Source organism: Oryzias latipes, chromosome 15, assembly GCF_053564925.1.
Source record: "Oryzias latipes strain Hd-rR chromosome 15, Olatipes_Hd-rR_3.1".
In the NCBI taxonomy this organism is placed as follows: domain Eukaryota; kingdom Metazoa; phylum Chordata; class Actinopteri; order Beloniformes; family Adrianichthyidae; genus Oryzias; species Oryzias latipes.
The window spans coordinates 3066557-3351608 of record NC_136251.1 but is presented as its reverse complement, the minus strand read 5'-3'; the positions used below and the strand labels follow the sequence as shown (position 1 = coordinate 3351608).

At 45.4% G+C, this 285052-nt stretch overlaps 11 protein-coding genes and 2 long non-coding RNA genes across 19 annotated transcripts; 5 read left to right on the top strand and 8 right to left on the bottom strand.

Moving 5' to 3' along the window:
• Positions 1-54363: 54363 nt before the first annotated feature.
• On the bottom strand, positions 54364-62539 carry pwwp2b (PWWP domain containing 2B). Its single transcript, XM_011484011.4, has 3 exons — positions 61878-62539; positions 57077-58817; positions 54364-56355 (listed from the first exon to the last, which is right to left on the bottom strand). Exons 1-2 carry the CDS (start codon positions 62015-62017, stop codon positions 57077-57079), a joined length of 1881 nt encoding a protein of 626 aa, XP_011482313.1. The 5' UTR covers positions 62018-62539; the 3' UTR covers positions 54364-56355.
• Positions 59360-62683, top strand: LOC144984209 (uncharacterized). Its single transcript, XR_013647941.1, has 2 exons — positions 59360-59585; positions 60382-62683. It is a non-coding gene; the product is annotated as an uncharacterized LOC144984209 (long non-coding RNA).
• A 6242-nt stretch (positions 62684-68925) lies between these two features.
• On the top strand, positions 68926-159846 carry stk32c (serine/threonine kinase 32C). The gene is made up of 12 exons (XM_023963090.2): positions 68926-69232; positions 105057-105112; positions 127686-127837; positions 141832-142005; positions 146600-146637; positions 147862-147951; positions 148708-148811; positions 148892-149008; positions 150454-150579; positions 150798-150926; positions 152966-153033; positions 155848-159846. The coding sequence occupies exons 1-12, from the start codon at positions 69151-69153 to the stop codon at positions 156053-156055; spliced, it is 1344 nt and encodes a 447-aa protein (XP_023818858.1). The 5' UTR covers positions 68926-69150; the 3' UTR covers positions 156056-159846.
• Positions 135156-140343, bottom strand: LOC144984100 (uncharacterized). Its single transcript, XM_078931666.1, has 2 exons — positions 139636-140343; positions 135156-135396 (listed from the first exon to the last, which is right to left on the bottom strand). The coding sequence occupies exons 1-2, from the start codon at positions 140213-140215 to the stop codon at positions 135305-135307; spliced, it is 672 nt and encodes a 223-aa protein (XP_078787792.1). The 5' UTR covers positions 140216-140343; the 3' UTR covers positions 135156-135304.
• An 89-nt stretch (positions 159847-159935) lies between the features above and the next one.
• On the bottom strand, positions 159936-164632 carry LOC101173883 (placenta-specific protein 9). The gene is made up of 3 exons (XM_004076865.5): positions 164423-164632; positions 161644-161735; positions 159936-160156 (listed from the first exon to the last, which is right to left on the bottom strand). Exons 1-3 carry the CDS (start codon positions 164484-164486, stop codon positions 160007-160009), a joined length of 306 nt encoding a protein of 101 aa, XP_004076913.1. The 5' UTR covers positions 164487-164632; the 3' UTR covers positions 159936-160006.
• Positions 164633-172572: 7940 nt separating this feature from the next.
• Positions 172573-172902, bottom strand: LOC105355712 (uncharacterized). Its single transcript, XR_910055.4, has 2 exons — positions 172810-172902; positions 172573-172731 (listed from the first exon to the last, which is right to left on the bottom strand). It is a non-coding gene; the product is annotated as an uncharacterized LOC105355712 (long non-coding RNA).
• Positions 172903-185147: 12245 nt separating this feature from the next.
• On the top strand, positions 185148-194086 carry LOC101155376 (L-threonine ammonia-lyase). Its single transcript, XM_004076874.5, has 11 exons — positions 185148-185482; positions 188535-188862; positions 188986-189102; positions 189554-189795; positions 189873-190038; positions 192179-192278; positions 192343-192418; positions 192503-192628; positions 192706-192873; positions 192940-192997; positions 193698-194086. The coding sequence occupies exons 1-11, from the start codon at positions 185367-185369 to the stop codon at positions 193794-193796; spliced, it is 1596 nt and encodes a 531-aa protein (XP_004076922.1). The 5' UTR covers positions 185148-185366; the 3' UTR covers positions 193797-194086.
• Positions 194087-195907: 1821 nt separating this feature from the next.
• Positions 195908-200946, bottom strand: tmem254 (transmembrane protein 254). Its single transcript, XM_004076864.5, has 4 exons — positions 200750-200946; positions 198609-198712; positions 196407-196466; positions 195908-196297 (listed from the first exon to the last, which is right to left on the bottom strand). Exons 1-4 carry the CDS (start codon positions 200834-200836, stop codon positions 196177-196179), a joined length of 372 nt encoding a protein of 123 aa, XP_004076912.1. The 5' UTR covers positions 200837-200946; the 3' UTR covers positions 195908-196176.
• A 1273-nt stretch (positions 200947-202219) lies between these two features.
• mxtx1 (mix-type homeobox gene 1) lies at positions 202220-204334 on the bottom strand. Its single transcript, XM_023963469.2, has 3 exons — positions 204231-204334; positions 203619-203803; positions 202220-203086 (listed from the first exon to the last, which is right to left on the bottom strand). The coding sequence occupies exons 1-3, from the start codon at positions 204250-204252 to the stop codon at positions 202394-202396; spliced, it is 900 nt and encodes a 299-aa protein (XP_023819237.2). The 5' UTR covers positions 204253-204334; the 3' UTR covers positions 202220-202393.
• A 3764-nt stretch (positions 204335-208098) lies between these two features.
• cbr1 (carbonyl reductase 1) lies at positions 208099-215207 on the bottom strand. Of its 2 annotated transcripts, none has more exons than XM_023962933.2 (7): positions 215082-215207; positions 213411-213525; positions 213082-213251; positions 212883-212990; positions 210364-210572; positions 208645-208698; positions 208099-208567 (listed from the first exon to the last, which is right to left on the bottom strand). In XM_023962933.2, the coding sequence occupies exons 1-7, from the start codon at positions 215098-215100 to the stop codon at positions 208394-208396; spliced, it is 849 nt and encodes a 282-aa protein (XP_023818701.1). In that variant the 5' UTR covers positions 215101-215207; the 3' UTR covers positions 208099-208393. The 2 variants fall into 2 exon arrangements, with proteins under 2 accessions (XP_023818701.1, NP_001131060.1); NM_001137588.1 differs by lacking the exon at positions 215082-215207 and adding an exon at positions 214621-214665 and having other exon boundaries at positions 208235-208567.
• Positions 214774-226826, top strand: setd4 (SET domain containing 4). Of its 5 annotated transcripts, none has more exons than XM_020709235.3 (14): positions 214858-214913; positions 215087-215171; positions 215245-215340; positions 215426-215463; positions 216226-216314; positions 216386-216622; positions 221264-221323; positions 221409-221538; positions 221625-221799; positions 221865-221943; positions 222016-222096; positions 222164-222287; positions 222355-222520; positions 226703-226826. In XM_020709235.3, exons 2-13 carry the CDS (start codon positions 215099-215101, stop codon positions 222484-222486), a joined length of 1314 nt encoding a protein of 437 aa, XP_020564894.1. In that variant the 5' UTR covers positions 214858-214913; positions 215087-215098; the 3' UTR covers positions 222487-222520; positions 226703-226826. The 5 variants fall into 5 exon arrangements, with proteins under 5 accessions (XP_078787790.1, XP_020564894.1, XP_078787787.1 ...); XM_078931661.1 differs by lacking the exon at positions 226703-226826 and adding an exon at positions 223033-223140; XM_078931665.1 differs by lacking the exon at positions 226703-226826 and adding an exon at positions 223033-223140 and having other exon boundaries at positions 215426-216124.
• Positions 222704-228657, bottom strand: cdt1 (chromatin licensing and DNA replication factor 1). Its single transcript, XM_023963352.2, has 9 exons — positions 228178-228657; positions 226639-226853; positions 226363-226557; positions 224267-224412; positions 224095-224195; positions 223820-224008; positions 223604-223744; positions 223308-223509; positions 222704-223223 (listed from the first exon to the last, which is right to left on the bottom strand). Exons 1-9 carry the CDS (start codon positions 228562-228564, stop codon positions 223060-223062), a joined length of 1740 nt encoding a protein of 579 aa, XP_023819120.1. The 5' UTR covers positions 228565-228657; the 3' UTR covers positions 222704-223059.
• A 4220-nt stretch (positions 228658-232877) lies between these two features.
• On the top strand, positions 232878-282183 carry piezo1 (piezo type mechanosensitive ion channel component 1 (Er blood group)). Of its 2 annotated transcripts, XM_078931660.1 has the most exons (55): positions 232878-232902; positions 233044-233258; positions 240450-240545; positions 242947-243112; positions 243869-244010; positions 247053-247260; positions 248277-248490; positions 250488-250656; positions 251289-251381; positions 252370-252433; positions 252623-252717; positions 252810-252889; positions 253430-253610; positions 253839-253944; positions 254218-254399; positions 254624-254772; positions 254856-255014; positions 255227-255318; positions 255425-255591; positions 255760-255936; positions 256273-256386; positions 256631-256831; positions 256963-257167; positions 257536-257652; positions 258137-258293; positions 263998-264241; positions 264323-264419; positions 264592-264757; positions 265104-265193; positions 265288-265370; positions 266593-266661; positions 266945-267045; positions 267117-267252; positions 267346-267435; positions 267970-268142; positions 268233-268324; positions 268461-268610; positions 269331-269592; positions 270003-270191; positions 270768-270911; positions 270984-271185; positions 271442-271568; positions 276345-276492; positions 276639-276791; positions 276912-276973; positions 277050-277208; positions 277290-277437; positions 277537-277725; positions 278059-278151; positions 278342-278514; positions 279018-279140; positions 279220-279299; positions 279941-280130; positions 280455-280596; positions 280678-282183. In XM_078931660.1, the coding sequence occupies exons 2-55, from the start codon at positions 233195-233197 to the stop codon at positions 280798-280800; spliced, it is 7596 nt and encodes a 2531-aa protein (XP_078787786.1). In that variant the 5' UTR covers positions 232878-232902; positions 233044-233194; the 3' UTR covers positions 280801-282183. The 2 variants fall into 2 exon arrangements, with proteins under 2 accessions (XP_078787786.1, XP_023819119.1); XM_023963351.2 differs by lacking the exon at positions 232878-232902 and having other exon boundaries at positions 232969-233258; positions 267358-267435.
• The last annotated feature ends 2869 nt before the right edge of the window (positions 282184-285052 follow it).

The window sequence follows — 285052 nt, the reverse complement described above, 5'->3', positions numbered from 1 at the left end:
TCTGTTGATTTTATCTCCATAGCAACCATTTTATGTTTTGGTCCCCTCGGGAGGACGAACAGATTGACGTCAGTTTCGGACAAATCGGTAAAAGTAAACTTTTTGTCGTCCTTAGCAACAGTGGTTTTATGCTAACCACGCCCACATTCCTTATATGTCCATATCCAGTGTTTTTCAATGTAATCTGTTTCAGGTATGAATGCATGCATTCAATTTTCACTCTATTGTATTGAAATGCATGGGAGTTATAACACTGCGCCACTTTGCTGGCTTGCCACACGCATGCCGTTCAAAATCTACAACTTCTAATTGCAACATTTTTTCCACAGTAGCTTGCCATTGATGCCCAAAAGGTTTCGAGACAATCGATGAAAATTCCAACGACAAGTTTACGTTTGAATCCAGTGGTAAAGGTGTTTTTTATAGAAAATTCAAGATGGCCGCCTTTTCCCGAGGTCAAAGGTCGACGAAACTCCAGAGGTGATTGTAGACTAACGCTAGGGACATGCGCGTCAAATTTCGTGAAAATGGCTCGAAAAAAAGTTCATTTTTCCATATTGTGTAAAAACGCGAAAAACTCAAAATGGCAGATTTTGGCACAAAATGGCCGCCAAACCGTAGGTCGTGTCGCCATCACGTAATGATTTCAAAACTTTCTTTGGATATACCCGACAAAGTTATCTGGGTTTCGTTAGCCGATTCTTAAAAATAAAATCCGAAAAAAGTTTTTTTTGCCGAGTCAGCACTTTTTTTTGCGATCGTTTTTTGTTTACCACGGCCACATTCCTTTCTCGATTTTGTTGTATGTGACATCGTTTTGTTCAGTGTGGGCCAGGGTATCGCATATTTCAGTTTCAGGCTATTCCGATAAAATATGTGCGAGCTAGCTAAAATGGCGACGGTTGCGAATTCGCCACGCGCACGCCTTTCAAATTCTACAACTTCTAATTCCAACATTTTGTCCACAGTAGCTTGCCATTGATGCCCGAGAAGTTTCAAAAAGATCGCTAAAAATCCCTAGGACGAGTTTTCGTTTATATACGTTACTAAAGGTGCTTTTTTAAGAAAATTCAAGATGGCCGCCCCTTCCCAAGGTCAAAGGTCAACGAAACTTCTTTGGTTATAGTAGAATCAGGGTCTTGGAATATGTGTGCAATTTCGTGAAAATCGCTTAAATAAAAGTGTCGTTTTCCCATATTGTCAAAAAACACGAAAATCGCCATTTCTCTGAGTTCGCCACAAAATGGCCGCCAAGCCGTAGGTCGTGTGGCCATCCCATAATGATTTAAAAACTTCTTTGGGATATTTCCAACACGCGTGTTTTGGTTTCATAGCTCTATTTCGAAATATTTTTTTTTGGCCCCATAAAGAGATTTCGGCCCATTCATTTTTTTTACGGGAACGCTCGCTGTGATGTCATCGATTTCGGGGGGGTGACGTTCTCTTTGCCGAAAATTCATTTTCAATTTATCCCAGGTGTGTGCCAATTTTGGTGAGTTTTCGGGTATGTGGCGGGGGTCAAATTTGAGCTCAACGGATCCGTTAGAAACGGGAATAATAATAATTAAAGCCGCAAGCGGCGTTGTATGGCCCGCAGACGCAACCCGCCTTCCACGCCCAACTCTACGCACCACCGCCCTCACCGCCCTCACCGCACACTTTTGATGAAGGCTAGTCAAAACTGCATATGCTAATTATGCTAACTATGCTAGCTATGCTAGCTATGCTAATGTGGCTAAAAGTGCTAGCATAGCGATCAGCATCATCAACTGACTCAGAAAAACACATTACCTAAAATGCTAATTATGCTAACTATGCTAGCTATGCTAATGTGGCTAAAAGTGCTAGCATAGCGATCAGCATCATTAACTGACTCAAAAAAACACATCACCTAAAATGCTAATTATGCTATCTATGCTAGCTATGCTAATGTGGCTAAAAGTGCTAGCATAGCGATCAGCATCATTAACTGACTCAGAAAAACACATTATCTAAAATGCTAATTATGCTAACTATGCTAGCTATGCTAATGTGGCTGAAAGTGCTAGCATTGTGATCAGCATCATCAATTGACTCAGAAAATACATTACCTAAAATGCTAATTATGCTAACTATGCTAGCTATGCTAATGTGGCTAAAAGTGCTAGTATAGCAATCATTATCATCAATTGACTCAGAAAAACACATTAGCTAAAATGCTAATTATGCTAACTATGCTAGTTATGCTAACATAGCTAAAAGTGCTAGCATAGCGATCTGCATCATCAACTGACTCAGAAAAACACATTCCTCCATTGGTGAGAGCTATATGTCATAAGTTGATAAAAAACCCACTTTTTCCAAAATGGCGGCTTTTCTGTTGATTTTATCTCCATAGCAACCATTTTATGTTTTGGTCCCCTCGGGATGATGAACAGATTGACGTCAGTTTCGGACAAATCGGTAAAAGTAAACTTTTTGCTGTCCTTAGCAACAGTGGTTTTATGCTAACCACGCCCACATTCCTTATATGTCCATATCCAGTGTTTTTCAATGTATTCAGTTTCAGGCATTAATGCATGCATTCAATTTTCACTGTATTGTATTGAAATGCATGGGAGTTATAACAGTGCGCCACTTTGCTAGCTTGCCACGCGCACGCCGTTCAAAATCTACAACTTCTAATTCCAACATTTTTTACACAGTAGCTTGCCATTGATGCCCAAAAAGTTTTGAGACGATCGAAGAAAATTCCAACGACAAGTTTACGTTTGAATCTGGTGGTTAAGGTGTTTTTTATAGAAAATTCAAGATGGCCGCCTTTTCCCGAGGTCAAAGGTCGACGAAACTCCAGAGGTGATTGTAGACTTACGCTAAGGACATGTGCGTCAAATTTCGTGAAAATCGCTCGAAAAAAAGTTCATTTTTCCATATCGTGTAAAAACGCGAAAAACGCAAAATGGCATATTTTGGCACAAAATGGCCGCCAAACCGTAGGTCGTGTCGCCATCACGTAATGATTCCAAAACTTTCTTTGGATATACCCGACAAAGTTATCTGGGTTTCGTTAGCCGATTCTTAAAAATAAAATCCGAAAAAAATTTTTTTTGCCGAGTCAGCACTTTTTTTTGCGACGGTTTTTTGTTTACCACGGCCACATTCCTTTATCGATTTTGTCGTATGTGACATCGTTTTGTTCAGTGTGGGCCAGGGTATCGCATATTTCAGTTTCAGGCTATTCCGATAAAATATGTGCGAGCTAGCTAAAATGGCGACGGTTGCGAATTCGCCACGCGCACGCGTTTCAAATTCTACAACTTCTAATTCCAACATTTTGTCCACAGTAGCTTGCCATTGATGCCCGAGAAGTTTCAAAAAGATCGATAAAAATCCCTAGGACGAGTTTTCGTTTGTATACGTTACTAAAGGTGCTTTTTTAAGAAAATTCAACATGGCCGCCCCTTCCCAAGGTCAAAGGTCAACGAAACTTCTTTGGTTATTGTAGAATCAGGGTCTTGGCATGTGTGTGCAATTTCGTGACAATCGCTTAAACAAAAGTGTCATTTTCCCATATTGTCAAAAAACACGAAAATCGCCATTTCTCTGAGTTCGCCACAAAATGGCCGCCAAGCCGCAGGTCGTGTGGCCATCCCATAATAATTTCATAACTTCTTTGGGATATCTCCAACACGCCTGTTTTGGTTTCGTAACTGTATTTTGAAATATTTTTTTTTGGCCCCATAAGCGATTTTCGGCCCATTCATTTTTTTGACGGGATTGCTCGCCGTGATGTCATCATCGTGGGGGGGGTGACGTTTTCTTTGCCGAAAATTCATTTTCAATTTATCCTAGGTGTGTGCCAATTTTGGTGAGTTTTCGGGTATGTGGTGGGGGTCAAATTTTGGCTCAAAGTGGAAGAAAGAAAGAAGAAGAATAATTAAAGCCGCAAGCGGCGTTGTATGGCCCGCAGACGCAACCCGCCTTCCACGCCCAATTCTACGCAACACCGCGGCCCTCTCCGCCCTCACCGCCCTCACCGCCCACAAATTAAAAGCTAGTCAAGGCTGGATTTGCTAATAATGCTAACTATGCTAACTATGCTAATGTGACTAAAAGTCCTAGCATAGCGATTAGCATAATCAACTCTCTCAGAAAAACACATTACCTACAATGCTAACTATGCTAACTATGCTAGCTATGCTAATGTGGCTAAAAGTGCTACCATTGCGATCAGCATCTTCAACTTACTCAGAAAAAAACATTACCTAAAATGCTAATTATGCTATGCTAGTTATGCTAATATAGCTAAAAGTGCTAGCATAGCGATCAGCATCATCAACTGACTCAGAAAAACACATTACTTAAAATGCTAATTATGCTAACTATGCTAGCTATGCTAACATAGCTAAAATTGCTAGCATAGCGATCAGCATCATCAACTGACTCAGAAAAACACATTACCTAAAATGCTAACTATGCTAGCTATGCTAATGTGGCTAAAAGTGCTAGCATAGCGATCAGCATCATCAACTGACTCAGAAAAACACATTCCTCCATTGGTGAGAGTTATATGTCATAAGTTGCTAAAAAGCCCACTTTTTCCAAAATGGCGGCTTTTCTGTTGATTTTATCTCCATAGCAACCATTTTATGTTTTGGTCCCCTCGGGAGGACGAACAGATTGACGTCAGTTTCGGACAAATCGGTAGAAGTAAACTTTTTGTCGTCCTTAGCAACAGTGGTTTTATGCTAACCACGCCCACATTCCTTATATGTCCATATCCAGTGTTTTTCAATGTATTCAGTTTCAGGCATTAATGCATGCATTCAATTTTCACTGTATTGTATTGAAATGCATGGGAGTTATAACAGTGCGCCACTTTGCTAGCTTGCCACGCGCACGCCGTTCAAAATCTACAACTTCTAATTCCAACATTTTTTACACAGTAGCTTGCCATTGATGCCCAAAAAGTTTTGAGACGATCGAAGAAAATTCCAACGACAAGTTTACGTTTGAATCTGGTGGTTAAGGTGTTTTTTATAGAAAATTCAAGATGGCCGCCTTTTCCCGAGGTCAAAGGTCGACGAAACTCCAAAGATGATTGTAGACTTACGCTAGGGACATGCGAGTCAAATTTCGTGAAAATCGCTCGAAAAAAAGTTCATTTTTCCATATCGTGTAAAAACGCGAAAAACTCAAAATGGCAGATTTTGGCACAAAATGGCCGCCAAACCGTAGGTCGTGTGGCCATCACGTAATGATTTCAAAACTTTCTTTGGATATACCCGACAAAGTTATCTGGGTTTCGTTAGCCGATTCTTAAAAATAAAATCCGAAATTTTTTTTTTTTGCCGAGTCAGCACTTTTTTTTGCGACGGTTTTTTGTTTACCACGGCCACATTCCTTTATCGATTTTGTCGTATGTGACATCGTTTTGTTCAGTGTGGGCCAGGGTATCGCATATTTCAGTTTCAGGCTATTCCGATAAAATATGTGCGAGCTAGCTAAAATGGCGACGGTTGCGAATTCGCCACGCGCACGCGTTTCAAATTCTACAACTTCTAATTCCAACATTTTGTCCACAGTAGCTTGCCATTGATGCCTGAGAAGTTTCAAAAAGATCGATAAAAATCCCTAGGACGAGTTTTCGTTTGTATACGTTACTAAAGGTGCTTTTTTATGAAAATTCAAGATGGCCGCCCCTTCCCAAGGTCAAAGGTCAACAAAACTTCTTTGGTAGTTGTAGAATCGTGTTTGTGGCATGTGTATGAAATTTCGTGAAAATCGCTTGAACAAAAGGGTAGTTTTCCCATATTGTCAAAAAACACGAAAATCGCCATTTCTCTGAGTTCGCCACAAAATGGCCGCCAAGCCGTAGGTCGTGTGGCCATCCCATAATGATTTCATAACTTCTTTGGGATATCTCCAACACGCGTGTTTTGGGTTCGTAACTGTATTCCAAAATATTTTTTTTTGGCCCCATAAGCGATTTTCGGCCCATTCATTTTTTTTACGAGAACGCTCGCCGTGATGTCATCGTCGTGGGGGGGTTGACGTTTTCTTTGCCGAAAATTCATTTTCAATTTATCCCAGATGTGTGCCAATTTTGGTGAGTTTTCGGGTATGTGGCGGGGGTCAAATTTGAGCTCAAAGACGCCGTTAGAAACAATAATAATAATAATAATAATAAAAAAACATTCGAAAAACAATATAGAAGTTTTTGCAGTCAGGTGGCCTATGTATTTCAATGCGGCCTGTCTTTTACTATAGGCTGGGCATGTCTTTTTGGCTTTAAACCCGTCTTTTGAGGGCTTTTGGGGGCTTTTTGGGGTTTTTGTCGTCATTTTTGCGACTACAATTTTTACGTTTTTGCGTTGGTGTTGTGCGTGTGTGTGTGTATTTTTGTTGCGTTACACAATTGTCGTCTCGTTGTGTGCTTTGGGCGACTTTTGACCCCATTTTTTGGCGTTTTGACGCGTTTTTTTGACGTTTTGGACTTTTTGAGTGTTCGACCCTCGTACCAGTTACAATATGGTCCTTGCAGTCTATGACTGCTGCGGGCCATAATAATAATAAACATTCGAAAAACAATATAGAAGTTTTTGCGGTTAGGATTTCCTATGTATTTCAATGCGGCCTGTCTTTTACTATAGGCTGGGCATGTCTTTTTGGCTTTAAACCTGTCTTTTGAGGGCTTTTTGGGGCTTTTTCGTGTTTTTGTCGTCATTTTTGCGACTACAATTTTGTCGTTTTTGCGTTGGCGTTGTGCGTGTGTGTGTGTATTTTTGTTGCGTTACACAATTGTCGTGTCGTTTTGTGCTTTGGGCGACTTTTGACCCCATTTTTTGGCGTTTTGACGCGTTTTTTTGACGTTTTGGACCTTTTTGAGTGTTCGACCCTCGTACCAGTTACAATATGGTCCTTGCACTCTGTGAGTGCTGCGGGCCATAATAATTAAAGCCGCAAGCGGCGTTGTATGGCCCGCAGTCGCAACCCGCCTTCCACGCCCAATTCTACCCAACACCGCGGCCCACTCCGCCCTCACCGCCCAAAAAATAAAAGCTAATCAAGGCTGGATTTGCTCATAATGCTAACTATGCTAATGTGACTAAAAGTCCTAGCATAGCGATCAGCATAATCAACTCTCTCAGAAAAACACATTTCCTAAAATGCTAATTATGCTAACTATGCTAGCATTAATATTAGGCAGGCATTAATGCATGCATTAATGCCTGTTTCAGGCATTAATGCATGCATTCAATTTTCATTGTATTGTATTGAAATGCATGGGAGTTATAACAGTGCGCCACTTTGCTAGCTTGCCACGCGCACGCCGTTCAAAATCTACAACTTCTAATTCTAACATTTTTTCCACAGTAGCTTGCCATTGATGCCCAAAAAGTTTCGAGACAATCGATGAAAATTCCAACGACAAGTTTACGTTTGAATTTGGTGGTAAAGGTGTTTTTAATAGAAAATTCAAGATGGCCGCCTTTTCCCGAGGTCAAAGGTCGATGAAACTCCAGAGGTGATTGTAGACTTACGCTAGGGACATGTGAATCAAATTTCGTGAAAATCGCTCGAAAAAAAGTTCCTTTTTCCATATTGTGTAAAAACGCGAAAAACTCAAAATGGCCGATTTTGGCACAAAATGGCCGCCAAACCGTAGGTTGTGTCGCCATCACGTAATGATTTAAAAACTTTGTTTGGATATACCCGACAAAGTTATCTGGGTTTCGTTAGCCGATTCTTAAAAATAAAATCCGAAAAATTTTTTTTTAGCCGAGTCAGCACTTTTTTTTGCGACGGTTTTTTGTTTACCACGGCCACATTCCTTTATTGATTTTGTCGTATGTGACATCGTTTTGTTCAGTGTGGGCCAGGGTATCGCATATTTCAGTTTCAGGCTATTCCGATAAAATATGTGCGAGCTAGCTAAAATGGCGACGGTTGCGAATTCGGCACGCGCACGCGTTTCAAATTCTACAACTTCTAATTCCAACATTTTGTCCACAGTAGCTTGCCATTGATGCCTGAGAAGTTTCAAAAAGATCGATAAAAATCCCTAGGACGAGTTTTCGTTTGTATACGTTACTAAAGGTGCTTTTTTATCAAAATTCAAGATGGCCGCCCCTTCCCAAGGTCAAAGGTCAACGAAACTTCTTTGGTTATTGTAGAATCAGGGTCTTGGCATGTGTGTGCAATTTCGTGACAATCGCATAAACAAAAGTGTCGTTTTCCCATATTGTCAAAAAACACGAAAATCGCCATTTCTCTGAGTTCGCCACAAAATGGCCGCCAAGCTGTAGGTCGTGTGGCCATCCCATAATGATTTCAAATCTTCTTTGGGATATCTCCAACACGCGTGTTTTGGGTTCGTAACTGTATTCCAAAATATTTTTTTTGGCCCCATAAGCGATTTTCGGCCCATTCATTTTTTTTACGAGAACGCTCGCCGTGATGTCATCGTCGTGGGGGGGTTGACGTTTTCTTTGCCGAAAATTCATTTTCAATTTATCCCAGATGTGTGCCAATTTTGGTGAGTTTTCGGGTATGTGGCGGGGGTCAAATTTGAGCTCAAAGACGCCGTTAGAAACGAGAAGAATAATTAAAGCCGCAAGCGGCGTTGTATGGCCCGCAGACGCAACCCGCCTTCCACGCCCAACTCTACGCACCACCGCCCTCACCGCCCTCACCGCCCACTTTTGATAATGGCTAGTCAAAACTGCATATGCTAATTATGCTAACTATGCTAGCTATGCTAATGTGGCTAAAAGTGCTAGCATTGCGATCAGCATCATCAACTGACTCAGAAAAACACATTACCTAAAATGCTAATTATGCTAACTATGCTAGCTATGCTAATGTGGCTAAAAGTGCTAGCATAGCGATCAGCATCATCAACTGACTCAGAAAAACACATTACCTAAAATGCTAATTATGCTAACTATGCTAGCTATGCTAATGTGGCTAAAAGTGCTAGCATAGCGATCAGCATCATCAACTGACTCGGAAAAGCATATTACCTAAAATGCTAATTATGCTAACCATGCTAGCTATGCTAATGTGGCTAATATTGCTAGCATAGCGAGCAGCATCATCAACTGACTTAGAAAAACACATTCCTCCATTGGTGAGAGCAATACGTTATAAGTTTGTAAAAAAAAAAACACTTTTTTCAAAATGGCGGCTTTTCTGTTGATTTTATCTCTATAGCAACCATCTTATGTTTTGGTCCCCTCGGGAGGACGAACAGATTGACGTCAGTTTCGGACAAATCGGTAAAAGTAAACTTTTTGTCGTCCTTAGCAACAGTGGTTTTATGCTAACCACGCCCATATTCCTTATATGACCATATCCAGTGTTTTTCAATGTATTCAGTCTCAGGCATTAATGCATGCATTAAATTTTCATTGTATTGTATTGAAATGCATGGGAGTTATAACACTGTGCCACTTTGCTAGCTTGCCACGTGCACGCCATTCAAAATCTACAACTTCTAATTCCAACATTTTTTCCACAGTAGCTTGCCATTGATGCCCAAAAGGTTTTGAGACGATCGAAGAAAATTCCAACGACAAGTTTACGTTTGAATCTGGTGGTAAAGGTGTTTTTTATAGAAAATTCAAGATGGCCGCCTTTTCCCGAGGTCAAAGGTCGACGAAACTCCAGAGGTGATTGTAGACTTATGCTATGGACATGCGCGTCAAATTTCGTGAAAATCGCTTGAAAAAAAGTTTATTTTTCCATATTGTGTAAAAACGCGAAAAACTCAAAATGGCTGATTTTGGCACAAAATGGCCGCCAAACCGTAGGTCGTGTCGCCATCACGTAATGATTTCAAAACTTTCTTTGGATATACCCTACAAAGTTATCTGGGTTTCGTTAGCCGATTCTTAAAAATAAAATCCGAATTTTTTTTTTTTTTGCCGAGTCAGCACTTTTTTTTGCGACGTTTTTTTGTTTACCACGGCCACATTCCTTTCTCGATTTTGTCGTATGTGACATAGTTTTGTTCAGTGTGGGCCAGGGTATCGCATATTTCAGTTTCAAGCTATTCCGATAAAATATGTGCGAGCTAGCTAAAATGGCGACGGTTGCGAATTCGCCACGCGCACGCATTTCAAATTCTACAACTTCTAATTCCAACATTTTGTCCACAGTAGCTTGCCATTGATGCCCGAGAAGTTTCAAAAAGATCGATAAAAATCCCTAGGACGAGTTTTCGTTTGTATACGTTACTCAAGGTGCTTTTTTAAGAAAATTCAAGATGGCCGCCCCTTCCCAAGGTCAAAGGTCAACGAAACTTCTTTGGTTATTGTAGAATCAGGGTCTTGGCATATGTGTGCAATTTCGTGATAATCGCTTAAACAAAAGTGTCGTTTTCCCATATTGTCAAAAAACACGAAAATCGCCATTTCTCTGAGTTCGCCACAAAATGGCCGCCAAGCCGTAGGTCGTGTGGCCATCCCATAATGATTTCAAAACTTCTTTGGGATATCTCCAACACGCGTGTTTTGGTTTCATAGCTCTATTTCGAAATATTTTTTTTTGGCCCCATAAAGAGATTTCGGCCCATTCATTTTTTTTACGGGAACGCTCGCTGTGATGTCATCGATTTCGGGGGGGTGACGTTCTCTTTGCCGAAAATTCATTTTCAATTTATCCCAGGTGTGTGCCAATTTTGGTGAGTTTTCGGGTATGTGGCGGGGGTCAAATTTGAGCTCAACGGATCCGTTAGAAACGGGAATAATAATAATAATTAAAGCCGCAAGCGGCGTTGTATGGCCCGCAGACGTAACCCGCCTCCACGCCCAACTCTACGCACCACCGCTGACCTCACCGCCCTCACAGCCCGCAAATTAAAAGCTAGTCAAGGCTGGATTTGCTAATTATGCTAACAATGCTAACTATGCTAATGTGGCTAAAAGTGCTAGCATAGCGATCAGCATCATCAACTGACTCAGAAAAACACATTATCTAAAATGCTAATTATGCTAACTATGCTAGCTACGCTAATTTGGCTAAAAGTGCTAGCATAGCGATCAGCATCATCAACTGACTCAGAAAAACACATTACCTAAAATGCTAATTATGCTAACTATGCTAGTTATGCTAACATAGCTAAAAGTGCTAGTATAGCGATCAGCGTCATCAACTGACTCAGAAAAACACATTCCTCCATTGGTGAGAGTTATATGCCATAAATTGATAAAAAAGACACTTTTTCCAAAATGGCGGCTTTTCTGTTGATTTTATCTCCATAGCAACCATTTTATGTTTTGGTCCCCTCGGGAGGACGAACAGATTGACGTCAGTTTCGGACAAATCGGTAAAAGTAAACTTTTTGTCGTCCTTAGCAACAGTGGTTTTATGCTAACCACGCCCACATTCCTTATATGTCCATATCCAGTGTTTTTAATTGTGTTCAGTTCCTGCTATGGATGCATGCATTCAATTTTCACTGTATTGTATTGAAAAGCATGGAAGTTATAACAGTGCGCCACTTTGCTAGCTTGCCACGCGCACGCCGTTCAAAATCTACAACTTCTAATTCCAACATTTTTTCCACAGTAGCTTGCCATTGATGCCCAAAAAGTTTCGCAACGATCGATAAAAATTCCAACGACAAGTTTACGTTTGAATCCAGTGGCAAAGGTGTTTTTTATAGAAAATTCAAGATGGCCGCCTTTTCCCGAGGTCAAAGGTCAACGAAACTCCAAAGGTGATTGTACACTTACGCTAGGGACATGTGCGTCAAATTTCGTCAAAATCGCTCGAAAAAAAGTTCATTTTTCCATATTGTGTAAAATCGCGAAAAACACAAAATGGCAGATTTTGGCACAAAATGGCCGCCAAACCGTAGGTCGTGTCGCCATCACGTAATGATTTCAAAACTTTGTTTGGATATACCCGACAAAGATATCTGGGTTTCGTTAGCCGATTCTTAAAAATAAAATCCGAAAAAAAATTTTTTTGCCGAGTCAGCACTTTTTTTTGCGATCGTTTTTTGTTTACCACGGCCACATTCCTTTATCGATTTTGTCGTATGTGACATTGTTTTGTTCAGTGTGGGCCAGGGTATCGCATATTTCAGTTTCAGGCTATTCCGATAAAATATGTGCGAGCTAGCTAAAATGGCGACGGTTGCGAATTCGCCACGCGCACGCGTTTCAAATTCTACAACTTCTAATTCCAACATTTTATCCACAGTAGCTTGCCATTGATGCCCGAGAAGTTTCAAAAAGATCGATAAAAATCCCTAGGACGAGTTTTCGTTTGTATCCGTCAATAAAGGTGCTTTTTTTTTATATTCAAGGTGGCCGCCCCTTCCCAAGGTCAAAGGTCAACAAAACTTCTTAGGTAGTTGTAGAATCGTGTTTGTGGCATGTGTATGAAATTTCGTGAAAATCGCTTGAACAAAAGTGTAGTTTTCCCATATTGTCAAAAAACACGAAAATCGCCATTTCTCTGAGTTCGCCACAAAATGGCCGCCAAGCCGTAGGTCGTGTGGCCATCCCATAATGATTTCATAACTTCTTTGGGATATATCCAACACGCGTGTCTTGGTTTCGAAACTGTATTTCAAAATATTTTTTTTTGGCCCCATAAGCGATTTTCGGCCCATTCATTTTTTTGACGGGAACGCTCGCCGTGATGTCATCATCATGGGGGGAGTGATGTTCTCTTTGCCGAAAATTCATTTTTAATTTATCCCAGGTGTGTGCCAATTTTGGTGAGTTTTCGGGTATGTGGCGGGGGTCAAATTTGAGCTCAAAGTATCCGTTAGAAAGAATAATAATAATAATGAAACGAAGCAAAAACAATATAGAAGTTTTTGCAGTCAGGTGGCCTATGTATTTCTATGCGGCCTGTCTTTTACTATAGGCTGGGCATGTCTTTTTGGCTTTAAACCCGTCTTTTGAGGGCTTTTTTGGGCTTTTTTGTGCTTTTGTCGTCATTTTTGCGACTACAATTTTTACGTTTTTGCGTTGGTGTTGTGCGTGTGTGTGTGTATTTTTGTTGCGTTACACAATTGTCGTGTTGTTTTGTGCTTTGGGCGACTTTTGACCCCATTTTTTGGCGTTTCGACGCATTTTTTTGACGTTTTGGACTTTTTGAGTGTTCGACCCTCGTACCAGTTACAATATGGTCCTTGCAGTCTATGACTGCTGCGGGCCATAATAATGAAACGAAGCAGAAACAATATAGAAGTTTTTGCAGTCAGGTGGCCTATGTATTTCAATGCGGCCTGTCTTTTACTATAGGCTGGGCATGTCTTTTGGGCTTTATACCTGTCTTTTGAGGGCTTTTTGGGGCTTTTTTGTGCTTTTGTCGTCATTTTTGCGACTACAATTTTTACGTTTTTGCGTTGGTGTTGTGCGTGTGTGTGTGTATTTTTGTTGCGTTACACAATTGTCGTGTCGTTGTGTGCTTTGGCCGACTTTTGACCCCATTTTTTGGCGTTTTGACGCGTTTTTTTGACGTTTTGGACCTTTTTGAGTGTTCGACCCTCGTACCAGTTACAATATGGTCCTTGCAGTCTATGACTGCTGCGGGCCATAATTAAAGCCGCAAGCGGCGTTGTATGGCCCGCAGACGCAACCCGCCTCCACGCCCAACTCTACGCACCACCGCTGACCTCACCGCCCTCACAGCCCGCAAATTAAAAGCTAGTCAAGGCTGGATTTGCTAATTATGCTAACTATGCTAACTATGCTAATGTGGCTAAAAGTGCTAGCATAGCGATCAGCATCATCAACCGACACAGAAAAACACATCACCTAAAATGCTAATTATGCTAACTATGCTAGCAATGCTAATGTGGCTAAAAGTGCTAGCATAGCGATCAGCATCATCAACTGACTCAGAAAAACACATTACCTAAAATGCTAATTATGCTAACTATGCTAGCTATGCTAATGTGGCTAAAAGTGCTAGCATAGCGATCAGCATCATTAACTGAATCAGAAAAACACATTACCTAAAATGCTAATTATGCTAACTATGCTAGCTATGCTAATGTGGCTAAAAGTGCTAGCATAGCGATCAGCATCATCAACTGACTCAGAAAAACACATTACCTAAAATGCTAATTATGCTAACTATGCTAGTAATGCTAATATAGCTAAAATTGCTAGCATAGCGATCTGCATCATCAACTGACTCAGAAAAACACATTCCTCCATTGGTGAGAGCTACATGTCATAAGTTGATAAAAAACCTACTTTTTCCAAAATGGCGGCTTTTCTGTTCATTTTTTCTCCATAGCAACCATTTTATGTTTTTGTCCCCTTGGGAGGACGAACAGATTGACGTCAGTTTCGGACAAATCGGTAAAAGTAAACTTTTTGTTGTCCTTAGCAACAGTGGTTTTATGCTAACCACGCCCACATTCCTTATATGTCCATATCCAGTGTTTTTCAATGTATTCTGTTTCAGGCATTAATGCATGCATTCAATTTTCACTGTATTGTATTGAAATACATGGGAGTTATAACAGTGCGCCACTTTGCTAGCATGCCACGCGCACGCCGTTCAAAATCTACAACTTCTAATTCCAACATTTTTTCCACAGTAGCTTGCCATTGATGTCAAAAAAGTTTCGAGACAATCGATGAAAATTCCAACGACAAGTTTACGTTTGAATCTGGTGGTAAAGGTGTTTTTTATATAAAATTCAAGATGGCCGCCTTTTCCCGAGGTCAAAGGTCGACGAAACTCCAAAGGTGATTGTAGACTTACGCTAAGGACATGCGAGTCAAATTTCGTCAAAATCGCTCGAAAAAAAGTTCATTTTTCCATATTGTGTAAAATCGCGAAAAACTCTAAATGGCAGATTTTGGCACAAAATGGCCGCCAAACCGTAGGTCGTGTCGCCATCACGTAATGATTTCAAAACTTTCTTTGGATATACCCGACAAAGTTATCTGGGTTTCGTTAGCCGATTCTTAAAAATAAAATCCGATTTTTTTTTTTTTTGCCGAGTCAGCACTTTTTTTTGCGATCGTTTTTTGTTTACCACGGCCACATTCCTTTATCGATTTTGTCGTATGTGATATCGTTTTGTTCAGTGTGGGCCAGGGAATCGCATATTTCAGTTTCAGGCTATTCCGATAAAATATGTGCGAGCTAGCTAAAACGGCGACGGTTGCGAATTCGCCACGCGGACGCGTTTCAAATTCTACAACTTCTAATTCCAACATTTTGTCCACAATTGATTGCCATTGATGCCCGAGAAGTTTGAAAAAGATCGAAAAAAATCCCTAGGACGAGTTTTCGTTTGTATCCGTTACTAAAGGTGCTTTTTTATGAAAATTCAAGATGGCCGCCCCTTGCCAAGGTCAAATGTCAACAAAACTTCTTTGGCAGTTGTAGAATCGTGTTTTTGGCATGTGTGTGCAATTTCGTGAAAATCGCTCAAACAAAAGTATCGTTTTCCCATATTGTCAAAAAACACGAAAATCGCAATTTCTCTGTGTTTGCCACAAAATGGCCGCCAAGCCGTAGGTCGTGTGGCCATCCCATAATGATTTCATAACTTCTTTGGGATATCTCCAACACACGTGTTTTGGTTTCGTAACTGTATTTCGAAATATTTTTTTTTGGCCCCATAAGCGATTTTAGGCCCATTCATTTTTTTGACGGGAACGCTCGCCGTGATGTCATCATCGTGGGGGGGGGGTGATGTTCTCTTTGCCGAAAATTCATTTTCAATTTATCCTAGGTGTGTGCCAATTTTGGTGAGTTTTCGGGTATGTGGCGGGGGTCAAATTTGCGATCTACGGATCCGTTAGAAACGGGAAGAATAATAATAATTAAAGCCGCAAGCGGCGTTGTATGGCCCGCAGACGCAACCCGCCTTCCACGCCCAACTCTACGCACCACCGCCCTCACCGCCCTCACTGCCCACTTTTAATAATGGCTAGTCAAAACTGCATATGCTAATTATGCTAACTATGCTAGCTATGCTAATGTGGCTAAAAGTGCTAGCATAGCGATCAGCATCATCAACTGACTCATAAAAACACATTACCTAAAATGCTAATTATGCTAACTATGCTAGCTATGCTAATGAGGCTAAGAGTGCTAGCATTGCAATCAACATCATCAACTGACTCAGAAAAACACATTACCTAAAATGCTAATTATGCTAACTATGCTAGCTATGCTAATGTGGCTAAAAGTGCTAGCTTAGCGATCAACATCATTAACTGACTCAGAAAAACACATTACTTAAAATGCTAATTATGCTAACTATGCTAGCTATGCTAATGTGGCTAAAAGTACTAGCATTGCGATCAGCATCATCAATTGACTCAGAAAAACACATTACATAAAATGCTAATTATGCTAACTATGCTAGCTATGCTAATGTGGCTAAAAGTGCTAGCTTAGCGATCAACATCATTAACTGACTCAGAAAAACACATTACTTAAAATGCTAATTATGCTAACTATGCTAGCTATGCTAATGTGGCTAAAAGTACTAGCATTGCGATCAGCATCATCAACTGACTCAGAAAAACACATTACCTAAAATGCTAATTATGCTAACTATGCTAACTATGCTAATGTGGCTAAAAGTGCTAGCATTGCTATCAGCATCATCAACTCACTCGGAAAAACACATTACCTAAAATGCTAATTATGCTAACTATGCTAGCTATGCTAATGTGGCTAAAAGTGCTAGCATAGCGATCAGCATCATCAACTGATTCAGAAAAACACATTCCTCCATTGGTGAGAGCTATATGCCATAAGTAGATAAAAACCCCACTTTTTCCAAAATGGCGGCTATTCTGTTGATTTTATCTCCATAGCAACCATTTTATGTTTTGGTCCCCTTGAGAAGACGAACAGATTGACTTCAGTTTCGGACAAATCGGTAAAAGTAAACTTTTTGTTGTCCTTAGCAACAGTGGTTTTATGCTAACCACGCCCACATTCCTTATATGTCCATATCCAGTGTTTTTCAATGTATTCAGTTTCAGGCATGAATGCATGCATTCAATTTTCACTGTATTGTATTGAAAGGCATGGGAGTTATAACAGTGCGCCACTTTGCTAGCTTGCCACGCGCACGCCGTTCAAAATCTACAACTTCTAATTCCAACATTTTTTCCACAGTAGCTTGCCATTAATGCCCAAAAAGTTTCCAGACGATCAATAAAAATTCCAACGACAAGTTTACGTTTGAATCCAGTGGCAAAGGTGTTTTTTATAGAAAATTCAAGATGGCCGCCTTTTCCCGAGGTCAAAGGTCGACGAAACTCCAGAGGTAATTGTAGACTTATGCTACGGACATGCGAGTCAAATTTCGTGAAAATCGCTCAAAAAAAAGTTCCTTTTTCCATATTGTGTAAAAACGCGAAAAACTCAAAATGGCCGATTTTGGCACAAAATGGCCGCCAAACCGTAGGTCGTGTCGCCATCACGTAATGATTTCAAAACTTTGTTTGGATATACCCGACAAAGTTATCTGGGTTTCGCTAGCCGATTCATAAAAAAAAAATCCGAATTTTTTTTTTTTAGCCGAGTCAGCACTTTTTTTTGTGATCGTTTTTTGTTTACCACGGCCACATTCCTTTATCAATTTTGTCGTATCTGACATCGTTTTGTTCAGTGTGGGCCAGGGAATCGTATATTTCATTTTCACGACATTCCGATAAAATATGTGCAAGCTAGCTAAAATGGCGACGGTTGCGAATTCGCCACGCGCACGTGTTTCAAAATCTACAACTTCTAATTCCAACATTTTGTCCACAATTGATTGCCATTGATGCCCAAGAAGTTTCAAAAAGATCGATGAAAATTCCTAGGACGAGTTTTCGTTTGAATACCTTACTAAAGGTGCTTTTTTATGAAAATTCAAGATGGCCGCCCCTTCCCAAGGTCAAAGGTCAACAAAACTTCTTTGGTAGTTGTAGAATCGTGTTTGTGGCATGTGTGTGCAATTTCGTGAAAATCGCTTGAACAAAAGTGTCGTTTTCCCATATTGTGAAAAAACACGAAAATCGCCATTTCTCTGAGTTCGCCACAAAATGGCCGCCAAGCCGTAGGTCGTGTGGCCATCCCATAATGATTTCATAACTTCTTTGGGATATCTCCAACACGCGTGTTTTGGTTTTTTAACTGTATTACAAAATATTTTTTTTTGGCCCCATAAGCGATTTTCGGCCCATTCATTTTTTTTACGGGAACGCTCGCCGTGATGTCATCGTCGTGGGGGGGGTGACGTTCTCTTTGCCGAAAATTCATTTTCAATTTATCCCAGGTGTGTGCCAATTTTGGTGAGTTTTCGGGTATGTGGCGGGGGTCAAATTTGAGCTCAAAGACGCCGTTAGAAACGAGAAGAATAATAATTAAAGCCGCAAGCGGCGTTGTATGGCCCGCAAACGCAACCCGCCTTCCACGCCCAACTCTACGCACCACCGCTGACCTCACCGCCCTCACAGCCCGCAAATTAAAAGCTAGTCAAGGCTGGATTTGCTAATTATGCTAGCAATGCTAACTATGCTAATGTGGCTAAAAGTGCTAGCATTGCGATCAGCATCATCAACTGACTCAGAAAAACACATTATCTAAAATGCTAATTATGCTAACTATGCTAGCTACGCTAATGTGGCTAAAAGTGCTAGCATTGCGATCAGCATCATCAACTGACTCAGAAAAACACATGACCTAAAAAGCTAATTATGCTAACTATGCTAGCTATGCTAATGTGGCTAAAAGTGGTAGCATAGCGATCAGCATCATCAATTGACTCAGAAAAGCACATTACCTAAAATGCTAATTATGCTAACTATGCTAGCTATGCTAACGTCGCTAAAATTGCTAGCATAGCGATCAGCATCATCAACTGACTCAAACACATTACCTGATATGCTAATTATGCTAACTATGCTAGTAATGCTAACATAGCTAAAATTGCTAGCAAAGCGATCTGCATCATCAACTGACTCAGAAAAACACATTCCTCCATTGGTGAGAGCTACATGTCATAAGTTGATAAAAAAAACCACTTTTTCCAAAATGGCCGCTTTTCTGTTGATTTTATCTCCATAGCAACCATTTTATGTTTTGGTCCCCTCGGGAGGACGAACAGATTGACGTCAGTTTCGGACAAATCGGTAAAAGTAAACTTTTTGTTGTCCTTAGCAACAGGGGTTTTATGCTAACCACGCCCACATTCCTTATATGTCCATATCCAGTGTTTTTCAATGTATTCTGTTTCAGGCATTAATGCATGCATTCAATTTTCACTGTATTGTATTGAAATGCATGGGAGTTATAACACTGCGCCACTTTGCTAGCTTGCCACGCGCACGCCGTTCAAAATCTACAACTTCTAATTCCAACATTTTTTCCACAGTAGCTTGCCATTGATGCCCAAAAAATTTTGAGACGATTGATGAAAATTCCAACGACAAGTTTACGTTTGAATCCGGTGGTAAAGGTGTTTTTTATAGAAAATTCAAGATGGCCGCCTTTTCCCGAGGTCAAAGGTCGACGAAACTCCAGAGGTGAATGTAAACTTACGCTAGGGACATGCGAGTCAAATTTCGTGAAAATCGCTCGAAAAAAAGTTCATTTTTCCATATTGTGTAAAAACGCGAAAAACTCAAAATGGCAGATTTTGGCACAAAATGGCCGCCAAACCGTAGGTCGTGTCGCCATCACGTAATGATTTCAAAACTTTCTTTGGATATACCCGACAAAGTTATCTGGGTTTCGTTAGCCGATTCTTAAAAATAAAATCCGAAAAAATTTTTTTTTGCCGAGTCAGCACTTTTTTTTGCGATCGTTTTTTGTTTACCACGGCCACATTCCTTTATCGATTTTGTCGTATGTGACATCGTTTTGTTCAGTGTGGGCCAGGGTATCGCATATTTCAGTTTCAGGCTATTCCGATAAAATATGTGCGAGCTAGCTAAAATGGCGACAGTTGCGAATTCGCCACGCGCACGTGTTTCAAATTCTACAACTTCTAATTCCAACATTTTGTCCACAGTAGCTTGCCATTGATGCCCGAGAAGTTTCAAAAAGATCGATAAAAATCCCTAGGACGAGTTTTCGTTTGTATCCGTTACTAAAGGTGCTTTTTTGCGAAAATTCAAGATGGCCGCCCCTTGCCAAGGTCAAAGGTCAACGAAACTTCTTTAGTTATTGTAGAATCAGGGTCTTGGCATATGTGTGCAATTTCGTGAAAATCGCTTAAACAAAAGGGTCGTTTTCCCATTTTGTCAAAAAACATGAAAATCGCCATTTCTCTGTGTTCGCCACAAAATGGCCGCCAAGCCGTAGGTCTTGTGGCCATCCCATAATGATTTCATAACTTCTCTGGGATATATCCAACACGCGTGTTTTGGTTTCGTAACTGTATTTCAAAATATTTTTTTTTGGCCCCATAAGCGATTTTCGGCCCATTCATTTTTTTTACGGGAACGCTCGCTGTGATGTCATCGACTTCGGGGGGGTGACGTTCTCTTTGTCGAAAATTCATTTTCAATTTATCCCAGATGTGTGCCAATTTTGGTGAGTTTTCGGGTATGTGGCGGGGGTCAAAATTAAGCTCAAAGACGCCGTTAGTGTGCAAGAAGAATAATAATAATGAAACGAAGCAGAAACAATATAGAAGTTTTTGCGGTTAGGATTTCCCATGTATTTCAATGCGGCCTGTCTTTTACTATAGGCTGGGCATGTCTTTTTGGCTTTAAACCCGTCTTTTGAGGGCTTTTTTGGGCATTTTTGTGTTTTTGTCGTCATTTTTGCGACTACAATTTTGTCGTTTTTGCGTTGGTGTTGTGCGTGTGTGTGTGTATTTTTGTTGCGTTACACAATTGTCGTGTCGTTGTGTGCTTTGGGCGACTTTTGACCCCATTTTTTGGCGTTTTGACGCGTTTTTTTGACGTTTTGGACCTTTTTGAGTGTTCGACCCTCGTACCAGTTACAATATGGTCCTTGCAGTCTATGACTGCTGCGGGCCATAATAATAATAATTAAAGCCGCAAGCGGCGTTGTATGGCCCGCAGACGCAACCCGCCTCCACGCCCAACTCTACGCACCACCGCTGACCTCACCGCCCTCACAGCCCGCAAATTAAAAGCTAGTCAAGGCTGGATTTGCTAATTATGCTAACAATGCTAACTATGCTAATGTGGCTAAAAGTGCTAGCATTGCGATCAGCATCATCAACTGACTCAGAAAAACACATTATCTAAAATGCTAATTATGCTAACTATGCTAGCTACGCTAATGTGGCTAAAAGTGCTAGCATAGCGATCAGCATCATCAACTGACTCAGAAAAACACATTACCTAAAATGCTAATTATGCTAACTATGCTAGCTATGCTAATGTGGCTAAAAGTGCTAGCATAGCGATCAGCATCATCAACTGACTCAGAAAAACACATTACCTAAAATGCTAATTATGCTAACTATGCTAGCTATGCTAATGTGGCTAAAAGTGCTAGCATAGCGATCAGCATCATCAACTGACTCAGAAAAACACATTACCTAAAATGCTAATTATGCTAACTATGCTAGCTATGCTAATGTGGCTAAAATTGCTAGCATAGCGATAAGCATCATTTACTGACTCAGAAAAACATATTCCTCCATTGGTGAAAGCTATATGTCATAAGTTGATAAAAAAACGACTTTTTCCAAAATGGTGGCTTTTCTGTTTATTTTATCTCCATAGCAACCATTTTATGTTTTGGTCCACTTCAGAAGACGAACAGATTGACGTCAATTTCGGATAAATCGGTAAAAGTAAACTTTTTGTCGTCCTTAGCAACAGTGGTTTTATGCTAACCACGCCCACATTCCTTATATGTCCATGTCCAGTCTTTTTCAATGTATTCTGTTTCAGGCATGAATGCATGCATTCAATTTTCACTGTATTGTATTGAAATGCATGGGAGTTATAACAGTGCGCCACTTTGCTAGCTTGCCACGCACACGCCGCTCAAAATCTACAACTTCTACTTCCAACATTTTTTCCACAGTAGCTTGCCATTGATGCCCAAAAAGTTTCGAGACAATCGATGAAAATTCCAACGACAAGTTTACGTTTGAATCTGGTGGTAAAGGTGTTTTTTATAGAAAATTCAAGATGGCCGCCTTTTCCCGAGGTCAAAGGTCGACGAAACTCCAAAGGTGATTGTAGACTTACGCTAGGGACATGCGAGTCAAATTTCGTGAAAATCGCTCGAAAAAAAGTTCATTTTTCCATATTGTGTAAAAACGCGAAAAACGCAAAATGGCAGATTTTGGCAAAAAATGGCCGCCAAACCGTAGGTCAAGTCGCCATCACGTAATGATTTCAAAACTTTCTTTGGATATACCCGACAAAGTTATCTGAGTTTCGTTAGCCGATTCTTAAAAATAAAATCCAAAAAAATTTTTTTTTGCCGAGTCAGCACTTTTTTTTGCGACGGTTTTTTGTTTACCACGGCCACATTCCTTTATGGATTTTGTCGTATGTGACATCGTTTTGTTCAGTGTGGGACAGGGTATCGCATATTTCAGTTTCAGGCTATTCCGACAAAATATGTGCGAGCTAGCTAAAATGGCGATGGTTGCGAATTCTTCACGGGCACGCGTTTCAAATTCTACAACTTCTAATTCCAACATTTTGTCCACAGTAGCTTGCCATTGATGCCCGAGAAGTTTCAAAAAGATCGATAAAAATCCCTAGGATGAGTTTTCGTTTGTATCCGTCAATAAAGGTGCTTTTTTATGAAAATTCAAGATGGCCGCCCCTTGCCAAGGTCAAAGGTCAACAAAACTTCTTTGGTAGTTGTAGAATCGTGTTTGTGGCATGTGTATGAAATTTCGTGAAAATCGCTTGAACAAAAGTGTAGTTTTCCCATATTGTCAAAAAACACGAAAATCGCCATTTCTCTGAGTTCGCCACAAAATGGCCGCCAAGCCGTAGGTTGTGTGGCCATCCCATAATGATTTTATAACTTCTTTGGGATATCTCCAACACGTGTTTTTTGGTTTCGTTGTTCTAATTTGAAATATTTTTTTTTGGCCCCATAAGCGATTTTCGGCCCATTCATTTTTTTTACGGGAACGCTCGCCGTGATGTCATCAACTTCGGGGGGGTGACGTTTTCTTTGCCGAAAATTCATTTCACATTTATCCTAGGTGTGTGCCAATTTTGGTGAGTTTTCGGGTATGTGGCGGGGGTCAAATTTTCGCTCAAACTGTCCGTTAGAAACCAGAAGAATAATAATAATAATTAAAGCCGCAAGCGGCGTTGTATGGCCCGCAGACGCAACCCGCCTTCCACGCCCAACTCTACGCACCACCGCCCTCACCGCCCTCACCGCCCTCACCGCCCTAACCGCCCACTTTTAATGAAGGCTAGTCAAAACTGCATATGCTAATTATGCTAACTATGCTAGCTATGCTAATATGGCTAAAAGTGCTAGCATTGCGATCAGCATCATCAACTGACTCAGAAAAACACATTACCTAAAATGCTAATGATGCTAACTATGCTAGCTATGCTAATGTGGCTAAAAGTGCTAGCATAGCGATCAGCATCATCAACTGACTCAGAAAAACACATTTCCTAAAATGCTAATTATGCTAACTATGCTACCTATGCTAATGTGGCTAAAAGTGCTAGCATAGCGATGAGCATCATCAACTGACTCAGAAAAACACATTACCTAAAATGCTAATTATGCTAACTATGCTAGCTATGCTAATGTGGCTAAAAGTGCTAGCATAGCGATCAGCATCATCAACTGACTCAGAAAAACACATTCCTCCATTGGTGAGAGCTATATGCCATAAGTTGATAAAAAAAAACACTTTTTCCAAAATGGCGGCTTTTTTGTTTATTTTATCTCCGTAGCAACCATTTTATGTTTTGGTCCCCTTGAGAAAACGAACAGATTGACGTCAGTTTCGGACAAATCGGTAAAAGTAAAGTTTTTGTCGTCCTTAGCAACAGTGGTTTTATGTTAACCACGCCCACTCTCCTTATATGTCCATATCCAGTGTTTTTCAATGTATTCAGTTTCAGGCATGAATGCATGCATTCAATTTTCACTGTATTGTATTGGAAGACATGGGAGTTATAACACGGCGCCAATTTGCTAGCTTGCCACGCGCACGCCGTTCAAAATCTACAACTTCTAATTCCAACATTTTTTCCACAGTAGCTTGCCATTGATGCCCAAAAACTTTCGAGACGATCGATAAAAATTCCAACGACAAGTTTACGTTTGAATCCGATGGCAAAGGTGTTTTTTATAGAAAATTCAAGATGGCCGCCTTTTCCAGAGGTCAAAGGTCGACGAAACTCCAGAGGTAATTGTAGACTTATGCTATGGACATGCGCGTCAAATTTCGTGAAAATCGCTCAAAAAAAAGTTCCTTTTTCCATATTGTGTAAAAACGCGAAAATCTCAAAATAGCCGATTTTGGCACAAAATGGCCGCCAAACCGTAGGTCGTGTCGCCATCACGTAATGATTTCAAAACTTTGTTTGGATATACCCGACAAAGTTATCTGGGTTTCGCTAGCCGATTCTTAAAAAAAAAATCCGAAATTTTTTTTTTTAGCCGAGTCAGCACTTTTTTTTGCGATCGTTTTTTGATTACCACGGCCACATTCCTTTATCAATTTTGTCGTATGTGACATCGTTTTGTTCAGTGTGGGCCAGGGTATCGCATATTTCAGTTTCAGGCTATTCCGATAAAATATGTGCGAGCTAGCTAAAATGGCGACGGTTGCGAATTCGCCACGCGCACGCGTTTCAAATTCTACAACTTCTAATTCCAACATTTTGTCCACAGTAGCTTGCCATTGATGCCCGAGAAGTTTCAAAAAGATCGATAAAAATCCCTAGGACGAGTTTTCGTTTGTATCTGTTACTAAAGGTGCTTTTTTTTGAAAATTCAAGATGGCCGCCCCTTCCCAAGGTCAAAGGTCAACAAAACTTCTTTGGCAGTTGTAGAATCCTGTTTTTGGCATGTGTATGCAATTTCGTGAAAATCGCTTAAACAAAAGTCTCGTTTTCCCATATTGTCAAAAAACAAGAAAATCGCCATTTCTCTGTGTTCGCCACAAAATGGCCGCCAAGCCGTAGGTCGTGTGGCCATCCCATAATGATTTCATAACTTCTTTGGGATATCTCCAACACGCGTGTTTTGCTTTCGTAACTGTATTTCAAAATATGTTTTTTTGGCCCCATAAGCGATTTTCGGCCCATTCATTTTTTTTACGGGATCGCTCGCCGTGATGTCATCGACTTCGGGGGGGTGGCGTTCTCTCTGCCGAAAATTCATTTTTAATTTATCCCAGGTGTGTGCCAATTTTGGTGAGTTTTCGGGTATGTGGCGGGGGTCAAATCTTCGCTCAAAGTGGAAGAAAGAAAGAAGAAGAATAAAAATAAAAATAATAATGAAACGAAGCAGAAACAATATAGAAGTTTTTGCAGTCAGGTGGCCTATGTATTTCAATGCGGCCTGTCTTTTACTATAGGCTGGGCCAGTCTTTTTGACTTTAAACCCGTCTTTTGAGGGCTTTTTGGGGCTTTTTTGTGTTTTTGTCGTCATTTTTGCGACTACAATTTTGACGTTTGTGCGTTGGTGTTGTGCGTGTGTGTGTGTATTTTTGTTGCGTTACACAATTGTCGTGTCGTTTTGTGCTTTGGGCGACTTTTGACCCCATTTTTTGGCGTTTTGACGCGTTTTTTTGACGTTTTGGACTTTTTGAGTGTTCGACCCTCGTACCAGTTACAATATGGTCCTTGCAGTCTATGACTGCTGCGGGCCATAATAATAAAAAAACTTTCGAAAAACAATATAGAAGTTTTTGCAGTCAGGTGGCCTATGTATTTCAATGCAACCTGTCTTTTACTATAGGCTGGGCATGTCTTTTTAGCTTTAAACCCGTCTTTTGAGGGCTTTTTGGGGCTTTTTTGGGTTTTTGTCGTCATTTTTGCGACTACAATTTTGTCGTTTTTGCGTTGGCGTTGTGCGTGTGTGTGTGTATTTTTGTTGCGTTACACAATTGTCGTGTCGTTTTGTGCTTTGGGCGACTTTTGACCCCATTTTTTGGCGTTTTGACGCGTTTTTTTGACGTTTTGGACCTTTTTGAGTGTTCGACCCTCGTACCAGTTACAATATGGTCCTTGCACTCTGTGAGTGCTGCGGGCCATAATAAACATTCGAAAAACAATATAGAAGTTTTTGCGGTTAGGATTTCCTATGTATTTCAATGCGGCCTGTCTTTTACTATAGGCTGGGCATGTCTTTTTGGCTTTAAACCTGTCTTTTGAGGGCTTTTTGGGGCTTTTTCGTGTTTTTGTCGTCATTTTTGCGACTACAATTTTGTCGTTTTTGCGTTGGCGTTGTGCGTGTGTGTGTGTATTTTTGTTGCGTTACACAATTGTCGTGTCGTTTTGTGCTTTGGGCGACTTTTGACCCCATTTTTTGGCGTTTTGACGCGTTTTTTTGACGTTTTGGACCTTTTTGAGTGTTCGACCCTCGTACCAGTTACAATATGGTCCTTGCACTCTGTGAGTGCTGCGGGCCATAATAATAATAATGAAACGAAGCAGAAACAATATAGAAGTTTTTGCGGTTAGGATTTCCCATGTATTTCAATGCGGCCTGTCTTTTACTATAGGCTGGGCATGTCTTTTTGGCTTTAAACCCGTCTTTTGAGGGCTTTTTTGGGCATTTTTGTGTTTTTGTCGTCATTTTTGCGACTACAATTTTTACGTTTTTGCGTTGGTGTTGTGCGTGTGTGTGTGTATTTTTGTTGCGTTACACAATTGTCGTGTCGTTGTGTGCTTTGGGCGACTTTTGACCCCATTTTTTGGCGTTTTGACGCGTTTTTTTGACGTTTTGGACTTTTTGAGTGTTCGACCCTCGTAGCAGTTACAATATGGTCCTTGCAGTCTATGACTGCTGCGGGCCATAATAATAATGAAACGAAGCAGAAACAATATAGAAGTTTTTGCAGTCAGGTGGCCTATGTATTTCAATGCGGCCTGTCTTTTACTATAGGCTGGGCATGTCTGTTTGGCTTTAAACCCGTCTTTTGAGGGCTTTTTGGGGCTTTTTTGTGTTTTTGTCGTCGTTTTTGCGACTACAATTTTAACGTTTGTGCGATGGTGTTGTGCGTGTGTGTGTCTATTTTTTTTGCGTTACACAATTGTTGTGTCGTTTTGTGCTTTGGGCGACTTTTGACCCCATTTTTTTGCGTTTTGACGCGTTTTTTTGACGTTTTGGACTTTTTGAGTGTTCGACCCTCGTACCAGTTACAATATGGTCCTTGCAGTCTATGACTGCTGCGGGCCATGATAATAATAATGAAACGAAGCAGAAACAATATAGAAGTTTTTGCGGTTAGGATTTCCCATGTATTTCAATGCGGCCTGTCTTTTACTATAGGCTGGGCATGTCTTTTTGGCTTTAAACCCGTCTTTTGAGGGCTTTTTTGGGCATTTTTGTGTTTTTGTCGTCATTTTTGCGACTACAATTTTTACGTTTTTGCGTTGGTGTTGTGCGTGTGTGTGTGTATTTTTGTTGCGTTACACAATTGTCGTGTCGTTGTGTGCTTTGGGCGACTTTTGACCCCATTTTTAGGCGTTTTGACGCGTTTTTTTGACGTTTTGGACTTTTTGAGTGTTCGACCCTTGTACCAGTTACAATATGGTCCTTGCACTCTGTGAGTGCTGCGGGCCATAATAATAATAATGAAACGAAGCAGAAACAATATAAAAGTTTTTGCGGTTAGGATTTCCTATGTATTTCAATGCGGCCTGTCTTTTACTATAGGCTGGGCATGTCTTTTTGGCTTTAAACCCGTCTTTTGAGGGCTTTTTTGGGCATTTTTGTGTTTTTGTCGTCATTTTTGCGACTACAATTTTTACGTTTTTGCGTTGGTGTTGTGCGTGTGTGTGTGTATTTTTGTTGCGTTACACAATTGTCGTGTCGTTGTGTGCTTTGGGCGACTTTTGACCCCATTTTTTGGCGTTTTGACGCGTTTTTTTGACGTTTTGGACCTTTTTGAGTGTTCGACCCTCGTACCAGTTACAATATGGTCCTTGCACTCTGTGAGTGCTGCGGGCCATAATTAAAGCCGCAAGCGGCGTTGTATGGCCCGCAGACGCAACCCGCCTTCTACGCCCAACTCTACGCACCACAAACGCCCACACCGCCCACAAATTAAAAGCTAGTCAAGGCTGATTTTGCTAATTATGCTAGCTATGCTAATGTGGCTAAAAGTGCTAGCATAGCGATCAGCATCATCAACTGACTCAGAAAAACACATTCCTCCATTGGTGAGAGCTATATGTCATAAGTTGATAAAAAACCCACTTTTTTCAAAATGGCGGCTTTTCTGTTGATTTTATCTCCATAGCAACCATTTTATGTTTTAGTCCCCTCGGGAGGACGAACAGATTGACGTCAGTTTCAGACAAATCGGTAAAGGTAAACTTTTTGTTGTCCTTAGCAACAGGGGTTTTATGCTAACCACGCCCACATTCCTTATATGTCCATATCCAGTGTTTTTCAATGTATTCAGTTTCAGTCATTAATGCATGCATTAAATTTTCATTGTATTGTATTGAAATGCATGGGAGTTATAACAGTGCGCCATTTTGCTAGCTTGCCACGCGCACGCCGTTCAAAATCTACAACTTCTAATTCCAACATTTTTTCCACAGTAGCTTGCCATTGATGCCCAAAAAGTTTCGAGACGATCGATGAAAATTCCAACGACAAGTTTACGTTTGAATCTGGTGGTAAAGGTGTTTTTTATAGAAAATTCAAGATGGCCGCCTTTTCCCAAAGTCAAAGGTCAACGAAACTCCAGAGGTGATTGTAGACTTACGCTAGGGACATGCACATCAAATTTCGTGAAAATCGCTCGAAAAAAAGTTCATTTTTCCATATTGTGTAAAAACGCGAAAAACTCAAAATGGCAGATTTTGGCACAAAATGGCCGCCAAACCGTAGGTCGTGTCGCCATCACGTAATTATTTCAAAACTTTGTTTGGATATACCCGACAAAGTTATCTGGGTTTCGTTAGCCGATTCTTAAAAATAAAATCCGGAAAACATTTTTTTTGCCGAGTCAGCACTTTTTTTTGCGATCGTTTTTTGTTTACCACGGCCACATTCCTTTCTCGATTTTGTCGTATGTGACATCGTTTTGTTCAGTGTGGGCTAGGGTATCGCATATTTCAGTTTCAGGCTATTCCGATAAAATATGTGCGAGCTAGCTAAAATGGCGACGGTTGCGAATTCGCCACGGGCACGCGTTTCAAATTCTACAACTTCTAATTCCAACATTTTGTCCACAGTAGCTTGCCATTGATGCCCGAGAAGTTTCAAGAAGATTGATAAAAATCCCTAGGACGAGTTTTCGTTTGTATCCGTTACTAAAGGTGCTTTTTTTTTAAAATTCAAGATGGCCGCCCCTTCTCAAGGTCAAAGGTCAATGAAACTTCTCTGGTAGTTGTAGAATCAAACTGGTGGCATGTGTATGCAATTTCGTGAAAATCGCTCTAACAAAAGTGTTGTTTTCCCATATTGTCAAAAAACACGAAAATCGCCATTTCTCTGAGTTTGCCACAAAATGGCCGCCAAGCCGTAAGTCGTGTGGCCATCCCATAATGATTTCATAACTTCTTTGGGATATCTCCAACACGCGTATTTTGGTTTCGTAACTGTATTTCAAAATATTTTTTTTTGGCCCCATAAGCGATTTTCGGCCCATTCATTTTTTTTACGGGAACGCTCGCCGTGATGTCATCGTCGTGGGGGGGATGAAGTTCTCTTTGCCGAAAATTCATTTCACATTTATCCCAGCTGTGTGCCAATTTTGGTGAGTTTTCGGGTATGTGGCGGGGGTCAAATCTGAGCTCAAAGTATCCGTTAGAAACCAGAAGAATAACAAGGCTGGCAAAGCGTAGGGGAAAAAAAGCACAAGGTTCCAACAAATAAAAATGTTTTTTGGTTCTTTCACAATATAAAACGTGTAAATTGCATTTTTTTAAAATCTAAAACAAGAATCATTAAAGCCGCAAGCGGCGTTGTATGGCCCGCAGACGCAACCCGCCTTCCACGCCCAACTCTACGCAACACCGCGGCCCTCTCCGCCCTCACCGCCCACAAATTAAAAGCTAGTCAAGGCTGGATTTGCTAATAATGCTAACTATGCTAACTATGCTAATGTGACTAAAAGTCCTAGCATAGCGATTAGCATAATCAACTCTCTCAGAAAAACACATTACCTAAAATGCTAATTATGCTAACTATGCTAGCTATGCTAATGTGGCTAAAAGTGCTAGCATAGCGATCAGCATCATCAACTGACTCAGAAAAACACATTACCTAAATGCTAATTATGCTAACTTTGCTAGTAATGCTAACATAGCTAAAATTGCTAGCATAGCGATCTGCATCATCAACTGACTCAGAAAAACACATTACCTAAAATGCTAATTATGCTAACTATGCTAGTAATGCTAACATAGCTAAAATTGCTAGCATAGCGATCTGCATCATCAACTGACTCAGAAAAACACATTCCTCCATTGGTGAGAGCTACATGTCATAAGTTGATAAAAAAAACCACTTTTTCCAAAATGGCCGCTTTTCTGTTGATTTTATCTCCATAGCAACCATTTTATGTTTTGGTCCCCTCGGGAGGACGAACAGATTGACGTCAGTTTCGGACAAATCGGTAAAAGTAAACTTTTTGTTGTCCTTAGCAACAGGGGTTTTATGCTAACCACGCCCACATTCCTTATATGTCCATATCCAGTGTTTTTCAATGTATTCTGTTTCAGGCATTAATGCATGCATTCAATTTTCACTGTATTGTATTGAAATGCATGGGAGTTATAACAGTGCGCCACTTTGCTAGCTTGCCACGCGCACGCCGTTCAAAATCTACAACTTCTAATTCCAACATTTTTTCCACAGTAGCTTGCCATTGATGCCCAAAAAATTTTGAGACAATTGATGAAAATTCCAACGACAAGTTTACGTTTGAATCCGGTGGTAAAGGTGTTTTTTATAGAAAATTCAAGATGGCCGCCTTTTCCCGAGGTCAAAGGTCGACGAAACTCCAGAGGTGAATGTAAACTTACGCTAGGGACATGCGAGTCAAATTTCGTGAAAATCGCTCGAAAAAAAGTTCATTTTTCCATATTGTGTAAAAACGCGAAAAACTCAAAATGGCAGATTTTGGCACAAAATGGCCGCCAAACCGTAGGTCGTGTCGCCATCACGTAATGATTTCAAAACTTTCTTTGGATATACCCGACAAAGTTATCTGGGTTTCGTTAGCCGATTCTTAAAAATAAAATCCGAAAAAAAAATTTTTTGCCGAGTCAGCACTTTTTTTTGCGATCGTTTTTTGTTTACCACGGCCACATTCCTTTATCGATTTTGTCGTATGTGACATCGTTTTGTTCAGTGTGCGCCAGGGTATCGCATATTTCAGTTTCAGGCTATTCCAATAAAATATGTGCGAGCTAGCTAAAATGGCGACGGTTGCGAATTCGCCACGCGCACGCGTTTCAAATTCTACAACTTCTAATTCCAACATTTTGTCCACAGTAGCTTGCCATTGATGCCCGAGAAGTTTCAAAAAGATCGATAAAAATCCCTAGGACGAGTTTTCGTTTGTATCCGTTACTAAAGGTGCTTTTTTATGAAAATTTAAGATGGCCGCCCCTTCCCAAGGTCAAAGGTCAACGAAACTTCATTGGTAGTTGTAAAATCATGGTCTTGGCATGTGTGTGCAATTTCGTGAAAATCGCTTAAACAAAAGGGTCGTTTTCCCATTTTGTCAAAAAACAAGAAAATCGCCATTTCTCTGTGTTCGCCACAAAATGGCCGCCAAGCCGTAGGTCGTGTGGCCATCCCATAATGATTTCATAACTTCTCTGGGATATATCCAACACGCGTGTTTTGGTTTCGTAACTGTATTTCAAAATATTTTTTTTTGGCCCCATAAGCGATTTTCGGCCCATTCATTTTTTTTACGGGAACGCTCGCTGTGATGTCATCGACTTCGGGGGGGTGACGTTCTCTTTGTCGAAAATTCATTTTCAATTTATCCCAGATGTGTGCCAATTTTGGTGAGTTTTCGGGTATGTGGCGGGGGTCAAATTTGAGCTCAAAGACGCCGTTAGTGTGCAAGAAGAATAATAATGAAACGAAGCAGAAACAATATAGAAGTTTTTGCGGTTAGGATTTCCCATGTATTTCAATGCGGCCTGTCTTTTACTATAGGCTGGGCATGTCTTTTTGGCTTTAAACCCGTTCTTTGAGGGCTTTTTGGGGCTTTTTTGTGTTTTTGTCGTCATTTTTGCGACTACAAATTTTACGTTTTTGCGTTGGTGTTGTGCGTGTGTGTGTGTATTTTTGTTGCGTTACACAATTGTCGTGTCGTTGTGTGCTTTGGGCGACTTTTGACCCCATTTTTTGGCGTTTTGACGCGTTTTTTTGACGTTTTGGACCTTTTTGAGTGTTCGACCCTCGTAGCAGTTACAATATGGTCCTTGCAGTCTATGACTGCTGCGGGCCATAATTATTGTTAATTACAACTATATAATCACTGAAGATGACAAACGGAACGCCAAGGGAATGCAAATGATAGTCCAGTGTAAACTGTGATGACTGAACGTCTTCATTAGGATGTGAACTCTTCGTCATCGTTGGGTTTGGATGTCGGTTCCTGACGCTGCTCATGAATCTGTGCTTTGTCAGAGGATTTATGGACACAGAAGACAAAAGCTGCTCCGTCCGACCAAAACGAGGCCATTTTCCACTGAACACCAGAGAATTTAATAGCGACTGTCATAAAAGGAAAGTCGTCAGCAGGTACGGTGAGTCGAGGCGGTGGATTTTTCTGTTGTGAGGCGCGGACATAAAAAGGTGCTGAGTCAGCCTGAGAGGCCCTGAGGGCTGAGGCGGCTTCTCAAAAAGGCAGATGTGGCATTTTCTTCCAGGATGAGTCCAGATCTCAGACACGTCAGCTCTTCTGGCAGACAGCAAGGCTGAGCTGACACCAGGCTGGTTGGCCTCTATTAAAGGTGAATATCTTCCTGTTGTTGTCATCCATGCTGAACATGTGGAACATCTGGTCCTCACTCCTCCAGTCAGTTGAAAACTAAAACATCTTAATACAGACTTAGAAATAAGGCCTCTTCTTCACAGTTTCTGCAGGGAAAGCTGCAGCCTAACAGTGGAGGATCCTTCCTGTCAGGAGCAAGATCAGGCTGTACGGCAGAAAGTGCAACAACTGAAACAAACAAACCGACAGAAACATGAGCTAACAGAGAAACAAGGGAGAAACAGGAAGAGTGACCTGACGAGGATGACCTAAAACCAGACACACTGAGGATGACTCACTTATAAAATCATGTGTAGATGAGGAAGAACACGAACCTGCAGGAACTGTGTCGGTGACTACAGCTGGAAACAACCACACAGACAACAGAAAACCTAAAGGCCACATCCTCACACTTTCAGAGTGGGGCAAGCACCTCCACCAGTGTAAACAGGCTCTATTGAAGCAGGGCACACTAAGGAAATGAATGGAGTGGCTCTGAATCCCAGCAGGGGCACGGTAACACACCCCCCCCCCCCCCCTGCAGAAAGGATTCACCTGTTTTCATGGTGGCTTCACCTTTTCCAGGCGGTGCTGCTGAGTCACTGTTTGACCTGCTTATGGAAGGAGGTTGATCCAGTGAAGACAGCCTGATGCCTCAGCCCCACCCCCACCCCCCATAATAAGGGGTTGATTTTACAAATGTCATTCTGAATGACGACACAAACCATCCAACCAGGAGTCTAAGGCAGCATTCACACCTGGGCAGTTTGCTCCACCTCCAAATAAAAGTCTCTGTTACATTGCAAGTGAACTCTGCTGCGTTTCACTGAGAGCTGCCCAGTGCTGGCAGAAAGTCCACCCCGTCCTGTTTGTTTCACATTACCTGGATCAGGTGTTCAGTCACTTTAGTGGCTTTTCTTTGTCACAGTTATCCAAACACCATAATCAGTTTACATGATTCTCTGATTGTTGGAATAAAACACACTCATATTCATTCATCTTTTAAACTTGTTTTGTCCCTTTTGAGGTCACGGGGCTGCCGGAGTCTGTCCCGTCACAGTCAGAGTCACCAGTTATATGAAGCATGTTTTTAGAGGGTGAGGAAGCTGGAGTCCCCGGAGAAAACCCACGCATGCACGGAGAGAACATGCTAACTCCACGCAGAAAGGTCCCCCATTGGTGTTCTGGTTCAGGACCCCCAGCCGGGACTTGAACCTTCTTGCTGTTAGGCCACTGCACCACATTACAGCCACACATACTCACATTTTAGTGAAAATGCAATCAGTCCTCAAAGATCAGACACTTGCAGCCAGTCTCACACTGCTGTGATCAATAATAACACATTTTTTTACTGGACACAATAAAAAAAACGAATTTCAGGAAATGTATTTTCTGTAAGTGATCATTTAGAGGAAAAAGGTGACAAACCAACAACAAGCTTCATGATTAGTTTGAGATGTAGAGAGAATGTACACACATAGGCCAATGACTGACTAAGCACTCCCCAACACTGATGCTGCAAATACTTACAGTATTTCTTACTATAATCAGTTACAGTAATCAACCAAAAAAGGAAATCAATGAAACAAAATCTGTAGACAAATATAAGTGTTGCACAGATGTGTAGGGTTACATCGGGTTTTTGTCTCTTTCTTTAGGTTCTATCAGCTCTTTCTTTTCCTCTACCTCCTCTTCCTCTCATTCTCACTCTTCTTCTTCCATTTGTGTTGAGGACAGGTCAGCTCACCTGCCGTCTTTTCCTGAGTGTTGTGTTTTCAGATGAGCACGTGTGCTTCCACAGCTGGTGGATGTGGTTCACCAGTTCTTTCCTTAGTGTGGTTCTTGGTAATCCAGGGCTTTGTGATGACAAGGAAGTGACCTCACAATCCTGATCTGCGTCTAAGCTGTGAAAATGTGTGTAGAGTTTTACAAATCACTGTGTGTAACGTTTAGCAAAAAGCAGACGTGTGTATTGCTGCACAAATCTGCTGAGGTGTTTTGCTGTTTGGAGTAGAATTCTGCAAATTGTGTGGATTTTTAAAAATATATAAACAATTATAAAACAAATGGAATTGTTTTGCATAAAATTCTTTGGGTGGTGAGTGGCTGCAATGGATCAAAACACCAACACTCTTAAAATACTCTGTAAAGTTGTCATGAGTAGCCTCTTATTGAGTAGAAAATGGAGTTTATCAGGAAGGCACTTCCTGCTCACAAAAACAGGGCTGAAACTGGGAATTTAGAAAACAGCAGCAGGACAACTTCATGTCCTGTTAGCCTCTGCTTGACCCTCCTCATTTGTCGTCCTCCCTTTATTCATCCTCATCATGGTCTGAGCCTCACCTGGTTTGAGCTACATCCAGGTTTCTATCCTCCAGCATTCATCACTAAGCCCCTCCCCCTCCAAACCAATGTCCAGGAATATTCCTTACACTCTGTTAAACTCCGTCTTGAGTTTGTCCATCACCACACCTCTGCAGTTCACCTGAATTCACAGCCTGAGTTCCTGCAGGAAGCGGCAGGCCTGACAAACACCTAAAGCTCCCTTACAGGTTTCTGACTTTGACTCATGGCAGCATTTCCTCTTTGCAGATCTTCCTCATGTTGAGCAGTGATGGAAACACACGACGGTCAGTTCCCACTGAGCCGTGGAGTGGAGCCGCGTCACCTTCCCCTTGCTTCAGCTCGGTCATGCTGACGCTTCACTGGAGTGAAACAGCCTTGATGAGGCTGTGGGAGTGAAGCCCCTGAAACGCCTGCGTTTCACACGGACACACAGAGATAATGACTGCAGCCGCGGGGATGAATGCACAGATTGGCATTTCCTCCCTGTGGGAATGCCGTCTGCAATCAAACCCTGACTCATCCCTGACGGAGGACGGAACAACATGGAAAAGGGCCAAAGCCTTGATGACTGAAGATTAATCTCATTGTCAAGCGGTTTTTTGGAGTAAAACCCCAGAAGTGGAACTAAATATGAAGTGAAAATCAGGCTGTGGTTCTTCTCTTAGGAGCAGCATCTGATGCTGAGCTGCTGCTCTGCCTTACATGGCTGAAGAATGTCAAATATGGGGAGGGCTTGCTGTGCCTAAAGGAGGCTCTCTGCTCCCTCCTTCTCCCACTACATGCACACAGTTTGCACAGTTGTGAGCCTCCATAAAGGTGAAGGAGGTCATCCACACATACGTGGACACATAGATCCTGGAGAATCAACAGTTCCTCTGGAGGTGGAAAACATGCAAACTCAGCTGCTCCGCCTCACAGAAGGAAAGTCCTTGGCTTCACCTCAAGCACCACATGTCTCATGTTTCTTTTCTTCCAGAGAGCTGTATATGTTTGCACAGATGCTGATGCATTAAATAGCACGTCTTTCATAGGATCTTCTGCAGCATGATCTGTGCACGTTCACAGCTTTTTGGAAGAAGAGCCTGAAGCAAACCTCCAGTGGGGGAGGGTGAAACCTCAGCCTCATCATTCATCAACCAACACCATGAAAGGATGTTCATCTGTGCACAGACTTGATTTGATTACCAGTGGGGGGGTTTTAACAGTCATCTTCTATTATCCGTTCAGATATCATTTACAATCACTGTTTCTTCAGATGGACTGCAGCACAAAGGTCTTTACAAAAAGGAAGATTCCAGAACATTAAAACCAACACATGAGCATACAATAACTCTTCTGAGGAACCCCAACAAAGACAGACATTTGTAAATCAATTCTTATCAAATACCCCCACAACTCCCAGAACAAAACAAGAACAAACCATTAAACTTCCACCACCATGCCCTACTGTTGGTACGGAAGTGTTTGCGTCGTTTGGTGTTTTTGAGCCCCTCTTGCCATCGTTTTTTGTTTTGTTTTGTTTTATCTTAACTTGTCCTATCCAACAGCTGGGCAGGCAGATGAGAGCGACATATTTTACTTTAACAACAGAGGTTATGAATCTTCTGACAAACCAGAGGTATGTTACCCCTTTTGTAATTGAGGCCAAACTTTATTAATTTTAATTATTTTTGAAATTATTTTGTGTTGGATCGGACGGAAAAGGAAAGAAGGGAAGAAGAAAGAGGGATATTAGAAAGAGGGGGGGGGGATAGGAGGGTTATCATAAGAGGGGCGAGGGGGGTAAAACCATGAAGCAGCATAAAGCAACAAGCTACTGGATGTTTATCATTACGGTAAGGTTCAGATGTACTACAAATCTCAAAGGGTGGGGCCCGTCCACACACACACAAATGTTATAAACACACCTGCTAGCTGCAAAAAAGTCCACATGTCAACATGTACACAACACATATAGTGTTCACACACGCATACTTATGCCTTCAAGCATACTAGTGTGAAATATTTCATTCATTCAATCATGCAAACTATTAGTGCAAAGGTGTTTATGTTCTTCTAAAATGGATGGTGGAATGTGAAAAGAAGGAGGGAGAGTGCCCAGCCATCCCCACACCAAGACCCCCGCTGCAGCAGCAGTGGCAACCAGAAGCCCCCAACGCCACACGGCAGCAGGCAGAGAACAACCGCCCCCCGGGAGATCACATCCGCCACCCAGGCCAGGGCCAGCAGGACCACCGCGAGGCCCCCAGAGCCAGAGAGCCGGGAGGCATGGGGGGAAAGAGAGTGCCGCCCCAGCCCAACCAGGAGAGCAGCCCCCCCGCCGCGCCGGGAGGGCCCAACGCAGGGCCCCACCCGAGAAGGGTGCCCACAGCCCCAGACGAGAACCCCATCACCATCCAGGAGGTCTGGGCATCCCCCCGCCCCAACCCCAGGTACGAGCCAGGATCCCCCAAGGGAGACCCGCTCCGCGCTCCAGGCAGCCACCCACCCGGCCCATGGTTGGTCCAGAAAGGAGCAAGGCAGGGGCCAGCCATCCCCACCCAGGAGGGGGGCACCTCGGGGAAAAGGGGGGCCCCTCCAGGGGTGTTGTAAACATGGCCCGACCAAGCTCGGCCACAGTTGGAAATTTGGCGAGGCCGAGCACCCGGGGGCAAGGACAAGAACCGACACCACAGGGACAAGGACACCCCCGGCTCAGGTGTGATGTGATCCCCGGCTTCTGGCCTTGCCAGAAAGCTCAGGAATCCCCCTCCCTGCGTGGAGAGAGAACTGCCGGGCCCAGGAAACCAGCACCCAGGGGACACGGCCACCATTCCCAAGGGTCCAGTACCCCCTACCGGGGATGGGGTAGGGGACAGATAGTCCCCCGGTAGTCAAACACCTGACCTGCCAGGGTTTTTTTTTTGTTTGGTCTCTATGCCGAAGTGGGATCTTGTTTGTGCCTGAAGTGCAAATCCTACCAACATATCACCAGACGCAAAAACATTGAAAGATCACAACGACAATTAAAAACAAAACAAAATTTAAACAATATTGGATTGTAGGAATCCAAGCAAAATTCTAGAAACCAAAACACAACTACGAAAAAAAAAAAGAAATGAAATAAAAAGGATTTTTGGAAAACAAATTATAAATAAAATGTTAAAAAACAAACCACAATAAAAACAGAAAAGGTATGCTATGGGGCATTGCTGATTGGATGAGGATGTTTGTTTCTGAAAGTTAAGTTTTTTCAAATGCCTCGTCAACGTCCAGATACTCATAAAAGTGTGTGGTCAGAGATGCCCAGTTTAGTTTAGTGATCAGCTGTTGTATTTTATAACTGATTTTATGTTTTGTACAATTACCAGTGTAAAAACAAGCTGAGACAATAGTGTTGTAATATTGAGCTATTCAAATAAAACTGAACTGAATTATGGGAAAAACTCTCAATCCCCATTCCCCCCCCCCCCCCCCCCCCACACACACACACACACACTGGAGCATTCCTATCTGGGTGTAAATGCCAGCAGGGGGGTATTCCAGGAAGCATGTTTAAACTAGCCTGACTTTAAGCCTGAACTCTGGCTGAAATCCGCCTGAACTTGCTTACTCTGGGTATGTCGGTTCCAAAAGACCAGATATGAGTTGGCGTAATTACGCTCGACTTGGTAACCCTGGGTTAACGCACGGTACATAAAGACATTCTCAATAGATCGCCGATTTCTGGAGTCACCATGGAAACGCGTGGAGAAAAAAAAAGAAAGCGCGACACTTGAGACAGAAGTGAGACTGAAGGCCCGTACACACCGGGACGAATATTCGCCAGGCGTTATTCGCCAGCGTTTTTCGCCAAGTCTTTTGTGTTCACACCCAGGCGATTTTCGCTGACGATGAGCCGAGCGAACATGCAATTTCATTCCCTGACATTAGATGGCGCTTAATGTAAAACAGAAATACTCCTGTACACAAGGTGGCGCTGCGCAACTTTACGATTCTTAAAGTCGCTTTTCACTCAGAAGAAGATAGCAAGTATTTACGCGCTTGTCAGAATCATACAAAGAAAACATGAATATTTCAAGCATCAGTAGCTCCAACTGGTACTTGGTAAGGGGATATTTAAGAATGTCCGTCATTATTTCTTCGCGGCAGTGTAGACGCTACTTGGCGTCTAACTTCTTCGCTGGTATGTGTGCTCAGCCAGGCAGTTTTGTGTTTGAGCGCCCCCAAGTTGTGTTTTACTGTAACTTCAGAAGCTCCAGGCACGTGTGCAAAAGCGCCATTCTCATCGGTCGAATAGATTTCGACGCGAGGCGTCGAAAAAAAAAAACGAACCCGAGGCGTTTTTTTTTTTTGGACGCTTTGACGCGTGGCGTTTTTTCACGTCGGTGTGCACACTCTCATTGGTGCCCTTTGTTTAGTCACGAGGCGTTAAACGTCGGCGAAAATCGCCGGCGAAATTCGTCCCGGTGTGAACAGGCCTTGAGTCTGAGATTTTAATGACGGCGGATAGAAATTATGAGTCCATCAAAAAAGTAACACGGCTGAAAGATAATTTAGTTACATTTATTCAAACTCAATAATTGTTTATACAACTCAAATTTACGTATTTATCCAACTAAATGTCACATTACTTCATCAATCTTTTTTCCATCTTAATTACTTATATTTATTGAACTTTCATATGTCTAAGTTTGAGCCGGCAGATATGCTCATTTTTATAACAATAAAAAGAACGGAAAGTTTGAGCCGGCAGATATGCTCATTTTTTAACAATAAAAAGAACGGAAAAAAAGCACGGAGTGCAAAAATTCATCACAGAATATTCCATCACTGTCATAACAAGTTTGGATGGTAGAGGCGCTATATAAACTCATCATCCTCTACTTCACTCTCACTCATGGTGCAGAGACGTAAGCATAGTAGGACAAAATAGCTCGGCAAAACACTGTGAAACACAGTAAAACAGCTATACAACTAAACACATTTTGTAAAAAACCCACACTTAAACCCAAATCCGTCCAGACAGGCAAAGGGAATGATATCCCAGAATCCCTTGCGGTGCCGATTTAACAGCAGCATCAAAGTTACACCTACTTAATTGAATTAATTTGAATAAAAGGAAAATAATTGTCTGAAAACTATGTGTTATTTTTAAGGTGACCTAACAAAAAAATGATTTATCTTAACTGAAGCAAATAATTAAGTTGGATCAAAGTAAAAAAGTTTCTCTTTCCAACATCCATATGTGGTCTTATCAGCCTCTCATGGTGGAAAAAGTATTATCTGAGCTTTTTCATACACTAATTCAGTGTTTTTCAACCTTTTTTGAGCCACGGCACACTTTAACCTTGACAAAAATCCCGCGGCACACCAGCATCCCAAAAAAAAAAAAAAAAAAAAAGCAGAAACTCATAGTCTGTTTTTGATCTACAGCCGCCCCCCCCCCCCCCCCGGCAATCTGACGTGCATTTTTGTGATTATTGTGGCAGAAAAAGCAGGAAGTTGCAGATGTTTTTCTAAAAGATGTAAGTTAAGTTACATACAAACTGTATGTTCGTTGTGTTTTCAAAACGCTGTCCCTTTAAGCCAATGCTTCATGGGAGATGTAGTGTGAAAACTGCGACAAAACGGCAGAAAGACTCGCGTCTCTGAGCTTCATGGTTTTGTTCACTTGTTCCACGGTCTGATACCGGATTCTGTGGAAAGCTACACCGCTAAAGACGAGCTTTAGCTGGTGTTTTTGTTGGAACTGACTGAGTTATGAGCTAAATTGGAACAAGGAAGTGGAGACTTTAACCACTTCTGATTGGTCAGACTGATGACATGTGATTAAGCCTTCAAGAATGATTGGTGGAGTCGTAAAAGCTGCGGGACTTTTCCTTACACAGTTATAGCTGCAGCTATTTCGCGTTACCGTCATTCTTATCAAAATGTCTTTAATAGAATCAAATAAACACAAAGAAAAAAGTATTTTATGATCGTTTATAGTCCTAACTACTCAGTGTTTTATCAGGACCTGTTTGGATGAACAAAGAGCTGATTTCCTGGAGATGGGAAATGCTTTTAGATCAGTTAATGAGGGCAATTTTCCACGGCACACTTGACCATCTCCCACGGCACACTAGTGTGCCGCGGCACACTGGTTGAAAAACACTGCACTAAATCATCTTCAAATGGACACGCCATGCTGTTTCACCTCTCTGTAAACAAACTAATCTTCAACTAAACCTGCTCCGGACCAGGTTATGTTCAGAGCATGAGTTGCCATGGCAACTTGACCTACCCTGAAACATACCTCCATTTCTGGAACCGAAAGCTGAGGTTATCAACTTCCTTAGCCTCAAACTTACCGTGGGAGCTAGCATAACCTGCTTTCTGGAATACCCCCCAGGTGAAATGTTGTTCTTGCAGCTGCAGGTGAGCAGGTACAGGGGACTCCAGAAATCGGCGATCTATTGAGAATGTCTTTATGTACCTGCTATGTACGTGCATTAAGCCAGGGTTACCAAGTCGAGCGTAATTACGCCAACTCATATCCGGTCTTTTGGAACCGACATACCCCGAGTAAGCAAGTTCAGGCGGAATTCAGCCAGAGTTCAGGCTTAAAGTCAGGCTAGTTTAAACATGCTTCCTGGAATACCCCCCAGGTGTTCCAGCTTCATGGGAGCAGTTTGCTTTCTGAGAAACTATTCCAATCCTGGACAAAAGGAGGCATATCTCTGACACCCCCCTCCCTTCGGCCTGTCACCCTCCCTCTGCTTTTGTTCTGTAGCATCAGTGTTGCTGGCACCTGGTGTGTAGAAACACACATTCACCTTTCAGAACAATCACACACAGTCCAACCTGTTCATGCCGCACTCCAGGGGTGGAACGATTAATCGAGGAACCAGTGAATCTATCCAACCAGATTTGTCCGTCATAAATCGTATCAACCTAAACCAAAATAGTTTCAAATTGAAATTAATCACTTATAATCAATGTTGGAAAATACCATTTGGATTGAGACATGGTAGTATTTATTTTACTACAACATGGCTCTTGGCTCTCCCATCAAGGTCTTCCCAAAGAACTGCATCGGCTCTGAAACTGCTCATAGCAGATATGGGGGTGGGGGTGCACAACAACAGGAAAGTACAGGCTTGGTTCTGTTCACTCTAAGGAGCATTTGAGAATATTTCAGCAGAATTTCTCCAGTTCTCTCTAAAGCATGCTCTCCTCTGCCGGCTTGTGTTGGCTGGATCTCTGCCTCTGTTCAAAGTTATCTGGTGCTCCACTTGAGCCCTCTGGCTGCTCAGTCCTTCTTATCTCTGTTATTGTGAGCAACAGCAGGTTGTCCACATCAAAGCATGTGGTTCCCTGGAAAAGAACATCCCAAGATCATGGACTCACACATGTGCACACACAGTAACACACGCACACAAACCATCATGCTCCCCGCGGTAAACTGCAGATTACAGATTGTAAACTCGGCACTCTCATTCCTGAACTGTTGCTGCTGCAACTCACTGTTGTTGGACGAGAACATGAGGCAGCGCCTGTGTGTGTGCGTGTTTGGTTTCAGTGTGTGTCAAATTACTGTTTGTAAATTTAACTTCATTGGCATCTTTTCAACAAATCCTCTGAACTCAGAAAAATCTAGTCTATTATTGTAGGTGAATCGATCTGAATCAATCCCACCAAAACAGATCAATAATCAATCCAAAAAAGCGGAGATTGATCTTTCATGCCTTTCCTTTTCCAGTGACCTAAAGCCAAAGTTTGCTAGCTTGATGCTAACGTATAATGGAATTTCCCAAAGGACGGCTAATGCTAATGCTGTCGACCTGAACATACACGGCTGAATAAATGAACAGCTGTATAAACTCACAGGCACGAATTTTCCAAACTCTTTTAAGGAAACGTTTTTTTAAGGATCCATTTGTGATTTAAAGCACCGTTTTTGCTTAAATCTTCTGGAATAAAGTGTAATGCTTTAGCACTAGCTCCACCTAGTGGCCACACTGGCAGGCAGAACATTTTGATCTGCACATTTTTGTTGAAACTTCGCCATTTTACAATTTTACAGTATGTAAACTGTATCAAATTAATATGAATAACTATTCATGTTATTAAATTATTATTGTGTTCCAACACAAATATGTTTAAATGTGTGAACCACGTAAATACAAATTGAATCGAGTGAATCGAAAGAATTGGAAAACATCGTGAATCGAAAGGATGAGTGAAAATATTGGTGATACCCAGCCCCACATTACTGACATTGATTCAATAAGAGAGAACCTCTTTAAATCGAGCTTTTGTTTTCAGAATAATCTCAGTCTGTTGGTTTTCTTCTGGTCTCCACACAGACGGAAAGTCTTCTTCTTCTTGACAGTTCATCAGTCGTGGAGGTTTCTTTTGGGCTCAGATCCATAAACAACTTTGTTTTTCAAACATTTGATTTATTTTCAGTAAAAAATGTATCTGAAGTCTCTGGAGCCTCAGATGAAGGTATTTTGTTTTTTTCCTTTTGTAGATGTTATATATTCTATCAAACCAGTTCTCTTATGTTGGTGAGACTTGGTTTTTCCCATTTTTTTTATTCTTTTTTTTTCATTTGAAACTCTCCAGACTCTCCTGATCCAGACGCATCTGCAGCATCAAACACTGCGGCAGGTTTTCCTGAAATCCGGTAAAGAGCACCGGTGAATAGACGAGGGGGGAGAGTGGAAATCCACAAAGCCCCAGCTGAGGAGCACAAGGCCATGTGTTGTACACAAATCCGCATACTGCTTTCTAGTTATTTCTTTAAGCCCCCATCTTTAAAATAAATGTGAGAAGGTGCAGCTTCGCCGTGTTCCGCGGCCGTGCGAGGGCCCATCCCCCTCCAGCGCCTGCAGTGCCGTGGTTGGGGGCAGGGCGGCTCCATCCCTGGAGCGTGCAGCCAGCTGCTCGGGGAGGCCGGGGGCTGAGCCACAACCACATCCTGGAAGATTCAGAGAAAAAGCTGTGCGTGGCCTCGGACTACACCAACCTCCCATAAAAATGGCCTTGACAAAGAAGGTGTTTACTCAGTCTGTCCACTTGTGTCAATATTTGAGAAAGCCCTACACGTCTGAAGGGCTGGGAGGGAGAACGGCGCTCTGACACAGCTCTGTTTAAAGCTTTCCAGTCCATCATAAGAGCCCGGGTCACACAGGCCGTCCCACAGGCTGCTGTGCAACCAGAACCACACCCTGATCCTTGAAGAACATGTCTCCTCTCTTCTTGGGAAAGCTGCTTATTTGGCAACCAGTAAGAGAAATATCTGACATCCCTGATCTGAAATCACTCTAGAAGAAGGTAAGAATCCCCCCCACACACACTGGCAGGGGGGCTGCTACTAAAGGCGGATCAGACCTCAAATGATTCACCAGGATGAATGCAAATGACTTAAGATGTCACGCCAGCAAACATCGGCTGACAGCAGGGAGAGAGGGAGGTGACGGGTCTGCTGGGCTCTGGAGATGTGCAAAGCCAGCTTTGAAAGCCAGCGTGTCATTTGTCCTGCACCCCCACGGACAGGAGGAATGTGCCAAATAAACACAGACCTGTTAGGCCGGGTGCTTCTCATTTTTTCATGGCTGCTAAGTGTAAAGCTTCATATTTTCACAGGGCAGAAGAGAAACAGCCGAAGAGAATGTGTCTCATTGTTGGTGTGTTGAAATTGTTGCTCCACTGTTGGACAAGAACCACAATGATGACCAGAGAGAAATATGAAATATGCTGATATCCTTGCAGATATCAGCTGAGGCACCTGAAGAGGCGTAGATCAGATGCCAACAATCAGGAGCTGATCCTTGTGTTGTGAATTCAGATCAACAGCAGCTGCAGCAAGAGCAGCAACCAGGTGACGCATCCAGCGCTGGAAGAAGGAAGAACCACTCGACTGTTGCTACTGCAAACAGTTTGGACTGAAATGTGCAGGAAGAAACGCTCACCAAACAAATCTGCAGTTCGTTGGAACCTCTGTTTCTACCTGGAGCACAGGCAGAACTCTTTTGGTGTCAAGAACCATGAAGAGTGAAAATAAAGTCAGAAACGATGGCGACTTGAGAGCAAAGGGTTAAAGAGGAGCAGATCAGACAATCATGAAACCAGGAACATACTGTATAAAGAAGAGCAGCATGATCAGCTGGTGGTGTACACATTTTATCGTGACCTGTGCCATAAATAATTGGAAATCTACAGAACCTCATAAGTGAAATCTTACATGGATCCAGATATTTAAAAGAAACTTGTTCTGAACAGTAACTGCAGCCAGGAAACATCCATCACATTGCCTGTTTGGACCTTCAAGCCTCCAGCTGGTCCTGAACCCACCAAAAAGGCACTCTGTGGTCCACGAGAACCTGGTTGGACATGCCGGTAACACCTCACTAGGATGCTAACTGGTGTTCAAACCACTTTATCTGACTCTTCTCCATGTGGAGGGGCTCAACTTAAGGTTTCTACAGGAAGAGCTCAACCTTTCATCTTTGCAGGAGGCCCCATCCACCATGTGGGGGATGATCCTCTTTTGACCATTTATTTACCTCCACTGTCCCCATGACTTTTTTTTCTAGAAAACACTCAAAACTCACAACTTCAGAAGAACTCTGTGATGATCCAAGCAAAGCCATAGGAGCGCGTTACATCACAGTGTATTGTTGAGTCAGCGCTGACGATGAAATTCAGGAAAGCGTCTGCTGTACTGCTTTGTAGGAAAAGAGGTAGGTTTTTGTTTGAAAAGGATGGCAGAGTCCTCTCTCAATCCCAAATGAGGTTTGTACCAGCTAGCAGTGGATGCAGTCTATTTTCTACAAATAGAACCACAACTATACAGTTTCTATTTGCTTGTTAGAAACACTTTATTAAATAAAGCTTAAAGAACCAAACTGAATCAAACTCTGCATGAAGCTGCATTTGCCATGAAACTGCCCGGAGGCTGCTGAAAAAAAGCTTTTGGTTCTCATGGCTTCAAATGAATGAGAAGGTGTGTCCAAACTTTTGGTCTGTACTGTAACCCTTGTGCTATCCTAGGCACTTTAACGTTGGTAGTTGGGTCATCTAGACCCACTAGACAGTGCTCTGAACCTTTTTTCTTCAATGATTTGTGATCTTCACTGGTGTCCATGGATTACATGAAATCTTTCCACCTTTATCCACCTTTGTCATGGTAGGGAGAACACGTCAATGGAAGGGGGGGGTCATCTAAGATAGCACAAGGGGTATGTGTTCATTCTCCTGATTCCACTGATTGATCCTTTCGTGCAGATGGATTCTGGAGCATTCAGGCTCCTCTCCTTCTCCCCAGCTCTGACAGTTTGTTGTGCTCTCTGCCCTCGTTCAAGCCTGTTCAAGTTCACATTTCCACCTGCTGATTTTTGATTCCTTCTTCTGCTTTTGGATGCTGTGTCAGGTCTGCCCCCTTGGGGTATTACCTAAGCCTGGATCTCTGGATTGGATTTCACGTGCATGACCCTGGTCTGGACTCTATGCGGATTCTCTGGTACCCTCTATCTCCCCTTTGGCGTCCCTGGACATCTTTCCTACACAATAGGCTGTTTCCTGGAGGTGGAGTACTGCCGCCTGTGCGTTGTGCCAAAATCTGACAAACATTAACTCTATTTGTGTTTCCGTTACAGACTCCCCTGTGCATCTGACAGTATCCAATATCACCTGAGTTCCAATAAACTGCATCTATCTAGCCCTCAGGGTGCGCCTCCTTGGGTGGTCCGATACACCCCCGTCCTAACACTGTGTGGCATTGTGTTTGTATCAAACGTTTCAAGCGAAATGTAATGTGTAATGACAGCATGTGAGAGTCAGTGTAGGTTGGGTTACCACTGTTCTAATTTGATATATTCTGGCCTGAATGACTCCTCCCCCTGGTGTTCCAAACAGGAAGTACCTGCTGGCTCCAAGATAAACTTCTGTGGAGAAACAAACAGCTATTACTCAATCATTGGTCAGAATCACCATTTTTGCTCCGATTCCTTTTTTTTTATATATGTTCTTGACAATCCTTATTTTTTCATGATATTTTTCTATAGTTTGTTGATTAAGTTATGAGCTGACCAATCCGATGCCTCAGTAAAGTAGGTGGAGCCTGCTGACCCTCAGGTTCAACATTGGAACGAATTGACAGATTTTGTGTAGCCTGCTTACAGTGGAAGGGATTTCTTTCAACAAGCTCACTTCTGATTGGTGAGAGTGGTTCCCATGGAATTGTGGACGTCTGGCTCCAACAAAGGCAGTGTCCGTATTCTTTGTTTCTCTGTTTGGAGAAGATGGCAGCTCTCAAGACAGCCAAATGTCGGAGAACACGCAGTGAGAGGTTCAGCTAATGTAACGTTGATCTTTTTTAGGACAGGCCTTTCCTAATATGAGTGTGGTACTACCAGAAAATGTGGGTTTTACCTTTGAAGATTCAAGAGGAGCACAACGGTTCCTTTTACAACATGTATGAGCTTTTTGAACCAACACAATGGCAATGTGGGAAGGAAAAACTTCCGTTTTCCCATTTCCCTAAAATCCTCTCTTTTATTTGTACTTCTGTTTCTTCCATTTTCCACTAACGTGTTGGCCTCGCAGAAGCTTCTTCAATGAACTCGGCTTCATCTTTGTTCTGGAGGACAGTTTCATCCCCCCAGCATGCGGTTACTCCTCACACAGGACCACCCACCCCGTCTGATCCGAAGCAGCAGACATGTTGTCTGAAACGTGTCGAGCTAAAAGCTGTGCGTCTGCATCTCGTCACTGTCCAGGCCTGCTCTGAAGTTAATTAAGGCCACAGCTCGCATGAAAGCATATCATTAGCCGTAATTGCACCCAGCAGCCCACTGCCACGCGCCCCCTCCCCTTCTTCTTTTGGCTGCAGATTGATGCTACGATGATCCATGAAACAGCCATGCGTCCCCCCCACAAGCGGCGAACAGGCAGACCAGCAGGGACGCACCTTCTCAGAGTCTGCATTCACATCTGTCAGTGGGAGGAAATGAGAGTTTGAAACACGGAGACGGTGCACGTCCACTCCAGGAAACCCGGGGATTATTCCGACTGGCTGTTTGTTGTGTAAGCATGTGCATGTGTTTGTGTGCTTTGGGATCAACACAAGCCTCCTCTTCCCTGCCGTTGGTTGAACAGGTCGGGACACGCTGAACTGTAAACTGGGGACAATGACACAAATCTGCTGTGAGACCCTGCAAACCGAGACCCTCTGTATGGAGATCCTCTGGTACAGCAGACTCCACAAACTCTGAGGTTAGGTTGCAGTCAAGGCTACCCGGTTTCCTCATGCAGGAAACAGCAAAACACAACACAGAAGCAGCAAAGTCATACCTAACAACCCCGAGGCACATTGCAGAGGATTCGAGACAAAGATTGGAATTAAGAAGACATGTTTGACCTTTTAACTTTAAAAGTAAAAGTATTAAGTTCCATTGTTAGAAACACTCTCAGCCGTGAGGCAAGGGGCTTCCTGCAGCCACGATGGAGCAGAAGCCCCTCAAGAGTCCTGCTTTCATGAAGACCATTCCAGGAAGTGTGTCTTTGACTGAACTTTACATCTGAGCCGACTTTCCCTTTGACGATGACAATAAATGCCACCGTTTCATTTGATCCAGTGTTCCTGCTGTCATCTCTAATGGCCCCAACATCCACTGTTCGGTGCATGATACTTCAAAAAATGTCAAACCACGTCATGGCCTCAAGGCTCTCCTCATGTCCTTGAACTTTACTGCCAGGAATCCAAGAGTTTTGGAAGATCACATGCATGCTGGGAACGACCTTGGAGATGTGATGTTTCTTAAATCGCTGACAGTCCACACAAAATGTGGTTTAGGTTGTTTTGATTTGGTTAATTTGACGTTTGAATCAAGCATGAAAATTTGCTTGAGGGATGAGTCAGGACTACATCATTAACTAAAAAGATGACTAAACTTAGAGAGAGTTTTGAACAGAGATTCATTCATTCCTTTAGTTGAGTGGTTTTGAGTGAACTGAAGATGACAAAGAAACTAAAAAACCAGGATCGTTGTCTGTCCTGATTCTGCAGACAAAATCCAGTTTCCCTGTTTGAGCTACCTGTGGTCACCTGACCAAACCTGCAGCTGACTGACTCAACATGTGTCTACATTCAGGCATGAATCTATAAATAACAAACACTTTTCTGTTAGTAAAAGCCAGTGCTGCTCATGGAATCCAGAAGAGCTCCAGGTGGAGAGGATGTATGCAGAGCACGCTGCAGCACAGGTGACCTTTAGGTGAAGACTCGATGACAAGGAGCCATCAAAGTGGAGGAAATGCAGGCAGGGTGTGTGTGTGTCTTCCATCCATGACCTCAATGTCAACGTCTTCCTTTGGGGTTTCTGTAACATCTGGAGCACGCTCAGCGGCTGACCAAAGGTCATCTGTGTAAAGGTGAACTCAAACCTCCAAACCAATTCTGAGGGATAAAATGTTTGGCGTCAGACTCAGGTTTTCTGCAAACAGTCAAAACTGTTGGGTTTCACCAAAATCAGCAGCGTCAGCAGCGGTCCCAGCCTCTCTGAGAGGAACAGAAGCTTTGCCTGCGTTATGAAACATTAGATCAGAGGTCAGAAACAGATCCAATCAGGACTCAGTGCTCACGTTGGCCTGGTTCCAAAGCTGCAACAGCTTGTCTTCTACCAGACGTGGAGGAAATAAAGCTGGAGTGTGGCTCGAGTGCTTCCAATAAATTCTTGCGGTCCGACTTCTTCACTTTCACTCAAACAAAAACAAGAAAACACCTTTCTTAGTGAATGTGCTCCAAACTAAAACCACTCTTTTTATATGTCATGTGAGAAGAGTTTGCTTCTGTCTGCAGTCATCATTAGACCAGATCAGGCCTCTGGAGGTCTACCCCGAGCTCCCCAAAATAAACTCTCGCACATCTGAGGAGCAGCAGGCTTTAGACGCAGCCCTCTGAATAAAAGCTCATTTCCATATTGCTTTAAGATGGAAGCATTTCCTTAGCATAGTTAAAGATAAAAGTCAATACCAGAAATGCTTTTTTAATTTCTTTTTATTTTTTATTTTTTTCTACTTGTCCTATCCAACAGCTGGGCAGACAGATGAGAGCTGAGGGCCTCTTGTGTTGGACATATTTTACTTTAACAAGAGGGGTTATTAATCTTCAGACAAACCAAAGGTATGTCTGAATAAACCCCTTTTGGAATTGAGGCCAAACTTTATTAAATTCAATCATGTTTGAAAATCTTTGGTGTTGGACCGGACGGAAAAGGAAAGAAGGGAAGAAGAGAGAGGGATGTTAGAGAGAGGGGGGGGGGTTAAGAGGGTAATAATAGGAGGGGAAGGGGGATAAGACCATGAAGCAGCATAAAGCAACAAGTTAACTGGTTGTTTATCATTACGGTAAGGTTCAAATGTAGTGCAAAAAGGGCGGGGCCTGTCCACACACACACTCAAATGTTATCAACACACCTGTTGGCTGAAAAAAATGTCCACATGTCAACATGTACACAAAACCGATAGTGTTCACACACGCATACTTATGCCTTTGAACCAACTAGTGTGAAATATTTCATTCAATCACGCAAACTATTAGTGCAAAGGTGAGCTAACACCTGTGCTCAGGTGAGTGTTTATGTTTTTCTAAAATGGACGGTGGAATGTGAAAAGAAGGAGGGAGAGTGCCCAGCCATCCCCACACCAAGACCCCCGCCGCAGCAGCAGCCGGAACCCCCAACGCCACACGGCAGCAGGCAGGGAACAACCGCCCCCCGGATTACCCCCCCAAGGGAGACCCGCTCTGCACTCCAGGCAGCCACCCACCTGGCCCACGGTTGGTCCAGGGAGGAGCAAGGAAGGGGCCAGCCGTCCCCGCCCAGGAGGGGAGCGCCCCGGGGAGAAAGGGGGCCCACCAGGGGTGTTGTAAACTTGGCCCGACCAGGCTCGGCCACATTTTGAGATTTGGTAGGGCCCAGCACCTAGGGGCAAGGACCAGAACCCACCCCCCAGGGACACGGACACCCCCGGCTCAGGTGTATTGTGAACCCCCCATGTGCGGGGAGAGCACCGCCGCGCCTAGGGGACACGGCCGCCGTTGCCAAGGGCCCCGTACCCCCCACCAAGGAAGGGGTAGGGGACAGCTGGTCCAAGGTCCCACCTTCCTTGCAAAACGTGTGTGCATGTATGTGTGTTTGAGGGGGTTTGTGTGTGCATGTGTGCGTGTTTATGTTGGAATGTATATTTTGAGGGGGGAGGGGTGTGTGTACTAAGGGGGTGCAGTTAAAATTGGCGGGTAGGGCACTGAGGGGACATCTCCTGATTGCTCACAGTGATGTCCCATCACCCTCCCCACCAAGGGGCCCTAAATGTCTACGGTGCGGTTAAAATTGGCGGGTAGGGTGCTGGGAGGACATGTGCTGCTTGCTGGCAGTGATGTCCAAGCACCCCCCCTACCAAGGGCCCTACATGTCTAAGGTGCAAATAAAACCGAAAGAAGGGGGGGCCCACTCCATACAGCAACCATGGGAGGGTGGCACCACCGCCAAGTAGCCCCCCCCCCCAAGGCGCATCGCAGGCTAAGTCCCCCACCCCCTCACCCTAATATGAGGTTATGTGAGGAAGGGGGTAAGTTGGGGACAGCTGGTAGACTGTCCCCCGGTGGTCAAACAGCCGTCCCCCAGCCCCCCCCCCCCCCCCCCCCCAGCATAGGGGCCCGGCCCCCCCAGACCAGGGGCCCCATCCCCGGAGGCGCCGACACCCCCGGCCCAGCACCACCCACCCCACACAAAGAGAGAGGAGCCAGAAAGCGCCGGCCCCCCTGGAGCAAGCCCAGGCCCCCACCCCCAAGCGCCGGCCCTAGAAGAGCTCCGGTCAGGCCTCGACGGGACCGAGGCAGCCAACCGGCCGGGGCAACCGCCCCTCAGCGGATTGCCTCAGCGGACACCCCGACCCGTCAACCCCCCAAGGTCCCGTGCCAATGCTTTTTTATTTTCAAAATGAAGCTGCATTTGTTGGCTCAAAATAAAAAACAAAATTCAATCCTCCAAACCGGTTTTTCTTTTTCTTCTTCAACACCGTTTATTCTTTGACATAATTAAACCCATAAAGCAAAGAAGATCGCATTTTAGTTTTCACATCCACCGTGCCAAAAGTGTCCCATAATTATGGGCGATGACGTCACTGCTTTGTTGGTTCTATCAGCAAACAGCAAAAGTTCAGCATGGCGAAATCTGTGCTAGAGCTGTTGATAAGGTTGCAGATGTCTCAAACAGCAAAATCAGGAGGAGGTGATCTTCTAACCCTTGTGCTATCTTAGATGACCCCCCCCCCCCCCTTACATTGACGTGTTCTTCCTATCATGACAAAGGTGGATAAAGGTGGAAAGATTTCATGTAATCCATGGACACCAGTGAAGATCACAAATCATTGAAGAAAAAAGGTTCAGAGCACTGTCTAGTGGGTCTAGATGACCCAACTCCCAACGTTAAAGTGCCTAGGATAGCACAAGGGTTAAATGTGCTTTATTACTGTTATGATTATTATTAAGGCCCTGTTCGCTCATTGTTTTTTTTTCCGTGCAGTCAGTGCTTTATTCTTGGTTGCAGAAGAAGAAGAAAGTTTAGCATTAGGCTAATATGTGCCTAAAACATTAGCCGTGAAGGAACTTAAATTCCGTGCGGGCAATGAGCATCTTGGATGTAAATATGTGGGAATAACATCAGCCTTTATTTTGGCTGGACACCACTGGAAACACAAATTCACATGATTGTTTACAGTTTCTCAGGCCTGCGTAGCAGCATTTTCGCCTTCTGCGACCTGGAGCTTCGAACCGGGGAGGGTGCTTTGATACGATGTTCGCTCTGTCCAAAGAGGAAGCTAGTCCGGGGGAAGCTTTGAACCGCGGTGCGTCCGGTTGCGGATCGTGGTACTTCCGAAGGAGGTTGCAGTCCAAAACTCCAGACCTCAGAAGGCAGAAATGCTGCTATGCAGTCCTGAGAAACCGTGTAACAACCGAGAGCCCACAGCGTAACAAGGCACCTTCCCCTGACGCCAACACGAAGCTACAAGCCTGGCCGCACTGCTCCTAAGCATGTCGGTGTCTCCTACCAGCTAGCTACACTGACATCATCGCCCCACCTCCCCCCTGGTAATGCTAACTGGAAGTGAATTATGCAACACTTTTTCATCATGTGGATGTGAAAATGAAAATGCAATACCAGAGATGTTTTTGAAAATGAATTGTCAAAATCCATTTTCTTTATCATTTTAATCAAGGGACAAAATAAGCGGTGTTGAAGAAGAAAAAGCGGTTTGGCAGATTGCTTTTCCTTTTTAATTTTGAGTCAACAAATGCAGCTTCATTTTGAAAATGAAAAAGCATTTCTGGTATTGACTTTTATCTTTAATTACGGTATGCTACAGAAACGCTTCCATACTTCAGTTACGAAGTCACTGATAAAATAAAATTCTAAATTAGTGATTAAATCTAAAAAAAAAATGTTTTTGCTCCTTAAAATAGTTCTTTAGGTCTTGATTCCAAATAAAGGGATTGATGGAGTCAGACTCCTGTTGATGCTTCTACAATTTGCTTTTCTAAGGGAAAACAAAGTTCTAGAGTGAAAGTCTGAAGGACAACAGAGGCTCCTTTCACAAGACGCTCCTGAACTACACCCGTGATCCCATCATGCTCTGCATGTTTGCTGGCCGTTGAGACATCAGCTGCTGGGCATGAGTGTTTGAAGGCAGAAATACTTCTGCAGTGAAAAACAGGAGTTATTCAACTCCAAAAGTCATTTGAAAGACTTCCTGTTCGCAACTGGAATCTCGCCGACATCTTTTCCCAAATAAGGCAGCAATGGGTTTTAACTGTTGAAGGCTCCTGAAACAGTCTTCTTCATAGAATGTGATCGACATGCGCTGATGACACAAGCTCATGGAGGCACAGCTGCACAAATATTGCTTGTATATTTTATTTTATGTACAGTACATGTAGAAAAGAAACAAAAAGTAGCCATTAGCATTGACCAATGAGGGAAACAGTAGACAGCCATGTTTGTCTTCCACGTTGACCTGCACTGCTCAGCTCCACCAGTCAGAGGGGAGACGCCCCCCTCCAGGGGTCCTGACTGACTCGCTCCTCTGCAGCTTCACAGTTTTCTTACAGCACGTTCACTTCTTTCCTCCCCAAAATCTCTAACTCCACCGAAGATTTAATGGGGGAGGGGGTCAACTTTTATTCCCTTTCTTCCAGTAGAAACTTTTAGTGATGGGTCTGTAGAGTGTTGGATGAGAGGACAGTCAGAATGCAGGATTACAGCCAACACAATCGTCTCTACAGAATTACAAGTCAAGAAAAGTCATGGGTAGTCATGGAAGGCCTTAGATACTTGTGGACAGTCATGGATAGTCGTGGATGGTCATGTACAGTCCTGGATAATCATCATTAGTCATGAATATTCATGGATAGTCATGACAGTTATGGATAGTCTTTATTATTCATGGATTGTCATGAATAGACGTGGACAGTACTGGAAAGTCATGGACAGTCATGGATAGTCTTGGACAGTTATGGATAGTCTTCGACAGTCATGAATAGTTTTGGACAGTCATGGATAGTCTTGGACAGTCATGGACAGTTATAGATAGTAATGGACAGTCATGGATAGTCTTGGACAGTTATAGTCTTGGACAGTCATGGATAGTCTTGGACAGTCATAGATAGTCATGGACAGTTATAGATAGTCATGGATAGTCATGGACAGTCATGGACAGTCATGGATAATAATGGACATTCATGGGTAGTCTTGGACAGTCATAGATAGTCATGGGCAGTTATAGATAATAATGGACAGTCATGGATAGTAATGGACAGTCATGGGTAGTCATGGACAGTCATGAATAGTCATGGACAGTCATGGATAGTCTTGGACAGTCATGGATAGTCTTGGACAGTTATAGTCATGGACAGTCATAGTCATGGACAGTCATGGACAGTCTTGGACAGTCTTGGACAGTCATGGATAGTTTTGGACAGTCATAAATAGTCATGGACAGTTATAGATAGTCATGGATAGTCATGGATAGTCTTGGACAGTTATAGATAGTCATGGACAGTTATAGTCATGGACAGTCTTGGAGACTTGTAGATAGTCGAAGCACACAGGCTCCTAAATTCCCTGCTGCCCGTCAGCGCTGCCTCCTGCGTTTCAGACAGAGAGCTTACAGCAGGCCACCAAGGTACAGATAAAGTGCTTTTTTTGCCTTAAATGTGTCCCCTTAAAGATTTCAGGGTAAGAATGGATTTTAGGACATGTGGAAAGTGAAATGGAAGGAAACTTGACAACACACGCCAGAGTTCAGCACTAATACATCCACAACCCACGTCACAGACAGATGAAACGCCGCGGTCACGAGGGGAGGGGTCACTACCGTCTCCGATGGAGCCATTCACATTTTCACCAGTGAGACGCTTCAGTAAGACTTTAGGAGTCCAACATAGAGGACAGGAGCGAGTCTGAAAATGCCTCTTCTGGCTGGACGAGCCAAACCGGGCGAGGTCCATAACAGCAGCACACTGGGAGGGGTTTACCTTTTTTTTTTTTGCGAGACTGTAGTGAGAAGGTTCTAGATCCTGATAAATTTTACAGATAATAAATACATTCAGGTCCTTGTAGTGTTTCGGCTCTATCTGAAATATGAAAGGAGGGAAAAAAAGGAGGAAAAGTTAATACACATTTTTTGCTCCCTCTTCCAGTCCGGCCTAAATCCACCTTGGCAGCCATTTCTGCCCCCTTGTGAAAAAAAAAATCAGGGGCAGGAGAGAGGAAGAAAAAAAAACAGCATAAAGTAGTAGACGTGGCAACCGCACATAGTCCCTCGTGGGCCTTCATGACAGAGAATCCAGAAAAAACCTGGAAGACCTCTGGAGTCCTCAGCCTCTGCAAAAAAGAGGAGAAAGCAGCACGTGAGGACAATGAGTAAAAAGAGGGTCCCACATCTGCTGTCATGTGAGGGGGGCTGAGTGATGGCAATGGTTTCATGAAGCAAAGACCAAAGGGTGGAAAGAGAAGCAAACAGCTTCTGCTTTTGCTCAGAGGCCACCAGCCGACTCCAGCTGCTGTAAACGCCAAAGTCTGACCCGTTCCTGTGAGGCGCTATGACAGTTCTGGTCTACACCCTCACACCCTGAAGTGCCGTTCAGACTGAGGGTTCCCTCTGTTGCAGCAGGACATGTGCTGCATGCTGCAGTCCAACTTTACAATAACTTTTTCAAACTGAAATGTTCAGACTGTGAGGAGCATGAGAGCCTGAAAAGTTCATCCAGATGAACAGGAGACGACTTGTTTCTCTGATTCACCGTGGCCTAGAAGGTTCAATAAAAAAGCAGTTTTTCTACTTCTGATTTATCTGTCTAGGCTTTTAACCATGAAAATAAGGTTTTGTATTTCTTTGGAGACCAGCAGAGTGGTATATTGATGGCTCTGCTCTTGTGAAAGCAGAGAAATGTCTGCATAGGCAGTGTGGCAGCAGCAGAGCTTCTTCCTGCAGTTTAACAGACTCGGCCTGGTCTGACATTCTACCTCAAACATGATTACGGGTAACGGCAAAGGTTCATCTTTTCTAGGTTCCTGATCACTTTTGCGGGCGAGCTGAACCAACCTATGTGTCGCAGTGCGAAAGCAGCGACGTGATCTCTGGACTCATGTGACCGACGGCCTTGGCTGCCTCCAGGATGGCTCTCCTGTACATCCCTTTCTTCTTGCGGTTGAAGCGGGACCTGAAGAGTTCTCGGAAGGGGGAAAGTTTGGCAACAGAGAGCTGGGAGGTGGTGGGGGAACCGAACCATGCCACCTTTGCTTGGGGCCACTGTGCCTCACAGCTAGGCATCTCCTGTTTGCGTGTGCCGCTGATGCTAAGAACGCGTGCCGGCCACCAGGGGAAGCCATGAATCTTCCCCCACACAATGTCACCAACCGCCACTGCATGCCCCTCCTCTGTCACACATTTGGTCATGCTGCGGGTGTGAAGGCGCACGGTGAGTGGCGGCACTGTCTTGCAGTCGTCCTGTGGTGTGACAGAAGACGAGGTCACTGAGAGGTCTTCGCCTGGAGCCAGGTCACACAGCTCTGGTGAGGTGCCGTCAGAGCTGAAGGACTTGGACTCGTCCAGGCTGTCACTGCTGCACACAGACAGACTGGAAGAATCTGCTTTCCGCTTGCGGAAATTGATCAGCAGGGTGAGGTCGCTGTGGTTGCGCTCGGCCTCCTCCCCAGAACTTCCCGACCACAACTCCAGAGAGTTCTTCCCTTCTCCAGAGTCTTCGGAGTGTGGAAGACAGGGTCCAGAAACTCTGGGGCTTCGTCTCCTGGTTCCTTCGACAAGTTCTGCCTCATACTCCACCATGGTCTCCTCACTTGCCCTTTGAGGGGGCTTCAAACGAATCTTAGGGGATGGCAGGTCTTGAACCACATTTGCATAGGGTCTGCTTAGTTTGAGTTTAGGGATGGAGACGGTGAGGCCAGACCTCGTGGCATCTAGAATGTGTCGCTGTTCCTTGGTAGCATCGGCGGACATCTTGCTGTTTTCCTCAGCACCATTCTGCACCAGCTGTTTTGGACAGAAAGGCTTGACTGAGCCATGAACTCTGGAGGGGATCTTAATGACCTCCCCTTTTCCCTGTGGAGTGCTGTAGGAAATCTTTATGACAGGACTGTGAGGAATGACATCCCCTGCCGGGAACTTTTCGCCATCAGCCTCGCCTCTTTTGTCTTTCCTGAGGCGCTTACTGTCAAGGCTGCTGCAGTTTTCCCGTCTTTTGGTATCTTTGGCTGCAGCAACATCCTCTTTTCTAGAAAACTTAGACGGAGCATCTTTATAATCTCCATCATCATCGCTGTGTAGGGTGTTTTCTTTTCTTGAGGTCTTGGCATTACTCAGGCCGTCTTTGCTGTCCTCGTCACTGTTCAGTGTGTTTTTGCACTTTTCACAGAGTACCTGCCGAGGCCGCAGGCGTATGGTGCTCACGGTCAGACGGCCAGGTTCTCGTGTCCGTCTCTTTTTTCTCTTTATCAGCCTTGGAGGGGGCTGTGGAACCCACTGGCTGTAGGTGTGACGCACCCATAAAGGCGGAGGAAAAGGTGCTCCTTCAAAATAAGGAGGATAAGGAGTGTGCCCGGGCGGCACAGGCGCTGGGACGGGGCATGGAACGGGGCATGGGACGGGCGCAGCAGGAATGCTGCTTGCAGGGAGCGAATTCTCATCCTTGGGTCTGTATGAAGCCTGGATCGGGGATTTGGGAGCGGGCTCCTCACTCAGAGTTTCTGGGACTTCACAGGCTGGTTTAGTTAAGGGGCCAATCCCGGGATTAGCCGTGAAATCTGGCAGACAAAACAGTCCATTTCTGAAAGAAAAGAGGAGAAAAATCACTAAATTAGTGAGAGTGAACCAGAACAGCACAAACGCAAGACCTTCAGCAGAAAATAGAAGCATGATGCACACTCAAGCACATTCAGTCATTTAGCATAGCAGCAGACTATGACTGGGGAATATGTGCGTTTTAAGTGTCTTGCTCAAGGACACTTTGGCAGACGGTTGCTCAACCCAGTAAATTACACTCATACATTGAATCCAGGCTGTATGCATGTCAGTGTTTTTGAAACTGCATTGTCCCACAAGATTTTAGAAGAACCTTCTTCTGGTATCATGACAAGAGCAAAGGCCCAGCAGGTCTGCATTCATATTACCTGGGATGGGGTCCCATTCTCTCTACATTCAGATTACCAGAACAGCACATTCTCTCTGCATTTAGTGAGTATTCTGACTGGAAAAATCCTTTAGTCCGGATTGAGTCCTGAACCTTGTGTTTGGTCTGTATTCAGACTGCCATCAAACAGACCGTTCTGTGACTGACTAAAGCTTTTAAACACAAACACTTGACTAAGGATCTCTTCAGTCATTGGCCAGGAACTACGAGGATGGATCAAAACAACAAGAGAAAGGCGTACGTGCTGTGCTAAACAAAACTTATCGGGGCCGTTAACGTGTTGTTACTTTGGTACGGCGGAGGAATGCTACAAGGCGGTTGGTTACTTGCAAGGAGACGTGCCGTGTGAGCTTTAACTCAAAGGCTGATGGCAGCAGCAGTGATGAGGAGACATCGGGTATGAAGGTGCGTTGATGAGTGTTTATGACATGAAGATTGTTGGGAAAACAGTGAGAAGCAGTGTGTCACGTTAAAAATAGTTTTAATAAATCTGAATTCAAATGATCACATTTCAATGAGTTGATGTGTGTCATCGTCGTGCTGTTATGGCATTATTTGTTCAAGAGAATTTTATTAATGAACTACAAGGTAGCTTTTAGGATGACGTCACAGACGTGTGCAGCGTAACGAGACACGAAAAAGCACGTAAGAAGGGTTTTCAGCTGTGTTAAGATAAACGTTCTAACAAATAAAATGTTGCACCATTTTTTCTGTTTAACAATCGTTGACAACATGACAATCGTTGCTTTACATCTGTTGCTACATTCTTACTCTGTTCACTTCGGCTTCGGTGGCGGTTTTGGTTCAGTTTTTCCGTTCCGACGATAGATTGTATTCAGAATGAGGACTCTCAAAGCAAAGCAGAGCTCAGTCCGATTGGAAACGAATCGAGACCACCTCCAAAGATGGGTCCAAGAGCGGTTCCTGGTCCTGGACCAGGGTCCGCTTAGATGTATTCAGACTGAAAATTTGTTCTGGATTATTGGGGGAAACGAACTCTGGTTCACTTTAAGGGATCTAACTGTTTCCAGTCTGAATACACCCTTAGATTATCTTGGAGCGGGTCATTATTTTCTCTCACCTTTGTGCAGAAATGCATTAACATTTGGGGGGGGGGGTCCATCTTTTTACCTGAGGCTGCAAACACAGAGATCTTGAACCCCATTAATTATTTCCTCTCATTTTTATCTTTCATCTTAAGAAACATCAAACAAAGCCTGAACTTGGCAGCTGTCCTTTCTGAAGTGGATGATGGGGAAAAGAAAGGTAGCAGAGCAGCTTTATCCAAAAAACAGCAGACAAAGATGTCCAGGATCACCCCCCACCACCACCACCAACATCTGACTGAACAAAAACAATCCCATGATTCACTTGGGATTCAGAGATGCAGCCTTGAGACTTCAGTTTGTTTTTGCATCCGTGTGCGGTGAGATTATTAATTAGTTCACATGTGGGGAACCCGTGTTTGGGCCTCATGGGAAGTAGCTGGCAGGGAGCTGTGCACGGCTGCACGTTGGCGAGGCCTGTTCCTCATACCTTTTCATAGGTGTCTCTAGAGCAGCAGAGAACAGACAGAGCTGCCTGTGACAGGGAACAGACAGTCCCTGTTAGGCAGTACAAGGACGCACAACATGACAGGCCATGCTTGACTGTGCTGTAGCCATTTTATATTGTGTAACTTCGTGGTGGAGATTATCTTGAGCTGAAGATATGACCTAAAAAGCATGATCAACAATGACAGGAAACAAATTTGCCAGAACAGAAAAGGAAGAAGTGTTCACATTTTCAGAGACGAGGCCTGGCAACTATTTTAAGGCCTCCCTGTTCCCATTTAGGAGGGTTATTCTCGGGGCAGCTTGGCTTCCTGCACTAGGAAGAGAGGGGAGCTGCACATCTTTTGATACTGGCTTTGTATTCAACCTTTAAGATCAGTGCCTGTTTTGATACAAAATCCTCACAGCAACACATAGTTCGTGAGGATCAGTTAAACTTCTGGGTTTCTGTCATTTCATTAAGGCTTTGCCTCATTGTGACATTTTTTTGGTCATAAAAACAGCCCACCGTGTTCTTTACCCAGTATCAAATAGTTTTAGATGAGAACATTATAATATTATGTATTAAAAAGGTCTCAATTATTGTACATTTCTATTGTTTCAACAGATTAAGCAGTAACCAATCTCAAATAATAAGCACCATGAAGATATATTTCTTAGTTTCTTAGACAGCTTTAACAGAAGTGCGTGTGTGTATGATATACATGTAAATGTCATCTACCTTAGATAATGATGCTTTCAGCCAAGGCCTTCTTTTACTTTAATCGTTTTAGCTTCTCTGGGTTTGATTAGGCTAACAATAAGCTACAGATGAAGCCTCTAACTGCAGCTATGGAACAATAAAAGTCATTTACAATTTCTACAAACTCGGCTGCTTTTGTGTCAACGCGTGTTTTCATCGACGAAATAAATCCGATTTATCTGGCAAATCGTGGAGTAAAATGATAGGAGTTTTGATTAGCCATGAAGCTAACCCGTAGCCACCTTGTCAGCTTCAATAACCTGTCTTTTTGAAGGCCAGGCTAACTGCTAGCCAGCTAACGAGTTAGCCTGGCGTTAGCTCCGTGGGTATGTTAGCTGTTAGCATCATTTTCCAAATTCATTTCGTGGGGGGAAATGAAGAAAAAACAGGGAAAATGCTCACTTTTTGTTGGAATCCAGTAATATTCCTGTGTAGTTCCTTTCTTGGTAGGTCAGCGTCACAACCAGTGTATCGTTAAGCATGTGATCGATAGTGACTGGTACCCGAGAGCCGGCCCGCAGCTCCTCGGCCACAGCCTCCATGTTTCCCGGGATGAATTGTCCGGCCTGGCGGTACTCGATCCCGGCCAACGGAGCCACGGTCACCTCGGCCTGCGCTCCGTCTCGCTTCACTATCGGAGCAGGAGGCTACAGCAGGGCAGATCGTGACGCCATCACCCCCACCGAGTGAATTACAACAGCGCTGCCGCCGCTGACATCACGCTCTGAGAGGCACAGGAGCGAGAGCCTCAAGACAAGGCCGACCCTTCCTCCGTGTCACTGCGGCGGCTCGTGCCGGCCATTACCGCCGACTGACTCAGACAGCGGAACGCGCTTTCCCCGCACTGTGTTCGCCACGCACCGCAGGAGGAGACGCCATCAACGATTTACTGTAGAAAGAACGACGACGCTTAGTTAGTGGGATGTGTTTACGGTCAAACCTACTGCTCTTCCTTCTGGACGTTTAGTTCACTCATAATTCAAAACATATGCAGTTCTCTATTTATTTAAGTGGATTTATTTTTTAACTTGTCCAACAGCTGAGCAAACAGATGACAGCTGAAGGCTTCTGGTGTTGAACATTTATAATTTGCAATTCTCAGTTGGAAATTCAATTTTCAATTTTATCATGAACATTTCACTGGAGTCTTTTATTTTGTGTTCCTTCAATCTACCAAAGTACAATAAAATAAACCCTGGCTTTCAACATCCCAGGCTCAACGGCCCGTGGACTCATAGGTTCTTCATTACTTCTGGAGACACAATGATCCTTTTAGGATCTAACTGTTCCCCTTATAGTTCATGTTAAAATGAAGCCATCGAGGAGGAAAATGGAGAGAAAAGGTCACAAAATTAGACTTTTTTTTTTTTTTTAGAATTGTTGGTTAAAGTTGTGTATTTGATAACCATTTAGAAGCACAAGTGTCACCAGCCAGACATGCAGGTGTTTGGAAGAAAACTCTTTGCTTCTGCGTGGACATTGATGGTTCCACACTCCCCTCCTGTCCTCTCAGAGCAGAAGGGCCAGTGTGGATGGTGAGTTAGGTACGTTAGGGACTCATGATGGCTCTGATCTCCTCCACATCCCTCAGCTCAGCCTACATCCGGTCCACACAGACCTGCTCCACATTCTGGGTTCATCTAGGAAAGGTCAAGATCTAGAATCTCTGCTCAAGAATCAGAGTTGGGAGGTTTTCTTCAGGCTATTTGCTGTCTCAGGATCGATTGACCGATTGTTCAGCTTGACTGTTCTAAATTAGGTGAGGTCTGCTTTCATGGGTGTGAAAAGAAAGTTTGTGCTGGACCAGGCTGTGCCAGACCAGGCCGTGCCGGACCAGGTCGTGCTGGACCAGGCTGTTTAAAGATGTTTTTGGGAAGAACAAAGGAACCCGCTAATAATCTGATAGTTGTACAGATTCTCTTTGTCCACTAGATGCTGCTGGCTGTACATCTACACCAGCTTGGGTCATTCTTGTAAGAAAACACAGCACGGCTTTGGAAGTAAACTTTTGCTCATGACAATGTCACCTGGAAAGCTCTTTTAATGCACCAAGTCAATGTGCAGTCAGACTCAGGGACTGCTGGGACGATGGTGCAGCTCACCTGTCAAACATCCGTCTGTGCTCTGAACCATTGTAGTTCTGCAAACCGGGGTTTGAATGTCCTTCTCGAGCACAGAAGACAAAGGGATGACAATATTCAGGTCCTGGTTGCACAGCTGCTGCACACACAGAAGGACTCTTGCACGCATCCTCTGAAGCTGCAGTCACAGCTTCACGATTACTCTGGGATGTTTGCTGTGCTTTTTGGATGTGCTTTGACTGCTGCTGCAGAGGCTCATCATTAAGGCTAGTTGATGACGATCCATTGCACTTGACTCACTTTGTGGCATTTTCAGGTCATTTCATCCCCTTTACAGCATGTAGAGAAGTGGTTTGTGCTGCCCCCTGGTGGCTGGTAGTCTCACCGTAGATAAAGCAGATGAATGACTGAGTACCTCTGGCTTCATTCTTCTTTTCTGCTTTTTTTTTTTTTTAGCACAGACATTCTCTCCTCCTGTGTGATTTTAGCCTGTAGAGCCTATCCAGCCCAATGATGGATGTGTGACAGAGAAGCAGTTTCTGGGCTAAATGGTAGTGAGGACAATGATTGTTCCTGCTGTGTTTACACCACAGGCCTGATAACAACCAGCATTGATCTCTTATCTTGGCCAGTTCAGCACCGTGATGTCTGCTTTCTGAATCAACATGCAGACTTTCTGGTGACGGCGTCCTTTGGCACAGGCCAAATCTAATTTATTGGTTCAGAAACAGCAGTACAGAGACTGAAGGATGTCTAATATGAGATGAAATTGAGGCTGGAAACAGCTTACTCTCTCATCTCCAGCAGCAGAAGAGCCTGTTTGTCTCTCAGGCCGGTCGCTGCAGCCTTCCTCCTCTCCCCAGGCCGTTGTGTGCAACGAGCGTCAAACAGACTTTTTTATCATGTGTGCTGTCTTTCTGAGGATCTGGTTAGGCAAGTGTCATGTTTGCAGATATTCTGCCCTCGCTGCTGCAGAGCTCATGTTATCTACCGTCTCTTGGATTCAAGATTCTGCAGACTTCTGGGTAGAAAACATTGCTTCAGAAGGAAAATTGATTTTTGGAAGCAGATATTTACTCCTGGAATAACTTCAGTACAAGAAAACAGATCTCTATATAGTCTTGACAAGAGAATGTGCTCAAATTTTTTTTCCCTTCTTTTTAAATTCAGTAAATTCTTGACTTACATGAAATTTTGATTTGGTGTTTTCATCAAATGACACGGCGTTGATCAGCAGTGGAGTGCTCAGAGGTGTTTTGATGTCCTGAGATGTTTCTGCTATGCTCGTTCCTGTCTGGGTCTCTTGGAGATGGGAACCATGATGTCTATTCAGCTTCAGTTTTATTTGTAGAGCCCAGTTTTGCCACACAGTTTTATTAGCGGGGTTCTCAAAACATAAAATCAGTTATAAAATACGATAGCTGATTGTTAAACTAAACAGATTAACTAAGGTGGACATCCCTGCCTTTAGACACTCCTTCACGGTAAGGAAAAGTTCCTCTTAAAAAAAAAAAAAACAGATTCCGGAAAGAAACGAAGAAACCTCAGGGGTGTCCACATGAAGGGGGGGATCCTCCCCCAGGACGGAAAGGCGATGTACCCCTACTCTTGGAGCAGAATTAACTTATCTAACTCTACAACTACATATTTAAATAGTCCAGCAGATGAGCTTCATCCAGATGAGTTGGGGGACAGCGAGGGGGGGTCCACAACCAAGAGTAGGAGCAGAGAGGAAGTACACGGCCATGTAGAGGGGTACAGACGAGCCAGCTGGAATCTGGAATCATTTTCATGTTTTCTTTATGAAAAAAAGGACTATTACGAGATTTAATGTCATAAATTGAAGTGGAAGTGAGAGCAGTGCAGCAGCAGGTGAACGCCGCGCAGCAGCAGGTGAACGCCTCGCAGCAGCAGGTGAACGCCTCGCAGCAGCAGGTGAACGCCTCGCAGCAGCAGGTGAACGCCTCGCAGCAGCAGGTGAACGCCTCCACGTCCCGTTTTTGTTCCGGCGGTGGTCCCGGATGCACCACATCCCCTTCCAGTGGTGGTCCCGGATGCACCCCAGCCCCGTCCTGTTCCGGAGGTGGTCCTGGATGCACCCCGACCCGTCCATGCTCCCAGGGGGATGCTGGCTACACCCCGACCGGTCCCCGCTTCCATTGGCATGCCTGACCCTCCAGCCGGCTCCACGCCTGACCCACCAGAGCTCGTCTCCGCGACTGACCCGCCAGAGCTCGGCTCCACGCCTGACCCGCCAGAGCTCTACTGCTGGCCCGACCCGCCGGCCGACTGCTGGCCTGGCCCGCCGGCCGATTTCACGCCTGACTCCACGCCTGACTCCACGCCTGATTCCACGCCTGACGCCTCGGAGGACTCCACGCCTGACGCCTCGGAGGACTCCATGCCGGGCCTGCCTCGCAGGACCGCTCGGCCTCCCGGCCGTCCTCCGGACTCTTCTCGGCCTTGCTGGCGTGCCGAGCCCGGCCTCCCTGAACTTCATTGTCTGTCACAGTTAGTGTCACGGGCCCCCCTCCCCCTCCTTGGTGGCCGGTTGGAACCTCGGAGCGGTTCCTTGAGGGGGGGGGGGGGGGGGGGGGGTACTGTCATGGTTTGAATTTGTTTTGTCTTGGTTTTTGCTTTTGTTCTTGTTCTGTCTTGTTTGGTTCTGTTTCCTGTTTTATTTTAAACCTCTAGTACTGAACCCGTTGGCCTCCCGTCTCTGCCTCTGGGTCCTACCGGCTCTCGAGCCCCCCCCTCACCGTGACAGAAACTCCGCTTTACCGACGCGGAACCCTGGACAGCCGGCTCCACTGACAATAATCTGGTTTTGAGTCACCAGAAGGTTCAGAATTTCTGTTTTTGAAAGCTATCCAGAAATAAAGCTGCAGACTTACTTATGACTTTTTAACTTTAAAATTGGAATACAAAAAATTTATTTGTTTGTAAACGAGCCAAAAAACTCCTTCGTGGTACTGTATATCACAAAACAAAAAGTATATAATAAAAATTCCTATTTAAGTTGTTAATAAGCAAATGACAATAAAGAAAAATATACTAAGCTTTCAACATAAAATAGTAAATCCTCCTTAAATTTAGCACAATTCACTTTCAATGTAGACGTAACGTGGATTCATTTTTTCTAGGGTTCGGTTTAATGCTATCAAATAGTGCTTTAAACTGGTTTTAGATAATTGTGGCTTCCCTGGTTTCCACCTGCTGCTTCCATCCGTTTCTATCAGAGACTGTCACTGAACTCCAACCTGGGACTTGAACTGGTGCCTTCATGGCTGTGAGTCGAGAGCGCTACTGCGCCACCATGCAGCCCACCTGTATGTACGATCTATGTATTGTAAACTTAAAATACGTCTTCTTTTTCAGAAGGAGATTCAGGGAATATACGGTTTACATTATACAAACATAGTCTATAGATTTGCAATAAATACTCAAGTATGCTTAATAAAATAAACTTCAAGTGTGAACCTGAAAAACTGTGAAATAAGTAAAGATCCAGTTGTGATTTTTCCAGTTATTTCCATTGAACTTGAAAGCCACGGCCTTTTCCAAACCTTCAAACCATAACGAAGGTTTTCAGGAGGACAGGCCTCTGCTGGATCACCACGACCACACCTCAGGAACACGGCTAAGTAAAAGTAACTTCTGTCCCATTTCTGCAGTGAAAGGCTGATAAATGAGGTTTAATCAAGTGGGACTAAAGAGGAAACATTTCAGCTGAATTGTGGGAAAAGCAGAAATCTCCTTGAGGAGCTGCAGAACTCCTGAAGGAGGAAGCAGAGAGGCGGTGGATGCTGTTCGCAGCAACCGTCAGACTCTCAGACGGACTCCGCTCCTCTCGGTCAGGCTCCGCCCACCCGTCTGCTGGTCACAGCAGCGCGAGGCTTTGTTCTCAGGTTTCAGAGCTGCGCGCGCGGGTACCTGCAGCATTCAGCAGCCGCTGCAACCCGCGAACGTGAAGGGCCAAGCACACACTCTTACTTCCGGTCGTTCCTTTCGCTGTAAAAGCCCCTGTTCCACGAGATATCAGTATCCACAGCTGGATTCGTAAAATAAGCACTCAAAACACACACTTTCAGCTTTTTTTTTAATAAATACATCTTAAAACTGCATATAGTAAATGGAATTATAAGTGTAAAGATCATAAATTGATTGGCTGTAACTTAAAGGTTACAGTACCACACGAGTGGGAAGTTTGTTTTCCTGCTTTTGGCCCTTTCCCTGGGGACAGTGGTGAGCTGTGTCAGGATGGAACCATTTGGGGGTTGAGCCTATTGAATGTATTGGAGAACTGGACTAAGAGACCCCGCCCCCCCCCCCCCCCCCCCGGCATTCCAAACAGGAAGTGCCAGCTGGTTCCAGGAAGCCAAAATCTATTTCAGTCTGTTGGTCAGAATGACCATTTTTGCTCTGATGCCTTTTGAACATGTTCTTTAAAATTCTCATTTTTTTTTTACTGATTTTGTTATTGAAGTTATAAACTAAACGTTTCCAGGTCTGCTTTCAGTGAAGGGGTGTGGTCCTCAACATGCTCACTCCTGATTGGCGAGGGTGGTTGCCATAGTATGTAGACTCAAACCGACGTGGACCAATCACTGCTCACTAGCGAGTTCCGACATGGTGATGACCGTGTTGTGGAAAAATGACAACACAACTGGCTTCATTTCGCTGGATTAAGGTAGAAAGGCGTTTTCTATGGATGATGTCACACCTGGCTGTGTCCATCTCTGTACACGGTCTATGCGTTACACTCGCTCAGTCCAGTTCTCTGTACAGTCAATAGTTTAACCCGACAATTCAATCCCCCCACACTGAGTGTTAAACCTTTGTGTCAAACAGGAGTGTGGATTGGAGCCCATGCATAAGCCTCAGTGTGGACACTCTACCACAGGCCATTGAGCTCTCTGTGTAATTACTTAAATGTTTGAAGAAATTCTAAATCAACTTAAGCATACATGACTCTATGTTAAAGGGCGGGTAGGGCAGGGGGCACTGACCTGTGATTGCTCCACCTGTTTGCTTGTTCTGAAGTGAGTCAGTTGCATGAATGATGATCATTCTGTGCAGTTTTAAAAGTCGATGGCGACAGCAGGTAAAAAAATCTCCTTGTTAGATGCGTCTGCAGCTCAGAGACGAATCTGACTTCCTTTGACTGAAAAGGATTTTTGCTAAATGTCTGGATTTAGCAAACATTTGAAAAGTTTTTTTTTTTTACTTGAACCCAGTTTTGTTCCTAGGTGCTTTGATCTGAAGCAGAGGAAGTTTCCATCTGGACTCATTCTCGCTTCCAGTCATCTCTGCGGCTTTTATTGTGGAGGGAGGCAGCGCGTCTTCCGGTAGTGTCAGCTGTTTTCCTCACAGCTGTGACTCCCACAGAACAGCCTCACAGCGACCGAGCGACGCTCCAACTTCGCTCGCATCCGCGCCGCTCGCGCCTCCCGCCGTCCGCGGCCTCGCTGCTCAGCCGTCCGGCAGCGCACCGATCACCGGAGCGCACGGCTCCCGGTTCCGTGTCCTGAGGAAGCTGTCCACGCGGAGCTGTAGTTTCTCTTCCAGAGGCGAGGAATGCAATCTGAGCATCAATGTTTCATTGGGGCAAGTGGAAGAAGAGGATGGGGGCCAACAGTTCTTCAAAGAGACCCGTTTTCGACGAGAAGGAGGATGGTGAGTGACGGAACCAGCAGCTGCTGCGCGTGGTTCTGAAGCTGGGAGTTTGGGAGAGTTGGGATTTGAACTCAGCTCCAGGTTTGATGGAGAAACTTCGGGGGGCTGCCCCCCCCCCCCCCCCCCCCCCCCCCCGCACGCACATAGTTAACAGATTTCGCGCTGACATCAAATTTGTGATTTGTCAGAAAATTGTTTTTAATTTTTTTTCTGTAAATCCTTAATCATAATCTGAAGCATGTAGGGATTAGGGGTTCGGTGCGTAATCCCTAACAGATTTTTGGATTTTATTTTGTAAGCATTTCTCTGGAACTTCTCTGCTGCAAGATGATGCTTGAAAAGTTGAAGCCAGACTGAACCTCATGGAGATTGACAGGTTGTTTTCATAAAAAACTCTGCCCAAGTTGGCAAAAGTTGAACAAATGAGGCCATTTCACTGCAGGAATGTGGTCATGTGGTGAATGCTGTGTGTTTTTGTGTGTCACGTTCATGAGTGTGTGTTTGTGTGTCACGTTCATGAGTGTGTGTTTGTGTGTCACGTTCATGAGTGTGTGTTTGTGTGTCACGTTCATGAGTGTGTGTTGTGTGTCACGTTCATGAGTGTGTGTTTGTGTGTCACGTTCATGAGTGTGTGTTGTGTGTCACGTTCATGAGTGTGTGTAGTGTGCACGCTTGTGTCGGTTGGGGGGGTATGGGGGGGGGGGGGTCCTCTGAGATCAGAAAAAGTTTTTGGTCAAATGATTGACAGAGGAAGTGTAGGGTCGGGGTCTGGAGCCGCGCTGTGACCTCATGGAGGAGGGTCGGCGTGGCGTCCTCGTCTCTGCTGTTGTCATGAGTGTGGATTTTGAAGGGGGGGGGCTGCTCTGTGCTGCAGATGTGCATTTGCTGTAATTGCGTGATGCAGGGGAGTAATCCACCGTCCGCTCCCTGCAGACAGCAGGACGGACACTCGTGCAGGCAGGCAGGGCGGATCAGGGCGGATCAACCTGCACAGGATCACAGGGCTGCTGATGAGAGCGCCGCCGTGACGGATGCTGGCCGGGCTGGAGACGTCTGCTGATGCCTGTCAGGCCTCTTGGATGCAGCTTCCTGGAAAGCGGCATGTGTCCTACATTGGACTGGAAGGCCGGAGCGGCTTTGGCTGAAAAGCCTGCAGACATAATCAGGTGGTCAGCTTGATGATTAGGTGTAGCTGCCAGAGAGGCTGCTTTGGCAGACAGTTTGATTAAGAGAGAAAAGCTGTGGAATTGATTGAGGTGTGCATCCGGCCTGGTTCTCCCACACTGGAGGGAAAATCATTCCGGCATCTGCGGTTCTCCAGCTTGAACACAGTCAGGCTAAAGATGGCGTTTTTTGAACATCACATCTTTAAAAAGAGACGAGGAACCAAAGAGAAAGAAAACATTTTCTCAGTCTCAAACAGCAACTTCTAATTTGAAGATGAGAAGAAAGTTGATGTTGTGGGAGTCATAGCGAGCGTTACAGTTGAAGTGCAGCCCCCTCCCCATGAAAAGGAGGCAGACGGGGTGGATGGAGGATCTGGGAGAACAGCAGGAGGTGGAAATATGGAGGTCAGACAGAAAGTTGGGGTGTGGGGGGGGTGTGGATGGCCTTAAAAGAGGAATGAAGAACTGACATTTTGTAGGTTGATATCTGCTTAGCAAGTGACATCAGTGACTCGAGACTGAAATCATGAAGACTAGTTCTGGTTTGATGCTGCTTTAATCTAGATCACACAAAATCAGTGTTTTTAAGCGAATTAAAATGTTCATTCCTCATGGAAAGAAACCCATTTTGATAATTTCATGAGTATTCCTCTCAAAAGCTGCTCTCTGAGCACCAGCCCCTCCCAATCCTTGGAAGCGATCGGATCCTTACATTGTGACATCACAAAGTGAGGAACCACCCCTTCCAGGAAGAGTCAACGCTGCTAGCCCCGCCCCCAGACTGACACACACTCTTTCTCCACTGAGTTAGTGGTGATCGACTAAACGGTTTTGCTTTATTAACACAATATGCACATCCATCTTTCCAAAGTTTGGATGTTTGTTTTGGTGGAGAAACTCAGACACGCTGCTGAGGCCGACTCTAGGATGATGTCATGAAATGGGCTTCACCCACCTGGAGGGAAAGGCGGAGCCTCAGAGATCGAGCTGTCTTACTTTCTGGTAAGACAATATGCTGTGATAATAACGCATATTTCATAAAAAATCGTCCTTTAGTGTGCCAAAGGTACTATATAATCCTTTATAGCAGGGGTCAGCAACCTGAACCTCTCAAAGAGCCATATGGATCAGTTTCCCACAGAAATGAAAGCACAGGGAGCTGCAACATTAGGTGTGTTAGAAAACAATCGTTTCGCCGAAATATCGTGATAGTTTATTTGGCAATACTTGTATTGATTCAAAATGCTGTCAGGATATTTATTTAAGTAATTATTTTAATTATTTATGAGCGGGATGTTTCCTTTGATCTTTTGTCCATTTTCCACAACCTTGAATAGACTTTTCCGTCTGTCAAATACAGAGTTAAGATGAATGAGATGATGGAAATAAATTCACTTTGATGTAGACTCCTGTCTATTTATTTATTTAATCCAGTAAACCCAATAAAGTATATTAATTTTATGGATGAGAACTATTTTATTTAGGAAGCAGCTGTTAGTTTGTTGTGGGTCTGGAATCAACAGCGGTGAGTCTAAGCCCCGCCCCCTCCTCTCTACCGGTTCACACCTCTGCAGCTCCAAGTTGTCCCCCCCCCCCCCCCCCCCCCCCAGCGTGTTCTACACAGACAGCCCAACATACGGTCATCATAGCAGACAGTGGACAGGATAGTAGGGGCGTTCTAACTCAAACTTAATCAATTTTACACGGAAATGGGTGGTTTTAGTCTAGGAAAAAAAAAAGCCTGACCGTCTTTTTAGAAGAACTTTCCATCCCAACAAACTCTGGTTGCGTTCACAGCGGCTGACACGCCCCCTCCGCGTGTTCGCGCTGCTCCCTTCCTCCTGCCTGCTCGTTCTACCTGACGGAGTTAAAGGCACCACAACAGTCTGAGATCATGATAGTTATTTTAGTAAACTAGAGAGCCGCAGCAGAAGGAGGAAAGAGCCGCATGCGGCTCTGGAGCCACAGTTTTCCGACCCCTGCTTTATACCAAATGCTTGATTCTGATTGGCTGCTGGGTGAATTAAGTGATAATGCACAGTGATAATGTACACCTAAAAAAGTAGTTCCGGTCACATAGCTTAAATGTTCTGTATCACTGCGCTGGCTTCTTTAAAACAAACTTTAGCTTCATCATCTGGACAAAAACAAGCCGTTAGAGGTGAATTTTCTCTCTGAACTGATCCAACGTGACGACCAGCATATACATTGCTTCCCTTTGCCGCTGCACTTGAGGTCCGCGCCGGCGTTACCGTGACAACGCCCCGCACCTCGTAATAAATAGTCTGTTTACTGTAAAAAAACCAATCCCAACTGAAAAAATAGCAAGAAAAAAGTACCAAAAACTGGTGGAATATTTATTTCTTTTGTAAGTGACCATGGTATAAGCGGGTTGATGGCCTTTGAAGTGTGCATTATCAGAAATTAACGCACTTCACAGAAGCAACCATCCGATGCATGTGTTAATTTCTTAACCCTTCTGTATATTGCTATAGTTCACTCTGGCTACGTTCACACTGCAGGGTTTAATGCTCTATTCCAATTGTTTGAAAAATTTGATTTTTTTGCAGGGCCGTTCACATTTCCAATTAAATTCAAACTTTTGTGATCTCCTGTGTGACCTTGAAATGACCCAGAAGTGACCCGCATGCGCAGAAGAGTACTCAACAGTGAACGACTTCACTCATTGTTTGTGGAAGTAGCTAACGTTAACAATGGATATCAACAACAGTGTTGTCAACAGCAGAGCTCTTTCTGCATTATTACATTCATTTTCACAAAGGAGCCAGTACAATTACAATCTTCTCATTTTAAGAAGGCATTGGAGCCAGGATCGTCTGGACCCACTGTTGTTTAATGGGGATGTGTGTGTGTGTGTAAGAGAGAGGAGAGAGCGCGTGCAGCGAGGTAGAAAATGAGGGGGGCAGTGTGGGCGCATTCATGTTGTGTGTTAAAAAATAAACCTGTAGATATTACACATATTTAAATAGGAATACGCTGCATAACAAAACAAACCAAACCAATCAAATGTGTTCTTTCAGCAATAAATCCAATTCTGTTTTCTTTGCTCTTGTGTCATTTCATCAGAGGTGGACGTTACCAAAGCGCCGTATAACTCAGTGTCTTCAGCTTCTCAGCAAAGTGTGTATTTGATGTTTGTCTGATGGCGCCATCTTAGATGAGATTCTTTCATTTCAGCCACGTTCGCTCCACAAATGAGACAACAGGTTTACCAGTAACATCATTTATTCTGCCTTCCATCGGATTTAAATGCTGTTTTCAGAATCAACTTTTCTTTTCGGCATCCTGAGGGCTGGTGTTCACCGGGCAGCTGAAGCACTGCATTGTGGGATTTGTAGTGAATGGCTATTGACTCTACATTTCACCAGACCAATACTAACAACAATATAAAATCTTGGGGGGTTCGAGTTTGACACGTGTGTTAGAGTAAATGTGTGCTGGTGTGCGTGTGAATGTCTACATCATCGTTGGATGAGGATGAAGACATGTGTCACACAGAGTAATCTGATTACTGCCTCTGTGTACTGAAGCGTTGAATTTTTCTCCTATCAAAGCTGCTCTGTATTCAGAGCAGCTTCCCGAGCCTCTGCAGTCGCTGGTCTACTGTCTGCAGAGCTCCACAGTGATTGGCTGTGGAAGGAATGCTTTGGATGCGTGTCAGCTGATCCCTGTTTTCCTGGAATGTTAAAACCACCTAAAGAGTTGGTGTTACTGTCATTAAGTTACAGAGAAGAAAGACACAGCAGGATGGCCTCTGAAGGTTTCTGATCTAAATATGAGCCAACAGAGGGACTGGTATTGACATGCAGCCCCGCCCCTTTTCCCGGCACTATTGTCATCTTTTTACAGACCAAGGTTAGTGTCATTGTCTCATATTAAATAACACAAAGAGGAAATCTGAAACTAAGCTGTTCAAATAAAAAAAGGAGAAAAAAAGACCCAGATGATGATCCTCTAAAGCAGGGCTGTCAAACTCATTTTCATTTTATGGAATTTTAGTCCATAAAATGAAAATAAGCATTTTTAAAGTAGAATATCTCCATCCAGAGTCTTCATCAAAGTGTTTCTTTCATCTTCTCACTGCAGGTAATCATGTCATGAATTGATTTAGCATCACTGCTGTTTGCATTAAAGGAAAAACCCACAACTTACGCCTCATGGACGGTGCGTTTGCTGCTCTTCTTAAAGCCCAAGTCTCTGTGAATCTGGTGTTTTTGCCTCTGGCTCCTGCTGCTTGGGCTGACAGCTTTGACATTTTCCCAGTGGACATTTGGACTTGTTAGAACAGGAAAATCACAGGCGTTACTGTGACATTAAAGATGCTTCAAATCTATTTAAACCTCCTGATGTGTAAAAGACTCGCGGCTAAACGCAGATGATTATTTATGCCTGGACCTAAACTAGACTGCATGTGCCCCTCCTCTGGGTTGTTTGCTGTTTTTATGGATCAAAGCTCCTGTTCCCGGTAAAAGCCGGCGGCTGGGCGTCCTGCGAACGCTTTGTCCACCTCTGCGGGCTCACGCTTCAGGTGATGAGCAGGTGATGAGCTGGAGCCAAGGAGCTTTCAAAGACACCAGCTCAACCTGATGCTGGCAACTGGGGGAGGAAAGGTCGCTGGTGCTTGTCATGTGTTTGTGCCTGTTTCCATGCTGGAGGAGGGATTAGGAGCGTGACACCTGACGAGGCTCTGCCGGGGGGGGCTGTCCTCTGCATCTCTCTCTGCTTTCAGGTTTGCAGAATGGATATGATGTTACACAGTTTCACCACTGATTTCTGACAATGAAGGAGCAGGACTGATGAGAGAAGGTAGTAAGAAAACACAGGAGAAGTTGGTGATGGAGCTACATGGATTGAATGGGTGGATCTCAGCTAATCTCCACAGGCTGCTGCTGCTGCTGCTGCTGCTGCTGCTGCTGCTGCTGCTGCTGCTGCTGCTGCTGCTGCTGCTGCTGCTGCTGCTGCTGCTGCTGCTGGGAGCCTCTTTGAAGGAAGAGAAGCAGGTTTCCCAGAATGAAAGTGGAAGTACATTTTCTATGAGCACAGTCATCCTCATGGAAAAGAGGGGAGGACATGAATGAGTCAACAGAAGTTACTTGACTGATGTAAATTCTTTGTAGTTTGTAATCCCATTCATTATTCAGGGAGGGGAGTTGACTGAGGGGACGCATCTGCTCTGAAGCAAACCTACCGATCCAGAGCTGGAAACCAAATCTAAGCCTTTTCTGGAGGATTTTCCTGCCTGCTTGCATTGTTTCTGTGTTTGATATTGTTCTCCATTAGTCTGACTGTTGGGGATGTGGTTTGTGGCGACCTGTCCAGGACGTCCCCTGCCTTCGCCCACCAGTGGCCAGGATTGGCTCCGGCAGCCCCGTGACCCCAAAGGGGTCAAAAGAGGTTTAAAGATGAATGGATGAGGGCTGTGGATCATTGCTTAGGTGGCCGATTTGATTTATGGTTCAAGGATTCTCAGATTGAACCAGGATTCCTACTTTTTATTTGAACAGTTGCAGTATGTATGTCTTTATTGGATGTACTGTGTACAAATGAAAATGATAAGTATTTATCACAATCATTTATATCTTTATTTAAAATAGGAGATCAGAATCAACAAAACAAAAACAAAAAACCCCACAGATTTAGATAGAGAAATGCTGTTTGTTACTTTAAACAGTTTTTTTCCTTCAACCTTCTGGTTAATTTCAGCAGTAACATAAATAACATACAGAACAAAAGCTTCACTGATCTGCAGCACTTTCCATTCCAAAACATTTCATATCGGTGCAAAGCCTACATAAAAGCAGCTGTTCTCCACTGCAGAATCAGCTGATTCCCAGCGATGACATCATCGCTTCACTACTATAGCATGTCAGTGCGTGGCTGCTTGTCTCTGCATCACAATCTGCTGGAATTACGGTAAAGACGTCAACTGTTAAAGAGTTCTGTGCTCGGCGCGGAACAACTGGACCAAGTATGGCCACCGCACGGTGCGATGCAAACTGAATAAAGAGGTAGCAACATTAGACACTCATTGAACTGTGGTTGGAGGAATGCAGACTCATCAAAACAACGTCTAACATTCATCGGTGGACCTTCTTAGCCCTGCAGCACGCCTCCACCGGAGCAAGTAAAGAGTGTTATACCTGATGCTGATACAGACTTTTGGATTGGTTTGAATCAGTGAACTATCCCAACATGGATTGCAAAGCGCAGGACTTCCATTATTGCGTCTATTGTTGCTTTACCCCTCACTTGTAATTCCTGCCCAATGATTGAAGAGATCTAAGGTCGCATGATTTTGTTTACAAGTTTTGGTTTAAACAGAAAAGTGCACTTGACGGCAGTCTGAATACAGACCATACAATAATATTATTAATAATAATAATGGATTAGATGTATTATTATTTTGTTATTTATTATTATTATGGTTCTTATTTGGTGCTTGTTCACTCATAATGTTTTCAATCTGTGCGGTCAGTGTTTTTTTCTTGGTGGAACGGATCAGGAAGACGGGTTAGGATTAAGCTAATATGTGCTAACAACACCATTTAGCCGTGGATGAACTTAAAAATCAATGCCTTAATCTGCATCTTTGCTTCATGTAAATATGTGGGAATAACATCAACCGTTATTTTGTCTGGACACGACTAGAAACACAAATTCATGATTGTTTACTCGGTTTCTCAGGACTGTGCGGACCTTTCCATAGATGGATGTGCATGTTGTGTTTATAGAATAAAAGCATTTTTGCCAAAGACCGCTAGGAGAAAGTGGGTGTGTCTGTTAGCCTGGGGGCGGAGCTGGCAGTGCAGACTCTTCCTGGAAGAGGCGGTTCTCACTTTGTGACATCAGAATGTGAGAACCTGCTTGTTTTCATGGATTTTTAGGTTTTTAGAGGATTACTCAGGAATGTGTGACCGGATCAAATACTGCTTTGGGGTTTCTTTCTGTGAGGAATGAACATTATAAAACACTTACAACCTCAAACATTGATTTTGCATGGTATTGCCCTTAAAGTTTAAAGTCCTATTATCTGTCCCACACTTAGGTGTGTGAAATTTGCTCTCTGCATTTGACCCATCCCCTGGGGGAGCGATGAGCTGCTGACACAGCCGCACTCGGGAGCCATTTGGCGGTGTAACCCCCCCAATCAGCCCCTTAATGCTGAGCGTCATGCAGGAAAGTATTTGGTCCCATTTCCAGAGTATTTGGTATGACTCGGTCTGGATTTGAACTCATGACCTTCCAGTCTTCGCGCAGACACTCTACCACAAGGCCACTGATCTGATCAGGTCCTTTAAAAAACACCAACAACACCAGTTTCATCTGAGTGAGTTTTTAAGAATCACACAGAATTAACTATATTCACAGATATCTGCTTTTACCATTTTAGAGGCTCAGTCTGTGAAAAGAGCAGATCTCTTAAGGTTTCGTACAGACAGAAGACGTTTCCATCAGCTGTCCTGCAGATTATAATATGCATGGAGCAGCAGTCTGTCCAAACATGCAGAGAAATGCAGCGCTGCAGAATATGTGCAAAGCTTTGGAACAGCTCACTCACATTCAGAAAGTCAGCGCATGTGCCGTCAATGCAAACAGTCTGTTGATGTCAGCTGTGAAGAGAAGAGACAGGGCCAAACCAGAAAAAGGAATGCGTGAGACCCGGATTAGAGCTTGTGTGACTGGGGGAGCACAGTTGTGCCCTAAAAACCTGTGAAAGCTAACAGAAGTCAGGTGTATGTGGGCCAGAACTTCCTGCCTCTCCCTTCAGCAGCTCTGAAGGAGAAATAAGTAGGCCACATTGTCCTTCTCCACCTTAAAGCAGACCGGCTGCAGCCTCTCCTGTGTTTGCAGAACAAAGCTCCGGCTCGTCCTTCAGACGGTTCTGTTCTGTTCCACGGTGAATGCTCATAAAGCCCCAGAGGAGGCCTTGTTCATTTAGCTGTATGCCTAGAACAGAAGCTGTTTGCTCATTAAACCTCTTGAAGTTGAGAGCAACCGGACTGAAAATCTTCTTCCTTGAACCTTCACAGGTGTATTCCTGTCTGAGGATGTCGTCTTTGTTGGTTCCCAGTAAAGTCTTTCCATTCTCTCTGCCCATAAAGGCTATTTGTGAGCGTTTCCCGCTGCACAACACTCTTCAAATAGATCCCTAATGTCTCCATGCATGAGGAATCTCAGCTTCGTTTGGTGTTGTAACCCTGCAGCATGGTCCATTTCTCCTCTGCGATGTGCCACAGCTCAGTGGTTTGTGAAAGCAGCTCCCCCTGAATTGGCACTGTTACGGTGGCAGCAGTCATTTGCTCTTAACCAGAAGCAACCTTCATGTGAGTAGAACTGTTGACAGCATAGATCTGCTCTTAATGCAGCCCAGTCACGCTCTGCCGAGCATCTCCTGCACTTCCTTTTGTTTCTTAGGGACTTTCACGTCACCAGCGGTGCAGATATGTTAAATTAAAACAATTGTATCGCGCTTGTCAACATGTGGGAAGAGGTTCCTGGCATGTAACCCCTGAAATGGTCTGTTTTCCGGTTCACTTCAGGCGCAGCGACAGAGCTCACAGCCCAAAAAGCAGTGAACTTACTCTTATGCTACGTTCACACCATGCATATGTTCAAGAATTCGCTAAACCCAGGTTCTTGAATATGCCTTTAGCCCATGATGTTCCCACTGGACAAGCAGGGAGGGGCTTCTTTCCAACTGTGTAGATTTGGCATTAGTGTTGCTAAGAGTCACATGTTTTCAGTCTCACAGGAAGTGCTGTTTTAACAGCAACCAGCAGCAAATTCAGCCTTTTTCTGGAGCCTTTTGGTGACTTAGTATGGCTCCCTAAAGCAGATGGCAGAGCCTCATATTGTCCTAAATGTGGCTTTGACGAAAACGGGTCAGGAGAAGACGAAGCCAGAGCTAATGTTGAGCATTTCAATCAGTTTGGGTTTGAAGTATGGAAGCATTTCTGTAGCATAATTAAAAATAAAAGTCAATACCAGAAATGCTTTTTCATTTTCACAATGTAACTGTATCTATTGACTCAAATGCTACCTTTGGAAACGCTAACTGGACATGATGATTCATGCGACACTTTTCGCACGGTGGATGTGAAAACGGAAATGCAATCCCCTCTTTGCATTTTTGCTTTAATTATGTCACAGAATGAGCGAAGAAGAAGATGAAAAAGTGGTTTAGTGGATTGATTTTTCATTTTCATTTTGAGTCAATAAATGCAGCTTCATAGTGAAAATGAAAAATCATTTCTGGTATTGACTTTTATTTTTTAATTATGCTACAGAAAGTCTTCCATACTGAAGCACCTAAAAGAGCATAACTGGAAGATGACTGAAACCTAATGAACCAACAGGAAATAGGAGGATGGATAAAAAAACTCAGACCTGATGTGATGTGGAAGAAAACAGATCATATCTCAACACAAAGTATGACTTCAGAAACCTCAACTCAAACCAGACAAGAAAGGTCTCACAAAAATGCATCTCACAAAAAGTTGGGGTTGTCTTGTTTTCAGGATTGATGGATTAGATTTGGATACAAATATGTTTCCTGTCCAATTTCAGGAATGCTTTAGTGATCCCATTTGATGGCGACATGAATCTTCCCCCCTCAGTTTCCCAGCGGTCCTGTTCTGCTTCTGTCTCATTCGTGTCTGCTGTGGCAGCAACAGCGGCTCAAACGGTTTCATTAACAAATTCAGGAGGATTTGTTGCGTTTTGCAAACACAGCTTCACGCTCGCTCAGTCTGCTGCGAGAGAAACGGTCCTGGAAAACTGAGACGACAGCCTCTAACTGTGAGAAGAAAGCAATGAAGTAGAAAAACCAAACATGAACTGCAACAGCTTCACAGCAGCTACGCAGGAAGACACATTCCATCGCCTACAACACCTTTCATTTCACCAAATCTGCTGGAGAGCTCCGACCAAAAAGGATCATTTGTCTGCCTGATAAATGCTCCACCCAAAACATGTCTCTCCCTGCAGCACATGCCGCCTCCCCCGGCTTTTTACTGACTGCATAAAAACCACAGGTTCAAAATTCTAACGTGACTTTTGTCAGACTGAACCCTAAACCATCAAAATACAGACAAACGTCTTCTCCAGCACACATTCCTCTAATGTGAAGGTGAAGTGACCAAATAGTCAGACATAAATGATACACATCATACTAATAACAATAATAAGAAAGCAATCAATCAAAATGATTACAGATGTGGTGAGGGTCACAAAGAAACTAAGAGTTGCATGAATTAGATGACACATCTGCCACTTTTCTACCTGCAAAGTGAATGAAACTGTTGAAGGAGAGCCAGATGTTTCCGTACGGAAAAATCTGGAGCCGGATCAGTTCACCAGCTGACCACCAGGCGGCTTGTGTCACATAATATGTCTATATGAAGCAGCCTGGATTGCTGCAACAAAACTAGTCAAACCATGGGAACCTTTTGCATGGGGTGTGATGTCAGCATCACCGCTTCCAGGTGTGTTCATCTTCTTCAGAGTTCAGAACCAACAATCACGAGGAAGCTGACTGGATTCACATAATTATGATAATAGTGTCGTCACTGTTTCACATGTTATGTTAACAACATAAAAGCTAATGGTTGATAACTGCCTCACCCCCCCTGGCTGCTGCCATCCTGCAGCTCCTCCATCTATCCATCAAAGCAAACTCAACATGCAAGACGTGTCATTTTTATGCTGAATAAAGGCACAAATCAAAGCACACTGCCTATCACAAGAGCTTTAATCACACTGTGAGATTAAAGTGGAAGCTAAGTGCAATAATGTAAAGAAACTAACTTAACAAAGTGGTAAACTTTGGTTCAGCAGCATCTTTGGTTTGCGGCGTCTGCAGTGAACGCCGTTTTGAATCTTTACATTTTCTGTAGCTTCCCATCATTTACTGATTTAGGGTTTACAGCCCAGAAAAAGAATGACCCTGGACCTTGCTGTGGGTAATATAGCTGTCGGTTGGCTCTTCAAAAGATTTCTTTAAATCTTGAAAAAGAAAATCTGCCCCCAAGCAAAGGCTGATAACAAACCAAAACACAGAAGCTGAAAAACTGACAGACCAAAACTGAATGACACTAAACATGTCAGCCAGTTGTTGGAAAAGGTTGGATCTATTTTGCCTTACTTGATTTTCTTTTTACCTTAAATTGTATTTTTAAAACTCCCCTGAAAAACTGCATTAAAGATGACATGATTACAAATGTATCGCAGAGATTAAAGAAACATCTGCTCTTTATATGATTTTGGACTCCAAAATTAAAGAAATAAATATACTTTTCATTTTCATTTCTTTAGCACATACATTTTGTACATTGGAGGTAGGCGTAGTTCTTTTACCTAAGCCGTTTACATTTCCAGCTTCAAACTTCAAACTTGATTTATTCGAGTAGCGCCTTTTAATTCAGGTTGAAAACCCAAGATGCTTTAGATAAAAGCAAATCCAAAAGTCATAAAAGTTGAAAATTAAATTAAACAGAAAACACAGGAGGCAATGTATTTTCTTCTTAATAGGTAATTCAGTGACCCCAAAAGACGTATAAAGAACAAAAACAGAAATAGACAGGACTACAGTAGAGGCTCTCTCCACCACTGACCCTGTTGGTGGGTCGGGGGGATACCCTCCCCTATTGGGAGGACTCAATAAGGGTAGGTAAGTGGCCTACAAGACACCAACTCCTTTATCCTGTAAGTCCAACCAAATAATCATCATAAAGAAGCCTTTTCTCCCACGTCCGTGATGATGGAAGACAGGCCAAAGGTACTTTGGAGTTGAAATTCCTGTAGCTTGGCTTTCGCTCTTTGTGTCACGGCTGGGCAGCGGTTGACTGTCGACTGCTTAGCAGCTCATGAAGTCGTGTCTGGGCGCCGTGCTCATCTTCAGGTGGACTTGGTGCCTCAGTCGGCTGTAAGTCGCTGTAGACAACTGTGGCAGACTTGTATGTGCCTGCACCAGATTCCCAGTGGATCTTCACGTTATCGAACGGTGTTTGGAAAGGTATGCCTCTGATTTGAGTATTTTCTTGATAGCATTGTATTGCTTGCACCATTTTAACAATCTCTGCTGGGTAGTCATGGTGAAAATAAACAAATCTGGAGCCTACCTGTAGTTTTCCGTCTTCCAAGCTTCTCCAGGACATTTACAAAGGTTGGCCTCGGCGGGGCTTCAGGTCAGGGTTTGCTGGTTAAGGGTCGGAGTGCATACTGGATTTTATTTTATTATTTTTTTGCACATTGGATTTTTAAGTCCAGGTCCTCCGGTAGATGCAGTTGGCATCTCTGAGGTTTTTTCATAACCTGCGGCATTGAGTCGCCCTGTTCTCCTTAGCCTACCCCAAAGACACGTATGTTGTTTCAGTGAGATCAATTCCAGGTGGGTTAGTCTAACCTGGAGCCTTGGCTGCTGATCCTCACATGCTGAGTGCCGCGGTTGCCTCTTCCGCCCAGCTCTCTACCTGTTTGACGTGAGACTCAGCTTCATTCAGCCTTTGTGACAAAGTCTGCATGTCAGTCTGGATATTGGCCAGGTGCCATTTATTTCTTGTCCGAGTTGAGCGATGGAACGTTCTAGTCTCTCATTGTCCCCTTGAAATCAACTTTTAGCTTCTCTATTGCCTCGATCTGATCCGTTCTGTCCGCTGTGTTGTGGTTGGCTTGGTACTGTTTGGTGTTAGCAGTGCCGCACTAAGCAGTTCAAATCACAAAATGCTCAGTTGTTGTCCTGCCTCATTCTGTGGTTTGACTGTGTGATAAACGATATGCTGCTGATTACTCCATGATTATGTGATTACTCTATGAGATCACCGGATGTCCTGTACTCATATTTTTAGTTATGAAAAGATAATTGTTCTGCTGAAATGTAACCACAGGACAAATTTACATCTTCCCTAACTTTGCCAGCTTTTTTTCTGCCTGTGTGTTCTTCAGAAAAGACTAAATAATCCTTTGTTCTTCTTTGTTACCTGGAGTTTTTGCATTTTGGTGTTCAGCTTTTGCAAAACCTCTGACTGTACTTTCTGGACAATTTAAGAATCCCACAAAGACCCAATATGATATAGATAGATAGATGACTTTATTAATCCCACAATGGGGAAATTTCATTTATCTGTGGCAGCAACACGACATTCAGAAATAATCTATATAATATAACATCAATAAAGGACATCACAAATGACATTTATATTAGATAATTAAAAATATTACTAAAATTATTATGAAAAATTATTATCAAAAATGAGATTCTTATTAAATAAAGAAATAAATATTAAATAAATACAGCTGCAAAAGTGTAAAAAACATGCGGTCTACAAAACATGTAAACTGTAAAAAACATTACAAGTTTTTTCAAAATACAGAAATAACTAATGAAGTTCACACCAAGAACAAAAACAAACAACTGTTCAGGAACAAAAAACAATTTAAAATTGAAAAACAACAACTACAACAAAAGTAAATGAATCAATGACTAAACAGAAAAACACCCCTGGGACCGTGGAGTGTCACTTTGACACGGTGTTGTACAGTCTGATGGCTGTGGGGAGGAATGACCTGCGGTAGCGCTCCTTCTTACACTGAGGGTGCAACAGTCTTGTGCTGAAGGAGCTGGTCAGCGCCTCTACAGTTTTGTGTAGGGGGTGGGAGGGGTTATCCATGATGGATGTCAGCTTAGCTAACATCCTCCTGTCCGCCACCTCCTCCATGGACTCAAGTGTGCAGCCCAGGACAGAGCCGGCCCTCCTAACCAGTTTGTTAAGCCTCTTCAAGTCTCTGCCTGCACTGCCCCCCGCCCAGCACACAATTCCATAAAGGACCACTGAGGCCACCACAGTGTCATAAAAGGTCCTCAGCAGCTGTCTGCACATGCTGTCATCTGAGAACTTCTGCAGATGACAGTGGTGGGAGTCGTAGGTGAAGTCTGATGTGTACAGGGTGAACAGGAATGGGGAGAGCACAGTCCCTTGAGGTGCCCCCGTGCTGCAGACCACCACATCAGACACACAGTCATGCAGCCTCACAAACTGTGGCCTGTCTGTGAGGTAGTTGATGGTCCAAGCAACCAGATGTTGGTCCACACCTGCAACCTCCAGCTTCCTCCTCAGCAGTGATGGCTGAATTGTGTTGAAAGCACTGGAGAAATCAAAAAACATGACTCTCACAGGGCTCCCAGGGGCCTCCAGGTGAGACAGGGCCCGATGCTGCAGGTAGATGATGGCGTCATCCACCCCGATGCCTGGTCGATATGCAAACTGCAGCGGGTCCAGTGCTGAGCTCACCTGAGTGCGGAGATGGCTGAGGATGATCCTCTCCATAGCCTTCATCAGGTGGGAAGTCAAGGCGACAGGTCTGAAGTGGTTCGGTTCCGTAGGACGAGGTACCTTTGGAACCGGAACCAGGCAGGAAGTCCTCCAGAGGACTGGTACCTTCTCCAGTCTGAGGCTCATATTAAATATGAACAGCATCACCACACAGAGCTGGTCTGCACACTCCCTGAGGAGCCTGGAGGTGATGCTGTCAGGGCCTGTTGCCTTCCTGGCCTTTGTTCTCCTTAACTCCATCCTAACCTGATTCAGGGTGAGGCAGAGGGGGGTTGGAGGATGGGTGGGCGGTGGCTGGTCTGGTGCTGTGAGTCGTTGGGGGGGTCCCTTTGCTTCTGTTGGAAGAAGGGGAGAGTGATACGACTGAAGCTGAGGAGATTTTAACCCAACATGCATCTCAGTTCTGTTCTATAAATGCTGGCATTTTTATTTAGGTTCAGCAGCCCTGAACCTACAGCCCTCTACCCACTACTCTGTCTCCTCCTGTCTCTGAGCCCAGGATTCTGCTACCAGAGAGGTTTCAGGTGTCAGAGCATTCCTTGTTGAGTGTTTGACTCCCTGTAAAAGTTACGCCATCATGGTTTCTGGGGCACAATGCCAACACAGACTGGCAGACAGAGAAGATTCTCAGTTGGAATGCTTGCTGCTCCCTTGACTCAAAAAAGCCTGAAACTCAAAACGATTTCCCAAAGAATTCCAAGGTTCTTGAAGTCTATCATAGTTTATGGGAGATGTTCAGTAAATCCATGCATTTCAGATCCAGTTTTTACTAAAACTTCTCAACAGTCTGCATTCCTTTTTGTTTTCAAATTTGTTGTAATGGCATGCTTAGCGCTCTCCTAGTTTTCTTTGTTTTGTAAAAACAAATGTTTTGTGTCTTAAAGTATATAACAGTCCTACACTACAGGATGGAACATCTTGTTTCCCATGGTGCAACATTCCCTAAAGCTGATGGTGCAGTGTGCGATGTTTGCTGGTGTCTGATGCCGCTGCTACTTTAGGGTGAACTTGAGGTGACCCCGGTCTGCAGTCAAACATGTTTATTTCTCCTGCATGGCAACAAATAGACAAGGCAGCGCTTCCTGTTCTAACAGTCATCAAACTTCTGCTGTGTCACTCTCGTAGCTTCAGCGTTGATGCTAATCTGATTATCAACAGCTATGTTTAGGATCAAAACTAAGATGACTTAGAATAACAAATCCAGGATGGAGAAGGATTTTTTTGGTGTGAACTTGGAGTTTGGAAAACAAGGACGTGTTTGGGTTCCTGTGACCCGTGCACAGCACCTGCAGATTACATGCTTTCAGTATGTTGCACTACTACATTTCAAGTTTACATTTTAATAATGTAATCATCCAAACTAAGAAGTTTATTCTTTCTCTCACTCAGAAAAAATAGGGCTGCAGTCGTCTATTTTTCACTGGGATAACCCTGCAAAGCCCCAGCCTGCAACATCCTGATGCAGCTGATCGTCCAAAGTCCGGCTCTGTCTCATTGACTGTATAAGAGAACTGGACTGAGTGATGCCTCCCAACTGTATTCCAAACAGGAAGTACCCGCTGGCACCAAGAAGCCAAAACCCCACAGACTTCTATGTATCAATAACCAGCTGTTACTCAGTCATTCTGTTGGTCAGAAGAACCATTCTGGATCTGATAGCTGTTTTTTAAGCATGTTCTTGATAATCCTCTTTTTTTTATGAAACATGACTGTCTGAAAACTCCCAGGATCGCCCCCCAGTGGCAGCAAGAAGTGGTAAAAATGTGATTGCAGATGCTGCTAACTGTAAACAGAAATTCCCCTTTTTATTAGATCTTTCAAATCTTTTTCCTGGTTTGTGCTCCAGATCCCGGAAATGTTTAAAATTCAGTGAAGTACAACAGTTAGAGCTGACGTATTAAATATTTAGGCTAATGTGCCGCAGCTCGGAAAAGATGCACGTTAAAGAGTCTGAATGTGATTCTGTGAAGTCAGACGGCAGTGATTGTTTATTTAAAGTGGAAATTTCTTCTGAGCCAAAAAGAAATATACTTTCATCATGAGCCTGATTGCAGCGAGCCGTCAAAAACTCCCTTATTTGGGGACTCTTGCTTCTGAACACCTTTTAGAAGTGAGATAACGCTACCTTTGGGGTTTCCTCACTGAGTCAAACCCTTTCTATCCAAATCCAGTGTGTTTATCTTTTTCCATTTTATGCTAAAAATAAACCAGCAGAATAACTCAGAGCTTCCTGCGCTGTTTACTGAGGGACTGCGCTCCCCTCAATACACTTGATCTACAGGAATGACTAACTGCTTGGGCAAATGGTTTGGTTGTAAACTCAACCAAAAGACTGGAGGGAGAGACCTCTGCACATGTTGGTGATGAGGCGGATGTGATGAATGCTCATCGTGCAGATTCGGACCCAGGAGTTGTGAATCACAGTGACTTCATGATGCCAGAACAGTGACGGATGATGTGGCAGCGCCTGAACGTAACGCAGTGAAACGGCACGAAGGGAGCCATCACCATGGCAACGTCAGAAGTTTTCACACCGTCCAGATGATGTTTCATTGTGACAGAGCTGCTCATGTGAGATGTCCCTGCTCCTCTGAAACTTCATCACATGTGTGGACTTCTGTCTGGAGCCCAGCTTTGTCACTCTGAACACTGATCATGCTGTGACTGAACCTCAACCTTCCTGTTGGGAGTCAGATGATGACATGAGGTCAATAAGTGGCTGCAAAGCTGCTCAAGTCCTTCTGAAGGCGTGTTCTCTGGATCCTGTTGGTTGTGTTCTGCTGTTGGATCCGCCCACCTGCTTTTGCACTTGAAGGACGTTGTGTTTGTTCGTGTTTTCAGAATCAAACATTTCAGGAAGACATGTTCATGTTCTGAATACATGTCCATTACCACAGCAAAGCTGATCCTTGGTGCAGTTCCTCTCAGCCGCCCCGATCACCTAGTCCAGGGGTGTCAGAATCCAGGCCTTGAGGGCCGGTGTCCTACATGTTTCCAAACCAACCTGAAATTTAAGATCCTTATTGGCTAAACACACCTGTTCCAGGTAATCAGCAGCAGTTTTCATCTTCCACCTCTTGGTCCTCTGCTCTACCCTCGTCCTCTGCATCTTCCTCACCACCAGAGTCCTCCTCACACCACCCTCCTCTGCTGTCTGGCTGCACTAACTCTCCACAACCGCTACGTTCCACTTCCTGGTCTCTGTCAAAGATGAAACCAACTTGTCTCCTCCTCCTCCCTCCCCTCTTATATGTCTCCTTCTTTTTTCTGTCCTTCAGCATTCCTGTCCTTAACATCAAACCTCTCCATCACTTCCTCCTTTTCTCTGTTTCCTTCACCCACATGCCACATGGACGTCACACGCTGACGTTTGTGGTTTAATGCACCAACGTCTCCAGGAAGAGCAGCTGACGGCGTTCACTTGCATTCGAGAGGAGAGCCCAATAACAGTCAGCACACGTTTTAGCTCTGATCTTTAAACGATGCATCCATTTATAGATTTGATCATTGTGTCAAAACCAAAACAACATGTTGCTGTTTGATGCAGACATTTAAATCCAGTGTTGTCTTCCTATCAAATCAAAGTGGATGCAGAGAAAAGTACAAAAGTAATCTATTTTCCAACCCTGCTTTTGGACTAAATTTAGACACTCGGGTTGCTGTCATCACAGCCGTGCCTTTTTTTTTGCAGGAAAACTCCGTTTATGACAGTGAAAAGACAAACAGGCAATGACAGCATGTTTGTTTTGGCAAGAGTCAACGTGTTTCTCTGATTTTTATCCTCCTAAGTTGTTTTGCGTCTTATGTGTGATCCACATGACTTTTTCCCACCATCCACACATGCAGCTGCAGATCAAAGGAGCATGCGCCTGCAGACAGAGGGCTGCAATGAGAGGCCCACTGGAGATGAAAGAGGGCGAGGTCAGAACGGCATGTTAGCAGTGCTCATGATCAGAAGGGTCTGCGGCAGCCTGAGATGAATTTTACATGACATCCTCTGACTGCTTCCCCTAAATGCTGCCCAGAATCCCAGGGTGGGGAGAACGTCCGCTCCTGAACTGCAGCTTACGCTCCATTCAAGGCCTCAGAGCTAGATTAAAAAACCTGCAGCAGGTCCTCCGCTTTTACTGTGTTGAAACAGCACACACCAGAAGCTGGTATGTCCTGCAGACGCTGGAAGGCTGCATACATGCTGCATACTCCTCTTCATGTGATTGCAAGTGAAAAGCCGTCAGCAGAAGCCTGAGAAGGATCTCCTCTGATAACAGCGGAGCAGACGGCGTGGATTAGAATCAGGACTGAACACATGGAGCTGGAAATGATCAACCCAGAACTGTTTTAATGTCCTGTCTGCAGAGCGGACATTCACGGGTTAGTGTGGTTGGATGGTTTGTGCTCCACGGTCAGAGTTGTGTTTTCTGACTGCATGACAACAGGAGTCATCCTCACATTGTTGCAGGGCTGAGACGGCGTCTGCATGGCTGCTTGAAAACGCTTTGAGAGGGTAAACAGCAGCGGCTGTTAAAGAGAAGACGACACACAAGTCTTTGGTTTGAAAGCCGCTCATGTGGACTGAAGCTTGAGCACTAAATAAGTGATAACTTCTGACAGAAATGGTGAACTCGTGTTTTACATGGATAATCAGGATTGCCTGCAGAAAGAAGGACTGACAGCAGCTGATACTTACCAGGCAGCTCCAATATTCTAAATATAGACCCAAGCAAATGTGTCCTGAGGAGCAGTTTGAAGATAATCAACATTTGAAATTCGGTTATTTTGATTTTAACAGCTGGGCAAAAATGTATTCAGTCAGGCACCAGTTTTGAAAGTTGTGCCACTTAAAAAGATAAGACAACTAAGGGACAAAATGAGAAGAAGAAAATCCAGAAAATCACATTGTCTGATTTTTAAAGAATTTATTTTTAAATTATGGCATAAAATAAATATTTGGCCAATAACTAAAGTTCAACTCAATACTTTGTTATACCCCCTTTGTGTTTAACGACAGCAGTCAAACGTTTTCTGTAAGTTTTCACAAACTGTTGCTGGTATTTTGGTCCATTCCTCCATGCAGATCTCCTCTAGAGCACTGATGTTTTGGGGCTGTTGCTGGGCAACACAGACTTTCAACTCCCTCCAAAGATTTTTTATGGTGTGAGATCTGGAGACTGGCTAGGCCACTCTTCAATGTCCTTGCTGATGGAAGGAGGTTTTCACTCACAATCTGACCATACATGGCCCCATTGATTTTTTGATTTGATTTTATTGATTTATTTCAAGCATTGTAGTCAAAGCAATAAAGAATTTTCACATATTTATCAAACTCATTACAGAAATGATGAAATGCATAGATTAAAAAGACAGAAAACAAAACAAAAATGTCACTTAAATCATATATGCTTAATTAAATACAGTGATAATTAACTGAAGTATAAGTAGAGTTTGATTTATTGCTTGAAAAGGAGTGGGAAGAAGCAAGCTTATATAATCCCACTCCTACTGAGTTCATTCATTTGATAGTTTTACAGTGTTTTAAATCCGGTTCTGATCAGATAGATTCTCTTCAAGTAACTAAATCCAGTGCTTAGTAATGATAGATTATCTTCAGAAAACATTCATTCATGATTTCAGTAAACAGTAACGGTAACCGTTATGTAATAATCATTAATAATCATTAGAAAACATGATCACATCAAACTAGTAATTATTGCTACACATTGCAGATCAAGTAAAGAAAATCAATAGCTTATTGATTGTAATTTAAACATTTCAGTAATCATTATTGCACATTACAATGTAAAACTCAGTGGTTGTAATTAAAAGACTTTTGATTATTTCACCACAATCAAGTTCACACATGGATTTGGAATTATTCAAACACCTGTTGATCCTTAACTCCTCTTATCTTCATATCCTGAAATAAGAGTTTCTTTCTACATATTAGTAGTAGTAGTAGTAGTCTTTTTTATTTTGGACTAGTGAAACAAATGTAAAATAACAGAATAAGACAAGAACGAGACAAAACTTACAAAAACAAGAAAAAGAAAAGTAAATTATACAAAACAAAACAAAATGATATAAACACCAGTCCAAAAGGGAGTGAAAAGAAGAAAAATCTTATAAACTCTCACCCCTCTTTACCTTAAGCCCTTACTTTCCCACCATCAGAGTCCAGTGCCCTACCCAAGTGTATATGTACATATATACATGTAATTTTCATTTCCAAACAACATACAAATGAATAACAAAACGTATTGTCAAAGTATGCAGATTTATAAATGCTGACATTCTGTATTTATATATGTATATTCTTGAATATTTGGATATTTCAACATTTCTTGAGCTCATTACTTAAAGTTCCAAAGTTTAGTGCCACACACCGACACACAGAAACTTTTCTTTGTGGTTCTTATCAGTTTGATCTTGAAGTTCCTACATCCCCTCAGTTTGTTCCTCCTTCATTTTCTAAGAACTGTTTCTGGATGTTGAATGTAACGATTTCCAACTGACTCTGTATAAAAGTTGCGCAGTGTAAAAATCCACAAGGTCATGCAGTTTTAAAAGTCTTGATTGATAAAATAGATTGTTTGTATGATCAAGATATCCGGCTTTATGTACAATTCTGACGGCTCGTTTTTGAAGTAGAAAGAGAGGATGTAGTGAGCTCTTGTAATTATTCCCCCAAATTTCTATACAGTAGGTGAAATATGGTAATATTAAAGAACAGTACAACCAATATCTACTGTTGTATCCTAATATATGTTTAGATTTATTCACGATTGAAATACTTTTGGAGACTTTAGTTTTTATGTGTCTGATGTGAGGCTTCCAATTTAGTTTCTCATCGATAAAAACCCCTAAGAATTTGATTTCTGTAACACTTTCAATTAGGACATTATTTATTTCAATTGAGAGCTCTTTATTTGCATTGAAGTTTCCAAAAAACATCACTTTGGTTTTATCTAGGTTCAAAGATAATTTGTCGTAATCCATCCATAATTTTATTTTATTTAACTCTGTGTTCACCACCTTGATAAGTTCCCTATGATTGTCTGTAGAATTTATTGTCTGTAGAATCCATTCATTCTTTCCTTTACACGGATCAGTCACCCTGGTCCTTTTGCTGAAAAACAGCCCCAAATCATGATGGTTCCACCCCCATGCTTTACAGTTAGTGTTCTTTGGATGCAACTCAGCATTCTATCCCCTCCACTCTACAATGAGTAGAGTTCTTACTTCTACTGATGGTAGCCTTTGTTACTTTGGTCCCAGCTCTCTGCAGGTCATCCACTAGGTTCTGGGAATTTTTTTCACCGTTCTTGTGATTATTCTGACCCCACAGGGTGAGATCTTGGGGGGGGAGCCCCAGATGGAGGGAGATAATCAGTGGTCTTGTATGTTTTCCATTTCCTAATAATTTCTTCTCACCAAGCTGCTTACCTGTTGTAGATTCAGTCTTCTAGTCTGCTGCAGGTCAACAATTTAGTTTCTGGTGTCCTTAGACAGCTCTTTGGTCATAGTGAGGTTTAGAGTGTGACTGTTTGAGGTTGTAGACAGATGTTTTTATATATATAACCAGTTCAAACAGGAGCCATTAATGCAGGTAACCAGTGGAGGACAGAAGATCCTCTACAGAAGAAGTTACAGGACTGTGAAGTCAGAAATCTTTGTTTGTAGATGACCAAATAATTATTTTCCACCATAATTTATAAATAAATTCTTTAAAAATCAGACAATGTGATTTTCTGGATTTTTTTAAATCATTTTTTCTCTCATAGTTGAGGTTTATCTATAATAAAAATTACAGGCCTCTCTCACTCATGTTGCCTGCTGGCCATTCTTATCTGAAATAAGGTCATTTCCCAAAAAACTCTGCCGCTGTCATGAACCTTGTCTGAAATGAGGTCAAAGGTTAGCATGAACATAATTGTTGGGAGGACAAAGCTGAGAGTTGATAACATGATTCATAATGTTTCACAATGACACGCAGCGTCAGGATCAGGAGAATTCTGATGGCAAACTGCAGGATGTCATTTCTCTGTAGCAGATCTGAACTCTACCGTTAATAACAACTGTGTTCCTCTCAACTCAGTTGACTTTAAAGATGTGATGTTTAGACGTAAATAAAAAAAAAGCTTTAACAGAAATGAAACACCTGCTGGACGGCGTCTTTAGTCCACTCTTATTCGTCTTCATCAAAGTTGTTCCAACATTCATTTTTATTATTAATTTTTGATTATTTATGTGGTTTTTTTTTAAATCTCTTTTACCATGGTCTCTTCTGTCCACTTCATGTAGAGTCCCGTTGCTTCGTTTTCTGTTGTTTTTAGACCAAATCTTTTACTTTTGCACAGTTTTTCCTGCCTTTTTCTGTGATCCATCAGACGACCTTCCTCCTGCTGCCTGCCAATCACTATCAGCTCCTTCTGGACCCACATTGAAGTTCTGGCTTCCTTCTTGATGCTAATTGTGCTTCATTATTATTAGTGATTCATTTCATCTGTCAGCACATGAGTGTGTGTTTCTCCAGCACAGACCTCCACAGCAGTTGACTGCAGCGGTGAGCCTCGGCTCCATCATGTTAAGTGGTGCTGCGTAGATCAATGAGCTGAGCACCAATAACTTCAAAGGTATTAGGTTGCCAGGCCATTAGGGGAGCACTTTGCCTCCTGCATGGTTCCTGGTAGCTAGCAAGCTTAACTTGAGGCATTCAGTTCAAGTGACGGCAGAGCAGTTTCAAAGGTCCACTGCATTGATCGTGTGGTGATTCTTCTCCAATTATCTTCTTGGGGGAATGTGGGGTGGGACTGAAGGTGGAAAATGAGACGTGGTTGACAGAAGTGCAGAGGGAGGTGCTCACTCATCCTCAGGTTTACAGCAGAAGGATTGGAAGGGAGCTGCACGACCTCTGACAGCGTCAGGCAGACGGATCGCACTAAAGGACCAAACGTAGCATCGGAGCATCTCAATCAGAACTCCTGGAATCAGATGACGGGAGGTCTGTCTGACTGTTCCCACACCTCTGCAGGTTTCTAACTTTCACCATCATTTATAAACGAAACTCCTCCACCCGACAGACTGTGCAGCTCCTTTTTATCAAGTAATAACCTTTTTCTATAGGCTCTTTAAATGGAGGCCATAGAGGAACAGGAACTTTGGCTGTGTCGGAATTCCCGCCCTAACCCCTAATAACGAAAAACTATATAGTGGCACTATGTAGTAGGTAGCCTTGAATTTTGAAAGCAATTCGGACACCATGCTCACTACTTTTTTTTTAAACGGCAAATATGACGTCGCCTATTTCAAGAAAGTTCAAATCTAATTAATATGAGCATTTTACGACAGTTTTTTATGAATCCACTGTCTTCTGAAGATGAAAATGTTGTTTATTAAAATGAAATACATTTAAACACATTTATTTTCAAAAATTGTCCAAACGCAATGCATTGTGGTCTATATTCCTCAATCTAGTGAGTGTCAATCCACACTGGCTTTCGCAGAGACTTCTGGGAAATTTCTAGTGCATTTTGGAATTGTAGATTCGGACAGCACTAGAAAATGGCGAATGCACTATAAAGTGCACTATATAGTGCACTATATATATAAAGCCCTATATAGGGCCCTATATAGGGCCCTATATAGACTTGAATCCAGATGTCACACCAACAGCAGGAAGGTGGAACCACGGTTCCATGGAACCGTGGATCCGTGGAACCGTGGATCCGTGGATCCGTGGAACCGTGGATCCGTGGAACCGTGGATCCGTGGAACCGTGGATCCGTGGAACCGTGGAACCGTGGATCCGTGGATCCGTGGATCCATGGATACGTGGTCAGGCTCTTGATGATAAGATAAGATAAATATACTTTATTGGGAAATTGGGTTGTTACAGCGTCGGTGTTAGGCTCAAGATACAAACATATAAACAATAGATGACAACAGAGGACCAGAACAATTAATCAGAAAGAAACATCAGTGAATTAGAACAGTTATATTGCGTGACACCTCAGGAGAAAAAAACAGACAGACCTCAAATGAGTTTATCTATTGCACATGGATGACAAGTTATAGAGTCCAATGGAGTGAGGTATGAATGATCTCCTGAAGCGGTTGGTGTGACAGCGAAGCTGCTTTAGCCTGTTGGAGAAGGAGCTCCGCTGACCATCCAGTACAGGATGGAGAGGATGCTCAGGATTATCCATGATGGATATGAGCTTATTTAAAGTCCTCATCTCCATCACAGATTCAAACGTGTCCATTTTACAACCGATCACGGAGCCAGCTCTTCGGATCAGTTTGTTCAGTCTATTACTGTCCCTGGCAGATATGCTGCCCCCCCAGCAGACCACCGAGAAGAACAGTGTCGGCCACAACAGACTGGTAAAAGATCTCGAGCATTGTGCTGCACACTGTTGTACGATAATACTCCTTCTACAACTCTTATGAGTTGGAATTGGTTTACTTTTTAAATCACTTTAGTTCAAAAAATGATGGAAAAGCCAACGTTAAACTAAATGAGCTGCTGCTCAGAGACCCTCCGAGGCAGGAACACAACCCCCCCCCTTTTCGGGCTCCAGCAGGGGGCACATGTTAGAACTGGGATCCGTCATCTTACATTGAAAGGTTCCTACGGCTACATCTGAGAGCAGAAAAATGTAATTTCATTCTGTTTTGGAGAAATAAATCCTTCCTCCTTACAGCCTTCATAAAACAAATTCATAGCTTATTGCCCCCACCCCACCCCCACCCATTGTGCCAGAAGCAGTGACTGTGATGGTGTTTCATAAATAATGTGTCATGAAGGTTAAATCTGGGTGGGATTCATAATAGAAGACAGGAGCCTTAAATGAACAGTGATTTGAGTTGTTTTTGCGTGTTCCCGTTGCTCATTAGAGGCGAGGAGACGTCTGTGACGGCCTTTCAGGAGAACACGCTCTGTCTTTGGATCAAGGCCACATGGCTGCTCGGACATGGTTCCATGTTGAAGGTCTCCCCCGCTCGCCGCCATCACTGATTCTATCATTGTCCTGTGATCCTCCTCTAAGGCTTAGGTTATTTAAGTGTTTGCTGTTATCCTGGACAGGTGGGTGTGTGTTTCCTGAAGGGGAGGAGCTTGATCCAACACGGAGTCTGCATGAGTCAAGACGCAGATTTTCACTTGAGAAGGTCGATCTGAGATGATGACAGTTAAACCGAATTAAACAAGTGGTGACCATCTGTCACTGTTTGCCCCCTAAAGACACGCCCTCTAAATGACCGCCACTTTTTAACACGTCTAAACTGAACCTCCTTCCAACCAGCTGATGCCCTTTAAACTTTGAATGTAAACAAACACACGTCTGAAAATCTCAGATATCACCAAACAAAGAAGCTCTACATTTCTGGCTGCTGGACAAAAGCCCACAGACCAGGGGTGGGCAATTCCAGGCCTCGAGGGCCGGTGTGTCTGCATGATTTCCAGATACTCTTGCCCTACTCATGGCTGATTACCTGGTTCAGGTGTGTCCAGCCAATCAGAACATGCCAGAGCAGGGTATGCTGGAAAACATGCAGGACTGCGGCCCTCAGTGCCCACCTCTGCCACAGACAGTCCTCAGGTTCCTCTGCATCCAGCCTCAAGTGAAGTCCAAGCGGCTGGATTGCAGCGACAGGCTGGAGAGACGCCCCCTTTTAAGCCGTCCTCGTCCCGTTTTCTCGTGCAGGACTTGACCGTGACGCCACTGCCGGTGTTTCACTCCTTTCTGCTGCTTTCAATAATGTTAGCAGACTTGTAGAGTGTGACTAATGACTGTAAGCGCTAAGAAGAATGGACACCCTGTCAGTGCCTGTAGAGGGAACAGGAAGACAGTTCACTAACCAGCATTCAGACTGAAATGACAGATTTACTCCAGACTTTCAGACTCTTGTTTGTGAAAATCAGACGACCCCTGAAGAAACGGTCCAGGAAAACATAAAGGATGCTCTCAATGTGGGGGGAGATGGTTCTCTTCTTAATCCAAAGAGCAGCTTCCTTCCCCAGGCAGACAGAGCTATCCAGCCATACAGGTTCCAGCTCAGTCCAGGAAAACAAAGACGTTTTCGTGGATCTATTTGTCTGCAGGTGGATGCATCAGAATGGAGCAGAGCAGGGAGGTTGTGACACGTCCAGTCACAACTTTTTTAATAAATAAATACTCAACATTTTCAATTTAAGGCTTAATTTTCTTTTATAAATGTCCTTTATTGTGAGAAAAATTCCACAAGAACATGTTAGAAACTCCAAAGGCCATTTTCATGGATGTGGGTTTTTAAACTTTGGATCAGTTGTTGAGTTTCTCTCCTCTGTTAGAATCAAAATATTCCTTTTCTGTCTGTTTAGTTGTTTTTGCTTGTCAGGCATAGAAACACTTTCAATTAAACGCAGTTTATAGAGCAAAGTGTTAAGTGCTAAAAAAACTGTTGAAATAAAAAGTCAGACAATTCCAGATGTAAATGAAGAGATCTCAGTGACGTTCCACTCTAAACGTCGTCCTAACAACAGACTAACTGTCATCAAAGTGTCAGACATGAAATGATGATGTCAGACTTATGCTCGCAGTCGATAGGCCGGCCGCTTTAAAAAAACCTGCCAGGAGTTAGACGGGTTCTTCGGCTCTGAAGACATGGAGCTTAATGAATTAATAAGATGAAGAGTTTTTCTAAACCTGGGTTGGCGGGAGGAGGGAACTGAGCTGCTTCCTCACAAATCAGCTGTCATAGGCTACGTTCACACTGCAGGCTGAAATGACCCAATTCCGATTATTTTGCCCCTATCTGTATCTGATCTTTTCATGACAGTCTGAACGACACAGATCCGATCTTTTCAAATGCGACCCAGGCCACTTGGGGATGTGGTCCTGAATCCGAAACATATCCGATCTTTTCAATTGCGACCGCCGTCTGACCGGCCAGGCCACATGAATCCGACCCGTACGTCATTGATACGCTACAAACATCATCATTCTGCGTTGAAATAGGCAGGAACGAGAACACAAACATTAACCATGGTGGACGATGCTGCTGAGACCAGTCAGTGGAAGGGAAGCGAGGTCACCGATTGGATTCATATTTGGGGTGACAGCTCTATTCAGGCCAAACTCCAGGGCTTTTATCGCAACCGGGCGGTTTTTGAAAAAATTTCCAGCTAAATGGCCGAGCGTGGTGTTGAACATTTCCCACCATAACTTTTTTTTCTTTCTCCCCTATCCGACCGTGATCAGAAGCGCGGGGGACCCAAGGTGGATCCTCCTCCTCCTCCCTGTTCTGACCCTTAGATTCTCCAGGACTCTCTAGAACGGGTTAATAAAGAGTCCATAGCATTTATTCTGGGGGAAACCTTCTTTTATTACCGTTGTCCTTCCTCCGTAACACACAACATGAATGCGCGCCCACACTGCCCCCCCCCCATTCTCTCCCGCTGCATGCGCTCTTCTCTCTCTTACACAAACGCGCGCGTGCGTGGCCCCAACACATACACATCCCCATTCCACAACAGTGGGTGGTACAGATGATCCTGGCTCCAATGAAAATGAATGTAATAATGCAAAAAGAGCCCCACTGTTGACAACACTGTTGTTGACATCCATTGTTAATGTTAGCTACTTCTGCAAACAACGAGTGAAGTCGTTCACTGTTGAGTACTCTTCTGCGCATGCGGGTCACTTCTGGGTAATTTTCCGTTCACACAGGAGATCACAAAAGTTTGGATTTAATTGGAAATGTGAACAGCCTTGCAAAAAAAATCAATTTTTTTCAAAAAGTCCGAATTGAGCATTAAGCCCTGCAGTGTGAACGTAGCCATAGACGTGGTCAATGTTGACCCCTGCTTGTTGGTCCATTTGGAGGGAAATGTGCTGGAAGGTTCCATCCATACAATAAACCCCCAAAGCAGAACCAAACCCTGCAGAGAAACCAAAGAACTGAACACAAACATGACCGAACGGAGCCCAACCATTTAAAATCAGCCGGACAGGAGGCAATCTGATGATCAGGAGCTTTATACTCCCAGGGAGGAACTCGCTGAAAAGGCTCTTTGACTGAAAGTTGATTTTTGGAGTTGCAAACCACCTTTAATCTCCTGAAGTTTGAGGCCCCAGGAGTGAACATGTCATGGTTTTCATCTGACGTGGTGACTGAGCAACTCAGACGTGTTGGGTTCTCAGGAGCTGCTTCCACAGCAGCATGTCAGGAGAATGCTGCTTCCACAGCTGGATGAGAGGATCAGCCACACTGGGGAGGGACGGTCCAGCCGGGATTAGTCTGGATAAGACACAAAACCCAACTCCGTCTTTTGTCTGGGAGCAGAGAGTGATGTGGGCTTTACCTGCAAGAAGAGCTCAGGGGGGGGGGCGTCTCTGCCTCCCCTGATGTCTGCACATGTGTGTGTGTGTGTGGGGGGGGCTGAGTCAACAGTGCTGTGGGTTTGAGAAGATGACTGAATATTAAGGTGGAGCTGCTTGATTATTATCATCACCATCCCTGCTGTGCATTCCTGCATGGCCCCCCCCCTCACAGAATTCACACTCTGGTCTAACCTTTACTTGTAAATGAAGATGTAATAAAAATGTCAAGAATGTATAAAAACATTTCAATAAAGCTTTACATCATTAACACACCCTGAGTGGAGTAAAGGAAACCCAGTCTCAGCCATGAGGCAGAGCTGCTTCACCTCACAGCCAAACACACTAAATACAGACAATTTCAGTCTGAAAGGATTTAAAGGATTATGCTTAAACACATAAATATATATAGATTGCATGTTTTTTTTTTATCATTAGTAGCCTATACATGTTATGATAGTGGGTGAGGATGATTCCCTGACTGCAGGCTCCGGCTCCACCGTCACCCTAATGAACTGTCTGGCGGGGAGGAAGGAGACCTCTTGGCCCCCCTGCAAACCCAGAAAAAGCTTTTTGTTCTAAAAATGGAGATACATTTTCATAGTTCAATCACCTTTTCAGACGTCACAACAGCTCAGCAGCTGCATTTCACAGAACTTTTATGGGTGTCATTGTTTTTCAGACTTTCCTTGAAATCACTTGTAAATCTGTAGTACCCCCCCCCCCCACCCGTCCCCACCCCCTGCACAAAGCCAATTCAGACTTTGAAGGATCAGGACAAACCAATGGAAAATGATCCTGATCCTAGGATGTGAGGATGACGGAAAACCCAAAGCTGGACAGTGGTGGACAAAATAGTTGGTACCCCTCAGTTAAAGATAGAAAGTCCACAATGCTCACTGAAATGACTTGAAGCTTTCAAAAGTAACAATAAATTAAAATTTATTTATAATTAAATAATCAAAATCAGCCATTACTTTTTAGTTGTTGAGATTAACAACTGTTGTTACAGAATTATTTAAAAAACATACTAATGAAATAGGGCTGGACAAAAATGATGGTACCTCCATAAACGACTGAGAACTAATTGCTCAGGTATTGGAGATCAATTGGCCACTGTGAATGAATGTGTAATAAGTTATTGGGTACCATGTTGATTGAGGCATTTTTTCCAACTGAGAAAAAAATAAAAACAAAAACAAAGCTTCAGATAATCAGGGTGGTATTCCAGAAAGCAGCTTATGTAAGTTACCACGGTAAGTTTAAGGCTAAGGAAGTGGATAACCTCAGCTTTCAGTTCCAAAAACAGAGGTATGTTTCAGGCTATGTCAAGTCAGTTACAGTCAGAGTCATGAACACTTAATGCATGGTACATATTGTAAATCCACACTGTATCATTTATTTTAATTTTAAAAAAGTGAGAAAATCTGCAGCCTCTAACTTAGACATATGAGAGTTAAAGAAGTACAATAAATCAAAATGGAAAAACATTTCGGAGAAAGGTAGTTTGCCATCTCTCTGTGGGTGGAGTGTCCCTGCCCCAAGTGAAGGAGTTTAAATATCTTGGGGTCTTGTTCATGAGTGAGGGAAGACTGGAGCGTGAGATTGACAGGCAGATCGTCCATGGTTATGCGGTCGCTGTATCGGTCCGTTGTGATTTACCGGTCGATCTTTGTTCCAATGCTCACCTATGGTCATGAGCTCTCGGTCACGATAGAAAGAACGAGGTCCTTAATACAAGCAGCTGAAATGAGCTTCCTCCGTAGGGGGGCTGGGCGCTCCCTTAAGGCCTGTTCAAACCGGGACGAATTTCGCCGGCGATTTTCGCCGACGTTTAACGCCTCGTGACTAAACAAAGGGCACCAATGAGAGTGTGCACACCGAGGCGAAAAAACGCCAGGCGTTAAAGCGTCAAAAAAAAAAAACGCCTCGGGTTCGTTTTTTTTTTTCGACGCGTCGCGTCGAAATCTACTCGACCAATGAGAATGGCGCTTTTGCCCACGTGTCTGGAGCTTCTGAAGTTACAGTAAAACACAACTTGGGGGCGCTCAAACACAAAACTGCCTTGCTGAGCACACATACCAGCGAAGAAGATAGACGCCAAGTAGCGTCTACACACAGCCGCGAGGAAATAATGACGGACATTCTAAAATATCCCCGAACCAAGCACCAGTTGGAGCTACTGGTGCTTGAAATATTCATGTTTCCTTTGTATTATTCTGACAAGCGCGTAAATACTTACTCTCTTCTTCTGAGTGAAAAGCGACTTTAAGAAGCGTAAAGTTGCGCAGCGCCACCTTGTGTACAGGAGTATTTCTGTTTTACATTAAGCGCCATCTAATGTCAGGGAATGAAATTGCATGTTCACTCCACTCATCGTCAGTGAAAATCGCCTGGGTGTGAACACAAAAAACGTGGCGAAAAACGCTGGCGAATAACGCCTGGCGAATATTCGTCCCGGTGTGTACGGGCCTTTAGAGATAGGGGACGAGCAGGTTCACCCACGGAGAGCTCGGAGTAGAACCGCTTCTCCTCCACATCCAGAGGAGCCAATTAAGGTGGCTCGGGCATCTAGTCCGGATGCCTCCTGGACGCCTCCCTGGCCCTGGAGAGGTGTTCCGGGCATGTCCCACTGGGCGGAGGCCCCGGGGAAGACCCAGGACACGCTGGAGAGAATATGTCTGTCGGCTGGAGCTGGAGGAAGTGGCTGGGATGAGGAAAGTCTGGGCATCTCTTCTTAGACTGCTGCCATGCGACCCGGTCCCGGATAAGCGGAGGAAGATGGATGGATGGATGGATGGATGGATGGATGGATGGATGGATGGATGGATGGATGGATGGATGGATGGATGGATGGATGGATGGATGGAAAAAAATGTAATTGAATTGGAGTAAAATTACATTTAGTTAGATAAATATGTAAATTTGAGTTGTATAAACAATTATTGAGTTTGATAGACATAAGAAATTAGGTTGAATACATTTAACTCAATTACTTGTTACCAATTGAAGTAATTATATATAATTATATATATATATATATATATATATATATATATATATATATATATATATATATATATATATATATATATATATATATATATAATATACGCCCCTCTCACCCTCCGCAGGTGGTTTCTCCTCCAAGCTCGGGTCCTCTACCAGAGGCCTGGGAGCTTGAGGGTCCTGCAGTATCTTAGCTGTTCCTAGCACTGCGCTTTTCTGGACTGAGAGGTCTGAGGTCTTTCCAGGTATCTGTTGTAGCCACTCCTCCAGCTTGGGGGTTACTGCCCCGAGTGCTCCAATTACCACAGGCCACCTGTCACCTTCACTTTCCAGGCTTTCTCCAGTTCTTCTCTGAGTCCCTGGTATTTCTCCAGTTTCTCATGTTCCTTCTTCCTGATGTTCCCATCGCTTGGTACTGCCACATCCACCACAACGGCTTTCCTCTGTTCTTTATCCACCACTACTGGTTGGTTCGCCATTACCATTCTATCAGTCTGGATCTGGAAGTTCCACAGGATCTTTGCCCTCTCATTCTCTACCACCTTCAGAGGTGTTTCCCATTTTGACCTTGGGGTTTCCAGTCCATATTCTGCACACATGTTCCTGTATATTATTCCAGCCACTTGATTGTGGCGCTCCATGTATGCTTTCCCTACCAGCATCTTACAGCCTGAAGTCATGTGCTGGATTGTTTCAGGCACCTCTTTGCACAGCCTACACCTTTTGTCTTGTCTGGTGTGGTATATCTGAGCCTCTATGGCTCTGGTGCTCAGGGCTTGTTCCTGAGCTGCCAGGATGAGTGTTTCAGTGCTGTCCTGTAGGCCAGCCCTTTCTAGCCATTGGTAGGACTTCTTGATATCAGCCACTTCAGTTATGGTCCGGTGGTACATCCCATGCAGGGGTTTGTCCTCCCATGAGGATCTGTCCTCCAGCACTGTATCCTCTGCTCTCCATTGCCTGAGACATTCACTGAGCACACTGTCAGTTGGAGCCTTGAGCTTGATTTACTCATGCATCTTGGATGTTTCATCCTGGATAGTGGCTTCTACGCTCACTAGTCCTTGGCCTCCTTCCTTGTGGTTAGCATACAGTCTCAGGGTGCTGGATTTGGGATAGAACCCTCCATGCATGGTGAGGAGCTTTCATGTTTTAACATCCGTGGTCTGTATCTCTTCCTTTGGCCATCTTATTATTCCTGCAGGGTATCTGATAACTGGCAGTGCGTAGCTGTTTATTGCCCAGGTCTTATTTTTGCCATTGAGCTGGCTTCTCAGGACTTGCCTTACTCGTTGGAGGTATTTAGCTGTTGCAGCTTTCCTTGTTGCCTGCTCCAGGTTGCCATTTGCCTGCGGAATTCCAAGGTACTTGTAACTGTCCTCAATGTCTGCTATTGTTCCTTCTGGGAGTGAGACCCCTCCTGTGTGGACTACCTTGCCTCTCTTTGTCACCATCCGGCTGCATTTCTCGAGCCCGAATGACATCCCAATGTCAGTACTGTAGATCCTGGTGGTGTGGATCAGGGATTCAATGTCACGCTCACTCTTAGCATATAGCTTGATGTCATCCATGTAGAGGAGGTGACTGATGTTGGCCCCATTTCTGAGTCGGTATCCATAGCCAGTCTTGTTGATTATTTGGCTGAGGGGGTTCAGACCTGTGCAGAACAGCAGTGGGGACAGAGCATCACCTTGGTATATCCCACATTTGATGGACACTTGTGCAAGTGGCTTCCCATTGGCTTCAAGGGTGGTTTTCCACAGCTTCATTGAGTTTCCTATGAGGGCTCTTAGAGTCCTGTTGATGTTGTACAGCTCCAAGCACTCAGTGATCCATGTGTGTGGCATTGAGTCATAGGCTTTCTTGTAATCAATCCAGGCTGTGCACAGGTTGGTGTGTCGTGACTTGCAGTCTTGAGCGACTGTTCTGTCAACCAGGAGTTGGTGTTTGGCTCCTCTGGAGTCTCTACCAATGCCCTTTTGTGTTTTGCTCATGTGTTGATCCATGTGCCTATTTATCTTGGCTGACATGAGCTTCTATGTTGTGGAGAGACAGGTTATTATATATATACCTACCCATATATATACGCGCCACAATGAAAATAGAAATAAGATCAGAAACTTGTGCGTTTACTTTTTCTGTTCTTTTTCTCCAAGCAGAAACTCTTTCTTTTAATGATGATGCAGCCGTATTACTTTTTTGATTGTCGTATAATCTTCATACGCCGTCATTAAAACCTCAGACTCCGTCTCCCTGACGTGTAGCGCTGTCTTTATTTCTCCACGCGTTTCCATGGTGACTCCGGATATCGGCGATCCATTGAGCATGTCTTTATGTACCTGCTGTGCACGTGCATTAACCCAGGGTTACCAAGTGGAGCGTAATTACGCTAACTCATATCCGGTCTTTTGGAACCGACATACCCAGAGTAAGCAAGTTCAGGCGGATTTCAGCCAGAGTTCAGGGTTAAACTCAGGCTAGTTTAAACATGCTTTCTGGAATACCGCCTGCTGACCAGAGGTTATTTTGCTTTTATCTTGCGGTCTGGCCCACTTGAGATCAAATGGGTTGAATGTGGCCCCTGAACCAAAACCAGTTTAACACCCCTGAGCTAGAGCTTCAACGCTTACTCTGTCCCGCCCATTTTCAGCAGGTTGTTGATGTGGGTGGAGCATGCATCAGTCCCACTTTAGGGCTTAATGATGGAGAGTCACATCATGCTGGAAAATGTCTGGCTGCAAACATTTGGCGGTCAGAGAGCAGCTTTTCCTGGTCAGAGTGATGGTGGCAGCAGTTGAGTTGCTGATGTTTCGTTGCTGTTCACTCAACTGTAAAGTGTGAGAAAGAATAAGATCTGGGAGTCAGTGTGAAAGCCATTTTCTGCTGCATGAAGCTGAACTTTCTTAGTGATTCTCTCTTTTTCTGTTTCTCCTTTTCTTCACAGTAAACTTTGACCACTTCCAGATATTGCGGGCTATTGGAAAAGGGAGCTTTGGAAAGGTAATGGAGTCTTAATTTCTGTCTGTCTTAATGTCTCTCTGTCTGTGTGTGTGTGTGTGTCTGTCTAATTGCCTCCAGCAGTCAGTGTCTGGGGGGAGAGATTAGCCTTGGTTCTCATCGTATTATGGTTCTTAAAGATCAGTGTTTTCTCTGATTTAAACTTCTCATGTTTCATTTTTAAACTGTTTTCAACAGGAGCTCATTCAATAAGGCCTTTTTATAGAGGTAATTAAATTTTTCATCTGGTGCCAGCTAACCTGTTGGGAGTTCTGACCCGTGTCTCCGTTTAATTACCGCGCAGCTTTATCTGCATTTGTCCTGGTGCTCAGTGTGTGGCTGGTAAAGACAGCTGAGCCTTTCTGCTCCTCTCACGTCAGCGTTTGGGTCTGAAGCCTTCACTGGAGAAGCATTCTGGCTCATTAGTGACTTTAGACTTTGTTTTTCAGAAAACTACCTTGGTGAGAACTGTGGCACTCCATCTGCAGGTCCAGTAATGAGTCGTCAGATAAATGTGTGCACGTCAGCACATGATTGGAACTCCAGAGGCAGCAAAGGCGTCTGCCCCCAATCCAAACTCAGATCAGCCGGTTCTTTCTAAAGTTAGCTTCAAGTTGAATTTCCACACATCAATGTGGTTTTATTGATATTTCGCTGTAAAAAGGAGCAGACAGGCTGCAGGATCCGGTGTGGAGAGAACATTCACCTGTCAGAAAGGCAAATGTCACAAAGAGCCCTAACTCTTGTACTATCCTAGGCACTTTGACATTGGGAGTTGGGTCATCTAGACCCACTAGACAGTGCTCTGAACCTTTTTTCTTCAATGATTTGTGATCTTCACTGGTGTCCATGGATTACATGAAATCTTTCCACCTTTATCCACCTTTGTCGTGGTAGGGAGAACACGTCAATGGAAGGGTGGGGGTGGGGGTTATCTAAGATAGCACAAGGGTTGAAGTGTCGCGCTGAGCTCTCAGTCGGTCTGCGCCAACACGACTATGATCTGTGTCTTAGTGTCACTTCATGGAGCAGCCAGCAGCCTGATGCAGGATGCTGGTTTGGGTAAAACCTGTGTTTGGTACCCCAGTCTCCCGCCTGGCGGTCGCAGTGTTCAGGACATCTGTCGAGTCCTGGCTTTTTCCCAGACAGATGATCATGTGTCATTACTTTCTCATCTCTTTCTTGTGACTTTTACACTTTTTCAACTGCTTTGCATTAAATGTGGTTGCAGTCCTGCTTCCAGTCTAACCTTTCTGCAACTCTCAAAGGAAAAGTTCACTTTGGACTTCACCGTTAAGTATACAGGGCTCCAGACTAACTTTTTTCACTAGGAGCACTGTGGCCCCTGAATGAAAATTTTAGGGGCACAACCTGAAAATTTAGGGGCGCATACCGTAAATCAACATGCAAACCAGATCTTCTAATTTCCACTGTATTATAAATACACTAAATAAAATAAATAAAGTAAATAAATACTTTAATTATAGATGCAAAAATTACAATCTGCTTTTTCAAATTCAGTGTCAGATTTTATTCTGCACTTTTGAAGATGCAACAAGAAGGTAAACTGACAGCAGCATCGCTGTCATGACAAAAAAAAATAGTAAACAATATACCATAAATTTAGAATAAAAAAAGTTTTTAGTAACAAGTGATTACCGTAATAACCTTTCGGTCATTTCACAGTTAAGAACAATACTTAAATGTATGTAAACATTAGGGGATGGAAATTCATGTTGGCGAAACCAAATAGGTGCAGCCAAGATGCACAATAATTTGAGATCACCCAGATGGACGTAACGCTGCACAGATCACCTGGTGTGAGACATATTTTTGTTTTTGCTCTAACATCACCTGTCAATCAAAACCAAAATATCACCAGAAAGGGGCGGAATCAAGACCCCAACCTGACCAAACACAGCTGGAAATTTAGTACTGAACTGACTGAAAGCTGCCCTACAGACTACAAAACAATGCATTATGGGACATGCGTCCTGATGGGTTTTTGTAGTTCACAGATCAATTAAAATAATTTAAAATACCAACTGATTAAAAAAAGGCTACATACATCACAAAACATTGAAATAATTATAAAAGATGTAATATCACAGATCGTACTTAGGGGGAGAGGCATAATTATTAAATTGAATGTTAAGGACAACTCCAACTTCCTGTTGCAGCTTCGCCTTCATGCCCATGCCCCCCCCCCCCCCCCCCCCCCCCCCCGGGCGCTGGTTCATCTCAAACACGCAGTAGCGGTTTTAGGCACGGGCCATACGGGCGATCGCCCGGGGCGGAAAAATGACGGAGGGGCGGCGCCAGCGGCTCAGCTCTTGTAAAATACTTTATGCATCACTATTGGTTTACTTATATCACAGAGTTTGTAACAGCCTGAAACCTGGCGGCGCCCCCGCCCCGCAGCTGCGCTCCCTCCTGTCTTTGAGAAGTAGACGCAAATGTGTGTGAGAAGGAGAAGGGAGGGGGCGCGGGGTGAAGAAGGAGAAGGGAGGGGGCGCGGGGTGAAGGGTGCAGGCTGAGGTGAGCACGGAGCACAAAACGCATGCGCAAACCTGGCTGGATCTTCTTCCAGGGGGGCGACGGTCACAGGCCAGGGCTCAGTGCTTGATGTAAAAATAAAAATAAAAATTGCGCCGCCATGTAGCGAATTGGCGCCCCTGGGTGCAGCTGCACGCGCTCCTGCAGGAAATGTTTGACGAACGGGGGGGGGGGGGGGGGGGGGGGGCTGCGGGTATAAAAAAAGTATAAAAAAATCATGCTTTTTTGGTTATTTCAAATAAAAAATGGGAAAACAAAAAAAAATTCCTCACTTAGATTACAGTTGGTTTAGTCGACAGACTTGATACCTATGTCAGGACATTTATGCTAAATGCAAAAACATCTGAAATATGGACAAAAAAGGTCAAAGCTGGTGCCCAATTTAGAAAGAAAAGAGAAGAAGAGGAGAAAAGAGACAAAGAAAAGGTTATTATCGCATAGCTAGATGCACGTTTTCTAAATTCGAATGCTACCTGCCCTACAACAACAACAACGTTGCAGAGGAAAAATCTCTTGTTTGGTCTATCATGACCAAAACTGAAGTAGGCCCAAATATTGCAAATAACGTCATTTTTAAGATATTTATTCTTAAATGTTTGCTCTGCCTTAACTTGTAACATTAGTTATGATTCGTGTGTCTGTCTGCTCTGCTGTAACACAAAGTTTTTGTTGTGTTTTATTGTTGTATATTAGTTCATAATGTTAAATAAGCTGTGATGGTACTGCTGCTGCTGTTAGCTTTTCAAAACTCCAGTTGATCAAGTCATACCTGAGATCACCAATGTCTCAGGAGCAACTCACTAACCTGCTGTTGTTAGTATCAATCATTCAGGGGGGGAGCAGATTTCATATGATGACGTTATTGACAAGCTTGCATCAGGAAGGCCACAAAGGTTAGGTTTAGTTAGTGTTTTCTCTTCTTAGTGCTGCAGTTACATTTATTCTAGTGTATTATTAGTGTGATTTGTAGTTTATAATATTTATTTCAGATTGTTTGTGTTTATTAAATATTTCCTAACTGTATTTTCAGTTACAATAAATGGACAAAGTGACTCTATGGGGGGGGGCGCTAGAGGAGGGCCTCGCCCGGGGAGTAATTCAGGGTAGAACCGCCACTGCAAACACGTCTATCGTTGCATTTTCCACACGTGTTTTAAGTGCGTCTAAGACTAAATCGTGTTGTCGCTCACACGTGTTTATGTTCGAGCCCCGTTAGCTGTCACGCATGTAGGTGTGGGACATTTATGCTCCTCAGCTGACCATCTCCCGCGGGAGCGATGTGCTGTCGTTACAGCCGTGCATGAGAGCCGTGGTTTGCTTCGCGAGTTTGAGACCCCTGCTGTACACTCTGGCACTGGTACACTAGCCGCAGGTCGAAAGAACGAATCAATAGTTCGCTAGCTGTTCATAGCTCAGACGCACATATCAGGTTGTGATGATTTGTCTCCGTTTCCTTCCCACAGACGTTAACGCGCGCTCGATTATCTCTAGGCCCCGCCCCTCCACATATTTTAGCCACTTGCAGTGACTTTCCCTATTCTTCTCACACGCATTGGCCGCCTCAGGCATCACTCAATGACATGCGAGTGTGCGCTCGCGTGTGCTCCAGTCTCACGAGTGTGTGTGTCTGTCTGCGTGCGTGTGGGCTCGCGTCTCATTGATGATTTCATTGCTCATTTCATTGATCATTGACGGGCCGCTTCCACGTTTAATGAATAAAAAAATACGGAGGGTGGGGGAGGCAAATTTACTGGTCGCGCATGTGCGACTGGATGTAAAATTCAGTCGCACACTCTCAAAGTTTGGTCGCAAAATGCGAGCAAATGGTCGCAGTCTGGAGCCCTGGTATAGCTTTCCTTCCTCTTTCCCGCCCAGATTTTAGCATCACTGACCCATCCTGAGCAGAAACACACAGAACAGCTTTGAGTGCGGAGGAGGGAGAGCTTCTCTGTCAGGCAGAACTAAACATCACCAAAGTCCTGCTCTGCAGCCGCTGGAGTTGGACAGTCTCAGTCTCAGCATCAGTCTTCAGATACACACAGAAGCAGCTGAACTCTTATCCTCCATCCCAGTTCTCCGAAATCACTAGAGGTCCAATTATTTCACTGTTTTCAAAGAAAACGAAGCAGCGTTCCAAAGGGTGGAGTGGTGCTTTGTTATGTAAGATTTCCAGAATAACATAACCATTGCTTGGTGCTTTAAGAAAATGTTCCTAAGCTCCTCAGGGGCGTTAAATATTGACTTGAGCTGTCTGCATGCAGTCCTCTGCTACTGCCTTTTTCTTCTGTCCTTGGCAGAAGTTTTGTGCAGAGGGTGAGTGGGTGTGAGGACCATGAGAACATTGTGAAGGCCTGGAACTGGGCTCAGATGCTGCCTCACTCACATTGCTGTGCAGCCAATCTGCTGGTGCAGCAGAGCTTTGGAGACGTGAACAAAGACGTCAAAAAGTCATTTTTAATTCCTCTGGTTCTGTTGTTTTGTGCTGTGTGACTGACTGTGGACACCCCCACCACACACACACACACACCCGCACACACCCACACACCCACCCACCCCCACACACACACACACCTACGCACACACACACCCACACCCGCACACACACACACACACACACACACCCACGCACACACACACACACACACACACAGAAGAATCTGAGCTCAACAAGCAGATTTGTCAGGAGCCAAAACTAACAGGTGTTTTTAGCCGAGGCCCGTGTCAACAAGAGTAACCCTGCAGGCCCCTTATGGGGGGGCCCACAGAGAGAGTAGCCCTCCACAGGGGGAGTGGCACCGAGCCGAAGAGCCCCCAACAGCGAGCGACTGACTGGCGCCTGCACTCACACTGATGGGGAAACCTGGAGAGCGACGAGAACGAGCAAAGCTCTCAGCAGCCCAATGTTCCACAGAAACGATGGACTCTTCCAGGCGGTGATATGAATTTTCTTCACAGATGGGAGTAAAAAAATGTCAGTTTCAGCCAAAACCTGCTCGATCCTCTGAAGTGACACTCATGCAGTCGGGTGATTATCTGAAGAAAAGCTCGATAACTGAACAGCAGAGTTTTCATGATGAACCGCTGACTCCTCACAAATGAGAAAACCCTTTCCAGCTCTACACACATCTTTAGATTTGAGCATTCAAACCATGATCCCTCTGCTCAAGTCAAACTCTTTGGCCTGGAAAGTCACACATCATTCACACTGTAGTGTTGCACAACAGAGTTCCCTTTCCAGCCATGACCTGAGGATCAGTGCGGCATCGTAGTCCTGACTTTTTTTTTCTGTCACCACGTTGACCACTAACATGATGCTTCCTGCTCGTTTGGTTTTCTGGATTTGATCAGACCTGTCCAAAACAAAGACCTCCACGTTTGTTTTCTGAGCTGTGCTGCTGCAGAGTTTTGACTTGAGACATTTTCCAGAAGCTTCTAGGAGTTTTTGAAATGCGTCGCTGACTGTTAAGGGTTTTAATTGTGTAGCAGCACAGGAGTGTTAGTGAAGTCTGTGTTTGCACAGGGTAAAGCTTGGCTCTGACAGGGTTTGAACAGTTGTGTGTCTGATGTCGGGAGCATCTCTGCTCAGGCAGGTGCAGTAAGGACGGGTACTTTGGTGGCCTTCATCTCCCAGCAGAGCTGCAGCTCTGGGGGCCCCACGCTCTGCCTCAGAGGAAGGATAATTGCTTTCTGCTTCCCAGCGCCCCCTCTCTTGCTTCCCACTTTTTCCCTGGAGCTCCGCACCTCGTCCCCCCTACCCCTCCGTGCTCTCGGCTCTGGGAACTGATCCTTCGTCTGGAGGGCTCATTAGAGTCGGGGCTCTCCGGGGGAAATGGTGATCTGGCAGCGACAGCGGTTCAATGACAGCTCCCTGACGCCAACAGTCACATGTCCAGGTTCACATCCAGACTGTGAGGCGGATGCGGATGCAGATTGACAAGGAAGGTCAGAGGTGGTGGAGGACCTCAGCTGGCGTTCCCCTCCTCTTCTTCACTTGTGCCACATGGACATTTTACCAGGAAGAAAATCTTATTAGGCGAGCATGGAGACAGAGAAATGAGCAGACACCAGGAGGAAAAGCAGAAGGGGAGACGCTGACTGTGCTCGTCATGTCGAACAAAGATATCTGTGTCTGCAGAAAGGTCAGAGAGTGATGAAGCCTGTGTTAATGTCATTGTTTGGCTTCCTGTCGTTACACTCGGAGCCCGCCTGCATTAAAGACACACAGCCAAGCCACACATCCTCACAAAGGCCTCCGCTTTACCTCCCAGCTGCAGGTGGAAAGGTCAGGATCCGTTTTACAGCGTGCAGCTTTGGAGCTCAGATTCAGCGTAGCTCCAGGCAACCTTTTAACCCAGAAATGAGAGCCTTCTGCTGCACTCCGCTCTCCCCGCTCTCCCGGCACAAAGCTCGGCTGCACAGCCAATAAAAGCAGGGAGCATATGGCTGCAACAGCTTTAGGACACATAAATCTGCTGAAAGAGCTCATGCTCTTTTATTTATCAGACTATTTATACTTATCTGAAGCTGTATTTTTGTAGAAATTTTGGCTCAGAGATTTACCCCCCCCCCCCCAAAAAAACCCCACCAATACTGCCAACAAACTTTAATAAATTCAGAAAAGCAAATGTTGTAAAACCTCCAAACGTTCTTCTTCCTGGGCTGTACAGGTCTGAGCCAGCGAGCGTGAGGCCAGCGTCTCCTGAAGTTCTCCTCCTCCATCTGCGTCCATAGCATCCTTCTCCAACTGCCTGTCTGTCAGAAACAGAGAACCACTTCAGAAAACTGAATCAGCGGCTCGTGGATTTATCAGGGCGACCAATCAGACCCCAGATCACCTGACAGTGCTCCGGAGGGGGACGCAGCTTCAAACTTCAGAGTTCTCTGGGAGAAGCTTTTTCTATTCTAATATGGTGTAATATTGCAGATTGTCTCCATTTGTATTTGACGAACAAAGCAACACCTGTAGGAGATCTGCTGTCCTTGTCTTTGAAAGATCACCATGGTTGCTCTGTATCTTTGTTCTTCATTCTTTCTTTTCTGCTAAATACTGTTTGTGCAGAAACTTTCCCAAAGTGTGCAGAAATCCCTTCCATAGTTTTCACTCATGTCTTCCTAACTTGCACGTTGACTTCACCCAGTTGCTGTTGTGGGGGAAGTTCCTGTCAGCACGTTGAGGCAGGCATTTCCACAGATGTGTTGCTCCCGTGTCGGTTCCGTGTGGCTCCGTGTTCTGGAGCTGTCAAAGACGGAGGCCCCGTCAGCTGTCAGAAAAAAGTGCCCTTGGTGTGTGAGGGCCTCCTGCACGCCGCTGTCAGTCATTACCTGTGTTTAGGGACATAAGTCCTGCATATAAATGAGCAGACGGCACCTTTTCTTCCTCACTGCACTGCCATGCTTTACCCCGTCTGACTCCTGGAAGTCCGTCCAGGAGGGCAGCTGCTTTCGTGCATCAGGGAGCTGTGCAGGAAGACTCCGAAACTCACTTTCCTGCAGGCTGACAGCAGCAAACAGAGCAGGACACCCGGAGGGACGAACCAAATGAAAGAGAAAAATGTTCCTGCTTCTCTCAGGACGACGTATTTATCAGACCCTGAAATTGTGTTTGCCTCGTGTGCGTCTCTTAAAGCACAGCACTGGAGCTTTTAAACATACATGCTTTATCTTGGTGATGTTTTTGGTAACACAGTTTCACTGCAGAAACTGTTAACTCCGCCCACCTAAACATTGTTCCAAAAAAAGGCGATCTTCCTATCATGAAGCTCCGCCCCCTAGAGCCAAAGGAACGTGCATCCTTCACTGTCGGCAACAGAGTGGCGTTTCTCACTCAGGAATCAGTTGTTGTTGGGGGGGGGGGGGGGGGGGGGCTAAAACATGTTACTGCTGCCTGTGGAAAAGATGGAGGAAGGGCGTGGCCACGATGAAAACCTGCTTTTTGGCCGTGTGGTCCTTTTACCAGCTTTGAAATCACAAACTCATAAGCACCCAGGTGTTGTTCTGAAAATGAAACTCTCCTCCTCATCATGGAGGATGTCTTCCCTGCTTCTTCCAGCAGCGTGGTTCCGATGTCATCACTCTGTTTTCATGCCTTCTAAACCCACCCAGGCTCCTACCCGGTTCTGCTGGGCTCCTGCTGGAGGCCCGCCTCCGGACATCAGCTGACGGGAGCGTCGTCCGCGGCGGCGCGGTGGGGGGAGAAGAGCAAACATGCAGATACAGGGAGCCTTCACTTTGAAGAGCAACATGAAAGAGGCCTTTCAGAGCAGTGAGATGTCGGGCTAATAAGCACTTAAGCAGTGCATGTGTTAAAGAGGCGCATTACACTGATAAACCCAGTGGGAGGTCTGTGTACACAGAACCACGGCAAATTACATTTGGGTTCGTTTTTTGAGCGTCTGTGTTCCTTTGAGCAAACAGGGACGGCCCGCTGAGACTCTGACCCGCCTCAACATCCCCTGCAGACCGACACCTCAGGCAGGACTGCACCCGGTCCTGGATCTGCACCGCTCTGGGTCGTATTCTTTGAAGATAGAAGCGTGTACACAATACCGTCTGAGAAAGGTCCACAGCTTCCTGTGAGCTTCTTCTTCATGAAATCACAGCAGAAACGGCTTTTTCTGCCCATCTTGTCTCAAAGACTAAGTCTGAGCCGCATTTCTCTCAAACACAAAGCAATCTTTGCCACTTTCATTCCCAGACTCCTTTTGGATTCTGTGGTTTCTGTGTTTGAAAGATCAGGCCACGGGAAAATATTTCACACCTCTATGACGACTGACTCTAATTCAAAAAGACGCTTTAATGTCAGAAGAGCAGCTGGGGAGCAGAACCCAACTTTTCAAAGAGACATTTCAGCTTGAAAAACCAGAGACCAGAATCTGAACCGTGACAAGAAACCCAAAAGGAAGGCAGCCTCTGAGCCTGTGGCTGCAACAAACCGCGGGGAGAAAAGGGCTGGGGAGGGTTGAGGGTCCAACCTGCTGTCAGCAGAACCAGAGAAACACACAGACGAACTCAAACCAGCTCAAACCGTTAAAGCATCAACATGGAAACACAGGAGGAATTTGGACCAAAAGAATTCAACCTCACAGAATATTCGGTATTGTTTCTATCAAAAATAACTTTTTCAAAAATAGAACTGACTGTGGCTATAATATTAGATCAGAAAGACTTTGCAGTGACTTTATCATCAAGTTCTTCATGTTTTCAGCTGCTTGTTTTTACCGGAGAACAGCTGAGTTGTCCAGATTTTCTGGTCGAGGCATTATCCTGCTTATACCAAAGTCACTCACAGAACACAGAAATATTCAATCAAGTATTAGTTCTTTGATCTTGTTTATGTCTGAAAATTATTCGTAAAATTTATTTTAAAAAGTGTCCCATTTGATAAGCAGTGTGACGTGTTGTCACGGTAACGGCTGCTGAGCTTGCAACTACCTCGCTCTGCAGCTGCAGAAGAAAGTGATATATATGCAGATCGACATGAAACGCGAAATAAAGCATCAGTTCAGAGAGAAAGTTCCCCTCTTACTGCTTGTTTTTGTCCAAAAGATGAAGCTAAAGTTTGTTTCAAAGAAACAAAATTCCTCCTCGTGTTTTATCTCCTCCTTTTTGTATTCTCTTCTGCTACGTCTCAGTCTTCAAAAAGACCAAATTCACCAAACAGACCAAAGGAAACCATACGAATCTCACATGTTATTTCTACTGTCTTGCTGTTGGGATCAACTGTGGAATAACGTATATCCATCTATGTTCTGAGCTTCTATGGTTCAGTGCAGTAATATAGAAGATTTGACCCATGTGACCAGATCCTCTTTTTAGCTGTGCATTATCACTTTTTTATCCAGACCCAGCAGCCAATCAGAATCGAGTATTCACCCGAACCATGTCATGAGAAACCTTTGAAACATCCCACGTCCCCGTCTGAAAGTTTCATTTCTGAGGCTGAATAACTGACAGACACATCACTGAGCTGCTGCTCAGACAAAAATGTTTTGCTTGTGGTTTTACATTAGCGCATGAGAGCTCATCTGGTGAATGTGCTGTACATGAAGAGCTGCAGAAGTCACGTCTGAAGCCTTCTTCATTTTGATCTGCTTCATCTTCTTCAGCAAAATAAATCAATTATTCTGTGTTTATGCAACGTTGCCCAACCAGACTGCTTTGAAAATGTAGTTTGTGACTAATGGAGGTGTCTGGATAATGGCCTCCTGCACACCACACTCGTTTTATCTTTTTAAAAAGCTTCAATGATTCAAGGCTCTGTTGTATTTAAGTGTCCCATTAAGCCTTGGGAGTGTGACAGCGATGCAAAGTTAAAGCACCAGCATGCTGAAAGGGAAGCAGCTAGATGGAATGAATGTATTTCTCTGTCTTTGCATCTGTAGTTGAATATGAGCTGCAACACAGAGCACATCGTGCTGTTTCAGGTCTGAATCATATCAGCAACCTTTATTTTTCTTCAGAAAAATCATAAATTGAACATTTTTGCTTTTCCTTGTTCTAACAAGAGCCCTTTAAAATAACGCCCCGCCTGCGCGGACTCCTCTTCTTTCTAGAAATACAACCTCTGAGCCTCTTTTCGCTGCTGAAATCATGGCAGAAACACGGCTGGTGACGAGCCGTGGTGTTCAGATAAGAATTATTCTGCAGCCTCAGCCGCATTCCTCTATAAAATCCTTCATGTAAAACTTCAATCAAAAGTAGATAACGGTGTTCAAAAGAACATGTCCGTCGTGTCACCCCAGCAGCACCAGCCAGCGTTGGGTTTTCGGGCCCGCTTGCCCGGACCCTACCACCGGTCACGTTGCCTGCTCCCCTCCTGAACGTTGGGGGGAGATTGTTCAGGCTTTTCTTCAGTTGGATTTTTAACTCAGATTATTGGGATCTCCATGGTCACTTCACACATGGTTGAATTTTATTTCTGTGTCAGGGACGGCGCACATTAACAGCATCACATGCAATGAGTCAGAATTAGCCCAGCGGCTGTTTGTCATCTTTTGTCCCAGGACAAATGTTTGAATAGTCGACCGAAAAAAGCTAAAAACAACAACTACAAATATCAATGAAAATGACAGACATTAATACTGATAAAAGTACAAACATTAGAAAGCGTTGATCATACTAAAGGAGATTAAATTGAACGTCAACATGTGTGCTGTGCTCAGAGCAGGTTTCTGATGTGCTTTTTACACAGATTGACTGTAGAAGCTTCTCTAAAACTCTGCGTTCCAACCTCGTCTTGCTGTTCCTGAGACGGCGCTCCGACTCTTCCCTGGAGAGGAATTATGCCCTCATGTCACTCTTTGGGAGCTCGTTCTTATTTACACAAACTGGTCAAGTGGGTTAAACTAGCCTTATTAAACCATTTTTTATTTTTAAGAACTGGGTTGTGCATTCGTAATAAAGTCTTCTCAGATTAACACTTTATGTTTCATAAAATGGTTAAAATGGTGATAACTCAATGTTTTTATCCAGTGTTTCAATTGTTTGTTTCTAAAGTGATTTGATGGGTTTAGTGCTGTTTTGTTCGCCTGCAACCAGATTCTCAGACAATATGTCATGTGTGACAAAACCATAGCATGCATGAACATTTTACCAGCCTGGAGAGACAAAATGTGACAGAATAAATCTAAAATTAGACCAATTAGATTTAACACGGTTAAAAACCCCAAGATATATTCAAATGCTGAGAATTTTTTTTTCTCATTTTAAAAACATCTGCATGTAATTTATAAAGTGTGATTTTTAGAAAAACATTCAACTGTCTTATTTATATTGAGCCTAACTTAACTTATTCTATTCTGCAATATGACCCCATAGATTTAGTGAGAATGTTAGCCAACCTAAATGTCTTTTGACATGTCATATAAAAGACTGGATCATCAGCATAGATCTTCTGGATTTCCTATTTGTGTCTCCCCCCTTCTCCGAGTGTCTGTTAGGGATGCAACGATTCACTTTCTCAATGATTTGGTTCAAACCTGGATTTTTGGGTCACAGTTTTATTTCAATTCAATGTATGACCTGTGTTTTCACAAAATAACAGCAAAAACTAAAATTTAAGAAATGTCTTTGCTAGTAAGCAAATAAAAATGAGTGCCGATGCCAGTTCTAAGTTGATATCATAAAATGGGTGGCACCCAAAAGGAGAGAAAGGCGGTGCCTCAGAGATCGAGTCATCTCACTTCTGCGTAGAAAAATGAGCAAAAGTGACTTATAATTCATAAAGGAATTTTTCTGTAGAGAGCCAAAGGTAATATTTGATAATATGTATGGATATACATATAGTTTACTCCAATAGGCTCAAGAAAAGCATTTCAGTCAGACAACTCGTGCAGTAAAGATATTTATTTTCACATTCTTTTAGTTTGGCATAAAGCTCCGTTCAATTACAGAAGACAAGATCTCCATAAAACTTTGGGGTAAAAACTACCCCAAACACCAAAACATCATCAAGGTTGAAGAGAATGTGAATGTAAAATCAGTGTGTAAAGTCAGATGAAGTGTGTTTCTGAGGCATTCCATATTCAGACTTACAAGTATGACTGCTATGTGTGACCCGGCACCTTTGACCATTGGGCTGCTCTCGTTTGAGTACAGCGCCACAAAGGGAACACACTATCTAATGCAGGGGTCTCCAACTTGCGGCCACAAGATGATATTTTGCGGCCCCCGCCTTAATATGAAAGTTTAATGTTCATGCGTCCCGCCAGTTTGTATGAATGACACTTTTTCAGTGTTGTGCGCGGAGCTGACGAACCAACCAATCACAGTGGGGTATATGACTCTTGGGGGTGTGACATTGATCGGGCTTGAAAGCAGAGGAACATTTAAGGCAGGACACCTGACAGCCCCCTCCCCAGACCACATTAAGGAGTTCCTGACTTTCCTTTTTAGAACGTATTTATTCGCTCACAAATCATTGAAGAAAAAAGGTTCAGCGCACTGTCTAGTGGGTCTAGATGACCCAACTCCCAACGTTAAAGTGCCCAGGATAGCATTCTCGTCGAGATAGGGGAAGGAGCTCAGTCACTCTGAGTAGAGCTGCTGCTCCTCCACTTCCAGGGGAGTTAGTTAGTTAGTTAGTTGAGGTGGTCAAGGCATCTGGTTCAGATGTCTCCGGACATGTCCAACTGGACTGAAATCCCCGGGAAGGCCCAGGAGATACTGGAGAGACTACATCTCTCAGCTGACCTGGGAGCTCTTTGGAATCCCCCCGAGGAGCTGAAGGAAGCTGAGGAGAAGGAAGACCTGGAGAAGAAACGTTTGAACGAAGCTGAAAACACTGCAGCCTTCTTAGGCAAACCAAAGGACTTTCCATAAAAGACGTGGAATTGTGCAGGGGGCTTTCAAAAAGAGTTCTAAGTTTGAAACCTGGAGAATTTGTTATATCTTCACGTTTAATTCTCCAGCTGCTCATAAAATCATTATCCAGTGACCTCAGGATTTAACTTCCTCCTCCCACCCAGCAGCTGGCTCAAAGACTGGAGTTAGGGCTGGACGCTTCATCTCTGTGGAATTTAAAATTAGTTTTCCGATCTGCAGCAGATGGGTCACACAGCAGATAGGTCACCCTGAGCCTCTGTGGACTTTTCCTGCAGATTTTGTGACTCTCTTTTCTGAGATTTCTCTCATTGAGTCGTCTTAATTTTTTTGTGGGGATTGTTGAACTATTGATTTGTTGCTCTGAGTATTCCTGCTGTGTGTTAATCAGATTACTTCTGCTGCCTGTAGAACTCCTCAGATGTGCTTGTGCATTCGTCTTTATTTCACAAAGTGGATGTTTTTTCTTGGAGTCGTCGTAGGAGCGATGGAGATGAAGTCCAGAGGCTGGCTGCACATCTCCTCCTTATTGGTGCCGTTTTTCTTCCTCAGTGCTGATTAGATAATGATTGTGCTGCAGAAAAACAAAGTCACGACTCGGAGATCCAATCCAATGACAGTGAGAATTTCAGCTGCTTTAATACTAAGGAAGGATTCTTCTTCCTGTATCAGCCTCAGAGGATGAGACAGAAGGTGCTCAGTGTGGAAGTCTTCGTCCTTCATGTCATTTGCATCCAAGGATCCTCCTGCCCTCTAAGAGTCGGGAGCTTCCATCGTCATGACGATGTGAGGTCATCTGATACAGATACCGGTGCTTAAAGCAGGAATGTGATCCGTGGAGGACATGGTTCTTCCTGCCTGCAGACAGAATGGAAAGCTGTGCCTCCTCGTCTTCTCTTTTGGTTTGTTCATTAAACACAGTTCAGTGTCTCTGCTGCTTCTGGCGCTCAAACAGAAGCAGGTCTGGATTGAGAGCCCCCAACGGCCCCCAAATGGAAACTCTGACACCTTTCATGTATTGATCCACTACATGCTGATTTCCAGAAAAATGAATAAAGGTGTGAGGGTTTGTTTTTCTGCATCTACACAAACCCAGCGAGGTACCACAGTCCCACAGCTCAACCCGGCTGAGGTCGGCTCTCTGACTGTAAATGGCGTATACTCATAAAGCACTTTACAGTCACAGACCCATTCACCCAGTCACACACACATTCACACACACATTCACACATTGGTGGCGGCTCCGCTGCAGAACACTGCCGCCAACTGTGAACACGAGGCTCACGCACCTCCAAGAGACTGAGGGGTTTCCTCTGACTCGCCTTTCTGCTGTTTTTCTGAAAGCCCCGCCCCCATATACTGTTAACATTGAAGACTGAATGTTTTGACACAAATGTGAGAAGTGACATTATGAAAATTGAGCCCCGCCCACATTTACTTGAATTATTATCTGTTTTTGCTCTTCTGCTCTGCCTGGAGTTTGGTGAATCCAGAATTTTGAATTTTCCCACATTTCTCCAGACTCTGAGCAGATCAGATTTTCTCTTTTTTGATTCAAACTGTTTAATCACAAATCAATCACATTAGGTTGATGGAATCCTTCTAACTGCATTCATAGAGGATGGACAGAAAGTGTTCCCATCCCTGCCGTCTGCTGTTTTGCATAAACTTGCTGGAGTTCTGGTGACCGGCGGGAAATGCCTCCATTCATATGCAAAACCCAGCGGAGCGCGTTATCACTCCTCTCACCTCTAAATTGTTCACTTTTTTCACAGCTGCCATAATGCATTAAATTGCTTATAAATTCTATGAATAAAGGAATAATCCTTTCTGAAGTCATCATTTCAGTCGGTTGACCAGCTGCTGAGGTGTGCAGATAGCGGGGGATGATTGACACGTAATTATTCATATTCTAAAAAAGGAAAATGCGGCCCTCTGAAGAGAAGTGTCAGAAGAAATGCATCAGGGCATCCGGGAAAGCCGCTGTGTAGTAAGAAGGTTTCTGATGGAAAGCCATCCGGCTTTGATTGACGGTTTAACAAAAGTGAATTCTAATCTCACGCATGAGTCTGTTTTTGACACTTTCTCTGGAACTGAAGATGAGCAGAAGTGATGATAATTACTTAGCTTTCTGGAGCAAACTGTGATAACTCCTTCAGTTGATCGTGTGACGGACCTCTCACTATGATGATAAAACAAGCTTAAGATGCTCTGAAACAATTCTCCTGATGCTTCATTTCCCAGAGTCCCTCAGATTCACATGGGGGGGGGGGGGGGGTCATCTGTCCCTCCTTTTGTGGTTGTGTTGGTTATGTTTACCCAGTAATGTGGCACAAAAGATTTACAAAAGTAACCTATTACTGTGAAACTAAAAAATAAAAATAAACTGACTGATTAGAGACACAGATGACTTTTTTTGTGTCAAATTCAGGTTGGACTCTCTGTACTGTTGGTTTGAATCAGTGAGTTGCTGTTAGTGTGACTCCAGTCTGAGTGCTGCATGTCAAAGCATCCCTTTGCAGGTCTTCATCTCCTGGAGGACATGCGTCTCTGACTGATCCTTCTTCCCCATCATCACATCTTCTCCTGTGGTCAGAGTGCAGGAGGTCCAAAGTGTCCTGCTCAGGGACTGGGTCTCTAAGAGAAAGGTTCAGTCAGTGTGGGTCGAGGGGCTGGGGGGGCCGGGGGGCGGCGCACACCATCAGACTGATTTTCAGCTCCAGACCCCCCTGCTGTCCTCCCATTTTAATGAGAGCATGAAATGTCAGGACTCTGGAGTTTCAGGTCAGACTTAGTCAGCACTCCCCCACATTTCCATGCTGCTGCCGGAACACCCCCCACCCCACGCACCCACCCCCGAGCAGCTCAGACACATACAGCATGATGTCTGCATTATGGGATGTTTCAGGTTGAAGAGTAAAGGCCCGTACACACCGGGACGAATATTCGCCAGGCGTTATTCGCCAGCGTTTTTCGCCACGTTTTTTGTGTTCACACCCAGGCGATTTTCGCTGACGGTGAGCCGAGCGAACATGCAATTTCATTCCCTGACATTAGATGGCGCTTAATGTAAACAGAAATACTCCTGTACACAAGGTGGCGCTACGCAACTTTACGCTTCTTAAAGTCGCTTTTCACTCGGAAGAAGAGAGCAAGTATTTACACGCTTGTCAGAATCATACAAAGAAAACGTGAATATTTCCAGCACCAGTTGCTCCAAATTGGTTCGGGGATATTTTAGAATGTCCGTCATTATTTCTTTGAGGCAGTGTAGACGCTACTTGGCGTCTATCTTCTTCGCTGGTATGTGTGCTCAGCAAGGCAGTTTTGTGTTTGAGCGCCCCCAAGTTGTGTTTTACTGTAACTTCAGAAGCTCCAGACACGTGTGCAAAAGCGCCATTCTCATTGGTCGAATAGATTTCGACGCAAGGCGTCGAAAAAAAAAAATGAACCCGAGGCGTTGTTTTTTTTTGACGCTTTGACGCGTGCCGTTTTTTCGCGTCGGTGTGCACACTCTCATTGGTGCCCTTTGTTTAGTCTTGATACGTTTTTTTTGTCCACATGCATTAAAAATATCTGGAGTTTTACCTTTGTCTTTGAAGTTCACAGCAAACTTCATGCTGGCTGCAGGATGTGAGTGATGCACCTCACCGTCCTTTACCATGAGGACTTCACTAACTGAACCCGATTTCTCAGCACTGGATGGGTGAGGTAGTTACTGAATGAGAAACTTGGACTTCTTTGTTGCTGTGAATTAGAAAAAAGGACCAAAAGGAGGAACGTTTAGCTGACAGGGTTGAACTGAAAGCCATGAAATTCTGTTCAGCTGTCATTTCTTCATTTCTAGAGCATCTTCCACCAGCAGCCAAGGAGGCTGCAAGGATAGCATGTAGAATCAGGAAAAGCATAAAAGACCAACATAGTATAGCGTTGGTGGCGTTGGTGCATCATCCATCAGATTCTTAGAGAGACGGATTTTGACTTAATATATTGGAACTTTTACTTTGTGTGCCTGTTCATGAAATCCAAGTGTCCCAGCCAAGAAAGGATCTGAGTGGCTGTAATGACACCTCTGGAAGTCCCTTAGCAGAATTCACTGAAGGGTGCAAGAATGAGTTTCATTTTTAGGGCTTTTGAGTAGATAATGATGCAACATTTTGTTTTTGCTTCTGTTGTTTCTATGGACTCAGGATTTCAGATAAATGTAAGAAATAAAGCTTTACTGGAAAAACAGCATTTATTTTGAGCTCATCAGATTCCTCGTCATAGTTTGAAGCAAATTCCTCTTTTTCTAAACTGTTGAGGGATGATTGATGCTCTTGCTGCTCTGCTGCCATTGTCCTCTGTGCTTGTGAGGAAGACGAGCAGCTGAAGGGGCAGAATCTCCTCCAGCATTTCCACAACCCCAGAAAACAGCCTGTATTCCTCTTGGAGAGTTGGTATGAAAATGAAATCTTTCAGTCTTTTACAGAAAATCTAGGGTTTCTGTGAAAACTAAATGCCCCCCCCCCCCCCCCACCAAACAATCAGCTGTTAGAGAGGAGGCCTATTAAGATTTTAGAAGGAAGAGAAAACATTTGAAGGAGGAGCCTTTAGTTTGAAACAATCACCTTTAAGTGCTCACTGTTGTGGAATCATGGATAGATCCAGTAAACCCTGGAGACCAGAATCCAGGTTAGGTTGAGGACAACTGCAACTATAAATATTTGGAGTTTTGCTAATCAAATGAGGTTATTTTAGTCAGGAATTCCTTAAACCTAAAGATGGTTTTCTGCCTTTAAAATGCAGAGTGGATATTATGTTCCTAATGCACAAACACAGCAGGTCGTAGGGATCAGCTTCTGGAGCTGTCTGAGAAAGCCTCCTGGATAAAAGGCTGAAAACGTCTTTGAAATGAAAATCTAGTCTTTCCTCATGTGGTCTTCATGCTTTTCTTCTCATGTCAAACTTTACTTCCTGTTGCAGGTTTTTGTGACATGAGCACCATCCAACACATGTAATTATTTAAAGTTCTGCTAAAACACAAACAGATTTCTTGGATGGAGCTTGTCTTTATGATGGAGCTGGTCTCTCTGATGGAGGTGGTCTCTCTGATGGAGGTGGTCTCTCTGATGGAGGTGGTCTCTCTGATGGAGGTGGTCTCTCTGATGAAAGTGGTCTTTTCACCGGAGGTGGTCTCTCTGATGGAGCTGGTCTCTCTGATGGAGGTGGTCTCTCCAGTAGAGGTGGTCTCTCCACCGGAGGTGGTCTCTCTGATGGAGGTGGTCTCTCTGATGGAGCTGGTCTCTCTGATGGAGGTGGTCTCTCTGATGGAGGTGGTCTCTCTGATGGAGGTGGTCTCTCCACCGGAGGTGGAGTCTCTGATGAAGGTGGTCTCTCTGATGAAGGTGGTCTCTCTGATGGAGCTGGTCTCTCTGATGGAGGTGGTCTCTCTGATGGAGGTGGTCTCTCTGATGGAGGTGGAGTCTCTGATGAAGGTGGTCTCTCTGATGGAGGTGGTCTCTCTGATGAAGGTGGTCACTCTGATGAAGGTGGTCTCTCTGATGGAGGTGGTCTCTCTGATGGAGGTGGTCTCTCCACCGGAGGTGGTCTCTCTGATGGTGGTGGTCTCTCTGATGAAGGTGGTCTCTCTGATGAAGGTGGTCTCTCTGATGGAGGTGGTCTCTCTGATGAAGGTGGTCTCTCTGATGAAGGTGGTCTCTCTGATGGAGGTGGTCTCTCTGATGGAGGTGGTCTCTCTGATGGAGGTGGAGTCTCTGATGAAGGTGGTCTCTCTGATGAAGGTGGTCTCTCTGATGGAGGTGGTCTCTCTGATGAAGGTGGTCTCTCTGATGGAGGTGGTCTCTCTGATGGAGGTGGTCTCTCCACCGGAGGTGGTCTCTCTGATGGAGCTGGTCTCTATGATGGAGGTGGTGTCTCTAATGGAGGTGGTCTCGCTGATGGATCTGATGGATGGTTGACAGGCCTTTTGTCAGAATAGTTAGTATTCAGAGATTATTTAACTGAATGTCAATGTGGTTAAAGTAAACTTAATAACAATAACAAATAGTTTTTAGTAGGCTGCTAGAAGTTGAAGCTGGGGTAACTATGGTGCACTGGGGTTCTGTCCTCTTTTCTCATCCACTTCTACTCTCCTTCTCTTCTCTATTCTTGATCATTTATTTATCATTTAGTTCTCCATGCCTCTGTTTGGTGCAGTGCGTTTGTACTGTACTGTCCCTTTTTCCCACTCCCTTCCGGGCTCATCCGTGCTCCTGTACCTGACCATGTTCCTCGTCTCTGCGCCTGCTCCTACACCTGGCTGTGGATCCTGCCTCTGGCTCGACTCGCGCCCCCCGGCCGTCTCCCAACTTCATCTGGATGTAGATCATATGCTGGACTTTAAATATGCAGTTGTAGAGTTAGATAAGTTAATTCTTCTCTATGAGTTCTGGTAATCTCCTGTCCGTCCTGGGGGAGGATCCCTCCTTCATGTGGACACCCCTGAGGTTTCTTTGTTTTTGCCAGATTCTGTTTTTTTTAGGAGTTTTTCCTTACCATGAAGGAGGGTCTAGGGGCAGGGATGCCCAGTTTAGTCAATCAGTTTAGTTAAAGTTTAGTATTCTCCTATTGAGTTCTATGCATTTGTGATCCTTTTTGATTGTTCCGGGTTACAGCACGGACGCGTGTGGCTCACTGCGGCCACACAACTATCTTCATACGACTTATAAAATTGATTTTCTCCTAAAAAGAGAGCTGACCATGGCCCCTAAGAAAAACCAGGACTACAAAGACCTTAAAAAGACTCTTGATGATATCCAAGCTGCGTTGTATCCCTTTATGGAACAAGTGACCGCTAAGCTAGCTCCTCTCCTTATGTTAATGGAAGACTTCCGAAGATTCCGAGCTCAGAACGAGCAACGAGAAAACCGGGTCGACATTCTGGAGAAAAGACTGGACGATGAGGAACAACAAGTAAGGATGAATAATGTCATTCTCACTGGAGTACCGATCCAACCTCGGGCAAAGCTAAATGGAGCAGGAGTTAGCATTGCTAATGCTAATAGCGCTAGCATTGCTAGCAGTTCTTCTGAACCTGGCATCGATGGAGAGACTCTGGAACACCAAGTGGAATCATTTCTCACATCTAAAGGGATTTCCCTAGATCTCAACACCATGGAGACCTGCCACCCGCTCCCCAGGAGAAAGGAAACGGATAAACCAGCGATCCTCATCAGGTTTGTGAATCAAAAACACAAGCTAGCTCTGATGAATCAAAAGAAGAATCTGAAGGGATCTGCTGCATGTCTGAACGACCATCTGACCAGAAGGAATGCTGAAATCTCCAAACATGCGAGGCTTCTCAGGAAGGAGAAGCAGATCGAGAACACTTGGGTTGAAGGCTGCAGGATTTACGTCAAACCACTCGGTCCACCGGACCGGTCCAAGGTTCTGGTTGTGAACACCATGAAGGACTTTGAGAAGTGTTTGATCACGGTCATCTGAACCAACATGCAATAATAAATCAAAGAGCCAAATAATTTCAAGAAATATGACGCCTGGATTCATCACTTTCTCCAAAAATCTGAAGTAACCCTGATTCTCAGCAAAGTTCTGACCTGCAGACAACTTGACCCCAACTTTCAGCACCGCTGATATCAGCTGAAGAAGGAAATGGACTTTTATCTAATGTCTGCAGACATAACAAAGAAGAGAACTAGAAACTCTGTTTAAACCCAGAAGAACGTCTGACAATCAGCAGAAGAAGAAATACCAACCTTGGACAATCCACATAATATGGACCTATGGACCCTTTTTTATTTTACTTCACAGCTTTACTTTATTATAAAAAATTAAATAAAAAAAATACAAAAAATAAAATAAAACAATAAAACAAATCATTAATCAATGATTGAAAATGGTTAAATTGATTGACTTTTAATGATATTACTTCACTTGCTCCAAAAAATTGATAAGTTGATTCATGATTTTTCCTAATGTAACATAATTTTGCACACGTTTTTTACTTTTGATAGTATGAAAATTTCTGAAACAGTGTTATGTCTATTTTACTGATATAGTATTCTTATTTTTTTAATCATATCAATTTTTTTTTATAAGTAACATAATCTGCATATATTTTTGAAAAACTGATCTGCAGTTGCCATGTTGATTTCTAAAATAGTTATTTTTACATAATAATTTAAGTAATTCATCTTTGTCATGTGCTTAATTGATACTTCAGGATTCTTAATTCTGTCTGATTAAAGCTAGGAACCGGATATTGATAAATCATGTAATAAAATGGTTATAGTATAACGGGGTGGAATTATATAAGTTCGCTTCCTTCCACTCCCTTTCAAGCAATATTTATTAATATGTCTAATTATCCTAATTTTGATTTGTCATTGTATGAATATATATTGTATTGTTTTGTGTATTCTTATTTGATTTCTTGAAATAAACCATTTCAAATCAAATCAAATCAGTTGTATGTTTACCGTACAAGACTTACAAAGCCCACTGAGACGACTGTTGCTGTGAATTTGGGCTACAGAAATAAAATTGAATTGAATTGAATTGATCTTGAGGACTCAACTCTGAACTACCTTCAGATCCATCTTTGTGTCTATGAATTTTTCTGGAGAAGTTTGTTCTGACTTACACTAACACGTATATTTTCTCTCTCTCTCTCCCCTCCACTCTGCCCCTCTTTCTGCAGGTATGCATTGTGCAAAAGAGGGACACTGAGAAGATGTATGCCATGAAGTACATGAACAAACAGCAGTGCATAGAGAGAGATGAGGTCCGAAACGTCTTTAGAGAGCTTGAGATCCTTCAGGAAATTGAACATGTTTTTTTAGTAAATCTCTGGTGACTATCCCATGTTTTTACACTTTCAGTGTGGTCTGTTGTTGCTCGCCTGCTTTGCTTGTGTGTGCGCTTGGTGTGCTCAGCCTCCAGAGACCCCCCAAACGCATGCTCCCTCCCAGGTCTGCTGCAGCCTTTAAATAGATGTTTGGGAGGATTGTTTTCCATCTACCGCCTGCACGTCTTTGGCACGCAAAGGTGGGAAAAGTTTAATTCAGCGGAGAGGTTGTTTTAAGATCCCGACATTTCAGAAAGGAAATGTGAAGCATGCCGGATCGTTTCAGAGAGACGGTTCTCCTCAGGTGGAACGTGTGAGTGACAGGAGCATGCTCTGTTTGATCGGCGCTCCTTTCAGGCAGGATGTCCCGGTACAGTCAGGGACCAGCCCAGCATTCGTACCATAAGCTCCTCCCTCCCTGGAATAAAGCAAACCGTCATTGTCGATGAGGTGCGTGGATGAACGACACAAAGTCTCCTTCTCTGACCCGATTCTGAAGGAAGTTAGCTCAGCAAAGATGCTTCCTGAGAGAAAAGTTTCTCTCCTCCAACAAACTGAGGGCGTTTTAATGAGCGCTGCAGTGGCTCTGTGTGCTTTTTTAAGTCCCTGTGGGAGGACGAGGCCGCCAGAACCTTCTGTGTTCCAGTTTTCCATGTACTGGGCAGCGCCGCATACGGCACTATTTTAGGTGCCCTTCAGTGACAAAAACACTTTATCATTGAAGGTAGGTGGGAATTGAAAGTGTGGCACCTCCTCCAAAAAGGGTTTGTCCGTCTCACTGCAGCGTTTCTCCAAAGGCCTTCCCATTTCTGAAAGAATCAGAGCAAGAAATGGCTTTTTCTTCTCATGTCCAGAGAAAAACTCACACTGTAACCCAGCTGTCAGATCGACCTTTTATGATGAAACACTTCCTGTGCAGTGATGAAGGTTAGTTGTTCAGTAATTATTTGTATTGTAAAACTAGAGCAGAAAGGATGAGGAGGACTTTCAGAAAATACACAACAACATTTGTAAATAAATAAAACAATGTCAGAACTACGCTAAAGCCTATGTGGAGTCCCACAGGGAGCAATAAGTGGTCCAAAACTTTTCTAATTGTTTATGAAAATCTTTGATGAAGATACTAAAATGTTGAATTGCTCTAGAAGAGGTTTGGAAGATTTACTTTATAATGCATACAACGAGATCAAAAAGGAGGAGCACATTTATATTTTAGCTTTTGGAAATTTAGAAAAACTGTGACGTTAAAAATGTGACATTATAAAACTAAAAAAAGCTTTTGCCTCCAAGGGAGGATTTTATCATTTTAAGTTCACAGTAAAACAATAATGACAAAATAGGAAAATTTCGCTGAATTGATTGAATTGATCAATTGAATTGATCAATTCCGTTCTCTCTGGAATTAGAACAGGAGCTGGTCACCAACAGAAAAAAGAATTATTCTCTGCCAGTTCTTTGGAAACTGGGAGGTAGGAAGTGATGAAGACTACAGTGTGGCTGAGGGGAAGGAGATGCTGGCATAAGGAAGAAGGTGGGCTGAGGGAAAAAGTCCTCAAAAACACACAAAAGCTGTTTTTCTAAGGAGTTGGAAGAAGAACCTAAAGGGATGCATGTTTAGATGCTGAGATGATGAATAGGAGATGCCTCACACTCATAGATGTAAAACAGGAAGAAGGAAGTGAGAGTTTTAATGATCTGGTGCTCATTTCTCATCTTTTTCAGGGACTTTGACTGAGTCACTTCCACAGTGGGATGCAAACATGCAGAGTAACATGCTTCCAGCCTCTGAACCACAAATGTTGGTGTTGCGGTTGTAGTCTTGACCTGCAGATCATGTGACACCTCTCATTCGTCTGGATCAAGCCAGGCGCTTCAGGCTTCCCGTCAAAGGAGGAAGTACATGTGTGCTTGCTGCCAGGAAAGCCTCATTCATTGTCTTATAGGATTTCATTATCACTCTGGGTTCTTATTGTCACAGGATATTTTTTTTAATGTTTTTTAAATGAGTTTGGTTTCTTTTGCCTGACCATCTCCTTGGAGGTTTGTAGCTTTGAAGAGGTTTCAGATTGGTTGGCATTTGTGAACATTTATCCCTTGTGCTATTCTAGGCACTTTACCATTGGGAGTTGGGTCATCTAGACCCACTAGACAGTGCTCTGAACCTTTTTTCTTCAATGATTTGTGATCTTCACTGGTGTCCATGGATTACATGAAATCTTTCCACCTTTATCCACCTTTGTCATGGTAGGGAGAACACGTCAATGGTCATCTTGACCCCATAGGATAGCACAAGGGTTATAGTTAAGAAAAAAAGCTTTGGAGCCACTTGACTGAAGAGAAGGATGAGGCTGTTGTGATGTCATCACCTGAACCATACAGGGCAGAAGTGCAGGGAAATCATCTATGAGCACTAATACAAACCTCTAACCAGCATCTTCTATGCATTAACATGTGCACCATGACTCCAAAGTTCATAATTTTCTGCTAAGACCAGAGAGACGCATTGAAAAGCCATTCTGCATCTCCAGCGGTTGTGTGCATCACAGGATGCTGCACCTGCGCTCCACGATAAATGTCTGCTGTATTTAGATGCAGCTAGAGATAGGATCTCATCCAAGCAGGTAGTGAGAGCGGACTGAAGAGAGCTCGGCTTCCTCTTCCTTTTGTCTCTTTACTGTAAAACAACAAGGAAAATAATTGTTTGGCTGCGTGGGCACAAACCCCCAGAGATCTGACAGTTGCCTCATCCATTGGCTTTTCAAACACAGCATTAGGATTTCTGGCATCAGCTTTTGGTACATTATTAATAGATGTGCGATAGACCAGCTGGGATTTTAGAGATCTGCCAATTCTCAAAAGCGAACAATGAAAGAAAGCTTAGAAAAAGCTTCACAGGGGTACTTTTATTGGACGGCTTCCAGAGGCTGGAAGGAAACAGGAAAATCAGCCAGACTGCTGTGGATGGAAGTGATGACGGCTCTGAAGGCAGACGGGGAAGTTCCCATAAAAGCAGACTGAGAGGATTTGTAAGACGGTCTGCACCTCATGCCGGTTCTGTCAGAAATGAGGTTCCACTTCCATCGAGTCGTCCTGAATTCTGCTTTTGAAGCCCCCGCTTCAAAGGAAAGCATTTGGAAGCAACCTTACAAAAGCCCACACAGAATCCCATCAGCTCAGCAGAGGCAGCCTTTTGGGGGGGGCAATAATTGCTGCAACCATGCCCTAAATGCTCAGAAAGCTGGTGTGGGAGTCCAGGCTGCTCCAGTTGGGAAATGAATGTATGATCTGCTGCACAAATGTGCACAAACCCTCTCTGCTGTTCTTCATATGATGTTTATGAGCATGAAGGGCAAAGGTCACCTCATTCCAGCAGAAAAGGGCCACAGGCTATGGACCGACCCCACTTCAGCATCACAACACTCTCAAGCCTAATCACCAGTCATGCCACTGGGTCCGGAGGTGCACCGTAAAGCAGTGGGAGGCTCCACGGCCCCTTAGCTCATCCAAAGAATGGGGGGGGGGGTAACCAACTGGACCCCCTCCTGTCAGATACAGACAGAAAGCAGCAGGGGTGGTTGTGTTCACAGAAATGCCCCCCCTCGCTCAGTTTCCATTATGAATATTGATCTGAGGACTGGATGGATGGAGGCCTTGGGGGCCTGTGGAAGGAATCAATCAGCAGTTTTCACAAGCACTATAATTGGAAGGCGGGGGGGGCATGGATCAAACCTATAGAGAGGAAAACGTACAGATGCTTGAGCCAAACACAACCTGATATGAACAGCTGGTTTAGTCTCAAACCAACAGAGAAACGGTCAAAGGTTGACTGATGGAAGGAAGGTGAGAGGGAAACAGCGGTTCTCCTCCAGGACCTGGAGTTGTTCATCTCTGTGATTCCATGGTTGCACAGAGATGCTCTCCAAACCTTAATGAAGGTTCTTCCGTCCTATGGGGACTGTTCTGGTGAGACAGGGCAGAGAAATACAGGAAAACTTCAAAGCTCCGTTTTGTCAGAGAAGAGACAGTTTTACTGATTTGCCTGTTTTTGCCCCAGTTTTCTTTCTGTTTGGTTGTGAGTTGCTGCGACAAAAGCAAACAGGAGAATGGTCTACATCTTCTGGGTGAAACTCACAGGGAAAAGCTCTCATAGAAGTTGGGCTAAAGTTTTGGGGACCAGATTTTGGACATTCAGATGGCTCTCATGTCAGAATCGTGTGTCCTGATGGTCAGATTTTAGTTCTTTATTCCTGAGTCTAGGCCAAATGGTGAATGAATAGGAGACAGACTCCATTGATTCAGAGCGTTTCATAGGAGGACCTTCGTCAAATAACATCTACCGTCTATCTGTTTCGGTTTGATCAGATCAGAGAGGATCCAACAGCTAGCAGGTGACCTTTTCAGGAGCAGAAAGTATTTCCTTGGTCCCGCAGGTCCTCAGCCCCTCCCAGCACCCAAGTCGCTCTATTCTTCTTTGCTGTAACCCTTGTTCTATCCTAGGCACTTTAACATTGGGAGTTGGGTCATCTAGACCCACTAGACAGTGCTCTGAACCTTTTCTCTTCAATGATTTGTGATCTTCACTGGTGTCCATGGATTACATGAAATCTTTCCACCTTTATCCACCTTTGTCATGGTAGGGAGAACACGTCAATGTAAGGGGGGGGGGGTCATCTAAGATAGCACAAGGGTTACACAGAAGTTTCTCTGTTCCATCTGTCGATGTTCTGCAGCACGAGAACGTTGTTCTGCCCTCTACAGGTGGGTCCTGGTCCTGCAGTAGAGACAGAGAGAAAGAACATTGTAACCTGAGCTGAGAAAACTCTTCACCCGCATCTGATCATGTTTATGAAACACCTGCAGCTCGGTGTTGGTCAGCCTGCACCGTCAGACTAAATCAGCCAGATCCCTTTTCTCTGTCCAGACTCCAAAGCAACAGCAGTGGCAGAAGAACATGATTCAGATGTTTGGGAGGTTCTCGGGGAATATTTTGTCTCAAACTTCAAAGTTTACTTTTAAAGTGGGTCTTTTCAGGACAAGCCTTTCAAAGTTCCCTGTTTGAATCAGGCCAGCGAGGTTTTCTGTCTTCAGGTGACGGTTAGAGAGGTAATGCTCAGTCACAGGAGGCCTGTGAGGAGATTCTGAGGGTCTGCCGACTGAGTCATGCAGCCGCTCCTCCTCTCTATGTAGGCCACTCAAACTCTGCAGACAGAATCCGGTTCCTCCTCCACTAATGTCCTCCTCCTCTCCTCTGCTGCATCTCGTTTGTCTTTCTGGCCTGATTATTTCAGGCGGATTCTTGTGCTGCTTCTAGCTGCTTTAGCAAAGCCAGCGTGTTCTGGAATCCTCCTTGTGGTTCTGGACAGAACCGCCCGACCCTTAATCCTGTTTATTCACACGAGCTCAGAAGAAATCATCACTGCTTCTTTCAAACATGTCCTCATTCAGACCTTTTTCAATAAAAAAAACAATTTCAATTAATCCAGAAGGAAATCTGAGTTTGTCTTCAAATCTTTAGGCTTTGTTGACTTTCCCTTCAAATATTTCTATTTCAGTTTCCTTTAATTAGCCGTTAATTGCTAATATGTGCAAAGACTGACAGCTTTGATTCTCCCACAATATGTATCGCCCATGGTAACCTCAATGAAACCATCATCTTTGCTCATGACTTGATCCCAAAGCAGGTTTGAATCCAGCAGAGGCTTTTGTGTCACAGGGTTTCTGCTCAGCACTGAAAGCCGTGTTTGCATGCAAACAGTGAAATCCTCACAGCTTCAGTCATGTTGAAATGGAGACTTTGACTCATTTAAACTAAAAAGGTTTATTTACAAAGTGCATATTGTTCTTTGATATTTAAGAGACAAGCATTAGTGTTTTTCACAAGTGTAGTTTTTTTGTTTTTCCAAGAATTCCATTATCACCTGCTTGACTTTAAACTTTAACTCTTTAACTCCAACGACCATAAAGCGGCTGTAATGTCTGCTTTTAAGGCTGTGCATGAAGACCACAGCCTTTCTGATCACACAGGTGAGCTCCAACCCAAACATCCCATCATAAGAGCAGCCACACTGGGTGGTTCATGTCTAAAACTCGAGTTTGAGCCAACAAAAACATCTACAAAAAGCTGAAATGGCCTTTCTTTTTCATCACCTGTAAGGCCTGTAGTCTGCCGTTGCTGCAGTGATACCAGAGAAGTGCTGGAGGGTCTCTGAGGAGCCCAGATGCTTCAGCTGTGGAAGAGGATTCTGTTGCAATGACCAGAACTTTGGCTGGAGGTGTTTTCCCCTTCAAGCAGGAATACAGCAGAACGTCAGCAATCCAGGTCTTCATCTTAACCCTTGTTCTATCCTATGACCCCACCCTCACATTGACGTGTCCTCCCTACCATGACAAAGGTGGATAAAGGTGGAAAGATTTCATGTAATCCATGGACACCAGTGAAGATCACAAATCATTGAAGAAAAAAGGTTCAGAGCACTGTCTAGTGGGTCTAGATGACCCAACTCCCAATGGTAAAGTGCCTAGGATAGAAGAAGGGTTAATGCCCAGGGATTAACCAAAGAGGAAGTCTCTTTTTAGAGCTGGAACCAAAGATATGGCTGAGCAATGGACTCAGAAACGTCTTTAGAGGTGACGGCTGCTTTTTACCAATCTCACTCATTTTCCAGACATTTGTTGTCTGACATGTTAACGTTTTTTTGGGTCTCCAGGGTAGAATGTGCTTTAACCCGACCCGAACGCAGCAGACAGTGGTAGAAACTCGGTTGATCCAACAATCCAAGAGGTGATGAAAACTAAACTTGATGAAAAAAGCAGAGGCAAGCAAAAGGTGTGAAGACCAGAGAATCTGGCACAGACCAGCAAGACAGGAAAAACCCCAAGAGGAACAGAAACAGCTGACTCACTGTAAACTGAAGGAGGGGGGGCAAAACTGGATTATTAAACATAAATCTGAAAAACCCCAAAATCCCAAACCCTAAGAGTCGGTCAAACGCACATGGAGCTGATCAGCAGCCTTCAGCAGAACATTAGAGGTTTGATATTTTCATAAACCTGCTGACCTCATCTAGCCCCGCCCACAGTTCGCTTATCTGGCCCCGCCCACAGTTCACTCTTTCTGCATTAAAATGAAGTCTTCTAGTTCAAAAGTTTAAACTGATTGTTACGACCCCGGGGTGTGGGAGGGAAAAGGGAATCAGCAATACAACAGATCTGTATTAACTGATTTATTCGGAGCAGTAAGCTACAACTGGTTCCGTCACACAGATATCCTCCCACATGGGATCACAACGTGATGTAGACACAGTTGACAATAATCAAAGAACATACGCCCGTAAAAAGAAGCATTCAGACATAGCAAGGATAAGTAGAAATCATTCTAAGGTGTCAAGAACCGAAACGAAACACAAATAAGTGCACAGAACACAAATGGCGAGCTGAAGAGTCAGCCGCCCTGGTGCTTGGGCCACGTCAGCTTATGTGTCCGTGCCTCCAGCGCAGAGGGGCGGGGCCGACGCTGTAGATGGAGTGACAGGCCAACCAGGACGACGAGGCAATGACGTCCAACCTAGAAGAAAGGAGATGGGCCGATCGCCTCCCAGATACCACCGCGTTCAATTAACATAACTAATAACCCAAAACAAGAAGAAAGCTCATCCACCCCAAAAGACTCGGCACGTAACACCCTCCCCCTTAAGATCTGGACGCCGGGTTACCCGGTGACCTCATACCCTAGACAAAGCGTCAGCAAGTACATTGTCAGACCCCTTCTTGTGACGAATTTCCAGGTTAAAATCCTGGATCACAAGTGCCCACCGCATAAGACGTTGATTGTGGTTGTACATACTTGACAGAAACGTGAGTGGGTTATGATCAGTATAAACCAGAACAGGAACAGCACTCGACCCGAGGTAAACCTCAAAGTGTTGCAGAGCCATCAACAGGGCTAAAGTCTCTTTCTCAATGGTGGAATAGTTGATCTGGTGCTTCGCAAATTTACGCGAGAAATAGCAAACGGGGTGGTCAATTCCCTCAGAATCCTCCTGTAAGAGTACCGCACCAGCAGCCACACCACTTGCATCCACCTCCAATTTAAACGACTTTGAAAAATTCGGGGCAGCTAGTACTGGGGCATGGGTGAGGAGGGTTTTTAAAGAATCAAAGGCGTGTTGGCATTCTGGGGTCCAGGTGAAGGCCGTAGATGGACTGAGAAGATGCGTCAGAGGATAAACAACTGCGGAAAAGTTACGACAGAAGGCACGATAATATCCTGCCATTCCTAGAAAGCGGCGAAGTGCTTTGCGAGTAGAAGGGGGAGGAAACCCGACTATAGCAGATATTTTCGCGTCTACCGGCCGCACCTGTCCCTGACCTACTTCTCTCCCTAAATAAATAACCGTAGCTTTGCCAAAGTCACACTTAGCCAAGTCTAGAGTAAGTGAAGCTTTGGCCAGCCGTGCAAATACCTCACCGAGCACTTGTACATGTTCTTCCCAAGAGGAGGTGTGGATTATGAGATCATCTAAACATGCGTTGCAATTTTTCAAATCAAATAACAGAGTGTTAATTAGCCTTTGGAAGGTCGCCGGAGCATTACACATACCAAAGGCCATGACTTTATACTGAAGGAAATGATCAGGTGTGACGAAGGCAGAGATATCCGAGGCACGAGGTGTAAGGGGAACTTGCCAGTATCCTTTTAACAGATCCAGTTTTGTGACATATTTGGCAGTACCCAAATTGTCCACACAATCCTCCATACGCGGTAAAGGGTAAGAATCGGGAATAGTGACCTTATTTACTTTACGAAAATCGGTTACGAACCGGCGCGAGCCATCCGGCTTCACCTCCAGGAGACAAGGAGAACTCCAGGGGCTGGAACTAGGTACTGCTAACCCATTTTGGAGGAGGTAGTCTGTTTCAGTCTTCATAATCTCACGCTTGGTGACGTTTAAGCGGTAGGGATTCTGTTTTATTGGCCGGGCTGCTCCTACATCTATGTCATGTTCAATGACCGTAGTCCGAGTTGGCACATCCTGAAATAAGCAGGAGTAGCGATCGAATAAAGAGACCACATCTCGTTGTTGGTCAGGGGATAAATGGGGCAAAAGAGTCGGCAGTCTGGTTAATAACTCAGAGTTAGATAATCGGGCGCCGAGATGAGCTGAAGGAGGGAAGCGGAGCCCATCATCCTTAAGAATGGTACCTTCGGTTGTAATAGGGATGCAACAGCGCTCCACCGGAATGTCTTTGCACGGCTCAGCCTCGGCACCTCTGGGAAAATACTTCTTCAGCATATTTATGTGACACACACGATGTTTTCGACGTCGTTCCGGAGTGGCTACAACATAATCAGTCTCACTCAGCCGCTCAGTAACAGCGTAGGGACCACTGTAGTGAGCGGAAAAGGTCGCTCCCGGAGAGGGAAGCAAGACCAGTACTTGTTCGCCAGCATGAAACTGCCGAGGCTCCGCTGACCGATCATAATTCGCTTTCATGGTTGATTGAGCAGCAGACAAAGATTTCCGTGCCAACTCATTGGCTCGGTGAAGACGTTCACGAAAGCAGCTAACAAAATCCAATACGTTTTCAGGGGAAGGCGGTGCTAAAAAACGGTCCTTTAAAGACTTAAGGGGCCCACGGGGTGTGTGACCGAACACTAATTCCGCCGGACTAAACCCGAGGGATTCCTGATTAGCTTCACGGGCTGCAAATAACAGGAACGGGATGCCTTCATCCCAATCATTCTCCGTCTGAAGACAATATTTCCGCAACATGGACTTTAACGTCTGATGCCACCGTTCCAGAGCACCCTGAGACTCAGGATGGTAGGCGCTAGACACAACGTGTTGGATGTTTAGCGTTCGAAGGACCTGTTGGAAAATTTTAGACAAAAAATTTGTTCCCTGATCTGACTGGATTACACGGGGCATGCCAAAAATGGAAAAAAACTTTGTCAATGACTTCACGATGGCACGGGTAGTTATGGTACGTAGCGGCACTGCCTCTGGGAAACGAGTGGCGGCACACATGATGGTGAGTAAATATTGATTCCCATGTTTGGTCCGAGGCAAAGGGCCGACACAGTCAACTATAACCCGTTCAAAAGGCTCCCCTACCACGGGAATCGGACGTAATGGAGCGGGGGGGATCTTTTGATTTGGTTTTCCAGTTAGTTGACAAATGTGACAATGGCGACAATAGTTTGCTACATCGGCTTTAATGCCTGGCCAAAAAAAATGCTGCAAAATGCGCCGGTAGGTTTTTCGAACCCCAAGATGGCCCGACCACACACTTTCGTGGGCCATGGCTAAAATGGAGGGTCTATAAATAGCAGGAATTACCACTTGAAGAACCTGATCACTGCTAGAAACTACTGAAGGCCACCTGCGCAACAGCAGATCATCCTCCATGAGATAAACTCCCTCCCCTTTTACCTGAGTAGCATCCATCGCCCTAGAAAAATATTGTCTTAGGGTCGGGTCGGCCTTTTGCTCCGCACCAAGACGGGCACGATCCACAGGCAGAGGCACCTCCTCTACTGCGGACGCTCCAGACTCCGGAGTTTCAGCGGCTTCCTGAGTGTCAGCCTTCCTGTCGGGGTCATCTGCGAAAGCTGACATTAAGATGGAGTCAGACAGGTTAATATCCTCACCCTTACGGGCCTGGGCACGAGTAATAACACAACTGGGAAAGATACTAGAAGGCTGTGTGACGTCAGTGGGGGGGGGCCCGTTGGCCACTTCCAGGGTAGGAGTCACCTTTCCTCCCGCGATGTCATTACCCATTAGAAACGTGACTCCTCCCACTGGAAGCTCCGGGCATACAGCCACAGGGAAAACCCCGCTGATTAATTCAGACTGCACCTGTACTTTGTGTACTGGCCGTAAAACATAACCCATCTCAACTCCCCGTAAAATTGCACCATACCCACAGGTAGATTTATCAGAGAAGGGTAAGACAGAGGCCAGTATAACAGACTGTGAACAAGCCGTGTCACGTAAAATGTGCACGGGACAACAGTTATTTTTATCACCCACCAAAGACACCCAGCCGTCAAAGACAAACGGCTTAAAACACTCCTCAACTCCATCTGACTTAATGTCAACTTTCACGACACCCACACCTTTAGGCGGCGACAGTTTAGGCTGTTCCTTATGTTTGAGTGCAAGGCAATCAGCAATGACGTGTCCCGGTTTGTGGCAGTAAAAGCAACACCTCTCCTCCTTCTGGAAAGCAGGAGCCGGACACGACCGATAACTGTTCACCGAAGTCGGGCTTACACCCTCAGAGGACACAGGAAAGGCAAATTTATGTGTCAAAACATACTCATCGGCTAACACAGCCGCAGAAGAAAGCGTGTTCACCTTCTGTTCGTTTAAATACACAACAACACGTTCAGGTAGACACTTTTTAAACTCCTCCACCAAAATTAGTTCACGAAGAGAGTCATAATCGGCAGCATCACAAGCGGCAATCCATTTATCAAATAAAAGCCCCTTTTCCCTCGCAAACTCCGTATGGGTACAAAGGGTTCCTTTTTTCAGGTTCCTGAACTTCTGCCGATAAGCTTCAGGTACCAGTTCATACACTCTTAGTATGGCAGCTTTAACGCAGTCATACTTCAGGCTGTCTTCCAAAGAAAGAGCCGAAACAGCCTCCTGAGCTTTTCCATGCATCTTACACTGCAGTAGTAGAGCCCAAACTTCCGAAGGCCACTGCAGAGCAGATGCAATGCGCTCAAACACCCCAAAATAGGCATCCACCTCGGACTTACGGAAGATCGGTACTAGGTTAATGTACTTACTAATGTCAAACACAGCTGGATGTTGGGACAGGGGAGGAGCGGCCGGCGCGCCGCTGTGCTGATCCTCGGCTATCCCTGCGGATGGTCCCCCCTGCTGGGCGGACAGCTCCAGCTGACGGATGCGCACAGCTGTGTCGGCCTCAATCTCGAGCTTCCGGATCTGGAGCTGAAGGTCGCGCTGCGCCTGCTCGTGCTTCTCCCGAGCCTCCAGCTCGAGTCGAGCCAGGCGCACCTTGAGCCGCGCCCCCTCTCCGGAGCCAGCAGCACCATCCGGAGAAGAGGAATCATAACGGGGGAGCGTGAAGGGCGTCTTTACCTTCGGTTTGCACTCACCTGCTCCCCTGGCCGCATCATCCTTATCCTTGGGCGTCACCAGAGCAGATCGCCCAGACAGCGTCACCAGATCCAACTCCTCCAGCCTGGTCACTATAAGGGACTTCAATTCCCGCTTTCGTGTATGACCGCCAAACGTGATGCCGAAGTGGGTGGCTATTTTCACTAAGTCGTCCTTAAGAAAACACTCCAACGCTTCCACGGACGGGTTTCCTAGGAAATCGGCCAAATCAAAGGGCGAAGGCATTGCTTCCTACCGCCGTAAAATAAGAAATGAATGAATGAATGAATCCAGAGTAAACTAGGGACACCGCCCACTCCTATAAAGGGCGTGAGCGGATGTATCCCGGACGAGCCCCCACTTGTTACGACCCCGGGGTGTGGGAGGGAAAAGGGAATCAGCAATACAACAGATCTGTATTAACTGATTTATTCGGAGCAGTAAGCTACAACTGGTTCCGTCACACAGATATCCTCCCACATGGGATCACAACGTGATGTAGACACAGTTGACAATAATCAAAGAACATACGCCCGTAAAAAGAAGCATTCAGACATAGCAAGGATAAGTAGAAATCATTCTAAGGTGTCAAGAACCGAAACGAAACACAAATAAGTGCACAGAACACAAATGGCGAGCTGAAGAGTCAGCCGCCCTGGTGCTTGGGCCACGTCAGCTTATGTGTCCGTGCCTCCAGCGCAGAGGGGCGGGGCCGACGCTGTAGATGGAGTGACAGGCCAACCAGGACGACGAGGCAATGACGTCCAACCTAGAAGAAAGGAGATGGGCCGATCGCCTCCCAGATACCACCGCGTTCAATTAACATAACTAATAACCCAAAACAAGAAGAAAGCTCATCCACCCCAAAAGACTCGGCACGTAACACTGATTCTAACGTTTTATGTTGATACGAGTCGAGTGAGACAGACAAAAGTCCATAAGTGTCTTTAGAGTTGAGAAAACACTGGAAGAAGAAGAGCAACTGCAGATCAACGACTATTGAGTGAAAGCTTGAAAGGAGCCTTTAAAGTCATCACTGCTTTTGAGTCAGATTTCTGTCAAAACAGCGGCACATCTCTAACAGTTGGTGTTTGGCTCAGCATCTGATCACAGTAACAAACCTCCCATGACTTAACTTGTATTATTTACTTACAGTTAGAAAGTGTAGAACTATGAAGACAAGCTTGGAAGCAAAGGCCCAGGTCAGCCGTACACCTTTCACATTTTTTTCTTCCTGTTTTTTCAAAGGTTTTGCAGACGGATGCTGTTTTTTTTTCTTTATGCTCAGCTTTAAACTGATCGCATTTCTCTATCAAACAACGTTTCCAAACGTGGATTCCTGACGCTGATAAAGAAGACTACATTTATGTGGAGTATTCCACTATTATCACTACAGAGACGGGACTGTGGTGATGATGTGATGTGGCAGACAAACATCAACTATGAAGAATCATCTTAAACAGGCATCCATGCTAAAGTCTGTCTTTAACCTCTGCTGAGACATTTAGTGGCGAAGCCTTCCCTCCCACTGACACACAGAGAGGCCTCTACACGCTGACGGTTTTACCACTGCAGGGGTCAGGTCGGACCCAGGTGTCACAGGCGTGCAGCGTTCACCTGTCCACGTTTCAAAATAATTCCTTGGCTTTGTGTTCGGGAGCACAAAGCAGAGCTGCATGTGTTGTCTTCTTCAGGGTCAGCTGTGCTTCAGTGGGTTCCTGTGAGCATGCACGTCCTGAGCTTTGCAGATGCACGTCCTGCATGCATTCCAGTCCACAAGCTGCTCTTGGTGTCTGGTGTCTGCTGATGTTAGTGCAGCACGGTTGTTGCAAGCGGTGACTGTCTCCTCTCACTGGTCCCAGGTACTCCTTTCAGGACGAGGAGGACATGTTCATGGTGGTCGACCTGCTTCTTGGTGGAGACCTGCGCTACCACCTGCAGCAGAACGTCCAGTTCAGTGAGGCGGCTGTCAAGCTCTACATTTGTGAGATGACCCTGGCTCTGGACTACCTGCAGAGTCAGCACATCATCCACAGGTCTGTGATTCTCTGGTTTCATGACCTTTCAGTGACCTGCAGAGTTTCTTTCAGTGCTGGAGGTGGAGCCGTTGGTGGTCAGCACTCATGGTCTGCAGTCACCTTCTCACCCTGTACGTCTCTATATGACAGTGCTGTGACCTCCTGAGCAGCAGAACCATCAGATGTTTCCCACACAAAGGAACAGCCCTGACACTGACACACACAAACATTTGCTTTGCTCAAAGGAATAACTGAATAATCCAAACCCATGAATCAACCCTCTAGAACCTGGGGGAAATTCATCGGTGTTACGTTAAGAAAGGTTCCCAAAGAAACAGTGAACAATGAGCTAACTGAGGATCATTTCTGGTTGGAAAACAGCAAAGAGATGCTGTTCGTTTTGTTGGTGGGTATTCAATAACTCAGTGTGCAGGAAGGTAGACTTTACCGCAGTCGCTGGACTCTGTTCTGGTTGATAAGATTCTCCCTAACCTTCAAACGCAGGTGAAGAGGGGCACAGCGCTTCCGGTCACATGACGTTTGCTTTTTACCGGACCAACAAAGCTCTGTGACCTGAAGCTCAGAGTTCAGGACTCTTCTGCGCCTCACATCAGTGCTGCTGCTGTTGTTGAAAACGTTCTTCCTCTGGAATTCACCTCGGAAATGTCTTTGGTCATCCGATGAAATACTTTTGGTACAAACCTTTTCTTTTTGGCTGATTTTTCTGCCTTTCATGCATGTTTTACCTGCAGACTGGTCACTCATTCCCCACTGTGTTCATGCAGACACCTTGTTGAGTGGGTGTGGAGCCACATCCTGTCTGCTGCTCTGTCCCGCCCCCTCTGGTGTCATCGCTTTCCTACTTGTTGTAGAGTTTGTTTAGCAAACCAGAATCAGTCTTTCTTGGAGGAGAAAACCAAGAGCAGAAACTCTCTCCTCATTCGTTGGTCCCAAATCTTCTGGTGGTCTAACATTTGTGGAGAAGTGGCTGAGAGGTCCTGCCAGTCAGATCTGTGTTCTGGGCCTTAGTTCAGCTGACTCCAGCTCTGTCAGGCTGTTTCTGACCGCCTGCTTCCCCGCATGTGAGCTCCCGAGGTCTGTAGGATTGACAGCACACTGCTGGGTGGACCCCCTCCAGCCTGACATTGTTAGTGTTCAGGAAACATCAGGAGGACGTTGGGTTGGTTTGCTTTTTCTGACATTTCTAGTGCTGAATTCCAGCACAAATCACTTCAAAAGTTCTGGAACTTTCCAAACCTGTCTGTCTGTTCCTCAAGTTTGAAGCGGCTAACATCCAAATCACTGGTTTTACTGAGTTCTGCCCCTTTTTCACACCCACTCATCTGTCAGGGGTGGACGGGGAGCTTGTCATCTTTTCGAACACTTGTCCACAAAGAGGCATGAGGCAGATTTTCTACAACATCAACTCCCCAAAAAGAGACACATTTACCCTGAAATGGATAAAAGATGCCGTTTAGCCAGATGTTGTGAACACATGTCAGTTTTCATTTATTCAGCATATTAACCACGGGACATGCCCATTTATGGTCATAGTCAACACATGTACATAATAAAAGATACAATAAAACATTCAGAACAAGAGTAAAACCAGATCAATAGCATCCTTTTCACAGCAACATGCTCCACCTGTGTGTGTGGTGTCCTCCAAATGTTGAGCAGCTTTCTAACACTTGGATGATGGCGCTCTGCCGCTCCTCGTGATGTCACGGCGCTCCCACGGCCGTGTTTCTCAGCCCTGCTCCTCGGGGAACACGGTTCTTTCAGTCCTACCCTGCTCAAACACGCCGCTCATTATCAGGCTTCTGCACAACAACAAATACGAATTTCTCCATATATTGAGCAGCAATGAATTGAAATATAGCTATTCCATACATGGAAGTAATAAGTGTATTAAATACTGCAATTGTTGTAGTTTTCATACATAGTATTAAACTGTGCAAAATATTAACGTTTCTACTGAAATGTCTTACAATATCTTGACTGATATTCTATATGTATATAATATTTCACAAGTCATATATTGAAAGAGGCGTTATAAATATATTTATCATATAATATACCTTAAAATAAACCATAACATACCCTGACTTAAATAAAGATATATAGGTTACAAATACATAGCTATATTTTTTTTCTTTTTTTGTTGATGTAAACTGTCATTCAGTTTTACCGTCAATGATATTAAGGTTATATAAATGATGACATAACCACACGAGCTCCATCCATCTCTATTATAAAAAATGTAGGTTGAAAAATCTAATTTGTCCTGTCTAACAAACAAACAAATTATTAAGAAAAAGATACAAGCAATTATGAACCAAAGTTTGTTTGCACAACGACGGGTTTTAAGTATTTATGAATCAATAAACAGAAATAGGTTGTCCATACCTAATATATTTTAAAAATATACTTGAGTAAGTTACTCAGTTACTCAGTAAGTATATTGAGTAAGTTGCTGATATGTTAAAATGTATGTCTTAATATATATGATATATATATATCCCAGAATATTGCAATATATCTTTCTTTTGTGAGGGCGAGCAAGGCAATATGGAAAACATGAAGAACAGTGGACCATAAGGACCAGGGATGGGAAAAACTGTTCTACAGAGACTCTTCACATATAACTGGGGATGTGCATTTATTCTGGAAAAAGATGACAAAAATGAAAAAAAGAGCCCTCTATGTAACCCTTGTGCTATCTTAGATGACCCCCCCCCCCCCTTACATTGACGTGTTCTTCCTACCATGACAAAGGTGGATAAAGGTGGAAAGATTTCATGTAATCCATGGACACCAGTGAAGACCACAAATCATTGAAGAAAAAAGGTTCAGAGCACTGTCTAGTGGGTCTAGATGACCCACCTCCCAACGTTAACGTGCCTAGGATAGCACAAGGGATAAAAATGTTCCCTAAAGGAGATAAAAGACCGGAGACTCTGATGTCATAAGTAAATTCTACAAAAGCCTTTTTTTCACGCTGACTCCACCCCCTGGTTGTTTCTCAAGCATATTTGGCACATCACTGCCCCCATCACTGCCCCCACCACTGCCCCCACCACCACCCCACAGGTGGTGGTTGGAACTGCAGGCTTATTTCCTTCTAACTCCTGATGCGTAGATGAACTGGACCAAGTAGTCGGGCAGGAGCGGGACCTTTCTGCTAAAGTAAACTTTGGAAGGGCAGGTTGGATGAACCGCGGGGGTCTGAGGGTTTGAACAGAGCAGCCTCTTCATGCACCACTGCAGCTTTACAAACGTGCGTCTGTGGCTATTTTTAGCTCCTCAGACAGAGTCCATGCTGTCTACGCGCCCCTCCATGTGGCAGCGGGAGTGACTGCAGAGGATTTCGGGGCTCCGCCGTGAGCTGCTGAGGACAGCTGCAGTGTTGGAGCAGCAGGAGCGAGCATCCATGCTCTGACTGCGTCTGCGCACACGCACCTCTTCCTGCATGCTTCCCTCTCTTTGGGGTTTGTTTACTGAGTCTGCTGTCAGAGTTTTAATAAATTCCTCTGCGCTCATGCCCCCCCCCAGCCCCAGTGTTCTTCCACACAACTTTTTAGAGTATTTTGCAATTATTGTGTTGCACCAACTGAAGGAGGAATGGTCTCCTAGCAACAGTCAGCTGTCACCATGCCCAAGGAGATAAAATTAGTCCTGTGGGGAGAAGAGGAGTACAATCACTTTCTTTCTCCCTCCTTGCCATTGAAGTCCCTGCGGGTTCTGTCTGAAACCGGAAAGCGTGAACGTGCCGCTCCTCTGCTCGCCGCCTTCAACAGAAACAGTTGTGTGCAAAGCCAGCTTTACACCTGCATGCATGCCTGCACCTCCCTGCTGCTCCACCTCTCCGTTACCTCCTCCTTCTACCCTTCAAGAGTCCCTGTAGACTATATTTGCATTGATATTTCATACAGCAGCGTGCATACGTGTGCCACAGGGTGCAGATGCGCTCTGCTCCATCCTAACACGCTGCATAATTAAATAAGGCTCTCTGTAATTGCCCGTGGAGTGGTGGGAGGGCGGGGTCAGTGCGTGAGTGCTGCTGTGAGATAACGGGGAAGCTGTTGTGAGGCTTCGCAGCGTCTGAGGAGATGTTTGCATTAGCCTGCAAACACCTCCTTCTTCATCTGTAAACATTCTGCTTCTCTGACCCTCTGGAGGAGATCAGAATCCAACCTTTCTCCTCATTCCAGCTTTCTCTTGCCCCATGGAAAGGTCTCATGGGGGTGGGGGTTATCACCTGTTCTGTAACATTGCCTGATCCATTCTTGATCATTAGGGGGATGTGACATTTTGTTTTCTTCTGCTTGATGCAAAGGTGAGGTTGGACATTGAAGGTGAACAGATGTGCTTTACTGAAGAATCTTCACAAAGTGGTTTAGGCCTGCAGACACAAAGAACTGCTGAAGTATCATCAAGAAGAATCTGAATTTTAAAAATGGATTTAGTTCATTTGAATGTAAATGTGATCAAAGTTCAAATCATGACTTACAGTACAAGAATTATGCGTGGCATAGCCCTGTATTTGTCAACATTAAGGTCACTTCTCTTTATTTAGAATAACCCTGAAGTGTTTCTCTTCCCCTTTCAGAGACGTGAAGCCGGACAACATCCTGTTGGACGAACAAGGTAGGAACAGGTTCTGCACGAGGATTCTGGTGTGATGAGCTGGAACTGCTCTCTTTTGACATCATGAGACCCGTTCACCAGGATCCCGGTAGCTTTCCTCACATTCACAGTATGGATCCAAGAACAAACGTCCCCATGAGTTCAACAGTAGATCAAGGCAAAGGTCCAGGAGCAGAAACAGAACCAGCACACTCAGGCAGAGGTCCAACGGGTCTGAGCTGCTGCAGCGCCTCCCTGTTCCAGGATCCGGAACTGATCTGTCTTCTCCGCTCAGATCCTCCTTAGCCTTGCTTTGCATCCGTCCTGGGGTTCCATTGATTGGGTTTCATTTGATTCGAGCGATCTGATTGGATCAGGAGTCTGGACGCGTCATTTCCAGCACTCAAAGGGGAATGTCTCTGCCTGCTGAAGGAGACAGGAACAGTTTTGTGCCGATTGACAATTTCTTGGTCATTTTCTAGAATTTTGGTTTAGTTTCTTAAAACTTTGGATCGTGTTTAAAGGTCGGTGACACAAATCTTTGAACACAGTTTGGAAATCGTCTCCTAAAAACCCTTTTCACACTTTTTGCCAAAATAGCAGATTTCTTTCAGGCAGGAGGTGATGAAACCTCTTTCTGGAGATGTCCAAGCTTTGGAAAGCAAATCAAACTGAAAGCTTCTACTTCTTTACTTTCTGTTCAGAAAAGGGGAATTTGACCACAAGCTGCTGTTCCACACGAAGCCTCTTTATTTTCCCAGAAATGGGATTTCTCCTCCAACATCAAACAGATTTCTGATGTGTCGCTTTAGTCCGTTCAGATCCTCGCTGCGCCTCCGTCTCTCATCTCCTCTTCAGATGAAGCTGCTGTTGATAAAGCACTCACGCTGAAAATGGGATGACTCTTTTCTCTGCATGTTACCGTCATTTCTAAAAACACTCCAGCCTCTTGCCTCATGCTTTCTTCATCCTTCACTTCCTCTTGTGCAAAGAATAAACTTCCATAATAATCAAATTAAGTGTGATTTAATGCTAGAGCAGAGCGGCGCGGCCATCGCAGGACGAATGTGCAGCCTCGCCATGAGTCACAGCAGCAGTAATGAGGTCGCAGGAGTCAGGAGCGCCGGATTGATGCACGGAATAATGACAGCAGACTGATCCGGCTCACGGAAGCATCCCCGGCGCTCTGTTTCCAGCTTACACGCTGGAAGTTTCCCTCACTGTGGATCCTTGTCCTTTCCCCAGGTCATGCTCATCTGACAGACTTCAACATCGCCACCATCGTCAAAGACGGAGAGAGAGCCACAGCTTTGGCCGGAACCAAGCCTTACATGGGTAAACGCAGCCCAGGAACGTCAGCTGGTTTCCACTGCCAATCATGTAACAATGCTGCAGCCATTCTGGTTAAAGAATTCATCTACAACTAGGAAAGTCCTCTAAAGTTACTTGGAGCTTCGTAGCATGAATGCAGACACCCTGTATCATGCTGCAGGGCTGGACTCATGCCTGTTTGAGGCTCAGAAGGCCCGTCTCAGGTCGTCATGCTTCCGTTTTCCCTTTTTCTACAGCAGAGGATTAGGGCCACCATTAAAATAAAAAACAGACATTTACAAGGATAAAGTCATCAATTTGTGGGGAAAAACCCATATAATTATGAGCAAAAAGTTGTGATTTTACCAGGAAAAAGCTTTTTTTTAATAAAATATAGTTGTTTGTGTAAGCCTCCATCACATTATCCAGCCTCCATCCAAACTCTTTTCTGTTTTTTACTTAAACTCACTGACAGACTTGGTCTTTCCCTTATGTGAGACCAACGCTGAAGTAAGCGTGTAAATCTGCTCTCTGTCTCTCACATTGAAACACAATATTGGATCTTTTTGTTATATTTTTTAGTAAACAGAATTTTTCCCCATAAACATATGACTTTAATTCTCAACCTGTAACTAGTGAAATTTTAACTGTTATCATAAAATATTGAATCTTTTACTCGTACTTCTAAGAATTTCTGCTCATAAAATCAGGACTTTTTTTGTGCCCAGACTGGGCAGGAAAAGGTTCCTGCTCCAAACACGACTCTTGTGTCTTTTGCAGCCCCAGAGATCTTCCAGTCCTTCATTAGTGGGGGTTCAGGCTACGCTCTGGAAGTAGACTGGTGGTCACTGGGGGTGACAGCCTTTGAGGTGCTTCGTGGATGGGTGAGGCTTCGGAGTCTGACCGCTGACAGACGGAAATATCCAAGTTTTCTTCTGGCCTCACCACTGTCCTCCTCCCCCAGAGGCCGTACGACATCCACGCCAGCAACTCCGTGGAGTCCCTGATCCAGCTGTTCAGCACAGTCAGCGTGCACTACAGCCCCTCCTGGCCCAAAGAGCTGGTTTCTCTGTTAAGAAAGGTGAGGTGGACCTCGGGAAAGGCTGAGTCATCATTAACTACAAACACCTGCCACAGGTGACTGCAAAACCAGAACAAAGAGATGGATTTGTCTCATCATGGATCCTGGAGCATCCATTACTCCAACAGTTGTTTTGGGCTTTTTTTTTGCATGCACCCAGTTCTGGGTGGAGGAGGATGCTTCACATTATTTGTGTGGAGCTGAATTCATCACAACAACCAATGTGAGTGAATGTTCAGGCTCAAGATGTTCTGTGGGACCATCAGGCTGATTGTTCTGGTTTCTCTGCAGTAGTCCTCTAAATCTTCATGCTGACGTGTCAGAAGAACAAATTGACTTGTGTTTGGGCACAGCCTCCCCACATCTGAAAGCAGAGGCCCTGCAGGCATGGAGGTTACATGTTGTTGTGTGGAGCGTGAGGTCTGAGAGACAGACGGCCTTTTCCGCTTCGCCGCTCGTCCATCACCTGCATGCAGAGCCAGCCGACTCAGGGGAGAGCACCGACTCATCCTCAGGCCTGAGTAGGAGGAGGCACAAGTGGGCGGAGAGTAGACGTTACAGGCAGAGCCTCGTCTTCCTCCCCATTCCAGCATTCATCCGTAGCTGAAACAAGTGTTTTCCCTCAGAAATACCCTGTTCCATCGCCAACATCCTCCACCACTTTAGCTGAGTCTGAGGGGAGAAGCAGGTTTCTCATCTGACCACTTCTCTGCTGGTTTTCTGACTAGAAGATGACATTTCTCCGTTAAGAAGGTTTCATTCCTTCCTCCACATGGAAAAACACGGCTCAGCTCTTCTGTGAAGAGATCAAACACAGATGAGACAGCAACACAAAAGGTCAAAGACAAGCGAGGAAAAGGGCTCCTCCTGGACCCATAAACGCCTCCAAACAGACATTCTCAGCGATCACAGATGATTTTTCCCGTTTATTAAAACACACTTAACCAGTTGAACCAAACACAGTTTTCAAAAGAAAGGCTAAATATATACAAGATACTTAACTCTTGAGTCAAAAGCTCACTTTGAGATCAAGATGAAAACTCTGTTAACAAAACTAACACACACAACAAAACACTTGATACTGTAATATTTGGGTGTTTGTCAGAAAGAGGGCGGCATGGTGGTGTAGTGGTCAGCTCTCTCACCTCACAGGCAGAAGGTGATGCTTCCAGTCTTAGCTGGAACCAGCACACACGTGTGGGTTTTTCTCCGGACACTCTGCCTTCCTCACACAGTCGTCCTTGCAACAGTCTGGTGACCTGTTCAGGGTGAACCCTGCTGTCACCCAGCAGCAGCTATGTTAGGCTCCAGCAACCCAGAATCCCTCTGAGAGGGAGTTAGTGGGTTCAGGGATGGTTGGTGTCAGAAAAGCCTGACTTCAGACTTGGTGTCAGAGACGGAGCCCCGCTGTGATTGATCATGGATGTTTTGTGCCCCCCCTGCAGCTGCTGACCGTGAACCCAGATCATCGCTTCTCCAGCCTGTCGGACATGCAGGCGTCTCCGTACCTCGCTGACATCAACTGGGACGCCGTGTACGAGAAGAAGATGGCGCCTGGCTTTGTTCCAAACGTTAGTGTGACCTGAGTTGTCTCACAGAGAGTACATGTTTGAAGCTGCGGTTGCAGAACATAATCAGCGCGCGTGGCCACTAAATAATGCATACAGGAAGTGACTGCAGCGCTTCACGGCGTCCCGCAGCAGTTTTCCCTTACTGTAAATTCCCGCGGGTGCAGTCTTGTTTGCTGTTTTAGCAGCTGGCCTTCCTCATTATTGCCCCCCCCCCACAGAAAGGTCGCCTCCACTGCGACCCCACCTTTGAGCTGGAGGAGATGATCCTGGAGTCACGTCCTCTCCACAAGAAAAAGAAGAGACTGGCCAAGAACCGCTCTCGAGACAACAGCAAGGACTCCCAGTCGGTAAGTGACAGCTTCTTGTTCGGGGTGTGGCCTTCCAAAGGCCTCAAACAGGATTGGACAGTTTCATCTGCGCAAAAATGATCTGACCTTCAATGCAAACCAGCAGAAACCTTTGGCCCAGAGGTTTTTTTATCTGAAAGTACTTGTCCTCTCCTCTGTCCTTCATGCCTCTTCACAATGTTCCTGAGATAGCTGTATGACCATATCATCACATATGACCATGAACTCCATGTATTTGACCTTGACGACAGATCGGAAGTTAGCTGCAATAACCCAACAGAGTGAAGACATTTTATTTTGGGTCAGCAAAGTTAAATCCTGTGTCACACAGTTAAAATGTACATTTTACACATTTTCCACTTATGCAATTTCTGTCTTTCATGATAGATGCATCATACATGCGTGATACATGTGATATACGACATGCGCAGATGTCCGTCAAGGATTTCAGCCGACGGGTCTTTCCATGAATTCGGTTTTGAGTTGTTCAAAATTTTTGGTCAGTTGAGAATTCTGCAGTTTATGTGTATTTTGTGTAGTTTATACACAATTATTACGTACATCTTATACAACTGTGTGTGCTTTCTGCGAGATACATATGCAAAAAGTATGTCTTTCCACGACCGTTCCACGTATGTCTAACAGGCTTTTCACGCATGAACCACCGATGTATAATTTATACATCACGTGTACGGTGCACGTATCATGTTAGAATCACACTATTGACACACGAATCACTGATGACTTGCATGTAAACAGCACAATAATCGCACACGGTTGATGTTCTACGTTGGTTTACGTGTTCCTAGTTTATACGTACTTCTTCCATGGTTTTAACGTGGTCCATTCCTGATAAATCTGTGAAAATTTCACATAACGAACCACAACTTTTCCCCCTTTTTTCACGTATATTCAAGTATGACCAGTTTTCATCCGTACGATATGCACAAAATGTACGTCTTACCAAAAGACAGAGATGGAGATGAACGGCAGGATGTTCAGAGACGGAACCATGTCTGCTGGGAAGAAGGAAACTCTGAAAGGTTTTTTTCCACATATTACGCACCAGATCCCAGCTGTCATCAGGCGAGAGGCGGAGCCACACAGACAGCCCATGACGATTTTCAACATTCAGAGTCAGACTGGCTCTAGATCCACATGGAGAAATCCCTTCAGGATCACTGTTTTTGGCCTCAGTGGTCCCTCAAAGGATCTTCTCAAACTACATTAAAGCATAAAGAAAAATACAAGGACTGCTCTAACTTAGCTGACCACTGAGAGGCTTGTTACACAATCAGGTTGATTTCAATTCACTCACGTTTTAAAAAAAGAAGTAATTTCAGAAAAGACATGTAAAGCATTTTTGTCCTCAGTAAGTCAATATTTTACCTTGACATGAAGTTAGGGCGTGGTCTTTGACCATCACATCCTTATCTCTGACCCTTCAGCTCTGCAGCGGTGGAACAGCTGAGTCCGCCGTTTATCTGTTCAGTGTAGAAACCCGATCTGAACAATCCTTAACTCTTCATGTCTGTTACAACTCTGAACCACAGCTTCATGTTTAAAAGATGAGAGCTTGAAAAATGAATTCATCTCCAAATTAGGCTGTAAAGTCAGCCGCACACCTTGATCAGCCTCTATTATCATAATGAGATTATTGCTGTATGATATTGCTCTAATTAAAAGGATTCCAGCTGCACAAAAGGATTTTCTGTTTCCTGATCTGAGCAGTGTGATCGGCTTGATTTGCCGTTTTTAAGCGCGCCATGGGCGCAATGCTCAGAAGATCCATGACTGAAGAGCAGAGGTCCTGCTTCAGCAGCAGCTTTTCTGAGATCATTCAATTATCAGGCCTTCCTCGTAATGCTCCCAAGTGCTGCTGGGATACATGTTTCTATTTCTGTCCCTGCCAGCTCCCAAACAAGTCGTGGCGAGAAAGACAGGCGGGCTAAGACACGCCGCCTGGAGGTCATGCAGCTGCCCTGTGCCCCTTTGGCGCTGATGCTCAGAGTAAAAGCTTGTGGTGTGTTTGACTGCAGGAGAACGACTACCTCCAGGAGTGCCTTGAAGCTGTGCAGCAGGAGTTCATGATTTTCAACCGTGAAAAGTAAGAAACACAAAAGCAGCAGCTAGAAGCTGCACTGCTCAAACCCTCAGAAACACGCCTGCTCAAACCCTCATCCACCCAGAAACACACCTGCTCAAACCCTCAGAAACACGCCTGCTCACACGCTCACAAACACACCTGCTCACACCCTCAGAAACACGCCTGCTCACACCCTCATCCACCCAGAAACACGCATGCTCAAACCCTCATCCACCCAGAAACACACCTGCTCACACCCTCAGAGACACACCTGCTCACACCCTCAGAAAAAGACCTGCTCACTCCCTCACAAACACACCTGCTCACACCCTCAGAAACACGCCTGCTCACACCCTCAGAGACACACCTGCTCACACCCTCAGAAAAACACCTGCTCACACCCTCAGAAAAAGACCTGCTCACTCCCTCACAAACACACCTGCTCAAACCCTCAGAAAAACACCTGCTCACACCCTCAGAAAAACACCTGCTCACTCCCTCACAAACACACCTGCTCAAACCCTCATCCACCCAGAAACACACCTGCTCACACCCTCAGAAACACACCTGCTCAAACCCTCATCCACCCAGAAACACACCTGCTCACACCCTCAGAAAAACACCTGCTCACACCCTCAGAAACACGCCTGCTCACACCCTCATCCATCCAGAAACACGCCTGCTCACACCCTCAGAAACACACCTGCTCACACCCTCATCCACCCAGAAACACACCTGCTCACACCCTCAGAAACACGCCTGCTCACACCCTCATCCATCCAGAAACACGCCTGCTCACACCCTCAGAAACACACCTGCTCACACCCTCATCCACCCAGAAACACACCTGCTCACACCCTCAGAAACACACCTGCTCACACCCTCATCCATCCAGAAACACACCTGCTCACACCCTCAGAAACACGCCTGCTCACACCCTCATCCATCCAGAAACACACCTGCTCACAACCTCATCCACCCAGAAACACACCTGCTCACACCCTCAGAAACACGCCAGCTCACACCCTCAGAAACACGCCTGCTCACACCCTCAGAAACACACCTGCTCACACCCTCATCCACCCAGAAACACACCTGCTCACACCCTCAGAAACACACCTGCTCACACCCTCAGAAACACGCCTGCTCACACCCTCATCCATCCAGAAATACGCCTGCGCACACCCTCAGAAACACGCCTGCTCACACCCTCATCCATCCAGAAACACACCTGCTCACAACCTCATCCACCCAGAAACACACCTGCTCACAACCTCAGAAACACACCTGCTCACACCCTCAGAAACACACCTGCTCACACCCTCAGAAACACACCTGCTCACACCCTCAGAAACACGCCTGCTCACACCCTCAGAAACACACCTGTTCACACCCTCAGAAACACACCTGCTCACACCCTCAGAAACACACCTGCTCACACCCTCAGAAACACACCTGCTCACACCCTCAGAAACACGCCTGCTCACACCCTCAGAAACACACCTGCTCACACCCTCAGAAACACACCTGCTCACACCCTCATCCACCCAGAAACACACCTGCTCACACCCTCAGAAACACACCTGCTCACACCCTCAGAAACACACCTGCTCACACCCTCAGAAACACACCTGCTCACACCCTCATCCATCCAGAAATACGCCTGCGCACACCCTCAGAAACACGCTTGCTCACACCCTCATCCATCCAGAAACACACCTGCTCACAACCTCATCCACCCAGAAACACACCTGCTCACACCCTCAGAAACACACCTGCTCACACCCTCAGAAACACGCCTGCTCACACCCTCAGAAACACACCTGTTCACACCCTCAGAAACACACCTGCTCACACCCTCAGAAACACACCTGCTCACACCCTCAGAAACACACCTGCTCACACCCTCAGAAACACGCCTGCTCACACCCTCAGAAACACACCTGCTCACACCCTCAGAAACACGCCTGCTCACACCCTCAGAAACACGCCTGCTCACACCCTCAGAAACACGCCTGCTCACACCCTCAGAAACACGCCTGCTCACACCCTCAGAAACACGCCTGCTCACACCCTCAGAAACACACCTGCTCACACCCTCATCCACCCAGAAACACACCTGCTCACACCCTCAGAAACACGCCTGCTCACACCCTCAGAAACACGCCTGCTCACACCCTCATCCACCACTAAACACGCCTGCTCACACCCTCAGAAACACGCCTGCTCACACCCTCATCCACCACTAAACACGCCTGCTCACACCCTCAGAAACACGCCTGCTCACACCCTCAGAAACACGCCTGCTCACACCCTCAGAAACACACCTGCTCACACCCTCATCCACCACTAAACACGCGTGCTCACACCCTCAGAAACACACATGGTCACACCTTCATCCACATCAGGAAGACCCTGAGATTTTCTGGAATTTGCTGTCAAGCTGCTGCCAGATGTCGTGAAGGCATCAGGCTTTGTGTTCTGCCAAAAGCACGCCCGTTCATCTGTTGGAGGGTGCTGAATTTCACAAAGCATGAAGGCTTTTCATCATGGTCAGGGTTTCTGCCTGCTGTGTTGGGGGGCTCGGCGCTGGTCTCAGCCTCATTTATTATTGAGCAGGTCCTGCCACTGCAGCGTAACTGATATCCTTCTCTTTGGAAAGGGGCTTATTATATCCTACAGCTCCAATGAATGACTCTGTTTCTGATGGAGGAAAGCTCAGACAGCAGATTAAAGCAAAGGCTTTTTGTGAGAATCCACTTTTCTGGTTCAAGCTGAAAAAATGCTGATTCATCAGAAGTTGGGTTGTAAACGTGTTTTCTGTGTCTGTTTGAGGTTGAAACGGCGTCAGGAAGAGGGTCAGTCAGAGGCCGGGGGTGACGATGGAGACGGCGACACCGAAGCAGAAGCCGCTGTCACAGACGAGGACGTGGCAGAACCCGAAGCAGAACCTGAAGCAGAACCAGAGCCCAGTCTTGAGCCGGAGTCCTCTTCCAAACTGAGCATGTGCGGCTCCGTGTGCTCATCCTCCGGCAGCTGCTAGCACCGCGCCCCCTCCCCACCCCCACCTGCCCTCCTCTGCTGTAGTTGGGGGTGCAGGACAGTCACTGTGGGGTGGGGGGCCTCACAGCAGCCAGTTCCTTCGATCATCTGTAGCATCCCTCTGGTCGGGCATGAACGGACGCAGCTTGCTGACCCCCCCCCCACCACCCCCCAACATGAAGCTATAACCTCTATGCAATGCAAAGTTACCCCATGAAGGATTAGGTATGGTGGGGTGGGGGTGGGTTCACGGGCTCCGTGAGCATGATGACATCATTGCAACAGCCCCACCCCTCCTCTCTGATGACTTCAGCACAGGACGGCGCTCTCGCCTGTCTTCTCTTCCCTCGTCCGCCCGCCTCTGTCATGTGACTTGCGCCCTCATTCTGATTAGTTGCGGCCCCCTTTTTCGCGGAGCCCCCTCATCTGCAGCGAGTGTTCCTCGCCGCTCTGGTGTCGTAAACTTGTTTGAAGTCGTGCCTGATAATCAGTGTTTGTTGTAGCCATTGATGGGTCCGGATGTTGGTCAGGTTGTGCTGTCAGTGTTCATGAAGTTCTCTGCTCCCAGTCTCTCCCAGGGAGTCAGAACCAGAGTCTGGAAGGTTCTAAGAGCTTTGGCCGCCAAAAACTGCGTCTCCGCTCCTTAGAAATGCTGCTCGATTAGCCTTGTCCCATTAAGAGCCTGTTTAGGACCGCCCGCGCCCCCGTAGAGCTCCGTTTGGGGCTGTATTTATATCTGTAGCTCTACTTCAGACTTTATAGCTGAGCTAGCATTTAACTGTCATTATTAAGGTGGTGCCATTAATCTCAGTCTTAAATCCAGGGAAAATGTAGCAGAATGCCACCTTAAGACCCTAACAAGTGACCACCGTGTAAATAGCAGACAGCATAGGTAAAGACGCCACAGTTTTATGTGGGACACCAAACTCCATTCTGCTCCCTTTTCCAAGTGTGCAGGCACAACTTGTAGGCAAAGTATGCCAAAGCTTTTCTACCATCGACATACCCATTTCTAAGACGTTGTGAGTGTGTGAGCATGTGTGTGTTTCTGTACAACGTGAAGATGTCTTCATTTCTACAATCACAGTGCGTCATTCGGACTAAAGTGGACCTCTGAGATGTTGTTGAAGTTCCCTTTTTTGCTGTCCAACAGGAAGATTGATGCCACTCTGAGTTCAGGAGGACGCAGATTCAGGTCTTCTGAAAGCAGAACTGGAGGGTTCTGTCCAAATCCTACAAAGCTTGGAAAAGCCCTAAATTCATTCAGTTAACTACAGACAAGATACTGCTGAACAATTTGACCGGAAAGGTTCTAATTTCTTGCGAATCTTGGGGTAAATGTCAACACAGATTCATCAGAGGGGACACAGCGGTATTCCTCCCCAATGCCAACATTTACTCACACCTACATAGAAGGCTCTGCCAATGAGATCAAAGAAGGACTTCAATCTTCTTAGCATGAGGCCTTTTTAGCACAGCAATCAAATAGTCTGCCCCAGAGTATAATACCAGTTCTTGTCATTATGGTCTGTTCTGCTGATTACACTACCCTTTGACTTCCAGGCTGAAGCACATTATAAATCCTTTAAAGTCAACCAAGAAAGAATTAATGAAAAAATAAAGTGTTCTGTTGGTTGTTGCCTTGGCTGAGTTTGACAGACAATCAAAGATTTTAGAGATATCTCTATAAAATGGGCTGCACGTGGCGCAGTGGTTAGCACTCTTGCCTCACAGAAAGAAGGCCCCAGTTCAAGTCCTGGCTGGGGGACCTGAAACAGAACATCAATGGGGGACCTTTCTGTGTGGAGTTTGCATGTTCTCTCTTGTATGTGTGGGTTTTCTCCGGGGAGTCCGGCTTCCTCCCACCGTCCAAAAACATGCTCCATGGGTTAATTGGCAACTGTAAATTGTCCATAGGTGTGAATGTGAGAGTGAATGGGTGTGTGATTGTGACCCTGTGACAGACTGGCGACCTGACCAGGATGTCCCCTGCCTTCGCCCATAAGTGGCCAGGATAGGCTCCAGCAGCCCCATGACCCTGAAAAGGATAAAATAGAAGATGACAAAAAAATGAATCTCTTTAAAATGTTATTCACCGTATGGTTGAACAGGCACTGACTGGAGCCTGGGGCCAGGCGTAATTCATCAAGTAACCTCTAGGGGCCTGTCACTCTTTACTATTGCAGGCTGTAGCTAAGTTTGCACAGATGGGGGCGAGGGTCAATTCTTTAATTATCTGTCCTCCAACAAACGTCCGACCTGTTTTTATGCTCCACTTTAGAAAGTCCACAGTTCAGTGACATCATTTCCTGCCAAGATGGTGGCTGCTGTGTCAGTAAGGATTATGGCTTTAAGCCACTAAAAATGTTACAATTGGTGACAATTTGTGCCAGCTTACATGCAGGCAGTGTGTCTGCGGCGCCACAGTCCGGCAGGATTTGCCGAACCTCAACACAGACACTGACCTCCACGCCGTCAGAGCTCGAAAAGGAGACGTCTGCCACAAATCTGTATGAATCCTTCAAAAGGAGAGCCTCCCACTGGGTCGGCACGTTGCTGTGTTCATTCCTCCAAACAATGCTCTGCAGAGTTGTAAGAGAACATTTTCACAGGGATGGCGGCGGCGCCGTGAGCCTGCACATGCTGCACATTTATTCCTCTCACACCCAAACTGGCCTTTCAAGCTTACAGAGGATGAGATTCCCCTTCCACTCTGAAGACTGCTGAGCTTTCACTCTTCCTTCCAGGCAGCTTGTGATGTTGCTCCTCACCTGTTCCACAAACTGAGCGGGTAGATGTCCTGCCGACTCAGCAGTTTTGCAGTGTTTCCTGGCTGCCTCCTTCTGTTTCTGATGCACAAGAGTGGGATGAATCTTTCTTCAGAGGAACAGCAAACGGGCAGAAGCCCAAAACCTGTAGCTGTGACCGCACACCTTACATTAGATCTACAGGCTGTCATGAAGGGTTACGAAGCTCGCCCAAACGTTTTAATGTGTCTATTATTCTGCATGGACCTTATGGAGCCTGAGCCTCCTTCTGGCTGATGTGTGCATGCACGAGCTTTGGGTTCCACCTCCAGACCCGCCCTGGCCTGCAGGACGGTTCTGGACGGGGAGTTTTGTACAGATCTTCTAATCCCAGTGTTACATGGACAGCATGATCGTTTAGGATGACACAGTATCTCTTGGCATCCCATAGGTTGTCTTAACACTCTGTTGAAGTGCAATGCCTCAGACCCGTGTTAAAGTGTGGAATGAGGTCAAGAGTTGCATTCTTTCTGTGCAGCAAAGGGAAATCACTGGGACATCAGGGAAGCCCCCACCCCTAAAAAAGAATTTTCTGCCTTATCTGTCATTCCTGTCACTCAGCATAGGCATGAAGTGTAGACGTAACCAAACATCCTTGATTTTAGAATGTAAAATAGTTGGTTTTTACTTGCTCCTTTAGCTTTAGTTTCCAAACCTTCTGTTTTGGTGTTTCTTCCTGGACAGTGCTTGCACCCCCAGTGCACTTCTTAGTGTTGTTCTGAATGCCAGTAGGTGTTTGAAGGTAAACGGTAGCGTTCTGGTGTTTCCAGCAGCAGCAGCAGCTTGTCTCCTCCTTCAGTTTGCAGGTGAAAGCTGAACTCTCCGTCCCTCCTTCTGCTCCTCCTTTTGCCTCCTGTCATCTCGTGCTGCAGATTTTTACAGGGAGTCAGTAAAAAACCTCGTTTCCGGCTGAGAATTGCTCATTATGTGTTCCTTAACATGCTGCTTGAATTGCTTTGATAAAGAAATAAATTTCCTTCCAGTACCTGTCCTGCCTGCGAGTCATCTTTTTCAGTTTTCTCTCCGACCAGGTTAGACGAGGCAACAACAGCAAGAAATGCAGGAAAGACTCAGTTTGTTCAAAGAGGCTCATTTTATTGACAAACTTTCTGTAGAAGTAGATGCTCAGGTTCAGCCTTCTTCGTTCAGGATCGGCTCCTCTGCTCTGGATCCTGCAGGATGTCCACCACTGTCTGTCCTGTTTTGTCCAGCAGGGGGCTCCACTGTGAGTCTTGGACGGCGTCCAGGAGAGCAGCCAGCTCTGCCTCCAGATTCTCCACTGTGCTCTCGATCCTCTGCAGCAGACAAGCTCCACATGTGAATAATTCATTCAGAAGTTGTAGTATAAATAATGAACCTTTCACTCATCAATTATGCAGTCATATGAATGAAGGCCAAAACTGTTAAGGGGCTGAAGTTCCACTGAGTCTGGGTTTGTTTGGAGTATTTTGGAAAAGGTTGAGGTTTTGTGGTTTCATGGTTAACTCTGACAGTTTCCTGCTCTTCCAGGCCCTTTGGAGTGAGGGGTCTTCTGCTCCACTAAGACCTTATAAACAACAGCAAACACGTGATTTTCTCCGGGCATTTCCATAACTGTGAAGTAAAAGTCTGCCTGAAGACCACAGTAACTGCATCAGAGCGTAAACCTTGTGCTATCCTAGGCAATTTGACATTGGGGGATGGGTCATCTTGACCCACTAGACAGTGCTCTGAACCTTTTTTCTTCAATGATTTGTGATCTTCACTGGTGTCCATGGATTACATGAGATCTTTCCACCTTTATCCACCTTTGTCATGGTAGGGAGAACACGTCAATGTAAGGGGGGGGTCATCTACGATAGCACAAGGGTTAAACTGATTAGATGATGGGAGCGCTGCCACCTGCAGAGGTTTTCGGATGACACTGTCATCGCAGGATGTGTGAGAGATGAAGATGATGAGGAGTACAGGACGGTCATTGAGGACATCGCACTCCAGATTAACGCCAGCAAGTCAAAGGAAATGATTATCGACGTTAAAAGGAAATCCCCTCCTGTTTCTGGGGAACATCCAGGGAAATAACAATGGACTCTTCTGAATCCATGCTTGTTCACCTCAGTGACAGACTGGACTGGACGACTAACACAGACGTCCTGAACAAGAAGGGCTAGACTCAACTCTACCTGAAGGAGACAGAGTTCCTTCAGAGTTTGCAGGACTCTGTTGGGGGTGAGAGGAGGATGCAATAGAACTGACATCATCACCCTCTGCATCGGACAGTGGATGCTCTAAGCAGCTTCTTCAGTCAGAATCAGAAACATCCTTGCTGCTGCCTGAAGAAGCACTTTTGCTGATCAGCTACTAGACTCTACAAAGCCTCATTGACACTGGACACTTCATTGTGTTATCTCTGTATTTTAGTCTTCTGTATTTTTGCTTATGATCTCTTGAACTTTGAGCTATGTTAACAAATCCATTTCATGGTTGTGTGAATTTATTACAATTCGATCTCATTCTTCTTCTAAAGTTCACATAATATATATTAATAATTCCATAAATCCAAACAGCTGAGTCGGGTCATCTAGACCCACTAGACAGTGCTCTGAACCTTTTGTCTTCAATGATTTGTGATCTTCACTGGTGTCCATAGATTACATGAAATCTTTCCACCTTTATCCACCTTTGTCATGGTAGGGAGAACACGTCAATGGAAGGGGGGGGGGTCATCTAAGATAGCATAAGGGATAAAGAGGCTCCTGTGAAAGTGGCAAAGCCTAGATGAGGGGAAATTGAAGAGTTGCACCTTCTCCACTGCATCCATGCGGCTGTGAAGATCTATGTGTTCTTGACAGACACTTGAACGCACCGCACGAGGCTGCAGGTCAGATTCAGGACCTGAAATGAGAAAAACAATCCCAACAACCTTAATGCTGCTAAAACAATCCAGAAAACAGGTAGGCGACAATGTGAAAATTGACTTGTTGTGTGTGTGTGTGTTATGGAAAAATAAACGGATGCTCTGTAAGCCCAGTTATGCTGAGTCACAGAGAAATAAACACACACACACATTCAGGCTTATACACACACATATACCAGCTAACACACTTGTGTACACATGCACAGAGGTAAGCACACATTCATGCACTCAAACATGTCTCGCAAACATGTAGGGAAGCACCATCATTGGTTTCTACAACATGCAGTGACAGATTTGGGTCGGTCTACATTCCCATGAAAGAGTCCTCCTGACAAACAGCTGTGGGGGCGTTGGTGATGCTGTGGGGGCGTGCACGTTTCCAAATCCCGCCCCTCTTTAAAGCCAGCACATTTGAGAAGTTCTGGCTTTGGGACTCTGCTTTCATTTTCCCAAAATAATGCACAAGCAGCAAGAAAGACGGCCTTTCAGAAATATTGGAGAAGTCACGAACGTTACTGAGCAGCAGCATCACCCACGACAAGTGCACCCTGGATTGACATAAATATGTGCTTCATGATGTGTCTAAAAATACTTTGACAAACTCATTACAGCAAGGAGGGGAAATGATAGAAAACTACTCAAACTAGCCTGTATCCTTGCTTTCTTTCGTATATACTTTTCTCTCCCTGGTCTGTTTATGTCGTACAGTGCTGCCCCCAAACCCTCAAGTTTTCTGGGAGTTTGGTCCAGTTGAGTTTTTCTGCAGTTCCCACCAACAGAAGCATGTCAGCTTAGCTCTCCCAATGTATAAGCAGCCAAAGTCCCAACAGATATCACCCCCAACAGCTTTGGGGGGATATTTGTCATGAACAAACAGAGAAAAAGTCTTTTGATTGGTAAAAACCAGTCATCTTCACCTCTGTTTGGCATGTTTGGAAGGGTTCTGTGAGGGGGGTTGGCGTGGATCACATGACTGACTGAAAACACGTGTGTGATTGTTTGCTGGTGGGCTTTTTTTGAGAAGAATAAACATTTAACCTCCAGTTCCTGAGGTCTGAACGTGTTTTCACAGAGCAGCGATGAAGCTCCAGCTGTCAAACAAGGATCTTCCTAACATCTGGCTCCGGATCCTTCTGCAGTCCAAAGCTGAGCTCTGAAAGTGTCCTGAGCCCTGGGCCTCTTCATCAGTGCTGGTTGCAGTCATCCTCTTCCCCCTCTTTTTCAGTTTCAAACCTTAACATTTCTTTGTTATTCCTTGTTGTTTTTCTCCTTCCAGTTCCTGGAAACATTCTGTTTCACTGAAAGAATGTAAACATGTTCAGCCTCTTTAGCAGCTGCCTTGCAGTTTTCTTTTTCACAGAATTCATAGAAAAACATGAAATCCAGTTCATTTCTTTGCATATGGAGCTCCAAAGATTTCTGTGAAATCTCAAAAATATTTTCCTGTCTTGTAATATTCTGGCTGAAGGAAAGTGTAGCTGCAAACATGCAGCGAGCGTCCTGGGAGGGGTCAGGGACCCATGTCAGCTCACTGTCATGAGGTGCACCGATTCCCCTCAGCCTGGGCTGGTTTGGCAAAGCGCCTGCTTTAACTCAACGGGAACCGACCAGAGGTCAGATGTCTGCAGAAGACGCAAAGCTCCTCCAAAAAGCAGGAACAGAGTGTGACTCCCCCTCACAGCTGTGCTCCCATCTGGTGCAGCTGCACTGCAGCTTCCTGACCCTCAGGGTCTGTAATGAACTGCATGTGGTGTTGACGAGGCTGGAGCGTGAGGTCATTGCGTCTTTGTGTAACTAGAGTGGCTGCAGCTCCTTCTCAGTGTGGGGAACCTGTTGCAGCAACAACACAAACACACAACAGGACACAGAAACTCGCCGATCCAAGCCGCTGAGTCAGCGTTCAGATGTTTCCTTCCAACGCTGGTTTTCTGCAGCGGACAGAATGCTTCCATGACAAAGAACAGAACACAACCAAAAAGAAGATGAAAGATGAAAGTTATGACACGATTTGACCTGTTAGCAGTTTAAAGCATAAAAAAATATGACCCCCACCCCCACCCCCCCCAAACAGCTTTGCCAGGAGATGGTAATCCGTCAAGTTAGATTGTTCCAGATTACTGGAACAGGAAAAAGTGTCTGCAAGAGTGTCAGCCGGCAGATCTCCAAACTTTTATGAAAATTAGTTAAAATTGTTACTAATCTGCTCATTTCAGCACTTGATTGGTCCAACATGCCATCAAGAAGAGTCTTTTTCTCTTTGGAGGCATTAAGAGACTGTTAGTGCTGTAAACATGCAGGATTGTTCATCCAGACATCCAGCCCCTGTTCTTCTGCTCTGCCTCCTGCCGGTCAGCAGTTCTCCACTTTATTTTCCATGAGCATCTCTTGCTCGTGGTGGAGTGAGCCTCGTTTCTGCAGGGCTCCATGTTATCACAGAGCTGCCTCTGGGGGATTGACCCACATTTTAGAGTTTTCTTTGGGGTTTGACCACAGCCTGGAAGCTTGGGGGGGGGGGGGGGGGGGGGGGCAAAGCCAAAGAAGTTGTTGGAAATCGTGCTGAAAGTGGATTAGCTTCAGAGCTGAAAACTGAGAACGCCCAAATGTCACTCAGATCAAACTACCATCTGCTTCACCCTTGACCCTGTGCCCTGCCTCCGCCCCTTACCTGCTGCTGTGATGCCAGCTAGAAGGAGGAGGAGTCCGATCACAGAGTAGGAGGACTGGATCATGATGAAGAGGAGAAGCCAGCGTCAAAGGATTCTGAGCGCTCAAAAAACAAGGCTGAAGCTGGAGGAATCCAGACTTCTCCTTTAAAGCTCCTCTGAGGTTCTCTTCTGCCCCCCTCCCCCTGACTTTTGTTGCTCCCAGTTTCCCGATGAGAACGTGGGACAAAAAGCTCTCTGATGAAAGAGGTGGGAGGAACATACTGGGGAGGGAACTCACATCCCAGCTGCAGCCTCAGGCTGAGACAAAGACTCATGTTTGTGTTGCCATGTCAAAAACATGAAAACCTGCTCATAAACTGATTTACTAACCTTTGTCTTAACTTTTTTTATCAAGTATTTGGAAAAAGAAAAAAAACTCATTTAGCCAGACAAAGAATTAGATCCAGCAGCATTTGTTTTTTAAGTTTGTAAATCTTTTAAAGCATTATTCATGTTCCAGGGTTTTCTCTGGATAAAAGTGACCAGGTAGTTTCTCAACACCGAAAAAACAACAATTATTCACTTTTGAACCAGATGTATGTGTTTTGTCACAAAGCCTCCAAACTGATTCCGTGGTGGGTAGAACTGAGGGTTTTGAATCTGATGCAGCTAAAAAATGTTTCCTTTTTGTGAAGGTTCTCATTAAATGGGTTTAACGGAAAGATTTTTTCTTTAATACTATATATTGCAACAAGCTTCTGAGTATGGCGTGCAACAGTGCACCTCCACCATTTACCAAAACCATTGAAAACTGACAGAAACAGAAGGGACTGCCGCTGTAAGACCTGCCGGACACGCGCAACATGCTCCTATAACGTGTCAGAGTAGATCAGGATGGGCAAGGTAGCCACGGTAAAAATGAAAATCTTACCCAAAGTTAATTATCTCTTCTCAATGATTCCCACACAACCGCCATTAAAATGGTTCAAAACATTAGACTCATCCATATCAAGCTTTCTATGGAACAATAAACCTGCAAGAATTAGTCTAAAAACTTTAAAATCTGCAAAAAGCTGTGGAGGATTAGAATTACCTAACTTCCACAATTACTTTCTTGCAAATAGATTACAATACATCTTAAAATGGTTAAAAAATAATCCAGAAACTAACTCATGGTTAGACTTGGAACAGGCGTTATGTGGAAAGATCAACCTGTCAGATCTTCCATTTATTAGCCAAATAGTTAAAAAACAGGATTGTTTCAAAAGTATTAATATAAATGCCACTTTAACAGCCTGGTGGGAATTTTTCAAAATATCAAAATCATCATTTCAACCGTGCAAAATGACACCCATCTGGAACAACCCAGACATCCTCATAAACAAAAAAATTATCCACTTCCCAGCTTGGCAAGCAGGGGGCATAAAACAACTAGAGCACATAATTATTGATAGAAGATTCATAACTCCCCAGGAACTTCAAGACAAACATGGAATATATAACTTCTTGGAATATCAGCAACTTAAATCAATTATTACTAAAAAGTTTAAATACAGAGACAACGATTTAAAGCTACCAGATGTAGTTACCACTCTGATCAATTTCTCAATGAATACAACTCTCTCCAAAATATACAAACTTTTATGCAATTTAGATAACAATATTTCACTTCCGACAACAAAATGGGATGCGGATTTGAGCATCAGCACAGATGAAAGTTTTTGGTCAGAACTTTGTCTAAACACCTTTAAAATGACAAAAAGTCCAAATCTGCAGCTAATCCATCTCAAAACTCTTCACAGAATTTACTACACTGGACAGAGGATGTTCAAGATGGGTCTCAGTAACTCAGACATTTGTCAGCACTGTGACAGTAATCTACCCGACAATTACATGCATGCACTGTGGTTCTGCACTCCTGTCCAGGCTCTCTGGCAGCAGGTATGTGCCGATCTATCAGTCTGGCTTAAGGTTTCAATCACAGCTTCACCGTCACTTTGTGTGCTTGGTGACATGAGTGCCATCGATGTAGAAGGAGGATTAGGCTCTATCATTTTCATAACTCTTTGCATTGCTAAAAAAACTATTTTAATAAATTGGAAAAGCAAAAAATATATATATAAATATAACTCAACACAGAAATCTGCTGCTTGATCATATCAGCTTGGAAAAAATGTTCAAGTAACTTTGAAAGAATTCGGTCTCTCTGGTCTCCCTAGGCTAACTCCGTGACTTAGGGGGTGGGGGGGGGCCTGGTCGTCGCTGCTCCTTGCCCTTCTGCCGTGGGCCGGGGTGGGGGTCGGGGCCTCCGGTGCCTGGTGGGGGGTGGTGGGGGCTCCGTTGGTCGGGTCCGGCGCCTGGGTGGGGCGGGCTGGGGCGCTGCGTGGTCCTCTGGGCTTGGGTGTGGGGGTGCGTGGTGGGGGGGTGGGGTGGTGGTCTGGCTTGGCTTGGGGGGGTGGTCCCTTTGCCTGTGCTGGGGGGGGTTGGCGGGGGGCGCTGCTCGGGGGGGGGGGGGGGGGCCAGCGGCCACCTGGGGCTGGGATCGGCCCTTCCCTGGCTCTGGGGCGGGACGGGACAACCCTCTTGGGGCCCCCGGTCGCTCTGGGTGTCATCCGCTTCGGCTGCGGGGTCTGGGGGGTGGGTGGGGTGGGGGGTCTTGTCGGCCCTGTCCTGTGGGGGGGCATTCTGGGGGAGGGGGGGGGGCACTATTGGTACGGGGCAGGGGGGGTTGACGGGTCGGGGTCTCCGCTGAGGCCATCGGCGGTTTCCCCGGCCGGTTGGCTGCCTCGGTCCCGTCAAGGCCTGACCAGAGCTCTTCTAGGGCCGGCGTTTGGGGGTGGGGGCCTGGGCTTGCTCCGGGGGTGGGGCCCCTGGGCTGGGTGGGCCTGGCCCCCTTGCTGGGGGGGGGGGGGCGGGGGACAGCTGTTTGACCACCGGGGGACAGTCTATCAGCTGTCCCCAACTTACCCCCTTCCTCATATAACCTCATAATAGGGTGAGGGGGTGGGGGGCTTAGCCTGCGATGAGCCTTGGGGGGGGTTTACTAGGCAGTGGCCCCCCTCCTATGGTTGCCGTATGGAGTGGGCCCCCCCTCTTTCGGTTTTATTTGCACCTTAGACATGTAGGGCCCTTGGTAGGGGGGGTGCTTGGACATCACTGCCAGCAAGCAGCGGATGTCCTCCTAGCACCCCACCCGCCAATTTTAACCGCACCTTAGACATTTAGGGCCCCTTGGTGGGGAGGGTGAGGGGACGTCACTGTGAGTAATCAGGAGATGTCCCCTTAGTGCCCTACCCGCCAATTGTGAGTATGTGTGTGTGAGTGCATGGGTAGGACCGACCTGGGGGCTGGCTCGCTGGGACCCTCTGGGGCTTTCCCTCCCCATCACAGAGAGGGGAGGGCACTGAGAGGGTTGGGGAGGGGGGGTCAGATATTATGGCGGGGGGGGGGGGTTGTAGTGCGTAGGGTTTTAGGGGGGTGGCTGTGGCTGTGGGTGCGTGGCGATCCCTGGGTTGCTAGGGTCGCGTACCTGGGCTGGCTTGCGGGGACGGGGCGCCGGTCGGGTGGTGGCCGGCTCATGGGTTCCGGGGGCCCTGGCTTCGTCCCTGGCCTTTGTCTCGGTGTCCGGCGCCCGGTGGCCCCCATGGCTGCCGCCTGGTACGGCTAAGCGCTCCTGTCTTGTGGCCTGGGGGCCGGACACTGGGTTCGCTTGTGCCTCTGGGCATTGGGGGGGCCCCTGTAGGGGGGCCCTCTCTGTGCCTGGCTGGTGGGGTGGGCGGTCCCCTCCTCCTCCCCTCCCGGGCTGCCTGGGTCCGGATGCTGGGGGGGCTTCTGGCCTGGGGGGCTCTCCTCCCCTCTCCTGGTCTGGCTGGTCTGGCTGGGTAGGATCTGGCTCCCTTTATGAACACACGGTTCACGTCGGCAGCATGCATGTATCTCCACCCCCACGTGCACGTGCACACTGCCACACTGCTCCCTGTCTGCTTCATCCCTCCTCCTTACCTACAGTGTATTGATGGACAGTTTTTTTTTGCTCATCTTAGTGTCAGATTTTCACCTTTGATGTAACATTCGTCTTTCCAGCAGATCTGGTATAATTGTTACAGCTTAAATTAATAACTTAGTCAAATCAGTGCTTGTATCCCCCACCTTTTCACCTTTCTTCCTTTTACTCTCTTCCACCCTCCCCTCACATTCTCCCCCTCTCCCTCCCCACACACATTAAATGTAACAAATAAATAAAAAATAATACGACAAAAAGGGGTTTATACAAATCTACACTCTAGTTTCTTGAAGCTATATAACCTCTTTTTGTGATAGTAAAACCTGTCCAACACAAAAAGCTTTCAGCTCTAATCTGTTTGCTCAGCTGTTGGACAGAACAAGTTAAAAAAAAATAAAAAAATAAAAAAATAAAATAAAAAAAAAAGACATGTAGGGCCCTTGGTAGGGGGGGTGCTTGGACATCACTGCCAGCAAGCAGCGGATGTCCTCCTAGCACCCCACCCGCCAATTTTAACCGCACCTTAGACATTTAGGGCCCCTTGGTGGGGAGGGTGAGGGGACGTCACTGTGAGTAATCAGGAGATGTCCCCTTAGTGCCCTACCCGCCAATTTTAACTGCACCCCCCTTAGTACACACACCCCTCCCCCCTCAATATATACATCCCAACATAAACACACACACATGCACACACACACCCTCTCAAACACACATACACGCACACACATTTTGCAAGGAAGGTGGGACCTGGGTCCATCTGTCCCCTGCCTTTTCCCTGGTGGGGGGTACGGGCCCCTTTGCAACGGCGGCCGTGTCCCCGGGGTGCCGGCTTCCTGGGCCCGGCGGTGCTCTCTCCGCGCGGTGGGGGGGTTCACATTACATCTGAGCCGGGGGTGTCTGGTCTCTGGGGGGTGGGTTCTGGTCCTTGCTCCTGAGTGCTGGGCCCCGCCAAATTTCCAACTGTGGCCGAGCCTGGTCGGGCCATATTTACAACACCCCTTGTGGGCCCTCTTTTTTTCCCCGGGGTTCCCCCCTCCTGAGCGGGGGCGGCAGGCCCCCTGCCTCGCTCCTCCCTGGACCAACCGTGGGCCGGGCGGATGGCTGCCTGGAGTGCGGAGCGGGTCTCCCTTGGGGGGTCCTGGCTCGTACCTGGGGTTGGGGCGGGGGGATGCCCGGAACTCCTGGGTGGTGGGGGGGTGCTCGTTTGGGGCTGTGGGCGTCCTTCTCCGGTGGGGCCCTGCGTTGGGTTCTCCCGGCGCGGCGGGGGGGGCTGCTCTCCTGGTTGGGCTGGGGCGGCGCTCTCTTTCCCTCCGTGCCTCCCTGGCCTCTGGCTCTGGGGGCCTTGCGGCGGCCCTGCTGGCCCTGGCCTGGGTGGCGGGCTTGGTCGCCCGGGCGGCGGTTGTTCCCTGCCGGTTCCCGTGTGGCGTTGGGGGGATTCCGGCAGCCGCTGCTGCTGCGGTGGGGGTCTTGGGGTGGGGATGGCTGGGCACTCTCCCTCCTTCTTTTCACGTTCCACCATCCATTTTAGAAGAACATAAACACTCACCTGAGCACTGGTGTTAGCTCACCTTTGCACTAACAGTTTGCATGACTGAATGACTGAAAGATTTCACACTAGTTGGTTTTAAGGCATAAGTATGCGTTTGTGAACACTATCTGTTTTGTGTACATGTCGACAGGTGGACATTTTTGCAGCTAGCAGGTGTGTTTATAACATTTGAGTGTGTGTGGACGGGCCCCGCCCTTTTTGTACTGCATTTGAACCTTACCATAATGATTAACAACCAGTAAACTTGTTGCTGTATGCTGCTTCATGGTCTTATCCCCCTTCCCCTCCTATTATCACCCCCCTACCCCCCCTCTCTCTAGCGTCCCTCTCTCTTCTTCCCCTCTTTCCTTTTCTGTCCGGTCCAACACCAAAGATTTTCAGACATGATTGAAATTAATAAAGTTTGGCCTCAATTACAAAGGGGTTTATTCAGACATACCTTTGGTTCGTCTGAAGATTAATAACCCCTCTTGTTAAAGCAAAATATGTCCAACACAAGAGGCCCTCAGCTCTCATCTGTCTGCCCAGCTGTTGGACAGGACAAGTTAAAAAAAAAAAAAAGAGTAGATCAGGATGTCGTCGATGTAGACAACGACAAAGCGTTGCAACATGTCACGGAAGACGTCATTGATGAAAGCCTGGATCATAGAGAGGTGTTACAGAGACCAAAGGGTTTGACCGGGTGTCCATAGTGTCCAGTGGTGGTGGAAAAGCCGGTCTTCCATTCATTCCCTGCTCGAATGCGGATGAGGTTGTAGACACTCCTTAAATCCAGCTCAGTGAAGAAGCGAGCTGTGCAGAGCTGCAGGAACCAGAGGCAGGGGATACAGGACCTACCAGTCACGTCAACAATCCTGGGATAGTCAATACATGGCCTCAGACCACCATTTGTCTTTTTAACAAAGATAAAGTCGGCTGAGGCTGGGGATGTAGATGATCCGATGAAGCCCTTTGCTAACTCCTCTCAGATGTTGGCCTGTATGGCTTCTGACTCAGGCTGAGAAAACGGAAACACCTGACCTTGGGTGGGCATAGTTCCGGGCAGGAGGTCGATGGCACAGTTGTGGGACCGGTGTGGAGAGTTGTGTGGCACGCCGCTTATTGAAGGCCTCTGGCAGGTTCTCGTATTGAGCCGGCATCCCCTCCACCTCTCCTGTCGTGCTGCACGGGGGGCGGGGCTGTTGTTCAGACAGTACACGGCGCGCGGGTAAAATTAATTAAATCTGCACCAGAGCGCCCCGATTATCGTGTCAACCTATGATGACCGTATTTAGCGCTCTCTGTGTAGAACACACTGGAGGAGCGCGAAAAAAAACGACTCACTGCTGCAGAGGATGTGAACAGGTGAACAGGTAGAGAGGAAAAGCAGGTGGAGAGGCGGGGGAGGGGCTTTGGCTTCAAACTCTGTCAGAGATGCAAACACGGGCGTCAGATTCAGACGCAGCTTTCCCTGCAGGAGTTGAAATAGAGACTTTCTCTGGGATGATTTTATGAACTCAAACATCAATTTAATTGGTTTTATATTTACATCATGACAGTAACATGTCAAAACATTGGTGTTTATTTTTCTTTGAATAACTTATTTTTTCATGTATTTTACTTTTCAAGTTGGAAAAATGTATAAAGTAAAATGTTTTGTTAAAAAAACAATGTTGTTGCATAATGAGGAAGTAAAACACTTTATGTTCTTAATTTGTTGTTTATTTTTCGTCCTCAAAAAGTATCGATAAGAGTATCTTTAAAATACCGGATCCATAAGCAGTATCAATAAGAGTAGTAGTAACGTTAAAACCTTAAAGATGCCCATCCCTACTTGTAGTATGGCTAGAACTGTGGGGTCAGCTCCCGCCGGTGACTAGAGGGGGAGACAGAGTTCTGACATCTGACAGTTAAACGGTCTTAACCTTTTGGAGGAACTATCCGTGTTTCACTTAAAACAATCCTTAATGTGAACTGATTCCTGCACACAACAGGAATTAAAAACGGAGCTGTTTAATTGATATGTTGTTAAAAAAGCCTGAATCTGGGAGCAACTTTTCAAGGATTCATTATGTTTCTGCTGAGACACCTATTTTGATAATCAGGCAACACCTACACACACTCTTTGACAAACCATAACTATTCTACTCTTTAAGCAAATTATGTAACACCATGATTCTGATGCAGAGAAACCAGCGTTGAAAATTGGCTCTGCACCAGTTTGAAAACTTTATGTCCGTAAAATGTTGCCTGATGGGCACAAAGCCACTTTTCAGAATCAGCTGAATTACATTCATTGCATAAACGGTTCAACAGTTACGGCAGTCTTGATGGTAATCTTTGAAGCTGAAGCCTCAGTGGTTAAATGGTAAAAAAGAGAACAAAGGGAAGTGATTGGGAAAAACTTTAAAGGACAAGATTATCTAATATAAGAAATGTATCTGAAACACGACGGAAATTTAAGCAATCACTGTTAAATTTAGGAGTTATTACCTTGATTCCTGAATTTATTTCCAGCTATGGAAAATAAAATGTCACTAATGTTTTTTTGTTTTTTTTTTAACTTGTCCTTGTCATGATATGACGCAGATTCTGAATGACCCAAGTGCTGGAACCCGGAAGGAGACTCGGACAGGAGGTAAGTCTGAAGTAGATTTTAATTTGGCTGAAGATGAGTGTTGGCGTCTTCCCAGAAGGTGGAGCGTCAGCTGGCTGGAGGCGTCTTGACGAGGAGATCCAGGAGCGAAGCACGAGTGACCAGAGGACTGCGACCAGGTGAGTATCAGAGTGGATAATTCCTGAGGCGGCTCGAGAGGAATAATTAAAGACATGAAACTTGGCAATAAACAGGAGCAAGGATAGGTCAGACTAAGCACCATGGGAGGAACAACGAACTGGCGTCGGCTGAAGATCCACAGACTCCTTAAGAAGGCAGCAGCAGTGATGAGGTGAGTGAGAACAGCTGGTCGCGTCAAAGTCAGGGAAGGTGGGGGAGGGGGAGAGTAACTGACAGACCACCATGACAGTCCTGTCCAACAGCTAGGCAGGCAGATGAGAGCTGAGGGCCTCTTGTGTTGGACATATTTTACTTTAACAAGAGGGGTTATTAATCTTCAGACAAACCAAAGGTATGTCTGAATAAACCCCTTTTGTAATCGAGGCCAAACTTTATTAATTTCAATCATGTTTTTAAAATCTTTGGTGTTGGACCAGACGGAAAAGGAAAGAAGGGAAGAAGAGAGAGGGATGTCAGAGGGGGGGGGGGGGGGGGGGTGATAGTGAGAGGGGGGGGCAAGACCATGAAGCAGCATAGAGCAGACAGGTTTACTGGTTGTTTATCATTACGGTACGGTTCAAATGTAGTACAAAAAGGGCGGGGCCTGTCCACACACACTCAAATGTTATCAACACACCTGCTAGCTGCAAAAATGTCCACATGTCAACATGTACACAAAACAGATAGTGTTCACAAACGCATACCTATGCCTTTAAACCAACTAGTGTGAAATCTTTCATTCATTCAATCATGCAAACTATTAGTGCAAAGGTGAGCTAACACCTGTGCTCAGGTGAGTGTTTATGTTCTTCTAAAATGGATGGTGGAATGTGAAAAGAAGGAGGAGGAGCGCCCAGCCACCCCCACACCCAGACCCCCGCCACAGCAGCAGCGGCAGCCGGAATTCCCCCAACGCCACACGGGAACAGGCAGGGAACAACCGCCCCCCGGGCGACCAAGACCGCCACCCAGGCCAGGGCCAGCAGGACCGCCGCGAGGCCCCCAGAGCCAGAGAGCAGGGAGGCGCGGAGGGAAAGAGAGCGCCGCCCCAGCCCAGCCAGGAAGGCAGCCCCCCCGCCGCGCCGGAAGAGCCCAACGCAGGGCCCCACCGGAGAAGGACGCCCACAGCCATAGAGGAGCACCCCACCACCACCCAGGAGTTCCGGGCATCCCCCCGCCCCGACCCCAGGTACGAGCCAGGACCCCCCAAGGGAGACCCGCTCCGCACTCCAGGCAGCCACCCACCCGGCCCACGGTTGGTCCAGGGAGGAGCAAGGCAGGGGCCGCCGCCCCCGCCCAGGAGTGGGGACCCCGGGGAAAAAAAGGGGGCCCATAAGGGGTGTTGTAAATATGGCCCGACCAGGCTCGGCCACTGTTGGAAGTTTGGCGGGGCCCAGCACTCAGGAGCAAGGACCAGGACCCACCCCCCAGGGACACGAACACCCCCGGCTCAGGTGTAATGTGAACCCCCCCACCGTGCGGAGAGAGCACCGCCGGGCCCAGGGGGCCGGCACCCAGGGGACAAGGCCGCCGTCGCCAAGGGGCCCGCACCCCCCACCAGGGATAGGGTAGGGGACAGATGGACCCAGGTCCCACCTTCCTTGCAAAATGTGTCACTAATGTTTTTGCTTTCAACTAAATGCTAAATTAATGTCATTTTGAAGCCACCGTGGTTTGATGCATATTTGGATCAATAGGTGTCAATGGGTTAAAACGTTGCCTCTGAAACAAACCTGAACTGGAAAAGCATGAGCAGAGCACATCAACGGCGATACCAGAGCAGAAGAAAGTGCACATTCAAACAGGGAGAGATGGACGGAAGCACAGCAGCTGTTTGCAAGGAGAACAACTGGACGCCAAAGCAGTAAAAAACTTCCTAAACATCCTAAAGATACAGAAAACCAGTGAGGCAGAACTTTATAGACTGAACTGTTTTACAAATGTTTAGCTTCCAGACTAAACTCAACAAAAGGTTTTTGTAAAACTTCAGTAAAGTTAATTAAGTAAAAACTGGACACTTTAAGTTTTATATTTAATTTAATGATTTCCTCACTTTCAAGTTTTCTGGCAGTTTTGTTTACAGTTGACAGTTTTAAGTTAAAGTTTACTTTAAGTTGCATTTGAAATGGTTTCCAGCAGAAAAAAGGCAGGTCAGATTTCTTATGCAGAACATTGAATTGTTCAGAAAAACATAGTCTTCAAGCTGTCATTCAGTTAAAGTCACTCCAGAGTGGCCTTTACATTTTATGGAACTGATCTGTCTGAAGCCACCCCCCTCCCTGACCCCCCCGCCTGGCCTCAGACGGCCAGGACGGCTGTGTGGTAAACAGGGTTATCTCCTTTCCCCGGACCGGCTGCAGCGTCCTGCGCCGCTCACGTCTGGACGCTTAAGCAGATTTAGGTTTGAGTGCTGGAAAACAAAAGTGAAGGAGAATGAAGAGATCAGTGAATGACGGAGCAGAGCCAGGGGGGGCGCTGGGCGTCTGGAATCGGATGAAAGGCACAGATACTTGCTGTCAGCTCACATGTGCACAAACAGACAGAGAAAAGGCTGAGGCCCCAAAGACACGACGGATGCCGTCCTGGGACCAAAGTGTAGAGCGACCCGTCAGAAACTCCAAGCAAACCCTTTTTCTGGGAACGCAGAAATGTTTGCCTCCTGTGAGTTTGTCTGATCGGGAGCCTCTACACACTGAAGCTTTACTGTCACTGAAACCCGGTCCTGGTTCAAATCCAAGATTCTGGCTCCTACAGTCTTACAAAAAATCCTCTGAAGTCTTGACAAATTGACATTTTCATCGAACGACAGTCGAGTTGTCAGTCAATTCCAGATAAGTCAGTGAATTTTCTTAATCTTCGTCATGACAATCTCCACTTTTTTTCCTTCCTGTTGTAGGATTTAATTCTTTGGAATCCACACCTTGCTGAGTTTTTTATGGGAAAATTCTGGTTATCCCATCTAACTACCAGGAAGGGGGGGCAAAATAGGAACTATTATTTTAAATGTTTTAGAAACCCCAAAAGCGACCTTATGAGGGAAGCTAAGAAGACCTGATGATGTCTTCAAACTTTCAGACATGTCAAGTCTTCCTCAGTTGGCTACAAAAGCAAAATCTTAGCAGAATAAGAAATTCTTCATGAAGGGTCACCGCTGGAGGACCATGGCGCCCAGAGAGCGGCGTTATGATGATCTGCGGCGTGACAGACTGCTGTGGGCAGGGTCACCTTCTCACATCTATTTCCGTCGTCCATCCTCTTCCTGCTGTCCAGACGTCTCTTTGTTCAGTGCAACAAAGCCGTCTGTCAGGGCTCACAAAGAGCACGTGTTGCCACAGGCAGCAGTATCACAGTCTATACCAGTCTCCGTTTCCTCACTGAACCTGTAAACCTGAAGTGTGACGTCTCTCTGTCATTCTTTCTAATCTGCTTGGTGAGGGGTGGGCTCATTTACCCGCCTTCTCATCCATGTAATCATACTGATTAAATGAAAATCTTAAGACCTGGTAAGAAATTGCAACATCTTGCATTTACCACAGCTGGACGTTAACAAGGTTCTACACAGAGCTTAATATGCCAAAAGAAGAAAGAGGAGCAAGACCAATTTATTTGAAAATAACAATTTAACCCTTGTGCTATCTAAGATGACCCCCCCCCCCTCCCTTACATTGACGTGTTCTCCCTACCATGACAAAGGTGGATAAAGGTGGAAAGATTTCATGTAATCCATGGACACCAGTGAAGATCACAAATCATTGAAGAAAAAAGGTTCAGAGCACTGTCTAGTGGGTCTAGATGACCCAACTCCCAATGTCAAAGTGCCTAGGATAGCACAAGGGTTAGATGAAAAGGGCTGTTTATCAACTGATCAAAAGTTTAAGAGTTTAAATGTTGTCTTTAAATGTGGCAGTGCTGATGAGGCCTCTCACAACCTGCCATCACCGCTCAGGTTGGACAGGGTGAAACTGGGTGAAACGGTTGTAAGGGCTAAAGAACAAAAAAAAATCAAGTGCCCAAAAACGTCATCCGGAACTGAGCTGGAGGATCCAAAGACACGGATCCTCGACCCAAACGAAGACCATCACTTTTTCCCAGCGATGATCATTTGCAAGAGAAGGGCTTCAAAAACAAAACCCATCTTCTAAAACCACATATCCATCACTGCCACAAAATGACCAGGTTGAACTTTGTGAGGGAACAACATTCAAAAATGAAGGACAAAATGTTACTGTGACGGTCCTGATGGCTTCCAACGTTACTGGCATGACAAAGAGATTCCATGCAGAACCGTTAAGGAGGAGCCATCATGGTTCCTTCAATAGAACAAAGGAGCTTCAGGTTGTGTAGGGCGCCAAACTGCAGTTGGTAATGTGGAGATGTTGCAGGGGCCTTTGTCCCTCATGACTGGGGAGCTCCATATGATCACTCTTTTTTAATCTGACTAGTTTTTCAACAGGACAAAGCTGCAGTTCAAGACGCCCGCGATTGTTTAAACCGTACTGCATGTTCTGATTTAAATCCCATTGAGAGCACTACCTTCCCAAAAGCCTTTTAGAAATACTCACGTCAAGAATTCCCAAACAAACGTGAGCTTTTAAAGTGATCAACAGGCATAAAGAGCCTTTATTTTGGAGCCTTTAGTGTTTGGTTTTGTGCTTTGGTTCTAAACCTTTGATCAGCTGATCAACAGCCTATTCCAGTTAAAGTGTTATTTTTAATTAAATTGCCTGATTTAACTGTTTGATCCTTTTGGTCCCATTTCTTATTTGGATATTTTGAGGCTCTACTTAGAAGCTTTTTTAAATCTAGCTTGTAAAATGCAAATTCATGCAGTTTCATCAGGAGTGTACTTTTGAACAACAGCACAAATGTCTTTGACAGAGAAATGTCGACCGAGTTCGCAAAGAGACTGGTGTGCCGATGGTTTAAATCCATGATCAGATCTAACCAAAGAGTAAAATTGGGACCTAGTGCCATCCTGGTCAACGCTCAGCATTAAGGAGTTGGATTGGGGGGGGACTATTAAATGGTTCCTAAACGGCACTGTAACTGTAGCTCAGTGCTACCCTTGGGGAGGGATCAGATGCAGAGAGAAAACTCACCCACCCAGGTGTATGTGAAGTGATAGGACTTTTGAGAAGCTTCATTCAGATATAGAGTGTGAGAGTCTAATAGTTGCTGCCTGTGGTTTTAATTTTTTTCATTATAGCAATGAAAATGATTGACATTTAAGACTCGAACGAAATAGACTTGTTGCAACACAAGTGTTTACTGGGTGCTGAGTCCTTTTGGAGTTCTCGTGTCACTCGGTTCTCATTTCAGTCTACAAAACATCTCAACTAGTTTTAATAAATTGTTAATTCTTCAAAAATGTCTCCAACTGCTCTGGAGTTTATGACGTGTTCAGAAATCCATCAACATTGTCACCAAATGTGGTGACGATTTGTGGCATACCAAAAATATGCCATCGTCGATGACATTCAATGGCATACCATCACTAGGAGACCGAAACTGTTAACCGTTGCGCCAACTGAAGTGGCAGCAAGTTCATGTAGTGCTGTGTTTTTGCTGTTAAAAGTGGCTTTTTGTGCTTTTTCTTCTCTTTTTTTTACCAAAATGTGCATCCACAAGTACTCGAGTATCCTCTTTCAATTACAACACACATCGAACGGATTTAAACATCTGATTCCTCCAGAGATCAAGAAGCCCTTCCGTGGATGCCGTGCTGGAGCTGAGCTAAAGGCTAGAAGGTAGAGAAACAAGCCCTTCGTACCATGGGTTATCATGGGGAATGTAAACTCTCTTCCGAACAAGTGTGAGGAGCTGGTTGCTTTGGTAAACACTGATGAGGCATACCGTGTGAGTTCATATCTGCTCATGGAGAGCTGGCTGACTGACGTGATCCCCGACTTAGCTGTTAGCATCCCCTACGCGCTCGTAGCGGACGGAGAGGTGGAACCATGCGGAAAAATGAAGGGTGGTGGACTTGCTGTGCTGGTCAGCAACAAGTGGTGCCATCCCGGTCACATCACGGTCAAAAACAAGATCTGCACTCGTGATGTGGAGCTCTTGGTGGTCGGAATAAGACCATACTATCTTCCACGAGAGTTGTCCAACGTAGTCGCCATTGTTTTTTACATTCCGCCACGGGTGGACCCATCGTCAGCGTGTGACGTCATCCAGGAAGTGGCGGCGAGACCTTAGTCTGCACACCCAGAGGCGCTCATCATAATGGCAGGGGACTTCAATCATGTTGATTGAGCTCTCACTTAGGGGTTTTCACACTATATGTGAACTGTCCAACTGGACACAACAACACTCTGGACCTGTTATGTGAATTTAAGATCTGCCTACACTGCCGTGGCTCTACCCCCCCTTGGTGGGTCTGATCATAACCTCATTCAGCTAAGACCATCATATAAGCCATGCGTGATGATAAGCGTGATGAGGCTGCTTAAAGCTACTAGATCCTTTAGGCCAGGGGTGTCAAACTCATTTTCACCGAGGGCCACATCAGCATAGCAGCTGTCCTCAAAGGGCCAGATGTAACTTATACATGTAACCAAAGGTATTGAAAAATGAATGTAACTACTCCTTAATGTTAAATAACTCATTTATTTATTTATTATAACTTTTTAAAGTGACAATTACAACTGCATAGAAACATATGTTTGCTTGTTACTTCAGCATAAATCCTTTTACATTTGATTCTGTCAGGTTAAGTTATATGGACAGTGTTTAAGTCCTAATGTATAGTTGCCCAATCCAATATTTCAATTTCAATTCCACCTAGATATGAACAAATACACATCACTTTTTTTTTTTCATTTTAAGAAATTAAAAACTTTTATGCTCTCACGGGCCACATAAAATGACATGGAGGGGCACATTTGGCCCCCGGGCCTTGAGTTTAACACATGTGCTTTAGGCAGTGGACTCCTGAGACAGCAGGCATGCTGAGGGACTGTTTTGAATCTACTAACTGGGACTTGCTGGTGGGAGACAGTGACAGTGACATCGATCAGGCTGTGGTGTGTGTCACTGATTACATCCACTTCTGTACAGATGTGGCAGTGCCTCTGAAAAAAGTTCGCTGCTTTCCCAATAACAAGCCGTGGATTAAGAGCAGGAAGCACCTGTTAAATCTGAAGAAGCAGGCCTTTAAGGCTGGTGATCGGCACAAAGCGAGGGTGGCTCAACATGATCTGAGAAGAGCCATAAGGCGCGCTAGGAGGGAGTACAAATCTGGGCTTGAGAGGAAGCTGCAGAATAGGAACACTCGGGAGGTATGGAGCGGCATGAGAGCCATTATTGGCTTTAAGGAGAGGGGATGGACTGTGCCTGGTGATGTGGCCATGGCAGATGACTTCAACCATTTTTATAATAGGTTTGACTCAGTACACGCTCAGCCATGCCCAACCATCAGTGGCTCCTACACCTCTGCGGCTGTGACCAGCTCTTCTCATCCACCCATCAACGGCTCTTCCACCTCTGCTGCTGCTGTTACTTGCACCTCCACTCAACCCAGCAGCGGTTTTCCCATCTATGGTGCTGTGACTGGCTCCTCGTTACCATCTAGCGGCAGCTCCTCCATCTTTGAAGCTGTGTCCGGCTCCTCTTCTCCACCTGGTAGTGGCGCCTGCTCCAGCTCGAGCTCCAGCCCTGATGCTGTGCCACCAATAAGTGTAGAAGAGGTGTGCATAGAGATCAGGAGGCTCAATGGTTGGAAATCTGCTGGTCCTGACGCAGTATCACCACGGTTGCTAAAAGATTGTGCGTCAGAGCTGGCGGTGCCTCTTCAAACCATCTTTAACAGGAGTCTTCAGACAGGATGTGTCCCTGGCTTGTGGAAGACCTCCTTGTCCCAGTGCCCATGGTGACAAGGCCTGCAGGGATGAAGGACTATAGACTAGTTGCCCTGACATCTGTCATAATGAAGACTTTTAAGAGGCAGCTACTCTGGAGGCTCAAACCCCAGGTGGAGGGGGCGCTGGACCCCCTTCAGTTTGCCTATCAGGACAGTATGGGAGTGGAGGATGCATTCCTGTATATGGTCCATAGGGTGCTCTCCTTTCTGGAAGGGGCTGGCAGATATGCGAGGGTGGTGTTTTTCAACTTCTCAAGTGCCTTTGTTACAGTCCAGCCTCAGCTGCTGAAGGGGAAGCTCGAGAGGATGGGAGTTGATCCAGTTTTTGTGAACTGGATCCACAACTATCTGACTCTAAGGTCACAGTTTGTCCGAATGGGTGACTGTGTATGTGGGAAATTGATGAGCAACACCGGAGCACCACAGGGAACTGTACTATCGCCTTTTCTCTTCACACTCTACACTGCTGACTTTAATTATGCATCTGCAGCTTGTCATGTCCAGAAGTATTCGGACGACAGTGCTATTGTGGCGTGTGTAAAGGGAGGGGATGAGAGTGAGTACAGGGAGCTCATCACCAGATTCACCTCCTGGAGCAGGGACAATGGTCTTGTGCTGAACACCTGAAAGACCAAGGAGATGATCATTGACTTTACTAGGAAGTCCTCCCACCAACCAGTGATCATCGATGGAGGGAGAATCGAGGTGGTTGACTCTTATAAGTATTTAGGTGTGCACCTTGACCACAAACTGGACTGGTCAGAGCAGGCTCAGGCTCTGTATAAGATAGGGCAGCAGGATAGGCTGTTCTTCCTGAGAAAGCTGAGGTCCTTTGATGTGTGTACTGACATGTTGCTCCTCTTTTATCAGTCGGTTGTGGCGAGTTCTGTCTTCTATGGGGTTATATGCTGGGGTGGCAGTATGACCACAACGGATTGCACTCGATTGGACAAACTGATAAAGAGATGTGCATCTGTGATTGGGAGGAGGGTGGACTCTCTGGGATCTGTGCTGCAGAAGAGAATGAGGGCTTTGACTCAGAGCATCCTGGACAATCCCAGACATCCCTTGCAGAACACAATGTCTGGTCAGAGGAGCTCACGGAGTAATAGGCTCCTTTCACTGCGCTGCAGGACAGAACGCTTCAAAAACTCATTTGTCCCTGCAGCTATCAGGCTGTTTAATGAACCTGCCTGATATGAACTGATATTTTATTTTATGAACTGTCATTTTATTGTAATTTATTGTGTGTGGTTGTGTGTGTTTTGCTGCCGGACACCTGAATTTCTCCATTTGGGAATATCTCCATCTATCTATCTATCTGTCTATAGAAATGTGTTGCAGCCTGCTAATTACAATATTTTATTAAATGAATTTAAATAACTGGAATTAATGAGCAATAAAGTAACTAGACTGTTGGAGATTTTGGACATTTTTAATAATAAAAATAATGGATTATTATTATTATTATAGACATTTTTCTGGAACTTTGGAGTTCAAATTCACTCACCTGTGCCTCACATTAGACTGAACACCTTATCCGCGGTCTTAAATCCATCCCATCAGTCTTCATTAAGAGTTTTTCCTGGGAAAACTGGCGTCACTGTCAGAATTGAAGAGCACATTGGACACAGCTTAACAAGCTCTGGACATCCTGCTGGGTTCTAGCAGCAGCCAATTTAGCTCTTCTCCACTTTCATATGCATCTCTCCTGCCCAAGTCTTTAGGGTCCTTTAAAGCAGTGTTTTTCAACCAGTGTGCCGCGGGAGATGGTCAAGTGCGCCGTGGAGAAATTGCCCTCATTCACTGATCTAAAAACATTTCCCATCTCCAGGAAATCAGCTCTGTGTTCATCCAAACAGGCCCTGATAAAACACTGAGTAGTTAGGAATATAAAAGATCTTAAAATTACTTTTTCTTTGTGTTTATTTAATTCTATTAAAGACATTTTGATAAGAATCACGGTGCCGCGATTTAGCTGCAGCTATAACTGTGTAAGGAAAAGTCCCGTCCCTTTAACTGTCTCCGCCAATCATTCTTGAAGGCTTGATCACATGTCATCAGTCTGACCAATCAGAAGTGGTTATAGTCTTCACTTCCTTGTTCTTAATTCTGCCTATAAAGTCTCTCAGTTCTAACAAAAATACCATCTCTTAGAAAAAAAAATTTTCTGCCACAAGTATCACAAAAATCCACTAGATTGCGCGAAAGGGGGGGGGGCTGTCGATCAATACAGACCAAGAATTTCTGTTTTTTTTTTTTTTTTGGATGCTGGTGTGCCGCAGGATTTTTGTCAAGGTTAAAGTGTGCCGTGGCTCAGAAAAGGTTGAAAAACACTGCTTTAAAGGGACCATAGAAATCCTCCTGGGGAGTTCTCCTCCAGGTTTGTACTTTTGCTGGACACGTTTCAATGACAACAAATTTAAATCCATTTTTAAGAGTAGGTCACCCCCCCACTAGCACACACACACAACACCTCACTGCACACCTGCTTTGAGCTTCATGTCGTCTAAACTTTCTCTGTCCTCCCTGAATGTGATATCGTTAACTCTGTGACAGACTTGTTCCTGTGTCTCAGACCACATTTTGTATTTGACCTGTTCTGGTTGGGCTCAGTTCTTAGGTTTTCAGCCATCTTGAGTTTTTTGAGGAGGACCTGCTCATCCAGAGCCAGCAGCACAGGCCCTCTGCAGGGACTGTTCCCCCTGGGCTCTCTTTATTGCGTTCCTCTCCATAACATGTAGAGATCTTTCTCAGCCCAGTCGGTTTGCTCTGGGGGAGTCACCGGGAAACCCCTCTTTAGGGCTTTTCTGAAGAGGCAGCTCATTCAGCTTCAGACATGCTGCAGGAATTTTCATATCTAGCCGATTCATTCTCACTTCACTGGCTCCCAGTTGATTCTAGAATCAAGTTCCAAATCCTCCTGCTTACCCATAAGGTCTTACATGGTATGGTCCCGTCCTATATTACTGTAAAGACCTCATAGTCCCTTACCAACCAATCAGAACACTTCGCTCCCAAAATGCAGGACTGCTTGTGGTTCCTAGAATTAGTAAAAGTACGGTTGGAGGTAGAGCGTTTAGCCACCAAGCCCCTGTTTTATGGAATAAACTCCCAGCTCATGGAAGAGAGGCCGACTCAGTTTCTACATTCAAAGTTAGACTGAAAACATTCCTCTTTGGACAGGCTTATTGTCAGACTAGCTAGTATTCAGAGATTATTTAACTTAATGTTAAAATGTTTAAATTAAACTTAATAACAATAACAATTTGTCTTTAGTAGGCTGCTAGAAGTTGAAGCTGGGGTAACTATGGTGCTCTGGGGTTCTGTCCTCTTTTCTCTTCTACTTCTCCCCTTCCTCTCTTCTCTATTCTTGATCATTATTCATCATTTAGTTCTCCATGCCTCTAGTTGGTGCAGTGATTCATGTATTGTCCCTCTTTCCCACTCCCGCTTCCAGATTCCAGTTGGTTCATCCGTGCTCCTGTACCTGACCGTTTACCTCGCCTTTGCTCCTGCTCCTACACCTGGCTGTGGATCCTGTCTCTGGCTTGTCTCGCGCCCCCGACTGTCCCCCCAACGTCATCTGGATGAAGCTTGTCTGCTGGACTTTAAATGTGTAGTTGTTGTTGAGTTAGATAAGTTAATTCTTCTCTATGAGTTCTGGTAAATCACTTGTCCGTCCTGGGGGAGGATCCCTCCTTCATGTGGACACCCCTGAGGTTTCTTCTTTTTTTCCGGATTCCGTTTTTTTTAGGAATTTTTCCTTACCACAAAGGGGGGTCTAAGGGCAGGGATGCCCAGTTTAGTTTAGTCTGTTTAGTTAAAGTTAAGTATTATCCCATTGAATTCTATGCATTTATCATCCTTTTTGATTGTATGTTTATCTTACAATTACCGGTACAAAGCCCACTGAGACGACTGTTGTTGTGAATTTGGGCTATAGAAATAAAATTGAATTGAATTGACTTTAGGAAGTCTCTGGGAGGTTCTTTGAACAACCTATTTTTCTCTTAGGGGTCTCCAGGATGTTCTTTTTGAGAACCAGATCAGATCTTTTTTTGCTCCTAAGCTGTGAAACCTGAAATGGGTTTACTGTCTTTACAGTCGCAACTCTCCTCCAGGTCCTGTCCTCCCTTCTAGGCCAGTTCCTTAACAACATTTAGGAATTATTCCTGTTTTTGGGAATGGGTTTTGGAGGAGGGGACCTAAGGATTTGGTTTTGTTTTAGTTTTGTTAGCATTGGACCCAGGTTCTTAATTTCCATCATGTTTATTTGTTAGGACTTCTGTCAGCGGTCTCCTGCAGGTAGTGACAGAGAGCCAGAAGGATTTTATTTCCAGGTTGTTGGTGAGGGTTCCCTGATCTGCACTGTGACTTAAGTTGGTTTTGAATCCCCATGTTTTCCCCTCTGTCATCTTTGATCCTCCTTTCAAGGCCGTATCTCATCTCTGCGGTTGAGCTTCCAGATCACTGCTCCCTAGATAAACCCTAATTCTGCATCTATCTTCTTAGACTGTCTGATTAGCAGTACGTCACAGAAAGGGAAGTAATCCGCGGCGGGACCCAGGAATAGAGCCCGGGAGGAGCCGGGCCACAGAGGAGAGTCTCTGCAGCCGCCATGCATGTGGTCATGGGTAATCCTCTCTTAAATAACTCCCGGCAGAAAAAGAGGGAGGGTGCTTGGGGAGCAGCGGCCAGCGTCCTCTTATCCCTTGGGCACACAGCACCAGGAGCAGAAGTGGGATTCAGCTTCAGACGCTTGCTGGATTGAAGGACTTCTTTTGACCATCATGAACTTTGCTGCCCAATTTTTCTACTCCAGCAACTTGAGCGAGCGACTTGAGCGATTGTTCTCGCCAAGGCCTGCGATTAAAGACGTCGAGGAGCGGGATCCTTTCTGGGAGAGGTGGGGAAACTGTAGATCCCTGGATCCTGCAGAGCTTCATCGTAGCACCTGTAGCCTCTGCTTTCAGAGGTAGCTGCAGTGTTCCTCTTTCCAGTTAATTACCTTGCTCAGCTCCCTCTGTGTTGTCCAGCCTTTCCTAACAAACTAAAATCCCTAGTATTGAAGTGATCAGGAAAGACTGGATGGATCCCTCCTTACCCCCTGTACAAATGGTTGCTTGCATTTGTCTCTAAAAGGAAACATAATTCTTGTGCTTGAATTCATAAAAATTACCTTTTGTGTTGACATGGAGATCAGGTTAATAAGGTGCTCCTAATGTGGAACATTAATGTTAATAAAGTCAACAGTCTGAGTGTCTTTTGTTTTTTCAAACGAGCCTAAAAAGGTGTCTTCATGGTAACAACCCATTTAAAATGTTGAGGACATTGTTGACTCAGAGTCTAAAAGGGACAGCAAGAGTCAAACATGGCTCAGTTTTCCTAAATTAACTTAAGCTTTTTCCTTAAACCAGAGGTCAGCTCCTCGTCTTCGTTTCGATTTGGCTCTTTGAAGATTCAGCGTTTTTCTTCTCCTCTTTGATGCTCGTTCCCAAATCCCTGTTTTTTTCTTCCATCACTGGATGTGGACATGTACAAAAGGACAAGTAGGGGGAGAGGGGAGGAAGGACGTCAGAGGTCAGGTTAAAGGTCTCAGTGTTGTTTGTGAGCGATCACTGGGATGTAAATAGAACAGAACTGCAGAAAGGCGTGAGACAAGGCCTCCTAGTGGAAGAGAACAGCGCCACCTGGTGGCTCTTTTCCTCATGAACCTAGCTTTTATCAGTGAATTGATTGTTATCCTTTCTCACTCTCTTTTGGGTTCTAGTTCAGACACAACCGCAGCTTGTTCTGTGGATCTTAATGGGCCTCATGGCTTCATGGCTTTTAGCTTTGGTCAACTTTTGTAACCATTTGTATCCTTTGTGGTTAAGTCCATGACTTAATCTCCTCTGGTAATCCTATTGTCTCCGACCTGTTGAGAGCCGGCTCAGGCCTCATAAATTATGCTGCAGGAGAAACATCCCTAATAGAGCATGATCCGGTTCAGAACAAAGTGAGGGGAAAATCTCTACAACGTGTATTTGAGGAGATGATCTAAATTCCTGTTGTATCACTGGAGTGCCTCCACAAACAAACATCAGAAGCTGACCTCCAAAGTGGATCTAAGGGACAGACACTGATTTGTTGGTACAACTGATGAGATGTCTCTGGTATTCTGCTAATGAAGTTGCTGCCTCAACATGAAACCCTACTTTCCGGAGACTAACAAACAACACAGGCAACCAGACAATCATTAGTCAGATAGTCCAAGTCAAGTTTCCTTTTATGGTCTTATCCCCCCTCCCCTCCTATTATCACCCTCCCACCCCCCACCCCCTCTCTCTAACATCCCTCTCTCTTCTTCCCCTCTTTCCTTTTCCGTCCGGTCCAACACCAAAGATTTTCAGACATGATTGAAATTAATAAAGTTTGGCCTCAATTACAAAAGGGGTTTATTCAGACATACCTTTAGTTTGTCTGAAGATTGATAACCCCTCTTGTTAAAGTAAAATATGTCCAACACAAGAGGCCCTCAGCTCTCATCTGCCTGCCCAGCTGTTGGACAGGACAAGTTATAAAAATATATATATAGTTTCCTTTTATGGTCATAGCATAAACTTTGGATTTATGGCATAAATTCAATAAGCTGTTCTGGTCCCTTCAGCTGCAAAACCATCAGTCTTTCTGGGCAGCAGCAGATAAACAGATGTCCAGAGACTCCAGACTTAAATAAAAAATCTGACATTTAGAGTCGAGCATCACAACAGTCTGTAAAGCCAGGAGAATTTCAGCATAAATGTCAAAAAATGAATAAAGTAGAAACTCAGGGAGATTCATGGGGAAAGAATCACCTTTTCCCACATTTCATTCAAGTTCAAACAAACAACTGACACATGAGGCGTGTATCCCAGAGGGCTGTGACTTTTGATGACATCTTGCACCTTAAAGTGTCCTGCACATCTGCAGGGGTTTAACATTTATAACATTTAGCAGATGTCCGTTGGCATGACTGTTGTGGCTGTCCAGAATCAAAGTGTCCTGGGGAAAGACACTAAACCCCACATTGATCCTGGTGGTTACAGGTTGGTGCCAGTCTTAGGCAGCAGAGCCCCCATCAGTGTGTGAATGTGTGTGTGAATGTGTGTTTGAATGGGACTGTGACTGTAACGCACTTTGGGCATTCCAAGAAGGTAGAAAAACGATTTACAAGTATACACCATTTATCACCTAAAACCCTCATTGGTTTTGTTTGAGGGAGTCAAAAAGTCTGAAAATGTGAGGCAGCTTAAAAACGGATTTGTGACGAGCTGGAGACCAAAATAAGAATCAGATATTCTGAACATGTGAAGAGTTGCAAAAAAAACAAGTAGAGACATTCATGCAATCCAAATTAAAACCGAACGCAAATTGTTTACATGTTCTTGCGTGTTATCTGAACTGATTCGGATGAAATGGATTTTACAGTGAAACATTTGCAGAATCCTCTCCCAGTTTCCTTCTAGTTTAGGTTTGTTCACCTTTTCCATCTGCTTTATTCCTCATCCTGAAGGTGGTGTGGGTGGAGTTTTGGTTTGTCCTATTGAGAGCTGTTCAGTCTATTTAATATTACTATGAACGGGCAGATTCTCAAACCCAGCCTGTGGAACTAGACAGATAAAATCCATGGGTTGGGTTTTAAGTCTTTGCTGCAGGGAAATAAATTCTAGGATTTGCTGGCGTAGGCTGAACTGCAGTCATCAAAAAACAAGAAGATATTGGATGTACATCTTCTATCACGTCTGATCAGCTTTTGTCTCCTACGTTTTAAAGCACAAAGCAGAGGTGGAGCTTCCTGAGGGAAGCATTTATCCAAAGCTGTGCCACACTTCACGAAACCCTAAAATGGTTCATCGTCCTAGCTTCCTGAAGATGATGTTTGCAGGAAAATACCCATGAGCATGCAGAGTGCATGATCCACTGGTGTCTTCTTTCAGAGACGAACTACGGCTGGGTCCCAGTCAGCCCGGAGCATCCCACAAATATGGGCCCCTCAGTAATGGCGCAGCAGGCCGCCGGTCTACTCTCATTGAACCAGAGCGTCTCAAGGACTTTGGTGAGGAAGAGCTTCTCAATGGAGATGTGAGAGTCCATGAAACCAGGATGGTGGAGGCCCCGGAGATCAAGCTCATGGATCCTCCAAAAACCAGAAGACTCAGCGAGTTCAGGACGGTTCCCAGGCCCCCGCTTCAGTACCTGCGCTTTGAAGACATCAGCGCTGCAGCGTTCAGGATCCAGTCAGGGATTCAGAAGACCCCCTGCACGGTGGGATTAAAACTACATGATCTGTCTTTAGTTAAAGCAACAGTTGTCTTTTGGATTTTGCATAAATATTCTCACAGTCCATACCACCTTAATAACTAACTAAACACTTTTTTCTGCATGCAGTACTCAAGGCTTTCCAAACAGTATGGGATGGAGATATACCTGAAGAAGGAGCACCTGCACTACACGGGCTCAGTGAAAGAGAGGGGGGTGCTGTATCTGCTCACCTCACTCACACAGGTACAGCCGATTCTCTGCTGCAACGGTCAATCTTCACTTAATCACTTCAACTTAATCTTCACTTTTCTGTCATGGTCAGAGGTTGTTTGAGGCAAAACCGCCCCTGCTTTGGTCTTTGGTTTGTGATAGCAAACTAAATGAAGGGAAGGGGGGATCCCACTCGTTTACAAGGACATAGAGGGGAACAGAAACCCTGCAAGTCTTTAGCAACACTTTGGAGACTGAGATTAGATAAAATAATGTGAGAAATTTGCAACTTATCTAAGGAGAGAAATCTGACATCATAAAGATGTGATGAAGATGTGAATATCACGAGTCTGAGTTTCCCGGAGTTTGTCAATTCAGTTGTAGAATTTGCTGTGTTTTTGTGTGTCTCCATGTTGGTTACACACCTTCTCATCCAGACTGTTGTGTGTGATCAAAGACTGGAAAGAAGTTCATGTCCTTTCAGGAGCAGCAGAGGAAAGGAGTGATTGTGGCCTCGGACTGTAACTTCTCCATGGCCGTGGCTCATCATGCGGCGGAGCTGAAGATACCAGTGTTTGTCATCATGCCGTCGGGCTGCTCCTCGCCTCGGCTCAGAATCTACAGAGACTACGGCGCCATGGTTATCTCCTACGGTAGCACCAGCTGTGACTCCCAGAACCACGCCCGCCGTCTGGCCAAAGAGAATGGATATCTGTACCTGGAAGAGTCAGTCTCACTTTGCTCTTCAAAACAGCCGTTTCTTTTGCAAACTCTTATGCCTTCTCTCTTGATTCTGCCTGCAGAGATGAAGGCGCAGTGTACCTGGCAGGACTGGGCACTGTGGGCATGGAGATCTATGAACAAGTCCCCAAAGTGGACGCTGTGGTTGTTCCTGCAGCAGGACAATACGGCCTGCTTGCTGGCACTGCTGCAGCCATCAAACACCTCAACCCTGAGATTCTTGTTATTGTGAGTAAACATAGAAACCAGCAGGGAAACCTCAGATGTGGACATTAATGTAAGGCTTCATCTGCCAATTTGATATAAAAATGATACTTCCATCCAACATCCACACGCACTTCTTCTTTTATTTAGTCACAGGGGTACAACACAGGCCGGACAACCGAGACGGGTCACCAGACCCACACAAATTCACCCTTCAGAGAGACTTAGACACACCAAATGTATTTGTATGAGGAAGCCAGAAAAAACCCACAAATGCAGTGAGAGAACGTGCAAAATAGCTGCACGGTGAGTTGGTCACCATGAACTGTCCCCAGGTGTAAGTGTGTGTGTGTGATTGGGATTGTGTGGCCCGGCTATGGACCCCACCCTCGTCCAACAGTAGCTGGGATTTAGCAAGTTTGAAAGATGGATGGATGAAAAAGATCTTTGTCTTCCTTTACTTAAACATGAACAATTGTGGAATTTGATGAGCATATTTGCTATTCTGGATTTTCCACACAGATTGAGCATGAAGACCAGTGGTTTGTGTTTTATTATACACGGCCGTGGTGCAGGGGTAGAGTGTGTGACCTCTGTTCGGAAGGTCACAGGTTTGGTTCCCGCCTTGCCTGCCCATACGTCAGTGTCCTTGGGCAAAACCCTGAATCCCTCATTGCTCCTGGTGGTTGGTGCAAGTGTTTGGCAGAAGCCACCATTATGAATGTATCTATGTATGTGTGTGTGTGTGTGTGTATGTGTGTGTGTGTGCATGGATGAATGGAAATGTGACTGTTAAGCACCTCTGGGCCTGGGAAACCAAATTTTGAAAAAAGGTTCAAATAAGAGGTTTCAGAGCAAACTGAGTGGAATCCCAATAAATCTTAGGCCAAGGCTCAAGGTGTAGGAAGGAAGGGCCTCATTTTATGGCTCCAAGCAACCTCCTCACACCTCCCCTTTCCCACCCCCCAGGAACTCTGTCGGGTTCATGTGGAGGCAGTTGGGGTGGTCGGGCTTTGGGGCTTGTGTGGGGGCAGGTTTTGGGCATGTGGGAGGATCCCAGCTTACAGATTCTGGATATGAGGTGGTTAAAGGGTTTCTGCGGGGGCAGTGGCTGATGGCATGTGCCACCTGATGTGGGGTTCAAGGCAGAGCTGTAAGGGTCCAACAACACGACTTTCACTTCAGTGACATAAAGGCTCATTTTAGTACACAGACACAATGTAAAGATTGTCAAAGTGTATCTTCCTGAGGCATCAGGTGGACTACCCTCAGACTAGCAGTTAAGCAAAGGGATTGGCAGAGACCAGAGGCATTGAGAGAAGTGGACCACCTTAAATCAATTGTTTCACTCCTGAAGACTGCTTCTGCTACCAAAGCTGTACCCCGTTACAGCAGTATGAGTGGCACCTTCCTATTGACTTATGATTGTTGGGAGCTCTGTGTCACGTGACTCTTCTTTTTTACCCCAAATCAGAGTCAACTCTGTCATTGCTACTCACCTATGTCTACAAAACAAAAATTAATCAGCTCTGTTCACTCACTTTAACCCTTATATGGGGTTAATTTTGAAAACTCTTGCTTCACTTGAAAGTTTGTTTCCACTCATATCTTGATTTTAATCGATTTTCTTTATCACGTTTTAAATAATGATTTATGAATGTGATCTAACAAAGGTAAAGGGCAAATATCAACCAAATATACTGCTTGTAATTGGATGAGGTTAACATCTGTTGAGTATTTTAACATCAAAGTGTTTGATTATGAGGCATTAAAAACCACAACATGCAACGGGTCCACCAGACCCACAAACACTGGCTGAGTAACAACAATATGAACACCACACAAGGATTAAGCAACACAAACGCACACACACACACACACATTCACACAGGTACATTTCTCTCTAAGTCTCCTGTTTTGCTGCTCAAAAACTGGTGCTAAAGTTAACCGTAGCACAGTTACCCCCCCCCCCCCCCCCCCTGTCAGAGAAACCCCTGAAACAAACCAACTACCCCTGGCTGCAGCCTGCAGAATAGCACAACATAGTGGAATGCTGGAATGCTGAGGAATGTGAACACGCATTCCACTACGTTGACCCATTCTGCAGGCTGCAGCCAGGGCTTACTCAAACAAACAACAATGATGATGGGCTGTTCTTCTGCAGGGAACCGAACCGGAGGGTTTTCCTCTGCTGCTACAGTCTCTGAAAACAGACAGTCCAATCAAAGACCTGCACAGCAAACCCAACAAGAAGCTTTTTGGAGGTAAACATTTGTTTCCATCATCCGCAGTGCATTCTGGACTGTGGACAGTAATGTGCCTTGTCAGATCTGCAGGAGCGCTCCCTGGGAGTTCAGACCTTCCAGATTGCAAAGAAACTTGTGGATAAAGTCATCCCTGTCAGGTACTGTAAGCCCACACACACTCTGACAGGAACACTTACGCCCTTTCAGGGTCTCATTTTTGCTTCTTGCTCATTTTGTCTCAGTGAGGAGAACTCTTTGGTGGCAATGCTTCGCTTTCAAGAGTTTGAGCGCTCCACGGTGGACACAGAAGGTGCCATGGGCCTGGCAGCCATCTTAGCTGGCCATTTACCTGAGCTCAGAGGAAAGAAGTGGGTCAGATTAGTCAAAACTGCAGGCGCCCCCCTTTGTTCCTGTTTCAGTTCACTTGAACCCCCTCATGCTGCAGGGTTGTCGTGGTGGTGAGCAGTGCTAACATGGAGCCAGAGCTGCTGAGGCAGTGTGTGGACCGGGCGCTGGTGTTGGACGACAGAGTCACAAAGTTCTCGGTGCAGCTGGGCGAGTGGCCGGGCGACATGGCCAAACTGCTGGATGTCCTGTCTCGAGAGGACGTCAGGTAGACTTCATCTCAGTCTGAATGTTTCCTGTTGCAACCTTTGACTCTCTTCTCTTTGTTTCTCAGACTGCTGGATGTCTGCCATCGCAGGCATGGCGACAAATCCAACCTCTTCCAGGCAAAGGTCGGTTTAGAACATCGTCTTTCTCCTAATTCTTTGTCCCTCTGCTCCAGTCAGCTAACTTTACCAAGAACCTCTCGTCGTGTAATTAAAAAGCCTAAACTGCCAAAGGGAAAATAACGGAACTACTCATGGTTATGTGGACGTTATTGTTGTGAAAACCTTCAAATAGCAAGAAGAATGTTTCCACCAGCTGAGTCCAGCATGGCGGGCAGAGACTTCTAGTGTCAAATTTAACAATGACATTGAGAGAATGAGAAGTCGTCATCTCAGAAGAAGCAGACACACTTCCAGCTCTGACCTGTTTGCTGGGTGGTTTTCTGAATGTTTAACTTCAGGATTGAAGAACATTTAAAACTAAAAGTGGGAGGAGCCCTGTCCAGTTTACAAAGTAACCACTAGGGGACCAAGTCCACCAATTTGCCAGAGGCTCCGTTCTCTACGGCGAAAAATGTCAAAGGTTCACAACCAAACCTTGAAGCTTGTAAAACTTACTAAGAGGTAAAGTTTGGCATGTTGTTCAGGGGCTTCATTTTTAAAAGGTTAGCTGAACTTCCACTGAAGCTAAACCCAAAACAAAACAGCTGGCTTTACTGATATAAGGCAGGAGGCCTGATTCTTCAAAACGTCAGTTTGAATTCACACACACTACTACAGAGGTTGTTTAACAGCAGAGAACCTGGGCTGTGTTTGTGTTCTACAGGTGGAGTGTGTGGTGGAAACCAGGGACAGGACACAAAGTGCTCAACTGAGGAAGACGCTAAACGAGCGCTACCCTTCCATTTGCTGGCTGGACCGGTGAACCTGGCAAAGCTGAAACCTGAACATCCTGCAGAGTCTAAATGTATCAAGAAGCATGAGCTTGGTGCTGCAGCACATAAACAGAAAAGCTGCAGATTAGAAGTCAGATTCATGCTCTCATAGCAAGCTGTTCTATCGCAGCAGTTGTTTTTCTCCATGCCACCTTGATTAGTGGGGGGCCTTAACCTCATCCAGAGTATTGCATGCAACTCAGCTTGTTTACAGGCGCAGTGTTGCAGCGAACTGCAGATCCTGTAAAAAACAAAAACAAAGCAGACATCTTCTACCGCTCATTTGTTTCTTCTTCCAAGGAGCCCGATTCGCTCCTCAGACTTTCTTTGGGCCCTTTAAAGTTCTCCTGCAAACTGTTTCACTCGCTCAGAAGTTTTGGTTTGGATCCTGGTTTTGGTGAAGTCACTCAAACACAGAATAACCCTTGGGACCAGAGATGCAGCCTTTGCGTCTCTGCATGCACTTTGTCTCTGCAAATGCTTTTTATCAGTCAGCAAAACGCGTCCTTATAGATTGAATGTACACCTGCCACTGCACCAACCAACCACCTCCACGTGTTGACTGAGTTCTTCACAGATGAGACACTTTAGTAGGGTTCTCTCATGAATGTTTCTAAATAAGTTTGTTCTTTCATTACTGTACATATTGTGTACATTTCTTCTTGTGTGGCAGAAATGTGTTGAGTGAATAAAAGAGAGAAAAAAGTTGTTTCCGAGGCAGCTGCTGTGTGGAAACCAGGGGGAAAGTGGCAGAGAAAGTGGGGACAAGACGCGTCTTCCAAATCCGGTCCTGCCGAACAGAGATGGAGGTGGGGGTTGAGTGGGCGGGTTAAGACGACTTAATGCTCTTAGGTTTTTAAGCAGAGGACGTGGTGACCCAGCGCCGACACACAGCTCACCCGCAAGACACGCACACAATCACGTTCAAAGACGCACTCCAAGAAAAATGGAGCTTTTGGTGTTTTAGCGAGTTCTGGTAGCATTTTTATGATGATGGAAAACACAAAGAAGATTCAGACTGAAACTTCATTTCTTTATTCAAATCATTGTGAATCGGGAGTAGAAGGAAAAATGCAGTTTGAAAAAGCTTGTAGTTGTTACCTACAAACTACAATCTGATGCATCCTCTCACAGACAAATAGATCCATGAATGTCTGTTTTCCTCGTCTGAGCTGGAATCTGGCTTGTGAGGCTGTAAGCTAGCGGGAGAGCGTGTAAACAAAGGGATGATGGGAAACTGCATCAGGCTTACTCCAAGCCAACTGTGTTGTTCACACGCTGTATTCTTTAGTTGGTCATTTCAGAAGATAGAACAGAAACTGAATGTTTTCCTGTAAAAGCAGAGAACTGCACAGGAAGCAGAACATGAACAGAACCACAAAGAACCAACGGAAGAAGAGGTTTCAAATGTGAAGAAGAAAGCAGGGAAACTGTTTTTGAGGCTGAAATCTGTGGCATCAGGATACGAGGATGTGATGCCGTCCAGCAGCTGTCATTCCATCGTCATGCCTCTGCTCCAGAAGTTCCTGAGGTTCCTACAGACTTCTTCATAGTAGAGGGTTCTCTGAAGCGTTCTCACACAGCGGTTCAGCTAAAAGCGTACATTTCCTGACACACAAACACAACACAACCAATCGGGCTGGATTTGAGACGTGAAAGATTAAAGAACTGGAGGAAAAGCTTTGAATGGACTTTTAAGAAAATGTGAAGAATTTCAGCAACGCCCAAACAAGTGTTGCTAAAACGATGATCCGTCTCAGCTGCTAATGTTTCTGCAAACCCCCCCCCCCCCCAGAGGTGGTCGGCGTCCTGCTGGGTCTTGGTGGAGCTGCTGGCAGGGCTGCAGAGTCCTTCCATGACAGATCTGCCTCCAAAGGCATTTTTGTCATGACGCCTTCACCTTCTTCAGAAGACAGGCGAGTACGAAAGCCTTGATGGAGTTCCTCAGAGACCTGTTTGGAGTCCTTTCCTGTTTCACATCAGAAAACGAGGGCTTTGAACTTTTAAATTGAACTGTGTTCATCAGACACGACTCTTGGAGGCCAGCTTCCCTGTGACCTCGGTAAACCAGAGTGGTTTCAGGAGAATAAAGACGACTCGGTTCTTTTTAATTCTCTTTATTGGTAGAACTGCTGAGACATTAAGGCTTCAGGCATTAGATCTGAACACTAGAGGAGTTTTGCTCCTGCTGCTGGACGTTAAGACCCAGAAAACTCTGTGGACTTCCCCAATATTGATCACAGAAAAGGTCATCAGAGTACAAGTTTACCCGAATAATCTGCTGCGCGCAGAAGCCCCTGGAATGTAGCGGGGTCAAAGGGCAAGCACAGTTTCAAACTGAGCAGTGCTCCTTCAATCCAGAGGGGGGGCTCAGCGCTGTTTGGGCCGCTGTGGGTTGTACTTGAGCAGCAGGCCGAGGGAGGCAAAGCCGAACAAGAAGGTCTGGACAAACCACAGGCATCGAACCCCCGAGTTGCTGATTCCTTTGTTACTGTGTGGAGACCAAAAGGTGTTTGTGGTGACCTGCTGTGCAGTAGAGACTGACTCATTGGTGGAGGATCGGTTGGGTGGGACCGTAGCGCCCCCTCATGGACACTTACCTGCAGACTCTCAGTGAGACGATGGCCTCAAAGACATGAATAGCAAAGGCTGCCCACCACCTGAGACAGGAGCACAGGCACTCAGCATCCTCTCCATGTTAAAGCCACAACAGAAATGGTTTCTTCCTGTCTGTAGAGATTACAGCTTTGACGCCTAAAAAAGGCCGTCATCACACTCTGATGGGCACTTTGTGCCGGCTCTGCACTCGCTGGATCCATCAAAGGCCACTTGAAGGAAAGTTTGTTCTGTAAAGAAATCATCTGTGGACTGAAGCCCCTTTTCTCTCTAAAGGTTTTAGACCCAAAAGACTGCTGGGCCTGGATGGAGCTGCTTTCAGGTTCATGAAGGAAGATGGAGAGTGTGATGAAGACAGTAGCCGCGGTTACATGGGCAAAATATCTGGATCGGATCAATGGTCGGATTAGAGTTCAACCGTGTCCATGGGCCCAGAAAAACCTTTTTCCGATTATAACGAACGTCTACATGGGTCAAACTTTCGGTTGGAATAAATGTGCAGTCCTCTTTAAAATACCGGAAGAGGTATGAGCCCCGCTGTTAACAAGATGAGCTGCCACATACATAGATATCTGGCAGCTCCGTAATATACGAGACGATCTTCTAAACGTGCTTTTGTTAATGTTACGGTTATTATGAAGCGCCTGTTTGCTCATCATTTTATTTTTAATCCGTGTGGTCAGTGCTTTTTCTGTGGAAGAACGGAGCTGGAAGAAGCCAGGAGAAGACGGACACGCGCTAACAACATTTAGCCTTGGACGAACATAAAATCCAGGCAGGAAATGCTGCAATCTGCATCTTGGCTGCACGTAAATATCTGGAATAACATCAGCCTTTATTTTGTTGGGACACGTCAAGAAACACAAATCCACGTGATTGTTTGAACAGTTTCTAAGGACTGAGCGACATTTCTGCTTTGAAAAGTTCGCACACCGCCCCAAAGCCGCTGTGTGCGCTGACGGTCTGAGCTCTGCCCGAGCAGCCGCTAACCCACAGCGGAGGGACGGATCGCAGTCTGAATTCTCCAGCACATAACAAAACAACAAAACGCACACGTAACAAAGCATCCTCCCTCCCCTCAAACACAAAGCTATAAGTCCGGCTGCTCTGCTCAGAGATGCAGGGTCCAGATGTTACGGGGCACGAAGCGCTCCTCCCCGGCATCCCCTTTGCAAGGGCGGGGCGAGGACAGGGCGAGGGCGGGCCGGGGGCGGAGCGGCGCTTCACACCGGGCGTCCGCAGAGCAGCCGGTCGGTCCTGTTTGAGCTCCAAAGCTCTCTGGAGCGAAACATCCGTCTATGCATGACGTTAAACCAGAGCAGTAGTGACCCATGATCAGAATGAACCGTTTACATGAACAACGATCGGATCAACAATCGGCATAACCCACCTATCTCTATCGGAAAGAAATTTTGATCCGAATGAGTCTGATGGGGGCAGAGTATTCTGAACGGCGTGTTTACATGACGCGTTTTCCTTCCAATCAGGCGTTCATTCCGATTACTTTTGTCCATGTAAACACAGCTAGTGTTGTGTGATGAAGACCACATGCTGCTTCTCCATCAGACATGGATGGAACTGTGAGATCTAAAAGCTGAGAACCGCCTCACTAGACCCCAGAACTGCGTTTGAACACAAATGAGGCAAAACCAGGAAAAACCGTCAAACTCATTGGTTGTTTTCTGCAGAAACATGCGTCACAGTGGAGGAATCCTAACCAGCTGCTCTCTGCTGTGTTGACTTTGCTCACTGAGGTCTGAGCCCTTTGTTCCCGCTCCGACACCCCCACCCCTTACTCATCTCAGCTGAACTCTGGACTTGGACCGAACCATTACAAAACCTGGATTCTTCTCTGGTGTCAATGTGGTCTAAAGGATCGTGGCGTCGATGCACGACCCACTTCATGACTAACCTCACATTTACCATGAATGCATGAGCGCTGTAGAGGAGGCCAAATCACCACAACACCTCCACTGTGCTTCACTGCCTATGCAGGGGGTTGGTGCTGAAATGCTCCATTAGATTTTTGCTAGTCGGGGGTTTAGGAATAAGGACATCCGCCCAATCTGATAAAGCCAACCTGCTAAAAATATGCAGATTCAGGACAGAAAATTCTCGATCTGCCAGTCACATGCCATCCTGCCACACTCGCCACACTGACAGCAGCCATGCGGGGCGGCACTCACCCTTTATGCATCAGCCCCGCATAGTTATCCACCAGGTGTCTGCAGAAGCTGCCAAACACTCCCAGAGACTGGAGCGGAATCTTTTCTGGAGCAAACACCATCAACTGCAAACGACAACAGTAGTTCAGCGTTATTCAACATGAACGGCAGCTGTGGCGAGTTTCACCTCCACAGGCAGGTTCAGAGGAAGATGGGCTGTTATTAACCCCTGACAGTTCCATGACTGTCCACTAGGACTCCCTGTTATTAACCCCTGACAGTTCCATGACTGTCCACTAGGACTCCCACGCAGAAAAACGTCCTCAGGATCCAATAAATCCTGTGGATCCGTGCAGAATGAGGCTGTGAAGGAATTCTGTCATGCTTTGAAATCAGGCGGCAGCAGCTGATTGTGCTTCCAAAGACATCCTTGTTGTGAGGAAGGAAATGAAAATGTGTGGTTTGAAGGACCGGTTCTGCTCCTGACCGGGTCATGACTCATCTTTGGTCACATGAACATGAAGCCATCATTTCAGCTTTTCTTCAGAGCTCTTTTTTTTTTGCACACAAACGGATACCTGCTGCTCCATTTGAGGGTCGCTTTGGTTTGGTTTCCGTCCAGAACCGAGCCTCAAAATAATCAGAGAGATACCGACGCCTTGCACCTCTGGCGTGAAAAGAAACTTAAATGCTGTTCCACATTCATGCACAAAAAAATACGACAAAACCAAAGGAAAAGCGGATAAAGCTTCAAGAAACTAAAATATGAAAAAAGCAGCCAGACATTTAGAACAAAGAAAGCAGTAAAGCTGAGGGTGGATGCAGCTGCCTGCAGGGGGCTTTTGGGTGTTTGATTCTTTTTCTAACCCTTGTGCTATCTTGTGGGGTCAAGATGACCCCACTCCCAACGTTAATGTATGGGAGTTGGGTCATCTAGACCCACTAAACAGTGCTCTGAACCTTTTTTCTTCACTGATTTGTGATCTTCACTGGTGTCCATGGATTACATGAAATCTTTCCACCTTTATCCACCTTTGTCATGGTAGGGAGAACACGTCAATGGAAGGGGGGGTCATTTTGACCCCCATAAGATAGCACAAAGGTTAAAACAGCTGAAGAATCTTCTGCCAACACCAAACTGCTGCTGCTTTGGACTCTCCAAGAGGGGGATTGTGGGCCGCTTGTGCGCTGATCCAAGTCCAGCTGTTCTAGGACTTGAAGCTGGTGTTTGGAGCCAACCCCGGGACCCCCCCCCCCAACCCGAAGACTGGGACATTACTGAAGAAGACTACAGAAGACTGTTCTCCCCGTCAGCAGTTGGTCGACACCACCAGAGACATTTTTGCTTTTCGCCGACATTTTTTTTGCTTCCATGAAGACCCCCCCCCCAAACACATTCTTATTCCTGCTGTTGGGACTTTCTGCAGCCCACTTTGCTGACGGGAGCAGAGCGGGACTCTGACCTCCGGCTCAGATAAGCTGCGGTAATGACCTCGGTGGCTGAAGGTCAAACCAAAAGCTAACTCCTACGCCGCGTTTTAGCCTTAGACGGTTTTCACAAGCTACAAATTCATAATTTGATTTTTTTGTTGAACCCTACTTACTAACAGGACCATGACTTTCCTAAATATGTGTGCATTATTTCACTGTAACATAATGATTTCCGTTTCAAAACAGAGATCTGAGCATAACTACCTAAATAACCAGCAGTAGGGGGTTTCATATTTCAGTATTTGCTCCATTTTCCTGATCTTCTCCGTTTCTTTATGCTCCCTGAAGCTAAAACCTGCTTATGTTCATTCTAACCCAATGCAGACAAACGACACAATGACAGCAGCATTATGATGAATAATAAATGAACTATTATTCCTGCTGTCATGTTGTGGTGACGGTGGAACATTCTGTTACTACAGTTTACTGTCCTGATGAGTTTTAAATACTTTCTGACATACTTCCTACAAACTCTTAGGTTTTTTCAATCCAATCTAAATGATGATACAGTCACTGCCGGGACGTACGTGTATCATACAGACGTATGTCCCGGCAGAGACTGCTCTGTGGTCCTTTAGTTGTGGAATAAGACCGACCGGGTCGGAACTTTACGACATTCCTCTCGACCCAAGCAGAGACCAGAGCCGAACCAGAGCCGAACCAGAACTCACAGTGAAATACGCGACGGACAGCGAGACGGTGACCATCCAGAACAGGCTGGTTCTCCTGAAAAAGGCGCTTCCGTCGGCTCCCGCCATCGCTGCTCGCGCCGGTGCCTCCGCCAAATGTGACCGTGCGGGCACAGCGGAAGGACGGAACCATGCGGCCCGACCCCGAGGCGAAGAGGGGAGGTTCCGGTCCGTTCCTCACCGGGAGGCTGGTGTGAGCTCTCCCGACAGCGAGGTTGACGAACGACTCCTCTGCTGCGGTTTTCATTAAACATACGACTTCCCGTGAAGAGTGTCGCTCATATAATAACAGGGAAAAACTCACAAATGCCTTAAAATCAAAGAGAAACCAGAAACTACAGAAACATGTAAACTATCATCCTATGCCATACAATCAAACAGAAAGTCTAGTCAAGTTTTTCGAAGCAGAAATAAAAAATACAGAACAAATTATTTAAAATTAAGTTGAGTAATTTATTAAAAAATATCAAAACTATTGTTATTTTGAATTGTTTTTTGCCTTTTTTTATTTTGTTTTTTCTGTATGCGCATTTCTAACGTTTGTTCACCCTAACTTGGTTTGTATATGAGCATTTAAAAGAAAACGACACACACGAAGGACCTATTGCTATTGTTTGGTTTTATATGTGTGTTTGATATTTGCAATTGTTTCTTTATTGTATAACTGAATGTGAATTTCTGTAAATTGAAAAATGTGCACTAAAGTTTAGTGGAAAAAATTGTTTAAAATTCCAGCTATACCCAAAAACAAAAGAAATACATTATAACATTTTTAACTAGATATATCCATCTAACTACTTAGGAGATTCCATGTGGAATATGACAGTTGTCCTTCTTTCTGTGACTCCCACATGGAAACTACCAGACGTCTTCTCTTTCATTGTTCGTCCTCTGGAAACATCTGTCCTGAATTCCAACTACAGATCAAGCGGACTTTGGACAACGTCCTCCTCACACACAGACTGTGCCTTAAACAATGTATGGTTATGTCCATTTTTGTTATTCGGGTTTCAAAATGGAAAGAAAAATACAGCCTAACTTCATTATATTTAGAAAATTATTTAAATGTTTTAATGTAACACCTGAAGTGGCTGATCTCCAACCTCTTTTCCTGAAACTGAGATTGTTAAAATAAAGGTTTCTGTGACTTTAAGGAAACTCAAAAGATGAAGAAAAAAATCCTTATTTCCTTCTTGGAATCTGGCATTTCTTTAAAGTGACCCTGAAGACTTTAGCTGTAGTTAGATCACAGTCCTTCCTTAGCATCTGGGTTGTACAGGTCTTTGTTCGTTTGCTATTCTTGAATCTGGAAAGTTCTCTGGAAAGAGCTGCGTTTTATGTTTTATGCTTCATTTGAAGCTTTTCAGAATCCTGTTTGTTGGACTGATCGGCTGCAAAAACAATGTGGTTGAGCATCTGCAGTAAACTCTTGAATGTAAAAAGAAACCGATATTATAACACATCCACTTTTATTTGCAGAAATCATAAATAGACTTAAATAATCAGAAGATGAATAAATACAAAGGGGGGGGGCAGTGATTGATTGATTGATTGATTGATTGATTGATTGATTGATTGGGATTCCTCAGGCAGACGTTCTCTTAAACTACAGTACATCCCTCAGCCTCAGGAAGAGGCTTGGTCTCCCACAGTGCACCCCTCCAGTCCTTCACCCCCCAGCCAGCTCTCATTCAGCTCCCACAGGATCTCCTGCAGCGAAAGCACCGGCAGGGGGGCGTGCTGGACTGCTGCTGGATCTCTGCTGTCCTCCAGAGCAGCCCTGCTGCAGGATTCCTCCAGCTGGCTGAACGGACCCCCGGTTGGTGGGCTGTTCTCCAAGCAGGCGTCCCAGTATCCAGAGTCGGGCGTGTCTGGGATGGAGGAGTGGGGCGTGGAGGGGGTCGCATACGTCTGCGGCTCTCCCGTGAACATCAATGCTTGCTGCATGGAACTGAAGCTGCTCATCTGCAAAGGTTTTCCCCATGGGGGGGAGGCCGGGCCGCTCGGACTGCCAGGCCAGTAGCCCCCCAGAGGAGAGCTGGTGTCCAGATGCCCCCCCTGCTGATGCCCAAACAGGGAACTGAAGTGTGCGTGCTCCTGGGCGTTGGCATAAGCAGCAGGACACTGCCCATAATAGCTGCCCTCCTCCACCTCCTGCTTCACTCGGGACGGGTAGGCCGGTGGGGGGTCGTGAGGTCGAAGTGCCCCCGCCCTGGCAGCGGCGTGGAAAGAGTTGTGCCCCGGACTGTCAGACTGCCACAGAGCTTTCTTGGCTCCTTTACACTTCAGCGTGCGAGCTCTTCGGTTCTGGAACCACACCTGAACAGGAAGAACAGAAGAAACTTCCTGTCAATCACTGGCTGCTTAATCAGGCTCGGGGGGGGGGGGCAAGTCCAGTGCATGTCAGCTTTTAGAGCTGCTGGCTCTGTTTACCCACCCAAAAAACAAGACCCTGATAAAAAGCGCTTGTGTCATCTGTGCAGATAAAGGCGTGAAGCGCTCCACAGATTAGAGTATCTGCTGCTGAATGCAGGATGCATTTGAACACAAAGACTTCTGATGATAACCAAGCAAACATCTTACAACAGAGGCCAGTCGTATGTTTCCACATGCAGTTGCTCCTTGTGCTCGTGCTTGCAGGCATGTGTGTGTTTGCTGGGAACCATTCATTTCAAAATAACTGTTAATCCTGAAAGGGACACTGGAAAATGAAGTAACCGACTTCTTAACACTGTTCAGAGTTTCCGCTGCTGGCAGGAAGGATTTCACTGAATGCTAAACTATGTTGCATTCATTTTCCTTTCCATCTCGTCTCAAAAATAAAGCAGAACCTCTGTGAAACAGCAGGTACCTGAATGCGGGACTCTGGCAGGCCCGTGGTCTGGGACAAGCTCTCTCTGAGGCTGATTCCCGGGTACGGGTCGGTCTCAAACGTGGCTCTCAGGAGCTCCACGTGCTCCTTGGAGAAGCTGGTCCTCTTCCTGCGGCTGGCGCTGCGAGAGGTGCCGCCACCGGAGGCCGCAGATCTGGCGTCGTCTGAGGAACACAGAGATGGGGGTCAACACACGTGACGGGTTTAAAACGTGAAGCTGTCAGGTATGTACACAGATCCACCAAACAGCAAATGCCATTAATTCAATGCGCAGATAAAGAATGAGCTTCTCTTTCTAAAGTGGTTCTGACAGCACTATCAAGTCAAGTAAACACGGCAAAATGAAGATAGCGTTAACCTTCAATGAATTATCTGAGATGATGTATGAAGCAAAAGCTCCTGCAGCTTTTCTGTGTCTTCTGAAGCCCAACATGAACTCTGTTCTGAAGAATTTGTCTCTCATTTCTGTCACTGCAGTGAAATAAATTCCCTTTCTGCTTCAAAACACCAAACAATCCCTGAACTCCAAGAAAAAAAGGAAAATAAAAGAGGCCCCAAAGTCCTGGCTGTGACAGGTCTGAGCGCTCTTACCGCTGCTGGAGTCCTTCCACATGTCTGCACACTGCTGCTCCGTTTGGCAGCGACCAACCACTCTGAGTGTCTGCGCTTTGCACAAGAGCACCTTTTATATTGATCACCTGAGATCCCCCATAGCACCACCTAAACCAGAATGCACTGTGGGGGGGTTGTCAGAGGTACTCTGACCCTTCAAAGCAGCCCCCAACCCCACTCCTTCACCCCCCCCCCCCCCCCCTCTGCTACAGCTGTGGCAAGGTCAAAGGCACACATGACAGGCTGCAGGTTTGAGACAAAAGACGGCCTTTCTCAGGTCGTTAGCCTCATCGAAACCACTTCCGATCATGTGATCATTAGTGCTCTGCTGATCATGTGACAGCTGAACTATACAGACACAAAGCTGTGGAATAAAAACTGTCAGCGGTTTTCTTTTCTTTTTAAAGCCGCTCTTATGCAGAGAAGCTCTTTCATTGGTGTTGGTAAACACAAACAACAGCAAACACTGATGAGCCAACAATGCTCCTCTGTGAGGAGCATCACGGCATCACAGGACAGAGGCGCACGCTGGGACTGACCGGACCTTCCAATGGCGTGCGGCGTGCTTCAGAGGCTGTCTTTGAAGGACCAGTCAGAGTGAGCAGTGAGTGGATGAACATGTCTGGGCCTTCTCCCCCAGAGACCCCATGCTTCACCTGGCTGTGCAGAGGCAGGCATGACCTCTGACCTTTATACCTCAGGCTGCCATGAAATGAGACTTTATACGTGAAGTTTGGTCAAACAAAAATGTCCCTTCCTGCTCTCATTGACACCTTTGACCTCTTGTCTGTCTGTCGCACCAATGATTTCTGAATATCAGCTGCTTGTAAAAAGCATTGACAATGTAAACAACCACATTCAATAGTGAGCAAAGGGCAGGAACGGATTTATAGTATTTGGTAGTATATTGGAAGACAATGCAGCTTGAAGTCCCGTGTTATCTACGGCGACACAAAAGGCCAGAGGTTTTTATCTTTATCTTGGCCAGAATCAATGTTTCAGCGTGTGGAAACGGCTCCTGAAAGTCCCCCAGCCTCAGTCTGAGCTTCATCCAAATCCCATCAAACCCCCTCAGCACTTTGCCAGCTGCTGGACCCAAACCCTCTTCTGTGTCACACAGAAATGTCCCTCTGGGGATTTACACCAGGATCTGAAATGAAGGGGATCACATAAAAAGGACAGGAATCTTATCAGGATATTACTTTACTTGTGAAGTTTACATACAGTGATCAATTGATTGAAGATAAGTGTAAAGAGTCCTGGTCATCTCCTGCACACTGTCAGCATTTTTGGAGGAGATGCTTTTCTGATCAGCTAACCACATCTCCTAAGGAGATGCTGCATGGGTGGACAGGCATGTACAAAAATGATGTCTGAAGTGCAGGAGAAATGAAAACATAGCAAACTTATGGGTGGGCTGCACAGCTGCGTAGTGGTTAAGGCTCTGACTTCACAGAGAGAAGGCCCTGGTTCAGTGTTCCTGTTCTTCCCGTGCATGGTTCTCTTCGGTCACTCCCAGTTCCTTCCACTGTCCAAAAACACGTTTCATGGGGTGTTAGTGATTCATGTTGTCCCTAAGTGTTAATGTGAGACTACAACAGACTGGCGTCTTGCTCAGCGTGAACCCTGCCTTCGTCCAACAGTAGCTGGGTTGACTCCAGCAACCCTGTGACCTCTAACAGGATTCAGCAGGTTCAGAAAAGGGATGAATGGAACTTCTAGGTGCTTCACTGCATTTCAACACTGGAGGGGAAAAAAGTCTAAAACCAAAAAGACTTTGAAGCTTGGAGCTTGTTTTAGTTGATCTGAGCTCTAGTTCCGTGTAACTGAAGCCACAGTAAGACTGTTTTTGCTTTATTTTGGCTCAGGTTAAAGATGGTGAAAATGGTCTGACTGACTGAAAAGACACGGCACATGTAAGCAAACTGCATTGTTCTCCAACTTGACGTGCCGTTTGATAAAGGAAGAGACCTTTATCACCACAAATGCTGTCTTCAACAAACGTTTTATTTCATCTTACTTTACCATCCTAAATCTTTTGTTTTTTTTACTTGTCCTGTCCATCAGCTGCAAACAGATGAGAGCTGAAGGCCTCTTGTGTTTTTTACTGACAGATTTACAACAGAACTGTTAAAACAGATGTTTATGAATATTCTGACATATGAGCTGTATATTTGCCTAAACTCCTTTTGTATTTCAGGCTAAACTTTATATTAAAACGTAATTTATCTTATGTTTGTATACATTTTTGTTGGGACTGGAAGAAAAAAAGAAGGAAGAGGGGAGGTGGATGTTAGAGATGGGGGGTAAGGGTAAAAAAGAAAGGGGTTAGAAAAAAAGAAGGGGTTAAAGAAGGTTGAGGGGGGGTAGAATAACAAAGCAACAGTTGCTGGAGGTGAATCATTGCCATCAGGTGTAGACAGTTGCGCAAAGCTATGCAGCATTTGCGCCTCTAGGGCCGCCGGCCAAAGGGGGCGCCAAACCGAAGTCGTAAAAATTATCTATAGTCCGTATTTTCTAATTTCACAGATGTTTGCGCACATATATTTACATAATACGATCAGTAACAGAAGCACATCGTCACTGATTGGGCGCCCCCGCTGCAGCCGCTCCTCCCTCCCTCGGGTCTTGAACAGAGGGCGCGACCCAACGTGCTGGAGCGCGCTCTCACAGAGACGCGCGCGAGGGCGCGCTGTTGATTGTTTTTATTGGAATTGTGTGATCATCTGATGACAGCGCGCTTAAAATAGAAAGACAAAAGGGACAAAGATGTGGTGTGAATGAAGAAAAGCTTCTCTAAATGATTAAGAGACAGTCAGCAGTGGTAAAAACCGGCTTGGAAACATTCAGGCTAAAGCTACTATGGTAAAATGGTCCCAAGTGTCCTGCAGCTGCTCCTATGGGCAGGAGGGAGAAGTGTGTGTGATGGTGGGTTAGACCAGTGTTTTTCAACCGTTTTTGAGCAACGGCACACTTTACCCTTGGCAAAAATCCTGCGGCACACCAGCATCCAAAAATTAAAAAAAAGGAGAAACTCCTAGTCTGTATTGATCTACAGCCCCTCCACAATCTCACATGCATTTTTGTGATAATTGTGGCAGAAAAAAGCTGGAAGTTGCAGCTGTTTTTTCTAAAAGATGTAATAAAAGTTAAGTTCAAAGATTTAAAAACTTTGTGTGTTCGTTGTGGTTTCAAGACGTTAAGAGGAGAGACTCATTGTGCGCTGAGACGCTGTCACTTTAACCCAATGCATCATGGGAGATGTAGTGATGGCAGACTGACTCTCTTCTCCGAGCTTCATGGTTTTTGTTAACTTGTTCCACGGTCTGATACCGGATTCTGTGGAAAGCTACACCGCTAAAGACGAGCTTTAGCTGGTGTTTTTGTTAGAACTGAGCGACTTTACGAGCAAAATCGGGACAAGGAAGTGAAGACTTTAACCACTGATTGGTCAGACTGATGACGTGTGATTAAACCTCCAAGAATGATTGGTGGAGACAGTTAAAGGGGCGGGACTTTTCCTAAAAGAGCTGAAGCTACCGCTAAATCGCGGTTCCGTCATTCTCATCAAAATGTCTTTAATAGAATCAAATAAACACAAAGAAAAAAGTATTTTATGATCATTCATATTCCTAACTACTCATGGTTTTATCAGGGCCTGTTTGGATGAACACAGAGCTGATATCCTGGAAATGTAAAATGTTTTTAGATCAGTGAATGAAGGCAATTTCACACACACACGCCTAGAGTCACACACACACACTCTACACAAACACAGCTTACAAGGACAAACATGGACACACTCACACACTCATACTGCCTGAAGTCTTCACCACAATAAACAATGTGCTGTAGAAACAAACTTTTATTTTGTAACTGCAGGGCTCATTATTTGGTTAAGGCAGAGTGAGCCTTCCGTGACACGTGAAAGTGAACAACGTCGGGTAACCATGGTAACCAGCCATCCTTGCACATTGGCTGCTGACAGGCACATAAACACTAGGCAGTTTACAAAAACCCTCAGCTAGAGAGCATGTTTTTTAATGAATAGTGTTACTGTTATCTTTGAGATTTGACCTTTTTATAACATGCCTTCACACTTTCTGTCATTGGATAAAACACGCTTCAGTTGCTGTCATGTGTCACCACGGCTGGACTTCCTTCTCAGAGACAAACTTCCCATGAGGCTCTGTGGCGCCTGGAGGCAATAAGGCCAAGTACACCGGGGTAACGGCGCCCTCTTCTGGGGATTTGGGGGCATTGGGACCGGCCATGTCGGTGCGAACCCACCCAGGACAGCAGGCGTTCAGGAGGATCTGAGAAAACAGTCAGTGTCAGACATGGATGGAATTGAAAGTGGGCTGTTGGAAAAGCTGCTGGTTCTCTGGGTTACCCCATCGTTGGGTCTCTCCTTGGACAGACGACGAGCCAAGATCATGGACAGCACCTGAACACAGGAGGGGGCTTCAGTGACTGCAGGGCTTCAACCAGGAAGTCACTGACAGACTGTTTAAGGCTACGTTCACACTGCAGGGCTTAAGCTCAATTCTGATTTTTTGAAAAATCAGATTTTTTTGCAAGTCCATTCACATTTCCAATTAAATGTGAACTTTTGTGATCTCCTGTGTGACCGTGAAATGACCCAGAAGTGACCCGCATGCACAGAAGAGTACTCAACGGTGAACGACGTCACTCATTGTTTGTGGAAGTAGCTAACGTTAACAATGGATGTCAACAACAGTGTTGTCAACAGTTGAGCTCTTTTTGCATTATAACATTTATTTTCACAAAGGAGCCAGCACAATTACAATCTTCTCATTTTAAGAAGGCAATGGAGACAGGATCATCTGTACCCACTGTTGTGGAATGGGGATGTGGATGTGCTGGGGCCGCGTGAAGGAAGGAGAAGGAGAACGGTAATAAAAGAAGGTTTCCCCCATAAATGCTATTGACTCTTTATTAACCCGCTCTGGAGAATCTGAGGGTCCGAACGGGGAAGTGAACCCCGGGGGAGGATCCGCCTTGGGTTCCCCGCGCTTCTGACCACGGTTGGAAAGGTAGAAAAAAAAAGTAATCGCGGGAAAGGTTCAACACCAAGCTCGGCCATTTTGCTGGAATTGTTTTCAAAAACCGCCCGGTTGCGATAAGAGCCCTTGAGTTTGGCCTGAATAGAGCTGTCACCCCAAATATGAATCCAATCGGTGACCTTGCTTCCCTTCCACTGACTGGTCTCAGCAGCATCGTCTGCCATGGTTGATGTTTATGTTCTCGTTCCCGCCTACTTCAACGCAGAATTACGACATTTGTAAAATGTTGATGACGTACGGGTCGGATTCATGTGGCCTGGCCGTTCAGACGGAGGTCGCATTTGAAAAGATCAGATCTGTGTCATTCAGACTGTCATGAAAAGATCAGATACAGGTCGCATTGGGGCAAAAGAAAATCGGAATTGGGTCGTTTCAGCCTGCAGTGTGAACGTAGCCTAAAAGTGTTTTTGATACAGAAGCATGTTCATGCGTTTGAATATCAGTAAAAGTTGTAGCAGACCATAGAATGACGTCGATTTATCCCACATAGTGACTTTACTTTTCAAAGCGTAAATCCTTCTATTAACAAAGCAATAGCAGCCAAAAATGTCCAGTCAGCTTTTTGACGATGTCCTCATGTCTTAAGGTGCAGGAGCTCCTAAAACAGCTGATCTCAGGATCTCATAACGCTTGTCTCCTCGTTTTCTGAAAGGTCTCATCCTAACTAAAGAAGCGACTGATCAGACAGGAAGAGGTGGATTTTCCACATGATCACAATCTGTGATCTACGTTCAGGAAGGCAGCTTATGTTGAACCACAAGTGCATTCACTGCTGTTCTATGCACATGTGGGACACACGACCTGCATAGATATACAGAGAATCAACATAGATCTGTATCTGATATCAACAAGGCGTTTGTACAATAAATCAGGTTCATCCAAGAACAGTGGAGGACGAAAGGGAAGACAGGCCTCCTGCAGGTTTGTAAAGGCTTCAGTTCCCATCATAGCAGCATAAGTGCTTTGATTACAGCGGCCTAAGCATTAGTCACATGTACAGTCTGGCAGACACGTGTGAGTCGTACCGTTAATCCAGTCTTGGAGACTCCGTACGCCATCTCAGGCCAGCCGTCCTGCTTGTGCTGGCCTGCCTTGGCCTTGTCTACGAACCTCTGCATCAGACCTGCCAGCTCCTCCTCGCTGATGTCCTCGCTGCGGAAACGCTGCTGGAGCTCTGGGCTGCACTGGTTCAGCGTTCTGCAGCTGACGAAGCTGGACACGTTCACCACACGGCCTGGAAGCCAGAACCACAGCAGAAGCTCAGACCGGCCCCCCCTGCTGAGGAGACTAGGGGCTAAATAAAGACCATCGGACCCAGCATCAGATCTGCTCCGATGGGGATTTCCAGATCCGTCCCGCCCACAGGATCAGAGAGGAGAACCTGGAAAAAGGTGGAGCTCTCTCCCACAACCAGGAAGAGTCTGCAGGACCAAACACCAGGAGTATTTTGATGATCATTTTAAAAATTGATTCATCGTATTTTGTTGATAAGTATTCGTCATGAGAAAGTCTCTTTTGTTGGAGAATGACGAAAAAACAAACTTTGTGGATCTTCTGGTTTGATTCAGCAGGAAAGTCGCTTTAAAAAAACCTCCTAACCAAATATGAGAAGAGCAGGAACTTTAGAAGCAGGATTCTGGATTGTATCTTTGTGTTGTGACTGTCCTCCAGTTAAGCTGCTTCTCTGTTCATTATATTTTGGTGTTTGCATTAGCGTTGGGCGATGTCCCTTAAACTGGCAGTGGACGATGTTTACAGTAAACCATCGGGATGGACGATGACATCATCGGGGGGGTATTTTTAAATTTTCGTTATTATAAAATTATTATTCGTCATTTTACTTTATTTATTTGATTTAACAACTAATGACTCATCCGCGATGAAAAGATAATGTCCAGTATAAACTTTAACAAAAATGACAAACCAAATAGAAGAGAAGTAGTCTGCTCCAGCACTTGGTTCACTCATGCCGACTGAGCCCCGTGAGGACATACAAAACACAAAACCAAAGCTTCAACAGGACCGACCGGCTGCTCCGCGGACGCCTCTGCGCTCCGCCCTCGCCCCGCGGGCTCCTTGCCTCACCGGGGAGGAGCGCTTCGTGCCCCCCGACGTCTCTGCGTGGTCCGGGCTCGCTGCCGGTGGACCGAGCGAACCGTGTCTCTGAGCAGAGCAGACGGACTTTGTGTTTGAGGGGAAGGGAGGATGCTTTGTAACGTGTGTGCTATGTGTGAGAGACTTCAGACTGCGATCCGTCCCACAGCTCTAGGTGAATGAGCTACAGAACTCAGGAGAACCGGGTCTCCTGGTAAAAGTGTGTAAAAGCGGCTTTAGGGCAGTGTTTGAGCTTTTCAAAGCAGAAATGTCGCTCAGTCCTTAGAAACTGTTCAAACAATCACATGGAATTGTGTTTCCAGTCGTGTCCTGACTAAATAAAGGCTGATGTTATTCCCACATATTAACGTTCACCCAAGATGCAGATTGCAGCATTTCCCGCATGGATTTTATGTTCATTAAAGGCTAAATGTTGTTGTTAGCCTCTCTTAGCCCTGGCTTTTTCCGGCTCCATGCTTCCACACAAAAAAGCACTGACCACAGATTAAAATTTAAACTGTGAGCAAACATGCGTTTCATAATAACCGTATCATTAATAAAAGCATGTTTAGAAGATCATCTAGTATATTGTGGAGCGTCCAGGTATCTATGTATGTAGCCTCTCAGCTGAACTCATTTCGTCTTCCGGTTTTTCATACACTACTGCACATGTGCAAATGATTTATTCCGACCCAAAGTGTGACCATGTGAACGTTTGTTATAAACAAAAAAGTTTTTCTGATCCCATGTGCACGGTTGAATTTTAATCCGACCATTGATCCGATCAAGATATTCTGCCCATGTAACCGCGGCTTATGGTGTCGACTCACAGCGTGGCGGGGGCGTGGCGATGGAATCGTCCATCGTGATGTCAGATTGACATCACGATGGACGATGGTATCGTCCATTGGCACAACAATAGTTTGCATTGTTGTTCTCTGTACATTAATGAGAAACTATTCATTTCAGAGTGCTGGACAGCAAAAAAGGTCTGCAGTTTTCAGCGGCTGCAGGGGGGCCAAAACCTTCACCACATCCGTGTTAATCGGGTATTTAAAAGCTAAACACCCGGAACAGCGTCAGGAATACAAAGAGGAGCTGGCTGTGGGGCTAACAGGAAGGCTAGCGGTGTTAGCGGCACAAAAGATTTGCAAGGGATCGATGTCCGACTTACTGGAAGGGCTTAAATGATTAAATATAAAATAAACATTTGTTTAATTAAAACAAGTTGTTAAAAATGTATTCTAGGTAATTACTGCAATATCAAAAAATAAAGAAAGATGCGGTGACTATTTGGTACTCGGCCGTCAGCCAAAGGTTTTTCCTTCAGTGCATCCCTAGTGACATCACACTCACTCTGATCAGTTCAATTCAGGTGTTTTATACGACTGACCATCTCATGGTTTTGGCGCTGCACTCCTTAAAACCACGAAAAGCCAAGAGTCAGTACCTCCTGCTTTGATGAGCGGCATGAAGGCGGTCAGCACGTCTCTGGTGGCGAAGAAGTTGGTCTTGAGGGTCTCCTCAGCCTGTACGGCGAACGGAGTCGTGTCTGCCACTGAGAAGAGCGCACCAGGCGTCAGTGAGGCGTCACCTGAGCACGGCTGCTTCAGGCCTCCACCGTTCAGGTGCTGCAGCTCCAGACCCACCCTTGAACGCGATGGCGGCGTTGTTGATGAGGACGTCCACTCCTCCATACTTCTCCTTGAAGAAGGCAGCAGCAGTGCTGATGCTGTCCACATCGTTGATGTCCAGCTGCTGGAAGGACGACTTCAGTCCCTCTGAGGACAGGGACGCCACTGCGGCCTGGCCCCGCCCACTGCAGAGAGTTACCAGAAAACAGACGCTGAGGGGAAACAAACACCAGCATCGTTGCTCCATGACCAGATGCTTCAGGCTTTACCAGACTCCAGGAGGTCTGGGTGTTTGGATGGCGTTACCGCCGACACGGACATGCTTTCAGCCCATGCAGACTTACACATCTCTGGCGGTGAGGTAAACGTCTCCCTGGAACTCTCTGCAGAGCGCTCTGACGATGGCCAGGCCGATGCCTTTGTTTCCCCCGGTTACCACGGCAACCCTGGTTGACATGTCTGTTCCAGGAAAGAATTCACTTTTAGAGGGCGTGTTTCTGCTAAACAAACATGATCACGCAACCAGCAGCTTTGGAGAAAGCTGCTGAGTCATGGCGGTGAAGGAGAGGTGGAGTTTTGTTAAAGCGGGACAGAAGGAAACTGAGCAGACAGGATATTCCAGACCAAGGAGGGTGAAACGGACCAAAGCAAGGACAGTTTTCCTGGAAAAACATGACTTTTCAAAGGATTCAATGGAAAATATCCGTCAAATAAGTGCCCACTAAAATATTTGTTTGAACAAATGTGAAATGTTCAGGTTTCTGCTGATATCAGAGCAGCACTGAATGCGTCTGCAGCTCCTTCAGAGTCAGACGTGGTATTTATCTGATTTAAGAGCATTTTGCTGTGAGTGTCACCTTTGGTTTCCAACTGACAGCTGATGAAATGCCTGAAAGAGCCGCTCTGATGAAAATGCCGTTTTTAACCTGCTCTTCAGGGATGTTTCTGATGACGGGGGACATTTAGCAAAAAAAAAAAGATTAAAACTCTATTTCTTTTTTTAAATGACTGGGAATCAAACGAAAAATGCTGTTTTAACAAATCTGGTTGCTGTGACAGAGCTCCAATCAGCAGCCAGGCCACAGCTCCCTGCTCCGCTCCATTCTGATCATCTGTCAGACAAACAGATCCATGAACGTCTCTGTTTTCCTGGTCGGAGCTGGAATCTGGATCAGAACTGGACGAATCTGATGTTGCTGGACAGTTTTGTTGCACCACTAATGTTAGGTTGGGGCTTGTGAGCTAGCAGGAGAGGTTGTAAACAGAGAGCTCTCAGCACCCCCCCCCCCCCCCCCCCCCCAAAGTCATAGGTGGATTTCTAAGGAACCCCTGTCGCTCTGCAGCAGGACTAAGTTCCAGCAACAGAGCTACAGGCCGTTTCTTTCTCTGGACACCGGGGACGGTTTACGGGGAGATCTGAAAGGTCTTTCTTCGTGTCTCGTTTACGTTGCATAACCACGACGTTCACTTCCGCCTGTTAACGGCTCCAAACGGGGAACCCCCGCCTGGAACTGTACGGAAACCCGCGAGGGGCAAAGCGGGAAAGCCTCTTACCGCGCTTCAGTCCGGCGGAGTCCGGGAACAAACGGAGACGAAGCTGAAACGGCAGAAACAACGGACGCGCTGAAGAAATCAGCGTGACAACCACGTGACCAGAGAGGGCGGGCACAGAGATGCTGTGCGCAGCTTTTCTGCGCATTCCCGGATAAACACTGCGGTCGCGTGTGAGCGTGGCTGCTGTAGCGGTGTGTAGCGGTCTTTAGACCAGCGGGGGTCATGTTCTGAGGTTGGAGGGTCTCCCTCCTCCACCGTCTCAGCTCCTGCAGCAGATTCTGTGAGTTACCACGGTAAGTTTACCGCCGTCATTCGGATCTGCGCTGGAAGTCCCTTCACGCCTCCATCCCTCTAACATTGATGCAAACATTTGTGTGTCACACCAGCACAGTGATGCTGGGAGATGACTGGACACACATGAGAGCCTCCCTTTAAAAAATGTGTATGTATGTGTTTATGACCCCAGGCCTGGGGGGTCATGGCACGTGGCAGAGCAGGGCGAACTGCGAGGAGGAGGCGGAGGCGTAAACGTGACGGCAGCACTCAGACTGGTACGGTGGGTTTCCTTCGGTTCATGAGCTCGTCCGGCTGTTCCCGCTCACCGCTGCTCTCCTCCGTGTTCAGAGTCTCTGGGTCACCAGCAGAAGTACGTGAGGCTGATGAAGTTCCTCCATGGGCGGGGCTTCACCTCCACCCCGCTGCAGCCCGCCCTTTTCTCCGGTGAGCCTCACCGAGCTGCTCCTTCTGTGATTAGAGCCAGAATGCTGAGTCATGTTTGTCCAAACCCTCATGTCCCCCCATGCAGACACAGACAGAGGACTGCAGACTCTCCAGCCGATCCAGGTAACTCACCTGACGTGCAGAGCGGTGGCGGTGTGAGGAATCTGTGCGATATGCTGGAAGTTTCCCCCAAAACCTGCCGGGTCAGAGGTTAGCCAGACAAAGCCGATCCTCAAGGACTGCAGCTGAAGTGAAGATACTTTTCTGCAAAGCAGTTATGTTCTGCAGCAAAAATAAGACCTTTAACTTCAGGTTTTAATGCAGACTTTAGTGACCTCATCTGGGTTTGACTTTAGGAAGAAAATCTGTGTTAGGACAGTGATAAAATAAAGAAAACAGTGCTAAGCCTCCTCAGTTTCTACATGATCTGGTTTGAAATGAAGAACTCTCCTCAACCGCATCAAAGACCAGAGCAGAGACTCTTCATCGGTGGAGATCTGCTGTTACAACTGTAACTGTGGAGAAACTTCAGGAGTGAATGAACCAAATGAGTCTGGGGGGAAGGAGGACTCATCCAGGGGGTCATGAAAGAAGGAAGTGACCTTTGAACTGTCAGAAGGAGACACTAGAACTATAAACTAACAGTGACCTTTGAACTGTCAGAAGGAGACACCAGAACCATGAACTAACACTGTCTGTGTCATATCATCCTAACTATTGATGAACGATGTTCAGATGAGCTCCTCCGCTCAGACTGATGTCACAGGTTTGGCGATGGCGAATGGTTAGGTTGATCTCTAGAAGGAATGGCGTGCTGCTCTTGTGTCAGCTGTTCTCCTGCTCAGAGTCTCAGGTTGTCACCTGAACTTGCTGTCTGTGCTTCAGCCTGGCGGGATGCTGGTTTCATTGCCGGAGTCCTGCCTCCTCACCACCTCCACGGTTCTGCACAGCTACCTGGGGCCGTTCTTAAAGAGGTGGGGGCTGACCTGAAGTGTCTCTGATGAGGTCAGTCCTCTGCTGGAGTCTGAACTGTTTGTTTCTGCAGCTGGAAGCCCCGCCCTTCCTCCCTTGTGGCGCTTTGTGTCTTTCTGGTGTGCGAGCGGCACAGAGGCGAGGCCTCTGATTGGTTCCCGTATATAGACGTCCTCCCCTGTTCCTACTGTTGCCCTCCTTATTTCACCGACACTGTGATGGCTGTCCTACCTTCTGGAGTTCGGAGGCGCGCTGAGGAGCAGAGGGAGGGGCTGCAACACCTTTACGCCGTCCACCAGGACTTCTTCATGTGAGTCTGTGTACACACCTGGACCCAGGTGATAGGTCACTTCTCCCTGGGTTACTATGGCAGCAGATTGGAAACATCTTGGAAGGTAGAGTCCAAGAGAAAAAACAAAAATGTTGAGAAGGAAAACTCTAGTTCAACCTTTTATAAAAGTCAGAGAACGCCTGGTCTGAAGATGACGCAATCAGTGTGCTGAACTATCCCATCAGTGTGCTGAACTACCCCATCGGTGTGCTGAAGTACATCATCGGTGTGCTGAAGTACCCCATCGGTGTGCTGAAGTACCCCATCGGTGTGCTGAAGTACATCATCGGTGTGCTGAAGTACCCCATCGGTGTGCTGAAGTACCCCATCGGTGTGCTGAAGTACCCCATCGGTGTGCTGAACTACCCCATCAGTGTGCTGAACTACCCCATCAGTGTGCTGAACTACCCCATCAGTGTGCTGAACTACCCCATCAGTGTGCTGAACTACCCCATCAGTGTGCTGAACTACCCCATCAGTGTGCTGAACTACCCCATCAGTGTGCTGAACTATCCCATCAGTGTGCGGAACTACCCCATCAGTGTGCTGAACTACCCCATCAGTGTACTGAGCTATCCCATCAGTGTGCTGAGCTACCCCATCAGTGTGCTGAGCTACCCCATCAGTGTGCTGAACTACCCCATCAGTGTGCTGAACTACCCCATCAGTGTACTGAGCTATCCCATCAGTGTGCTGAGCTACCCCATCAGTGTGCTGAGCTACCCCATCAGTGTGCTGAACTACCCCATCAGTGTGCTGAACTACCCCATCAGTGTGCTGAACTACCCCATCAGTGTGCTGAACTATCCCATCAGTGTGCGGAACTACCCCATCAGTGTGCTGAACTACCCCATCAGTGTACTGAGCTATCCCATCAGTGTGCTGAGCTACCCCATCAGTGTGCTGAGCTACCCCATCAGTGTGCGGAACTACCCCATCAGTGTGCTGAACTACCCCATCAGTGTACTGAGCTATCCCATCAGTGTGCTGAGCTACCCCATCAGTGTGCTGAGCTACCCCATCAGTGTGCTGAGCTACCCCATCAGTGTGCTGAGCTACCCCATCAGTGTGCTGAGCTACCCCATCAGTGTGCTGAACTACCCCATCAGTGTACTGAGCTATCCCATCAGTGTGCTGAGCTACCCCATCAGTGTGCTGAGCTACCCCATCAGTGTGCTGAACTACCCCATCAGTGTGCTGAACTACCCCATCAGTGTGCGGAACTACCCCATCAGTGTTGTGGAACTACCCCATCAGTGTGCTGAACTACCCCATAAGTGTGTGGAACTACCCCATCAGTGTGCTGAACTACCCCATCAGTGTGCTGAACTACCCCATCAGTGTTGCTGAACTATCCCATCAGTGTTGCTGAACTATCCCATCAGTGTGCTGAACTACCCCATCAGTGTTGCTGAACTACCCCATAAGTGTGCTGAACTACCCCATCAGTGTGCTGAACTACCCCATCAGTGTGCTGAACTACCCCATCAGTGTTGCTGAACTACCCCATCAGTGTGCTGAACTACCCCATCAGTGTTGCTGAACTACCCCATCAGTGTGCTGAGCTACCCCATCAGTGTGCTGAACTACCCCATCAGTGTGCTGAACTACCCCATCAGTGTGCTGAACTACCCCATCAGTGTGCTGAACTACCCCATCAGTGTGCTGAACTACCCCATCCGTGTTGCTGAACTATCCCATAAGTGTGCTGAACTATCCCATAAGTGTGCTGAACTATCCCATAAGTGTGCTGAACTACCCCATCAGTGTTGCTGAACTACCCCATCAGTGTGCGGAACTACCCCATCAGTGTGCGGAAATACCCCATCAGTGTGCTGAACTACCCCATCAGTGTGCTGAACTACCCCATCAGTGTGCGGAACTACCCCATCAGTGTTGCTGAACTATCCCATCAGTGTGCGGAACTACCCCATCAGTGTTGCTGAACTACCCCATCAGTGTTGCTGAACTACCCCATCAGTGTTGCTGAACTACCCCATCAGTGTGATGAACTACCCCAGCTGTATGCTGAAATACCCCAGCTGTATGCAGAAATACCCCAGCTGTATGCAGAAATACCCCACAGCATTTTCTAAAAAGAGGTGATCTGACTGCATTGAAGGACTGCAGACCATTTTCAAAGGTGTCACTCTGTCTAAAGTGTTAGAGACCTGCATCTCTAGAGGATTCTCTAGAGGTAAACAGTATTTTATCTGACTGTCAATCAGGTTCTAGAAAAACTCCCAGCACCATAACAGCTGTGTCAACAGCTGTGTCAACATCTGTGAACGATGTTTGTTCTGCCTGTGAGAAACAGAAATGTTTCTATTTTACGTAGACATTTGATTCTGTCCACAAATCTGATAAAAGAATACAGCCCCCCCCCACCCACCCCCCCCCACCCATATATATTTGCTCCACATGACTCAGTTATTGAAGTTGTAAATAGTTGTTAGTATTTGGGAAATAGCTGATGATTCGTCGTCCTTAAAGCCGCATGTCGATGCCCTTGTGAGAAATCTGCAGACATCTACCTCAGAAAATAACTTTTTTTTATGCGAGAAGACTTGTTGCTGCAACATTTCTTCCAGATCACGTTTGTTTGTTTTTTTGTTTTTTTTTACATTTAATTTTACGTTTTTGCACTTTTAAAATACAAACAAATCAAGATAAGAAAGCACAATCAAGTAAAGAAATAAAATGAAAAAAAATATATACAACAACAAAGCAAACAAGCAAAGTTGAACAAGTGGGGCTTAGATCACATGTTTTATACACGCATGCCCCAGGCAGAGCTCTGCGCACAGTGGACTCGGTTTTCCATGCCTCCTTGTGTTTGTGTGGCACATGAACTCATCACTGAGATTGGTTTGAGGGTTGGTTGGCCTGCCTCAGCTGGTCATAGGATTGCACACTGGCACAGATTTATACTGGAGGCTCTCATTGGACGGCTCCCCTCGTGTCTGATTGTGGCTCTGCAGCACAGATCTGATGGACCTTATGCTCTCAGGGATCTACTCACTGTCAGTCCTGAGCGTTCAAACAGAAAAAGAAAAGATGACTTTTTAAAATAAAACTCCTCCTCAAAGCTCATAACTTTGACACGGTTTGATTACGAAGGACCTGAAAATAATATCACTGACCTGTTGCTGTATTTAATCAATTATTTAGTTGTTTTATTCTACTTTAGTTATATTTTTTGACATATTGTAATTCTATAAAATGTCTTGGGTGTGTGTAACTAAGAGCTCAGTGGATCTCAATAGGATTTCTTTCCTTGTTAAATAGAATAAAATAAATCCCGACAACCAGATTGATCTGTCTGAGGTCATTTATCGAATAGTTTCAAAATAAAAAGAAACAACAATAATCAATTCTGGAAAATACCATTTAGATTGAGACATGGTAGATTTATTTTGCGATAACATAAAAATGACAGTGCATCAGCGTGCGACACACGTGATGTCATTAACAGGGATCAGTCCATCAGTCCAATGTGTAGACTTTAGTCATGTGACCATTCAGTGTAGACAGGGGTGTCAAACATACGGGCCGCGGGCCGGATCCGGCCCACCAGGTGCTTTAGTCTGGCCCACACATGAAGGGTAAAAATCACAAAGATGTTTAAAAAAGAAAGCACATTTCTAGTCCATTCCTGTGGCGAGTTATGATTTTTTAAAGAAATAACCGAAATGCGCAATTCCGCCACTAGGGGGAGCAAAGCAAAGGCAAAACAGGTGAAACAGCATAACTCTGCACCTGCCAAAAGCGAAACATAACAGCTCTGTGTCTGGATAGGCAGTAGTTGGGTGGTAGTTTCCCTGTGAGCCTCACCGCTGTTAGGTTGCTATAGATATAGAATGATCAGTAGTGACACAATATTGACCAACATGTTAAAAAGTAAAAAAGGTTAAAGTGAAGTCCTAAGCTTTCCAGGAAAAATGGACAGAGTTTTATTTGTTCACAGAGCTGAATTAAACCAAGAAAAGATTCTTGGACATTTCATTGTGTTTTGCTCACTTGAATGACAGTAAATGTGTTTCTGCACAGGATTTGAATCCTGATCGTGATGGCCGGGTGAAGTTTCAGGAGAGAGAGAGAGGTTAACTCCAAACTCTTATGTTCACAAATGTTTGCAAGTTTAATTTAGCGTAATTATTTAATGGTTTGGACAATTACATTTTAGGCAGGTGTTTCATTTTTTTCGGTAGCCCCTCTTAAGTTTATTATTGTGATTGCTTCAGTGTCAGATGTAAAATATTCAGTCTGTATAAAATTGAACAAACCAATATGTTTTAAAGTGAAATTAATTTTATTTAAGATTCATTGGCCTCTGTGAATGAATGTGTAATAAGAAATGATTAGGCTACCATGTTGGTTGAGGCATGTATTCCAATTGGGTAAAAAAACAAAAACAATGCTGTTATTTTGCCTTTACGTTACTGGTCCGGCCCACTTGGGATCAGACGGGTTGAATGTGGCCCCCGAACCAAAATGAGTTTGACACCCCTGGTCTAAAATGTTCCAAGAATGTTCCCTTTGGATGTGGAAGAACATCTCCATTCCAGAATCCTCATCCTCTGGTTCAGAACATGAACTCTGCTTACATTGTGGGTCCAGGTCCCTGCAGCCGGTTCTGAGCCACCCCCCTGAGGAGGTGCTGACATATGAAGCTCTGAGGTACACCCCCCCCCCCACACGTATGCAGACGCTGTCAGCACGAAGATGGATGCTTTGGATCAAAGTCCCCCCTCCTGCCCCACAGGTGGGCCTGGTGCAGCATCAACACCCGCTCCGTCTTCATGGACCGCCCATCCAGCAGCTTCCTGTCGGGACCGGATAATTACGCTTTAGCTCCGTTTCTGGACCTGCTGAATCACCGCCCAGATGTGCAGGTCTGTCTTGTGTTGCCTAACCCCTCCCCCCACCGACCCCCTATATGCACTGATTGGGTCATCTTACATAAGCTTCCCTCTTCTAGGTGAAAGCGGGTTTTAACCGGACCTCAGGATGTTATGAAATCAGAAGCATCTCTGGAGTCCAACGCTATCACCAGGCCTTCATCAACTACGGTTCCCATGACAACCAACGCCTCCTGCTGGAATACGGCTTTGTCTCCTCCTGCAACCCTCACAGTGTTATCTATGTAGAAGAAGGTAGCCTGCAGAAGTTTGGGAGAGCCCCAGCATCCATTTGTTCCTCCATTTTCTTGTGTTCTCAGATTTGCTCTGTGAAGTTCTACGGGGGGATGAAAGCCTGGATGAGAAGATGAAGTTTCTCAGAGAAAACGGTTTCCTTCAGTAAGTCTGCTTTACGGTTTTGGGAGTTTTGCGATCGCCATGTCACCACTGCCTTCCTCCTCCATCGCGCAGGAACCTGACGCTGTCCGATGAAGGTCCCAGCTGGAGGCTCCTGACGGCCCTCAGGCTGCTCTCGCCGCTCCCAATACCACGGTAAGACTCCACCCCATGCTGCCCTTCTCGCTCTGAAATCTGCATCTCTGACCAGTTGGCTTTCCAGTCAGCGCTGGAGGACGCTGCTGCTCGGACAGATGGTCAGCGATGAGGAGGCGCAGCGCAGCGTTCAGACCGCCAAGACGCTGTGCGAGCGCCTGCTGAGGGAAACGAGGACGTCTCTGCAGGAGGTGAGGAGGAGCCTGACCACCAGGGGGCAGCTTTCAGTGACACTCACACCTGGAACTGTTTGTGCAGATCTCCCACCTCCTCCAGCAGTCTGAGCGGCCAGTCAGGGAGCAGCTACAAGTGGTTGGGTCATTGCGGAGGGAGGAGAGGTGCATCCTGGGAAACTGCCTGGAGGTTCTAAAGTCTGCACTAGAGATCTGACTTCTGATGGGTGCATTAGTCTGGACTGCTGCAGGTGAGGAGCTGAGGCGTTTTCATGGAGACCATGGGTAAACCCAGACAAAGCTGAACTGTTTTGTGTTTGTGGACTGCAAGTTGATCTTCAGTGAGTCTGCAGAAACTCCACAAGTTTGAAGCTGGAAACATTCCTTCATGAAGACTAAGGTTTTCAAAATGTGGAAGATCGAACAAAAAGAACTTTTCAGCATTCAATATTTTAATTAAAAAAAATCTAATTTTATTTGACAACCTTTCCGTGTTGCAAATGATAACGAGGCTTTCATAATACGAGCCTGCTTGGGCTAAACCCCTGAATACTGCACACCTGGATCCTCCAGGGAGCTGCTCAGCCGGGCGGTTCTGCCGCTGCGGTCGGGTACGCTCTGGTCCAGAAAACATCATTCGAACAGCAGAGTAGTCAGAAAGTCTGCATGGTCAGAGTCTAGTTTCTAACAGAATCTTGGCCTTCATCGCCCCAGAGGATGCAGACTTCTCATCAGGGCGGGTTTGTTTGTTTTCACTCTGCAGCTGCAGCAGGTTCTTCTTCGTCTGCCGTCACACCTGCTCCTCCTCCCGGAGGCGGCGGCTCAGCTTGTCCAGCACCACGGCCAGCTCCACCTTCCTGTCCATCTTCAGGTACACGTCCTTCCTGATTGGATGAAGGGTCAGCCAATCAGCTGCGAGCTCCGCCAGTAGCCGGACGTGTTTTTCCATGTCGCCTGTTTGAAATGGGGTTATAGTTAGAGTACATCCTGACCCACAGAACCGCGAACCAGCAGTAGTACCGCAAAACCGGTTCTCACCTGTAGTGAGGGCAGAGGCGTAGCTCGCAACCATGCGGCTGCACGCCGCCGCCATTGTCAAAGCCGCCTTCTTCTCAGCCACGAAGATGCCGCGCAGGATCCGGGCCAGATCCACCAGCCGGGACATCATCAGCAGGCGCTCTTCATGGGCCGGGTCCCGGGTCATGACCGCCTGCAGCTTCTGGGCCTCTTTGGCCCGAATCTGAAGTTGAAACAGAAAACTTTAGCACGCGGAAAACCGTCCCGACTGGACATGGGCGGCTCTGGTGGGTAATAGTTATAGTGTAAACACCCACCCGATCCAGCAAGGACTGGGACACCCCCTTCAAAGAGCCTGGAACTGGGGCTACAGGTTCTGCTGCCTTCTGGGCACACACAGAACCCTGAGCAGGTCGGGGCTGGACTTGCTGAGCTGCAGAAATCAACGCCTTCTCCATCTGAACACGATAATGGGTCAGAACAAATACATCAAAAGCTTAACTTTAAGAACCATGCAAACTTGGATCCGGTACCTTGGGATTGATAAGCAAGCGGGCCCGGTCCAGTACCTCCTGGGCTGTAGACAGGGTCTCCCTGTGAGGCGGTTCAGGTAACGGGCTCACCGGCACCGCAGGAACTAAATCCACGTTAAAGCGGGGATGCCAGCGGGTCAGCCTGTCTTCCGGAACCGAAACAGGCGGAACCAATGAAGACAAAAACTCCTACAAGACAGAACGATTTGACCGAGACATGAGCCATCAGACAGAACCGGGGTCGTAGTGCGAGACGTGATCGGGGCGCTGCTCACCTGATGGTGCTGCTTCACGAGGGAGATCAGGTTCTGGTGGAAGACACGCCTTCTCTCCAGCAGAAGGGAGGCGGACAGAACAGGCCGGGCCTGGCTGTGGTCTGAGGAGGACACATAGATGTGAATACAGCTTCCAGGGGGCGGTGCCACTTGTTATGGGGGGGTGTCTGACCTGAGACAATGATGGGCTCCACAGTGAGCTGGTACTCGCCCTTCTTGATGCCACTGCTGAAGGTGGGAATGTTCTTCTCTTGCTTCAGGGCGTAAGCCTCAGGGAAGACTGTCCGGATCTGGGCCACATGGTTCTGCTCAAAGCGCCTTGGAGAGAAAACACAGAAACCTTGAGCTGGTTACAAAGAACGGAAAATTCTGATCAGAACCAGTTTAATCTGATGGTCCATTGCAGAGGTGTGGACTAAAGTCATGTGATTTGGACTGGAGTCGTGAATTTAAAGACTCATCTTGGACTTTCACAGCAGTGACTCGTGACTTGACTCAGACTTGAACCCTTCGACTCGGAAAGACTTACTATTTTCCCCCACATCCAAAGATTAAGAAGTTTTTGACAAAGCCCACACCACGTTCTCTTTTTCTGTTTACATCAGTGATGTCAGCATGACATCAACCAATGAAACAGCAGAAAAACATTTCTCCGTTAATTGAAGTTTCTGTTTGCAGGTGTTGTTACGTTCTGGCATAAAAGTTGTGAGGTTGTCAACAAAAAATGGTTTGTGGTTTGCAGAACATGCGGATAAGAGGATAACTTAGTTGGTTACACAGGAAACCAGGGTTTGATTCCCGGGGATGAAGACACAGAGGCTACGTTCACACTGCAGGGCTTAATGCTCAATTCCGATTTTTTTCTGCAAGGCCGTTCACATTTCCAATTAAATGCGAATTTTTGTGATCTCCTGTGTGACCGTGGAATGACCCGGAAGTGACCCGCATGTGCAGAAGAGTACTTAACAGTGAACGACGTCACTCATTGTTTGTGGAAGTAGCTAACGTTAACAATGGATGTCAACAACAGTGTTGTCAACAGCAGAGCTCTTTTTGCATTATTACATTAATTTTCACAAAGGAGCCAGCACAATTACAATCTTCTCATTTTAAGAAGGCATTGGAGCCAGGATCGTCTGGACCCACTGTTGTGGAATGGGGATGTGGATGTGTGTGTAAGAGAGAGGAGAGAGCGTGTAGCGGGGTAGAGAATGATGAGACAGGCAGTGTGGGCGCGCATTCATGTTGTGTGTTACGGAGGAAGGACAACGGTGATAAAAGAAGGTTTCCCCCAGAATAAATGCCTTTGACTCTTTATTAACCCGTTCTAGAGAGTCCTGGAGAATCTAAGGGTCAGAACAGGGAGGAGGAGGAGGATCCACCTTGGGTCCCCCGCGCTTCTGATCACGGTCGGATAGGGGAGAAAGAAAAAAAAAGTAATCGCGGGAAAGGTTCAACACCACGCTCGGCCATTTAGCTGGAAATTTTTTCAAAAACTCCCCGGTTGCGATAAAAGCCCTGGAGTTTGGCCTGAATAGAGCTGTCACCCCAAATATGAATCAATCGGTGACCTCGCTTCCCTTCCACTGACTGGTCTCAGCAGCATCGTCCACCATGGTTGATGTTTATGTTCTCGTTTCCACCTACTTCAACGCAGAATTATGACTTTTGTTGCGTATCGATGACGTACGGGTCGGATTCATGTGGCCTGGCCGGTCGCATTTCAAAAGATCTGATACGTATCGGATTCAGGACCACAGACGGAGGTCGCGTTCATGATTCAGGACCACATACCCAAGTGGCCTGGGTCGCATTTGAAAAGATCGGATCTGTGTCGTTCAGACTGTTGTGAATCAAATACAGGCATAGGGGGGAAAAAAATCAGAATTGGGTCGTTTCAGCCTGCAGTGTGAACGTAGCCTGAGCTACTAATGGGACAATTACCATTACAATGTGGAGCTATGACATAATCCGGTGAGGGTCCTTGGACAAGGCCCTTAACACTGCAGTCCTCCTCATGAGTGACAATGAAACATGTCGGCTCAGACGTGCTTGTAAATGTCGATAAATAAATACAGTTCCTAAAAGCACACATGGTCTGTGTACATAATAAGAATAGTGTTGAAATGACTCGAAACAGTCAACAATAGGACTTGCACCGGAGAACTTTAGACTGGTTGGTCTTTACACTTGACCGCCTTTGACTTGGGGACAAATACTTTAGACTTAGTTGTGACTTGCAAAGCACTGACTTGGTCCAAAGCCTACCTGTGGGTCATGTCCTGGACCCCCTGCTGGACCTTGGCGAAGGTGGCGGTCTCACAGCGGTTGTAGAGCATGGCGACCACAGTGTCCATGCTGCGGAACATCTCGGCCAGAAGTCTAAAGTGGAGCGGTAGAACCAAGCCTGGTGGGATGTCCTGGGCGAGCGTGTGGTACCGCTGGTACGCTGGCCGCTCGGCGCTGCACGCCACCAAAGAAAAAGAAAAAACTATGATTTCTTCACCTGACCTGACCAAACCAGAACCAAACGGACCAGCTCACCTGTCCTGTGTGAGTGCATCTCCTGGTTTCTCCTCTGACTCTGCACTCTTCTGGACCTTTGCAGACAGCTGTTTGGCCAGAACCAGCCTGGCCTGGAGATTGTGGACATCTGCAGGAGTCACCGAAGAGGAGGCGGCAGGAGGGACAGCCTCCACCTGCTTCTTGATCTTTTGAAGGCGACACTTTAGAGCAGCAAGGTCCTCCTTACACAGAACCTGCAGACAGGTCACCCACCGGGTCAGAACCAGAACAAAGACAGAAAGCAGAAAATAGTGCAGCAACTGTCGACCCCGGAGATCTTCCTGGTTCACGCCCGACACAAACACTGATGGCCTTAGAACAAAGCTGTGAGGCACAGAGGTGGAGTGTTCATGATGTGGGCTTTGCACACAGAACATGCTTAAGCTCCATGAAGCCAGTCCACTGCAGACCAGGCATCATCCTGTGGAGAGGATCATCTCATGTTCAGGCCAGGGCTACAAAACCAGCTACAAGACCCGACCCGAGTCTTCCAAGCCTCTAACTGCTCAGAGTTCAAGTACAGCACATGTGTCAGTCTCGGCCCGTGAGCCGGAACATTGCAGTAGGTGTTATATCTTATAAATGTTTCATAAAGCAGGCTGAAGAATCAGTTATCATGAACTCTGGCAGTACTTTTTGACCACACAATGTAAAACGTGACAAGGGGTTTGGTCATCATCCTGGTGCAGAAAGAAACAACCATAACAGCAGGCCGACAACAAAACAGACAGAAACTCCCCGATCCGCCCAGACAGGCAGAAGGAACGGTATCCCACAATTCCCAGCGCTGCAAGCAGGCCCAAACCCAATGTGTCTGTGACCTTCACTAAAATATTAGCTACTAATCCCATCATGCAGTGTGTGAGCTGCCTTGCCAGACAGCAGTGTCCCTGCCCAGGGGGGTGGGGGTAGGTGGTGGACATCATTGGGGGGGGGGTCAGCTCATCACCTGTAACTGTCCTCTTATGTGTCCCCTCTCTAAATGACTTTGATATGGATGATGTGATCAGTTTTAGCCCGCAGCACCGCCTCCATCACCAATAAACGGCTCATGGCGTCTTCAGTTCACCCACGGCTCCGACAGGATGTATGCGAGGAGAAAAACGCGTATTTTGGAATATTTATACATTAATTTGTTACATAAAATTCCATAAATGTAAACAAATCAGAGGTTTGTTTGTTTTTTCGTCTTTCAAAGTTTGCTTAATTTCTAACTGGTCTAATTTTCACAGAATACAATTAAAAAGTTACGTTGTAATAGTTTTATAGTTTAAAGAAGTGTGTTTTGGATTTTGGACCCAGTGCAATTAACCGAAATTTGGTGTCGAACCCGCAGCCTCCCCAGACTCAAACAAAAATCCCCCACCCCCCTTTTTTCAACTTTTGGATCCGGTTCTTCAAACTCTGAACCCGGTCCACTTCTCTTTGCAGATAGTGGGTCATAGTTGTGGACCCGAACCGCGGGGTTTTGGCTCAGTAGCAGCCGTAGCCGACTTGTACTAAAGGGGTTAACGTTACCTGTGCTTGAGCCCCACCAAAGGGGTTTTTGGACCGTCTCGTATCATCATCGGGCAGGACCAGCTTCTTCCGCGCGCCCCTGCGCGCCCGCGTGTCCGGCGCGGGCTCCCCCCCGCCAGCCTGGACCCTCCGCGTCCTCTTGGCCGAACTGTGCTCCGCCGCAGCGGACCCCCGCTCCGGGCTCAGCCCGGAGGGCCGCTTCGGGGTCTGCGGGCTGGACGCAGCCTTTGCGGCGTTCGCGGTCCGGTCCTCACGCCCGGCCGCTTCAGCGATGACCCGCACGAACTCCCGGTGAACCGGGGAGGACGGCGGACCTGCGGGTTTCTTCGGTCCGGAAGCGCCTTTCTTCCGCTGAGAGAAGAACTCGGTGAGCCGAACCTGGGCCATTTCGTCCGTGTGCCGACCCGATGCGAAGCTACAACACAAACAAACTCATCCGGAAGTTAACGAGCGTCACATGAAGAAGAAAACAATTTTCGCGCGAAATCAAGCAAACCACGCCCTTTCCGGGGCACGTGACCCGTACAACCGGGGTGGGGAGGGGGTGTCAAAAAGACCGACAAAACAATCAGTGGGACAAGATTACACACAATGATACATAATTGAAAATGAAAGATGTACAAAAACTGCTGAACAGTTTGGCTTAATTACAAAAAGATGATGTCTTTTAAAAAACAACAACACGGCGTTAAATAATATTTATCACAAACTATGCAGCCAGAAGGAAATCTTTCCTTTTCAATCATTTACTTAACCATCATAGCCTACCTGATATTTTCTGCTTGTTTTTCAAAAACAAAATTGTGATGCTTCCAGGTGTTTAATGGTGATTAATTTTGAATTAACTTTGAACATTTTGACAACCCCCCCCAAAAACCATCTTGATTACATAAAGTCAATCAACCCCTGAATGTGTTGCTATTGTCTCAAGGAACATTCCATCAAAAAGGTCTTTGTTCTGAGGAAACCCGGACAAAGATCTGCTCTTCTGCTAATTAACGTGGAGGCCAGCATGAGTTCAATCATCCCTCAGTTTCTCTTCAGCTTCTCTGTGGTCCCTTTTAAGTTTCCAGTCGTCTTCTCTTTTAAGATAGTTGGAAACATACATGAGCACCTTCCGTGTCTCTACATACAGAGGTCAACTTTCAGGTTTGTGAAGCTGCCTATCAGGAGGATGTCAGGAAAAGATGAGAAGTTGATTAAGTTTGGGAGCAGAAGAATTAGGATTTCTAAGTGTGACATTAAGTCTGCCTTCCCCCAAAGATAACCTCTTCAATCACCGTCACTTTTTCTTTCTGGATATCTAAATCAAGAAGGACATTGAGTGTTTGTCTGCATCCAGGAGTTCAGCTGCTCCAGGCAGCAGAGACAGGACAGAGCTGCAGAAAGCTGAGTGTCATCTGCATAACTCTGAAGTAAAACGTTAGCAATCACTTTATCTATATAATGCCTAACCTGACCGCAGTCAAACAAGGCTCTTTACATTAAAACTCACAACATTAAAAAAGCAATTAGATTGGATTCGCCTTGAATGATCGTAATTTTGTTCTGATAGTTTGTATATTTTGGTTGAAGGCTGTAATTCTTACTGCTTTTCAGTTCAACAGTGAGTAAAACATTTGTCCGTTTTTTATTCCAGGGTGTCAGAGGTGACAGAACAGAAGTGAACGGGCGTCTTTAGTTTATCCTACGTAAAAATCATAATCTCTTCTGGTCAACTGCATTCTTTAACCTATCTAAGACATTAGTCCATGGATTAAAGACAAAAGAAACTCTGTCCATTGGGACTTACTTGCTTTTGCCCTGTTGTTGTTGGAACTTGCAGTAATCATGAACATTGAACACATTTAGAAAAGCAGCCCAATATAAGCATTAAGTAGGGGTGTATGATTCATTTAACAGCAATTCAATTCATATCATAATCTGTGGTTTCCAATACAACTCAGTCAATATTGGTTCTTTTTGAACAATCTGGTTTCACTGATCTAAAATCAGGACATCTTCAGCCAAAACTTTAACCACTGTGACTCAGATAAATACATTATATCAGCAAAAGTATTGGCTCATATCTTGACTCACATATAAACTGAAGTGTTGTCCCATTCCTAACCCATAGAGTTCAATATGATGTGGATCCACCTTTTGCAGCTATTAGAGCTTTAACTCTTCTGAGAAGGCTGTCCACAAGGTAGACCAGTGTTTTTATGGGAATTTGTGACCTTTCTTCCAAAAGTGGTGAGGTCACACACTGATGTTGGTGGAGAAGGCCTGGCTCTCAGTCTCCCCTCTAATTCATCCCAAAGGTGTTCTATGGGGTTCGGGTCAGGACTCTATGGAGGCCAGTCCAGTTCATCCACACCAGACTCTGTCCTCCATGTCTGAATGGACCTTGCTTTGTGTACTGACACAGTCATGCTGGAAGAGGAAGGGCCCGTTCCAAACTGTTCCCACAAGGTTGGGACCATGGAATAGTCTAAAATGTTTTGGTATCTATCGATTCATTGATCTTCCCACTGCTACACCTGGCTGTTGGTTTTTACACTCCAGTGTTCAGTGTGGATCATTGAACCACAGAGGCCCCTCCCCCCCTGAGACCCTCTGTGTCACACAGCAGTGACTCACAGCCATGTGTGTTTCGGTGTGTTAACAGCTGCAGACAGCAGTCACCACTGCTGAAGGAAAACCACAAACGGAGAACCTGACCTGGGGACTAACCCATGGGAATCTTTCCATGCGGGAGGGGTCCACCCCCCATTGAACTGCCTGACACACTAAATATGTTCACTTCCTGTTTTGATGAATGTCGGACGAGGTTGAATATGTGGCTCCAAAGAGATATATCGCTGCTGGGTCGGATCTATCTGACAAAGATGGAGGGTTTGTCTAGATGTATTTATCCCTCTTACTCTAATGCCATCCCAAACAAAATGATCAAATCCATCAACCAAATGACGTTTAATTTTATTTGGAGAAACAAGCCTCATTACATGAAAAAAAACTATATGGTCAAAGAATTTAAGGATGGGGGTCTCAAAGTTATTGATTTTGACTGTCTTAACGGAACCCTGAAAATAAACTGGTTGAAATCGTGGATCAAACACAACCAATCCTTCTGGTTTTGTATCCCAAATTATTTATTTAACAAATTAGGCGGGTTAAAGTTGGTGCTTATTAGTGATTTTGACATTAATAAGCTCCCTATAGCATTATCAGAGTTCCACAAACAAATTCTACTATACTGGAAAATCTTGTATGTGCATAATTTCTCGCCACACTCAAATATCATTTGGAACAACAGATACATCCTCCACAGAAACAAATCTTTGTTTTGTGCTGAATGGTTTGACAGAGGAGTCTGGTCGGTGTCTGATCTGATGGATACGGAGGGAAATTTATTAGATTATGAGCAATTTTGTTTAAAACATAACTTTAATCCTCCTATTTCAGAATTTTTGAAAGTACGCAATTCTCTTCCTCGACAATTTGTATTTCTAACAAGGAACACAATGACACATTTAAAGATAAAACCACAGTTAGCCACATTGTCAATTGAAGGATGCCCTCTAATGGACAGAAAATGTAATAACTCATTTATCAGAAATTGGTTCATTGAAAGGTTTTTTCCTGGTCGACAGAACAAAAATAATATACTGCAGAAATTTGAACAAAATGTTGTTACTAAATTAAGAACCGATTTCATGAAACTTCCTATTCCCCCAAAAGTTAAAGAAACACACTTCAAGATTATGAATGATATCTATCCTTCCAAAGAACTACTTAGATTACGTTTCAACATTGATGACAACAGCTGTTCCTTCTGCCAAACTGCTGTTGAAGACATCGACCACATATTTTTCCTGTGTGATGTTGTACAAGTGTTTTGGTTGGATGTTTACAAATGGTTAAGACATAAATTTCCATTCATCATGGACTTCTTTTCCAAAGAAGTCATAATCTTTGGCCTGTCAATACACAACAATGTAAATAATGTATGTATCAATACTGTGTTATGTTTAGCCAAGTTTTTTATACACAAAAATAGGTTACAGAAATGCCACCCCAGCTTTAGCTTCTTTAATAATGAGGTCAATTTATACTTAAAATCCATAAAGTTAATCGACTCACCTAAAGCCATAACAATTTATGACACCCTGAGTGATATTCCTGATGTCTAAGACAGTTTATTTATATTTTGTATCCCCCTGCTTTTTGCAACACTATCCAACTCTGAAATTGTTGTTCTCTTATGTTATACTTTTCCCTGATTTCTCTATGATTATGAATATACATAGGTTTATGTTTGCATACTGATAAGAATTTTTTCTTCTTTTTGCTTCCTTTCCAATTATAGTATTCTCTTTTGTATTCGCCATATTTTGTAATTTTTATGTAAATGTTCTGGTATTGTTTTGTATTGTGTTCTATAAAAAAAAAAAAAAAAAAAAAAAAAAAAAAAAAAAAAAAGTTCACTTCCTGTCTGTTCAGGCCCCCCTTCTCGCCTGAAACCGGGAGGCGGACCTGCATTTTTTCACATTTACACTTCCTATCTCAAAACGACTCTGGCTCGTTCTCCCTGCCTCCGGGAGGGGGCGCTGCCGGCCTGCTGTAACCCTCAGGTGGAGGATCTCGAACCCGTGTCTACAGTAGGGTGGTAACGCGCTTCTGTAGGGGCCGTGACCACGGCGGGACCGCGCAGTGCGCCCGGCTTGTGGAGCTGCAGTTCGGGTGGGACATGGGCGGGTTCGGAACGGAGGGGGGGCATCAGCAGAATAGTTTCTCTATTGGCGCCCATGACTGTGAATCACTTTTTCCACCCCGCGCGCACACAGTCCTCGTGCGCTGACACTTTCCTGCCCCTCCCTGCAGAAAGTTTGTTCACGCTCCTGGGGAACTGAAACCGAACCGAACTTCCTTTGGACAGCATGGCACTGCGCTGTTTGCTCTGCGGGCGTCCACGTAAGCAGTAAGACGGTCGCCGCGCCCCGCGATCCTCTGGGGTTTGGACCCGCGGGCTCGCATGGAGCTCCAGGTGTCTGTGTGGCTGCTGTTCGGCGGCCTGCTGCCGTGCGCGCTGCTGGCAGGTAGGAAACTTTCTGGTAACTTGTAGGGACAGGGCAGATGTTTTGAGGGGGGGGGGGTCCAACTCCAACTCCTGCCTACCGGTGTGGGGTGAGTGTCGTCATCACGAGCTGTGGTTGAGCCCCGACTGACCTGGTCTGGTCTGGGTTGGGCTCCCGACCTGAGAGGCTGATGATGCGCCCCCATCCCAGTCACAATCATCACAAGGGAGAGACTGCTGCACGGGGACCGGGACCACAGAGGGGTTCAGCAGACTCTAGACCCGCCTGTTGTGGCTCTGATGTTCAGTAGAAGAACACGTCCGTAACCTTCCCCTACTGTCTGTAACCTAAAGTACTGAGGTGATTTCCTGCTCGCCACCTGGTGTCACGCGACCGCCCTCCTTGACCCCTTGTCTTAGATGTTCAGGTCAGACCTTCCTTTGGCATCCAGGTAATACTATTCATAAACAAAGGCACAGAGGTGCATTCAGGGACACGATTTGGGACAGAGGTATGCGGTGGTACGTTCAAGGACATGCCAATAGGTCCCCTCAAACGTCTGACGTCAGCTTTTTGGTGTTTTTGTTGTGAGTCAGAGGAAGGGAACTGAGAACATGTTTGCAACTCTTCAGAGGATGTGTTTGGTTTCCTGTAGGACCGGGCCGGGCTTACCTGATGCCCCTGGCTGAGGGGGGGGGGCTCCTTCCCACTGAGGGGCAGGGGTGAAACCCGCTGAACTGTGGGACACTCCTCAGAAGACCTAACACGAGTGCTAAGGATGCAGAATCGAACATGTAAACAGTTATTTTCATTTACATAACAGCATAACATAACAGCCAATTAAAGTCCCCCCCCCATGACAATGTTTTTAAATAAAAACATTCCCAGTAAATGGTGTTTACTTGTAAAGTGGTTTTCTACCTTCCTAAAGGCCCAAAGCGCTTTACAGTCACAAACCCATTCATCCATTCACACACTGATGGTGCCTCTGCTGCCGAACACTGGCACCAACCTTCCATCAGAGACAAGGTGGGGTTCAGCGTTTGGCCCAAAGACACTTCGAAACATGGGCGGGCAAAACGGGAATCGAACCTGGCGTGGCTGTTGGTGCTGAGCTCCGCCCTTTTATTTTTTCCAAATATGTGGCGCCGGTGCTGAAGGTTTTTCTTGGCCGCACTGACCCAGAGGATGGCCTTAGATTAGGATTACGGGTTACGCTTAAACTGCGTTCTCACTGAACGCTATTCGCGCGGCGGAGGCGGCCAGTTTTTATGTTGGGTCAACAGAACAGATAAGATATGAGCTCCAACAATGCAATTTGAGCGACAGGTGCGATTTTAGCAGCGAGGTGCAATTTGGTACCTGTCTGAAACATCTGAACCAAATTACAAAGGCGGGTACACCCGGGATGGACAGTCTGTCACAGGGTTCATCGAGCTGGAGCGATGTGCAACGCACATTGTGACATCACAACGGTTCATTGATTCACACCGAGCGTCTTTTTGACAGTTTGATAGCCAGTGATTTAAAAGGAGAAATACTCAGAAATGAACTGTTTTGTTATTACATTTGTTCTCTTTCATAAGACAAATGCCACACGTACATGTCCAAAACTCCAAAAACAGGAATTTTATAAGAGGGGGGCTTTAAAACCTGTGTAAATGCCACTGTAGCATTGACAAAGAACCACGTCAGCATTGACTGGAAAACCTTTCAGATGTAAATAAGAGAAAGTTAAGCCATGTAAGCCTTAAAAGTGATTTAAAAGACATGATAAAAGCATTTAGCAGTTACACAAAAGGACATCTGGTTCAGTTCCTCATTCTTCCATTGTTTTGTAATGGGATTGATCAATCCATCCCTGTGTAGGCACCAAAACTGTTCGGCCGGCAATAAGTGTTCGGGGGCCAGCGACTAATGATGACGTCACCGTATTTGATTGGCTGTACGTTGGTCCTATGATGTGTCAGATAGTGATTGGTCCGGACAAATTACTGTACTACCATAGAAGAAGATATTTTGAGTGCAGTTGTAAACAATAGGGGTGTGTATTGGCAAGAGTCTGGCGATACGATACGTATCCCGATATTTTACCGAAACATGTTTTCTTTCTGTTTTTTTAAATATGACTTTGAAAAAACTCAACCTGAATTTGAATGTCTTCCACTGTAATAAAATGTTCAAATTCGGTTTAATGATCACAATGTTAAGCACTGCATTTGTATCTCATATACAAGTTGCGTTTACCAAAGCAAATTCAAGGTGCTTTTATTTTGGTAAGTTAAAATATAGAAAGGGGACAGTCAACATTGTCTGATTTAAAATATATATATTTTTTTTTAAGTGTAAGAAAAAACAAAGAATGAATGAGCCTTAACCAATAAGTTTCTATTGGGGAAATAAAATGCTGTTTATTTTCAGCATTAATGTAGCTTCTCTAGTGCTTTTAAACAGTTCAGGAGCCTGAATGGTGCTTTAAAAATAAAGGGTGGGGGACACACACTGATTATTTCCAGAAACAATAAAGTGTGATGATGAAGCAGCATGACAGAACGGAGGAAAGTTACTTTGATGTGACAAAAAAGGGTCTTTGTTTACATATCTGCTCTGTTGCACCTTTGCAGACACGCTTCTCACACACGGAAGTAAACTGGTAAAGCTGATCACCACAGTCAGCCTTTTTCAGAGCGTTGTACACATCCCTCTGATCCATCAGGTCCCTAAACTAGAATCCATTGCTTTGAGGTTCTGCAGAACTTTAGCCCGCTTTGCTAGCATGTCAGCAGATGCTAAGCGCATTAGCCTATTAGCTGCTGCCGTGCTTCATTGTCTATCTTATTCATCTGAGCCGCTAAAAAGCACAGCAATCCACATTTTCATATCTTACTGGCAGCAACATGGCTCAGAGTTTCTGTTTGGTATCCATTCAAGTAAAAACTAAATAGTTCATGTCTCATGACAACAGAATAAGCTGAGCTGCTCAAAGAGGCTCCGTGTTCTCTGCTGCCAACTAGCGGTCGGTTGGTGAAGTGGACAACAAGAGTCAGACACTGAAGGACGCTCAGAAATAATTGAATAAATATCGATCTGGCAGCATTTTGAATCGATACAAGTATTGCCAAATGACGTATTGCGATATATTGCCGAATCAATTTTTTCTTACACCCCTAGTAAACAAGCTCTGACATGGAGCAAGATGATCTTCTAAACAGACTTTTATTATAGTTATGATTATTAATAAATGCATTTTGCTTATAGTTTTTTAATCCGTGTGGCCAGATCTTTATTATTGGCAGAACGGTCCCAGAAGAAGGGTCAGGATTAGGTTAATACATGCTAACAACACTTAGCCGTGGATGAACTTAAACTGGAATAACATCAGCTTTTATTTTGTCTGGACCCAACTGGAAACAATATTTCACATGATTGTTTGCACGGTTTCTCAGGAATGTTCATCCAACAGCCACCTCCGTTTGCTCACACACCGTCCCAAAGCCGCTCCTCTGCTCTGAGACCCGGTTCTCCTGAGTCATGAACCAAGCCAGGGTGGGAGGTCTTTTTTTTTTCAAAGTTGTTCCACAGGAGTGTTCATATCTGCTGACGCTGAAACGTGTCAGCACTGTCTGAGTGCTTTCAGCTCGTATAGTAGATTTCTAATTCATTGTTTGTTCGTCTCAGTTCCTGATTCCACACTGAGCACGAAGGAGGCAGACGCTCCTCTTCTTCATCAGCTGTGGTGTCTTAGTGCTCGTGCAGACTCCAGAAAGCAGAGGCTTCATGAGAACACAGAGTGGATCTGAATCCCCTGTGATGCACAGTGGAGCCCAGAGTTCAAACTGTCCTGCAGGAGCTCGCAGCTCTCTGACAAATACTCACACTGAGTGTGATTGGGCGTGCACTGATATGCGTGCGCAGCTCTGCAGCAGCTCTGCAGCAGCTCTGCAGCAGCTCTGAGCTGTGAAGCTCCTCTTCCTGAGGTTCACCTGCGTGTTCTCCTCATCCATGTGGAGAACCAGGCCAGATGAGTGCTTCCTGATGGGACGTCAGCTCTTGTCCTTCTGCGTCACCAGAGAGTGACGGACAGATGAACCTGGAGACGGTCGATGGGTCTTTGGAAGCAGACGGGATTTTTTTGTAAAAGAGGGAAAAAGTCTGATGTTGGAGACACATGACCTCTCTTTAAAAAGCCAATCATAATTATGTGGCATGAACACTGAGCGTTTACACATCAACTAACAGATGCTCTCTGCATGATGCTGTAAGAAAAGAAAAGAGTTCACGACAACAATACCAACAAATAATATTTCACTAAAACCAACCAATAACCATCAGACATTGAGTTCCCCATGAATTTTTATTTTTGAAGTGTGCTTTGACAGAAATGAAGGGACCTCACACCAAGGAGTTGCTCAACAGAGCTGATCCCTGCAGCCTTTATCAGCTTTGTGCACGGATGTCAGTTTGAGGTGGTTTCATGATTAGACTGCTGGATGGAGATAAGCTTCCATGTTTGTGCTGCGACACACGGTCTCTAATGTCTCAAAAACTCTCCTTCGCCCAGTTTTTGTGTGTGTGGTCTTTCGTTTTAGAAGCTCCTCTTCCAGCAGTCGTGTCTGCGTGCAGCTCAGCTGAAGGGCGCTGATGGTTGCTCACCTTCATAACTGCTTTGGGCTGGGATTACCTGCTGGATTTCTGTCTGCCACTCCTGGAGTTATTAATAGTAGAATGAAGTCACAGTACAGATCTATTTCATCACTTAAGAGGTTCTTTAGAAGCCAAGAACATGATCTCCTGTTTTCTAGCAGCTGATCTGCTCTGTACTGACTGGCTCAGCTGCTGACAGTCTGGCCCGTCAAAGAATCTGAAGTTTTGGGTTCCAGCAGGTTTTCTTGTAGAATCAGCTCCTGGTCATTTAGGGCAGTGTTTTTTCAACCTTTTCTGAGCCGCGGCACACTTTAAGCTTAAAAAAAATCCCGCGGCACACCAGCATCCAGAAATGAAAAAAAAAGGAGAAACTCATAGTCTGTATTGATCTACAGCCCCTCCACAATCTCACATGCATTTTTGAGATAATTATTGCAGAAAAAGCTGGAAGTTGCAGCTGTTTTTCTAAAAGATGTAATAAAAGTTAAGTTAGAAGATTTAAAAAAAGTTTGAAGTGTGTTCGTTGTTTTCAAGACGTTTAACAACAGAACTCCTTTTACGCTGTCACTCTCACAACCCAATGCATCATGGGAGATGTAGTGCATAAAAACGGCCGGAGATCGGTTTTCGGAGCTTCATGGTTTTGTTCACTTGTTCCAGTCTGATACCGGATTCTGTGGAAAGCTACACCGCTAAAGACGAGCTTTAGCTGCTATTTTTGTTAGAACTGAGCGACTTTACGAGCTAAATCGGGACAAGGAAGTGAAGACTTTAACCACTTCTGATTGGTCAGACTGATGACATGTGATTAACCCCCCCCAACACGGGACTTTTCCAAAATACAGCCGAAGGTGCAGCTGAATCGCGGTACGTCATTCTTATCAAAATGTCTTTAATAAAATAAAATAAACGCAAAGAAAAGGCATTTTACGATCTTTTATATTCTTAACTCCTCAGTGTTTTATCAGGGCCTGTTTGGATGAACACAGAGCTGAAATCCTGGAGATGGGAAATGTTTTAGATTAGTGAATGAGGGTGATTTCACACGGCACACTTGACCATCTCCCACGGCACACTAGTGTGCCGCGGCACACTGGTTGAAAAACACTGATTTAGGGAAACAGAGGTGCGTTTCAGCATGTCTGTGGAACAATGGAATTTTTTCTTGAGGCCATTAAACAACTCAGTGCAGACGCCTGCTAGTTTATTACAGTGCAGCTCCTGAGCCTGGGGGGGGCGGGGACCACTTTGCACCGTGCGGGGGCGTGCTGGGGCGTGGTGTGGCACGTGCTCTGTGCACATCCACATCTGCTCTGCCTCAAAAACACCAATTTACTGTGAGGGGTCCCATCACTGCAGGGGGGGGATTACACAGACACATGTACACACACAGACACATGTACACACATAGACACATGTACACACACAGACACATGTACACACACAGACACATGCACACACACACACACCCACACACACCCACCCACACACACAGACACACGTACACACACACGTACACACACGGACACATGTACACACACAAACACATGTACACACACAGACACATGTTCACACACAGACACACGTATACACACACACAGACACAGGTACACACACAAAAACACACGTACACACACAGACACATGTTCACACACAGACACACGTATACACACACACAGACACAGGTACACACACAAAAACACACGTACACACACAGACACATGTTTACACAAAAATGCACACACAGGCACAGTCTGGAACTGAATCAGAGATGATTGACAGCTTGAAGCAACCAGTAAAACGTTTCTGAATGGCGGCGCCCATATTGCAGAAACTTGGCGCCTGATTTGGCCTTATTTCACTAGAGCCGGAGGTAAGGAATTTTCTATGGGTGACGTCACTGCCAGCTGTGACCATCCCTCCTCAAATCCCATTAACCTCTTCATGTCTGAATTTATTTACAGTTATGTCTAAATATTCTTCTTTGTTTTTATTATTCAAAGTGACTCCTGGACCATATGGTACGTTAGGAATAAGCAGCATACAGTACAAAGGGGTTAATTTTAACTACGCCTCATATCAACACTCCTTACACCAACACACACACGTTACATAAGGAGGGTGGTCTTTACTGATCCTCTGTCCCCTACCCCTCGTCTTTGTGGGGGCAGCCAGCTGTTCAGTGCTGTTGACTGCTGGCTGTTATGGCTCCACATGGGGAGTGAGATTCCAGAGATCTGCTGTGAACCAAGGATGGCTTTGGTCTGTGTCTGGGGCATCTAAATGCACCCGGAAGTCCGAGTTAGTCTAGGGCTGGTGGTACTCCTATGGGTTGGGCCTCATGCTGGAACCCCTGGGACAATTCTCTGGCTGGGCTGGAGACACAGCCCTAAATGATCCCATAAAATGTAAACTTCTGTTTCTCTTTCAAAGCCCCCCTCTCCACGGTTGTACTGATTATAAGTATCATTGGTCCATCAGTCAGAGCTGCAGTTCTTGTGAAGCTCAGATGCTGCAGATGTTTGTGAGGAGACTTCCTGCTGGCTGATCGCTGTGTTTGTCTTTCAGCCTCTATCTCCCGCTTCAACCTGCTGTCCCTGGTTTACCTCATCTTCCTGCTCCTGCTGCCCTGGTTCTCCTCCCCCAACAAATACTCGCTCCGAGGTAAGAGCCGCCATGCAGATGCCATCTCTGTTGCACCGTTATGGGTTTTACACAATGTACGGAAACAGTAAACATATTCAAAATAGAAGCTTAATAATGTCATTGAATACAACACGCAATGAAAACAAGGACTCTCGACTCAAGGTGCATGTTAAAGAAAAAAGCTATAATGTAATTAAAGACACAGGGAAAAACAGGTTCACAGATTACACAGTATATTTCACTGCAGAGACATGTTCAATGTGTGGTCATCATAAAAGGACGAGCCGCGTGGCTGAAAATGAAGGCATGTCTGTTCAGTTAAGTTATGGCTCTGGGGGAAAGCTGTTTCTGTGTCTGTCCGGGTTCTGATGCACCTGTGTAACCTGCCAGAGCCCGGCAGGACGAACAGGTGGGAAGAGGGGTGTGAGCTGGCTTTGGGATGCTCTGAGCTCCGTTGAGGCAGCAGAAGTCATGGAGCTTCATCATTAAAGGCATTCAGTAGAATCTTCTGGGATGTGCTATTACTCAGCTGTTTCTCAGTTTCTATACCACACTGATATTTATTACAGCAGAAAGATTTCCACTGCAAAACTGTGGAACGTCACCAGCAACTTTAACATCAGGCTGGATTTCTGTGGTCCTGCCGGTCTTTGAAGATGCTGTTCTGGTTTTGGATGAGGTGAGCAGTGCCAATGAATGTGAAGGTCTGGACATGCTCTACCTAGTGTCTGTGTTTGGACCGGTTCTGCTTTGCTTCCTGAAATTGAGGGCAATTTTCTTTGTCTTCATGGTGTTCAGTTCTCGGTTGTTGGTTGACCATCTCAGAAGCGTGTCCTTGTTAAGCCTGAGTCACAACTGCCCTTACAGGCTGTCTGCAGGAGAAAAATGGGCAAACCTGTCGGGGCACACTGGTGGCCCACACATAATATCAAGGTCATAGACCGCTCACTGAACCCACACAGAGAAAAGGAAAAGGAAAAGAAAACACAGAGATTCCTGAGCAGTCAGTAATGAGCCAGTACTCGCACCTCACTAACGACTAGAGTGTGATGGAAGGAGACCATTCGACAGTACCACCCTGACATCATAAGTGTGGGTAACTTCCAGAAGCCTTACAATTACCTCACAGTACACCTACCACACTCAATGGTACGTTCCATTTTCATGATGTTCCTTGAGGGAGCCGCACATACCTGCGCTCCCCTTAAGATGTGTTACTCCTGTCCATGACCCTCCCCTGACCTGGACAACCCAAAAACCCACAGACCCCATATGGGTCGACCCCTGTACGGATTCATGTAACTAAGACTTTAGCAATTCAATCTTCCCTTGAAATTTTAAAACCCCTGTGCACTGTGAACCACTTGCAAATTAGATGATGGTATTCTGAGCTGGACAGCAGTCTTCACACACCCCTGGTGGGTATTAATGCTGCGTATGCAGATGGAGGGGGATTAAGACTGAGTTTGACAGACTGTGGGCGAAGCTCAGGTCTGTCCGCTTGTTCAACAGGGTGTCCCAGTATGTCAAAGCACTTCATGATCACAGGTGTGAGAGTGGTGGAGGACAGTCAATGAAGCTATCTGTGGTGGATTCTTTGGGTTTGGGGATGATTATGAAACATTTCAGCCTGGATGGAATGGAGGCTTGTGTCAGGGAGAAGAGTTTTGATCAGTGTGCCACTTGAGCAGCTTTCCGTAGGTCTTTGGTTTTGAACACCAGCACATGGTAATGTGTCGGTGCTGCTGCTGGACTGAAACAGAAAAAAAGTGGTTCAGCTCCTCTGCTGGGGAGGTTGGGTTGCTTCCATCTGCAGTGGAGCTGCCTCTGAAGTTGGTTAACTGCTGAACACCCCACCACACCTGCCCTGATTGCTCTGTCCCACCTTCCACTCATAATTCCTCTCTGCCTCCTTAATCCCTGTCCTTAGGTCCTTGGGCCGTAGGCTGCTTATGATCAAGAGGTGGTCTCTTCAGGTCAGAAGTGTGGAAGTATAAATAGTTTTTTTAGCTGTGCCTGTGATGTGCACCGTGTCAGGGTGGGCTCACTGCTTTTTGTTTATGGCATCTGGTAGGATACCAAGAGCTAACTTTGGCGTTCGGTGGGATGTATGTGCCAGTCATGATCACTATGCACAGTTCATGTGGTAAACAGATCAGAGTCACTGCTCTGCAACCATTTGATGCAGAGCAGTGACTGCGTGTGGTAATGCTGTTGGTAGATTAATCATTACGCACACATAGGCACACACCTTAAAGATCAAATCCATTCATCTTCCTCATCACGAATAATGAAAATACTTTGTGTGTTTGCTGAATGACCTGAGCTCAGTGTTTTGATCCATGAGAAAGTCAAACATGGCGTGGACTTCAAAAGAACTTGTGTGGTTTTCTCCATGTTCTGTCTCTTTGGGTTGCAGGTCACACAGGCTGCTTCCTCAGAGCAGTCCTCTGCACCAGTCTGCTGTTTGTTCTGGCTCACGTCTGTTTTCAGACAGTACTGTACACCTTTCCACCCCTGAGTGAGGCTTTAGGTGATAACTGTTCACAGTGGGACACCATCAGCAGGCACATAGGACTGTCCAGGTACGTATGCACGGATCTGTCCGTCAGCAGCACACTTGATCAGCTGATATTTTTAAACCTCTGTATAAGAAGATGGCACATTCATGATGGATGTCACAGAACCGTGAAGTTAAACCCCCTTTTGCTCTTTAAAAAACACACTTTCACAGAAATCTAAAGCAAACCCTGAATTTTGAAACTTCCAATGCTTTGAATTGAGCTTTTGGTGATGAGCTTTAAGACGGTCGAACAGCAAACCTCTTACTTTGTCTGCACTGGGGTTCTGGGTTCAAGGGGAAGCAGTGATGGTAAGAAATCACAGACCCCACCCCCCCTTCCAGCTCTTCCAGACCGAGAGCAACAAGAAGTTCTCAGGTCAGCCAACAGATCAAATCTCTTCAGCATTTTTCAGGATCTTTTCTCTCTCCTCTGACCCCCTTTTGAAGAAAGAGAGTAACAGTTTAGAAATCCAAAGGTTCTGCTTCCTTCTTCCTCAGCTCAGGTCTTTGTGGGATTGAGAATATTTTGCCATCATTACCTGATGAAATCCCCTGTCCAGTTAAACTCCTCCCACCTCCGAGTTTTAGTTTCAGTGTCAGCTAAAGCTGCATTACTTTATGTGGACTCATATGGGTCAACCAGAACTTCAGCTGCCAGGTCCACCAGAGGTTGTGTTGTAGGACACGCCACCGCACACTCAAGCAGAGATAAATATTCCAAGCTGTGGATGAAATAATGTCTGTTCAGTGCTGTAACACACATGCATCTGCTCTGTAGACTGCCTGTGAATGACCCGTGGAACATGCTACGCCTCCTGTGTCCTGACGTAATTGTGTGTGGGGTATCCATGGTTACGGTCATCCTCTGCAGTAGACTGGTCAGGGACAGAGAAATGGTGGCTGCTGCCAACATCATAATGGTAAGTCAGGGTGCTGATGCACTGCTATGGCGCTCAAGTTACAAAAAAGTCTTCAATGACACACAAATCAAGATTTGGGTTGATTGTTGTTTGTTTTTGGACTGTGGGGGAAAGCCGGGGGGCCTGGAAAAACCTATCCAGAAAAGCCGGAGAAAATCTCCAAAAGCATGCTACATAGGTGATTGCTGATTCTGAATTGTAGGTGTGCATGCAAGTGTGGCTGTGTGGCCCTGCAACAAACTGGAGCCCTGTTCAGGGTGTCCTCTGCCTGTGCTCATCAGTGGCTGGGACAGGCTCCAGCAACCCTGTCATCCCAAAAGCAATTAAGTGGGTTTAGAAAATGGTTGGATGGTTTTATCTTCAAGCTTAAAATCATCACTTGTATATATATTTTTTTTAGAGTCTGAATCTGCCCCCCCCTGTGAACTGAGAGTCACATAAGGCAGCAGCAGGATTTCTAGAGATGTTGCATCATGAACTCTGCTCATGAAGGGTTTGAGCTTCGACATATAGAACCTTAAAGATACTTTAAATTAAATGCAGTATTTAGTACGTCATAAGCCATGTTTTCCCACATTCTCGTTCAATTCATCATCTTCTTTTCTTTATTTTTACTGTCCTTCTCTTGTGTTTTTAAAAACATAAATGAAAGAAGATGTCAGTTCTACACAATGCCTCGCTGTCACACTTTCACCCGTTTCTCTTTTTTGTAAGAAATAAACAAATGCCCATGTGAGGGAAGATGAAACAGGCTTGTTTTGATCATAAATAATCCACCATTTATTAATGTGAAGTGCTGTAAAGCTATTATCAGGCCTACTTTACCCTCAGCATGGCCGGACCGTCGCCTCACGCTCATTCTGTCCTGAGGACTCTAAAGCAGTCAGATATAAGCAAGAACCATGAAATGAGCACACTGGTGGTAAACTTTAATGATCGAGCATCCGTCCAGGTCTTCTGTAACCCTTGTGCTATCTTAGGCACTTTAACGTTGGGAGTGGGGTCATCTAGACCCACTAGACAGTGCTCTGAACCTTTTTTCTTCAATGATTTGTGATCTTCACTGGTGTCCATGGATTACATGAAATCTTTCCACCTTTATCCACCTTTGTCATGGTAGGGAGAACACGTCAATGGAAGGGGGGGGGTCATCTAAGAAAGCACAAGGGTTAAAAAAGCTGTGAGTACAAATGAATGCAAACTGCAGAGGTTTCTGTGCAGGTTTGACTTCAGGCATCAGAGATGCAGCTCATTCATGCTGATGGTCTATTTTAGAGCTGCATTTTATAAAAGCAAACCCAAAAGAGACAATTCCATTCTAAAGTCTTTTATTTTCCTGGGGTGCTAGGCTTAGACATGGGGGGGACCCCCATGCGACCCCAAATCCCAGAGGTCAAATCCCAGACCAAGCCAAAGGCCGTGACACAGCAGAGACACGGCCTGTTTGGGATCAGTGTCCAAACCCAGAACCAACCAGACAGAAGACGTTCACTGCACAAAACTCACTGTCTCCACTGTTCCACAGGGTTCTGTTGTCCACCCCTCTTTGTTCCCAACCTGTGCCTCACACCAGAGCTCAGTTTTCTTTATCATTTTTCCGTGGAGAACCAGGTATTTCACCTGCTGGCTTCATCTCTGTTTGGATGAGAGGAAAAAATCCTGAATATCCAGACCAGAATCCTGATCTTTCCTGCCCAGCTTCATGCAGCTCTTCAACTCTTGATCTTCAAAATTTTTGAATCAACTGTTTTCATTTCATTAAAGCTCCAAATTGGGCATTATTGTGTGTGTGTGTGGGGGGGGGGGGGTTTGATTGGCAGCTGAACTTTCACTTCTTTACACTGGTGTGCCATCCATTGCAGGCTTTCCTTCTGTCGTTCCTTTGGTGACGTCAGAGATCATTGGTGCAGTGCATGCATGTCTATAAACACCCCCCCCCTAAAACCCTCCTGCAGAGTGGTCACTGCAGTGAAGGCTCTCATCCAGGTCTACAAACCTCCTGAACAGAGCAGATTTAGATGGTGCAGGAGGCACATCAGTCCTTCTCCCTGCTTTCCTGTGGTGGTCCACTTGACCATAGAAGCCCCTTATGAAGCATTGGAGTCTGCAAGGCGAGTGATGTGTGTGTGTCCACGCCGCTGAAGTTGGCTTCCTACTCACAGCTTCCGATTGGCGAGGGCACTAAAGGACCCTCCTGCTGCATTTTTCACACTAAGACCACCTTGAACCGGGTCCTGTTCAAAAACCACGGGGCCTGGACGGCTCAAACATTTTAATGTTTAACTCAGACATGCGTCATGTTTGCTCAGAAACGGGTTCATGTTCAAACCTGGAATAAATTATGATTTAGATAGTAAAGAGTACATTAAACACAGTTTCTGATTCACGAAGCCAGATTTGTGAAAATGTGAAATAGGATCGTTTTATGTTGTTGATAAATGTAAAATGATACATTTTTTGTGCATCAGTTGTTGTGAGGTAAGATGTATTGTAGGCAGGTGACACAAATTCACAAAACGGGAGGGAACAGAAATACCAAACAAAATGTATTTATTTTTAAACACAAAAAGCTGCGAGCAGGAAAGCTACAAAAACTTTAGAGTAATTAAATAAAAAGATTAAAAAAATCGATCCATTCTGGGTTGTCCACCTTTCTGGTTTTGGACCCTAACATTTTAATGTTGATCTCCCTTTTTGAGTTCCACCCATCTTTTTCTCTGTCGTCCATATCTCTCCCTTCCTCATATTTCACAAATCAGAAACTGTGTTTATTGTGTTCTTTGCTATTTTAATCATAATTGAATCCAGGCTTGAGCCGTCCAGGCCCTGTGGTTTTTGAACAGGACCCGGTTCTAGGTGGTCTTAGTGTGAAAAATGCAGTTTCTTTAGTGGCCTTGCCAATCGGAAGCTGTGAATAGGAAGCCAGCTTCAGCGTTGTTGTGTGTTTTCTGAATGGATATGAAAGAACTCTGGAATCCAGATGCTTCAAAGTGAAGACAATGGGGGGAAATCCCACCAATGCTGTTCTTCCTTCAACCACAGATAGACGATGATTCTGCAGAACAACCGATTGAGGAGGAGGAAACATCAGGGGATGAAGATCAAGAGGAGGATTCCCTGAACGCTGACCCTGAAGAGGTTTTCACTGCAACTAGAGCCAAGCATCTGGCTGAACACCTGAAGGCCACAGCCTGGAAAGTTCTTCAAGACCTAGGGAGGATCCTGGCTGTGGGTCTGCTGGGTCTGGCAGGTAAAAACTGTTCAGAGCTCTGAGGTCCAAAAGACCAAGGATGGATACAAGTCCACCGTCGGCAGCCATTAGAAGATCATTAGCTTTGGTTCCATGTGCACAATATTTTTGATCGGATCAAAGATCGGATCAGAACTGAACTGTGTACATGGACCCAGAAAACCTGATTCTGATTATGACAAATGTTTCCATACGCCACACTTTAGGTCGAAATAAATCATTTGGACATGCGCAGAACTCTCTAGAACACCAGAAATGACCGTAGAAGAAGAAACATTGAGTACTGTTGTAAACAACAAAGCTGCAGCATAGAGCAGATGATCTTCTAAAGGTGATTTTATTATTGTTATGATTATTATGAAGCGCCTGTTCACTCATAGTTTTAACCCGGTGCCGGTGTCCGCAGACACGAAGCTCGAGTCCGGCTGCTCTGCTCAGATGAGTAGACTTTAAGTGATGAGTTTATTACAGTAACCTTAAAATATGGAATGTAGTCTGTTATTAAGAATATGTTATCAGATTATTTTACCAATATGGAATACAAGGAAAATCTCATTACAGTTTGATTGAAATAAGTTTTAAGAGACACTGAAGATTTGATTAAAGCTGATCCAGAGAGCTCAAGAGGACGAAGGAGTCAAACTTGAAATAGTACTGCAACTCTGTTATAAACCAAAAGTACTGCATTTGTGGTTTGTCAGATGTACAGCAACAGGATTGGACACATCAGAACAAAATACCATCAATATTTCTGAAAACTTCACAGCCATTAACATGAAAAATAAGTTTATGGTTTATTCATCTTCTGTTCCATTATGACACAGGGCCTGAGGAACGGATGGAAGGCAAACCTTTTTTTCCTACGTGCGCATTCATTTAAATGTGCACTGTTGGTGCTCTGCTCCAGGGAAAGAGTCAGGACCAACATGACCTTTTGGGAATTGATCATTTCCTGAGCTATTGAGGTTTTTGTTTGTCCAATTAAAACAAATTCCATGTTTGTCCCCTTTTCCCAGGCATCACTCTGCCCTCTGGCTTCTCTGCCTTTTACTTCCTGTTCTTCCTGGGCGTGTGCACGTGGTGGGCGTGTCACCTCCCCATCAGCCAGCTCGGCTTCAGCGCTCTGTGTGTGATGGTTGGCTTCTTTGCTGCTGGTCACATCGTCTGCCTGTACCTGTACCAGAGTCTGCTGGCCCAGGCGCTCTTCCCCCCTCACAGTCTGTGGGCCAGGTGAGCAGGTGACTCACAAAAGACACACCCACTTTGGATGCAAGACTGGCTCCCACCTCATGGGCAGTGTTGTCAGATTGGGCGGTTTATGTGTGGGTTATTTTATGTTTTGCTCCGCCCGACAGCAAAAACGGCGGACGTCATGATATCAAAAAATCTGTCATAGTTGGATTCTCAATTAAAACGGAAAGTCATAAATGATGGATGATTAATTACAGCTTACGGGTGGAAATCATCTCAGGGAGGATCGATAGGCAGAGATCTGGATCAGAGGAATTTTGAACTTGAACCAAAAAATGAGTTACAAATTGTACCAATAGTGACATGTAGTTAAACTTCAGACTTCAATGCAGCTCATGCTCAGGCTGTGGGTAAAACATTTTCACTCAAAATATTTTTAACAAAACAAAAAAATCAAAAGACGACAACTCAGGAACGTTGACTGTATCAGAGAACTGGACTGAGTCAGTGTGACGTCACCCTCAGTGAGCTGTGATTGGTCCCAGTCCGTCTGAGTCAACATTTCAATAGCAGCCACTCTCAATCAGGACATACCATATTGGTCCACGTCCCTACCACTGGACAGGGGGCTCGGAGAATATGTCAATCAAAGGTTTGACTGAGACCACATGCTTTTATTGAGGCATCTGATTGGTCAGTTTATAACTTGAATAACTGGCAGCAAAGAAAAGATATTACGAAGAAAATATAATATTATGAAGAACATGTTAAAGAAAAGTATCAGAGCAAGTTATTCTGACAATAGAATGACTGAGTAACAGCTGTTTATGTCTCTATAGAAGTCTATGGGGTTTTGGCCTCTTGGAGCCAGCAGGTACTTCCTGTTTGAAACGCCAGAGAGGAGGAGTCACTCAGGCCAGTTCTCTTAAACAGTCGAGCTCAAGAACAATGACGGACGCTTCTCCTCCTCTTTTTGCTCTTGACTCTCCGCTCATTCTGAGAAGACGCCCACTTTTTTCACAGCGGGATTCACATGAATCAAGCAATCACGACTAGTGTGTTATTTGCATGTGAAAAAGAAGGAGGAGCTTGTTTGAGCATCTGTGTGAAGCATAGGTTTGCCAATCGGTTAAGAGCTGTTCAAACTTCACAGGTTTAGTCTTACAGCAGGTTTTAAGAATCAAAAAACAAAAATAAGTTTTATAAACCAACAATTTCATTTGATTAAATCTTTACCTTCTGTAAATTACCTGCAGCCGCTGTAAACGGTCTTTGTAATCTAGATTTTATGTAGAGCCCATTTCAAATATAATATAGACTAAGCATCAACATCGAGGAGTTGGTTGTTGCAGATTATGCAGAGCAGGCTTGGTTAGGGGATACCTGTCACAATAAATTCCTATTTCCTGTAGAGCTAACTCCTGGCTTTATGTGTTTAAAGACACCCCCCCCCCCCCGCTCATCTTTTGAGCTGTTTTTACTTTGAGGTTTAGTGCAGATTTCTTTTCTGCACAAAGAAACTTTCCAACAATATTGGTTTTTTATTTTGCCAGATTAAAGAGCCACTCTGATCAAAATGGTGTTTTGGATGGTTTTAACATGTTCTTGTAGCCTTTTTCTCATGATGGAGGACAAATATGAAGAAAATGGATTTTAAATTGCATTTCTGAGTGTTTCCCAGCCAGTAAGGTCAACTGGGGCCCACTTGACCTTACTGGCTGGGTTCTTTATTCAGGAGAAAATGAAAAAATGCCGTTGGAAAAAGAGCTTACCAGTATTTGTGACATAGAAAAAACTCTGGGCGGACATCAAGCTTCCTGCTCCACTCCATTCTGATGCATCCACTTACAGACCAATAGATGTATGAGCATCTTTGTTTTCCTCGTCTGAGCTGGAATCTGGATTGGATCTGGATCTGAACTGTACAGCTGGCTAGCTCTGATGTTGGTCACCATTTTTGTTGCACCCCTAACGTTAGTTTGGGGCTATGAGGGGCTGTTCAGGTCAGGCTAAGAACAGTCCTTGTGTCTGTCCAGGCTCTTCGGTCTGAAGGACTTCATTGTGCCAGGAAACTGTTCGCTGCCTGATGAACTCATCCTCAACACCAACCATGATTGGCCCGTATATGTGAACCCGGGAATCCTGCTGCTCCTCTATGTGACCGTGGTTGCTGTCCTCAGATCAGGAAGCCACACGCCTAAGCAGGTATTTACCCACAATCCTGTTGGCATCAGGGTTCTTCTAGATCAGGAGTCAAGACATGAAGGGCCTTTCTCAAATGTTCTCCTTAAAAACTGGACCATCACCAACTAGAATGCAAACCCTAAGACAAATACAGAAACATTTCCAATAGATCTATTTCATTCTCAAACAGCAGGTCAATTCACTTTTTTAAACATATTTTGGCATTAACTCAGAAAAGGGCTTTCATAACAATATTGCACAAAGAAAATAGGTCAAAGTTGAAATAGTACTGCATCTCTGTTTGAAACCAAAAGAACTGCATTTGTGGTTTGTCAGACCTACAGCAACAGGATTGGATACATCAGAACAAAATACCATCAATATTTCTGAGAACTTCACAGCCATTAACATGAAAAAGAAGTTCAAGCTTTGTTTTATTCGTCTTCTGTTCCATTATGACACAGGGCCTGAGGAACGGATGGAAGTTCATTCTGTAATGGGGCTGTTATTAAATGAAACATTCAATCATAGTAGTAGGTTTAAAGGCTGTCATCTAGACTTGTTTTTTAAAGTTGAAGACGTTTCACCTCTTATCCAAAAGGGCAGCAGAACAGCTGGTTTTCTTCTGTCACGGCTTGTGGTTCCATCTTCAGGTGGAGCATGGAGGAAGTAGGAAACCGAAGGAGGAGCTGGTGGAGCTGAAGTCATGGAATCTCCAGAGAGATGATGGTGAAGATGACTCTCAGGTAGGCACTCTGTCAGAGACCCAGTCAGGCTTCTGCTGGTCTGAGGATCGTCTTTGGTGCAGCTGCCAAGCCTGTTGGGCAGAGGTGCTCATGACGTCAGAGGACGTGTGGGCAGATCCAAGGCCATTAAAGATGGATAAACAAATACATATATTTAAAATGAAATCTGTCAGCATATAATCCTCCTCATCCTGAAGTATTTCATTTGATTGACATGCAGAACATCCTCTGAAACATCCGTCACTGCACATGCGTGTTTAAAACAGCGAGCTCACATTCCTTCTGCCTTCTAAAAGTCTGCCGCCCCGCTGTGGGCCGGACCCCAGCGGCGGAACACTCTGGCCTGCAGGAGTGTTTATGGAGGACCGCGTACCTCCTCCTCCACCAGAGCCTAGACCGAGACACCCTGTCTGAGCCAGCCGTCCTGCCACGGCGCCTGCAGCCGGGTCCAGGGTTCCCACCCGAGGGATCCAAGCCCACTCAAGCAGCAGGGTGGTCCAGAGGCCCCTGTCCTCGAACCCTGTCCACAGAGCAGGGGCTGCCGCACTTTAGAAAGGCCATCTCCCCCAATGACACGGTTTTTAGCAGAGCATGAAACGCCATTGTCGCTGCTGTATTCCTACTCAAATGCCTTTCTGTTCCTCAGTACGACAACAAAATCATATTAATTCACACGGCAAAGCTTTCTCCTCACAAAGATTTGTGTACTTTCACTGTGTAGTTTTTGAATAATTAGTACATCTTTTGAGCTTGTTGTCTCAACAGTAGCTCGCATGCTAAAAAAGTGTGACCCCCCCTGCTGTTGAGGGTCTACAGACCTGCTGTCCGTCATGCTCTCTGGAGATCAAACTGAAAGAGAACTGGCCCAGTTCACATGGAGATGAACTGAGCACCCACCTCAGCAGCTTTAGCACAGATCAGCTAATACAGACACTGATGCTTCGCCTGGACTCATAACGTGTTGAGACTTTGATCTGCTCCCTTTTAGATCATGCTTGTTACCACGGTAACAGACAGTGGAACAGGTGCTGTGGAGAACCAGGCAGATCCAGGTACTGAGCACTCCAGCATTGTTTAAACACACTTTACCCATTTTGTGGAGGCCACACACTCCAACACATACAATACAAAAAATCCAACCAATAAAACGGTCCAGTCTGAAGCAGAACCCACACCGTCTGCCTAAAAAGTGGCAAACGGGTGATCCGGTTCTCTGACTCCAGCTCTCCTCGGTTCTGCAGGGGTCCACGGAGGACCGTCCGGTGAAAGTCCGTTCTTCCTGCTGGGAAAGGTGGTGATGCAGCAGAGTTACGTGAGCGCCCTGATCGCCATGATGGTGAGCAGGAAGCAGAGAGACGGCTCTGCGTGGTTGCTGTCTTGACATTGGCTGCCCCTCACTGCCGTGCTCGGTTCTGCTGTGTTCTGCAGGTCTGGAGCATCACGTACCACAGCTGGCTGACCTTTGTGCTGCTGCTGTGGGCCTGCCTCATCTGGATCCTGCGGGCCAGGTGCTGACCATTTGTTAGTCTCAGCTCGTCGTAGCTTCACCTACCGCTCTGACACTCGGTTCAGCTGAAGCTGGAACCTGGAGCTTCGGTCTGAAGGCCAGAGCCAGCATTTCTGTCAGTACTTTGGACGTTTAGGGGTCAGGATCTGATCCAGAGGATCTATAAAAAACCCACAGATAAAAGCTGGGCTGCTCCACTGCAGGTGATCTGTTCCATCATTTATTTTGATCTACAAGCAGACTCAGCGGAGCGTCTGGTTTTCCCAGTTCCTCTGAAGTGGCTCCGCTCAGTGGAACAGCCTGAGAATGACCGACAGGAAACGTTTTTCAAAAGCTGTAGAACGTCAGAACACATTGAAGGCTGCAGGAACGTTCAGACATGTTTAATTGGAAGGTCCTGCAGTTTCAGTTAGTTCTCTGTTCCTTGGTGATCCTGTTATGTTCTTCTGTGTTCATCTGGGATCTTGCATGTTCTGTGAGAAGCTCTCACACGGTCGGATCCCGGTTCTGTTACTTCACCTGGTTGTTTCTTTGGTTGCAGACGACATGCAGCCACGCTGTGCTCCCCCTTCATCCTCCTCTACGGTCTGGTTCTGTGCTGTCTGCAGTACATCTGGGCCATGGAGCTTCACCCAGAACTCCCCACCAGTGTAGGCACCATGAGTCTGAGGCAGTTAGGACTGGACAAGGCCCAGTACCCCTGCCTGAGACTTGGAGCAATGGTAAGATCTGAGCAGGAGCCCAGCAGCTGCAGTGATTGAGAAGATCTCTGGTTTCTCTGACCCTTGTTGAGGCACACAGCTCGCCAATCTATTTATTTTCTGGCTCTGATACTGGAGAAGAAACTTTGACTTTGACATTTCAGACAGTTTCAGACACCGCCTCCAGGTTCTGCTCTGCTCCTGAGGATCAGTGGTTTCTTGAATCTCAGCGCTTCCTGTCCTCTGCAGCTGCTGTTTGTCCTGACCTTCTGGCTGCTGCTGCGTCAGGCAGTGATGGAGAACTTCAGGAGGAAGAGCAGTTCTCAAACACCGCTGCAGGAAGTCGCCACAAAAGGTCAAAACGCACACACACACGTGCACGGCTTTCAGCTTTTCACTGGCTTTTGTTTTTTGCACATTCCTCTGAGTTCTTCCTGTTTCTGACCTCCACATAGGCTTTGTGGAAACCTGAAAAAGTCTTTTGTAAGACTCAGTTCTGAGGGTTGGGGCTGGCTTTCTAGGGGTGGGGGCAGTTCTTGGATCTGCAGAGGAGCCGTCACAAACATATGCTGAGTGTGAACGATGCTTTTGCATTTCGGCCTCACTGTCCCGTCTTGTTCTGCTCCAGCAGGGGGCGCTGCTGAGCAGTCGATGTTGAAGGTTGTAGGTGGCATGGTGATGAGCTGCTACGCCAAATACTGGATCTACGTGTGTGGAGGGATGTTCATCATGGTGTCGTTTGCTGGGAAGCTGGTTGCATATAAGATTGTCTACATGCTGCTGTTCCTGCTCTGCCTGTGCTTCTACCAGGTAAGACCAGAGCTCTGCTTCATGTGACGACTGCAGTGAACACTGCCTTTGTAAGACTCTTTACAAACAAAACAACATCGTAGAACTTTTCAACATCATATGAGCATCATGAAGACCGAGAGCAGAGGGTGACTGTAGGTTCCCGCCCGGCAGCGGGCGGGGTCTGTATTCTTTCAGAATGTCATGTTTCTGTCACAGCTGGTTATGCTGTTTGCCTTCCTCAGGTGTATTACTCCCTATGGAGGCATCTGCTGAAGCTTTTCTGGTGGCTGGTGGTGGCCTACACCATGCTGGTGCTGATCACCATCTACACATACCAGTTTGAAGACTTCCCTGTGTACTGGAAAAACCTGACTGGATTCACTGACGAACAGTACGTTCTTCACGGTCGCCTGTGGCGGTTGGGTCTGACTGATCTGCAGACGGGATTCAGACGTTCTGACCTTTTCCCTTTAGGCTGGCGGCGATCGGATTGGAGACGTTTGATTTGTCGGAGCTCTTCACCAGCATTCTGATCCCAGGCTTCTTCCTGCTGGCCTGTATTCTGCAACTGCACTATTTTCACAAGCCATTCATGAGGATCACAGATCTGGAGAACGTCACACCAACACACAAGTAACACACACACACATACAAGGACACAAGTAACACAGAGACACAGTAACAAAACGATACGTAAACAAAAGTGACGCTTACATAGAAAACACAACAACACACTCACACCAGAACCTTACAATTAATTAACACACAGACACTCACAAGTAACTTGGACACACACACAGTGTTTGTTGGTGTGATGTTTTAGTGAGTCATTGATCTGCCCACAGACGCAGAAACAGCGACGCAGTCGGCTCTGCTGATGCTGTGGAGCTCAACACTGAGGAAGACCCGAGCAACACTGAAGAATCTGCTGATGAAGGTAGAACTCAGAAGACAACTAGTCTCTCGTTTGTTCTGCACAAATGATCTCCTCACATGATGTGATCTTTGTCTTTCTGGTTCTTTACGTCGCGTGTCTTTTGTAGAGGAGTTGATGCCTAGTAAATGGGGTCTGGTGATGGACCGGCTGCTGGTTTTGTCCAGGAAGTTCTCGGAGATCCTCTCTAAAGTTCAGGTGTTTCTCTGGAGGCTGTTGGAACTTCACATCCTGAAGATGGTGGCCTTCTTCACTGTCTGGGTTGCTTTGCAAGAGGTGAGAAGTCTGTTGTCACTCTGAGGATGAATAAGACCCAAAAACTGTCTCACTGTATCTAAGAGTCAGCTTCCAAGCCGGTGTCAGACCTGTGAGGTCCTCTCTCTGCCTGTAAGGGGTTCCAGAATGTGGGTGTTTGGAACATGTGTTTGTGTTGTTTGTCTGAAGGCGTCTGTGATGAATCTGGTCCTGGTGGTGCTGTGGTCGCTGGCCACGCCCTTCTGCCGCTTCAGGCCCATGGCATCCTGCCTGTCTACGGTCTGGGTGTGCGTCATCATCATTTGCAAGATGCTGTACCAGCTGAGCGTGGTCAACCCAGAAGAGTACTCCCGCAATTGCAGCACGGTGAGCTTCTCTTGGTGCCATGCAGGAACCTCAGCAGAGCCAGGCTTCCAGAAACTTGCAGGAGCGAGCTCAGACCTGAATGTGGAGCACAGAACAATGAGGGCGGGGATCATAGGTCGTCTGAAGGTTCAATCATTACTGATGGAAGATAGAAACCCACACACACAACAAACAGCTGGATTATCAAAGAATTGAGTTTACGGCCCATAATAATCAATGCACTGTTCTTCAAATGCAATATATATCAAAAATGGGATATAAAAGACAAAGCTTGTTGCTTGTCATTAATAAACTCAATTCTGCATGAACAAACTTTTATTCCTTTTTTCTTTACAGCCTCTGACCAATCACACCAAGTTGTTGCTAAACTCCTCCCTCTATAAGGAACCAGTGGATCCAGCCAAATGGTTCGGCATCAGGAAGGACGCCACAGCGCTGGGATACAGTAAAGTATGTCTGATGCTACCATTGCCTTCAGATTTTGCATCTGTAAACTAACAACAGGGCTCACACTTGTTAGCTGGCAGTTCCAGACCGTGCAGACTGGATTGATGGACAGGCAGACACATGAACAGAGATAAATAGAAATACTTGAACTTTAATTGAAGAAGTTTTAGCCTCAGTTCATTAAATCCCACACATTCTAGATTTAGAGTTTTGTGTTTTCATTTCTGTCCTGTGCATTTCCCTGCAGAACCATTTGATAGTTCTGATGCTGCTGGTCTTTGAGGCCACCGTGTACCGACACCAGGCTCACCATTACCGCCAGCTGCAGAGATCTCCACCTCCAATTCCTGCAGTCTTCCCCTCTGCAACAAGAGACTCTTTAGACCAAGGCCTGGTGGCGTGCCTCAAATACCTCGTCAACTACACGTTTTACAAGTTTGGACTGGAAGTGGGTGACTGCACAACTCTAGTCTGGCTTAAAAGTTGCTTTTAATTTCCCTAAGGGGAAGTCCTTGAGATGGCTTGTTCCAGTGCATCTCTGCTGCTGTGTCTAATAAGCTTTTGCTTTGTCCCAAACAGATATGCTTCCTGATGACGGTGAATGTGATCGGACAGAGAATGAACTTTCTGGTCCTTATCCACGGCTGCTGGATGGTTGCCATCTTGGTGAGGCGGCGCCGAGCAGCCATCGCCAGGATCTGGCCCAAATATTGTCTGTTCCTGTCCATCTTCATGATCTACCAGTACCTGCTTTGTGTGGGCATTCCGCCTGTTCTCTGCATGGGTGGGTACAAGCCAGAGATCTCATGGATTTGCTTTCAGTGAGTGAATGCAGAAAAGCTGAAGGAGGAGAACAAAAGGGCACAGGGCTCAACCTTCAACCCCAAATTACAAACATCTAACTAAATCAAATTCCTAAAATGTCTCCAGAATTAATTCTGAATCACAGAGGCGCAAGGATTGGGAACCAGACTTTATTTATTATAATGATTTGGTAGTTTAACAAACCCTGGTGGTCAGCACAAAGTCAGTGTTCCACCACAGTGTCCACAGAGAATACATGAATGTGTCACACAAATACCTAAATCTCTATTCACCACATGCCATCTGGGATATTATGAGTATTAAGGCTGTCTGCGTTTGTCTCTGTAGATTACCCGTGGAGGTGGAGTAACCCCGTGCTGCAGGACTGGGGTACCCTGGACGCCCTCATCAAGTGGCTCTACCTGCCGGACTTCTTCACCGTGCCCAACTCTGGAAACCTGATGGGTCAGTCACATCTGTCCATTTCTGTGCTTTGTAATCGACAACCCAGCGAGTCTCATCTTTTAGTCTCGTCGATGGAGGCATTTGATGCCTCCAGCCTTCAGTAGCCTTTCCCAGCCTTTGTGTTTCAGTGATTACACTACACACAACTGTTTTCTCTTGTCATAAGAGCTGCTGATGACCATAAACTTGGGAATAGCCAGGTGAGGAAGATGAAACGATATTGAACTTCACAATGACGGCATTGATGATTTTGAGTAGAATGTGGGAGATAATCAACTGATGGTAACAGTGACGGTGATGATGATGAAGGTTATAGTGGTATTACCAATAAGAATACTTTTTTTAAAGAAATCTCAGTGTGAATGACAACACGATGATGATAATGGTGGTTCAAAGATGTAAAAATGATGGGGGTAATGACCATGAAGATGACAGTCATGCTGCCACAGAGCATTGGGCTGATGAAGAGCTGTGTGTCTTGCAGCGGACTTTGTGCTCCTGATGTGTGCGTCGCAGCAGTGGAAAGTGTTTGACTGTGAACGCACAGAGGAGTGGATGGTTCTGGCTGGAGAGAACTCAGATGAACCTGAGCCCATGGAGGGTCGGCTGTTCAACCCTGCGCCGAACTTCATCAACTGCAGGTAAACAACAGAAACTGACTTTCCTGAGGAGCTGCTGCTTATAGTGGTGCAAAAAAAGTATTAAGTCAGCCATCAATTTAAGTTCTCCCACCAAAAAACAAGAGAGAGGCCTGTAATTTGTATAATAGGTATAAATCAACTATAGCTTTAATTTTTTTTAAGTAAAGCCAAGAAAAATAAAAGTTTAACCCAGTTAACTATTCCTTGAAGGCCCCTGGGAGGGACCTTCAGGGACGCCTGATCAAAATAAAAATGCGTCATGTAAACACGCCGTTCAGAATACTCTGCCCCCATCAGACTCATTCGGATCAAGGTTTTCCTTCCGATGGAGATAGGTGGGTTATGCCGATTGTTGATCTGACCGTGGGTCACTACTGCTCTGGTTTAATGTCATGCGTGGACGGTGTGGCTTTGAGCGCAAACAGGACCGACCGGCTGCTCCACGCGAGCAAACCGTGTCTCTGAGCAGAGCAGCCGGACTCGTAGCTTCGTGTTTGCGGGCAGGGGAGGGTGCTTTGTCACAGTGTGCTCTCCGGAGGAGGCTTTGGACCGCACTCTGTCCGGCTGCTTTGCATGAGTGGGCTGCCGAACACAGGAGAACCGTGTCTCTGAGCAGAGGAGCGGCTTTGAATGGCTTTAAATGCAGAAGTGCCGCTCCGCACAGTCCTGAGAAACCGTGTAAACAATCATGTGAATTCATGTTTCCCACATATTTACGTGAAGCCAAGATACACATGGCGGAATTGACCGCACAGTTTTTAAATGGATCCAAGCTAAATGTTGTTAGCACATATTAGCTTAATCCTAACCCTTCTTCCGGGTCAGTTCGGTCAAGAATAAAGCACGGCTTAAAGATAATATTAGCGAACATGCACTTAATAATAATCATAACGATAATAAAAATCACGTTTAGAAGATTAATTATCATAAAATTATACAATGATCATAAAATGGAAGACACACAAGATCACTGAAAACTCCCCTTTATCTGAGGGTGGAAACATTAAACGTCATCATCATGCTTTAGTTCAGGGGTCGGGAACCCACGGCTCGCGAGCCACATCTGGCTCTTCTGATGGCCACATCTGGCGCGCAGAGAAATCTTTAATTATTAAAAATAAATGTCATTAGACTAGTCCTTCTTGGGCGCGATGCGATGCCACCCCCTGACGCGCAGTAGTAGCAGTGCTTGGAGAAAAATATCTGTGCCACTGCTGGTTTCCTATTATCTGTTCTATCACAGAGTTTGTAACAGCCTGAAACCTGCAGCTGCGCTCCCGTCTCTGAGAAGGAGCGCAGCTGCAGGGGTGGGATGTGTGAGGAGGAACATGAGAGGGGTAGTGGGCTCAGGCAGCAAGGTGAAACGCGCACTGATGGTCAAAACTTAGGACACGCTGCCCGTCACATACCATACACTGCTGGTGTGAGTGTTGCTGTACTGACAATGTTTGGCTCCACGTCTGCATGTGAGCAGTCTTTCTCACATCCAAAGGACATTCAGACCAACCTACGATCAACGGATAGAAGTCTCAACGCCTGAAGCTGAAGCTCACCACGTATCAACCAGACTAGACCATCAGCACAACCACCATGCAGCACCAGAAGTCACATTAATGCTAAGAAATACTCATCATTTATTAGCAACAGCATAACAATCTTATTAAAAAGAATCCACATATTTATTGTACTTTAAAAGTGTTAAATTACAACAAATGCACACATTCACTTGTATTTTGAGTTTTAAACATATTGTAGTGCAGCGGTCCCCAACCCCCGGGCCGCGGACCGGTACCTGTCCGTGGGTCATTTGGTACCGGGCCACACACAAAGAAAAAATAAATCTCACATGACTTCCATTTAATTTATTTCCGTATCTGAAAGATGTTTTATTTTGAAAAATTGCCAGATTCTCTGTTCCATCCGTCTATGTTCCTCTTGACGCAGGCCAATTCGCTCATCTCGGTCACGTGGTAGGATACCGCTAAAATAAAACCCAGGAGCTAGCGAAATGAATAAAAAACAAACGTTTTTGGAACTTTTCTTTGCCAAGTGGAAAAGGCCCAGCCAGGAGACAGAAGAGGAGCCTTCCACTTCCAGAAAAAGAAAGCTACATTTAATAGACAGCATCAGGAGTCCTACTTTAAATACTGATTTATCCCAACGGGAGATTCTCTCCAACCATTCAGCATTGTGGTGAGTCAGATTTCCATGCACTTATTTTGAAGGCTTGTTTAAATGTTATAATAGCGACCAGGGAGTGTTGCGGGCAGAGAGGAAGTTGCTCATGTCATAATCCGTGTTTATTGTTATGTTTGGAAAATACCACAGTTTTCATGCAAGTCATATTACTTTGTTGTACTGTAGTGTCGTCACGTGCACGTTTGGTCTGCTGTCAGAGTTCTGCAGGCTGCAGGGATTACTGTTGGAGCTGGCAGAACAGGGAATTAAATCAATCCCTTTGCCGGCTTTGGTCAAAATAGGGTTGAGCATGGGTGTTTCTTTTTGCCTACAGGTCCTTTCATCTGGCAGTTATGTTGTAGATATAGATATTTCTTTATTGATCCCACATTGGGGAAATTCAATTGTCACAGCAGTTCCAAAAAGCAGAGAAAAGTGACAGCAATGTCCAAAAGTGAGGGGTGTTCCCAAATGTGCAAGTATACAAATACAAAAATGTGCAAAAATATAAAAAAAGTAAAAAGTAAGTAAGTAATAAATTATGTACACTATTACAACATAACGTATGTTATGCCTAATAATAAAATGAAATAAATAAAGTGAAAACACAGAATATACAGATGAGCTATGGATGTATGAAAAACCGGTTTGTACATGCATATTTAAACTGTGGCATTGTACAGTCTTACAGCTGTTGGGATGAATGACCTCCTGAACCGTTCCTTCCTGCATGGTGGGTGTAGAAGTCTGCCACTGAAGGAGCTGTTCAGTGCCTCCACTGTCTGATGCAGTGGGTGAGAGGTGTTGTCCATGATGGATGTTAACTTGGCCAACATCCTCCTTTCACCCACTTCCTCCACAAAGTCCAGTGGGCAGCCCAGGACAGAACTGGCCCTCCTGACCAGCTTGTTCAGTCTCTTCCTGTCTCGGTCTGTGCTGCCTGCTCCCCAACAGGCCACGGCGTAGTGGATAACAGAGGCTACCACAGAGTCATAAAATGTCCTTAAGAGAGGCCTGCACACTCCAAAGGACCTCAGTCTCCTCAGAAGGTGGAGGCCACTTTGGCCCTTCTTATACAGGGCATCGGTGTTTTGAGTCCAGTCCAGTTTCTTGTTGAGGTGAACACCCAGGTACTTAAAACTGTCCACTACCTCAATGTCCGAGCCCTGGATGCTCACCGGTGTGTATTGTGGTGTTCTCCTCCGGAAATCAATCACCATCTCCATTGTCTTACTGGTGTTCAAGCACAGGTGATTTCGCTCACACCAGTCCACAAAGTCCTTGATGACTGACCTGTACTCCAGCTCGTCCCCCCCTGACACACAGCCAACAATGGCCGAGTCGTCAGAGAACTTCTGGAGGTGACAACTGCCGGTGTTGTACGTAAAGTCCGAGGTATAAAGTGTAAAGAGGAACGGTGAGAGCACCGTCCCCTGAGGAGCACCAGTGCTGGAGACCACCACCTCCGACACACAGTTGTGTAGCCTCACATACTGTGGTCTGTTGGTGAGGTAGTCGGTCGTCCATGCAGTCAGTCATCCGTCCACTCCAGCCCCTTCCAGCTTCTCTCTCAGCAGAGCTGGCCGGATGGTGTTGAAGGCGCTGGAGAAGTCAAAGAACATGACCCTCACAGCGGTTCCGGCGTCCTCCAGGTGATTCAATGCCCGGTGCAGCAGGTAGATGACAGCATCATCCACCCCGATGTTCGGCCTGTAGGCAAACTGCAGCAGGTCCGTTGCGGTGCTGACCACTGAGCGAAGGTGGCTGAGGATGAGCCTCTCCATGGTCTTCATCAGGTGGGAGGTCAGGGCTACTGATCTGTAGTGGTTTGGTTCCTTAGCGTGCGCCATCTTAGGAACCGGAACCACACAGGAGGTCTTCCACAGGACTGGGACCGTCTCCAGACTCAGGCTCAGGTTGAAGATGTTATTTCTTTAGTTATTTCTTCCTGTTGTGTTTACTTCTTTTTAGCACCATGAGTGTGGGAAGGGGAGAGGATGATGACACCTGGGTGATGTACAATTTTTAGCGTGTCAAAGTAAAAGTGCAGAGTACGTCTTATCACGTGTCTCTGCTTTTATTGCAGCGTTGCTACAGTGTTTGTCTGCCACATATAACATACCGGTCTGTGAGAATTTTACCAGACATCAAACTGGTCCGTGGTGCAATAAAGGTTGGGGATCACTGTCATAGTGGACTGAGTTGTACTGAGTGTGGCTGTTGGGATACTGGTTGGCCCTCAGTTCTGTCGCTCAGCCTGTTGTTGGGGAGTTTGGACCAATGGGATTCAGCTATGGGCCTAATAAGGGAAATAGGAGGGCTGGTGCAGGAGGAGGGAATAAAAAGTTGGGAGAAGCGCTCTCGGCGGGAGAGATTGAGGAGTTGCTGAATAAGTTGAACGGCGTTGGTTACAGCCTGCAGTAGCTAGAATAGAGAACCTTAAAAGATGTTCAGTCTCCGTGCCTCAGTGTGGGAAAGGGACACAACATTATTGTCTGGCTCTCACGAAATTACATTTAAAAATATGTGGTGTTTATGGCTCTCTCGGCCAAAAAGGTTCCTGACCCCTGTTTTAGGGGGACTGATCTGTGCAAAGCATAGTGTTAATCTCAAGGCCTTGAGGACCAGTGTCCTAGATGTTTTCCAACTAACCACTGCCATTGTGGTAAAACACCGTCAAAAACCACAAGTAGGGCCACGTTTCTGAAAGAAATAGCAGGGTTCCGTCTCGTAAGGCCTGGAGTCTGATAACTCTGGAGTAAAAGAATGAATGGGGCCATGTATGGTCAGAATTTGAGTGAAAACCTCCTTCCATCAGCATTGAAGATGAATCGTGGCTGGGTCTTTCAGCATGACAACAATCCCAAACACACGTTGCCCGGGTAACAAAGGAGTGGCTTCATAAGAACCATTTTAAGGTCCTAGAGTGGCCTAGCCAGTCTCCAGATCTCAACCCCATAGAAAATCTTTGGAGGGAGTTGAAAGTCTGTGTTGCCCAGCAACAGCCCCAAAACATCACTGCTCTAGAGGAGATCTGCATGGACGAATGGACCAAAACATCACTGCTGTAGAGCAGATCTGCATGGAGGAATTGACCAAAACATCACTGCTGTAGAGGAGCCAAAAAACAGCAACAGTTTGTGAAAACCTTGTAAAAACTTACAGAAAACGTTTGACTGTTGTCGTTAAACACAAAGGGTACACATCAAAGTATTGAGTTGAACTTTAGTTATTGACTTATTTGACTGACAAATGTAGCAATTATTTCATTAAAAGTCCTACAGTGTGTTCTCCTGGATTGTTCCCCCTATACTGTTTTCCAGAGCTGAAGTATTTCAATGAAGAACATTAGAGGCCTCTTTCATCTTTTTAAATGGGAGAACTTTCACGAGCGGTAGTTAAGTGAATACTGCACTGGAGGTGTTAGCTTCATCAGGTTCTGCCTGGAAGAAAAAACGTGTGTTAAAGTTCAAAGGCTGGACCCTCACTCATTGTTCTCCTCCTCTCCGTGTCTGTCCTTTCTCAGGAGTTATCTAGACATGCTAAAGGTTCTGGTGTTTCGTTACTTCTTCTGGTTCGTGCTGTCCGTGGTCTTCATCACAGGAGCCAGCAGGATCTCAGTCTTTGGGTTGGGCTACCTGCTCGGCTGCTTCTTCTTCCTGCTGTTTGGAACCAAGCTGATGGTGAAACGCTCTAGAACCCGCCTCATTCTGTGGGACTGCCTGATCATTTACAACGTGGCTGTCATCATTTCCAAGAGTGTTTTATCTGTAAGCGTAAGAAGCTTCCCCGGTCCTCCTCCTCCTCCCCCTTCCTCCCCCTGATTCTTCTCTGATGTGTGTGTGTTCCAGATCCTGGCGTGTGTGTTTGTGTTTAAGATGCAGGAGCGGTTCTGTTGGGTCATCCAGCTCTTCAGCTTGGTCTGCACAGTCAAAGGATACTATGACCGTGAGTACTGCAGAAGCAGTAATCTGATTACATGCGGGAGCTGCAGGTGTAGCTGTGGGCATGGAGCTCCTTTTCCTTTGTGTCTTCTGTTTAAGATGAACAACCTGAACCAATCTGAACCGTCTGCAGATGTTTCTGCAGGACTGATCTTCTTGTGGTTCTTCTGTAACAGCAAACGCCGTGCACAGTGACACGTGCACTCTTCCAATAGAAGAAGCGGGGATCCTCTGGGACGGCTTCTGTTTTATCTGCCTCCTGCTGCAGAGGAGGGTCTTCCTCAGTTTTTACTTCCTGCATGTGAGCGCGGAGCTCCAGGCCTCAGCCAAGCAGGCATCCAGGTACATTTCAAGTGAAAGATAAGTCATGCTGTACAGTAACTGTAGAACTGATCATTTGGGAAAAGTTTGGATTGTTTTTTATATACTGGGAAATAATTTCTGATAAAAAAACAGAAAGTTCTGTTTTCTGGATTTGATTTTGGTTTTTGTTGTTGTCATCTGATAATGCCAACGGTTCCTTGGCTTTCTCTAGGGATCAGTTTTTGCTTTTAGATATGTCTCCTCTCTTTAAAAAAGAGCTTCTGCTTTGCTGCTTTGACACATTAAGAGTCATGAAAATATGAAGGCAGCAGGAAGGTCACGGGTCTCTGTGAAGAGTTTGCTGAAGCGGTTTGCTCTTCTGCAGAGGCTTTGAGCTCTTCAGAGCCAGTATGATGAAGAACATGGATTTCCACAAGCAGGCGGAGGACAAATCTCTGTCACAGCTCAAACGATCGTAAGTTTGACGACACAAATGTAGCGTCAGAGTTGTTCAGATTTCAGCTTCTCTCTTCTTCCTCCTCTTCCTCTCTTCCCTGACTTCCTTTCAGGATGCAAAGGATTCGCTCTAAGCAGCAGAAGTATAAAGACGGACCAAGAAGTGCTGGGAGTGCCTCAGAAAGCCAGACTGATGGTAGGACATGAGACGTTCTGACTCCAAATCAATCACATCTGTGGTGCTGAAGGTCCAGAGTGAACTTCTGCAAATGTCTGAAGGCAGCTTTGAGAAGCTTCTGCTCTGATGCTTTGTTAAACATCAGCCCAAACTGTTTCCTCAACCAATGCAGGTCAGGTTTCTGTAGAACATGTTCCTGTAGGTCAGTGCTACTCAAATAGTGGGGCGCACCCCTGTTGCGATGCCAAGGGGGGCGCGCAGTAGTAGTGGTTTTAGGCACAGGTAATATGGGCAATTGCCCGGGGCGCATTTTTAACGGGGGGCGGTGGTTACAGCAGCTCAGTGCTTGAAAAATAATCGGTGTCACTGTTGGTTTCCTATTATCATTTATATGAGTTTATAACAGTATCCTGTCACACGTGTGTGTGAGTAGGAGAGGGGAGGGGTAGTAGGCTCAGGCTGCAAGTGGAACACAGCACACAGAGAGCTACCTCTGTTGCCCAACACCAGGATCATCACGTGCCTTTAGATGACTCAGCTCATGCTAATAATGTCATTCTTTATGAACTATTGTAGACATTACGATGACGTGTTTTTATTTTCCATCAATGTTTTCTTTGTCTGCCTGTGGTTTAGTTGGTGTCAGTATTTGACATGCAGACAGCAGGTAATGCAGGAAAACAGCGTCACATATCATAAATTATCCATCATTTAGAAATAAAATCAGAACAATGTTTTTATCTATTTCTTCAGACTAAAAACATTAAATCTATTGTTGCTGCTATGTTAATGTTTCAGATCAATTTACATTTAATATCATTGATTGAATTCTTTTTCTCGGCATCAAATGGTTCAGTTGGTCAAAATGTTTCTAGTTTAAATAATGACTGACAGATTTTTTATTTATTTATTTCAGGCACTTTAAGCTACTTTTCTGTTTTAGACTAACAGAGTTTCTGTGGCTAAATAAATATAAATATTTGTTGAAAGTGGATTTATATTAATGTTTTCATATTGTTAATGTTAAAAGATACAATTTTAGGTATACTTACACAATTTTTATAGATACTAACCTAGTTTATTGTCACTGTGCGAGTGTACATACGTGTGTGTATGTGGGGGGGGGTGTTGCAAAAAATGATTGAGCAGCACTGCTGTAGAACATGTTACTGTAGGACATGTTTCTGCATCAAAAAGCAGCTGTTCAGCTTCTCCTTCATTCCGATGTCTTTTCCTCCAGATAGTGTGTCAGAGCAGAAGCAGTCCCGGCAGAAGAGGTGGCATCAGCCGTGGTTACACCATGCGTCTGGTATGACACTCATCAAAAGTCTCAATTTGAAAGCATTACACAGTCAAAATTAATTTTGAAGTTTAAAAAAATCGAACCCGTTGTGTATTTGTTACATGAATAGAAATACTTTTTTAATTAAGTAAATATTTGTTTGGACAGCTTTATTTGCAGATTTCTTTGCTTGTTAGAACATTAGGATGTGAAAGCTTGTGGGGATTCTGGCAGATGCTCCAGAAACATGGAAGCAGGAATCACAGCACAGCTGAATGAAGTCAGACTTTGATGTCTTGCTGTGCTGCAGTGATCCACTCAGGAGAGTATTATCTGTTCGAGTCTGACAGTGAGGATGAGGAGGACCTGAGCTCTGAGGAGAAGAGGCCTCGGCGGCTGACGGCCTCTCAGGTCAGACCCTGATTAGCCATGTTTTGCTCTCGCTCGAAGATGCAGGCGCTGCATGAACATGTCTTCCCCAGCTGGCGTACCAGGCGTGGGTGAGCAGCATCCGCAAAGCCCTGAGGGAGCGGCAGAGGATGCAGAAAACCTCCAGGAGGACACACCCACAGAAACTAAGGGGGAAGACTTCCCAGCAGGAGGGGCTGTCTGAGACAGGTACCACGACTGTGTGTGTGTGGGGGGGGGTGGGGTGGGTGGGTGGGGGGGTCTGAGGAGCATGCATCACTGACCGTATGAAGTAACCCTAAGACATTCTTTCAGGATGTGAAGATGGTGTATCTGAAGAAACTCTCCTTAAAGGCGAGGAAGAAGAGGAGGAGCCTGAGGAAGAGCGCTCCGGTTTGTTCATTCCCTTCTGTTTGGCGAGCTTCCTGCTCCTCGGATTTAATGTGTCCTTATCCTTCATACCAATATCTGTTTCATGTTGTACTTAACATTTGAAAAAGCATTTCCGATTTTTTTTTAAAAATCTTCCCCTCTATGCTTTATTTTGAAAGCCTTCCTCTTCTGGGCTCTGTTAGCTGTTTATCACCAGTGTGAAAGCAAGAGGGAGGGGGGAACAGAGGAGGAAGAAAATTAAGACAGACAAGTGAAAGATTGGGTGGCTACGGTGAGACAAGAGACGTAGGTGAGAGGTGAGAGACAGGTGAGAGGAAAAGCACAGAAGAATGAGAAAACAGAAGAAATGAGAGCCTAGACCAACCACATACAGGTGATTGAGGGACAGACACAAGAATTTTGAGCTGTAAAGAAATAAAAGGATTTTAAACTATACCTAAACTCCCATCATTGAAGTGTTCTTCTCTGGGATTTTCTTTTTGCTTTGGGATGTTTGTGCATCTGCTGCCTGTTCTGATCTCCTCTCTGCTGCAGTTCATGGGGAGATGCTGCAGAAGATCCTGGACGTCCTGCGGCTGCTCTGGGCTATCATTTTGGCTTTAGTGGATGGACTGACTGACTGGCTGAATCTGCTGACTAAGCAGTACCGTGAGACCTCCACTGTTCTTTGCAATGAGCGCTACCTGATCACGCACAAGATCCAGCAGGTCAGAGCAGTGTGAAGCCCCATGACACGTCAAGTTCAGCTCCGTTCCTGCAGCTGCAGGCCGAACTCATGTTTCTCTGTTGTGGTTCAGTGTCCTGCAGCTGGAGAGCAGCCAGAGCCCAACCAGAGCCCCCCACCAGAGGCCCATGTGGGGGAGGACACTGGAATTCCAACCAGCAACAGGTCATTGGGGGGGGGCGGGGCAGGGCGACTGTTATACTGTTATGTTAAATGTCAAAAACAAGAAATGAAGTTAACTTCTGATCCCACAATGCAGCAGAGACTCACTGCTGTCCTCATCCTCCTCTGGTGTTTGCAGCGACATCATGAAAATGTCGAGCTCCAGCTTTGGCAGCAGCTCCCACCTCCTGAATGAAGAAACTCGGCCCAGTGGGAGCTCTGGACTGCAACCTAATATGTTCACAGCACACAGACGGTCCAGGACAGCCAGTGAGCTCCTGTCGGAGAGGTGAGCCAGACCTGAGCTGTTCCTGCAGCCGATCCTGCAGCTGATCCTGCAGCCGATCCTGCAGCCGATCCTGCAGCTGATCCTGCAGCTGATCCTGCAGCTGATCCTGCAGCCGATCCTGCAGCTGATCCTGCAGCCGATCCTGCAGCTGATCCTGCAGCCGATCCTGCAGCTGATCCTGCAGCTGATCCTCCAGCTGATCCTGCAGCCGATCCTGCAGCTGTTCCTGCAGCCGATCCTGCAGCTGTTCCTGCAGCCGATCCTGCAGCTGATCCTGCAGCCGATCCTGCAGCTGATCCTGCAGCCGATCCTGCAGCCGATCCTGCAGCTGATCCTGCAGCCGATCCTGCAGCTGATCCTGCAGCTGTTCCTGCAGCTGTTCCTGCAGCTGATCCTGCAGCTAATCCTGCAGCCGATCCTGCAGCTGATCCTGCAGCTGATCCTGCAGCTGTTCCTGCAGCTGATCCTGCAGCTGATCCTGCAGCTAATCCTGCAGCTGATCCTGCAGCCGATCCTGCAGCTGATTCTGCAGCCGATCCTGCAGCCGATCCTGCAGCTGATCCTGCAGCCGATCCTGCAGCTGATCCTGCAGCTGATCCTGCAGCAGCTGTTGATTCTTCCCAGACAGCAGCTGTCTCATCAGTCAGCGTCTTGAGCGTGCTGCAGGAATGCTCTCTTTAGTAATCAGGTAATAATGGTTGGGGCTTCATTTGTTTCCAGTGGACAGTTTTGCGTGGAGGAGCTGGAGCAGAGCAGAGAGTTCTTTGAGAGTCAGAACCGCCTGCTGAAGCTGCTGCTGGCTCTGTACTCCCTGCTGTCCGCCCACTCAGAGCTGCTCTGCTACCTAATCATTGTGCTCAACAACGTGGTCAGCGCTTCCGTCATTTCTGTGGTGCTGCCCATCCTGGTCTTCCTCTGGGCCATGCTGGCTCTTCCAAGGCCATCCAAGAGGTTCTGGATGACTGCGATCGTCTATACAGAGGTACAACAACCTACAGGCACCCACCGTGGTTCTGAGGCAGTTTTCCTCCCAATCAATTCAAAACATATCATTTGATAATAAAGTGCTGATTCAGAGGGAGAATTCAGCTAACAATGCAGTTCAGTCCAGAGGATTTTAATGTTCATAATACCTGATATAGGTGACAAACAGATTACAATAACGGGTCTGCTGCGACGGGGGGGGCACAGACATACACTGAAATACTGGAACATCTGTTCTAAGACAAACAAATGCTTCAGTAACAGCAAAACCCAACGAACAGGAACATTTTGGTCCTGGGAAGGTTCTCTGTTCGGTTTGCTCCATGTGTGAATGTTGGATGGGTCAACGCTTGTGTTTGTCAGCTGCAGACTGAAAGTTTGACCCAGTGCTGTGCTGCTCCTCTGCAGGTGATGGTGGTTCTCAAGTACATTTTCCAGTTTGGGTTCTTCTCGTGGAACTCGGCTCATGAGATGACGGTGAACAAGGACAGGCCCTTCTTCCCGCCACGCATCCTGGGCCTGGAGAAAACCGACAACTACCTCAGATACGACCTGCTGCAGCTGCTGGCGCTCTTCTTCCACAGAGCGCTGCTCATGGTCTGTACTCTCAATCTGAAGTCATTCCGGCGTTTGCTAACCTCCTAACTAACCTGGATGAACATTGTGAGTTCTGAGGAGCATGTTTACGGTCTCCAGCTGCACAGAATAGGAGCTGTGGCTCAGAGGGAACTCTAGTTCGGAGTCAGAGACAGCCATTATCTGGAAATCCCAGATCCCCAGGATTGGCAGATAAAAAAACATCCTTTGTGTAGCTGCAGACCCCAGACTGCAGGCTAGTACTGTAAAAGTACGCGAGCATGCCCACACGTGTTGGTGGTGCTGCTGGGGGGGCAGTGTTTGATCTCAGCTCCACGTTGGCCTCATGTTTCAGATTTTTAATTAAGCTGTGCGTGCTTCTGTGCGAGAATGAGTGGATACGTAAGTGTGTATGCTCATGAATGAGTCTTTGCATGTGTGTGTGAGCATACATGTTATTATGTGTGCGTGCATTTGTATGTGTGTGCACATGCACGTTTTTTGCATTTGACCGTGTGTGTATACTTGTGTGCGTTTGTGTGTTCATGGATGCCTGTGTGTACTTGTGAGCGTGTGTTAATGTATGTCTGTGTGCAGCGGTATGGGCTGTGGGACCCAGATGGGCCCCCAGAGAAGCCAAGCCTCCCATCCAAAGAAGGAAACTCAGCAGTGGCGGATGGAAGGAGTGGGGAGGAGGCGCGGAGCTCCGTGTCCAGCCCGACAGATGTGCCCGTCCCTGAGGTCAGCTGCTAGCAGAGGCGGTGGGGCTCATTTGGGTTCTGCTCTTTCTGAGGTTCTTCTTCCTTTGTGTAGGAGCAAATGAGCCTTTTGGCAGCAGGGAGCAGCTCTGCTGCTGAAGCTGCCGTAGGCTCCCAGGACGGCCCTGCGGCACCAGCCGGGTCCAGGGCTCCTGTGGAAAAAGTAGGAGGTGTGGAGGCGTCGAAGAGGGACGTTAAAAAGAAAAGGAGCATCCGGTTACGAAGGAACAGACAGAGCAGGGAGGGGGGGTTCACAGGTGGGTGCATTATCCTTGCTGATGGTTTGACTCCTCACTGCAACAGCTGCATTCACATCTGCATGCAGGTTAATGAGGGCGTGCAGCCGTCAGCTAATGTTCAGTTCACTAATATTTACCTGAATCATGAATCAGCATTGCCCTTCCTTGTCCTTGTCGGTAATCTAAATACGGGGCAGCATTCCTGCAGCTCTATTATCAGTCTGGGGGGGCTGTCCTTGTTCTGGCTGACCCCTCTGGTTCTTGTCTCCTGCAGCAGAAGCCCAGACCACAGAATCTCCACCAGAACCAACAAAGAAAAAGGCCAAAGGCAAAAAGAGGGAGGCAGCCCAGCTGAGAATGCAGGCAGTGGGACAGAAGATGAAGCAAGTCCTGGTGTCTGGGTGAGACATTTATTTATCTGGGAAATTGCACATTAAAAAGTGTCTCTGCAAATGTGCCAGAGTTACCCAGAAGGCCATTTTTCATCTGTAGTCCCTGGACGGGTGGCAGATTTGTCTCCCTGGTGAACTGTTCACCTTTTCCCGCCACTGGTCTGCAGGGGGTTAGGTAGAGATTTTTAGGCCAGATGCCCTTCCTGACTCAAGCCTGTATTTTATCCGGTCTGGGGACCGGTACAGGGGACCTAGATTTGGCCCCCCCTTGTGGCTTTATAGTTAGGCAATAGCGTGAAGGGTCTAGCCTAAAGACCCACACTGGAGAAAGCTCATCGCGTCCCAGTGAACATGTCCCAGTCCTACATGCATCATCTGAGCCATCCAGGATGGGACATTTTTGTCATTCTACCTTTCATTCTAAATCCAGAGGTCAATTTTTTAACATGACAAAAGTAGAAGCTGACCCATCTGGGAGATAAATGGGGCGGCCGTGGTGCAGCAGTAGGGCGGTCGACCCACGATCGTAAGATTACAGGTTCAATTCCCGCCTTGCACGCCCATGAGTCAAAGTGTCCTTGGGCAAGACACTGAACCCCACCTTGCCCCTGGTGGGAGGGTGGCGCCAGTGTTTGGCAGCGGAGCCGCCACCAGTGTGTGAATGTGTGACTGTAAAGCGCCTTGGGCCTTGTAGGTAGAAAAGCACTATATAAGTATACGCCATTTACCATTCAAAATAATAGTATTGGGAAGATTGAATAATACTCCTGCTATACTGGCAAACATATATGCTCCTAATTGGGACAATGGTGTCTTTTTTTACTGGAATTCATCTCACAATTTGGAGAGACCTTTTTAAAGAGAAGATTTTCTGAAGGCCATAAATTCTATACAAAGTGGGAAATCGCCAGGACCAGACGGCTTCCCAAGTGAAAACATTTTTGTTTATTTTATTGAATATTATCTTTTATGGTGCAACAGGGTGGGTTTGTCTGGGGTTTCTAAAAAAAAAAAAGAAAGAAAAAGAATTGGAATGTTTTTTACACTGTGTATGTTGCTGAATACTCAAATAAAAGGATGCTTGGAAAATCGTTTATCAAAGAAACTGAAGAGTGGCTCGAAAAAGGGAAAGTGCAGAATGAAGTATGGCAGGGTACTGGAGGAGGATGGTGTGACCACAAGATAGCATTTCCAAGGCTCTTTCTGTGTGCAGAGGTTCATCTCACTCCTCAAGAGTCAGTTCCATGTAGATAAAAATCAGAGCGGATCAAGAAGCTTTGCTGGCAAAAGCAGCAGCTTTGAGAAAGAAAGAAGCACTCGTCCCAGAAGAAATTCACCTAAGAGCTAAAGAAGAGGAAGAAGAAATGCGCCTCAGAGCAAAAAAGGAGCAACTGGAACTTGAAACTGACCTCACTGTGGCATCTGCCAGATTAAAGGTCTATGAGAGTTTAAAAGATGTTCAAAGTTCTGCGGCTAATCCGTCTGAGACCAGAGGAAAACCCAGAGCGGCAACCCAGCAAAGAACCCAAGACGAAGCTTAGTTGGTTGTGCATGTCAGGCTTTCACCGAAATGTTGGTTAGGCAGCAAAGTCTGTCCCAAATTCCTCGCAAAGACGTACTGGTTTTACAGGAGACCCTCTCACCTAAAGGTCCTTCAGAGCTTTTGAACACCAAAACAGATGACTGCCATATACTTCTGAAAGCAGTTCACAAAAGGCGAGCCACTCGGTCTTGTTCGAAGCTGTGAACACATGACTCCGGACACAGCTTATCGTAAAGCAAGAAAACTTCTTCAACTTTATTATGGAAATTAGCTTAGAATTGACACAGCTTACATTACAAAGGCAATGGCATTTCCTCAAATAAGGCCAGAAGACAGAGAGTCTCTGAACACCTTTGCCGTTTTCCTTACAGGATGTTGCAACACAATGAATGATGTTTGCTGAATGGAGGACATAAACAATCCAACCAACATTAAACACACTTTAACTAAGCTTCCATACAAGCTAGAAGAAAAGTGGAGGAGCGTCTCTCACAAAGTTAAAAAAAGGAAAGAAGCAACGTTCCTGGATCTCGTGGACTTTGTCAACCGTGAAGCAAGAGTTGCTACGGACCCACTTTTTAGAGACATTTTGGAGTCAACTACATGGGGACACAAGAATGAGCAAAGAAAAGGCACCTTTGCTGTGGCTGTATCTTCCACTCAAGAGGAAAGGATTTAGCCAGAAAAGAAATGTTCGTCAAATGCCTTTCAGGGTCACCGCCTATACTGCAAGAGACACCATGCTCTAAAAACCTGCAACAGCAATCAGGGCTCCGCCTTTGAAAGAACAAGTAGAATTTTTGAAATCTCTAGGCCTCTGTTTTGGGTGTCTAACAGTAGCCGCGTTTACATGGGCAAAAGTAATCGGAAAGAACACCTGATCAGAAAGAAACTGCGTCATGTAAACGCGCCGTTCGGAATACTCTGCCCCGGTCAGACTCATTCGGATCAGAATTTCTTTCCGATGGAGATAGGTGGGTTATACCGATCGTTTATCCGATCGTTGTTCATGTAAACGGTCATTCCGATCGTGTGTCACTTCTGCTATGGTTTATGTCACGCATAGACGGTGTTTCGCTGACAGAAAGCCTTGGAGCGCATACGGGACCGGCCAGCTGCTCTGCGGACGCCCCGTGAAAAGCGCCGCTTCGCTCTCGCCCCTCTGGCTCTCCCCTCTCTTACACCCCTCATGAGGGAGATGAGGGGCAGGAGCGCATCGTGCCCCCCGACGCTCACTCGGTCCACTGGCACCCGAGTGAGCAGAAGAGCTGGATTAATAACTTCATGTCTGAGGGGAGGAGGATGCTTGTTCGGTGTGCGTTTTTTTTTGTTTGTTTTGTTATGTGTGGGAGAATTCAGACTGCCAGCCGTCCCGCCGCTCTGGGTTAGCGGCTGCAGGACTCAGGAGAGCTGCCAGCTCACGCAACGAGTTTGAGGAAGCAGAAATAAATGTCGCTCAGTCCTTTTCAACACTACTGGGCATGCCCAAATGATTCATTCCAACCGAAAGTGTGAGCCATGGGAACGTCTGTTCTAATCGGAAAGAGGTTTTCTGATCCCATGTGCACTGGTGAATTTTAACCCGACCATTGATCCGATCAAGATATTCTGCCCATGTAACCGCGGCTAGTTGGTTATCTATCGAGGAACTGCCAGAAGAGGTTGCCCTGTTCTAAATGCTCATACATGCATCATTATTTCTTGCACATACCAAAGGAAAAGGTGTCTGCAGAAAAAGACAACACTGAAAACAAACGAGATGCAAGAAAAACAAGTTACATCCTCTCAGCAGTTTGCAAATGGACAGAAGCTACAGGGGCCGGTAGCTAAAAGTGTCTGCTTCCAATCATACCAGGTCAAATGACACAAAAAAACTGTCAAAGTCGTCAAGATCTATGCGTTCCCTGACCAAGAAAGCACTTCAATTCAATTCAATTCAATTTTATTTGTATAGCTCAAAATCACAACAACAGTCGTCTCGATGGGCTTCGAAGTAAAACATGAACTCAAAAGGATCGTGAATACAAAGAGTTCAATAGAAAAATACTAAAATGAACTAACAAACTAACTAAGCTATACTGGCATCCCTGCCCTTAGACCCCCCTTCGCGGTAAGGAAAAACTCCCAAAAAAACGGATTCCGGAAAAAACGAAGAAACCTCAGGGGTGCCCACATGAAGGAGGGATCCTCCCCCAGGACGGACAGGCGATTTACCAGAACTCTTAGAGAAGAATTAACTTATCTAAATCTACAACTACATATATAAAGTCCAGCAGACGAGCTTCATCCAGCCGTGGTTGTGGGGACAGTCAAAGGCGCGAGTCGAGCCGGAGACAGGAACCACAGCCAGGTGTAGGAGCTTCCATGTTTTGCACTGAAGGACTTTTGCAAAAGCTGAAAGCCAAAGGAAAAAGACAGAGATGCTTCTTTAAACTATGACACAAGAACAAAAGGTGGGAGGATTTGTTCTTAGTGACATGAAAGTGTGCAGTTTGACCAGTAGCTACTTCATAAAGCCTCCCAACGATTACACCAACCTGAAATACCGGCAAGGAAACACAACACACCATCTGTTAAAGATTGTAAGGAATGGTCCTACCTAAAATGTGTGCGCCTTCCACGCCCGGGGTCAGGTGTTGATCTCCTCATGGTGCAAATGCCTATAAAACCATGGAACCATGGGAGATTATCAACAGTCAGAATGGTGGGCCATCAAAACGGCACTTGGTTGGGGGGGTCAATGGACCCCTCAGTGGGTACAATTGAATGCAGTACGCTTCCATACGTTACTTCAGTGTCCTCCAAACCAGTAACCGTTGATACGGCGGCTGGAATTTAACGGCAAGTCAGACAAACTTGGATGTATCAAGATGTGTCTTGGTTTGATTTAGCAGCACCGACTGCAATAGTCTGACTGAAATGTATTTATTTTTGGTATGAAAGGTTATAGAAAAGTTATGGAAAACCATTCCTAAAAGAGTGTAAGAACCCTACTATTGGAATGGCAATAAAAATGATTCAGATTCTGTGTGTATATAACATTGTAAAGGGGTAAATAAATATGTATAAAATATAAAAATGAGCCTTCTTGTAACAAAACAGTAGTAATTGATAAACATAAGAGGTAAAAATTCAGTCTAAACCTAAAAGAAGCTGAGATAGATATTGACATTGTAAAAAACTATCACAACACCAAAAAAATAAAATATATATTTATGCAAAGATGATGGTTCTGTTCGCAGGGTTCGGAGTGTGAGTGAGCCGGCTCAGAACTTCTTCAAGAACCTCATGCACAATAAGCATCAAGCCAGTACCGACGTGTATGCTCTGATGTTCTTGACCGACATGGTTGACTTTGTCATCATCATCTTCGGCTTTTGGGCCTTCGGGGTAAGCCTGTGAAGGAGTTAACCACTTTTTGTTGTGTTGTCACTTTTTGTCCTGGGGGAGAAAGCTGAGCTTTGACCTGTTGAAGCTCTGCTAGCAGCTGCAGGGAGGAAACATGCATGCGCTGAAACCTGAGCTTGTATCCATAGAAACACAGTGCAGCCGCAGACATTGCCTCCACCCTGTCAGAGGACCAGGTCCCTGAGGCCTTCCTGGTGATGCTGCTGATCCACTTCAGCACCATGATCATAGACAGAGCCTTGTACCTACGCAAAGCCGTACTGGGGAAGCTCATCTTTCAGGTACTGTCGCAGTAGCAGTTTTAGCTTCTACCTCAGTCAGTGTTTCCTGTCTTTTCTAGGGGTTTCCTATGAAATCACAGCATAATCATTACATCTCAATCATCTTCCTGCTTCTTTTAGGGGATCCTGGTGCTTGGGATTCACGTGTGGATGTTCTTCATCCTGCCTTCTGTCACTGAAAGGTGAACTGCATTAGTTCTGTTCATGCATAGTCCTGGAAAACGCCTCTGAACCTCACCCTTCTGTGTTTCTGCTCAGGAAGTTCAACCAGAACTTTGTGGCCCAGCTGTGGTACTTTGTGAAGTGTATCTACTTTGGCCTGTCAGCTTACCAAATCCGCTGCGGATACCCAACCCGAATTCTTGGCAACTTCCTCACAAAGAACTTCGGCCACCTCAACCTGTTCCTCTTTCAGGGGTATCACCAATAAAGAACCAATAAAGAAACAGCTTCTGACAAACCCGTCAGCCTTTGACACATGTGCACATGTCTGTGCAGGTTTCGATTGGTGCCGTTTCTGGTGGAGCTGCGAGCCGTCATGGACTGGGTCTGGACCGACACCACCCTGTCTCTGTCCAACTGGATGTGTGTGGAGGACATTTATGCCAATATCTTCATTATCAAATGCAGTCGAGAGACAGAGAAGGTGAGTTGCACAAAGAGGGGGAGAATTCCCTCCCCCAACCCCCACAGGCTTCAGGTCAGGAGGCTGACAACAGAGATGATCTCTGACTTGTTTTTGCAGAAATATCCCCAACCAAAAGGACAGAAGAAGAAGAAGATTGTGAAATATGGCATGGGTGGACTCATCGTCTTCTTCTTGATCTGCATCATCTGGTTTCCTCTTCTCTTCATTTCATTGGTCAGATCAGTGGTGGGTGTGGTCAACCACCCCATTGATGTCACGGTCACAGTTAAACTGGGAGGTTACGAGGTAATTCTCAGCTGATTCTTGTTAAATACTGGTTAAAAGAGCGGAAGGATGCATGCTGGCTGATTCTCAACCCGCTTTGTTTTCCACTCATGGACATGCACTCTGCTTTCTTTTAACTGCTGACCACAAGCAAACGCCTTTATCTGAAGCACCTTACAGGTACACACTAACAGTTGCTTTTTGCTGTTGGAGAATGGAGCATGTTTGAGTGTTACATCAGACTTAGACAATGAAAGGACCTAAACTGAGCTGAGATCAGAGAGAGGCAGCAGGGACCACTCAAACATTCAAACCCACCCATTAAGCTTCACCCAAGCCCTTTCTCTGTTTCAGCCCTTGTTCACCATGAGTGTGCAGCAGCAGTCCATCCAGCCCTTCAACAACTCTCAATATGAGGAGCTGACTAAAATGTTTAAAGACAATGCAGTATGTATCTGTTCATCCTTTTTCTGATGTCATCTAATACCTGCACTGATCAGGGTGTGTTCTCTGTCCTGCTGACAATTCTTATCTAAAAATGTGATGGATGGATGGATGGATGGATGGATGGATGGATGGATGGATTCTATAGATGGATGGATTCTGATCTTTGTTTTTTTCTGCGTGCTTCATTTAGACAGCTATGCAGTTTATCACCCTGTATAGTTATGAGGATATTGTGACAGCCCAGATTGAAGGAAGCTCAGGATCTGTTTGGAGGATCAGCCCCCCCAGCAGACAGGAAGTCATAAAAGAACTCCTTGGAAGTCAAGTCGACCTGACTCTGCGCCTCGCCTGGAATTTCCAGAGGTTAGATGTTTTTTCTCTTGGAGAGTTATGACCATCGCATCCCATTTTCAGTTTATATCGACCGGTAGACTTTCTGCTAGGATGAGCCAGCTCTGCCCTATGTGTCTGGACAGGGCCAGTAAATAGACTTCATGTTTGGACACGAAGCTCGTGGGTAATTTCTTTGGCTCCTTGGTGGAGCTCACTTTGACAAAGACTGGATCTGGTACATTAAATACATTAGACCAGTGGTCCCCAACCTTTTTAACCCTTTTAACGGACCGGAATGACGTCAGACAAGGTTTTCACGGACCGGTCATTAAGATGTGGTGGATGATTACTATAGCAACGCTATGGCGAAGGAGGAACAGAGAGAGTAATGAAGTTATTTATTCTTTCTGTGTGGCCCGGGGTTGGGGACCGCTGCATTAGACCACTGCAGAAGTCACTGGTTTAGTACTTGTTTCCTCATGGTGAAGTACAGATTTTCTATAATTGTGTTAGTGAGTTTTCTTGGTTTACAGGGACCTAGGTAAAGGTGGGACGGTCGAACACACCTTTGACAAATACTCCATCGACCTGGAACCTGGAAACCTGGTCAGAGCAGAGTTGGCATCGCTGCTTATAGGCAATCGCACTGAGCCTGTGTAGGTCTGGATTTGAAAGCACGTTCATGGAGAAATCTTTTCAGGCTGTTTCTAACAGATATTATTTCCTTATTCTCAGGCTTGTTCCAAACTTCTTCCCTAACTACATCCGGGCTCCCAACGGAGCCGAGGCGAAACCTGTCAGTCAGCTCTATAAAGGTCAGACGTCACATCATGCCTACAGTTTGCAATGCTACTTTTCTATCAAGAAATGTTTCCCTTTGGTCAGTTAAGAAAGTCACATGGAGAAAAAGAACACCCACGGTCTGGATCCATGCCCATTTGCAACCCGGGCGGGTTTGGAGAAGACCAAGGGTTCTGTAGATGTCCTTTAAGTAAAGTCTAAAAGATTACAAGTTTACTAACGCTTTCCGGTGTGGTTTTAAACCAAATGAAACTGGTGCTGTGTGTTACATACCAATACTGTCTCTGAGCTCTAAAGCCATAATGTTGAATGAGTGACATGTCACACCTTCTGATCAACTGGCTGACTCCACTCTGGTGTTGGAGTCCAGATCCTCTGCTGAGGATCTACATTTAAAGACAAACAGAGTGTCAGGAAAAGATTACGAATCTGTGGAAATGATCAGTTTGGTTTAAACTTTTCTCCTGACCTTCCTGCTGCTGCAAGTTACCGATGTTTGACACAAAGGTCAAGTATGTTGAATGTAGATCATGTCTGGGGTGTTAGAAGAGCCCACCAGAAAATAAACCAAAGTCATGTTCTGTGATATGAAGTCCAGGACCAGATGTAAAGTTGGACCTGAAGTCTGATCCCCATCTGGTTGCTGCTCCTGTAGGTGGGGAAGACGGTTATCTTGGCATCACCCTGTCCCTAAAGAGTGACCGCTCCAGCAACAGCAGTGGCACCCGGGAGTGGTGGGACATCGCCGTTGAGGGCTGTGTGCCGCCCTCTTGTGGAGTCCTCCGCATGGTCATATTCAACGACAAAGTCAGTCCACCCAGCCTGGGCTTCCTGGCAGGATACGGGTAAGAAACACTTGATGGCTCACCTGTGTGGAGGTGTGTGCGGGGGAGGGGGGCTAGATCAGAAACTGAAGTAATGTCTGAAAAAAGAATGTCTCTTTTATATTTTCAAGGCCATTTAGGTCAACAGAAGTTCTTTAAAAAAATCACCTCAGGGACAAAAACATGTTTTCTCCTAACCCGAACACATGAAGCTTTGATCTTCCTGAAGCGGCTGGTCTGTGGGTGTGTGTGTGTGTGGGGGGGGGGGGGGGGGGGTGCTCAGGGATGAGGCTTCCTTCGGCCGGCATTGCTTGAATCTAACCTCTTCACTCTGGTGTCTTGCAGCATCATGGGTCTGTATGTCTCTGTGGTGTTGGTCATTGGAAAGTTTGTGCGCGGCTTCTTCAGTGAAATTTCCCACTCCATCATGTTTGAGGAGCTTCCATGCGTGGACCGCATCCTGAAGCTCTGCACCGACATCTTTCTGGTGCGTCTGCAGCTACACCCCATCAATAGTCCTGCCTGTTATGAGGCGTCTTGAACCAACAACCTGTTTCTGTGTCTGAAGGTGCGTGAGACCGGGGAGCTCGAGCTGGAGGAGGAGCTGTACTCCAAACTGATTTTCCTGTATCGGTCTCCAGAGACCATGATCAAATGGACCCGAGAAAACCGGGCTGCAAACCGGGACTGAGAGATGCTGTCACCATGTTTACTCATAAGGAGTGAGGACACACCACAGGAGGGGCTGTCAGCTCATCAGAGATGAGCAAAATTCCCCCAGCTGCTCACCAGCTGAACATTCCCAAATGGGACAGGCTGCAGTGGGACATGGGGGTGGCGGCCCCCCACCAGCAAAGGAGGCATGCTCAACATCTAATTATTAATCCCCTCGGACAAAAAAAAAGTTTAGTCTTTGGAAAAAAAAGCCCAAGAACAACAATGTGATGCTTTGGTCTTAACTCCAACACAAAGAACCTGAGACAGGAAGCTGTCATGTTTGCTATTTTCCTATGCTCTGACACATCACGATGGAGACTTGGAGATTTTAACAGACTGAGTCTGACTGCTGGTTAGCTTCTCTGTTTTCTGCAGAATCGTTTGTCTAAACAGTTCTGACTAAACTTTGGATTTTCAGGCCTGAGCACAGCAGAAACTCTGAGGGTCCACAGAGCTCTAGAGGACCTCAGGAACTTCTGCTACAGAACAAAACTGTTAAAAAACAAGGCCCCGCCTTTTGTTCAACTTTTGCACACTACTGTACTTTTGTGATTGCCTTGCAAAGGAAAGTTGCTTGTTCTGACCTGTGCCTTTCAATGTTTCCATGCCAAAACCCTTCGGAATCCAGTCCAATTTAGACAGAAGCATAAACGGAGAATAATATTTAATATTTGCAATCCCAATCCCTTTCACCTGTGCTCACCCACTGACATTGACAGGCTGCCCTGCTAGGCACTAACTAGACCACCGGGAGCAGCATGGGGTTCTGTGTCTTCCAAAAGGACACTTCGACCCAGGGGCAGGCAGAGTGGGAACCAAACCTTCAGCCTTCCAATCAGAGATCAATTGTTCTACCTTTGCACTACGGCTGCCTCGAAAGGAGTAGATCTAAAAAAATAAAAAGTTAATCAGTTTAGAAAGGACTAATGACCAATCAGAGGGCTTCAACTTAAACAAGACATGAGGAGCGCTGACATTTGGTCTAGCAGAAGACATCCATTCAGCTCAGGCTTGTGGGGATGTTTTTCCAGCGAGGAACGGGAAACTGAAACTCTCTTGTTTACATTCTGTTTTTAATCTCCTGTACAGGTTTTCTGTTTTGAACTAAATTATGTATGAAAGGTTTGCACAGCTGCAGCATGCACAGTGATGAGCTGCTCCAAGGTGCATGACATTGAGAGCATAATCAGGGTTGGCTGAGCTCTGAGAGTTCACTATACTGACAGGTTTTACAAATCTCTGAGCAAGTCTATCAACACTTGAAGGTATCTTCTGTTTCATTAAACGCTGTCTCAGACTGTAGCTTCTGTGCTACGTGGTTATGCAAAGAAATAAATACTTCTCACCTGTTTGTTAATTGGGAGTCTTCTTGTGGCGTTTTCTTTGAAACCTGAAAACTGGGTGCACATTCAACAGCTTGGTACTCGTACATGCAGCATGGCTGCACAACACTTCATCACTTCATCACTTACAACTAGACCATCACTGTCCCAGTCACTTTTAACGAGATGTTCAGCTCCTTTAACGAAACCCAGAAACACTGTCATCTCAAATCTACCGTCATTTCCAGACTATAGAGCGCACCTGATTATAAACCGCACCCGTTACATTTTTAAAGGCTAAAGCATTTTGTAAGCCACACCAGTCTATAAGCTGCATGTGTTCACATTGAAACATGTGAATGAGGATGTGTATGTGCTGAAACCGCGCCACGTGTGCAAGAAGGAGGGAGCTGCTCTCGCTCACTCTTGCTCTGCTCAAGCTCCTTTCTCTTACACACACAGCGCTGACACACACACAACTACAACACCTATGTAGTTAGTCCATTAGTTAGTTAGTTGTTACTGCTATTTGTTAATAAAGAAAACTGTTTTGTAATCATTACTTGTACCGGTGTTCATCTGCGACGCGGCCGTCGGGGGATTTTGTGTGTGTGTGGGGGGGTTGTGAACCGTGACACCTCCTGCTTCATCACCGCGGTGATCAAAAATCACACACAGTCACACCTCTAGTCTTTGGTTAGGTCAGTTTGTTTCTGTTACTTTGTCAGTTCAGTTACTTAAGTTAAAGTTAAGTTTGTTGCCTGACTTAATTATGGTTCTGTTGACCTCTTTTAAGGGCCCAGTTTGTTCATCTTTTTACATTTTTTGAGAAAAATTAAAACTTTCATTTTTCGATAAACTTCTGTTGTCCTTTTTGGCCGCTTCATCCCTCACAGTTTTGTTTGTGAATTCTGAATTTTCTTTCTGAAGCCCCCTTGGAGATTTTGTACAATTTTTTATGGTTTTTGTCAGCTATGATGTCATCATAGAGGGAGGGGTCTGCTCACCATGCCCAATATTCAAGTTCACCTAGCAAAAGATGTGTTTACGTTTTGGGACTTTTCGAGCATGTGGCAAGGTCCTATTCTTGCTTGAAGGACAAAGTCTTCCACGTCAATTTTCCTACTACAGTCATATCATGTGTTATATTGTTTTGTTCAGCTTGAGTCAGGAAATCGTGTTTAGGATTTTTACAGCATTCAGATGAAGAATGTACGAGTTAGTGAAGATCGCAACAGTTGTGATCTCGCCACATGCAAACAGTTCAGAATCTACTTCAAATTCCAACACTATTTCCACAGTAGTTCCTCAATGATGCTCAAAAAAGTTAAGAGATGATCGAGCAAAATCCCTAGGACGAGTTTCCATTTGTAGCTGGTGCTAAAGATGATTTTTGTTTTTTTTTTGTTTCCAAAGTCAAAAGTTAATGAAAGTCGTGATCGTTGTAGACTAAAGCTGGCTGCTTGTATGTGAAACTTTTGGTAAATCACACCAAAAAAATGCTGTTTTACCATGTTGTGGAAAAACGTTATAATCTCCTAAACTCACACTTTTACACAAAATGGCCGTAGGTTGTGTGGCTATCCCATAATATTATCAAAGCTTCCTTTGGATATCCCCGACACGTGTTTGGTTTCGTTTCTGTATTTAGAAATAGTTTTTGGCCCCATAAGCGATTTTCTTCACATTCGTTTTTTTTTTTTTTTTTTGCGGTTTCAACTGCCGTGATGTCATCGTCTTGGAAGGGGTGTCGTTCACTATACCCATAATTCATTCTCACCGGGTACTAGGTTTGTGGAAATTTTGGTGAGTCTTCACGCATGTGGCGGGGGTCAAATCTTTGGTCAAAGGCGCAGATATTTTTCCAACTGCGAAAATGATCTGGTCCTTGCAGTCAGTCCCTGCTGCTGCAGGCCATAATGGGTTTTTACAAGGAATTTTGTTTTGGTATATTTACACTATCATGGCAACATAAATGTGTAAAATAAAATGAATTGAACAAAGGGCAACTCTTTAGAGAAACAGATGGGTGAGACAGTTCAAACAGAGGTTTTAGATTGTGGGAGTCTTTTCCTGCTTTGCATGTTCTGGTTATGGAGACAAACCAGGACGGGACTGAATAATAAGTGGAGTGGAGGTGGACTATTTAAAGGCAGACTAACAGATCCTTGAGGGTCAGGATTGTAGCTGATAGACTGTTCAAATACTTATTTGCCTCCCTGTGTCTCTGAGTCCCACAGGTTGAATGTTTGTCTAAATATATCCTCGATTGATCTCCGGTCAGAGAATCAGATCGTCCAAAATGAACCAATATCAACTATGAATCGTTGACCACAAGTTGTGATATGAATGGAATGGATGTTCAAATTAATCGTTTCACCCTAGTGTGAAAACTGCTGAAATGATTCTTTTCCTAAATAAAAATGTGTGAATCCCTCTGTGGACTTCCAAACTGGAAAAATCTTTTCCTCAGTGGCACGAGCATTTCACTGTTCTGTTTCTTTGGTTAAATGAGAAAAATTTAAGCATGTTAATGGTTTAACAACTATTAGCTGGACCGATAAATAACCATCTTGATTTACTGCATCCGTGACGTCAGTGATGGAGCAGTGAAAGCTAGCCATCTTATTATAGACAAGTTGGAGCAAACATCCAAACCATTTTCTGATGGTGAACTTATTGAAAAATGCTGAAGGCTGCAGAAGTCTTGTTCCCAAAAAGCAGTCGACCTTAAACATGAGTCTGTCAAGAATTACGATCAGATCCAACATCTCTGAGGAAACATGGGCAGCCATATGAAGGAATCCAGTCATTTATTGTATTTTCAGTCACTATTGATGAAAGCACCAGATATGTACAGCTGTGTGCATATTTATTAGAGGTGATGAAGAGACGTCACAGTGG

Excerpts from the sequence above, each read along its gene's own strand:
- cbr1 (XM_023962933.2), bottom strand. Across the intron at positions 212,991-213,081 it reads CGCCGCCATCGCGTTCAAGG|TGGCAGACACGACTCCGTTC; the intron begins GTGGGTCTGGAG and ends CGCTCTTCTCAG. Across the intron at positions 208,699-210,363 it reads TCTCCAAGACTGGATTAACG|GTGCTGTCCATGATCTTGGC; the intron begins GTACGACTCACA and ends TCCTGTGTTCAG.
- piezo1 (XM_078931660.1), top strand. The coding sequence starts at position 233,195 with ATGGAGCTCCAGGTGTCTGTGTGGCTGCTGTTCGGCGGCCTGCTGCCG. Across the intron at positions 247,261-248,276 it reads GGGTCTGCTGGGTCTGGCAG|GCATCACTCTGCCCTCTGGC; the intron begins GTAAAAACTGTT and ends CCCTTTTCCCAG. Across the intron at positions 252,718-252,809 it reads GCGCCCTGATCGCCATGATG|GTCTGGAGCATCACGTACCA; the intron begins GTGAGCAGGAAG and ends TGTGTTCTGCAG.
- LOC101173883 (XM_004076865.5), bottom strand. The coding sequence starts at position 164,486 with ATGATCCAGTCCTCCTACTCTGTGATCGGACTCCTCCTCCTTCTAGCT. Across the intron at positions 161,736-164,422 it reads AGCTGGCATCACAGCAGCAG|GTCCTGAATCTGACCTGCAG; the intron begins GTAAGGGGCGGA and ends TTCTCATTTCAG. Across the intron at positions 160,157-161,643 it reads GCATGGATGCAGTGGAGAAG|AGGATCGAGAGCACAGTGGA; the intron begins GTGCAACTCTTC and ends TGTCTGCTGCAG.
- tmem254 (XM_004076864.5), bottom strand. The coding sequence starts at position 200,836 with ATGGCGGGAGCCGACGGAAGCGCCTTTTTCAGGAGAACCAGCCTGTTC. Across the intron at positions 198,713-200,749 it reads TGTCCGTCGCGTATTTCACT|TTGATGGTGTTTGCTCCAGA; the intron begins GTGAGTTCTGGT and ends TGTCGTTTGCAG. Across the intron at positions 196,298-196,406 it reads GTCTCACTGAGAGTCTGCAG|TAACAAAGGAATCAGCAACT; the intron begins GTAAGTGTCCAT and ends GTCTCCACACAG.
- cdt1 (XM_023963352.2), bottom strand. The coding sequence starts at position 228,564 with ATGGCCCAGGTTCGGCTCACCGAGTTCTTCTCTCAGCGGAAGAAAGGC. Across the intron at positions 224,413-226,362 it reads GTCCAGGACATGACCCACAG|GCGCTTTGAGCAGAACCATG; the intron begins GTAGGCTTTGGA and ends TTTCTCTCCAAG. Across the intron at positions 223,224-223,307 it reads CGCCTCTGCCCTCACTACAG|GCGACATGGAAAAACACGTC; the intron begins GTGAGAACCGGT and ends CATTTCAAACAG.
- mxtx1 (XM_023963469.2), bottom strand. The coding sequence starts at position 204,252 with ATGTGGAAGGACTCCAGCAGCG. Across the intron at positions 203,804-204,230 it reads GTGGAAGGACTCCAGCAGCG|ACGACGCCAGATCTGCGGCC; the intron begins GTAAGAGCGCTC and ends TGTGTTCCTCAG. Across the intron at positions 203,087-203,618 it reads TGCCAGAGTCCCGCATTCAG|GTGTGGTTCCAGAACCGAAG; the intron begins GTACCTGCTGTT and ends CTTCCTGTTCAG.
- LOC101155376 (XM_004076874.5), top strand. The coding sequence starts at position 185,367 with ATGAACTTTGCTGCCCAATTTTTCTACTCCAGCAACTTGAGCGAGCGA. Across the intron at positions 189,103-189,553 it reads TGCTCACCTCACTCACACAG|GAGCAGCAGAGGAAAGGAGT; the intron begins GTACAGCCGATT and ends ATGTCCTTTCAG. Across the intron at positions 192,629-192,705 it reads CCTGAGCTCAGAGGAAAGAA|GGTTGTCGTGGTGGTGAGCA; the intron begins GTGGGTCAGATT and ends CTCATGCTGCAG.
- setd4 (XM_020709235.3), top strand. The coding sequence starts at position 215,099 with ATGGCACGTGGCAGAGCAGGGCGAACTGCGAGGAGGAGGCGGAGGCGT. Across the intron at positions 215,172-215,244 it reads TGACGGCAGCACTCAGACTG|AGTCTCTGGGTCACCAGCAG; the intron begins GTACGGTGGGTT and ends CTCCGTGTTCAG. Across the intron at positions 216,623-221,263 it reads GTCCACCAGGACTTCTTCAT|GTCCCTGCAGCCGGTTCTGA; the intron begins GTGAGTCTGTGT and ends TTGTGGGTCCAG.
- stk32c (XM_023963090.2), top strand. The coding sequence starts at position 69,151 with ATGTTTCATTGGGGCAAGTGGAAGAAGAGGATGGGGGCCAACAGTTCT. Across the intron at positions 69,233-105,056 it reads TTTCGACGAGAAGGAGGATG|TAAACTTTGACCACTTCCAG; the intron begins GTGAGTGACGGA and ends TTTTCTTCACAG. Across the intron at positions 147,952-148,707 it reads CGGAACCAAGCCTTACATGG|CCCCAGAGATCTTCCAGTCC; the intron begins GTAAACGCAGCC and ends TGTCTTTTGCAG.
- pwwp2b (XM_011484011.4), bottom strand. The coding sequence starts at position 62,017 with ATGGAGGCTGTGGCCGAGGAGCTGCGGGCCGGCTCTCGGGTACCAGTC. Across the intron at positions 58,818-61,877 it reads TTACTGGATTCCAACAAAAA|AAATGGACTGTTTTGTCTGC; the intron begins GTGAGCATTTTC and ends CTTTTCTTTCAG.
- LOC144984100 (XM_078931666.1), bottom strand. The coding sequence starts at position 140,215 with ATGCCTTCGCCCTTTGATTTGGCCGATTTCCTAGGAAACCCGTCCGTG. Across the intron at positions 135,397-139,635 it reads TCCAGCTGTGTTTGACATTA|GTTGGACGTCATTGCCTCGT; the intron begins GTAAGTACATTA and ends CCTTTCTTCTAG.